At 42.8% G+C, this 288358-nt stretch overlaps 1 protein-coding gene across 2 annotated transcripts; it reads left to right on the forward strand.

Moving 5' to 3' along the window:
• Positions 1–3570: 3570 nt before the first annotated feature.
• PRDM5 (PR/SET domain 5) lies at positions 3571–195254 on the forward strand. 2 transcript variants are annotated; one of them, XM_075616179.1, is made up of 16 exons: positions 3571–3846; positions 11422–11505; positions 15246–15368; positions 34366–34543; positions 40695–40869; positions 41417–41509; positions 41744–41865; positions 66927–67006; positions 74776–74860; positions 75541–75698; positions 106458–106551; positions 107889–108049; positions 117160–117253; positions 139575–139660; positions 191893–191997; positions 193340–195254. In XM_075616179.1, the coding sequence occupies exons 1-16, from the start codon at positions 3754–3756 to the stop codon at positions 193502–193504; spliced, it is 1896 nt and encodes a 631-aa protein (XP_075472294.1). In that variant the 5' UTR covers positions 3571–3753; the 3' UTR covers positions 193505–195254. The 2 variants fall into 2 exon arrangements, with proteins under 2 accessions (XP_075472294.1, XP_075472304.1); XM_075616189.1 differs by lacking the exons at positions 74776–74860; positions 75541–75698.
• Positions 195255–288358: the final 93104 nt, after the last annotated feature.

A 288358-nucleotide genomic window follows, 5' to 3' on the forward strand; every position in this document is an offset into this window, starting at 1 on the left:
TCATTGCCTGCAAAGGATTCTCGACAAAGTATTAGAAATTAACATTTTATTTATGATTGTGTTTATTTGTCCAATTACATTTAAGTCCCTGAAATAAGGGAACTGTGTATGAAAATGGTTGCAATTCGTAAACGTTTCATACAATATTTTTGTTCAACCCCTTGAATTAAAGCTGAAAGTCTGCACTTCTATTGCATCTCGGTTGTTTCATTTCAAATCCATTGTGGTGGCGTAGAGCCGAAATTATGAAAATTGTGTCAGTGTCCAATTATTTCCCGACCTAACTGTAGATATATTCAAATGAGTTAACGTAACCTTAAAGAATTAGCAGCCTGACGATCGACCCCAAAATTCTGAGTAAGCCCCGTAAACTGTTTGAGGTCGTCTGTAATATCCTCATTTATATGTACAGCTAAATAATGTGTCCCACATGTTTTGCCATTTCTCATAATTAATACATTCATTTTGTTTATGCCTTCAACAAAATATACTACAGAGCCCTAGCAGGGCTCTTTGGCACCAGGAATATGTTATCAATGTATTGCTCCACTTAAAGGTGCAGTTATCCCCACAAATAGCCTATCTCTAAAGTGCGGTAGGATTCACACAATGTGAGTCCCATTCAGACGCAGTTACCCTTGCTGTGTTAATCCCAATGGGCTATAAAGTCTCTTTACTGGGACTCTGCAAGCACAAATAAAGAAAATAAGGCGCCACAGCAGATTTAGGGTTGGCAGCGTGGCCAAACAAAACGCTGAATCTGTAAGTCAGAGGGTTTTAGCAGCCATTTTAAGTTAGGTTCTGCAAGTTGGCTTTAGGAACAACATATGTAGCTTAAAAATAAGTGAGCAGGGGAAAAAATAGTATGGGGAAAGCAAACACATATAGTGAGGTAATCTTTGAGAAATAAAAATAAACATGCATGAGAATTTTCAACTGTGGCAATACAATTCTTTTACAGCCTTAGCCGTCTAGTCTTTTCTAGCAGATAACATGCATGTAGTGGAAAATGTCTACAGTATGTGCTGAAATATATGAACTGTATCTCTATACAGAAGTAATCATTTTAAACCAAAACTCTCTATTTTTTATATGTAGAGAATCAGGTTGTTGGTTCCATAAAGCTGAATCTTGCTACTCACACATTTTCACAGATACTGACTTTATCTATTTGTGCCAGTGTGGGAAAAGGGAAGATTACTCCAGGAGTCAAACAATAAGAGAGAAAAAGAGATCATAGTCCTTGGGATATTGTGGCATTCTACAGACTCTCTGGAACAAGGCTGACCTGGTGGTCACATCAGTATTTCAAAAAAGGATTAAAAAATGACACACACATTTTAATATATTGGAAACAACGGGTTGTCTGAAGTTAAAATGGAATAGTTGTGCTCTAGGAATCAGTGGTACGGTTAGTTAGAAAAATGTGTATTGAGGACTGATGGGAGATCATCTTATCATATCATACATGAGAACGCTTAAATGGAAGTCACATATGAGACATGTTGTGAAGAAGTTATACTGTACCTCCAAATTTGCACCAGGGATAGGACCAGGCTGCATATGGCCCTCTTTGAATCTCAGTCCTCTTTAACATTTTGGTAAAAAAACAAAATAAGTAAATTAAAGATACCAAGTTTGAGCGTTTCACTGGAGATTTGTTAAATTTATCAAAAAACGAAATCTCATTTTGGATTAAAAAAAAGTTTTCCTGAAAAAAAAATTCATATGGGCAGGATTTCCCTAAAAGTGGTGGTGGTGGGGAGTGTATTTCTATGTAGCAATCTATAGTGTCATGGAAATGGGGAGAATTATTCTCATCTCATGACATGTCTATTTGTGGAAACTATAGGGGAACCCCCGCAGCTGTCATGTCTATTTGTGCAATGCTTTAAAAACAAAACTGTTAATGCTAGTTATAGTGTTAGCAATATTCTTGTTTATTTTAACCAAAAGTCAATGTCTGCATTTGATTTTTTTCCTTTTACAAAATTTAAGTGGATTAAGTTTATTACAGAAATATTTCAGTTTCTCGGTAATATTTCATTGAATGCTTGTTTAATACTGTATGGGCTAATAAGGTGAAACTTCCTGCCATGCACAGGGATTTTAAAAACTTGAACTGGTTTACACTTCCCTATTAACACGGAGGCTATTACCAGACACAACTTTACACACATTTGATTTTCAGATTTGTCTCCTAATTTTAGAATGTGGGTAGATGTTAGGCTATATGGAGTCAGACAGCAACCATATACTGTACATACTCCAATACCTGCCCCAGAGGACATTTGTTAAAAAGTATTCAGCTCTAAAAATACTTTCATAGATAATGAAAGAATGGGCTGGTGAGATACAGTAAGCAGCATGTTGCAGACTAGGATCAGCTTGTACAGGCCTGTCAAGTCTCATTCATACGGAGGGCCTTCTCACACATTTTCTATCATCACTAATCCCATAAACATCAATGGAGTTCACAACTGCAGTTCAGAATCCTTCTATTAACCTCTTCAGTGCAAGGAAAGCCTTTAGGCTGAGTCCCTGCTGGCGCTGAGCGCGCTCATGCTTGGAGAGCGCTCCAAGCATGAGCGTCAGGTGTCCTGGCATTTACGCGCGCGCGGGGGATTGAGCGCGCTGTAAAGTTCGTTTTTTTTTATTTACATAAGTGCTGAGTGCGGGTGAGCACGCGCACCGTGTGAGCGAGGACTTACATATATCTATATATGTAAGTAACCGCGGCAAGCGCTGCACGCTCAGTGATGGCAGGGACTCAGCTTATTAATGCATTGCTCTTTAATTGAAGAGATTAAAATGATATTTTTAATGTACAAACCCCTAATCTCATTAATTTGAATCCTTAGATCTTGGCAGCCCTATTCGAACCTATACATGAAACTTGTAATAGCTGAAATTCAGAAATTTGGGATGAAACTGAGGGAGATTACTTTGTCTTCTACTGCCCTGCATTGAATTAAGTGAACTTTCATCTGGCAGAAAGTAGAAACATGATAACAGCTTTTCTGGGAGTCCCAGTGATAAATATTAAGTACTGACCAGTTGTGGATTGTACAGTTACTCAAACAGGGAAATCAGAATATTTCCATTAATCTCAATTGAATGGGATCCTGAAATAGTAAAGTGGGGTGAAACCACCGTTTTATTTCAGTGTACAAAAGGGAAATGTTGCTCTTTTCTAGGACCTTAATACCATGCTTGAAACCTAACCCTAGATGAGACAGAGGGAACAGAAGCAAGAAACCAGAGGCGTTATAATGCACCTACTCGCAATGCTCTGGACCCCCCCCCCCCAGCAGTAAAGTGACATTTGTAATTTGTGTTCTTGAACCCAATATTTCCCGTATTTGGGTCCCTGCTAATAAGGGATCCTCGCAGTGAAAGAGCAGCATAAGCAGAGTCACTCTGCACCAAAGCTTCTGGTATAAAATACAGGATTTATTCCCCCAATTCCTGCACTCTCTGAGTTCAGAAGCTGCATATATTTGGGATGAGCCAAACTTTCGGCCAATAGGGTGGCAGCTTTCCTCCCCCCGTTCAGTGCATCAGCAGCCTGTGAAGACCCGCGGCTCCGGAGCACAGACATGGAGCCTGAAGTCCCACTAACCAGCGGCGGCTGACCCCTTCCTATCCTAACATGAAATAAATACCCACTCCCAAACCAGCCACCTACCTTCCCACCCCCCCTCCTCACTCAGGCACCCTGTCTAACACATTACAAAGCAAACGCCATAAAACATGCTGGGCATGTACGTGCCAGACAGATTTTCCCTGAAGTCTTCCCAAGTCCAAGACGGGATGGGGCTATACACCAGCAGGCGAGTCAAAAAGGTTTGTCTGATCACAAACACAAACAAAAGTAAGGGACTGTTACGTTGTTATTTGGGGAGTTCAGCAGCAGCAGCAGCTCCATCCAGCGTTTCTCCCCAGGGTGCATGTGTGTGTTGTATGCCGATCCGGGAGGGGAGCTGCCACGTCTACACACGCTCAGCTCCTACTCTACTTCAGCAGCTAGGAGTAGGAGCTCCTACTCCACTTGGCAGCGGGAAGACACATGTCCTGGTTGCAGTAGACAGGGGCGCAGGGACATGTCACAGTATATTGGGGCTTTAGTTACGAAGAAACTGTCTCACAGTGAGCACAGGATGTCTTCTATCAGGCTTCCTGTTGCAAAACGGGCAATATTGTGTATAAAAAAACAAAACAGCATCACATTTTTTTAACCATAGATTGAAGTGGGATTTGCTTCCTATGATGAAACTGGTGCGCACGTTTTTGCACCAGTTGTGCAATGGAGACACTTTGATCAATAGTTTCCAAAAGGGCTTATTTATCACAGCAAATGGGTGCGTAATGGCTTACATTACCTATGCACCTTCGCTGCCTTGGTCTGTGCTGCCATTCTTCACACACATGCTTGGAAGTTGTTAAATGTATGCAGCATACATACTTTTTTTTAATGGCATTACATGTAGGAGATTTGTCTCTGAAGTAGGAGCTAAGTTTTACACAGTTAAAGTGTACAAATGCAAGAAAGATGCAAAATATGCATTTGTTATTCTACAGGTGCAGTGTCCAAGAATATACCATTATTCCCTCTCAACAGTTGCCTCTATGGTATCAATGTTTGAAATACTAGATGCCTTATCTTTCAATTTACTAGCCTCCCGGCCTTTCAGATTTGGAGAGGTGAACGCGATCTCCCCCCCCAAAAACGAGCATTTATAGCATGACACCCTGTATGTAATAAGGCCCCTAGAGTGACTGTTGTCATGGGGCACTCAAGGGGTTAAAAGTGCATTCCAGGGCTGCTTCTTTTTTGTCTTTTTTTGGTAACTTCTTTTTATTACGAGACCTCCTAAAAAAATAAAACACAAGCTTACTTTTTAAAATATTTTATTGGAAAACAATTGCGATTCTTTTATAAAATATCAAGTCTTCCAGATTTATTTCTGGTTTTGGATCAAAGTAAAATCAGTTTCAAGTTTCAAAATCAGATGGCATTCCGTGTTTAAATCCAAAATGCCACCATTGGAAGTTGTGCACTTCTGTACAAATATATATATATTTATATATAAATATATGTATATATATATATATATATATATATATATATATATATATATATATATATGTATGTTCCCTGATGAAATCACCCAAGTGTGAAGAAACGCGTAGGGAGTTGTAGTGTGAGCTAGTGATAGCCATCACATTATACCTATCCATACTCTGGACTTCGCTAAAGACTCTGTGACGCTGCCACGCATTGACAATGTACCCTAAGGTAATTTCCTCATATCCGGTGCTGCTGGTTGGTTCGGTGTGCTTCCGGGTAACATTTGGAGGAGCTGCGCTTTCTCTGATGCCCCTGCGGGACGGTGGCTCAGGTGCTGGGACTACACGTGGGAGTGAGGCATGCGAGCGGAGCAGTGATGTCCGGCGTTTGGTGAATGAGTATCACTCATTACATGCTTGAATATTTTTTTCGTTCGTGAGTTTAAATTTGTTGGACTTTCTATTGGGAACATTAAATTGAGTATTTTTCATATTACACTAGGATCGGGCGCTTTCTTCTCGTATATATATATATATATATATATATACAGTGTTCGACAAACCTATACATTTGCTCGCCCCGGGCGAGTGGATTTAACCCCCGGGCGAGTAAATATTGGCCCAAGCAGCACACGTTTGGTACTAGGTGGCGAGTAGATTTTTTTGTGTGGCGAGTAGATTTTTTGGTGATTTGTCAACCACTGTATATATATATATATATTGACAAACAAAAACAAAAAAGCAGCGCCTATAGGGGTAAATTAGTGAGGTGTATAAATATATAATCTATTTAAATGTGTTAATGAAACAACTAAGTGCCTATCCTAGTGGGTATATATGAATCAATTATAAAATTGAATCAATGTATATAGTGTGCTATAATATAATCATTAATGAATATCAAATGGTGATAAGTGACACCCAATATAGATGCATAAACAGGGTTACATATAGAATGGAAAGGATAATATAATATGAAATATATAAAAAAATGAATAAAAACAATAGAAAGAGAGTGATACCAGTCCTCAATTGGATTGTCCAATAAAAATAGAAAAAAAAAAAAAAAAAAAAATGCAAATGGTGTTGGGGGTCTCCGGCTGCTCTCAAAGGATTAACCACATCCGAAAGGAATCTGCAGAAGAGAGAGAGGAGAGAGCGCACACCCCATAGCGTAAAAACGTAAATTTATTAAGGGGAGGGGGAGGGGGGGATAAAAAATGCACTCACAAGGGTACAAGTTTTAAAAGCATATTGTGATATAATCACCACCATCCGGTAACTGCAACAGGTACTGGAATAAATCCTCGGTCCCAGGATGGTATTGAACCACGTTGTTTGCAGGATGTCCTGGGCTTGGTGATGGTATGAAACGATTTCCAACGATACCAGGAACACACCGCCCTGCCTGGAGTTCTCTGCGATATCCGGCGCTCAAATCAGTTGGTAGCTGCGCTCCGTGATGACGTAATGTCCTTGCGTGCACCTGTTGCAGTTACCGGATGGTGGTGATTATATCACAAGCGTGCGGAAGCGTGTGTCTTATTAAATTTTTAGATTTGGCGCTCAAGGGAGCGCAGGGCCGGTCACGTGAGCGGTTCACCCAATGAGGGCGAACCAGCTCCGTGACGTCACAGCCCCCCCCTCCCCGACGCCCCCCCGGACCAAGGCCAGGGAAAGCACCTGCTTTCCCTCAGCCTCCGCGTGCCTCCGCACGGCTGCAGTCCTATGGACGCAGCCTTAGTTAGTAGCCCCGTGTAAAACTGCAATGGGTGTGAAATATACGCTACTCACAATAATACACCACTCCTTGAAAAAGCTCCATAGGGGGGTGTGCTGGAACCACAGGGAGATAGGCTGGATAATATATGGTCAGACAGCTTAACTAGTTTCCGTTTACAAGCACCACAAGTTCTATAAGTTTTCTTCACTTTATTGAAAAGCAGCAGATCACAAATATTCTTGTAGATGGTGTACTGTAGTGAGAGAGAGTTGTCTGTAATAATAGTGCTTGATAGTAAGGACAAAGAGTAAAAACGATGCTTCTTCCCGGGATCTGAGGGCATAGGTAGTGCCTGCTGAGGTGAAAAGAAAGCAAAATGGAGGCTCCTCACAGGAACAGAGCCTGGGCTAAGGAAACTGTGAATACAGGCAGGGGAGAGTGGAACAGTCCACTATGCCAGGGGAATAACAGGGGTAGTCGTGGCAACCGCTGCAGGAGGCTAGGAGATAAAGAAACTAATGTATCCAAATCGCCTGCACAGGTATAATAACTGCAGGGAACGTAATGGGCCAGCAGGCAGAGCTGCAAAAAGGGGAAAGGGAACAGAACTCTGATTCTAGTTCCAGGACAGGGGGCGTGAATCGAGTGGGAGGAAGGTCTCCTGTTTTTGTTCATGTTTTTTATGTAGTTCTATTAAATTGATTTGTGTTTATTTTTGCTGGTGAGTTTCCTGATTTTTTCCTTGGGGTGGCAATACCTTGGATCTATCCACTCTCCTATAGAACAGGTAGGGGCAGCGCACAGCTCAAGGAGACAGGATCCCGATCAGTACCAAAATTCCTTTATTCTGTATGGATAAAAAGGAAGCACAAACCTTCCTACGCGTTTCGCACCACACGGGTGCTTTATCAAAAAGTGCGAAACGTAGGAGAATTTGCGTCTCCTTTTTATCCATGCAGAATATGGGTTGCTAATCACGCAGTGGCAACCCCCCTCAGTGGATGTGGAAGAAGTTTCAAAAGTGAGTAAATCACTTGTTTCCTCTGTGGTGGGTGTCTAGCTGAAGAAAATCATTGTTAACCAGCATCTGTGGTAGTAGGGGTGAGGCTTTGGCAAGAATTCACACCGCTGCACCTCATTGGTTATTACCAAGGAAAGCGTAAGGCACCATCAATTATACCACTTTATAGATTACTTATTCACCCCACCCACTACAAAAGAGGGGGCCACCTCATTAACTCTTTCATTGTGAATAGCTTGAGCACACAATTTTCCCTTAGTGTACCTGAGCACCCATACAAAAACGTTATTAATTGCAAAGGGAAAAAGGGACATAACCTTCCAGAGACAAAATGGGTTAAAGAATACATAATTCAGAGGTATTTATTGATGGCTGTGCAGTGAAGATTATGTATTTATTTTAAGTGACACTAACCCTGTTCATCCTCAAACAAGTCATACAATATACATAATTATACTTTATGTGACTGGCAATCCTAGTTAACAAGAACCTTAAAAATTAAGGTTTGGGGGTGTAGATATTAAGGGGTGTTAACGTGGTATTAGACCCAGCTGCATAGCAGGTCCTAATAGGTTAAAGGGGAGAGTGTGTGTGTGTGTGTGGGGGGGGGGGGGGGGGGTGTTGGATGTTAAGGGTATGCCTGAGTGGTTTCCTTGAAAAGGTGAGGTTTTTAGGAAGTTTTTAAATGTCTGAAAGTCAGGGGAGAGTAGGATAGGGTTTTATGTGTGCTAGGGAATTCCAGAGAGAGGCGGCAGCACGGGAGAAGTCTTGTAGGTGGCAGTGAGAGGAGGTAATAAGGCAGGAGGAGAGTCGGATGTCATAGGCAGAACGTAGGGGGCGTTTAGGGATATATTTGGGGATGGGGACTGGGATGTAAGGGAGTGCAGCATTGTTTTTAAGATTTGTAAATCATGACTAGGGATTAAATGTTATTCTATAGAATACAGGAAACTAGTGTAGGGATTAGCATGGGGGGAGGGGAATTGCGGTCGCAGGTCTGAATGTACGCCTAGGGTGCTGAATACACTTGCACTGGTCCTGTTTGTTGTTTACATTTAGTCACTCCCAGTAGCACTCCTTTTATCACAAAAATATATATTATGATGTGGCAGGTGTTGGGGTTAGAGCTTGCTGGGATTGTGTGTGTCTTTGTAATTTAACAATGTGCAACTGATTTACTTGAAAGTAGTTGCATCCTTCTGTATACTGTTACATGAAAGAACCTTACTTTTCAATGAAAATATTGCTCAAGATCATTTTTTTAGCTTAATGTACAATATTCATATACCATAAAGCAGGCCTGCACAACATACGGCTCCCTGTGAGGCCCGTGATGCCCCTCCCTCCCTCACCCCCCCCCCAGCCCGCTCTGCAGACACAGGAGGGAAGGAGCGCCAGCATTTTGACACGCTCCCCACCCCCTCCTGAGCCCACTCTGCCGAGTGCTAGCATTGTGATACCCCCCCAACCCCCTCTGCCTATTAGGGAAGGATCGGCAGCAGTTTGATGCGATCCCCTGCAGGCAGAGAGGAGAGAAGGAACAGAGCTGAGGCCTCGTAAAGGGTTCCAGAGGCAGGAGTTGGAGGGCGGGCGTTCGGGAGGGCGGCAGTCTGCTGGGCGATGTGTGTTGATCCTCCCCAGCAGACGTTTTCAGGAGTTGAGGAGGGGGCGGGGCTACAGACGTGAGGTTAGGGATCCAAATTGCAGTCTTGAAATCATTCTCAAGAATGATTTCATTGGCTGCCTAGGTCCCAGTGACGCTGCTGCAGCTTCAAAAAACGAATTTTTTGTTTATTGAAACTAGCCAGCGTCAACTCCGTACTTCGGAGACAGGGCAGCTGCTACCCTGACAACCATTATTCAATTTGAATACATTGTGTCCCACGGCAGCTCGCACGTCCGCACGCCCTCCCTCCGAAGCCAGCACCCTGAACGAGGCCTGAGGCCGGTCTGACTGCAGAGTGAGGGGGCGGGGCTAGCTGCAGAGGGTGGGGGCGGGGTTAGTGACAGCAGAGCCTGTTAGTGAGAGCAGGAAGTGAGGTGCCTGCTGCCAGGGCCCAAGATGGCTCCCCCACTCCCCCCAACCATGTTCCACAGTGATAGGTAGGACACTCCCCCCCTCCCTGCAGCTGCCCCCCAGAGCTAGTGCCAGGCCTCGTTCAGGGTGCCAGAGGCAGGAGTTGAGGGCGGGCGTTCGCGTGTGCGAGCATCATCCCCAGCAGACATTTTCAAGAGTTGAGGAGGCGGGACTACAGACAGCAGTTTAAGGATCGGTGTTGCTGTCTTGAAATCATTCTCAAGAATGATTTCATTGGCTGCCAAAGTACCAGTGATGCTGCTGCAGCTTGAATAAACAACTTGGGTTGTTTATTGAAACTGTAGCCAGCGTCAACTGCGTACTTCGGAGACAGGGCAGCTGCTACCCTGACAACCACAATTAACTTTACATACATTGTTTCGGACTGCCGCCCTCACGTAAGCATGCAATCCCTCCGAAGCCTGCACCCTGAACGAGACGTCAGTGTGTCATTGTGTCATTGTGTCAGTGTGTCAGTGTGGCTGTGCCTGTGCAGGTCAGTGCCTGTGCAGGTCAGTGTCGGTGCCTGTGCAGGTCTGTGCCTGTGCAGGTCAGTGCCTGTGCAGGTCAGTGCCTGTGCAGGTCAGTGTCGGTGCCTGTGCAGGTCTGTGTCGGTGCCTGTGCAGGTCTGTGTCGGTGCCTGTGCAGGTCTGTGTCTGTGCCTGTGCAGGTCAGTGTCGGTGCCTGTGCAGGTCAGTGTCGGTGCCTGTGCAAGTCAGTGTCGGTGCCTGTGCAGGTCAGTGTCTGTGCCTGTGCAGGTCAGTGTCTGTGCAGGTCAGTGTCTGTGCCTGTGCAGGTCAGTGTCTGTACCTGTGCAGGTCAGTGTCAGTGGGTTGGGGTTGGGTGTGTGTGTGTGTGTGTGTGTGTGGGGGGGGGGTGATATGATGATGATCTGTGGGGGGAGGGGGGGAGAGAAGATATGATGAGGATAATGATGAGGGGTGCTGGGGGAAATATGATGATGATGATGATGATTTTACCCGTGCGGCCCAAATCAGTTTTCTTTGGAGCAGTTCGGCCCTTCGCACTTTACAAGTTGTGCAGGCCTGCCATAAAGAGACAAGAAGTGGTTTTAAATGTACACACCTCTCTTGCATGAGACACACAGGTAACAGTTTAATTGTGTGAAACAGACATGATATTGAGAGACACTTCTGGTGATAAAAAATAAATAGAAAATCACACACACTATTTTTCAAAGCGAAATACGTTCTGCACAGGTATTGCTTAATGACCCATACAGAGTGTATGGCATTTGCACATTTGTAACACATAAAATGAAGCGGCATAAAAAGCTAAGTTAAAATACACTTTCACTTTGGTTTAACTTTATTGTTGAATATATTATAACATAATTATAACATAATAAACATATATGATAGTGGTAATAGAATGGGTAAATAAACACATGGCCTAATATACATTTTGTGGATGTGGAGCTTCACTTTTAAGAGAGAGACATCACAAAAAAATATATAGGTAACATTATCTTTTAGGAAATAAATATATTACTGCTTTCTTCCTGGGCAGGGTGAGAAGTTTGGTCCCTTTGCTGGAGAAAAGCGAATTCCAAATGAAGTGGATGAAAGTATGGATAACAGGTTGATGTGGGAGGTAAGAAGAATCATGTCTTCACAAACACAACATTTTGTTCCAGTGGTATTCACCACAATTGCTTTACCTGATACATTTTAAAGGCTCTTGTGTGACCAATCACCCCCTGTTCCCAATATCCATATCCCAATACTTACACCATTCATTGGGTTTCATTGGTCACAACATTAACAAATCAATACAATACAACAAACATGTCCGGACAGCCCAAAAACACGAACCACACTGGTACCAGCCACTAGCTATATCAGCTCAGTGGGCATGTTGTTAGCCAGCAACGCCATATCGGATGTCACTGCCCATTTAGCGATATGTCATCTGAACCCCCACGGGCCATTACACACGGCTCCCCCCAAGGACCTCTCCTGCGGCCAGGACCAACCACCACGAGAATGTAAATAAAGAATGGACATCTCTAGTCATAACATGAACCATTTCTGCAACAATCGCTACCTACAACTCCACTTTTTGTATTTATTCATTTATTTATTGTTATTTTTTAAACATTTGCCCTCCAAATCTCTCTTTTATGTATCCCCTTTTTATTACTATTAGTATTTACATTTTTTCTTTTTTCAAACAAAACCAAAGCGAGAGTAGCGAAAATATATTTTTCTTTGATAAACCTGGTACTATTTTTTCATCAGTTTTCCCCAGTTTTGCAGATACAGATTTTGATAACCTAACTAACTAAATAACTAACTAGCCTAACTAGCACATGTGAAAAAAAGGATGAAAACATGTTTGGCATTCTGCTGTTGGCTCTGTTGTGATGATGTCATTAGGTTATGATTTCAGGGAGCTCACACACAGCATTGTGGGCCTTATACAAATATCCAGCATCTATTTTCAATATCCCTAAGCAAGTCCCCCTCCAGAATTAGAATATTTACAGTTTTGTATCACAATATGCTAAGAACAAAAAAGGGCAAGACGACTGATGGGGTCAAACAGCACAAAGCGGCAGCTAAAACTGGTCACCACATTATTTTTCCTGAAGCACGCCATAAAGGTGAAAAAACTGTCATTATTCTGCTGGCCACATTCAGTGTATGTAAGGTAAGAACATTGTGTTGCTCTGAAGGGCTGGGATCAAAGTGTACTACTAGCAGGGACACGTTAAAGGGTTAAATCGGAGTCTTTGACGACTGTTTTACCAAAATGTGACACCTATAATTATTGTAAAATATGTTTTGAAGGTTCGTATGTAAACATGGTGAGCTGAGACTTTAGAGGGGTTTGATTTCCTCTGGTTACTACTCCCTTTGTATGATGTCACTGTGTATTCAGGAGGAATTTGCACACCTCCCTCCGTTAGCTTAACTCAGGGGTGCACAAACTGGGGGGCGCAGGATTTTGTAGCTCGGTGGTTGCAGAGCCCCGACGCTCTTCCCCCAGGCATGTAAATTAAATGCCGGGGGAGGCGTGAGGCCTCTGTAACTTCCCATACCTGCTCTCTGCCGGTTCTTCAGTGACGCGTCGTCATGACAGCGCGGCGTCATGGGTCAAATGGCAACGCGTCACATGATGTCGTGACGTCGTGTAGCCCAAGAGCAGGTAAGGAGGGGGGGGGGGGTGCGCAGGCAAGGGGGAACGCAGACGGGTGGCGCGAAATGAAAAGTTTATGCACCCCTGGCTTAACTGGCTCTTTATCCCACTTTAGTGACTATAGGACATCTTTTTAAATGTGAAAGAAGTGCAACTTTGTAACATACATGTAGTTTACAAGAACTAAAGGCCATGATTATAGAGGGCACGACGGCGCACACGCCATGCGAACAACAGACCTCTTCTCTATGAGGCCGCACATAGTGCTCGCGAGCGGTGCAGAGCGACCGCGCGGCAGTTTTTTGAAAAGACAAATTATTTTGTCTTTTCGAGCGATGGACGCCTCACGGGCGCGTAACGTGAGCGGTTCAGCCAATGAGGGTGAGGCATCCTTGTGACGCATCCGCCACGCCTCCCCAATCGCTGGAAGCTAGTTCACCCAATGCTAGGGCTACAGGTGCGTGCGACTCCTTGCGCTCCGTCGCGCGCCCTCTATAATCTCCGCCAAAGAAGCCGTGTAACACATTCTCTAACATGTTTACCATTTGTTGGATTTTTTGGGGATGAGCCCAATATACTGTATTAGAAATGTAGGCCTGAACACCTGACTCATAACAACTACTATACCACACAATTAACCAAGCTTACTCTTTTGTTTGGAGCTAATTGATGGCACCATAGCTAATGCTGAAAATATTCCATAGTTTTTCTGTACTGATGATGACAGTTATAAAATCAGCCGTTATAAAACTGTTTTGAAAAGTCCCTGTGAAATATACAGTATGACATGGGTGGCAAAGGAAAAGTCGAGGCAATTTATAAAATAGAAACATTTGTTAGAACTTGCATGTAGTCCCGCGCATGGTTTCTCTGCACACACATACAGCATCTGCTCTCACTAGATTGGTTACAATAACATCTCAAATCTTGAATTGCACGTAGGTTGCATAACATAAAAGGTCATTTATCAGAAGGTTTCATTTTTTAAAAAAAAAAGTGAATCTACTCTGATAAGAAAAACAGAACCTTTAGAAAATAAATGTCTGATATTTCAAGGAAACATAGGTTGTAAATCATAGGCCTTTGGTGTTTGACAAGTGTAGGTATATTTAGGCATACGTTTCACAATGTGCCTCTGGTTTTAACCATGGATTTAATTTTCAAATAGTCTGATATTGTTTGTCGTATTTCTTTGTATTAAAAAATGATTTATTTTATTTTAAACAGCTGGTTTTTTTAATGTTGATGATTGAACTGCTTTGTGCTAGTGACTTGCTATTTGACATTTTGATAAATGTGCACCATGCAGACTAATATATATGATCCATGAATGATTCTGATGTGAGGAAGATTAGCCATATGGTTATGACTTACAACGCATATCACATGTCATTTTTTTTTTTAATATCCTCTACTGAAGATCTGATATACTACACTATATATACATAATTGTTTGTCTTTGAGCTGGAGCTGCAATTCATTTTTTGTTGTTGAGAAACTTTAACAACAAACAATGCTACATTCAAACTTGAATAAAACACAAATAAAGGAATACAACAAAGTATTGAAAATACTCGGCTTTGTTATTTTCCAGTTTTTCTTTTAGTTTTTCCTGGGAACTCATGTAAAAAAAAAATGAAGGGTGAAATATTTTGATATTTCACCTTTAAATGGGACTACAAGGAAATAGTTGTAGTGAGGCCGGCCTGTAGAATTTTAGTGAGTAGGGTACAGTTTCAGATCCCAACAAGGGCAACTGAGTATTTTAATGCATCTTACAGTACGTGCAACTTGAGTCTTGGGAACTTGAGTCTGGTAGAGCTGCTGTACAGATATGAAGTGTTGGTCCATTAAAACGTTTTTCAAATTATGATAAACGGACATTCCTCAATGAATAGTTAGACCTCTGCACAAAATCCTTTCAAAATAGATATCCATGGCTGGCCCTGCTTTCCACAGATTGTTTTTGTTTTTTAATACAGGGAAGTAAAACCATGTTATTTTTTGGAAGATCCAAGTAAATATCCATATAGAGAAAGGCGCCCAGCAAAAGGAGAGAGTGGGTCAAAGCTACTAAAAGATAACCTTTATTGGTCCATAATATATTTTTTGGAAGATTTGTGGTAATTTCTAGTTTTCCTTGTTGCATACATTTTCTGTTTTTTGCTATACGTGTTATTTTCCCTTTTCAGGTTCGTGGAAATAAAGGAGAAGTCCTGTATGTTTTGGATGCCACCAATCCCCGCCATTCCAATTGGCTGCGCTTTGTCCACGAGGCTCCGTCCCAAGATCAAAAGAACTTGGCAGCTATCCAGGTCAATATACTCAAATATGTAGAAGTAATATTCGTTGTCAAAGCTGGAGACTAGGTCTGCGTGCAATATGCAGTTTTTCAGCAGTGGTACAGTTTCTGGATATGGTAACTTGTAATCTTTGTAAATTATATTGTTTTGATTCGGGCGGAATTATGTCAGCAGTAATTTGTGATATTATAATCCATCCAAGCTATCTGACGTTTTAGGAATGTGTCAGGACAATGTATTGATATTTCTTAGAATGGTATATGTCTGTATAGGCAAGCAAAGGGGGAGAAAAAAAAATCAACCCAACCTTTTTGCCAATTCTTAAAGCCGCTGTCTGCACTGATCGGCAGATTTGTTTTGCATTTAATTTTTTTTTTTTACATTAAGAAATCTCTTGCTATTCGAACAATTTTTTGTACTGTTACGCTCCGAAGCTTTGTTCAGGAGATATTTGAAAGCACTTAAAATATAGGTTTCAGGAAAGTTAAAATGGATCTCTCCCCAGAACCCAGTGCAGTATAAAGGTTAGACACTAGAGATGAAGAAAATCATGGTTTTTAAACCACCCCTCCATCCCCCCCTCACAAAAAAAGAGCAGGACATGCTCAGGTGTAAAGATACTGACATTATATGAGTTAAATTTATATAGGCTTCTCGGGGGTTCTCTGGAGCTGAACCTCCCTATTTTCAGCTCCTGTGAGCCCCTGATTCCCAAAAAGCTCACGTACGAAGATAATGGTTCACTATTATTCACTAAAAGGTGTTAAATTGCCTGCAATAGCTTACAACTCTTGGCGTTATGTCAGTATTTCCCACAGAGTTTTCATAATATGAAACAGTAAGGCAGAGCTTATTCTACCTGCGCGACCGTGCGCACTCCTGCAGCCCCAGTGATCTGTGCACTTGGCTGCAGGAGCGGAGGTGATGCGGGGGCGAGGCAAACGCGTCACGATGCTAGTTCGCCCTCATTGGCTGAACCAGCTCACGTGACGCTGATGTCACGCGGCAGTCGCCCGAGAAGACAACATTTATTGTCGTCTCAAAACGTCGCCGGCAGGCGCGCAGGCACTTGGCTAGCTACTTAAAGTGAACAAAATAAGGCGCAAACAGATAAAATTGATATTTTGTGAGCAAACTCAGATGCAGCCTAAACACCTGCGGTAACCCAGACCGCAAAACACACTAAACTAAACAAACTGGTGTTCGTGGCGCAAAATGAATAAATATAGCAGTACAATATAACCATGCAATAAACCCAGTGAATACAAATAGACAATAATATCACTTATACTGCAACTCCATGGAACAGGGTCCTCTGAAGTGGTTCCTCCTTGAAAAACCTCATGTAGAAAAGAAAGCACAGATGCATGCAATATTGTGCAATAACATTTTACTTTCACTGACAAACAACACAGGGGGGAAAAGGACAACTCACACTTTCCCCGCTGGTCAAAAGCAGAGAGTGACTTTGGGTGCACTCCAACCCTACCCCAGACTCAGCTCCAGACTCAGCTCCTTGCTGTGTTTTGGACTGCAGAGGCCACCGTACCAACTCCACCAGGAACCAGAGCGGCTGACGCGAGACTGATGCAAGGCAACCCGGGACGCGAGTGAGAGACACAGAAAGGTGAAGTCGTGCACGCGGGCATGCACACAGCAAGGAGCTGAGTGTGGAGTAGGGTTGGAGTGCGCACAATGTCACTCTGCATTTGATCAGCGGGGAAAGTGTGAGTTGCCCTGTGTTTGTCAATGAAAGTGAAATGTTAATGCACCATATTGCATGCATCTGTGCTTTCTTTTCTACATTAGGTTTTTCAAGGAGGAACCACTTCGGAGGATCATGTTCCATGGAGTTGCAGTATAAGTGATATCAGTGATTATTTGTACCGGGTTTATTGCACGGTTATATTGCACTGTTATTACATTCATTTTGCGCCACGAACACCAGTTTGTTTAGTTTAACTTGGTTAACTACTATAGCAAAGCACGGAATTGTGCCTGACATGCGTGCGCACGAAAGCGCACATGTAGTGCCGCCACCACTTTAAGCTCGGCCTAATAAGTGAAGATGTCTTGTTGGAGAGGCTAGTTGATATAAATTGATACATCAAATGCATGTTGACAACAGTCATCTGTTGGTAGAAGTAACATTCAAGCATTGCATTTACAACATGATGACTATTTAAGACAGTGGTACCATATTCCCCAAAGAAGAAATGTTTAAACGTAATCTTATCTGTATTTACTATCAACAACTGGGTGATGGATTAATCTTTTAATGATCTATCAGCGCTATCCTAATAACACATAAGCAGACTATCTCCGTGCAGCAGGCAGTATTAGAAGAAACTCTTAGAGACATTGTGATAAGCTTCTTATTTGTATTTACATATCGAAGAACTGTTTTGGTGAAAGCAGCAAATTTACTCCAGTCTTTCTGACTACAAAGGGAAGATTAATTTGCAGAGCAATACAAGTGGTAAAATGGAGACCTAATTTGTATCAAGGATACACAGAGGACAGAATTAGTCTGTCTGCTTGATGTTTTCATTTTCAGAGGAACAGAATCCTTGTTTCAAGGTTATCACACTTCCCAATTAAACGCTAGTATTTCACTGTAATAGTATTTAGTGAGAAAAGTAACGAAGATCAACTGTTAAGTGGGAGGTGTGATAAGTATAGTGAAGGATGAAGTTATATTTTTAACATGAGCCTCTCCCTATCAATGTGTCAAGCTGTTTTTTTTTTTCAATTCTTTTAGGCGCATACAGTAAGTATTAAAGCAGGGCTGACCAACTCCAGTCCTCAAGGGCCATCAACAGGTCAGGTTTTCAGGGTATCCCTGCTTCGGCACAGGTGGCTCATACAGCAACCTTTGCTAAACCAGGGATATCCTGGAAACCTGGCCTGTTGGTGGCCCTTGAGGACTGGAGTTGGCCAGCGCGGCATTAACGTGATCTTTTTTCCCCAGCAGTATTGTAGTAGTTTAAGTAGCGCACATTGTAATAAAATGTTATTTATGAAGGTTGTTATATGACTAGTTACATACTGTATCATGCATAGTCCGATTTCTGAAATTATGTCTGTGTCGTGTAATTATTAGTTTCATATATTCTATAATAGCCATACTGTGAAAATTACTTTTTTTTTAAAGGTCTGGTCAACAACCATCTCCCGACAGTAAAATACCTGCTCCTGATTCTTCAAAGAAAAATTAAATTCAAAACTAAATGGATTTCTTCCTTTGATTAATCTAGTGCACTATTTCCCCACCTTTTAGACCAGTTTTGCACCTGGGAGACTTTTGGTAAACAGAAGCCTCACTTGTGCCTACTTGCCATTTGGGAAGGGCTTATAGAGAGGGACAGGAAGCATTAGGTGATGAGCTAGAGGCTGCACATGTATAAGGATAGGATGCATCAGATTTTGCTGTGTACGGTAGTCACTTTTTCACCTATTCATATGTGGAAAAATATCTGCCAGCTTTTAGTTGTTTGTAAACCTCAGTGGAAAGGTAAAAAAAAAATCTGATTTAACACATTGATGCTGCCTCAGGTGAAAAAAAAAGTTTTAAATATTTCTAGTCACTCTTCCTTGGAGGTTAATACAAAGGGCTACATGTAAATGTTCCAACACATACATGTATTTATACACATGGTGAAGTTATATCCAGGGCCGCCAACAGGGGGAACAGCCAGGACAAATATCCCAGGCCTGGCTGCTCTGGGCGGCCCGGCTGGCCTGGACAGTAAGTTGAACCTAACTTCCTGCAATGCCAGTACTGGGCAGGCCCGATAGTCCCATCAGTACCTGGGCGATGTCTCTCCTTCCGACAGGGCCCATTCTCGGAAGCTAGGCCCACGTGGTCCTGTTCCATCCTCTGGGCTCCCCCCTCAGTTCTGGCCCTCCAATTCCACAGGCTCATACCTTCTTTCCCTTCGGCCCTACACCTCCTCTCCTCTCCCTGGGCCCATACATATTCCTGTCCCACTCGCCCCCTTTCCAGGCCCATATGTACACCCCTCCCCCCCTCCCTAGGCCAATACCTACTCCTCACTCTCCCACCCAGGCCCATTCCTACACTCTCCCCCAGGCCCATACCTACTCCCTCCCTCTCAAGCCCATACCTCCTCCCTCTCAAGCCCATACCTACTCCCCCCCCAGACCCATACCTCCTCTCTCCCCTCCTCCCAAACCTACTCTCACCAGGCCCACACTATCCCTCCATTACCTCCTCGCCCCCCATAGCACGTTCTCTCCTCTTCTCTTCCCTCCATACCTCCTCTCCTCCCCCTCCTTACCTGTTTCTCTTCCCTCCATGCCTCCCTCCCCCCATACCTACTCCCTCCAGGCCCACTCTATCACCCCATTACCTCCTCTTCCCCCATACTCCTCTCCTACCCCTATCTCGGGTGGGGGAGAGAGGGGTAGTAGAGAGAGGGTGGTGGGGGCGTGGTAGAGAGAGGGGTGGGGGCGTGGTAGAGAGAGAAGGGTGGGCCATGGGGTAGAGAGAGTGTAGGCTGGGGGCGTGTTAGAGAGAGGGATGGGAGAATGAGAGAGAGAGGGGTGGGAGAGAGGGGTAGAGGCATGGGAGAGAGGGGTGGGGGCGTGGGAAAGAGAGGGGAGGGGGTGGGGACATGGGAGAGAGAAGAGGGGTGGGGATGTGGAGAGAGAAAGGTGGACTTGTGATGGAGGGAAATAGATACGGAGGGAGAGAGGGAGTTGAGCGATGATGAGAGGGAGGGATTGGGGTATGAGAGAGCGGGGGGGGGGGGTCATGCAAGGCCGCTGACATTGGGGGTGGCAGTGGAAACGAGTCCTATGCCCCAGGAAAGCTGTTTGCGGCTCAGAGTCAATGTATCAATAGTGATGTGATTATGGGGCAAACAAACCTGCATCATGGGGTTTATGAAAAAACTGCACCAAATTTATAAAAATAATGGGCCCCTTTTCTTTGATAAAACGTTTTTTTTCTCCAAGTTTGCTCTTGCTATGCAGCCTGGAGACTCTGATACATATTGGGTTAAAGGGCTATTCCCTATTGAAAAAAAACATATTTTTATTTCTTTGACACATGTTCCCAATATTTGCACCACTTTAGTTAGTTGGTACAGGTTTTAGGTTTTGTAGAGAATGCAGACACCTATAGGTCCATTTGTGTTCAGTGTGGGGAGGACAGCACATACAGATGTAGCAGATGTGACGCATACCAGCAGGTGAAATAATGCATTAGCCATACCCCATTTTTACGTGTACTTAATTCGAATACAATGGTGTCTGTTTTGTGTGTCCTGCTACAGCACTCCAGCGAGAGCAATAACATCTGCTGCACCTGTACTGGGTTTTTGCACTATTCCACGTTAATATTATCAGCACTTACAATAGTAGTCTAGAACAGCGGGGCGCAAACTGGGGGCTGCGACGCCAAGGGGGCGCGAGACTGAGTGCCGGGGGTGCGGGGTTTACAGAAGCTCCGCGCGCTTCCCGAAGGCACTTAAATTAAGTGCCGGGGGAGCTGCACGGCCTCTGTAAACCTAACTTTCCTTGGCTCTATTGGCTTCTCACATGCGTCGCCATGGCAACGCGGCGTCAAATGACGCTGCAAGATCATGTGATGTTACGTGCAGCGTGACGTCATGACGCTGGTGAGGGGGGCGCGGAGGCGAGGGGACCGCCGGCAGGGGGTCACAGGGAAAAAAGTTTGCGCGCCCCGGTCTAGAAATATGTTCAATGGGACATATATTATATAGCATGATATTACATTTAGTTTGTCCCTGTTTAGTGTGTTACTGCAGATGAATCTGTCTTCATAGAAGTTATATACATAGTTGGAGTTCTAAAAACTAAAAAAACAAAACAAAAACTTTTCAGCTGAGTAGACTAAATTATGTATACTGTGTTACATTGTCATAACTAATTGGACATTTAAATCATGATGATTAAAGGGTTTAATGTGAATAATTTATCTTTCCCCAAGTTAATGTTTAATTCAAATTTGATGAAAAACGCATATGCATGAATAGTGCAGGGTGGATGATTTGTGTTTACGATATCATGAATAATAAAATGATCAGTGTCTTCGGAATGATAGGACTACGGTGAAACGGATATATTCCTGTTCTCATCGTAAGGTTGCTTGCACTAAGTTTACAGAATCTTATATTGTTCTTTGTTGATATATTGCAAACGTACCAAATTGTTACAAGAATGTTGCGTATGCCTCATTGATTGTGTTAATTAAAGAACTGAAACCCATTATCATGTCATTGCATTATAATGCTTCCCACAAAATAGCTGCATTACACCAGAGAGAAATTTCAATGATCTGAACGGAACACTAATCAGATAAACGTTAGGATTTTATGATGGCACCTCAAAGACCTTTTTGGTAGGCATGATTTTACTCCTGCTCCTTTGGGTGTCATCCAAGGCTTATAGCTTTATTACAGCAGAAAATCCAATGTGATACGCCAATTTAGAAACAGACAGCTGCTTCAATCTTTGTCTTTGAGCTTCTTTACATAAAAAAAAATGTTTATATAGTAATTGGACATTTGTTGGAGAAGCCATCATAGTTTTCTCTAATCTACTATCCAGGGTTGACATCTTTGGGACTATTTATCAAAGTCCAATGGACACAAGATTGGGGTACAACTGGCCCAAACAAATTTAGATTTATCGAAAGCGTAAATAAATTTGTTTCCAATAGCAATCCCTTTCCTTGTTAGGTCGAGTTCAGGGTGGCTGCTACGGACGCGCGCGTCGGTGCGCGCGACTCCCCTGCATGCTGCTGCATCCCAGCGATCTGTGTTCAGGCTGCAGGAGTCGGGTCGCGGCGTTTGGGGGCGTGGCGGGGGGGGGGGGGAGGGGGCGGGGCGAACGTGTCACGGAGCTGGTTCGCTGAACCAGCTCACATGACGTGACTGAAGCCCCAAATATCATTTCTGGTTGTAGCGTCAAAATATAGCAGCGTCAACGCTGCACTTTACCGCCGGTGGAGTTTTCAGTTTGAACACTCCCACCGAACAACCTGAAATTGCGACGGACGCGCGCACGCAAGTGTAGCAGCCACCCTGAACACGGCCTTAGATCTAGTGCGCTAGTTTTTCAGCCAGGACGTGTTGATAAATAGGCCTTCTGTCCATTATTCATAATGGGGGAGATGTTTGCATGACGGCTTACAGTGGCAAAAGTGGTGCGAATCCTTGCTAAGTATGAAGTGTTGCTATCAGTGATTTTGTGGTAACACAGACGCACAGAAGAATATCAAATGAGTGCGTGCGTCTCTGTGCGCCAATGTAGAAAACCAATTTTTCTTTCACAAAAAAAAAAAAGGCCATGGGATGGAATTTAATGTGGAGTTTGAGGTTGTCTGTAGAGCACACATGGTACGTTATAATTGCGTCAAAATCATATGTCAATTTTTTGTTGGTTTAAAAGACAAATGCAAGTAGACCCAAACAATTCTTAGTGCTTTATATGTATGACTACAGTCGTTCTGTTAATGCTTTATCACATCAGTCTACAATTTAATTGATGAACTGCACATTTGATTTAGAGGAGATTTGTAAAAGGAGAAAAATAAATATATCTTAATAACGCCTGTGCTTTTTAGTTGGGTTTAATTAACACTTGCAGCATATTTATGTAATTTTACACAGGGGTGGACAAAAATGTTTTATAGCCAGATAGAATTTTTAGGAAATTATTTATTTTTTGGGACAGATGGGTTGGCACATTGTGCTGCTGTTCAAGTCTCTCCTCCCTACCTCAGTCCACTCAATTATGGCTCCGTGTATCTGTGTGAGTCTTTGACACACACTCTTGACAGACACACTAATCCCACTCTCCACACTCTTTCTGATCCCACACTCTCCCTACTCTTCCCTCCTTCCCTCCCTCATTGACGCTCTCTTCCTCCTCTGTCACTGACACTCTCTCCCACCTCTCCATCCCTAACTGATACTTTCTCTCACTCCTACCCATCCCTCATTGAAACGGACCTCACTTTTAAATCCTCCCCCCCCACCTTCACTGACACTCTCTCTCTCTCTCCTTCTTCCCCCTTCCCTCACTGACACTTTCACTCCTCCCTCATTCATTGAAACAAAGCTTACTTCTCACTCCTCCCCCCTCCCTCAATGACACACTCTCTCACTGACACTCTCTCACTGAGGGTGCCCTCCTTCACTGACACTCACTCCTCCCCCCTCCTTCACTGACACTCACTCCTCCCCTGTCCTTCACTGACACTCACTCCTCCCCCCTCCTTCGCTGACACTCACTCCTCCCCCCTCCTTCGCTGACACTCATTCCTCCCCCCTCCCTCATAGACCTCACGGAGTTCAAGGGTGGGCACAGTGCTGATACACTCTGCATCTCTCCCCAAGCCATCGTGCACCTCGGTAACCCCTCTCTGTTCATTAACCAGTCCTGACACTACTCAGTGAGTGGAGTAGCTCTGAATAACCTGTGAGTCACAGCTGCCGTCAGCACCCATTCCTGCTTTGATGTCTCGCTAGTAAAGCTGGATTGGGTGTGCTGGGAGCGGCTGTGGCACAGTGGCATCCCAAAAAACAGGTGTCAGGGATTAAATTTTAGGTGCCCAAGGGACCAGGTGCCCAGAAAATTTCCGTCTCTGATTTAACATTACACACTACACAAATAATAATAAGACTTAAGTTTATGCGTTCATACCTCTCCAAGGTGTCTCTGTAGCAGTCTTACTCCTGCTGAGCAGCCATTTTAAAAACCCATGTGGTTTTTTTTGCATTTACAAACCTACAGACCTTTAAATGCTACACCTTTTAGACCGCCTGCATTATCCACCAATTGTGACAACTCAGCCACTTTGCAGTGATAGCCACTATTCTGGCTCAGAGTCTCCTGGCTCCCGCTCGCTTACAGCTCTCACCTGTGACGGTCCAGGGGTCCGTCCGAGCCTCGCTGTAGGTCTGAGGACGCTCTGCCTTGTCGGAGTCTTCCCGCTAGCGCCGGGTCACTTAGCAGCACCCGGAGTGCTCGGTTCAGCCCGACCGCATGTGTCCGGCGGCCATCTTGGGGGTCTCCGGAGCTGTTGTGACTGTCCAGACTGTCCCTTCCAGACTGTCGCCGCGATCCGATCGCCGGAGGGTCCCAGATTCAGATTGCAGGGTGCCTTGGGATTTGGTGAGCTAGTCTCCCTCCTAAGAGCTGAAAATGTAGCTTTTTAAGGTGTTTTACTGTCTAAGATTTTCTTGCTTCTGTGGAGCTGAGCTGACTTGTGACCGCTCAGCTCCGAGTCCTGGCCACACCACCTTAGATGTGACATTTTTAACCCCATTTATGAAGGCATGGAACCCACAGTGGAGATTAAATGACTCCTTACTAAACCACCCTGAGATAGAAATTAAGATTAGCAGGGCACTAGAAGAATAATTTACATTAAAAGTGGGTTCTGTGGACTCCCCAACTTCCCTGTTAGGAAGCACATAAAGTCACAATCAAGGGAACAATAATCTCAATCACCACTCATAAAAAAAAGAACTACAACTAAATTGGCAAAGACGAAACAGAAAGAATTGTATCATTAGAACGGAAGCACAAAAATAAGCCATCTAAAAAAATATATTAATCATTAATGTCAGCTGGAAGAGATCTTGGAGAGATCCAGATGGAAGAAACTGAGATAACTCTTAGGAGGACTAAACAGCTTTTAAACGATAAAGGGAATAAGGCTGACCGCATACTAACAGATAAATTGAAGAGATTAAGATCCAGAATGCAAATGAATGCTATAAAACTAGAAAACGGAGAGGTCAGTCACAATTTTAAGTAGATTGTGAGGGAATTTTTTAAATTCTACACAGAACTATATAATTTAAATTCACCAGAATACGATAACAAGCCTCCAAGAAAGAAAAAAAAACTCTGAATATCTGGAGATCTATAATCTCACCAGGTTGACTAGAGAAGAATTGTGTAGTTTAAACACAAACATAACTAACATTGAATTAATGGAAGAAGTAAAGGCACTGAAATGATCTAAAGCCCTGAGCCTGGATTGGGTATCCAATATCTATGAAGAGAAATATATGAAATAATTGTCCCCTCACCTGTTAGCTTTATAATTCCTTTTTTAAAAGGGGATGGCATCCCTGAACAAATTTCTAAATCAAATATAGCCCTAAATTGTGGAATTTATAGGCCAATATCCCTATGTAGCCCCCTTTTCCTGTCCCTAAGGGAAACTACGTGGGAGACTACGCGTGCTGCTATACCTGTTGCTCACAGGAGGCCTAAGCCTCTGCCACCAGGAGCCTGGGATGAGCTCTTTCTCCTATAGTGCAGCGCCTCCACCCATGGGGATCCCGGCGTTGGCGGGATAACCCTGCACAGGAAACCGTACAGTAGCAAATAATACACACAGGTATATAACGGATGCTAGCTGTATACACATACAATACAATAACAATAACAGTATCCCAGTGCAATGCCCACAGTATAGCCCAATGCCCCAACATACTGAGGGTGCAGTGGCACCAATAGCCCTGGTGTCCTTCCAAATGTCAGTCCCACCCAAGTGTGAGGTAGCGATACCCCTGTGAACCAAGTGTGAGGTAGCGATACCCCTGTGAACCGTTGGTGCACTCATATATACCTCCCTGGGCACTCCTGTACCCAGGTACCGCTGGATGAATCAAAGGATCAGTCCGGTCCCACCACGTGGGGCCTCCAATAATCCCCACACTCCTTACGCGTCTAATCCGCCTTGTAAAGTGCAAGCTCCAGCTGGAGGGTCTCACACAATGTCTATAGGGCCCTGACCTGGTCACAGGCCGCAGCGCACCGCGTGGCCGTCCGATCACCGGTGCATGAACACATTAAGTAATAATGGGGAAGCGTCGCTATCGGGGGGCCTTCCCTACAACACTCAGCTGGTTGTGACTCCGTGCCTACGGGGCAAACCTAGGCCTAGTCCAGGGAAACACTGCTCCCCGGACACTACCTCTTTGATTGCCCTCCTTCTTCCGACTGGCGCACGTCCTCTGCTGCGGAGGATATCCTGTGTCCCTGCTCTGCTCGATCCCTATTGACTGGGGCGCTCCATGTGGGTTTCCCTCCCCCCAGAAGATCCTGGGACTTTTAGTCCCGCACTACAAGTTTGGTGGAGCCTCCTAAGATGGCCACTGCACTGCTGGCTGTCTGCACATGCGTGAGGCATCCTACTGCGCACACGCGAGAACAAAATGGCCACCGCCACACTCGATCCGGCAGGGAGCTCCAGCGGCTCTGGGCAGCTCTTGCCCCGCACCGACGGCATAAAGGGACTCGGCCACAGTTATACATCACAGATCTTAAAATTTATAGCAAAATATTAGATAACAGATACTACGATGCTTAATACAATACACATCGATCAGGTGGACTTTATTAGTGTGTGACACGCCACAGATACTAGGAGAATGAAAAATATAATAGAGCACATACAGTCAACCCAAACAAAAGCAATATCATTAAGCCTTGATGTAGAGAAAGCATTCAATAGAATTAACTGGAGCTTCTTAAACTGTACAATGGATACTTTGGCTTTACTGGCCTATTCCTTGATGGAGTGCGAGTCCTATATAAAAAAACAAGAGCTCCTCTAAAGCTGCCTGCAGAGAATGCTGAAGAAGTGAGAATAACTGACGGAATTAGACATGGATACCCCATAACCCCCCTACTCTTTACACTCACAACTGAGCCTCGAGTAGTCCGGATTATGCTAAATTCATATATTCAAGTTATTCGGCTAGGGAAGAAGAGTTTCTGACTCCGGGAAACTATCTGGGTATAAAATTAATAATGACAAATCAGAAGCTCTAAACCTGACCCTAGAAGCACAGGAAGTAACGTTATTACAACTGAATTATAAGTATTAAAGGAAAGAAGCCATCCAAAATGACTAGGAGTAAAGATAGCTAAAAACGACAAATTACTGTACAAAGTTAATTATTGAACTTTATTTACCCAGATCAAAAAAGATCTCCAGATGTGGGATAAATACTATATATCTTGGCTAGCCTACATAAATTCTGTAAAAATGAATATCCTTCCAAGATTATTGTATTACTTCCAAACCCTTCCAGTGGTGGTCCCACAGGGAGAGTTGAAGGATATCCAGAAAAGAATATTTAAATTTTATTTGGCAGGGTAGGCGGCCAGAGTAGATAGGTCAATTCTACTGACCTCAAAGAAGGGGGGAGTACTGGCAATTTCAGACATGAAACTATATTATATGGCAGCACATATTCGACAGATATTATTGGAGCTCAGCTCCAAATTAATACAGCTGGGTGGATATCGAAAAATACTATAATAAGCACCAGTCACTACTTTCACTGCTGGGATAAGAAAAAGATAGCAGGACCCTATCAGCTCCAATAAAGTTTAGTTAACTTCACAATCAAGATTTGCAAGACAGCAAACCAAAAATATAAGTTGCTTTCCTGGCTTTCAAAAATGACACCACTAATTAATAACCCAAATTTCCCCCCAGGTTGGGAATCAAAAGGATATAGTAAATGGGTAAATGGGATAATAATTGAATTGTGGAGATTAGTAATTTGATATCGGTAGGGAGGCATTACAATTTGAGGAGATATGCTTAAAATACAATATGCCAAGGTCAGATCTGTTTAAACACCTACAGATAAGACATTTCGTTAATAAACTTTCACCCTCTGTAGAATCTTCTGAGGTAACACATATTGAACAGTTATCTAGACAGAGAAGGTATTGGAAAGGTTTAATTTCTACACTACACCAAGACTTTATATCAGAGGGGAATCCCTTGATCATCCTTACATGCAGAAATGGGAGGTTGATTTAAACCAGGAAATTTTGCATGATGACAGGAATATATTTATGAAAGTGCCTCAAAAATCATCGACAGTGGTTAGAAAAAGTTTGTGAACCCCAATAATAATGTTGGAAATTCCATAGTTTATCCATGATAACCTTTTTGAATCAAAACCAGTATTTTCTTAAATATCCAATAGGGTTTATATTAACCAATTCCATGTATTTTGAAACAAAATGTATGAATTAGGCAAACAGTAATTAAGAGTCGGGTATGTGCAAAAGTAAGTGATTAATTAGAATCAGTGTTTAAATAATTAGATAGACCTTCAGGTGTGCGTTTGGGAGGCCCAACCCTATATAAAGATCAGAAACTTTGTGAGTTTGGTCTTCACCATACAGTTGTGTGGAAACGCGTCATGCCACAATCACAACAAATCTCTGAGGACCTCAGAAAAGCAGTGGTTGATGCTCGTCAGTCTAGAAATGTTTACAAACCCATTTCTAAGGATTTGGGGCTCCAGCAATCCACTGTCAGACAGATAGTCTACAAATGGAGAAAGTTCAAGACCTCAGTTACTCTTCCCAGGAGCGGTCATCCTACCAAAATCTCTCCAAGGACAAACCGGCAAATCATCAAGGAAGTCACAAGGAACCCAAGAGTAACATCCAAGGATCTGCAGGTCACGCTCGCATTGGCTAATGTGAGTGTTGTTGACTCAACTGTCAGAAAAAGGCTGAGCAAGAATTCTGTTCCTGGAAGGATACAACAAAATATAGAAATGCCCAATGCTACATCCAATGTGACAAAATATGTAGTAAAATACTTAAATATTCTCAAGAGTAAGGGTCACTTAGTTAAACCCTTTGACCAAAATGTTATAAGCCCGCCAGTCACGTCACGGCCAGTAAGCACGTCCAAACTAACTGTGAAAATGCTCATTTACATCTGCTGGAGGGAGAATGACCGCAGTGGGTCTGTCCAACACAGAAACATGAAAAAACCTGCTACCTTAAAATGTGGGGTGGCTTAAACCCTGGGAGGATGGGCAACAAGCTCAAAACATACACACACACACACACACACACACACACACAAAAAGACTGCGCTTATATGTCCGGTGATATTGTGTACTATTGAATATAATATAAAGCCCCCTATACCTGGGCTTCAGGTATACTATGGAGTTCCAGTTCCCGGATTGGGGCATGAGTATATATCTCATAACATGCCTATTTCCCATTTTTTGTTTGTGAGTTTTAAATTGTGAGCTTTGGAAAATATTAAATTTAATTTTTAAGCATTAATGCACTAGGATTGGGCGCTTTTCTTTCTTTTTTTGTTATATATAAAAACGCTGCTTCTCTCCCCCCCACCCCCCCGGGAGATCTTATAATTACTACAGGTGTCATGGTGCTAAATACCTGTGAGGGTACAGGAGAGATGGGCGTCCGTGATGGTAAGGGGAATCATGACAGGCTTTTTGTGATCTTTCAGGTGCTTCTCATGGTGTCAGTGCCTGCAGTCATGGCGGGTTCCAGGTGTACTGGAGACAGTCCCCACCATGACAGTCTTCTCTCACACCTCTACCCAATAGACAGCAATAGGCAGAGGTATATAAAACAGGATCCTTTATTGAGGCAGCCACTGCAGCTATTATTACAGCGTATGCATAGGTTTTCAGGATAAGTCCCAAGCCACTGGATGGTACCTGGCTTCTCTCAATTGAGGCCTTGCAGTCTATTACAGTAGATCTATTCCCCTCAACCCCCTAAGGGGCTGACAGCATGTCTCACTCCCAGCCGGGAGGAACTAGAACTGCCTATAATTTAGAATACCTCCTCTCCAGTACAGAGGGGGAGGGCACAAGGTCTGCACCGATTGACTGTACACAGACCCAGTTTACCTCCATCCCTGCCACTTAAAGAGGCTGCATGAGGTGGGTAAAACCAACAGGATAGCTGGACACTGCCTGGCTACTAGGAATTACGTTACAGGAGGCAGAAAATATGGCCCTGGACCAGCCATGGATATATATATATTTTCTATATATATATTAGTGTCAAAAGGAGAACTACTGAGCGTGGCCAAATGTATACAACAAAAGACAGAAATGCCCAATGCTACATCCAATGTGACAAAATACGTCGTAAAATACTTCAATATTCTCGTGAATAAGGGTCATTTAGTTCAACCCTTTGGCCAAAACATCATAAGCCTGCAAGCCACGTCACAACATGACCAGTAAGCAGGTCCTAACACTAATTGTTTGTGTGTTCATGGAAGGATAGATGGCAGAAAACCACTGCTCTCTAAAAAGAACATTGCTACCCATCTTAAGTTCACCAAAGAGCACATTGATTATCCACAAGATTTCTGGAACAATGTTCTCTGGACAGACGAGTCAAAGGTAGAACTTTTTGGCCTCAATGAGAAACATTCTGTATGGCAAATACCAAACGCTGTGTTCAAACAGAAGAACTTCATCCCAGCTGTCAAGCATAGTGATGGAAGTGTGATGGTTTGCGGCTGCCTCAGGTCCTGGACGGCTTGCCATCATTGACACAAGCATGAATTCGGCATTGTATCAGAAGATTCTAGAGGAGAATATCAGGCCATGTGTCTGTGAGCTGAAGCTGAAACAAATGTGGGTCATGCAGCAAGACAATTAACCTAAACATGCAAGCAAATCTACAAAGAATGTCTCCAGGACAATAAATTCTGTGTTTTAGAATGGCCTTGTCAATTTCTGGTCCTAAACCCCATCAATATGTTGTGGCTGAACCTGAAGCGAGCAATCCATGCAATCCATGCAAATGTCACTGACTTGAAGTATTTCTGTAAGGAAAATTCCTCAAAAACCCCATAGACCCCTGCACTAGGCCAGAGACCCCACGATAAGCCCCAGCCAGGCCCAGACTCCCCTATAAGCTTGTGGCTGCTACAGGGACAGGTGCCTTAGACAGGGACACTGCCCCATTAGCTGATCAGTATCAAGGACACAGCAACGACGCTGCACAGCACTGGCGGCCTGTGGTTTGGGACAGACCACCACCACAAGGTCTAGAGACTATCTTCACGGTGGGACCCTCCAGCTGGATACCACCCGATGTGGAGGCGGATGCCATCACGGACGACGACGGCGCTGGATCAGATTGTTTTATCATCAGCTGGTGGTACCGGATGCCGAAGCACCTGGCAGGTATCACAACCTTCAACAAGTGCACCAACTATACACACTGTGGGCAGCGCTGTCATACACTCCCAGGTGGGTTGGCTACTTTGGACACAAGGTTGGTTAGGTGCCCAGGGCACCTCAGTACGTTGGGGACACTCACCGAGGTGCGGACTAAGTGTTTGGACATTCGGGTACGGTGTGTGGGTAAGGCCGTGCGAGGCCTGAGTTATATGTTGTATAGTAGTACCATTTGCATGTCAGTAAACCTGTTATTATATAGGCTGTGTGTACTTATTGCATTGGATCCTGTGAATCGGTTATCCGGCGCTGTCAGGATCCCTCACAGGTGGAGGCGCTGTCACCGGACGATCCAGGTACACCCCTGGCTCCTAGCAGCGGAGGTTCAGGCCTCCTGTGAGCCGCAGGTAAAGCACCACATACATTCTGTAGCTGCCACATCTCCCGTAGGGTGGGGGAAACAGCGCTACACAAATAAAATCAGACAATAGGAAAGGAAATGCCTGCCCTGGAGATTTTACGGGATTGGGATTAATTAAGAAATATTATTAGGTAAAAAGGGAAAACAGGGCACTCCATAGCAAAAGTTTGATTGATTTGGGATTATCAAAACGTATATGATAGTTTTGGAATATATATAAAACATGCAGATGAATGCATCAGTTCTAAATTATGTTGAATTGGGTATCAAGTGAACATCATGCATGACATCACAAATCCAAAACAGCTTCATCGTGATGATAAAATAGGAATATAAAATAGGCAGAGGGGGAGGTATAGATACAAGTATATGAAAAAACAAGACATGCACTCCAAAATCCACAGGTGCTCTTGATAAAGTCTCCATTGAGAGCCAAAACGTTGAGCAATAAATTTCACCTGTTATTTCAAATCTGATGTGCTGCTTTGCTGACACCTGGACAGTATTCACCCTGCATCAACTTTATACAGTGCTTTTTTTGTACAAAAAGAGGTGCCGCAGGCAGCATGACACATACAGTATGTCTCAACTTTTCTGTTCTCTACTGCCACACTCTATTAATACAGACATTACAAGCCTCAAAAAATAAAGGAATGCCTATTATTCTTCCAATAGCATCTTCTTTATAAACTCCATTACTAATGGGGAGGTTTACTGTTAATAACTGTAAAGCTATGTATATTAAACTAAAAATCTATCACCTTTGTCATAGTCTGTTTCTATACATTGTGATGCCCCCACCACGTTGTTGCATCTTTTAGTCCCAGATAAAGGCAGGAAACATCGTACTTCTCTTACGTGGGGTTTATTTACAGGGATTAAATCATATGCTAACAATCCCACCGTTCCTTTAAATCAAAACAATACATAAAAATAACACCTATTCCCTTTAGGGAAAGCTAACTACACCATAGCTTTCGCCCTCACTAACTGCCTGGACAGCTAAGCTGGTTCCCAAGCCAAAACATGCCCTAGCATATGCAACAAACGACACAGTCTCTGCACACAATAATAAGGGTTTTGCTTATCTTAGTCTTTTTGGAGCATACGTCCCTGCTTCAGCACGGCCTTGTCATCCTTAGGGGAACTCAGCCCCACGTTGAGCCCAGATAAACTCCTCTGTAGGTCCTCTATACCAGCTTCCGCAGCTGGGGAGCACTTCTATCCCCCCCTTCTCTAGGGAAAATAGTCTCTCAGCATAGCAGCTTTCAGTATGTCTTTTAAACCACTTCCGTGTTCACTCAGACCAGGCTGATTAACTCCATTAGTTAGCAGCTGCTGCCAGCAACTCTTTGAGGAATTAACTCTCTGTGGACTGGAAAGCACACTTACTGCACTGTTCCAGCCCCTATAGGACGGTGATGGTATCACAACATACATACCTACATGCACATTATTGAAAGCTTTTTGCAGGGGGGAACGTAAGGGAGCGTTCCCAGAGAGAAGACACATGCACACACAGACAGACACACACACACAGAAATGCACACACAGACAGATAGACACAGATACACACACAGACTCACAGAGACACATACACAGACAGAGAGACACACAGACAGAGACACACATACACACACTTCGTGTGTGGATAATACTAGACTACATGCGGATAATACTAGACACATGATACATAAAGCTTGGCCCCCCCAGACGCACTTACCAGAATTCCCTCCTACTGTCTCTTTATGTTCTTCCTACCTACCAATTAGATTGTAAGCTCCTCGGAGCAGGGACTCCTCTTCCAAAATGTTACTTTTATGTCTGAAGCACTTATTCCCATGATCTGTTATTTGTATTATTTATTATTTATATGATTGTCACAGTATTACTACTGTGAAGCGCTATGTACATTAATGCCGCTATATAAATAAAGACACACAATACCATACTTCCCCCTCTAAGAATGATACCTGGGTGGGATAGCACTGCTCAGGTCTGTTTGGAGCTGCTCTGTAGAGCTCAGTCGTGTGGGGGACGGGGTAACAGGCAGAGGCGGGGAGGGATTGGCTGTGGAGTGATGGATCGCCCCCTTTTCAAGAAGGGAAAAACCTCTAGCAGGGGAAACCGGTGCTGGTACTGAGTACCAGACAGTACCGTCACCAATAAAGCACCGTGTATCATTATATTATGTGTGTATATATATATATATATATATATATATATATATTAAAAAAATTGTATTGCTATAAAAGGATATATAAATGTGAAACAATTTCTATTGTTTTGATTCTTCATTTAAGTATTTAGCTTACATTTGAGCTCTTGAAATGTTTTTTTTTCACATGGCCTAAGGTATAGGCTACATTTGATCACGCAATGGAAATGATGTAGTTGTGATGAAGTAATATGTGTATTTTTCACACCAGTGCCTAAAAGTGCTGTTGAGTGGTGTACTTCAAAGGGCTGTTAGAAAAATGTTTGGAATGGTTTGGTAAATGTTGATACATTCTTCTTCTAGGCGTTTACTTGTTCTAATCTTTTGTTTTTCGTTTTGTGGGGCGTTCAGGAGGGAGAGAACATATTCTATCTGGCTATTGATGATATAGAAACCGATACAGAATTACTTATTGGCTACCTGGACAGTGACATGGAGGAAGCTGAAGAAGAAAATGAAGAAATTGTAAATGTAGTCAACAAAGAAGATGACGACAGCACAAAAGAGACCCAACAACCTGGGGAAAAAGGTGCTATGTGCAATGTTGCTAGTTCCTACTTTATCATAAAATCTAGCATTTTGCAGAATATGTTAGTGAGACATATAGAGTTATAATTGTTTGATTCTAGTTCATTCTTTTTGAAAAGAAGCATAACATCTGTAAAATGCAGTTGTGTTATAAAGTGGTTCCGTCTATGTCTAAGTTACTGAAACATAACTGGTAATTTTCTTAAATTTGATCTTGTGACTGTCATCCCTAATATTACATACAATTAGATTTTGATATATATATATTAATAGCATATTTTTGTATAGCTGCTAGTTTTACGTAGCGCTTTACAGAGACATTTTGCAGGCACAGGTCCCTGCCCCGTGAAGCTTACAATCTATGTTTTGTTTTGTGCCTGAGGCACACAGAGATAAAGTGACTTGCCCAAGGTCACAAGGAGCAGACACTGGGAATTGAACCAGGTTACCCTGCTTCAATCTCAGTGCCATTATATTTATATATATATATATATATTTATATATATATATATATATATATATATATATATATATATATATATATAATTTGAAGTCAGAAACAGGGCACGCACAAAACAAAATAAAAAATAAGGGTAAAGGAAGGGTGCATACTGTCCAAAAAGATACAGAAAAAGGAAAAAGGCACTCCTATATGCAAAAAAGTGAAATTTATTGACTCAACATTTCGGTCACTGGGACTCTTGAGAAAGGTCCCGGTGGGGACCGAAGCGTTGAGTTAATAAATTTCAAATTTTTGCATATAGGAGTGCCTGTCCCTTTTTTCCTTTATACAGTGTGTGTGTGTGTGTGTGTGTATGTATGTATGTATATATATATATATATATATATATATATATATATATATATATATATATATATATATAAAAAAGAAAAATACACACAGCGCAATCACACAGAGATATCTAAATTATATAGTTACCACATATAGCGGAGGGTATTAACCCTAACAATCTATCTATCACTGACTCTATCTGCTGCCAATTAGGTCTACAGCTCCACAAGCTTGTAACGAAGAGATTCCAAAAGATTGACCTAGGCGCAAGGGGAGACAAGAAAGAAAAAACATAGGGTAGTATGTTCTGACAATTTAACCCATAAATGGTACGATATGCACTCACAGCGTTTCAATTAATTTGAGCCTTGTATCCACTCTGGGATCTGGAACAGTGTAGATAATCTGGAGCGTCCAGCAGCACGTGTTTCACAGCCATGTATTACCTCATACGTAGCGTTACATATAGAAAGGAAGGTAAAAAACATACAAAATAGTGTAACACAGTTTTAATAAAAAGAATAATTCAATCACAGTAGGTAAAAAACTCACACTGTGAGTTCTCATAGGTCTTATGGTGCACTCCGTTTTGGACAGTCACGGCTTCAGATGGAATTCCTCTCCAACACCGGCTTCTCCCGCGAGACTGAGGGACGTCATCACGTCATCACTTCCTGCGGAGGTACCGGGTGAACACAGAGGGCGGGAGAAGCCGGTGTTGAAGAGGAATTCCATATGAAGCCGTGACTATCCAAAACGGAGTGCACCATAAGACCTTTGAGACCCCAAGAGTACCGTGAGTACTAAGAGCATGTTAGGTGCAGTGAGAGACCCAAGCAGGACTCACTTAAACGGGGAGTATATCCGGTCCTAGGAGAGTGTGGGCACTGTAAGCAGTGCAGGTGCAGAGTGTGACGTCACTAGAGCTCTCGGCTATTTGAACTGTGTATATACAACACCCTACACCAGAACAACATCAGAGGTGTATATGGATATCGTTAGAGACTGTCAGAAGCCCAGCTGAATAACATTAGCCCTTATGAGTGTGAGATACTCTGAGTTCTCAACTGTTTTATGAGAACTCACAAAGTGTGAGTTTTTTACCTACTGTGATTGAATTATTCTTTTTATTAAAACTGTGTTACACTATTTTGTATGTTTTTTTACCTTCCTTTCTATATGTAACGCTACGTATGAGGTAATACATGGCTGTGAAACACGTGCTGCTGGACGCTCCAGATTATCTACACTGTTCCAGATCCCAGAGTGGATACAAAGCTCAAATTAATTGAAACGCTGTGAATGCATTTCGTACCAATTATGGGTTAAATTGTCGAAACATACAACCCTATATTTTTCTTTCTTGTCTCCCCTTGCGCCTAGGTCAATCTTTTGGAATATATATATATATATATACTTACATTTCCTTAAATTAAAAAATGATTAAGATACGTGCTATACAAGAGGGTAGTGTACAAAATACAGGCAGTCCTCGGTTATCCGACACAATGTGTTACTCAAAATGGCGTTGGATAGCGAAACGTTGTAAAGCGAAACACATTTTCCCATAGGAACACTGGTTAAATGAAAGGTTCCGTTTCTGAAGGCATTTTAAACACTAAAATACACCAAATATTTTATGCAGGCAATAAGATATGCAGCACACACATAAGTTATATAGTGTATATACTGTATTATATATATAATATAACATAATAAATAATATATTATATAGTATAATATTATATATATATACACTCTTACAACGCTTTGCAACATTGTTTATGTGTATATATATACACATACACAACGTTGCAAAGCGTCGTAAGAGCGTTGGATAAGCCGTTTTGGCGTTGTAAAAATGAACATAGGTATGCATTGCACAGCGTTGGATAAGCCATTCGTTGTAAAGCGAAGCGTTGTAAAACGAGGACTGCCTGTAAAGGAAATTGATCTTGGTAAAAAATATTTGCACCTGGATTGAAAACTGGTTAAATGATAGACAACAGAAAGTTTTCAGAAATGTAGCCTTTTCAGGATGGACTAAAGTTGTAAGTGGAGTACCTCAAGGATCGGTACTTGGATCCCTGCTTTTTAAAGTCTCCATCTTTGCTGATAACACTAGATTGGGCAAGGTAATAAAAAAAGAGCAGGATGTTATTTCTCTCCCGAAGGACTTGGGAAGACTAGAAACTTTGGAAGGTAGATGGCAGATATGGTTTAATAGAAATACATGTAAGGTTATGCATTTGTTAAACAAGAATTAACAGGCAATTTTCAGATTAAATGGGACATAATTAGATAAATCCACTATGGGGAAGGATTTAGGAGTGCTTGTAGACAGCAGGATTAGCAATAAAGGTCTAGGACGTTTGTCCGCGACCAAAGTGCCACTGGTGGTCTGCCGTCGCTACAACTTTCCGCAGCCAAATGTCTGATTTCTTAGCAATAGTGCCCAATGTCAGGCAGTACCTGCAAAGGCAAATAAGATCTTATCTTGCATTAAATGGGAATAGATGGAGGCAATTAAACATAATTATGCCACTGCATAAAGCATTAGCAAGACTACACCATCAATATGGCGTACAGTTTGGACACCAATCCATAAAAAATATATTATTGAACTAAAACAAGCGCAGAGAAGAGCCTCCAATTTAATGTGAGAGTTGGAAAATCTGACAGGAGAGGCTAACTAAACTAGATTTGTTTACATTAGAAAAGAGGTATCTACGGGGACTATAATAATAATAATAATAATAATAGCATGTTCTTGTATAGCGCTGCTAGTTTTACGTAGCAATACAAGAAGCTTTCAAAAGAACTATTCATCCAAAGGGCAATACTAATGACAAAGGGTCATCCCTTAAGGTTGGAGGAAACAAGATTTCACCAGCAACAAAGGAAAGGGTTCTTTACAGTAAGGGCTGTTAAAATGTGGAATTCATTACCCATGGAGACTGTGATGGCAGATACGATAGTTACTTTGAAAAAAGGTTGGACATATTTTTAGAAAGGAAATATGTACAGGGATACACCAAATCAGCAAACATTAGAAAGATGTTGATCCAAGGAGAAATCGTATTGCCATTATTTGGAGTCAAGAAGGCATACATTTTTTTCCTCTTATGAAACGTCATTGGATACTGTTTCACTGGGGTTTTATGTTTACCTTCCTCTTGATCAAAATACTGTAAATACAAAAATAGGATAATTATCTGTTGAACATAGGTTGAACTTGTTGGACATATGTCTTTTTTCAACCTCATCTACTACTTACAGCTAAATCTAAGGATAATTTCTCCATACTAATTCTCCTGAATCTCTCTGCAGCCTTTGACACTGTTGATCACCCCTATTCCTAAACATTCTCCAGTCCATTGACGTATATGATGCAGCCTTCTCCTAGCTTATGTCCAACCTTTCCAACCGCTCCTTCAGTTTTTCCTTCTCTGGTGTCTCCTCCTCACTCCCTCTTTCTGTTGGAGTCCCACAAAGCTCTGTCCTTGGCCCTCTGCTCTTCTCACTGTATACCTCTTCTCTTGGTGAACTAATACAATCTTTTGGCTTTCAGTATCATCTCCTTTGCCGATGACACCCAAATCTATTTCTCCTCCCCTGAACTCTTCCCCTCTTTCCTGTACTGTGTCCCCAACTGTCTACCTGCAATCTCCTCATGGATGGCTCACTGCTACCTGAAGCTTAACATGTCCAAAACAGAACTAATATTCTTTCCCCGTTTCACGGCCACCACTACACCCACATTGTCCCTCACTGTCAATAACAACAACCTCAAGCCAGCTGTCTATGGGTCATCTTTGATTCTGATCTCTCCTGCATTCCTCACATTCAGTTCCTCACGAAGACTTGACAAAAATCGGATTATGGCGCACAGCCAAGAGAGTGGGGTCACAAAAATAGATTAGTAAAAATATATAGCTTTTATCTGTCCATATTTAAACAAAAAAAAGTGTGACCCACTCTCTTGGGTGTGCACCATAATCCGATTTTTGTCTATTCTGATACAACTATTGGCAGCACGCTTTATCAGAGGCACAGGACAGAGGTATATCATTTATACATTATCAAGTGAATCTCTGGTGATAATAGTAGTCCAGGTACTATCCCAACGAGGTTTTGAGGAGTGGGCTTCAACCCACTAACTCGCATGTTCAGGGTACATATGTCTCTTCATGGACTTCATACCTTTTGAGAATCAATATTGCTATTAATTGTATACCACTAGCCTTATGCACGGTGCCTCTGTGCTTTATACTAAGTGTATTAACACTAACGGATCCAGCGCTGGAGCGCTTTAATCACTACAAACTTTTTCATACCTCACAAAGTCTTGCTGTCTCCACTGCCAAAATATCACCAAAATATGCCATTTTCTCACTTATGATGCAATGAAAATCCTAATCCATTCACTCATCATGTCCTGCCTCGATTACTACAACCTTTTCTTAGTTGGCATTCCCCTTGTCCGCCTCTCCCAACTCCAATTCATCCAAAATTCTGCTGCTAGACTCAGCTACCTCACTCACCACTCCACTTCTACTGCTCTATTACGCATTCCCTACACTGGCTTCCCATAGCCTCTAGATAGAATTAAATGTAAAACCCTAGTAATGACTTACACAGGTCTCAACGACACTGCCCCCTCCCCTTACATCTCACCCCTCATCCACAAATACAAACCTACAAGCCCCCTATGTTCTGCCCACAACATCTGCCTTTTCTCCCACCGTTATACCCCCTCTCACTCCCTACTGCAAAACCTCCCATGCTGCCCCCTCTCTCTGGATTTCTTTATCACATACCATTAGACTCTGCCCCAGATTTCAGATGTTTAAAAATGCCCATAAAACTTACCTTTTCAAGGAATCCTACTCGCCGTACTTCTAACATCCAACTCCCCTACAACTCAATTGGGATCAGGTGTGTGGCTGGACCAACCTCCACCCTATGTAACGTGTGTTCCCCCTTCCCCCCACACACACAAATAAAACCTTCATGGCTTCAGCTTTCAGACTGGGTCATATTTTAAACTGAGCCACACCTTATCCCACAATGAGCAGCCACCTTACCTTCTTTTTTCAACCTTATCCCTGATTCCCTCTAGGTTGTAAGCTCTCACGAGCAGGGCCCTCATTACGTCTTTATATCTGTTTGTGCATGTTTGTCCTCACTTCCATGTAACTGTTTATGTAATATACATAACCCTGTACCCTATTGTACCGTGCTTCGGAAAATACTGTATTGGCACGGTACAATATTCAATATTGTCTGTTCACAAATAGACAATAATAATAATATATAACTATGTTAGTGAAATTTACGTTTTTTTTGCCTTTTTTAGATTATTTTAACTATAAAGAGGACCATGGCTGCCCCAACTGTGAATCTAGTTTTCGAAGCCAGGAGATCCTAGCAGAGCACCTGCAAGCCCTGCATCAGAAGCCAAGTGAGGAAAAGGAATTCAAATGCCGGAACTGTGGGAAGAAATTCCCAGTGAAACAGGCTCTTCAGCGACAGTGCGTACCACAGTATTCTGCATGTGAGGTTTTGCTATCTGCATCTTACAGTACATCAATACTTGTCTCTTTCTCCATGACACTTTCCATTTTTTCCCTTTTTTTGTGTCTAGTTTTTGCTTCTGACATTGGTTCTTCTCCTTTCAGCTTGAAAAAAGGCTATCATCTTGTTGTGTAGTATACTTTTCCTTACATTTACCTTTTAACTACAAGCCTAAAATAAATGCTTGTATTAACAGCCTGTGGCAGTAGTATCAAATAATTGAGAAGTTCTAATTATATACATAATAAAGGGAGCACAACATTTGTACATTAATTCTAAAAGCAACATTTAATATTTCCCTTTTCAGTTTCGATAATCGTTTAGTACAGCATATGTAAAAACGTAAATACTGTACATGTATGTGATTGCCAACATTATACACCAGAAATCTGTAAGCATATGCAGCTGTTTTGAAATCATTTGAAAATAAGATCATGGTAGTTGAGCCTAATTCTAGACTGTATTTACATACATTAATATGTTCATTCTTTTCTTTTTCTTTAGTGTACTTCAGTGCACAGAGAATATCAGTTCCGGGGACACTTCAGGGAGTTATCAGTGTTCGGTTTGCAATACCTCCTTCGGCTCAGCGTTGAGGTTTTGTGTTTGAATTACTGAACTGCTGTCTAATTTCTGGCTTCCCTTTTTGCATGTCTGCTTTCAAGCTTGCTAGACTTCTTTTGTGACACCTAACCAAGAGAAAGAAGTACTTCCTCCTTTATAGGTAATGCATGAGTTGACTTGAATTCTTACCACGAGTCATGCTGAAGCAGTGAAATAAAAGCTGCAGACGGTGTACTCTTTAATATTTTTTCTCACTGTTTAATATAGTTTTGAACAGCATAAAGAAGCCTGCAGAGGCGATGCGAGATTCATATGTAAAGCTGATAGCTGTGGGAAGAGATTCAGAAGCAAAGATACACTGAAAAAGCACAAAGAAAATGTTCATACAGGTGAGGTTCAAAAACTGAATGACAAGTTTGAGATTTTAGGGTGTTTATCATGTTTTTTTTTTTATTAAAGATTTTTTCTTATCATGCTTTGCGGCTGATTCTATATGTGCCGAAGCGACTGATTGGGCCGTTTCTGGCACATATGGAATCAGCCCCATTGTATGTTATTCTCCAAAGCTTGTGTAAAACACATATTATATCAAATGGGTCTGTTAAATAAAATAATGCATGTGCACTACACATTACTTAAAAATGACCGTGAATACTGGAACTTCTGGGGTAGGTTGGGTCAAGGAAACTTTCTTACAAACAACGTGTATATAAAAAACATTGTTATATAGGAACCAGGAGCTCCCAAGTATAGCACTCCAATAAATCCTGAAAAAAGATTGAAAAAAAAAAAAAAAACCTGCTGTGTATTTCCTGCCTATCTTCCCCAGTGGGCCAAATATGAAATAAAAAGAAGAACAATTTGAATGTATAACTCAAAACCAGTCAAATTGTATTTATCAGGCCAGTAGTCTCTTAGAACAGGGGAGCGCAATCTTTTTCCCTGATGGCTGTCCTCCTCTCCTCGCGCCCCCTCTCCTTACCGGGGCTCTGACGTCATCACGTCACGTTGCCATAGCAATTGCGACGTCATATGACGCCGCAGTGTCATTTGCCACTGCGTTGCCATGGCGACGCGTCACCAGAAGAAGTCTGAACCACGGTCTGCTGCAGCGTGCGCTATGGCGTGCGTTGCAGAAACAAGAACCGCCCCTCGATGGGGCTGGCCCCACTAGCTACCTTGGCGCACAGTTTTCCGCCGGGATGCTCAACCAGATTGTCTAAATACAAGAAAATTGTGGTTTGAACTGGTGACGGAGAGATGGCCACGCCCCCTGGCTGTTCAACCAATAAGGGCGAACCAGCCGGGTGATGTCATGACAGTAAAGGGGTTAATTTTGTATTTATGCCAATCTTGAGTTGTCCTCTTCAGAAACTATAAAACCGCTCATTTACATTTTAGCCTGGTTCTGAGGATGGGCTAGAAATCGGCAGGGCATTTGATATAAACAAATTCTTTCTTATTAGGCCAGATGTTTTTTTCCCCTTTATTTCTCACACTGGCTTATGAGAAAGTAGTCTCACAAAGTGATTTATCTGATATTGTTTTTGTGTCTGAAACCATCTGTGACCTTCTAGAATTATCTGAGAATATCCTTCCGTGATGAAGTTAAAAAGGAGAAATAACAAAATCCCAGATTTACTAAATGATGCTCAGCTAAAGCGCACCTAGAAGTTCATGTGTTTGTACCATTCATGTGAATGGTTTTTAAGCTAAGACTTACACTGGCGACACACTTTATTCGAGCTCGGCTAGTCCCACGAATTCGGGTATACCCGGGTGTATTGAGGTTTGTGACTGTTTTCTGCCCGAGTGCATTGAGGTATTTTCCAAGCAGGGATTGAAGCATTTTATTCCCGCTGGCTGCAAAACTGCACAGTATATATATATATATATATAATGCATTACAATTCATGAATTTATGCCATCTGGTAGACACGCGAAGCATGGCAGCCTATTAAATCCTAATCATTATCATTTAACAGATCAGCCGCCCGTCAGCCAGGCATGAACCCAGGCTGGGAAGGCAAACGCAACGGGGCTTGTCAGAGGTGAGGAGCGGCGCATTCCAGGTATCTGCCAGGTACATACTGGGTATTTACTCGAATAAAGTGTGTCGGTGCAGTAGCACTATTAAGTAAATCTGAGTAAAAATGCATTTATCCCTGGTGAAACATCATAGTGGAAATGCTGTGATCTATGTATAAAATAAGGGGGTTATGTGTCAAGGCAAATGTGGAGCAGCATTTACATCATTTTCATCTTGCTTTTCCTTGTATCAATGTATCAAATCATTTGCTCCAAGTTTTGTGGGGTTTGCGTCAGCTTGAGAACTTTTAGGTAGTGGTAAATAATGCATATAGATGTATCAAACTGAAAATATTTTTTGAAATGTATTTATGCCCCCCCAAAAAATGGCCAAGTCTGAACTGGCGTAAACCTCCCTGACTAACACTTTGCTGCACATGTGGAAAATTCTTTCTTACATTTTATGAAAGTACATTAATTGGAATAATACGTCAAAACAAACTTCTATTCACACTTTCTTTATGTTAGTACATCTAACCGTAGGAGTTATCTTCTCCCTAAAGACACACCAAGGAAGTATTCCCTTTTTGGCCTCCATTTGGCATTACAGGTATGGTTATCGGGAGGTAGAAGCTTGCACACTAGTATGAAATGTACCAGATTACCCTTTGTAGACGGACGTTCACAGAGGTACACAATTGGAGACTTTTTGTAAGGTGAAATTATAATAAGGCTTTATTGTGCCTTTTCCTTTTCATCAGGAAAACCATCCAAACACAGGGGGGGGGGGGGGGGGAACAAAGCTTCTATTCACTTGGGAGTATTCCTAGTGAAACACTATGCAATTCACAACTCCTAGTTAAGCATGTCTCCCAGCCCCAAACACATAGCATGATATAAGCAGATATAAGAAGTCTCTTAAGAATAAAAGTCTTATCTGTTAGCTGCTGTAGAGTAAGCTTATCTGCTCTCCTGGAACCGCACCCGTGCGTGCACAGAAAATGTCAGCATCCAGGTTTAGAAGTCTTATTTGTCAGCTCCAGAGATCTGTGTTCCCTTGGTGAGTCTCTCCTGGGAGACTCAAGAACCACTGCTCTGTCTCCAAAGTTCAGCTCACAGGTGAGCTAAGGAGTCACTTCCTGTCTCACAAGACAGGCTTCTGTAAGCAATCTAAATCAGGCAGGTGGTGTTTATTAATTGACTACCAGCAGTTAACCACCACACTGCTAGATTAAAGGCACATTACTTGAACAGGGATTACTCCCCTGTTACATACCTCCCCTGTTTGTGGGAAGCTCGGGCTTGCCACGGCCAAAGCCCATCCTTCCACTCTCATTCTAGATATCTCAGTGACTTGAATGAGAGAGATGGAGGAAGAGAACCCTCAGTCCTGCTGGGATTGGAGCCCTTTCTCCAGTTTATTCGTGTCTCCTCCTGAAGGTGCTTGAGATCAGCACCCCTCAGTCGCTCGAGGAGGACTTTTTCCAAGTATATTCTTTTTTCTACGTGCGCGGTCATGAGATTTCCCTCGCGTCGGGTGCTTGTCTTATTGTAGGCAGTCTGTATAGCAGCAGTACAGAGCGTTTAAAAACAGCCCTTTGAGTTTTCCGCTCTTGAAGCTGTCTCTCTGCCCTTTTCCTACTCAATGGGGTTGCTAGTTCAGCCTTTTTGAGATTAAGTTGCAATTCCACACCCACTTCCAGAGAATGTCCCATCTTTTCAGCTTCATCAGCTAAGGATTCTTCTGGTTTTAATTCAGCACGTGTACCTTCTTTTGTGCCTGTTGGGTGGCTGAAGGTTTTGCTAGTGCTTGTTTAGGTGGTTCAAATTTTGCAACCTTGTCTTTCAGACGAGCGGTATTCCCAGCTCTCACTGTACCCTTGTCTTCATGGGTTTTTGTAGCCATGGGATACTGACGATTAGTCAGGGTCAATACTTGTCCTTGTAGGACTGTAATCTCATCCGCGAGAGATCCCTGTTTTTTGATTGCGTCTTGGAAGTCTCTTCTCAGGGAATTTATCTGCTCACTTTGCTTTCTCTGAGTCTGTATCAGTGTCTCCTTCATATTCTGGAGCTCTGTAATTTTTGTCGTCAAGGTTGCCGCTGCGTCTGTTTTTTCCTTGGTGTACTGACTCAAGGGAATGGAACAGTCTCTTTGTCTCTGGAGCTCTTGCTCTAGTTTCTGAACCTTTTCACGCTCCCTCTCATACAGAGTCACCTGGTATCGAAGCTCCGCCTCCAATGATGCTCTGGTGACATGCAGCGTGGCCTTTAGCTCCTCATACTGCTCTGTGGGGACGTATTGGGTATTCAGACGTTCCTGCAGCGCTTGTACCTCTTTAGCAGCCTGCAGCTTTTCTTCCTGCAGCGTTTGCTGCTTCTCCTCAGCATACTGGAGGTGTGTACGCAGACCTTGCAGTTGGTTCTGCAGTCGGTGCTCTGCTTCAAACTTTTCCTTGACTTCTTCTGTCAACTGAAGATTTTCTTCTTTCAGTTTTAAGTTTTCTCTTTTTAATCTTGAATTTACTCCTTTTTCAGTCTCTGTATTCTTCAGAGCCTCTTTGCAGTCCTCCTTCCATTTACGCACATCTGCTTTGAGAATGACAATCTTCTGGCGTGAGACTTCCTTCTCTAGGTTGAGGGTCTGAAGCTCCTTCTGAGAGACTTTGAGATCTGTATCAAGATTACCAATAGTTTCTTTAGCAATGTCCAGCTCCTCAGTGAGACTGTGTAGTTCCTTTCTGGAAACTTCCAGGTCTGTGTGGCAGCTGATGGTCTCATGATGTGAGGCATTCAGTGCTCTGCGGAGTGTCTGATCCTCTTTCTGAGATACGTCCACTTCTATCCGGACACTGTTGACCTCCTGTTGTGAGGCATTCAGCTCTATGCGAAGAGTGTGAACCTCTTGCTGGAAGACTGTCATCTGCTTCAGTGCCTCCTCATACTTCCGCTTTAGCGTAGCCACCATTTTATCAGATTGGCTCTGCTTTTCATCCATGGCGGAAATAGTAGCATTTGCAGTATCTAGCTCAGTCTTGAGATCGTCCAATTCTGTCCTGGCTAAAGAGTACATTGCGAGCACATAATCCTGTAGCTTCACGTTATTTTTCTGTAGCTCTGTGTAACCATCTTCCTTTTGTTTCAATTGTTCACGGACCATATCACAGTCATGCCTGGCATTTTTCAGGGCATCTTCAGGGCTGGTCAAGGGATCGTCACTCACTTGTTCCGGCTCCACTTCCCTGGGATGGTGGGTTGTGGGTTCCTCACTGTTGGCACCGGACAGACACTTCTTTGGGGTACACGACTTCTGCTATGGGCCCTCTGGATATTCGGTTAACTGCGGGACAAATTCTCCATTTTCTCTAGGCTGCAGGGCAACTTGGTCCCCCTTTTCCTCCACAGGATCTGCGGACGTGTCTGTTCCTTCCACGGTAAGTGAAGAACCGCTTTTCTTTTTCCGCCTTTTTGATTTGGATGACACAGTCCCTTCAGGGATATTGGGGTCTCCATCTTCATTTGAAATTTTAGCACCGTCACTGGATCCACCCGGCTTTTCTTGCAACTGTAATAGCTGACGGAAATATTCGTTGATCCACTGCTCCCGCTCTGTCTCCTGCTGATCATATTCGTCATCAAAGGGAGTGGTCTTTTCTGTTCGTGCCGAGTTCAGGCACCCCCACCATTCTTGGGGTGTTTTGTGGATGTGACTCGGTTCGGGTTCCCCGTAAGTGATGTCTTCCTCTTTATTGGACTGGAAGGGCCACTCTTCCGGGAGGTAGGGTTCATTACAGGAACGCTGCATCTTGTCCTCCATTTTTATGCTATCAGGTGTCATTTTCTTCCTGACCTCAGGAGGCGCTATTACAGCTGTTGCCACTGTATTTGCTAGAACCCCCAATTGCGGTAGTCCTACAGATGGGCATATTTTGCTTGTAGAGGTCGTAGCTCTTACAGGCATCCCTGTAGACTTTTCTTTCTTGGGTAATATATATATTTTTTTTTTTTATCAGCAGTACTGTGCATGCATTTTCTCTTATCAGGTATACAAGATGTGCAGTTGCTAGGTAAAAACGTCTATTTGCTTTACACCATTTACTTGCTAGATGTAATCTCTCATTAGGTATGCTGAATGTGTGGTTGCTAGGTAAAAACTTCTGTTTGCTTTACACCATTTACTTGCTAGGTGCAATCCCTCCTTCAGCAACAGAATTTGGTTTTCTGCCTGAGTTCAGTAATTTTCAGTCTCATCTTTGGGTATTATGGCATTCACACTTCACACTTTGGGTGTCTGTTTTTGCTCCCAATATATATATGCAGACCTTTTTACTTGCAGGAAAAAAAACATTCTTCGCAGTGGACTATTTCTTTCATTCCCGGCAGGGTGACTCACCACTCAGCAATTGGCTTTGAAATACCTTTTACACAGATCAGAAATCCCTTTTTCCTCTATAGGGCAATTTTACACTCAGCATTTGTTTGCTAAAAATTCCCCTGCTTCAGCACAGTCTTGTATCAATTTCCACACTTTTCTGCATATACTCCATTCACAGCTGGTAGCCCTATGCGGTGTGGCAACCTTTATTTGCAAAATCAGTACCACTCGTGGGTCACCATCTGTATTCACTGCTTCAGCGAAACTTTTGAAAACAACAAACACCTATCCCTTTTTAAGGGCTGACTCACTTCTTGAACCCTGACTATGGCTGGAAGACAAAACCCCTATTTCAATGACCATATTTCACTTTGTGATAGGCAAAATAAGGTTTAGCTACTTCAGCAGTCTCTCTCCTCTTGGGATTGGGGCAAAGAGTCCATCTGTGGTTTTGTAAGTTTCAATGCAGTGTAAGTTTCAGTGGTGTGTCCCTTTAACTCTGATCTCTGCTGCATGAGTTTTTTTTTCTAAGTTGCTCAGACTGTTTGTAGGCAAAAAGCATAACAAAAAAATTTCACATAAAAATCTCCGGTCCTTTTTAACTTCAAAGACACCTCTCATCCCACTTCTGACACCATATGTAGACGGATGTTCACAGCGGTACACAATTGGAGACTTTTTGTACGGTGAAATTATAATAAGGCTTTATTGTGCCTTTTACTTTTCATCAGGAAAACCATCCAAACACAGGGGTGGGGGACAAAGTTTCTATTCACTTGGGAGTATTCCTAGTGAAACACCATGCAATTCACAACTCCTAGTTAAGCATGTCTCCCAGCCCCAAACACATAGCATGACATAAGCAGATATAAGAAGTCTCTTAAGAATAAAAGTCTTATCTGTTAGCTGCTGTAGAGTAAGCTTCTCTGCTCTTCTGGAACCGCACCCGTGCGTGCACAGAAAATGTCAGCATCCAGGTTTAGAAGTCTTATTTGTCAGCTCCAGAGATCTGTGTTCTCTTGGTCAGTCTCTCCTGGGAGACTCAAGAACCACTGCTCTGTCTCCAAAGTTCACAAGTGAGCTAAGGAGTCACTTCCTGTCTCACAAGACAGGCTTTTGTAAGCAATCTAAATCAGGCAGGTGGTGTTTATTAATTGACTACTAGCAGTTAACCACCACACTGCTAGATTAAAGGCACATTACTTGAACAGGGATTACTCCCCTGTTACACCCTTCTTAACATGACAAGAAGGGAACATCAAGACTTACAGTAAAGCTATAGTGAACTGGTACTCCAGACAGTGAAAACATACTTTACTTTATATTATTTAAGGTAGGGGAGTGCAAACTTTTGGAGCTGCGCCCCCTGCCTGCTCCCCCTCACTCTCGCGCCCCCCTTACCTTGTTTGGCAGCGTCAAATGACGCCGCGGGGTCATGTTGCGTGACGTCACGTGACCCCGTTGCCATGAAGACTGACATGTGACGTCACTCCGCATGACGACGTGTCCCAGCAAGTCTTCAGAATCCCGGTAAGTTAGTTTCAGAGTCCTCACGGGATCCGCCGGCATTTAATTTAAATGCCTCGGGGAAGAGCACGGGGCCTCTGCAGCCGCCCACCCCCCCAAAAAAATCCCGTGCCTCCCTGATTGTTTGATTTTTTTTTTGGCTTGGTATGAAGCAGGGAGTCTCAGGGGCTGAACCACGTTAATTTCAGGACCCCCTACTTCCCGAGATACATACCCCTGTAAGTCATGCCGTTAGCAGTCCTGGCTGGACACACAATATGTCAGCTCAAATCACCTGTGGCACATAAGCCAGTAGGAATCAGCAACATCATTCGTCACAGCCTCCTATTGGTCCACATGATGCAAGCAGGGGCAGCTTAAATTAGAGGTGTGTCTCTCCCCCCTTTCATGGGGGCCCTGCACTGATCGGTGATCGTCAGTGTATCTGACCGAGAGCTAGAGTCCTGCAGGAACGTACAGAGGAGGCAAAAAATTACATTAGAAGAGAGGAGCAATTGTTAAAGTTAGGGGGTGGGACAGAGCGGGAAGTAAAGACCAATCAGAAGAGGAGCAGGGCGGGACAGAGGAGAAGACAAGAATAAGGCCTCAGACAAGCACAGGTACTGAAGGGAGACAGGCAGACAAGGGAGCAGAGCGCAAACTTCCAGACAAGGGGCACAAAGGGAGACAGACACACAAAGGGGCAATTAGGGAAACAGGCAGATAAGGGATAGAAAGAGAGATATAAACAGACAGAGAGGGTGGCACATAGAGAGACAAACAGACAAGTGGGCACAGAAGAGGAGAAACAAACAGACAAAGGGACAAAGAGAAATACAGGCAGGGGGAAAGAGGGAGACAAAGGGGCACAGGGAGAGACACAGACATGCCATAATGACGGTATGTGCTGGCCATGGGGACAAGACCACAAAGGCTCCCCTGTCTTATGTGCCCCCGGGCCCCACAAAGCCTCAATCCGGCCCTGGATGTGGGAGCTTGGCATAAGGATTTGGCAGCACATTCAGAGGTACAGCATGAATCTCGGGTCCAGGGGGTCCCTGGAGCTGAAATTAACGCTGTTCAGCTACGGAGAGTCCGTGCTTCATAACTATTAACAAAATATATATTTTTTGTTGGAATATTTCTTTATATCACCTTTCTTCGGAGATAAAATGCTGCAATACTTTCTTTTCTTTTTGGGGAAGAGGGTAAATAGGATAATCGCAATGTTTCAGTTTTTTCTTTAAAAGTACATTAGAAAATGTTTTGTCCTAAAGCCTTTATTCGCACTGCCCTCACTCTTCCTCATAACTTGCAGTATGTGTTTGTAAATACCTGCTATTATGGCTACATCTGCGTTGCCCCAAAGACGGAAAGCCTTTGGTGCAGCCAAAGGGCAGTGAAAGGGTGTGAGCCATTTCCTGCCGTTCGCTGATGTTTGGTGATGTTAAAGCTGCTCTATTTCAATCTGAAACTGACCAGCCCTTTTATCCCTTGTACCCAATTTTACAACTCTGACTGTCCATGAAATGTCTGTGAATTGACTGTACTGTATAACCCCTGTTCATTTAATGTAACCGTGTATTTGTCATCATAACTTTGTGCCCAGGACATACTTGAAAACGAGACGTAACTCTCAATGTATTGTTTCCTGGTAAAACATTTTATAAATAAATAAACACATTTTAAATGGTTTAAATAGCTTTAAATGTATGAGTAGATCTACTTTCCAAATACTGTAATTACTGTAGAAAGGTCTCATTAACTAAACGTGTATCTTAAAATCAAGTTCTGGAATGCTTCTTTAAAGTACCAATCTGTGCTGATCGACATTTTTTGGCATCTTATGCTAAGAGGTCTCTTCTTGCCCTTTCCAACGTAGTTTTATTGTAAAATCTGATGCTCAGTTCACGAGATATAAACGTTTGAACTGTTAAATGTCCGGGAGGTTAAAATTCAGTTCTCCCCAGAACCCATTGTAGTCTAAATGTTACCATAGCAATCTCATAAAATAGGGCTTAAAGGAGCAATTCATGTTTTAATTTTTTAACTCAGCAATAATATGAACCCTGCTAGCCGAGCGGAGCGGCTCCTGGCACCCCTACGGAGGTAAGTATCTCCAGAAGCAGAGAGTCCCCAGAGATGAAATTGATGGGGTTCAGCTCCCGTAACCCTCTGCTTCAATCCAATGTAAAAAAAAAATATCAAAAACATTGGGGGGAGTAAAACCTTAGATTGTTGCTTTAAGAAAAGCCTGATTTTTAACTAAATTGTTTTGTTTAAAGAGCAGGACATGCTCTTGGAGCAAGATACTCAGATTATATGAGTTAAACACACATAGGCTTCTGGGGGAGGGGAGGGATGCTGTTTGAAGTAAGTAAACAAATGCTAATAATTAGAAACAGCTGATATCAGACAACTGATTTTTCTCAACAAATTTATCAACTGATCCACTGCAGTTTTTACTGAATGTACATTTAAAATGTACTTTATTTAAACCTTTTTGTTTTCTGGCACTCAATAATTTGTAATAAATGCCTGTTTTTTTTTAGCCATATTAAAGCAACAACCATGCTGCACGCAACTTGTCTTTTTAAACAAAATCCTCTTTTTCGAACCCCCGTAACAGATTCCAGAGTCCACTTGGTTCCAGGGCGACCAACATTTCTGTCCCTCAGGCAAGAATACAAAATGCTCAGGATTCGCTGCCGCAGCCAATAGAAATCTCCAACGTTGTCACGACTTTCGGTTTGTGAGCCCGCGGCCATACAGTATTTGCCAGTACAATAAAGATAAAATATCTCAGGAACCGGGGCATCCCACGGGGGCCCAGGGATTCTGGGTGGGATCTGAGGGACCCGCAGGTTCAGGCAAGGTTAAAAGACAAACCCCCACAATTCAGAGGGAATTGCTGCTTAAAAGAGGTAGTCCGAGCATCACTTAAAAAAAAATAGTTTTAATGTATGCAGCATTCGATTAACTTTATTATAAACTAATTACCTAAGCTGCTGATCGATTTGGTGTCCCGTGATCCATCAGCAAAGATTCTGCTTCCCAGGGTTCACTAAATGGCGGCCTTTCAGTTTCAATCCTTCAGTCAGTGTAACTCAGCAGCTACAATGTATTCTTATATTATTAAGGTAACATTATCTATTATTACAGTTTGCAGCTCAAACTGCTGTGAATATTGGCACCAAATTTACACAAACAGGAAAGAGTTACAAAGATCTTGCACTACTGGGGAAGTGTACTAAAACCTGCTATAGAACTCAAAGGCTGCTCAGTATATTAAACCTCATAAAAATTGCATGAAAAAAAATATATGTAGTAAGTATTATCGAATAACATATACAGACCAGCGCCCAAAAAGAATCCAAAGTCCCTAATAGAGTCCAAACAGATGGAAGGGAAGATAATCCAAATACTCCAATCACTGTAAAATCTCCAATCCGGGGGTCCGTGACATAGGGACAGAAACAAAGAAAAATAATAGTGTAATACGTAATGTTAAAATGGGACAAACAACATGAAACACTAACAGAAGACAAACATAAAACAATCAAGCTGAAAGAAAAATAACTATTTAATAAAACAAACGGAGCCTGCTGCAGCTGGTCATGAAGGGGTTAAAACCCAAAACCCTACTTACAGCAGGACTGGAATAACAATCATTTGTAACCAAGTGGGGCAGACGCCTCAAAGTATTATCGAATACTACAGAACGGATTTAAAAAAAAAAAAAAAACACATGTAGGATAATTCTTATTGCTTGGATTGCTCCTTTAAGAGAAACACTTAAAAAGTCAGAGGATCGTTTATCAAAATATCCTCGCAGAAAAAAACAGGTGCTTTCCTGTTGGTTTCAATGGGAATGGTTTTCTTTAATAAGTTTGATGCTGTTTTTTCTTGCCTGGAAACTATGATAAATAGCCCCCTTAGGAGCCAGCAGTTGGGTCATAGCCCTGTTTACTGCTGCCCTAGGAGGTATTTTTTTTAGTTTTGTCAGAGCAATATGTTTGTTATCTTTTTAAATAAAGTATTTTATTTGGTTCATTTAGATCAGTAGCCAGAGGGAGCAGAAAAGGAAGGCGATATTTGATACGCCCTGAAAGTCTTTGCTAACTTGAGACTGGAAAATCGGCGAATTGAAGAGTTTTGCTATACTGAAAGCCAACTCAGTGTTAAAATAAATCCTATACTACTTACTTCAAGAAATAGACCTTCCGATGCATGTAAGTTAGACTTTTTCCATAGATAAAATAAATATGACCTGTGCCCAAGGTAGTGATCATAGTATGTCAGTTGCTTGTAAAATATCTCTAAATTATTACATTTTACCCATGAAATTCTTATTGTTCCATCGTTGTTTTTTTTCTGTTAGACCACATAGATTCGTTTGCTAATACCGAGTTTGCCCCTAGTCAAGTCAGGCTTTAAAAAAAAAAAACATATTTATCTCATTGCATCATTCTGGGTGAATCATTTTAAATAAGTAAATAATGTCAAATTATCTGCTTCACTTCTTGTGAGTACACAAACATTATCTTTGAGAATATATCTGGTATGAGGGAAAGCACAGCCCAGCTGACAACCTTAACCTGTTCTAAAGCTGCCTTAGTCTGAGCAACAATGAAACAGTGATAAACTTTTTAAGTGACAATGCGCATTCCCGAGTGTAGCATCCTTCTAACAACTAGGCCTTTATTGATTGATGTATGTCCTTTTCTGAGCATACCCAGTGGAAGAATACTTTTCTCACGAGCGTTTGAGCAAAGTAGTGAATCAAAGCACTGAATTTATCAATGGGACAGTTTATTACCATGTCTTTCTATCCATGGTTCACAGTGCCCCTTAAGATTAAGCTATTCCAATATGGTTAGAGATGACAATGCACTGCTATCTCAAGAGTGCAGTGCAGAATTGCAGTTTGAGTACCATGCAAGTTCTAGTTTATATAGTACCCAGATCCTGTACCGATACCTGAGGATGTGGAAGCTGTACTGTGGCAGGTTGTACAGTAGCTACAACAGAAAGATTAGGACTAGTAAAGAGCTGGATATACCATAGAAATTGCTCCTCCACAGTTGCAGCTTACCAGTATATATACAGTATGCTAGCATAACTACCTTGTGCACTTTAACAGACACTGGGCAGCGGCAACCTCTGACATTGAATAGTGATTGTTCATTGGGAAACTGTAAAAGCACAAATAACCATATCCTTAAAAGTGCGCTTGCTCTGTAACAAAAGACATTCCATTTCAGTGCTAGTGTTTAAGGAATAGATGTTGGCGAGTGACTAATTATATATATATATATATATATATATATATATATATATATATATATATATATATATATAAAATAAAAAAATTAATAGATGATACCGTTCTGTGGCTAACGAAATTCTTTTATTTGTGCGAGCTTTCGAGATACACTGATCTCTTCTTCCGGCGCTGTTACAATGAATGAAGCAAGCAAAAGCTATACTATAAACAGTGTCTATTGGAATGTTATCTGTGCTGGTCCTTCCCCCGGTGTGGATGTGTTTTATGGCTGGAGGTGTCAAAAGGTTCCTGAAAGCAAGTGATGAAAGAGTGTGTATGTGTATCAGTGTGAATTAACATGAATGGAGAGCCCACAGTATATACAGTGCTTTACAAAAGGTGTGTGTGGAGTGGGAGCGGATATACATGGTGTGGGTGGGTGTGGAAATGTGAGAGTTAGTAGCATAACTAAAAGTGTGTGTGGATACTATGTGGTCCCTATTGGTGTATAGGGATGGAAAAACAAGGAGTATAAGTATGTGTGAGAGACAGCTGTGTGTGCATACATATAGCACAGTATGTACAGACATGGCCTATTGCACTCATGGGAAGAGAGTTCACTTGTGTCAGTAATGACTCATAAAATTTTGATCTCTGTTTAGGCCACTGCTAGTGTCCCGAACAGTTGCATAAATTTGTATTCATGCAACCGTCTCTCTTTCGGTGTTTTAAGATTACCTTTGAGTATGGCAACCCTCAGATCGTTCATCTTATGGCCAGAGTCAGAGAAATGTTCGCCAACAGGACTGTCTCTTGTTCCGCGTGTGATGCTGTGGCGGTGCAGGTTCATTCTCTTGTTTAGCCCCTGCCCTGTCTCACCTATGTAGTAGCAGCCCCCTGGGCATTTCATGCACATGATGAGGTACACGGCATTGCTGGAGGAACAGGTGAACCTTCCTCTGATTTTGTATTCCCGATTCCTGTGTGGTATTTGTATTGTGTCCGCTGTGTAGAGCATTGCGCAGGTTTTGCATCTTGGGTCCTGGCATGGTTTTGTCCCGCATTCAGTTGTACTGCTGAATACTTTACTCCTCACCATAATATTCTTGAGATTATGGGGTTGTCTGTATGATAATAAGGGTGCTTCAGGGAAGACCTGTTGCAGTCTTGTATCTTCCTGGAGGATGGGTTGTAGTTTCCTGGCGATCTTGCGTAGGGCTCCTAGGTGTGGGTTATATGTGACCACCAAAGGTACCCTGTCGCTTGTCTCCTTCTGTTTGTATTCAAGGAGATCAATTCTTGGTATTCTGGTGGCTTTGTGAATTTGCTGGTCTACAATTCTGTGGTTGTATCCACGGTTTATAAAGTCTGATCTCAAGGCTTTAATCCTCTGGTCTCTGTCTGCTGTGTCGGAGCATATCCGGTTGTATCGTATGGCTTGACTGTAGATGGTTGCATGTTTGGTGTGTGTCGGGTGGAAGCTGTTGTCCCTCAAATAGCTGGCTCTGTCTGTAGGTTTGCGGTATACAGAAGTCTGTAGTTGGTTGTTCTTTATAGTAATGGTGGTGTCTAGGAAATGTACTTCATCCGGGGAATGGGTGAGTTTGAGGTTGATGGTCGGGTGGAACGTATTGAAGTTGTCATAGAACTGTAGGAGGTCCTGTTCGCCAGAGGTCGAAATCAGGAGGATGTCATCGATGTAGCGAAGGTATGTAAGGGGTTTCAAGTGACAGGTGGAAAGAAAGTCACTTTCCAGTTTTGGTAAGAACAGATTGGCATACTGTGGCGCCATCCGAGTACCCATAGCGGTCCCGGTTGTCTGGAGGTATGTGTCATTTCCAAATGTGAAGTAGTTATGGGTCAGAATAAATTCGATGCATTTAGTCACTGTCTCTGTGAGTGGCTCCTGCGGTCCCAGAAAGTATCTGCAGGCTGAAATCCCATCCTCGTGGGGGATATTTGTATAAAGTGACTCTACATCCATAGTTGCTAGTAGTGTTCCTGTTGGGAACACTCGAAAGCTCGCACAAATAAAAGCATTTCGTTAGCCACAGAACGGTATCATCTATTTATTTTTTGATTATTGAAGCTCGGCTAACACGGTACTGATACCTCTACACACATATATATATATATATATATATATATATATTGTGACAGAAACCAGGGGATGGTAATAAATTCCGTATATAGGGCTCCCAGGATACTAAACAGTTTCTATCCTGTTTGGCCTGGGAGTGCAGCCTTATAATACATACACTCCATCCCACAGTTTGGCAAGCGCTGGAACTGAGGGATGAGAGATCCAGACCAGAGTTTGTCTGCTGCCTGATTTCTGTCACCTGTCATGCTAATTAGGAATCAGGTATGTAAGACTGTTTTGCTGTTTGCTCTGGTCTCTCCACAAGAGCCAGGAGGCTGGAAGGCTGCTGAACTACAGAGGGGAGAAGTCTCTTCCCCAAACAGGTTCAATCTTTCTGTTCATTTGTATAAGACTGCAAAAGTACCTTGTTTTGTTGTTGGGAGTGGAAAAGCCACTTCCAACCCTGAGTCAGGGATATCTAAGTTAAGTTATCGCTCAGGTGAGCAGATTTTGTTTTGATCTGTTTTCTGTTGTATGCACTGTGGCAGTCTCAGTGCCTGGGACTGAATAAACCAGGCATAGCCTGTTTAAAGGAACAGTACGTGACGCCTCATCATTTAACCTACCCTAAAAGACCGTGTTCTAAACAGTCCCGGACAAACGACGGAGCCCCAGAGTAAGCCGTTTGTCACATATGGTGGAGAATGCGGGCAGAACACTAAAAGGTCTGCGGGTTAAAGAACTTAAAAAAAAAAAAAAAAAAAAAAGGGGGGGTTTTCTCTCCAAACAAGATGGAAGACGTGGTGAGTGCGCTGGTACGCAATGTGGCTGTCCAGAAAGACGCGAATGAAGCCCAGCAAAAGATTAATGCAGCCCTGCAACAGGCGAATGAAACCCAGCAACAGCTGTTAATAGCCCAGCAAGAGACTAATGCAAACCAGCAACGGCTGTCAATAAACCAGCAAGAGACTAATGCAAACCAGCAACAGGCGAATGCAAACCAGCAAGAGACAAACCGCTTGCTGAGAGAGGAGCAACAACGGTTCGCCCAGGGCTTACAGCAGGAACTCGAGATCCTAAGGGGGACTATCAGTAACCTTCCCAGTCCCGAAAATGACCAGGGCAAGCCACTACCTTCAGAAGATGGGACCCTCGGATGATGTGGAAGCCTATCTTCTCACGTTTGAACGCACGGCACAGAGAGAGGGATGGCCAGAAGCTGAGTGGGCTGGTCTAATCGCACCCTTCCTAAGCGGCGAACCCCAGAAGGCTTACTTTGATCTAGAGCCAGCCGAAGCTAACGTCTATGCAAAATTGAAGTTCGAGATCCTCGCCCGCCTCGGCGTAACCACGGCTGTTCGCGCCCAAAGGTTTCACGCATGGTCCTTCACGATGGATAAAGTCACCCGAAGCCAGATGTATGACCTCATCCACCTCGCCCGGAAGTGGCTACAACCCGAGATCAACTCAGCCAGCCACATCGTGGAACGGTTGGTCATGGACCAGTTCTTGAGAAAACTTCCCTCTGCCTTACGCCGTTGGGTCAGTCGGAGTGACCCCCACAATGCGGATGAGCTTGTGGCCCTCGTAGAAAGGTACAATGCAGCAGAAGAGAACCCGCAACCCACAGTCGTGGAGCAACCCCACTACCCAAGGTTCCAGGACTCTTCCAGAGACGGTAAAAGGGTACCGGGGTTAAGGGGCGCTGAAGAGCGGCGACCACCTTCACGCAGCACCAGCAACAGTGGTTCGCACACTAAGGGCAATAGCCAACATGGGGAGCCGGGAAAAGGCTCTAAGTGGGACACAGACTATGTACCTAAATGTGTAAATTGTCATGAGAGGGGCCACACAGCAAAAATCTGCCCACTAAATGATGAGTCCATGCAATGCAACAGCGTGGAACCTTATGCGCTGTTGTCCCAATGTATGGGCCCTAGCCCAGAGGACCCCTTGAATAACCATTTGTGGGCATTTGTAAAGGTTAATGGTAGGAGGGTTCGGGCACTTCTTGACTCTGGGAGCATGGTCACACTAGTGTCCGAATACCTCTTGCCCATTAAGAAGAAACAGGGAAACAGTTCACAAAGAGTGGCAATTTGTTGTATACATGGGGATAATCATGAATATTCCACTGTTGATGTTTTTTTTGAAACAGAGTTTGGTTCTTTAGAATTAAAGGTGGGTATTGTACCCAAACTGGCACATGATGTGTTAATAGGGACCGACTTTCCCCATTTTCTAAAAATGTGGTCCCCCGCTCAGAATAGCGCCCAGAGTTCAATAGCGGACCATAACGAAGTATTAGAAGAAACAAATCCTTTCCCTTTTTCAGAAATGGAGGTTGACGAGGGCCCAAATAAGAAGGGGGAAAAGGAGGAGTGCTGTAAAATTCCCTTCCCCATCACTACTTTGGTAGGGAATACCCCAAATCAAGATGTTGATCAGACACTTACCACCCCAGAACCGGATAAGACCCTCGCTGACCTAGAGGTCAGTCCTGGGAGTTTTAAGAAGGCCCAGTGGGAGGACCCCACATTAGCGGTAGCAAGGGGAAATATACGGGACCAGAATAGTACTCCTGGCCAACCAGATAGGTCACTTGATTACCCCTACTTCGAGGTAGAGAACGACCTAGTATATCGGGTTGATAAAAGGAAATCAGTTACAACTAAACAATTGTTGGTACCACGGACATTCCGTAACGTAGTATTACACCTCGCACATAGTCATCCATTGGGGGGACACCTAGGGGTGGAAAAGACAAAAGAAAAGGTTCTCCGAAGCTTCTATTGGCCTGGGGTTCTGGCAGAAATTACGAATTATTGTTCCTCATGCCCAGAATGTCAGATCACCGCCCCGTTCAAGGCGTACCGCAGCCCATTGGTACCCCTTCCCATAATAGAGGTACCATTTGACCGGATTGCTATGGATCTAGTAGGACCCTTAATAAAGTCTGCTAGGGGACATCAGCATATATTGGTAATATTGGATTATGCCACCCGATATCCGGAGGCAGTTCCCCTACGTAGCACCTCTGCTAAAAACATAGCAAAAGAGTTAGTAGTTCTGTTTTCCCGGGTCGGAATTCCTAAAGAGATTCTATCTGACCAGGGAACACCGTTTATGTCCCAAGTAACAAAAGAGCTATGTAAACTCCTAAAAATCAAGCATCTCAGAACCTCAGTCTATCATCCACAAACAGATGGTTTAGTGGAAAGGTTCAATAAAACCTTAAAGAGCATGTTACGGCGGGCGGTTGATAAAGATGGGAAAAACTGGGATTGTTTGTTACCGTACCTGTTATTTGCCATTAGGGAAGTTCCCCAATCATCCACAGGCTTCTCCCCGTTTGAACTATTGTATGGCCGACACCCAAGGGGCTTATTGGATATAGCCAAAGAGACTTGGGAACATGAGGTTACCCCTTACAGAAGTGTAATAGAGCATGTTGCCCAGATGCAGGACCGCATTGCTGCAGTCCTACCCATAGTGAGGGAACACATGGAGAAAGCTCAAGAAGCACAGAGGAATACGTATAATAAGGGTGCTAGGGTCAGAATTTTTTTTCCAGGTGATAGGGTACTAGTTCTGGTTCTTACCGTGGAGAGTAAATTCCTTGCTAAATGGCATGGGCCATATGAGGTCTTGGAAAGAGTGGGAGAAGTAAATTATAAGGTAAGACAGCCAGGTAGGAGGAAACCTGAGCAAATTTACCATATAAACCTACTCAAGCCCTGGAAAGATAGAGAAGTCTTGTTAACCCTAGTACCCCCAGGTCCGTCAGAGAATCAAGAAACTGACCCAGAGGTTAGCATAGCTGAAACCCTGTCTGTTCATCAGAAACGAGAGGTTCAGAATTTAGTGAGAAGAAACAAAGAAATCTTCTCTATACAGCCAGGTAGAACTAGCGTAATTGAACATGACCTAGTCTCTGAACCGGGGGTCCGAGTTAACCTTAAACCGTACCGAATCCCGGAGGCCAAAAGAAAGGCTATAAGTTTAGAGGTTAAAAAAATGCTAAAACTAGGTGTAATTGAGGAATCCCAAAGTGGGTGGAACAGCCCTATAGTCTTAGTCCCAAAGCCAGATGGTACAACAAGGTTTTGTAATGACTACCGGAAACTAAACGCGGTGTCAAAATTTGATACTTATCCTATGCCCAGGGTAAATGAACTTGTAGAGAGACTGGGCAAAGCCCGATATCTCACAACCCTAGACCTAACAAAAGGGTACTGGCAGGTTCCCCTCACAGAAAGGGCAAAAGAAAAGACAGCCTTCTCAACCCCAGACGGCCTCTTTCAGTATAAGGTGTTGCCTTTTGGCTTACATGGAGCTCCCGCCACATTCCAAAGAATGATGGATAAAATTTTAAAACCACATGCTCGGTATGCTGCCGCCTACCTGGATGATGTGGTAATCCATAGTGAGGATTGGCAATCCCACCTTCCAAAGGTCCAAGCTGTGCTTGACGCAGTCCGGTCTGCTGGACTAACTGCTAACCCCGCTAAATGCACTATTGGTCTGGAGGAGGCCAAGTATCTGGGATATTCTATTGGCAGAGGTTTACTCAAACCCCAAACACTCAAAGTGGAGGCGATACAAAATTGGCCAAGGCCAGTTACAAAAAAACAAGTAAGGACCTTTTTGGGGTTAATTGGGTACTATAGAAGGTTTATTCCCAATTTTGCAACTAAGGCAACCCCACTAACTGACCTCACAAAAGCAAGAGGACCGCTAATGGTAAAGTGGTCCCCCGAAACCGAACAAGCCTTTAGAAGCCTGAAAGAAGCTCTCTGTGCCCAACCAGTGTTGGTCACACCTGACTTCTCCAAAGAGTTCGTAGTCCAAACCGACGCATCTGAGGTAGGGCTGGGGGCGGTACTCTCCCAGGAGTCTCAAGGTGAGGAGCACCCCATCCTTTATTTAAGTAGGAAACTAAATCCCCAGGAGAAAAATTACTCCATAGTAGAGAAAGAGTGTCTCGCAATAAAGTGGGCTGTAGAGACGCTCAAATACTACCTGTTGGGGAGAAAATTCCGGTTGGTCACAGATCATGCACCCCTTACCTGGATGTGTCAAAACAGGGAAAAGAATGCTAGAGTGACCAGGTGGTTCCTAAGCCTACAACCGTTTAAATTTTCTGTGGAACACAGGTCAGGGCACAAACATGGCAATGCTGACGGGTTGTCAAGGATGCACTCCCTAATATCCATGGTCGCTCATCCCTCGAGGTCTGAGCTGGGGGGGAGGATATGTGACAGAAACCAGGGGATGGTAATAAATTCCGTATATAGGGCTCCCAGGATACTAAACAGTTTCTATCCTGTTTGGCCTGGGAGTGCAGCCTTATAATACATACACTCCATCCCACAGTTTGGCAAGCGCTGGAACTGAGGGATGAGAGATCCAGACCAGAGTTTGTCTGCTGCCTGATTTCTGTCACCTGTCATGCTAATTAGGAATCAGGTATGTAAGACTGTTTTCCTGTTTGCTCTGGTCTCTCCACAAGAGCCAGGAGGCTGGAAGGCTGCTGAACTACAGAGGGGAGAAGTCTCTTCCCCAAACAGGTTCAATCTTTCTGTTCATTTGTATAAGACTGCAAAAGTACCTTGTTTTGTTGTTGGGAGTGGAAAAGCCACTTCCAACCCTGAGTCAGGGATATCTAAGTTAAGTTATCGCTCAGGTGAGCAGATTTTGTTTTGATCTGTTTTCTGTTGTATGCACTGTGGCAGTCTCAGTGCCTGGGACTGAATAAACCAGGCATAGCCTGTTTAAAGGAACAGTACGTGACGCCTCATCATTTAACCTACCCTAAAAGACCGTGTTCTAAACAGTCCCAGACAAACGACGGAGCCCCAGAGTAAGCCGTTTGTCACAATATATATATATATCCAACTATTACATACCTGCACTATATATATATATATATACCGGGTATATATATATATATATATATATATATTTTATACAATGTAGTGCAGTTTGTTTTGCCTTAGAGCTGCTCCACTTTTACCTAAATACATAATGGCTCATCGTCAGATTGAGAATCATTCAACTTTAGCCATTTCCTTGCTTTAATACATATCCCCCTACATGCATTTCCCATAATGGCTCATCGTCAGATTGAGAATAATTTCACTTTAGCTATTTCCTTTTGTGTGATCAGGAAGTATCCCGTCCATGTGATTGACCATATGAATTAGACAGCTCACCTAGATGAACCAGTATTTGAACGAATGCAAAGTACTTTAATGCCTTCACAATCAACTGCTGAATGAAGGAAAGTACAACTTTGGTGGTTATTCAATAAACTGCAATAGGGTGCTATCGCACGGAAACTCCCATTGACTTTCCGTGCAATATTGTCCTGATCAGCACTTTCAGTTTAATGAATATCCCCTTTTAGTTGTCAAGCGCATATACAGCTATTTTTCTGCACATTAAGCATCAAAACCAACATACAATAATAGGCCATGCACTGTGTATTAAGGTGATATAGAACTTCAAGACCAAAAACACAAATGTGAATTGAACTAATTATACTTGATGTCTGTAAAACCTACTGTAATTGTAATTTAAAGGACCTAAACCTCGAATGCTAAAAACACCATGGTAAAGTTCAAAGTACTCTATATACCAACATACCGTACTTGATAACAGATGGAATCTTGTTAAGTACAGTATATGAAAACAGATGGAAAAAAGGGGTAGATTAAATGAACTGCAATAAATAATGTAGATTGGTAATCAATGTTCGTAATCAATGTTGACCTATAATATAAATTGTATTACTTACCCCAGCTAGGATGAAGGCCATCCTCATCTAAGTGGCTGAAGCAACTCAGAAGAAATTCAACAAAGGACCGATGCACAACCAAATAAAAAACCACATCCAAAGCCTAACAACTATAAAAAAGAACAGTCAAAAACATAAATCAAATCCAAAGCCCGATGGATACAAAAAACCCTCATACTAAAACCATAAAAACAAATCTAAAGAAAAAGAAAAAAATTCTAAATTAATTCAGTCCCGGTGGCCTATTTCAAATCCAGTGCCATCCTGGGGCTACAACGTTGGATCCTCAGTTTACCATGTTTCCCTCGATCCCTGTTGATTGAAGAGTCTTCTGTAAGTATTTTTGATCTATCTTCTTTTCTTGAAAGATGTGGTCTTTCTTCTTCTTCTGGCTTTAGTCACGGATGTGTCCTCTTCAGTTTATATAGGGCCTGGACAATCGCTGAAGGCCTGAGGTCAAAATCAAGTTGGTTGTTGTACCATGTGTTTACCGTTTAGATTATGTTAACCACTGATGTCATTTAAAAGTGCGGCAAACATATGGTAAAACCTGATTTGGTTGATTTGGTTGATGTACTATGTCAGGCCTGCACAACACGCGGCCCGCGGGCCAAATGCGGCCCGCCTGCACTCACTGTGCGGCCCACGGCGGCTTTCTGCTCTCCCCCTCCCGAGTCCGCTCTCCCGCGCCCCCCCCCGCGAGCCCGCTATCACTCGCTCTCCTACTCACAGGGTAGCACCGCGCTCTAGCATTGAGGCACTTCCTGTCTGCTGCTTGCTAGAGCATGCAGTCCTGCTTGCTCTGCCGCCTCCTCCTCCACCGCAAACCAAGGTAAGGTAGGGACGGGAAGTGCAGGGGGGGCGAGATGATGCGATTTGAAGTGCAGGGGGGGGCGCGATTTGAAGTGTAGAGGAGGGTGATTGGAGGTGCGGGGGGTGATTTGAAGTGCAGGGGGGTGATTTGAGGTGCAGGGGAGGGTGATTGGAGGTGCAGGGGGGGTGATTGGAGGTGCAGGGGGGGTGATTGGAGGTGTAGGGGGGGTGATTGGAGGTGTAGGGGGGGTGATTGGAGGTGCAGGGGGGGGTCATTGTAGATGCAGGGGGGTCATTAGAGGTACAGGGGGGTGATTGGAGGTGTAGGGGGGTGATTGGAGGTGCAGAGGGGGTGATTGGAAGTCTAGGGGGGTCATTGGAGGTGTACGGGGGGTGATTTGAAGTGCAGATGAGGGTGATTGGAGGTGCAGGGGGGGTGATTGGAGGTCTAGGGGGGGTGATTGGAGGTGCAGGGGGGGGGTCATTGGAGGTGCAGGGGGGGGTCATTGGAGGTGCAGGGGGGTCATTGGAGGTGCAGGGGGGTCGTTGGAGGTGTAGGGGGGTGATTTGAGGGGGGGGGTGATTGGAGGTTTAGGGGGGGTGATTGGAGATGCAGGAGAGGGTCATTGGAGGTGTAGGGGAGTGATTGGAGGTGTAGGGGGGTGATTGGAGGTGCAGGGGGGTTTCATTGGAGGTGCAGGGGAGGGTGATTGGAGGTGTAAGGGGGGAGAATGATGTGAGGTGCAGGGGGGGAGAGTGATGTGAGGTGCAGGGGGGAGAATGATGTGAGGTGCACGGGGGGGAGAAGGATGTGAGGTGCACGGGGGGAGAAGGATGTGAGGTGCAGGGGGGAGAAGGATGTGAGGTGCAGGGGGGGTGGGATGTGTGTGGTGTGCAGGGGGGTATTGTGTGTTTCATGTGGAGGGGGAGTATTATGTGTGTGGGTGAGGGGGAGAGATGGGGGTACGAGAAATAGATGGGGAGTATCGCAAAGGTTGATAGTGAGGGGTTCCGGGGGAGATATGAGGATGATGATGAAGGGTGCTGGGGGAGATATAAGGATGATGATGAGGGGTGCTGGGGGAGATATATGATGAGAGGTGCTGGGGGAGATATATGAGGATGATGATGATGAGAGGTGCTGGAGGAGAGATGATGATGATGATTTTACCCGTGCGGCCCAATTTTTTTTTTCTTGAAGCAGTTCGGCCCTTCTCGCTTTACGAGTTGTGCAGGCCTGTACTATGTGACCTAAGGCCTTCTGGAATGGCCCAGGACCTAAATTAGGCTGGGTCCACTAAGAAGGCTGAAAGTTACTGAAGGGAACACATCCAGTGGCTGAAGCCTAAAGAATAAGATAGAAGTTAAATACTTACAGACGAAGACTATTCAATGAACATAGGATTGAGGGATTCATGGCAAATTGAGGATCCAACATCAATGCTCCACGGTGGCACTGGATTCCAAATAGGCCATTGGACTTGAATTTATTTGAAAGTTGTTTTTTTCACACCAGACTTATTTATTGTATCTGGTTTTGGGTTTTTTTTTTTTGCCACCGGGCTTTGGATTTGTTTTCCTGGTTTTGGGTGTTTTTTTGTTGTTGCCCTACAACTTTGGATTTTTTTTTTTTTGTAGTCATTGGGTTTTGGATTTGTTCTTTTTTAATGGTTGAACATCGGCCCTTTATTAGATTTATTCCGATGGCTTCAGCCATGAAGATGAGGATGGCTTTTATCTCAGCTTGAGTATGTATTTGTATTACAGTTCAACATTTATTACCAATGTCGCTATCTAGGCCCCCATTGAGACGGGCCTGGGTAGCCACAGTGACATTGAATGGATTTATGGTTTCAAGATATTTGTTATTATGTCATATTTTTTTTATTACGCTTTTATTTTGTTTTTAAAAGGCTTTATTAGCTACATTTTAGTGGTCATTAGTCTTGGAGGTGGGAAGGTTAGGTGTGTTGGGGGCGGTAGGGTGGTTGATGGGAGTAGTTCCCTTATACTATATTATATATATATAAGGTGGTAAACCTCCTTGTGTGGGTGGGCTTGGGTATTGGGAAAGTGGTGGTAGGGGTTAACCCCTTGTTTACTTTAGCGGTTAGTAAAGCATTGTATTTTTTGGGTGCATTAACCCCATTGATGCCTGGGGTTTACCTTGGTAGCCAAAAGCATCAAAAGGGCTAATGGTATTTCTACCATAGGATTCTGTAATAATAGATTTTACAGAAGTCAATGATATAAATATTACTAATGCAATTGCGATGCGGCAATAAACGCGTTATTAATGGTCGCATTGATTCCAGCATCTCGACTATGGGTCAAATATCGCACCCAGTAAATTATTACTGCAATCTTGATGACTTCCATTATGAAATTGCTGCAATAAGATGCTGTAGTTTTTATGGAGCTTGATGTATCTGGGCCTTAGTGATTGGCCGCTTCAGCGGATATATAATAAGTCCCTTAAAGTCTTCCCCTCAAAAAACATGAGAAATATGACACGTTGGAAACGTGATGGCTTTTCTGTCACTTCTTTACTGTGATGGAGGTATTTTGTTCCGATTTTAGGAAACTCTAAGAAGAAGCTTATGTGCTCCATATGCAACAAGAAGTGTTCCTCGTCAATCAACCTTCAAGAGCATCGAAAGGTCAGTTAATAAAAGGGTTGACCCTACAATTGTTGCTGTTTTTCTGTCGTATGCGATTTTGGTAGCTAGCTGTTTCATTGCTTTTTCAGTAATACCTCTAGTATCATTGACCACTTTTCAGTATGGTATGAAGCCTGTTATACAAAAAAATGGTCAGAACAAAAGTTCTGGCCAAAAAAGATTTCCAAAAGTTGCACTCTATGTGGGCAAAAATAGGTAGGACAGAATATATAATCCCAGGTGGACGACCTAATAAATGCCTATCGACGCAAAACAATAACATTTTATTTCAGTTTAATAGTAATAAGGATATAACAAGGGAAGTGTAGGGTATATTTACAAGTGTACTATAATTTGGTGGTAGTGATGCTGTGTAATAGAGGTATAAGACTCCTCCTAAACCCATGCTAGGTAACATGTTAACAGTGGGAGAATTAATCCCTGGATGTACCATATTCCCCTATGCACCATAGGTTTATATTCCTCTGTTTGTGATTGGAGAGCGAAAGGCATTCTTTTGTGTATAAGGTATGAAGCCCTCATCCTCTTGCTTCGGAAGATTTCCGCTCCATTCAAATAAAGTGAGTTTCAATCTCCCCAAGCACAGGAAGGAAGGCTTCACAGAATATTGATTAAGGACCATTACATTTATTATTTTTAGAATGGGCAGCAAACTCATTTTATTGCAAGAGACTACAAGCTTTTGCACACATTGGAGCACATTCATTAAGCTTGGTGAGTGAAAAGCTACTGACAGCTCAGGAACAGCAGGTGTGGAATAGTAAAAAATTAAATCATAAGTGGGACTGCTGAGGTAAGCTGCGAGGTAATTCGTGAGCGTGGGTGTGGATGGAGTAGAAGGGAAGACACTGTGAGCTGTAGGTATGGTGGAAGAGTCCCAATGGGAAACGCTACCTGAGATCCTCTGTGATGTAGCAGGCTTGGATAGGTGCCCCTACGAATCCCTCGTGTAGCCCTCTTCCGGTGCTGTTTACTCTGCTGAAGGGACCCCGTTGTCCTGGATCACCTCCGTGTTCTCCCCTCCTGTGGCGCGAAGATCCCGAGTGCTGGAAACACGTGGTAGTGTATCCGGTCCGTCCGGGAAAATCTTCCTCTCCCAGTAGACGCGTGCTTGCACGGGGGAGAATGGTCCGCCGCCAACACCCACGCTGCCTCCGATCCTCAGCGCGTCACGCCAATCAAGTGAAAACAGGAAGCAGCAAAGTCGATTGGTAAGTAGAATCGCGTAGAGTCCCCAAATAGCACTGACAACTCACCAAAGGAGGGAATAAAACTATTTATTGAAGACTACATAAAAAGGAACATCAGAACAGACAAAAAACCTAATACATGGGTAGTTATGTATTAAGTTTTTTGTCTGTTCTGATGTTCCTTTTTATGTAGTCTTCAATAAATAGTTTTATTCCCTCCTTTGGTGAGTTGTCAGTGCTATTTGGGGACTCTACGCGATTCTACTTACCAATCGACTTTGCTGCTTCCACATTCATTAAGCACCAGTACAGGTTAGCGCGGCGGTGCGCAAACTGGTGGGCGCGGCGGTGCGCAAACTGGTGGGCGCGCCCACCAGGGGGTGCTAGATTTTCTGTGGGGAGGGGGTGCGGCAGTTATAGAGATCCCGTGCTCTTCCCCCAGGCATTCAAATTAAATACCGGGGGACCACGCGAGGCCTCTATAATACACTTACCTTCCAGCGATGCGTCTTCTTGGTAATCCGGCGTCAAATTACGCTGCGGGGTCACATGATGTCACGTTACCATGGCGACGTAACGTCACATGACCCCATGCTTCATTTGACATGGGGCCCGAGGAGAGCAAGCAGGGGTGCACATGGGGAAAAGTTTGTGCACCTCTGCGTTAGCACACCTGACCCGCTGTAAACTCCTATTTAAGTCAGTGAGTTAACATCACGTTGGGTGCGCTAACGTATATCAGCACTTGCTAAATCTGCATTGTTGAGATAAACAAGGAATGCTGCACACAAATGATTTACATCATAGTCTTAATTGTTTTGTTCTTCTGTAAATATAACTAAGATTTGGTTATAAAAATATAATGTAACACTCAATATAATTTAGTAGATACTTATTGACTTGAAGGTTAATTAAAACATGTTTTTTTTTCTATCACAAACACAGCTTATAGTTTATAAGTGAATTGTGTTTCTCTTCCAAAATCAAATGTTCGAGAGAAAAAATATATCCGAATTCCCTTGTCATCTATTGTAAATCAAGATAAATCATTTCAATTGAGCAGAAAATAGCTGATGTACGGTACATGTGTTTGAGCATGATAATTATGCTCTTAAGGGGTTACTAGACACAATAGGGAGTTATTCATTAAACTGCAATAATAGCAATTAAGGCGCTCATGCAATGAAATTCTCATTGTAGTCAATGGGAGTTTCCGTGCGGTAGTGCCCAGATCGGCACCCTCTCAGTAATGAATAACCCCCAATTTGGTATTTTGTTTATTTAATTTCTGTCACAAAGGTAGCTAAAGCAATGCAAGCTTTCAAGTCATATGTTTATTTCATTACTAACATATCCCTGTGGGTTGTTTTTTTTACTTGTCCATACAGTGGTTAGAATGGTTGACATCTCTGGAGTGTCTGGAGCAAATGTTGATTCTGGAAATATTTAATGCTGAAATACTATATACTGTAAGAGCACATGGAAAGTTATAATGAGCTAAAATTAAAACTGCTCAATGTACTTTTATATTTGTATAACAGAAAGCTGGGAAATCGGTTATTGGTTTAACACCAGCTCATTCTGTGTGTATTATGTTTGTATCTTGATGGGAAGTTTGAAGTGCAAGTACAGTATTTTTAGTCAAAATTGTCATGAATCTTCCCAGGTTTCCTGCATCTCTCATTAGCTCAGAAGGCTTTAGAGCTGATAATCGTGCCAGGCTATTCTAAGGGGCTGATGATTCTGCTGCTATTCTAAGTTCCCAGTAATGCGTCAATATTCATGAAAAATACTTTTGTGCTCACCTCATAAACCAGTTGGGGATTCCATTACCTCAGAGAGTCGACCAGCTTTAGGCCCAATTAAATTTTTTGTTTACAGGTTTAAAAAAAAAAAAACAATCAAATCATTAAAAAGAAAAACATCTCACCCCCAAAAAGTATGCACTGTAAAGGCCGTCCTTTTTGAGTACATATACCCAGTTCTATTTAAAAGTGTGTGAAGTATGGATGTAAGGTTCAGGGAATGGAGTGCTGCACACAGCCATGTGGGACTTTTTCTGTAACATTCTGTAGCTTCAGTGCATTCATATTCCAGAAACATGGCTTCTGTTATGTAGTACTATTGTTTCATATTACAGTTGTGCTCTGAAATATTTAAAAACGTAGCTAACATTTTGTTTCTCTAAAGTTGGTGGACTAGTAAATGCCCGGGATCCCTTGTATTGTTGCCTTGATATGTAATCTCTTACGTTTGTATATCCTATGGCATTCATAATGACTTGTTCTTTCAAATGACATGCCTGCTTGTCTGAAGTTGCACTGTATACTTGACATTGAGAATTGATTCCAGCAGTCGTGACTCTTTGTAGCTTGTAATGACCTGAATCAAGTTAAATGTAATGTTAGACTGTAGAATATGTGAATGTGAGCAATCATTGTACAGTACAGTCGCCTTTTCTCCGTTTTCATTTCACTTTCATTTTCGAAACATGACAAACATTTTCCATTTTGGAAGGTGGTTATCTAGTTTCATTAGACGTAGTTTTCTTTAAGGGAAACTTGTGGTGTTTACTAGTATGGGCTATAGTCCCATAGTTCTGTATTATGTGACCCAACAAGCATCAATTACGATGTACGACATGTAAAGCGGAAAAGGTCTAAATGATTCAAATTTCCTTCAACCTACTGTACAGTAGATGTTTTCTGATACATAAAAACGAAAAACAGGGGCCTATTCATTAAACTGCAAGAATGACGTTTCCATGTAAACGCACATTTTTGCATGGAAAAACATCTCATTGTATTCATTAAACCGTTCTTGCATGCCTAAACAATGAGAAAATTGCATTTTAAATATCAATGTATGATATTAAATACAACCGTAGCGCTCAAAAGTAAATTTCTTGCAGTATATCACGTAACCTAGATACAATACCAACTAGATATATTGTCCAGAGTCCTGCTGCCCAGACGACTTGAAGGTCAGTTCAAAAGTGATCTCCTTGAATATGATATAGAAAAAAGTCCTGATTGGCGCTGGAATCCTGGTGTTGCTGGCGTTATTCTCCAATTGATTCTAGGCGTGATGTTTCAACACCCTATATATTACAAGGAAATAAGACCACTGAAGTGGGGAAGATGTTTAACCCCTAAAAGATCCCATGCATCTAATGAGACCAATGTATATACCTACACCACAGTGCAGAAAAATGGCTACAAAAGGTGAACAATGAATATAACTTAACTTCTATGTTAATCAGATCCTCTTGTGAAGGAATACAGCAACCTCACAAGCCATATATAAAAAGCAATAGAAAAGACCATAGGGCAATAATGTATGAACAACTTTACTATTAAAACATATTAAAAAAAAAAAACAATTGGAATATCACTCACGAATTCCCTATAAAATTCAAGCGGTGTGAACATTCTGGCCGTTACCAGCCCCTTTCCTTTCTGCTCTGCCAGGCGTCCTATCTCATCCGTCTCACCAGGTGCAGCTTTGGGGATGGTAGTGTACCGGAGGTGGAGTATGCACACTTTACGTCCGGGATTGTGCTCGTACTGGGACCGCTATGATGTCATCACGTGGTCTGCGTGCACGCTCCTAGATTCCGCCTTATATTCCCCTCTGCTCCGTCTGGGTATGTCCCCTATGACGCGGATCTCGCTGAGGGAAATTCTCTCCTTACCAGCTCCGGGCTAATACAATCAGTTCAGTGTTCTTCCCGCACATGCACACTCCGCCCTACGCATTTCAAAAACACCTGTTCTCTTCGTCAGGGGCATTTTATATGTTTTAATAGTAAAGTTGTTCATACGTTATTGCCCTTTGGTCTTTTCTATTGCTTTTTATACTGTATATGGCTTGTGAGGTTGCTGTATTCCTTCACAAGAGGATCTGATTAACTAGGGGACCTTCTGTTCAAATGCTGTCATAGAATAAATTCTAGTAAAACATATGGGCAGGCAGGATTTGTGCTTTAAGCATATTCCTCATGTACTGTAAGTGCTGTAGGTCAGTGGTTTTCAACTTCAGTCCTCAAGTCCCAGCAACAGATCAGGTTTTAAGGATACCCCTGCTATATCTGAGCCACTGATTGAGCTACCTGTTCTTAAGCAATGCTATCCTTAAAACTTGACCTTTTCGTCGGGCTTGAGTAATGGAGTTGAGAACCACTGCTGTAGATAAACAGAAGGTCCCCTAGTTGGCTAGATATTTACTGGTGTAGTTACCAGTGTTACATGTCCCTCCAGGGGAATAAAAATGGCTGCCAAATCCCAGGTATTGGGTGGTTATTTCAATCCCTGCGAGGAAACACTGGTAATGATGTTGGAGTATCTTGGGAACTGGTGGGTACAGCTGTGGAAGACCCCCTGTCCCTATGCTGTAAACAAAAGGGGTTAGATAGACGGGATTACGGTTTAAAATTTACTTGTGGTGCCTTCCACTAAGGGATGGAGGCAGGAATTCCGTACACATACCATTTACTTCTTTACAGTGTGATTATGTTACCTATTAAGGTATCATCATTTAAATGTGAATAAAATGATACTGTGAAATACAAATGTTGGACAATTGCAGTAATGACATATGCACCACAAATTAAATTGAAGATACAAACTATTTTTTTTAATCGAACTGTATTCACTGACTTTATATTGTTTATATTTAAGATAGAGAGTTAGGAATCTCAAATGAATCTATGATAACAACAATATGATGAGGGGGGGAGGAAGGCTTTATTAGACTTGGAAGAAAAATGTAACAGTTAAGGAGTAGTATATTTAGTTATTTTCTGTACTGCATTGGGTAGAGGTCTAACGCTAGATTCAAGTGTAGATGTGATATTTGAAAATCACACTTATAAAGTACTGTGATTATGTTGCTCATCATTTTTGTATAGAAACACATAAACTTGCTCTATGTCAAGTAAGATCCATTTGACTCCCATGATCTGCCTTTTTTTCTAGTTACTCTGCGGACGTGGACCCTTCTTGATATTAGAATTGTATTCTGCATCCGAACCCGTTAGTGTTTCTTATGCCTATTACACTCATTTTGGAATTCTCCTACCGTAAAGTAGTGATGTAAGGATTACTGAACTACATCTGTATGGCTGTACTATGATCCCAGAGACCATGAGAGAATTCTTGTTCCCTTGCTAGGCTGTCAGCTTGCTTTGATAGGGCACACAAATTCAGAGACATATTTCACTTACAAACAAATGTGGTTCAATATAACCCAACATGGTAATAGTAATATCAGGACGTCAATTCCAAACGGACACTCCAGTGGACTTAGCCAAAATGTAATATTATTTATGTAGTATCAACATTTCGGCACTCGCATGGGCCATTCTCAAGACAATCGAGGGTGTGAGGAGACAAAACATGTAAGGGGCTAAAACATTTGTACTGCATAAATATGTCTATTTTTTTGTTATGTCCACTGGAGTGCCAGTTTACGCTTTGTCGTCCTGATATTACTATTGCCATATTTGGGTGTACTTTACAAATGTCTCTGCAAAATAACCCATGCATTAAAATGTGGTGTCCCGAAGTATTAGATATTCCTAAACTGTCTGTTTTTACCAGAACAACCAAGTGTTCTGCATAAGAACTGTTATATGTGATAAGTGTTCTTAAAGCAGCAAAACGTGAATGTTTTTTTCAGTATGTTTTTTTTTTTTTTTTTTTAAATAAATCAGTTCTGTAGAATTAGATAATACTGTCTGCATTTTTTTTAAACTCCTAATTCCATTTTAATGATTTTTTTAAATATACTGATCATCATTTGGTTGCTATAGTAACCATTTAGAAAGTCATATCCCCCTCCTTTTTTTAAACAGGTGCTGACACACCTTTTCAGCTCTGTCCTTTGGCAGCAAAGTATCACAAAAATATATGTTGCTGTGTTCCAAACAGCAGACTGGCTATTACTCTGAAAGCTGTAACAATAATGTGTTACACTTAGTAATATAATGTTAGCTAACAGCGGCGGCATTTCACTGACTGCAGCACAAAGTCAGAAGATGGCCATTTCGATAGCCCCACGATCAGGGTTTTTACAGATTTATAACAGGAGCACCAAACAATTGCCAGCATAGGTAATAATTATACATTGTCACATGCTTTACATATAAACATAAGAAAAGGAAAAGAAGTGGGGGTGCGGGGGGTGGGAATATAGTATTGCTGCTTTAAAGCAGCCGCAGAGTTTTGCACATTACAGTGCTGTTCTTCAATTATTGCATCTTTTTTGGCATCCACCAGTTTTATGTCAAAATCTACTTTCTTAATATAGTGGCTATGGTGAAGTTTAGATGAAATGTATATCTCAATCTTCAATTCAATTCTAGTAGTATTTTTGAGATGTACTTCAGAAAAGAGATACACTGTAAATAAGTTTAAGAAAGAAACACATCTGTGAATACCGAGAAAGCTACAGGCATTAAATACTTGCATTGTGAGAGTGGTGGTGCTCACTACATTGGAGATGTTGTGATTTAGTTGGAGACACATATTTAATTATCATTAAACACTCATTTTGCAGGTTCATGAGATCTATGAGTGTCAGGATTGTGACAAGAAATTTATTTCAGCTAACCAGCTTAGACGGCATATGATAACCCACTCAGGTAAAACTGCTACATGCATGCATGCCTAGATTCATACCATGAAAATAACATGATAATTAACAATATATATATATTTATTTTTTGTTATTCGACCCTTTACAAGGAAAACATTTATTGCTGGACTAAATGAATATGTTAAAAGATTGTTGTCTAGAAATAAAATACTAAATATATTCAAACTGTTTTTGATAATCTTGTCAGATGTACTGTACACTTTTCTTCTTAATAGAGATCACATTGTGTTTGAATATTTCAGCAGACACAAAATTTGTAATTATTTTTTGTAATTCTTTGGATGAGAAAACCATATGTTGGATCATACAGACGTGTGCTTCATTATATTTACTACATAAAGCCTTGCATATCTTCAGATGAATAATCTTGAAGCAAAGCTTCTTTGAAGTAATTCTCTTTTGGTTTAAGCTAATTAATTAAATTAATCAAATCATAATGGTTTGAAAAGATTATTGTGAATAATGTAGCAATGTCTTGATACACCAATGCTCATCCCTTATGAACCGTCATAACATAAAGGGCATTAGATGCCTTTCTAATTGGTTAAATCTTAATTGGACTGACTTAAATGCAACAATCTCTGAGGAGATAACTCTCTCTGCCTTTCATCTTTTACTTCCCCTCACATAAACCGGAGATTAAATGTCCCCAATCATTTTCCCCAGAAAAGCGCCCCTACACCTGTGAGGTTTGCTGTAAGTCCTTCAAACGACTTGATCAAGTGACCGCACACAAAATAATACACAGAGAAGACAAACCTTACCAATGCAAGCTCTGTGGAAAGGGATTTGCCCACAGAAATGTTTACAAGAATCACAAGAAGGTAAAGAACTATTGCTGGTATCTATAGTACCACATTGCAGAAATGCTGCTTCCTGCTGTCTTCTATCATTAAAGTTAATTTGGGGACAAGGGGAGGATTTTAGAAGGGAGCTAATTAAAAATACAAAATCATATGTGTTGTGCAGAAGAACATTTGCTAGGGTAGTGTTTACAGTTTGATATGTGAATGTTATGCACATAGGCATAATATATGGTAATATGTACTATTTTTCATGCAAGTTTGAGCAGCTATACTAAAAGAGAACTTGTCAATGCAAATAGGCTGCATTTCTATTTCTTCGTAGATGGTATGAATTATGCCCCTTTATTTTAAGATACATAAAACATTGACTAACATGTAATGCCTGGGGTACAAACATATTAGCTCTCTTAGATGATTAAGTCGTTGTCACTATAATTGTAATTGTCAATGATGTGAAACTGATGTGCACGGCATTCTCTGACCACCAGTACAGAAGAACAGAAGGGAAGTCTGCATGTTAACCTCTAAGTAAATCACTGTTTATAAAAAATATAGGGGTACATGTATCAGAAAGTGGTACAACTCTGAGGCACCAAATGCTCCATATGTATCAAAGAAACAACATCCTAACAATTTCAATGGGAGTTTTTCTGTGATACTGTACATCTGATGCAGCTGCAATATTGCCCCAGTATTGCACCACTTTTGTCTATGCATATGCCCCACATCAAACTTTTATTTATTTATAAAATGTTTTACCAGGAAGTAATACATTGAGAATTACCTCTCGTTTTCAAGTACGTCCTGGGCATAGAGTTAAGATGACAAATAATACATGGTTACAAATACAGTTACATAAGTGAACAGGGTATACATTATGTACAAGACATTGCTTGCACAGTTAAAGATAATATAGGCGTATGTAACAGTTACAGACCAGATTAAAATGTAAGACAACTTTAGTTTTTAAAGAACTTAAACTGGTGGTGGCTGTGAGAGTCTCCGGTAGATTGTTCCAGTTTTGGGGTGCACAATAAGAGGAGGAGCGGCCAGGTTCTATGTTGAGCCTTGGGACCATGAACAGTCTTTTGGAGTCAGATCTCAGATAAGTGCTGCATGTGGTAGGGGTGAGGAGCTTCTTCAGATAGATGGGTAGCTTGCTCAGAAAGTATTTGAAGGCAAGACAGGAAAGATGTACTTTGCGCCTAGACTCAAGTGATGACCAATTTAGTTCTTTGAGCATTTCGCAGTGATGTGTGTTGTAGTTGCATTGGAGAACAAAACGGCATATTGAATTGTAGAGGGTATCAAGTTTACTAAGGTGGGTTTGGGGTGCTGAGCCGTATACCATGTTCCCATAGTCGATAATTGGCATTAGCATCTGCTGTGAGATACGCTTTCTGACCAGCAGACTTAGGGAGGATTTGTTCCTATAAAGTACACCTAGTTTGGCATATGTTTTGGATGCCAGGGTATCAATGTGCATCCCGAATGTTAAGTGTGAGTCAAACCATATGCCCAAGTATTTAAAACTAGTAACAGGAGTTAAGGTGGTATTAGCGTTGGTTCTGGTCTGAAGCTCAGTCACTGGAAGCTTTAAAAATGTAGTCTTGGTCCCAAATAACATTGTTACAGTCTTGTCAGTGTTTAAAAAACGTTTGTCTTGGGAAATCCAATTTTCGAGTCTCAAAAAGTCAGATTGAAGTACTGTATGTGTTCAAGGTCGGAGAGGCTATGGCTGTGTGCATATAAGATTGTATCATCTGCATACATGTGTATTGAAGCTCTCTTACAAGCTGTAGGAAGATCATTGATAAACACTGAGAAGAGTAGGGGCCCCAGAACAGAGCCTTGCGGGACACCACAGGTGATATCAAAGGGGTTGGAGTTTCAGCCTGAGATGCACACATGTTGGGATCTACCTGATAGGTAGGAATGAAACCAGCTTAAAGCATGTTTCCCTATTCCAGAGCTCTGGAGTTTGTTAAGCAGGATAGCATGGTCAACAGTATCAAAAGCCTTTGCAAAATCTAGGAATATTGCACCAGTTAGTTAATGGGCGTTATCAGGACAATATTACTCTGTATGTGCGTTATCATCTTAAACCAGTACTGATTTCAAATAATGATAAATTACAGCGTGACAGGGTAAATAAAAGCCACCAGTTATATGCCTGGAAAACCTATGTCTAGTCTGCAGTGCAGCACTGACTAGGTTAAATTCAGCTGGGAACCTCAGGACAATTAGTTGGATCCCAGCTGCCTAATCAAGGTGTGTTAAAACCCAGGCTGTAGACACATGGAAGAAAACAGGTGGGGATTGCGAGCACAGCAAAAGAACGGTCTGGCTAAGGGCAGTGTGCAAAATAGAAAAAAAGCTTTGATGCTGTAATAAAGCTTTTTTTCTATTTTGCACACTGACCTTAGCCAGACCGTTCTTTTGCTGTGCTCGCAATCCCCACCTGTTTTCTTTCATACAACCGCCGGGACGGATGCACGCGACGGAGCGGAGGTATACCCTTTTCCCACCCGTCTCACAGGATACCAAGCAGCGGAAATTCACTTCCGGAAGTCACGGGTCACGGATTACTGAGAAGCCCACCAGAGAAGGGACCGCCGGTTGGAGCCACGGACAAGTTCACCGGTCAGGTTAGATGGCTTTTACCTGTGCGGACATAAGTAATCCATTGTGAATTTATACATGCCGGAACTGCACTGCTGTCTTTATATGTTGGCTTATGCTTAAAGGGACTGGGTACCTTGCTCATTTGATTTACCATACTTATGGAGTGCACGGCTTACCGGGAGGCTTTTTAGAGCACCCAATTTAGGGAATCCTTCCCTTACCTACCTATGTAGACACATGGAGCCTGGCTGTTGAGGAGTGAGAAGTAAGCTGCTAAAGAGATTGCTAAAGAGATTCCTGAAACAAGGTCTGAGTAGCAAGGTAGTTGAATTGTGAACTGTCTGTCCCCTGCATAGGAAAAGGGTAACTGCCTGATTTATAGACTGTCTGCTAAAGAGAAACTGTTTTGTTTGGTTTGCGGAAGAAAAAGCCATTTTCGTTTGTTGCTGATGAAAAGCTATTTTTGTTTTGTGTGCTGTATATCTTTCAAGGCTAAATAAATAAGCCTTGTCAAGAAACCCACGTGTGTAGTTGCATGTACCCTGCAACATATGGTGTCAGAAGTGGGATGGATTTTTTCAAAAGGCTCCTGCAGTTAAAGGGCCACACACACATACAAGAATGGAAGAACTTTTGAAAGACTTTCTGTGCGAGCAGGTCCGGCTGCAAGCAGAGAGAGATGAAAGACTACAAGCAGCACAGGATGAGCGGATTGCCAATCTGCTGAACCAATTCCAAGGGTCTGCCAGTGCAGAACTGACAAGCACACCCCCGATACTCCTGAGGAAAATGGCTCCGAATGAGGATCCAGAGGCTTTTTTACTGAGTCGCCGAAAGAGTCGCCGAAGCTCAGAGTCGCCGAAGCTCAGGGCTGGGCTTGAAAGAGTCGCCGAAGCTCAGGGCTGGGCTGCAGATCGCTGGGCAACTGCTTTGGCCCCGCTCCTCATAGGAGAAGCCCAGGCCTCATATCAGGGCCTCCCTACAGATCAGGCAATGGACAACCGACAAGTAAAAGCCGCCATACTGGATCGCTTAGGTCTGACCCCAGAGACCTACCGGCAGCAGTTCTGGAACATGAAGTACACCGCTAAGATGAGACCCCGGGTCCTCGCTCAGCGATTATTGGACATGTGTATGCGCTGGATACAACCCGAGGAGTGCACTAAGGAGGCAATTCTTGAGCAGGTGGTTTTGGAACAATTTCTACAAATAATACCCCCTTCCGCACGCTCGTGGGTAAAACACCACACTGCTGAAACCCTAGCTTTGGCGGTCCGACTCGTGGAGAACTTCCTTGGGGCTGAGCAGCAGGCGAGTGTCCTGGACCCGACTCCACCGGCACTTGCGGGCGCCCAAAGAGGGAGGTCGGATCAATGGGGAACCTACGGCCCGTCACGGAACCGCCAAGTCCAACGGAAGGAGCAAGTCGTTCCAGCAAGGACGGAGTCCAAATGCTGGTCCCCGCAGAGACCCTCATCTCCTTCCGGATGTCGGCTCGTCGCAAAATGAGAGGAACTTCCGAGGACGTCGCCCACAGGACCCACCAGATGCCTGGTCTCCAGTAACCGGTCCAGCGGAGCGCTATCCACAGCCCCCTCCTGCGAGGGAACCCTCTCCATGTTCTGCCTGCGGAGAACAAGGCCACCGGTATGTGGACTGTCCACTGATGGAGTGTTCATTCAGCAGGACCGTCGCCTCGGCCTTCACTGGAGAAAATTACAAGCCCTGGCTACTTCCAGCCCTGATTGGGAGAAAAAAAAAAAATTCAGAGAAGAGAGCCTGGGATGAACTTCTCCCTTTTCTGCTGTTTGCAGTGCGGGAAGTTCCCCAGGCCTCCACGGGATTCTCTCCATTTGAATTGCTCTATGGCCGCCAACCCCGGGGTATCCTAGATCTCCTAAAGGAGTCCTGGGAGGAACAGCAGTCCCCTTCTAAGAATACCCTGCAATATGTACTAGACCTTAGGAAGCGCCTAGATGTGGTCAGCCATTTTGCCAGGGAGAATCTTAGATCAGCCCAAGACAGTCAGGAGAGACATTACAATCAGAATGCTCGCATGAGTGTTTCACCCAGGAGACCAGGTGATGTTATTGTTACCCAGTTGCGAGAGTAAACTCCTGGCCAAATGGCAGGGCCCATTCGAAGTACTCCGACATATGGGTGATGTGGATTACGAGATCGCTCAACCAGGGTCCAGGAAGGGTAAACAAATTTACCATGTGAACTTGCTGAAACCCTGGAAGATGCAGCGGTCTCTATTCATCCACCCGGTGGAGGAGAAAACGGACTTGGGTCCTCAGCCTCCACGGGAGAACATCGTGAGTGACGAAAATATCCCAATGGGTAAACAGTTGTCCTCCGAACAAAAAGGGGACTTGTTAGCAATAATTACACAATTCCAGGATGTTTTTTCTGACTTACCAGGACAAACTAACTTAATTTCCCATGCAATCGAGACAGCACCTGGGGTAAAAGTACGTTCCCGTCCTTATAGGTTGCCTGAAAGTCGTAGGGCTCTGGTAGAGAAGGAGGTACAAGAAATGTTACACTTAGGAGTGTTTGAGGAATCATGCAGTGAGTGGTGTAGTCCACTAATTATGGTCCCTAAACCCGATGGGAAGGTAAGATTTTGTGTGGACCTCCGAAAGGTCAATGCGGTATCCAAGTTTGCCGCATATCCGATGCCAAGGGTGGACGAATTAATTGACGCCCTTGGTAATGCGGAATATATATCCACGTTGGACTTGACAAAAGGATACTGGCAAATACCCTTAGAGGAAAAGTCCAAAAGCAAAACAGCCTTTGCCACTCCCATGGGTTTATACCAGTTTGTGACAATGCCATTTGGACTGCATGGAGCCCCAGCCACATTTCAGAGACTCATGAATAGGGTACTGAGGCCCCATAGGACTTATGCCGCTGCCTACCTAGATGACATTGTCATTTATAGTAAACACTGGCGGGCCCATCTAAATAGGCTGAAAGCGGTCCTCAAATCTCTAAGAGAGGCAGGGCTCACAGCCAACCCTAAGAAATGTGCCTTGGGTAAAGTGGAAACCAAATACTTAGGGTATGCAGTGGGAGGTGGAAAAGTAAGGCCAGTAGCCGACAAGGTAGCTGCCCTGAAAGAAGTTCCGACCCCCCAAACAAAAACGCAGGTACGCTCTCTGCTGGGTTTAGCAGGGTACTACCGGCGGTTCATCCCCAACTATTCGGAAGTGGCAGCCCCTTTAACGGACCTCACAAAAAAGTGTGCTCCTACACAAGTGGTGTGGTCAAGGGATTGTCAGAGAGCCTTTGAGGACATAAAAAGGTGTCTATCAGAGGGTCCCATCCTTAGAAGCCCAGACTTCAACAGCCCTTTTATAATGCAAACAGATGCATCATAGGGCTAGGGGCAGTGTTGTCACAACAGTTTGAGGGAGTTGAACATCCTATCTATTTCCTGAGTAGGTAAACACTAGGGTAGAGTGGGGGGAGGGGAAGGGGAAGGGAACCCTCGCAACTGCTAAATCTATATTCTCCGAGGTGCTACTATCTGGGGTGAGTAATGAATTGATACTGTGGGTAGAATAGAACCCCAATGGAGAGCACTCTGCAGATGCACATTTATACAGGGGACAGGAATAAGGGTGTGTATAGTGATGAGTGAATTGTGCGCGTTAAAACACTTTATTGGAGTCTTGACTCAAGGTTAAAATACAGACGCTAAATACCAAAATAAGTGAGACTCATGTGAGCCAAAAAAGCGCAGCGAAAGTAAAATATATGTGCCAGGTCTCACGTTGGAGTGTAAGCTAATATCCCTGATGATATGTGCGGGTTACAGCTTGGTGGTATCAAAACCCTATTGGAATCTGTGAGTGTAGTGTTCAAACACAGACACAGCCACTAGTGGCTGAATATATACACGTTCCGGGTAGTGGTATGTGTGATAGTAGTCTTAATCACACAATATACACAGGTTGGTACACCAAGTGAGTGTGATAATCGTCTTAATCACACAATATACACAGGTAGGTACATCAGGTAGGTGCACATATAGTATACACGGTAGAGTATAGCAGGTAAGTATACCTGCTTCTGTGCTCCTGATCAGCAGGTCACTTCTGTGTTGCCTGTGTAATGCTGCAAGTCTAAATGCTGCAGCAATATTAAGAGCACTCACACATACTCTCTAACCACTACCGTTTTGCAGCTGTCATAGGGGGTGTATCTGCAACAAATTAGGAGGTCGTGCATCCAATTGGTAGAAAAAATAGTAAAATTGTAGTACACAAGTAGTGTCTACATACACTCAGAACCATGAAAAACGTGAGGAACTGGTCACATACAAAACGAACAGAGATCGTGGTAATGCTCAGTGGCTATGCATACATGGGCTAATGCAAACAGATGCATCATAGGGCTAGGGGCAGTGTTGTCACAACAGTTTGAGGGAGTTGAACATCCTATCTATTTCCTGAGTAGGAAATTGTTCCCAAGGGAAAAAAAATACTCAGTAATTGAGAAAGAGTGCCTCGCAGTAAAGTGGGCAATCGAGGCTTTGAGGCATTATCTGGCAGGAGTCCATTTTACTTTGGTGACGGATCATGCTCCACTGAAGTGGTTAAATAGCATGAAGGATTCCAATGCTAGATTGACTAGGTGGTATATGGCCCTCCAACCCTTCTCATTTGAGATTCAGCATAGGCCGGGAAAAGAGAACGCGAATGCTGACTTCTTTTCTAGAGAAGGGGTGGATGGTCGGGCTTCAGCCGTGCGTAGCCCCAGCCACACACTAACAGGGGAGGAATGTGACAGGGTAAATAAAAGCCACCAGTTATATGCCTGGAAAACCTATGTCTAGTCTGCAGTGCAGCACTGACTAGGTTAACTTCAGCTGGGAACCTCAGGACAATTAGTTGGATCCCAGCTGCCTAATCAAGGTGTGTTAAAACCCAGGCTGTAGACACATGGAGCCTGGCTGTTGAGGAGTGAGGAGTAAGCTGCTAAAGAGATTGCTAAAGAGATTCCTGAAACAAGGTCTGAGTAGCAAGGTAGTTGAATTGTGAACTGTCTGTCCCCTGCATAGGAAAAGGGTAACTGCCTGATTTATAGGCTGTCTGCTAAAGAGAAACTGTTTTGTTTGGTTTGCGGAAGAAAAAGCCATTTTCGTTTGTTGCTGATGAAAAGCTATTTTTGTTTTGTGTGCTGTATATCTTTCAAGGCTAAATAAATAAGCCTTGTCAAGAAACACACGTGTGTAGTTGCATGTACCCTGCAACATACAGCTTCAGACAAATTCATGAACTTTTTACAAATGTTTCAAAACTTATATTTATTTTATCACCAATAAGCTTTGTGTTGTTCTGCTTTGTAAGTGTATAAGACGATAGTTTCCATGGACAAACATTACATTGCATCGTTGTGCCTGTTAACAGAAGGATCATTGAGTCATTATTTCTATTATAATAATAATAATATTATTATTTTGTCTTATGTAACGCTGGTAGTGTATGCAGAATGTTGACCTCTCTTGGCCTAAAAGAAGGTACCTCCCTCTGAAATCCTGCTTCACAACAACTTTGCTAGCTTGAGTGAGGTTATGTCGCTCCCCTGTACCTGCTACTGGCTGAACTCTGTTCAAATCCTGGTTAATGTTCCTGTCTGCCGTGCTACTACTCTGCCTGCTGTTGCCCCCCCTCCCCCCCCGGTCTGTGTGGCTATTCTCCCGCTTGCTGCCCGCCCATACCTTGGATCGCCCGTCTACCCTTTCTTCCTGCACCTCCCAGGAACCGCTTTACTTGCCATTGCACCACAGATCCGGAATCCAGTATCCAGTTATTCATGACTACCCCAGGTGATTCTGCACCATTGACTCTCTCTGTGGTTTCCCTCACTGAATCTGATAGTTTGTTAAGCCAAATAAAGATTTTATCCACTTGGAGAACTATGGCGGAGAGGCAAGGAATGACAAATCTTCAAACTGGAAGGTCAAGTCACCACCTTACGGGTGGAAAAATCTATGCTGCAGGTTACCGTTCTTGCCTTAATAAAACTGGTGACTCAGGTTGAGTTGTTCGCACACCCATGTCTGACCGCTTTGATGGGAAACCAAGTTTCAGGTTTTCTTAACCAGTGCGAAATCAACTTTTTTTTTGCCAGACCATGTTTTTAGACAATCAAGCTATGATTGGATTCATCCTCAGTTTCCTGACGGGGGATACCTTTATGTGGACTAAACCACTGCTCGCTCAGAACAGTCCACTTTTAGGAAATTATTCTGACTTCAAGGTTGAATTTAAGAAAGCTTTCGACCGCAGACCATCTAGCCAGACATCATAATATGCTCTTCTGCAACTTTGACAAAGCTCAAATGATTTGTCGACTTATACATTAAAATTCAAGACTTTGATGTCAGAGACTGATTTGATTGATAGCGCACAAGCTACAATTTTCCTACATGGACTAAGAGATGAGGTCAAAGATGAACTGGCTCGCTTCAACTGTGCAGAGACTTACTCCACAATGGTAGACCTTGTGCGCTAGATTGACCTCAGGCGGGGGAAGCAGAACCAAAAGACGTCACCCTGCACTTTTACACTCGGATATATGCCCTGAAATAACTAGGCAAGATTCTCCAGCCAGCCGCACTCCACCTTAACCTATGCAGATTGGATCTACCAGGTGTCCCTTGACACTGGAGGATAGACAATGTCACAGGTCAGAATCACTTTGTCTGTACCACGGTAATTCTGGAATTTTCTTGTTAGTGTACTGCCCATCCTAAATAAGCTCCGGGGCCAGGAAATGAAGATGCTCAATGGTGAATTGAGAAGCTCCTTCGAATTGTAAGGATTCTTCTCGAAATGCAGCTATTCCTAGTCAAGCTGTCAGTCATAAGATTGATTAATTTTAACTTTTGACATTCATAATGTTACATCGTTCTGGTCAATCTCCTTGTTAAATTGATGCTTTAATTGTTTCCGGTTGCTTCAGGAAATTTAATCGATTAACTTTATGTACAGATAGGCCAAATTTTCTTTTAAAGAAGACTCAAGTTGAACAGTGGGAATCGATCGATGGATCTCCATTAAAATGTGGACCCATTACGATGCAAACGATTCCACTCTTCCTGGCTTCTTGTGATCAACAAGAGTACATTTCTTTGCATTCCATGCAGATGTATTTTAACGCTCCCTGCTCCTCTACAGAATGTTTCTTATTCATTTCAAGATAAAGTGGTAGCAACCTTGCTATCCGCTAAGTATTTTGACTTTCGGTGTGTTTTTGACCCAAAGCACGCTGAAACTTTACCTCCACATCAAGAATATGAATATCCTATTGACCTGATACCCAGTGCTACTATTCTCTTTGGTTGTATTTTTCCACTATCAGGTCTGGAGACAGAAGTATTATGACAAAACATAAAGGAAAACCTGGTAAAGGGGTTTATTACTCCTTTGAAATCTCCCACTGGGGCACCCCCTATTTTTTGTCCCTAAAAATCAGGAAACCTTGAGACCGTGTATTCACTACCGTGCTCTGAACGAGATTACCATCAAGAACAGATACCCACTGCCCTAATTCAGGAACTGCTGGAACAAGCATCCTGGACTAACCTGTGACGCCATCTCTCTAAATTAGATCTAGGGCCTATAACTTAGTCAGCATCCAGACTGGCGACGAATGGAAGACGGCCTTCCGAACATGGTTTGGATACTTTGAATATCGGGTAATGCCCTTGATTCTTTGCAATGCTCCTGCCACCTTAGAGCATGTTGTTAACGATATCTTTTGGGACATTTTAGATTAATTCCTTGTAGTATATTGCCTGTGGTTTATGAATAGACTTTAAATCCCCACCAACGTATGTCTGCAAGTCTTTCAATGGTACCACAACCTACCGATGTAGTCAAACCTACTCTCCTTGTGACTGTGGAAAAAATTGTGGACACCTTCAGCCCGAACGTGGCAACACCAACATTTACAATTAAAAAAGGTAAAAACCAGCGTGGAGTAGAATAGGGTTCCCACCCTGAGTCTCAGCTCTTTCAAACTGATTCGCTGAGATGAGTTAGAGAGTACTGAGACTATATTTTGTCACTTTGTATTATCACTGTGTTGATGTCACTTATATTTTAAACAGTGCCCGGTTAGTTCATTTACCTGAAACTTGTGCATACATGAAACAAATGCAACAACGATCAGCAAGACTACTACAACAAATTGACTGTCCTAATCAACCTTGGACCAGTATCTCTATGGACTTTATTGTAGAATTACCACCTCTGAGTGTGCTACAGTAATTCTGACTCATCAATTCCTTTTCTAAACTTGCTCACTTCGTACCTCTTCTTCGTTTGCCCACAGCTCAAGGGCTGGCCCAAGTTTTCTTCAAATAAGTCATATCGTAACTGTATTATGCTATGTAATCTTCTTTGTTTTTTTAAGAGAGAGTCACGCGTGATCAGACCATCTTTATGCAGACATATGTGAGTGATTTGTTCACTTAACCACTTTCACACCACTTTCACTGGGTCAATCTTAGTATAAGTTCATTGTGTGCCAGCACTCTATTGCACTTTATATCTCTCCTCCCTGGTATCTACACTACAAAAGATCCATCAGAGTTCAGCAATTCAATTGCGTCAAGCAAAGATCAAATGCAAGAAGTTTGCGGATTGTCTTCGGACACCTGCTCCTGTGTATCCACTGGGTGATTTGAGTGTGGCTGTCCACTCAGGACTTACCATTAAAAAACACCCCAAAGAAGTTTTCTCCTAAATGTATAGGGCCTTTCTCAGTCACTTAGAAGATTAACCCGATGGCCTATCATCTCCAGTTGCCGGCTTCCTGGAAGATACACCTGGTATTTCATGTCGCTTTGTTGAAACCCACTAATGCAAACACTTTTCCCAGTAGAGTGCAGAGATCCCCGAGCTCCATTCAATTGTGAGGACAACCTGAGTTTGAGGTTCAGGCAATTTGCAATGCTGACAGAATTGGCAGACTTCTGTTCTACCTGATATATTGGAGGGTGCTTTGGTCCAGAAGAATGGTCCTGGGGACCGGCCACAAAAGTTCATGCTCCGCACTTGGTCAACCACATTGCCCCGTTGAGGTGGAGGTAATGTCAGGACCCACTTACAGTTATTGCTTCATTCCAGGCAGCTCTTTAGCAGTCAGCTGTGAATGTTACACAAAATTAGATAAGGCGCCTAAATATAAACAAGCAAATGAAAATATATATATGATATACAGTTAGGTCCGGAAATAATTGGACACTGATACAAGTTTTGTTATTTCGGCTGTGTACCAAAATAAATTCAAGTTACAGTTAAATAATGGGCTTAAAAAGCAGTCTATCAGCTTTAATTTGAGGGTATTCACATCCTAATTGGAGGAAGGGTTTAGGAATTACATCTCTTTAATATGCAGCCCCCTCTTTTTCAAGGGACCAAAAGTAATTGGACAATTGACTGAAAAGCTGTTTCATGGACAGTGTGGGCTTTTCCTTCGTTATTTCATCATCAATTAAGCCGGTAAAAGGTCTGGAGTTGATTCCAGGTGTGGCATTCGCATTTGGAAGCTGTTGCTGTGAACCCACAACATGCGGTCAAAGGAGCTCTCAATGTAAGTGAAACAGGGCATCCTTAGGCTGCAAAAAAAAGCAAATCCATCAGAGAGATAGCAGGAACATTAGGAGTGGCCAAATCAAAAGTTTAAGAAAAAAAGAGAGTGATGTATACTAGCGCTAACGGAGATAATAAATAAAACCCTAATATGAGGGTGGCCCTAGTGGCAAGCTAGGCAGCCTGATGAAAATCTGATGGTACAATCAGAACACAAGAGTAAAACAATAAAGGGATACCGGCGCCTAATAAGTCCAATTAGGTTGATTTCTTTATCCAATGGGGATAGTTCAAATTTCGGAATAATCAACAAACTGTTGATTTCGTGATGACCAGATGCAACCTCATTCAAATGGTTTGGAACATGTAATGAAATAAAAATATATTTATAATAAAAATATATATATAAAACATAGGTTTTGTGTTGTATGTCATGTTTTGGTAGTTTGCTCCAGATTAATTTTAGATTATTCACTGTGTATATGTATCAGTGGTATCCTTAATAGTATTGCACTATGTATTTTTTTTCTTTTTGTCTTTCATGCCCCACTACCATCTTCATCATTGGATGACCAAAGAAACTGTGTCCATCACCAGTGTATGGCATTGTGTCTACATCAATAGATGGTCGTATAATATATATCATATATAGCTTTTCATTTGCTTGTTTATATTTATGCGCCTTATCTTATTTTGTGTAACAAACTTTTGCAGTGACCGGGTGGTCAGTGTTCCATTCGGCAGCCACCGATCAATCACTCCATTTCGATTGATAGGGAATTGTTATATTCATTATATATATATATATATATATAGTTTATGAGAATTGTTTTTAGCGCTACCTATTTTTTGTTTACATCTATCTGAATGACTTGAAACTACTTTGCTAGCTTGTGTGAGGTTGTGTCGCTCCCCTGTTGCAGTATCTGCTACCGACTTACCCCTCTTCAAATTGTGGTTATTGTTCCGGTCTGCCTTGCTACTACTCTTCCTGCTTGTTTCCCTGACCCCGGTCTGTCCGACTATTCTCCTGCTTTCCTCTCGCCCTGACCCCGGCTCGTCCGACTATCCTTTCTGCCTGCTCCTCCCGGGAACCTCTTTACTGCGTGTCGCACCGCAGGTCCAGATTTCAGTATCCAGTTATCCCTGGCTAACCCAGGTGATTCTTCACTACTGACTCTCCCGGGGATACAACTTCTCCAACTTCCTTACAACTAAGCTATTCCTTCAACTGAGCTGTTCCTTCAACTGAGCTGTTCCTTCTGCCCTTAAATTAACATTTACTACTAGTTTCCGACTGTTGGAGATTAAACAAGATCTAATCAGACTTAGTGATTTGTGATGGTATCAGTGGTTCTGAGACAGGTTAATCTTTCTTATGATCCATGATTCTTAGGGTGAGGTCCCAGTCAGCACTGTGGCACCTGCGCCCGGCGGGGGGGCGGCACGTGCACAGCGCTGCACCGCGATCTGCGGTCTGGGGGTGAGAGGGAGCGTTTGCGACGGGAGGGGGCGTGGTGGTGGGTTTGCAGGGGCGTGGCCATGACCTCACGCGGCTGGTTCACCATCATTGGCTGAACCGCCGACGGGGGCGTGGCCACGCCTCCGTCACAAACTCTGATCTTATATTCCCCTGCCTGCCTGAAAACATGTCGTGCACCGCTAGGGAAAGGTGCGCGATAAGGTAGGAACTGGGACCGGATTTACTGGGGGAGCGGAGTTTGAACGCACCGTGCGCTGTAGAAGTTACTGGGGCCGCCCCCTTACATAGCAGATACTACTAAAATGCTACCTTTTCAGTCAGTCACTGTATTTTAATTCAGATACTTTGTGAACTGTGATATATTTTAATGGACCAACATATTAATCGTACAGAGCTGTCTTGTGTGCAAGCTTTGGAGATTGCAGAGGTTTCTTCATAAGATGACACCTGACTAAAAGACTTCTGCAATCACAAAAGCTTATGCATAAGACAACCATGAACAATTGGTATGTTAGTCCATTAAAAGGTATCACAGTACACTAAGGCCCAGATCCACAAAAGGGTGCCACGCTTCAGCAAGCCTCAGTTCCCATGAATCCTTTTGTGGATCTGGGCCTCAGTTTCTTACTCTTTCTAGGATAAATATAGTTAACTACCCTTCAAAGTATTTGAATGATCACATTTGCACAATTATAGGGCGACCCCGAAAATAAGGCGACCCTCTAACTTTAGAAGCAGCTGGAAATAAAACAGTTTACACACTTTAGACACTTTGTGTCTGTCCCTCTCAGTCTCTTTGTTATTCTCTCTCAGTCTCTGAGTCTGTGTGTATGTCTCTCTCTATGTTTCTCTCTTTCTCTATCTCTCTCTGTCTGTGTGTGTGTGTGTCTCTCTCTCTTTGTGTCTTTGTGTGTCTCTGTCTCTGTGTGTCTCTGTGTCGGTTTGACTTTCCTGCCACAAGTAACATGGCTGCCTCGGGCCCCCACGGTGGAGCTGCCTCCATTTTACCCTCCTACCTCATACATCCGATTGTTGATAGGCTTGCAAAGTGAGTGGGCCCGATTATAAGACGAGTATGGATTATTCAACTTTACTTTTTTTTTTTTTTTTAAACATTGCCTAATATTCGGACCAATACGGTACTTTCTTTATGCTCAGCTGGAAAACTGGACATACAGATATAGCAGATGTTATTGTAGTCACTGGCACGTGGCATAGGGGGAAATGGCGCATTAGCACTGTTCCCTTCTCACACACAGTTACTTCAAAACAATATCCGCTTCTTCTCCTGGCGCATTGTGTATGTCCCGCAGCAATGTGCCAGCAGAACTAATAACATTTGCTACATCTGTATAAAGTCTAAATAATTTATAGATCTTTGGGCACCCTGCAATAACCTTGTAATACGCCTTGTTTTGCCATCTTTGTCAGGAGGACAGATACTTTAAATGGGATAGTTGCTGGTTTTCAGAGGGTAAGTCTTTTATGCAGACGATAGACCTTGTTGTTACCTCGTGTGCCCTGCTTTTTTACTGGGACTAGTGAAGGTTGTTTGGCCAACTTATTTCTGCCTGCCCTAAATTTCTTTTTATTTCTGTAAAGTTTTCAACATCTACATACGGAGTAGAATAGAATTATTATTTTTTTTAGATCCCTGTATCTACTGTAACTAACTCACTAACATTGAACTGTATAACTACATTGAGAACGGAAGTTTAATATTGGTTTTAGGTTTTGTTGTGCAGTTAAAAGTGATGTTTATATGAATATTTGACTTGGCATTTCTTGAGGTTGTCTTTCCTTTTGTTTTTTATGTAGATGTTTGTAACTCATGTTCCCCCACCCTAAGGGAGAATCACTGAGATTACCTGGTGATCGTGCTACCTGTTTGGTTCACAGGAAGCTCTGAGCATCCGCCGGTGTTGTTTGGGATAGACAGGACAGGCTTTTGGTGCTGGGTTAGTTCTTCTCTCAGTGGTACAGCGCCTCCATTCCCACAGGGCCTATCGGAATAGGTGCAGTCCCCTGTGGAAAACATTCACTCCCTTCCTGAAGAAACTGCAGCCTCAGGAAGGAGTATATAACAGCAACTTGGTGTTTATTTCTTCACAGCTGTATACAGCAACACATCACAGCATACTCTTTCCTTTGGTGTGAATAGAAGTGAAAATAGGTGCGCAACTACAAACAATACACAAACGTGAAGTGATAATCAGTGATAAATGTATAAATCAATACGTGACCTCATGGACAATGTATATTCGGAGCGTCTGCAGCTGTGATACCAGGGATGGCTCAAAAACACCCCCTACAAGTTCAGACAAAATACACAAAAAACACAGCGCACAACGCTCATAGTGTAGTAAAAGATATATTAAAAATAACCAACAAATAAGGGTAAGTATTGTGCGTACATCAAAACAAAATGAAACAGGCATGTCAGGGGTTAATGTTACCCATGCACCAGACAGGACGCCAATTCAGGACGCCAATTCAGGACGCCAACCAGGGCTTGAGGCCCCAAAAGGTCTATCCCTGACTCCCATACTCCCTGGTGGAATATGGGGTAGCTGATCCCACTCCCCTGAGGGAGGGGAAGGAAGGTGAATCAGAGCCCTGTCTCCACACTTCCAACACGGCAACTAGAATTTAGGCTGCAGCCCCTTTTGTATCCATGGGAGGGTCCTAGGTCTGAGCTCCTGATAGGGTAGTAACCAGGCCTTAGCCCCCCCCCCCTGTCACTCAAGGGAGTTGTTTACTGCTGCAGCAAGGAGCATGGATTTAACACTAACACTGCCTGCGCTGGTGCCAGGACTTATATGTTAGGCAGGGCAGATTAGTAGCCATGGGGATACCTGGCTACATGTAGTATATCCGAAGCAGTATTTCATGCCATTTTAACCTCCAGTCCAGACGCCATATTCAAATTTGACTACATGACATTAAGCCTTTCTGAGATTATTCTCTTTACAAAAATATGTGCAGACAAAAAAAATTGAATAAAGATCCTTTGGGTGTAACAGTAAAAAGAATGAGTACCTGAATACAATGTACAACACAATTTGTCTATTCTTATTTTTCTCAAGTGCAATAAATGGACTAATAGTATATTTGGCTTCAAATGTCACCTATTCATGAATCGAAAAGTGTCGTAACTATACTGCTGCGGCAGACTTTATTCTTACTAATCACCGGCTTGTACCTGGCATGTTCCTGGAATGCCACACTGTTCACCCGGAGCATGCCGGGCTCCTTTTGCCTTCCCAGCCAGGCGCATGCCCGGCTGACGCGCGGTTGATGTGTTAATTAATAATGGTTCAGGATTTACTAGGCTGCAATGCTTCGCGTGTCCGCCAGATTGCATAAATTCATGACTTGTAATGCGCCGAATCAGTAATGTGTCGGCTTGCAGGTGTTTCGTTTAAAAAAGATACTGTACCACAGTGTGCCATTGTAACTTGGCCTTGGCCTTGAGACTGAAGGAAGAGTTGCCAAAATGTATCAATTTAGGCTTTTCATATTAAAGACAAAGACCAGTTTCAGTTTGTGTTACACTATTCTGCAGAGACCCACCCGCCATGAGTGTTCAAGTGCAGCCTGCTTTCCAAAAACCTGACAGAAGTTACGCGTATTTGATATGGGCCGCAATTAATGCAACAGAGGATAAGATGGCAACAGTTGCTCAAATTTATCAGTATTTTATCGAAAAATATGACTTTTACAAATTTTCGCCAACTCCTCATACGTGGAAGCGTGCAGTAAGGAAAAGGTTATGTAGTGACCCCTGTTTTCACCGTATTGAGCCCCAATTTGTTGGAGGATATTGGTGTGTATCACCGGGTTTTTCCCGTATCTATGATCATGGAGGCGGCAAAGGGTCGTGTTAAAACCAACTAAGAAGCGACAGTCGCTGCCAAGCAATGCACCAGCACCGGCTTCCAATGACAGTCCCACTGTCAGTGACAACCCTGAGCCTGAGGCTGAGCTGGATTTGGCGTGCAGTTTTGATGAAGCTTGCATGTACCTAAGCGATTTCCAGCCTCACCTGCTGACTACAGGTGGACTAGTCCCGCTGCCAACTATCGACGTGGATGATGAAGAAAGCTGGACTGGCAGTGGACCGGCGCCGGCGCAAGCTGAATGGGAAATTCAATGGTGAGTACTGTCTTGTTGCAGTATTATTTTAGTTGGGCTGGCTGGGTACTTCTTTAGGGGGCTGACCATTACTGTACTGTACTGTACATTAAAACTTTTCTTTTTGTTTTTTCTCAGAAAAGAAAACGGCTAATGGGGGGATTTCGATGGATAATATTGTACTGTATGCTGATGTTTTCCGGCCGTACAGTATACTGTGTAATAAACCCGAATAAATAAAACTATGCATTTATTCTAAATGTTCAGTATCGTGTCATTATTTGTCTTCCACAGTATACTGTACAGTGGTATACAGTGCCTAACATCTATGGGCAAAAATAATTGTATTCCTAGGTGCCCTAAAACAGAAGTTCCCACGCCAATTGCCCGTGAACTTGACCGCGGCCCTAAGTAGTTCCCACGCCATTTGCGCGAATATAATGTAAAATAATCCGTTCTGTGGGTCTGAGCGGGTTGAAATTTACCTGGTCCCCATGCGGGAGGACCCTTGCCATAGTGGCAAAATATCAGCCTTCCAAGACCCCCGGAACCGGAGGTACCAAAAGACAGTTTAAAAGCACATTACCAAAGTGGCTTTTTTTCTGCCATGCAAGTCAATGGCAGAAACCTGAACTTTAACATCACCCTGACTCCGTTCTGTTGCCACGAGAGGGTCGCAATTTGCCATGCAATCCTGCCGCAACTAGGACTACATGGTGACCGAATATGAGCCCTCTAGGTCGAACAGAACCGGAGTTCTGGGTTCCAGGTTTCTGCTCATTGTGACTTAGCCGCTTCAAAGCTTTCTCCGCCATTTGCGCTCAATGGTAGGACCCTCCTCGCCGGCGTGACCCTTTCTCACCGCCATTACTGCTGGGACCGTGTTGGGGTCAAGTGAAGAGGTTCCTAACATCTAGGGGCAAAATGAATTTTATTTCTAGGTGCCCTGGAACAGAAGTTCCCACGCCAATTGACCTAGTTCCCACGCCAAGTGCCGTAGTTCCTACGCCAATTGCGCGACCAGCCAGTTAAAAAAACGTGCAGCAAGCCGCTACAGTACATTTGTTACACTGGCAATTTTTTTTTTGCCACTATGGCAAGGGTCCTCCCGCATGGGGACCAGGTAAATTTCAACCCGCTCAGACCCACAGAACGGGTTATTTTACATTATATGTACTTACAGTATATACAGGATTTATATATTTTTATTTTAAAGATATTAAAGAATGTACTGCATTGTATTAAAAACATGTGACTGTAAACCATAGTGACTGACAAATATTTTCACACCCTGTTGAAATACTGTCTCAGTGTACTCTCAATTCTCACAGTGCTGTGCACATCAGATTTACATTTCAAATTCGAGAGGGGATTTTCGAAAGCATTACCGTTCAAACAACAGGCCTCTAAGGGTTGGGGGAGGGGGATGGTGTGATTAGACGCAGGCGTGCTGTGTTTGTAGCTCGGCTATGGGCGGATTAAGAACACAATGGCAATATGCTTGGCTAGGGAGGGATTAAAAACTCTGGAGGTGTGTGGCTGAAATAGTTAACAGCAGTGTAATTTCAAAAGGCAGTTCATCATAATAATTTGATGAATAAACCCCCAAAGACAACCCCCAAATACAGTACATAAAAAGCAAGTCACTTTAACTCCCTGTGCCCCATGCACCAAACATGTTTTGTGGCAGGCAGAAGAATTTAATAAAGGCTGCAGAATGTATTATTGTGTATGGATGGTTAAAAAAAGCAAGTCACTTTAACTCCCTGTGCCCCATGCACCAAAAATGTTTCTTTGTGCACTTTAAATGTTTCAATATTGTAAATAAATGTTTTTGTACTGACTCCACCAATAAAAGACCATGTTGAATTGCCTCACATTGTTTCCATCTGCTCTTTTGCCAGTGTAACAAATGTACTGTAACAGCTTGCTGCACTGTTTTTTAACTGGCTGGTCGCGCAATTGGCGTAGGAACTACGGCAATTGGCGTGGGAACTAGGTCAATTGGCGTGGGAACTTCTGTTCTAGGGCGCCTAGAAATAAAATTCATTTTGCCCCTAGATGTTAGGAACCTCTTCACTTGACCCCAACAGGGTCCGAGCAGTAATGGCGACGAGAAAGGGTCACGCCGGCGAGGAGGGTCCTATCATTGAGCGCAAATGGCGGAGAAAGCTTTGAAGCGGCTAAGTCACAATGAGAAGAAACCTGGAACCCAGAACTCCGGTTCTGTTCGACCTAGTGGGCTCATATTCGGTCACCATGTAGTTCTAGTTATGGCAGGATTGCATGGCAAATTACGACCCTCTCGTGGCAACAGAACGGAGTCAGGGTGATGTTAAAGTTCAGGTTTCTGCCATTGACTTGCATGGCAGAAAAAAAGCCACTTTGGTAATGTGCTTTTAAACTGTCTTTTGGTACCTCCGGTTCCGGGGGTCTTGGAAGGCTGATATTTTGCCACTATGGCAAGGGTCCTCCCGCATGAGGACCAGGTAAATTTCAACCCGCTCAGACCCACAGAACGGGTTATTTTACATTATATTCGCGCAATTGGCGTGGGAACTACTTAGGGACGCGGTCAAGTTCACGGGCAATTGGCGTGGGAACTTCTGTTCTAGGGCACCTAGGAATACAATTCTTTTTGCCCATAGATGTTAGGCACTATATACCACTGTACAGTATACTGTGGAAGACACATAATGAAACGATACTGAATACTGTATGTAGAATAAATGCATAGTTTTATTTATTCAGGGTTTATTACACAGTATACTGTACGGCCGGAAAACATCAGCATACAGTACAATATTATCCATCGAAATCCCCCCATTAGCCGTTTTCTTTTCTGAGGAAAAAAAAGAAAAGTTTTAATGTACAGTAATGGTCAGCCCCCTAAAGAAGTACCCAGCCAGCCCCACCAAAATAATACGGCAACAAGACAGTACGCACCATAGAATTAAAATTAATTTTCCCCCAGATGTTAGGAACCCCCTCACTTCACCCCAACAGGGTCCGAGCATGTATAGTACTGTACTTTAAAATAAATAAAATATGCAATTTTACTATTACTGCGCGCGCACGCACAGACTGTACTGCAGGTTGAACCGCGAAGGTATTAGACTTCAGAGACAACAGCTCGCAAACGCCCCCATGCGTTTTTACACGGCATTGCAGTATTGCAGCCAGCGGGAATAAAATGCTTAAATCACAGCCGCAAAAATAACGCTATACACCCCGGGAGAAAACGACACAAAACCGCACATCACCGGGATCTTCTGAAATTCGCGGAGCTAGCCAAGTAAGAATAAAGTTGGTCGCCAGTGTAGCCCAGGCAAAGCACGGGCGACAAGTGCCGATCGCGCATGAGCAGTCAGCAAAATTTTGCCTGTGGGCCTTCACATGTCCCACTACGCCTCTGACTGAAAACAATTATTAATGTAATAATGTTACTTTAAAAAAAAAGATGTATTATGCGCACATAATGGAAACATGGGAAAATATTTACACAAATAAGACACCCGTAACTATTTGGTGATTGGTTAAACTTCACACACTATGTCCAGTTCTGGAGACGTCCTCCCGGAACCTGACTCTCTAGAATCTTCCTCCTATCCTAAATACCCCATTGTGACGTCAGGATGCCAATGGCAACACAGGGTGGGGCCCAGCATACACAAAACCGCTCCATACCCTTAGCCGGGGGGGTTACATAAGAAAAAAAATGTAATTAAAAAGGGGGGGGGAATATAGTATTGCTGCTTTAATTTGAATTTGTGAAACATATTATGTGGGACTGCACCTTTAATAAATCGTTAGAGGATCTGGGCACAGAAAATGAATAACTATAACAGAAAATAATAGTTATATTTATTTGCTGTAGCTGATGTTTTTATCTTCTTCAGTGGTTGTGTTTTGCCACGTTGGACCAAAATAACTGACTATAGCAACTAGAACTTTTAAATCATCAAAATGTTTCTAAAAATGTCATGTTATGTCAAATAATATATATTTTTAAGAAGTTTAGTTTTTTCATAACTTTGCCCTAAAATGATAGCACGTCTATTGGTGCTAGAGAGATGTGGGTGCATTGCAGAGTTTATCAACCTGAAAATTCTTCAGATATGTTTTAAAAGCTCTGTACACTACAGGCCTATGCATCAGCGTAAAGAAAGGTGTGTTTCAATGCACTGCTCTGTTTTTTTGCAGCAGTGCTGCGGTATATGTAAGAACAGATTCTCACGTGATGCAGAATGTGAGACTTGTGCTACTTCAGATATGTAGAATTTTAGTGGCACATAACTCCTTCCCAACTCCTCTCACTCACACTCTGCAAGTTGTAAGTTAGGACAGATGGGGCAAAATTGGAGCAAAATGCTTTAATACATAGGTGCAGTGTGAAAATGTCCAAAATTGAATTAATACGTAGGCCCCTATAATATTATCTAAGAACAACTCTCATGTTATTCCACTACAAAAGTACTGTATTACAGCCTCCAATAAATCTATGGCCCTAAACATTGTAGAATAGTTTCAACAATTATTTTCCTCTTACCTAAAAAAAAAAAAGCAATTATATATTATGTATTTCATGCTGTTCAAAGTTAGCCTTCATGTCTGAATTTCAAAACCTATTAAAACATATCTTCAATTTTGAAACAAACTTGTTACTTGCAAAAAAAGGTGATGGTCCATGTATGTACCATCGGGAGGGTGAGGGGGAACATATTGATGTTAAATTATTGTTATTATAGCCATTTTGGTCTTGAATATCTTGGCATCCGTAGACAGAGGTACTTTGGAAATATTTTGTCTCAAAAGCAGTTAAGAACGAAGTTAAGCAATGCATATATTTTAATAGAACGTATCAAATTCTTTGTCTATGTAATTTTCCCCCTTTCTTTAGTCAACAGTTCTTTGATCCTCACATATAATTTCCTTTCTCCTCGTTCCCACACATTGCCTACCTATAACACTACTCCTTAATGGTAATCCATAACTGCCCATTCAGTGGTCCGTTGCATAGGGTCAATTCAGCCCAGTGCTTATGGCTGATGAGTTAATTGTTTTCTTGTGTATATTTAAGTCTGTATCTCTCTAGCTCTTTGTGAATCTGAGTTACACATCCAACAGCTGTATATAGACGGGACTGCAAAAATTATTCGGGTAGTTTCCTTCTTGGTATTTGGAACTTTGCTCTTTTCTTTGATATATATATGCTGCTTATAGTTTGTTCATACTGTGTGTCACGCTGTATGCCATATGGGAAATGAATTTTAGGTCGTTTGCACCAATCTCTCATAGTTATAGTCATAAATCATATGCCTGTTAGTATTATTTGTAAGGCAGAAAACATGCACAAACTTGTTGAAAAGCATTCATTTGTATGTGCGTTACAGACAACCTTTTGAATATAATTTCTCTAAACTGTAGTGTGGATAAATTTACATCAAAGTGCTTGAATAACAGCCAAGGTTGTTACCTCATAAAAACAACAAGCATTTCTTTCAAAAGGAATGATAGTTTATGTTAGTTTATGGAAAACAGAATAAATGCACCAAGTACATAGGTATGCACAGCACATCTTGAGCATTTTAGAAGCACAAACCATCAAAATAATTGCCAGTTAACTTGGAGCTTAATTTTAGTGGATGATCCAGAGATCAGCAAGGAACCTTTTTCCTTGGTCAAATCGAAATCTAACAATAATATACTGTATTTTGTTTCTTTAAAAAAAAAAAAAAACAGTTCAAATATAAATGTGTCTCTAAAAAAATAATACATAAAATAACAGCACACCTCCTGTGTCACATATTGACCCCATATTATACTGCATTTTGAAGCAAAAATACAATCATATTGCATCATACATAATAAACAGGAGCAGTGCCTATTTAGGAAGCATTCAGAAAGTCAGCAGTTGGGGATCCTGCTTGCCACTGCAGATCCCAATAAGGCAGTTCTTACACTATATAAGCAATATTATACATTCTCACGTCAACGTCTTGTTACTGTACACTACATGGAACAAAATTCCCTGTCTGCAAATTTCCAAAACTAGCTTCATAGCCTGTCTAATTAGGTCACGTGTGAGTGATAGAGGTGATCAAAGTCAAAATAGAAAGAGGTTCAACATTGTCCATATCAATCCAGAGTTTTTTACAAGCGCTCGCAAATTGAGTTTATATTGAGAAAATTATTGGGGTGATGTATTATGGACAATTTGGAGCAAAATTGATGCAAATCGCCTCATTGAAATCTCACGTTTCTTTGAATCAAGGTGTCAAGACCTTTGCTCAGAGTTTTTCTGCAAGTTCATCAGCTTGCAATTTAAGGAGGGCATATAGTGTTTCTGTGCATCGCTTTTTTTAATCTTGTGTTAGCGTGAAAAAAAGCTAATCCTTGTTGTCCGATGACCCTCCAGTTCCTGTGATACCTATTGGTTCAGTCAGTGGTGTCTGTGCTCCCTCCTGAAAATTCTAAATGTCTGCAATGTTATCTGCCTCGGCCTCCCATACCGCCACTCAGTCGTCAGCTGAGATATAGCATGTGAAAATGGACATAAGAAAAAAGAAACGATTTAAAAATGAAGATAAAGAAAAATATTTTTACTACAAGCAACTGAGGAGTCAAAGGCTTCACTCAATGTTGAGTATGGTTCATTGTTGGACACAATGGCGATGGATTACATAAGTAATGGATTACTCGATCTCTCTGCAGCATTTGATACTGTGGACCACCCTCTTTTCCTTCACATTCTCCATACTCTTGGCGTTCGTAACAAAGCTCTATCCTTTATTTCCTCTTACCTCTACCACCGTAGTCCCAGTGTCTCTTTTGCCAACACCTCCTCCTCTATCGATCTCTCTGTGGGGGTACCCTAGGGCTGCGCTTATAGTGCCGTGTGACGGCGACGCGACGTCGCTCAAGAACAAATCAATTTAGTCCGTCGCAAGCGCTTATAGTAAGCGTGATGGAGCGACGTTGTGACAAAAAATTTGGAAGCCGGGTAAATTTGATTTTTTAGAGACAGTCGCCACATGTGACTGTCTCTAAACCAATCAAATTGCGCGGCTCTTCCCCTTTAGTGACGTCACTGGCCTTGTCGCCAGCGACGTCGCTAAAAATCAAATTGCAAATTTTGCTAGTGGCGACGGCGATGGGTGATGTCATCGGTCGCCGTCGCCAACACTATAAGCGCGGCCTAGGGCTCTGTCCTGGGACCTCTTCTATTTTCTCTTTACACACTCTCTCTATGTGACCTAATCACATCTCTTGGGTTCAAATATCACCTCTATGCTGACGACACACAAATAACTTTTCTACCCATGACCTTATACCTGCTGTACAGACTAAAGTTTCTGAATGTCTCTCTGCTATATCATCCTGGATGGCCCTCTGCCGACTTAAACTTAACATGTCAAAAACAGAGCTCCTCATACTTCCTCCCAAGCCTGGCCCTACTACCTCCTTCCTCATTACTGTTGCAAGTACCATCATTCACCCAGTAGCCTAAGCACGCTGCCTAGGGGTCACACTCGACTCCTCTCACATTCTCTTCTCGCATTCAAAAGTTAGCTAAAACCTGTCTTTTTTCCTCTGCAATATTACCAAGATATGCCCTTTCCTATGTTGCTCGACTGCAAAAACTCTGACACGGAGCCTCATTCTCTCCCGTCTCGATTACTATAACCTCCTGCTGTCCGGCCTTTCTGCCTCTCACCTGTCTCCCCTACAATCTATCCTAAATGCTGTTGCCAGAATCACTCTACTATTTCCTAAATCTGTCTCGGCGTCTCCCCTGCTGAAATCCATCTCCTGGCTTCCTATCAAATCCCGCATATCACACACACAATTCTCCTCCTCACTTTTAAAGCTTACACTCTTCTGCTCCTCCTTACATCTCAGCCCTAATTTCTCTCTATAACCATCCCGACTCTTGCGTTCTGCTCAAGGATGTCTTCGCTCTATCCCTTCGCTCTATCGCTCTATCCCTCTATCCTCTAAAGCCCTCTCCTGTCTTAAACCCTTTTCACTGACTGCCCCACACCTCTGGAATGCCCTGCCCCTCAATATCCGACTTGCACACTCTCTATTCCCCTTTAAGACCCACCTCAAAACACACCTGCTTAAGGAAGCATATGAGTAGCTCCATGGCAGATAATTAACACCTCTTACATAAAGCTTGCCCCCGGCAGACAGACTTGACAATATGCCCTCCTAATGTCTCTGTACATTCTTCCTACCAGCCAATTAGATTGTAAGCTCTTCGGAGCAGGGACTCCTTTTCCTAAATGTTACTTTTATGTCTGAAGAACTTCTCCCCTTTATGTGTTATTTATACTATTTGTTATGTATATGATTGGCACGTGTATTACTGCTGGGAAGGGCTATGTACATTAATGGCGCTATATAAATAAAGACATACAGTACATACATTAGTCCATCAAGCATCGGATTAGACCTCTGTTGAGACCTTGGCATCGATTTTTGACAGCGCGGTTTTTATTTGTTACTACAGGGTTTTTTTGGGTGGGGGCTATAAAGAGGCAATTATTGGGAGTTTAACTTTTTAGCAATTGGATTATTATTTTTTTTTTTTTTTAGCTAAATTGGATCTGTTCCTGGGGATTAGTGACCCTCTAGCCTTTGTAAAACCTCAGAATGGATGGATTAAGTACCAATGAGGCCACCTATGCTCCCCATGATATGGACTAGGTAGCCTCACTGAAGCGTTAATGATAACTTTATTTAATGTATGTGTTTTTAAACTTGTATGTGTGTGTGTGTGTGTGTGTGTGTGTGTGTGTATGTGTATATGTATGTATATATATATATAGTGGTCGACAAATCACCCAAAATTTTTCTAGCTGAACCAAAAATCTACTTGCCACCTAGACCCGCCCCTTGCCTTCTAGCCCTGCCCCTCTCCACCTAGCCCCGCCCCTCACCCGAGTTTTAAAAAATGGAATAAATTCCTACAAAGAATTGTGTGGGTGACTGTCTGGGTGGGTGGGTGGGTGAGTGACTGGGTGGGGACTGAATGACTGGGTGGGTGACTGACTGGGTGGGTGAGTGAGTGAGTGACTGACTGACTGGGTATGGGGGTGACTGGTTGTGGGGGTGGGGGGTGACTGGGTGACTGACTTACTGGGTGGGTGATTGACTGACTAGGTGGGTGACAGACTGGGTCGGTGACTGGGTGGGTGACTGGATAGCCAAGAGAGGCGCTTCATGTGCTAGCACCCGCTGCTCTAGCGCAAACCTCCCTCCCTTCTGCTATGTGGCGGTGCCCAAGAAGACTAGTAAAGGAGAACATTTAAAGTTTCAAAAACCGCCACTTACCTCCCTCGTTCCATCTTCCAAGAGGACAGGCGGCTCGGTGCGGTAGTATAAGCAATGGTGAGGTGGGACTGGCGGCAGTGAGGGGGGACTGGCGGCAGTCTGGGGGGACAGGCGGCAGTGCAGGGGGACAGGCGGCAGTGCGGGGGGGACAAGCGGCAGTGAGGAGGGACAGGCAGTTGTGAGGGGGGACAGGCGGCAGTGAGGGGGGACAGGCGGCAGTGATGGGGGACAGGCGGCAGTGAGGGGGGACAAGTGGCAGTGCAGAGGGACAGGCGGCATTGCGGGGGGGACAAGCGGCAGTGAGGAGGGACAGGCAGTTGTGAGGGGGGACAGGCGGCAGTGAGGTGTGACAGGCGGCAGTAAGGGGGGACAGGCGGCAGTGCGGGGGGACAGGCGGCAGTGCGGGGGGACAGGCGGCAGTGAGGGGGGACAGGCGGCAGTGAGGGGGGACAGGCGGCAGTGCGGGGGGACTGGCGGCAGTGCGGGGGGACTGGCGGCAGTGCGGGGGGACTGGCGGTAGTGCGGGGGGACTGGCGGCAGTGAGCGGGGACTGGCGGCAGTGCGGGGAGACAGGCGGCAGTGCGAGGGGACTGGCGGCAGTGCGGGGGGACTGGCGGTAGTGCGGGGGGACTGGCGGCAGTGATTTTCTTACTATGGCTAACAGATCTATTTGCAACGTCTAACTAATGGTCCGGAGGCGGTTGTAAGATAGAGGGTGACTACAGTAGGTGTCCCCTGGTGGGAGTGTAGGTCCCCGGTGGGGGGTGTTAGGTATGAGGAAATGCCTTACTAGCTTCTACGGCAGGGGTGGCCAATTCCAGTCCTCAACAGGTCAGATTTTCAGAATATCCCTGCTTCAGCACAGGTGGCTCAATCAGTTGGCTGGGTTATTGACAGTCACTGATTGAGCCATCTGTGCTGAAGCAGGGATAGCCTGAAAACCCGACCTGCTGGTGACCCTTGAGAAATGGAGTTGGCCGCCCCTTCGCCGTGGCATGCAATCTGCAGATAGGATGGGTTGAGGTACCAGCAATATTAACCCTTTAGTTACCACAGCGGACTTGACGGCATTCATGAGATGTCTGCATGCCCATTATGGTTACCGAGGGGTTAATAATAATTGATTCAAATCAGTATACACCTGGCATCGTGAACAGTTAATGGAAAAGTAGAAGAAAAAACTGTGAAAACATGCAGCCCGTTTAACGGCTTTATTTTTTCTTGCTTTTGATAATGTCTGTATGCAAATTTGCTGCCTCTTCTCTTAAAATTGGTGCATACATGCTGTAATTTGCATTGAATTAGGCAAAAATGTAACTTTTTCCCCCCTGGGGAACAGGTGTGAAATGTGTTGTCGATGCTGACGCTGTAATTTATAATGTATAATGAATTGGGCCCAAAGAAGGTTGTGCAACGTTTCCTCTACATTGTTTAAAATTGGTGTTCATCTTGTTGAAATGTGAAATGTGGGTACATGTTGTGCCTCTGTGGTGTGGTGTGTCTTAGCACCGCTTAATAATTAAGGCCTGAGGTCTTTCCTTCCTGTTCTTTTCTACAGTAAGTCTCTTTCCTTTTTTATGTGCCTTTTGGAATTTCCAATATTCCAGCTTTGTATTGTTTCTCCCACTTGGACCACTGGTTATTAGCCTCACTCTTTTTGTGACCCCTATACAATATTATCTGAAGGTGTCTTCCCCAAGCTTTGGAAGATTTGAGCACCACTCATTTCAATGGGGCTGAAAAAAGCAAGTAGCGGGCAGCGCCCACAACATAATAAATTGGGCAATTGTCTCTCAAACACACACTTTCCCCCCTATTTCTTGTTCCCATTGTCAACTCAATTTTCTCTATCTGTACAGTATGTGTATTTCACTCATGTAGAATATATACACGAACACATAAATGTATAGATCAAACCATATATATTGCTCTTTTTTTCCTCATTCTGTGTTTCTGTCTTTGGTATTCTGTCTCTTCTGTTCAAGAATATAGTACAGTTCCAAAGTGCGGGGAAATAGTTGCCGGCGAGGAGAATCCTGCTTGTGCAGCCAAGACAACATAAGACAAACACATTCTTCAAAATGCAGGTCTCCTCTAAGGCTAGGCTTATAGTGCCTGCGACGGTGACGTCACACTGCGGTTGCTGGAAAAATCAAATTGACTTGACTTCCAGCGATCGTGACCAAGCCGTCGCTCCGTCGCGTCACTTCTACTATAAGCACACGCGACGGCGGCAATACATTTGTTTTGCCACGACGTCGCCGGCACAATAAGCGCAGCCTGAGACAGAGATACAACGTAGAGTTCTACTCACAAGTTCATAATGCAATGTTCCATTTAAGGTAACAGCCAAAAACAGGGGAGGAACAACGTTTCATGGCCCATATGGACCTTTCATCAGGTGACCTCAACGTTGTTCCTCCTCTGTTCTTGGCTGTCACATTAAATGGAGAATTGCATTATGAACTTGTGAGTAGAGATGTACTGTGCACCTCTGTCCTAGAGGAGACCTGCATTTAGAATAATTTGTTTGTCTTCTGTTCAAGAGTCACCTTCAGGCTGTGAATCATTTCTTCATATGAACTTTGTAAAATTGATGTAAAATGTTCCACAGAAGTTTATCTGCATTGTTTGAAATGTAATGTGTTTGCTGTTTGTAGAAGGAGGGAAAGCACAACATGTGAGTTACAATACACAAGCTGCCAGTAAACACATCAAAGCCTGTTGTTTATTGCAGTACATTTGCAAAATAAAGCACAGGAAGTGATTTAAAATGCTACTACATGTATACATTTCAATGACAGTCATTAACTTGGTCTAATTCAGTGCTAATAGCTTTCATTTCTGTTATTTTGTATGAGCTCTTCCTTACGTTTACATTATTAACATCATTTGTTCTTCTGTTTTTCTGTACGCAGGGGCCTATTAATCAAAGTCACTGGGCTGCAAAACTGGAGCAGAATACCTCTAATGTAGGGATTTATCAAGCAAATCTATTCATTCATCACTTTTGTAGCAGATTTTGCAGCAGAGGGAGAGTTTGGGCGTCATTTACCAAAGTCTCCCAGCTGCAAAACCACTGAAAGCAACGCACCACAGTGTATCCAAGGAGAAAATGCCATTGTTTCACTGGAATTGTTTTTCCATGATAAATATGGTGCAGTATTTTCGCCCCACTTTTGCAGTCAGGAGATTGTTTCTAGCTTTCTCTTTAAATCAGATGAATTGTAAAAAAAAAAAAAAAATGAAATAAATAATACTAGTTGTTCTTAAAATTACAAAGGTAGAAAATGATCTTCAGGTCAATTTGTGTAAAGAGAAAGTGAATGCTTTTTTATATAGTATTTTTTTTTTTTAACCATTAATAACATACACTTAACGTTTTTTTTTAGCATACTTTGGGGTTGTGTTAAGTTCTCACTTTGTGTCCATTGTACTGAACACGTTCATTCACTTTATCTCATATACATTTATCTAACAAAATCCTGTTTAGTGTGATTTAACTATGATTATTGTCATTAGTTCTAATTGATTTCAATGATCCCTTACCCTGACACTTTTTCGCCCCCCTATTTGCAGACCCATTCTGAGGAGAGGCCCTTCCAGTGTGAGGAATGCAAAGCTTTGTTCCGCACCCCATTCTCCTTGCAGAGACACCTGCTAATACACAACAGTAAGTGCTAATTTGAGGGCAAAGGAACTCCATCAATTTACATGTGTATATGTCCTGCTCTTTTAACCCAATAGGAGCTGCTTTGTTCGGGTGCACAATATTTAAGTAGGCAGCAGTGAATAGTAAAAAAGATGAATTACCAGGCAGGATGAAAACATGACAATGCAGTATAAAAACAAGCATTTTGTTGATTCCGGTGTCTGAAAGAAACCATGGCTAAAAGGGGAATAATTGCAGGACCCTTTCCGCCTTCTTTACTTCTGTACTAGTATATAATCTTTCCTTTAGTCTAAACACATATGTAAAGCAGCATAACATTTTTTTTTAAGTCAGTGAATTATGTTATGGGCTATACCAGGGTAGTCAACTTCAGTTCTCAAGAGCTTTCAGGATATCGCTGCTTCTGCACAGGTGGTTCAGACTTTGATTTTTTTTTGTACCGGGTGAGATATTAACTTTAATTTAACAGAGTTTGATGTATATGGGCCAATGTCTATTGTGGTTTTTATAGATGGATTAATGCAGAATTTAAGTTAGGATGTATACCGGATACTGGTAATATGTTTAAATCGTGCAAGAAAGTTCAAGGCCTTAGTAAAATAGCAAGAACCATGAAATAAATCCTTGATTTTGCATCTTTTACCGTTTATTGTGACAATAAATATTGTAGAAAAACCACAAAAACATTTTCACTTTTACAAAATACATCATTTATTAGGATCATGTCTGCTAAGTTCAGTATTAGTGAGGTCAAGTCAAGGCAATGCTACAAAATTGCATTTTGCCAAGAAAAAGGGTTGCATGGAGCAGGGGTGCTCAACTCCAGTCTTTAATCCCACCCAACGGGTCAGGTTTTCAGGATATCCCTGCTTCAGCGCCGGTAGCTCAATCAGTCCCTCCTTCAGCACAGGTGGCTCAATCAGAGGGCCAGTCTTTAACTGAGCCTCTGATTGAGCCACCTGTGCAGAAGCTGGGATATCCTGAAAACCTGACCTGCTGGGGAAGCTTTAGGACTGGAGTTGAGCGCCCCTGGCGTTGAGCAAGATAACAGCAGTGAGGAAAAGTATCAAACAACATTGGAAACCGATGCTATTCAGCTGAAACATGTTTAAAGTTGTATTTTTGCTTAATTATTCTTTTACTAAAGGAGTTAATGCTTTTATTTTTCAGTCGCACACAAGTATTCAATCATTTCAGTGGGAATGCCTTTTTTTTTAACTTATGGGGGAAAAATCCCCACATCTGCAAAATAAGTCATTAACTCATTTGGTGCCAGAGAGACAAGCAATGCATTGCACTATGTACCTGCCTATCACACTTATTTTCTTCTTTCCAAGGTGAGCGTACTTTTAAGTGTGATCACTGTGATGCTACCTTCAAGAGGAAGGACACATTAAATGTTCACATTCAAGTGGTACATGATGGTCACAAGAAATACAAATGTGATCTATGTGACAAAGCCTTTGTGACACCTTCAGTGCTCAAGAGCCATAAAAAGGTAAGTGATCAGTTATTGTTGACTACTGTAGTTAACAAAAGTTAGTTACAGAGCTAGAAGTAGCTATCTGCTGTTCCCTACTGAACTGGAATTGTAAGAATGGACATACAGTAACAGTAAGGATAACTATAATGGTAAGGTGGATGTAACTACAGTATGTACTGTAAAATATTTTTGTTTACATCTCTGCCCAGTAAATTCTCAGTCCTACAGGTTTGATGGCAATATCTGTTTTTTAGTTGTTAATCTACATTTTGTATTTGAGACATACTCTGATCTTTTGCTTGATTAGGTCACGATCAGGCCAAGTAAATTGGCTATACAAGGAGCCAAGATCTTGAGAGATTGAATATGCCACCTTTGTGACTAAATATTGTAATTGGGAGTTTCCTTTTTGGGGCAATAGCTGCTGTTTTGGTTCTTCTCTTTTTTTCTGTATCAAAAAACAATTCACTGGACTTATTTTCCATGGGTGATTAGCATCCCCCAGAAGTCATTAAAATAAACCATACAGTAGGTATACTTTAAATTTCTAGTAGCCCTGTTCTGGTGAAGTGTTAATTTTGTTGTTGTGCCTGGATTATAGAAATATTTATTAGTTTAGTTGGAAAAGAAAGAAGGAAGTGTGAATTACACAAATATATTTGTAATGTTCTAATTATAGACATATAGCTACATTAAATTATTGTTGCATGTTAAACCTGTTAAGGCTGAGTGAGACATGCTTTTTTAGTGGTAACTTATTCATATTTTTATTTTGCTACATAAAGCTACAGTACTGTCATTTTAAGAAACAAGTATAGTGACTGAGAAATGCAAGATTGTTTTGTAAGAAGTAATGAAGGGTAAAGATTATCGTATTGCAGATGGATCGGGCATTCCAGATGGAGAATGGGAGGTTGTGGTGGGAGTGGATGGGGAATGGGGGGAGGTGAGAGAAGTTGACAAGGGTGGGATATATGAGGTTACTGGGGTTAGCTTTTGGGGAAGGATGGGGGTGGTGAGGACGGATTGAGAAGAATGGGGGCATTGGAGGAAGACATGGGTGAGGCAGAGTCTTGTGGGGAAAGGGGAAGGGAAGACAGGATGAGGAGGGTGAGGTGCGCAAACTGGTGGTGACATTTTCTTGGGTGGGGGCGGCAGTTACAGAGGCCCAACACTCTTCACCAAGGAATTTAAATTAAATGCCAGGGAGCGTGGCGAGGCCTCTGTAACTTACCTGGTCTCTGGCGACTTCCAGTGACGCGTCACCATGTTAACGCGGCGTCAAATGATGTGCGGGGTCACATGATGTTGCTTTGCCATGGCAACGCTACGTCGTGACGTCAGAAGATGCCGGACTCCTGGTAAGGGAGGGGGGAAGAGCGTGAGCAGGAGGGGGGAGCAGGCGCAGACTGAAATGTTTGCGCACCCCTGCTCCAAGGGACAGGATGGGGCGGAGGTGAGGATAGTTGGTGAGGGACTGATAATGATTTGTGAGTTTGGGGTGAACAGTGGTAGTTCATCAAGGGTTAGGGGTAATTGTAGTGGCGATAGTCGATGAAGGTGTCAGTTAGTGATGAGGCAGTCTGTGTAGGGGTAAAGGGTATAGTTAATGGGGGATTCATTTATAATGGGGATGGTTATTCATTAGCATTTGCGACCGGAGCAGTCAATTTTGAAAGCATTGGGAAGGGAACAATTGATTAGGAATCACTGGGGAAGGGATCAATGGATTTATGAGCACTTGGAAAGGGAACAATCAGATTAGGAAGCAAAGGGGAAGGAACAATCTCCCCACTACAATCGATTAGGAATAATTGGGGGATAATTAATTTTTTAGTACTGGCAACTAAGCAGTGGGTTTGCGATGTAATCAGGTGGGGGAAGGGGGACAATATAGAGTGCGCCCCTGGGGAAGGGAGCAATCCAATATATATTAGAACAAGAATTAGGTAATTGTTGAAGCACTTGGGAAGTGGACAATCAAAGCAAGGCACTGGAGGAGAAAACAATGTGTTTTGAGCATTAGTGGGGGATCAAGAATGAGAACAATATATGAACTATACAAATTGTATAGACACCATGTTTTTTTGGTTTGGATTACATTTTCTATTTTGTAAAATAACTTCCAAACTATAGTCTCTTTGCACAATAAAACATGATAGCAGATACAAGATCCTCAGGTGGATAATAATTAAATAATAGGTATATTTTCATTTCTTTAAAGAAAACTTTATATTGCATAAATTGATGGACTTTTTTTTTTTTTTGTAGTCCTCCTTATCCGGCTCTACAGGCAGTTTAATGAAGTTGGATATATATACGTGGCAATGCTCGGTCTCCCATACCTTTTCAGGATACTGGGTTGGTGCAGACTGGTCGTGGATATGCAGATAGAATAAGGCTGCGGCCAGACAGGGAGCTGGCACTCGTGCGCGGTGACGTCACGCTCCCTGTTCGGCCGGGATATTTGTGGCCGGCTAGCTGCGCGTCTGGGGGTGAATAAGGGGGGCGCGGCCACGACGTCACGGAGCTGGTTCTCCCTCATTGGGCGAACCGCTCACGTGACGCGCTTGCGGGTGGCAAATTCAAATTTGCTTGCTCTGCAAGCAGCTAAGCGCCGAGCAGGCACTTGCTCACGCTAGCCACACACATTGCCTCAATTGCGCCCGCCCGCTCAGCGCCACCCTGACAGAGGCCTAAGGATGGGCACCAGGAACTTTTATAGTACAAACAAGAGGTTTATTCACATTGATAATGCTCGCCATAAAAAAAACAGGCTTCACTTCAGACATTAACTGGTGGCAAATAATATCGTTACTCTGCGCTTCTTCCCCTGATACTGTAGTTTTCACTCCTATGCTGGGGAGGTACTACGGCTTGTTTTCCTTAGTAATAGTTAGATTGACCATCTCCTGCATTGTTTCAATAGTGCCCCATCTCAAGTGGGCCTATGGAGTGAATACACTCTGTTCTCTGGGATCAGTATACTGTCACTTTGTGTACTGCCTACCTCGTCCATGCATATTGGATTGAGAGTTTGCTAAGAACCTTCCAGTGGGGACGAGACAATTATACTCCGGAGCTTCTACTCTGAGAACTCCCTGCTGAGCACATGCTTACTCCTCTCCTGGCAAAAGAAAAATCTTGGGCCATTACCATGGGCTCTAACTATATTGGCCACATTTCTTAACTGAAAACAATAAATGGTGACAGGAAATCCTCAATACACATAACTATACACACAAACCTTTTTACAGGACTCGTGACGAGGTTTCAGTCTGAACTCTGAGGAACCTGTTTATAAAAAAAACAGGTGGAGCTTCTATACCCTTCTATCGCCCTACATCACTGGTCGCAAGATATACAAATTAGTGGCTATTCCTTCCTGATAATCATTCTGCATCACATGATGGGGAGGGGAGTAACGGAGTGATGCCACACAGTTAACCCATGAAGGCTGTTAACCACTTATACTAACTAGTAGTCCACAAAGGGCAGGCTACACTCTCCCCTATCAAAACATGATGTTGTCCCCAACATCCTTAAAATATACAACGGGGACAACGTTACAATATTTAAACATATATATATATATATATATATATATATACACAGTGGTCGACAAATCACCAAAAAATCTACTCGCCAAACAAAAAAATCTACTCACCACCTAGTACCACACGTGTGCTGCTTGGGCCAATAGGAGCTCGCCACTATGTCAAATCCACTCGCCCGGGGCGTGCAAATGTATAGGTTTGTCGAACACTGTATATATATATATATATATATATATATATATATATATATACACACTCTTATCTCATAGCATAATACATACAGCCGCATGCATTTCTTGTTCCTCTCTGTGCATAATAATACCACAATATTAAACATAGCATAACACTAATATCATATCTACATATTCAGCAGATACAAATTTGCAGTAATTGAACCACACTCTTTCTAGATACATGGTATGCCATACAGTATGTGGCTGTAGCTTTATCCTTGAGCACAATGGTATAACACTAGCAGGCATAATAGAACATAGAATAACATATTTACAGACCAGATATAATGCAATGTTTCAGATACAATATCCAAATACGATCCCAGGGGCAGTGCAATGCTAGGGGTAAAGTGCAGGCAGTGATGGGGCAATGGCTGGGCAAGAGAACACAGGTGTGGGGCAGTGGGCAGTGGCAGTGGGCAGGTGACATGACACTGATCTCTATATTAGAGGGGATTATTTCACCAATAGTGGACAGGATCGAGTTTACTACACTTTTCCAATTGGGCACTTCTGCAAAATGGACCCTTTTTGACCCCATATTGTCCACATATTCAACCCCATCTTAATAAATACTGTGGCCTATGTGCCAGATCCGCATTAATTTGTGCATTTGGTCCTCCCTAGAAGCAATAGATGCATGGCCTTAATGAGTGATATATGCCTTTACATCGTCGATAAACCCCACAGGTAGATAAATATATTGATATCCCCAAGTGTCCCGGACTCTGTCCCGTATATTCGATCAGCTCGGCTCAACCAGGCTAAGTTTCTTCGAAGAGGGGATCCTGGCAAAACCCAAATTAAAGGTTCCGGTTTAGATATTTTGGCTAGGGCCATATCCCACAGTACATCATCACTGTAAAATAAGCAATCATCGATAGCATTTAGGGGATCTTGATAAGCCTCCTCTTTCTCCTGAGGAGTTTATGGGCCCTCCCACCAATGCACTACCTTACCCCTCCTTGAAGCAGACATTCGGGTCAGCTTGATCCTTGGTGTACGCTTCATCACTTTACTGTGTTTTTTCCCATCTCACAAGACAGGTAAAGGGTGAAATCAGGATCCCCCTAATATATCGATCAGGGGAAACTCACATCAGTAGCTTCGTTCTGACCAAACCCTAAATGCGCCGATCGGGGATTACCGGCTTCAGCAAACTCGGGCACAGCTGCATCATCTTGATGATCCTTAGCCGTTACACAGTGGGCACCATTTGGCTCTGTGAGGGACAAAGCTGTAGCTTCCACGGGTATCTCAGCCAGAGCAACTTCCATGGCTCATTCCTCTTTGGGGATATGTTAAGATGTTTGCTCCCATCCTCCCTGCTGTGAACACCCGTTGTCGGTTCCACCTTTCTATACTCATCCGTGGGCACGGCTCAACGGCAATACAGAGGAGGCAATTCTATATCAACTCTTGGCAAATGGGAGGAGACGTCCATCTCACTGGAACTCACGCAACTCAGTATAGTAGCAACATAATTGGGCATATCTCAGAAATTCCTAGACTTTGTGTCTTGTAGATAATGTGTGCCACACACAATTCCTCTCCAGGGTGTCAACAAATGGCACACACAGCCTGGAAGAGTTCTGTACCCTGTATGGAAATTACTAAGATCCCGTCTGGAATCTCATAGTGCGTGACTGTCACAGCAGGCACATTAGGCTCCATATTGAGCTAAGGTAGCGATATTGCAACGTATTCTATTGTGTGGATGAACACTGATAGAAAAACTGTAAACACAGGAAGCTTTAGTAAGGACTCAACCAGAGATGGAGTCAACTATATAGATCAAATTGTAAGCACAATGCCCATTTCAGGGCACTCAGGACTCACTGTGTGGTTTCTGTCTGAACTCTGAGGAACCAATTTCTAGAACATCGGGTGGAGCATACTGTATATAACCTTCTATCTCCCTATAGGGACATCACTGGTCACAAGACATGATGGGGAGGGGAGTAACCTGAGTGACACCACACAGTTAACCCATTAAAGCTGTTAACCCCTTATAGTAACTACTAGTCCCCAAAGGGGGGCTACAGTTTTTTTTTTTTTTTTTTTTTTTTTTTTTTACAGTTCTAAACATTCTTAACTTTCCCTCTGCTGTCATGATCCATATTTTTTCTAATGCATCATGAAAATCTGGATAATCCTGGTTGTGTTATTGATTTCCCCAGGAAACCCTCTGATTTTACGTTTTATTAATTTTTTACATTTACAGTAGATTAGGTTCATGTTTGAATTTCTATATAGATGCTGCAAAATATTAATCAAAATGACCCTATCCTAATCAAGATAGATTCAATGTTTATATCTCCTGCGTCAGGCAACGAAAGGTATATAGTTATTCAAGTTTCTTGAAACTATATCCCCTTAACTTTCGCGCTGGTGTTTAATGTGTACCATGTGGGTTATGGTTGAATTGAAAATGAAAGAATATGTCTTCTGTAAAAATAACAAAAAAATAAAATTTTCAATCAAGTAGAGCGATTTGAATACATTATCAAATCCCTAGTTGAAGATTAATTATAAAGTTGTGGAAAGTGAGATGAGGTGAATCAGCAGTCCAAAACATGGTATGGTGACCAATAGCACTTTAGCACACCTTTTACTCCCATTCATATGAATGCTAAAGCTTAGCAACCTTTTGTAAATCTGAGCACTAGGGGGATATTCTAGAAAGCTGCGTACGGGGATATTCTTCTTGTGCATATCCGTGTGGAAGATCCCTTTTCACTCTGATTTGCAGGTTTTAGTATTCTGTAAGCATGTCCAAATCATGCGGAAAAGGCTTTTTTAGAAGCGTTTTCATTGTGGCTCTGCAAATCCGAGCAGTTTGACAACGAAGTCTCAAACTTGCAATCTCGTTGGAATTCTAGTAGCTCTGTTAACTCCAAAGAGTGTGGAGCTTTCCAGCAACATGTTTAGTTTGATGCTAGAGCTGCTGCCCTGAATAGCAGAGGTTGTGGGATTTGGTTAAGTTGGGTCTTACACTAGTTGCCCCTTCATCACAAGGGACCTTAGACTTGTCAGTATGGGTCTTATGGAAATCTTTTAGGAGGGGCGTTGTGTCCATCCTTTAAATATACTTCACATATTCCAATAATATATCTCCTAGGTATCTAAGGTGCACTCCCTATTGAGCACTGGTGTCTCTCCATATGTTGTTCGAAATTGGTCTCTCCTCTCCCCCATATATGATTTGTAATACAGAATGCAGGTTTTTGTCTAGTTTTGAGAAGGACAAACTACTACTACTACTACTACTACTACTACTACTACTACTACTACTACTACTACAATATGCCTTTTATTGTTTTATAGGGAATTCAAGATACTCAGATCTCTTACTCTTTAGCCCCCTCTTCCCCCCGCGCCCCCCGCTATCACCCACTGATTATTAGTCCATTCTGTCAATGGCGCTGTCTACAGGAGTGATGGATCAATGTCTCCTGGTTGCAGAACTGAAGTAATAATCAGATTTTCACAAGGATATTTGTTTCGATTAAACGTAGGGCAGTTTGTTTGTCACAGATTTGCAGTTGAGATTTTTTTTATCACCCCCATTTCCTTAAATTCTACAGTCTAATAAATACTACATATTATTTTCCATAACTATATAGTATAAGGGTTCCAGTCCAGGCTTTGGCTGGAACTCGCCCTTACCTGGCTGCTGTGGACATTTTGATTACTTGCAGCCTGCTATATTGGCTGCACCTGTTCTAGAGCTTAAACAGCAGCCAGTGACTTCCAGACCCTGCCTGAGCATTGTATAAGTTTCGTTGTGTTCCTGGCCACCCTGGGCTCTAGTTCCTGAGCCTTCCCCGTTGCTGAGCCTTCCATGTGGCTTGCCAGTCCTTGTGGCTTCTCTGTTCCAGAGGCTAGCCTGTTGGTGTGGCTCGCCTATCCCTGTGGCTTCCCTGTTCATTTGGAATTCCTGTTGCTGACCCCGGACCATGACCCCGACCTTGCTGCCTGCCGCTTGCCCTGACCTTTTGCCTATCGCCTGGATTCTGCACCACTGCCGCCAGCCCTGACCTCCTGCCTGCTTACCGACCACGGATACTCTAACAGGTCTCTGTCCCTGGGCTCTGGTCGGTTAATTGGCATCGGGTCCGCTTCCTGATCGTAGACGAGCAGCATCACATACGGTGCATAATGTAGACTTTTAAATCTTACAAAGTTCTTTAGATAGGGCAATAGTTTAAGATTATCAATCTTTTTATTTGCAGAAAAGCTACACATTATCCAATTATTATACACTTAGCCCTCCCTGTCCGGCTCATGGGGAGGTTACATCGGTGTCAGTGTTAGTGCTGCTCAGGATACATTACCTTAGACGGGGTGCAAGCCTTGTGCAGGCTGGGCGTTGGTATACAATGATGGGCACCAGGAACTTTATTCGTTCAAAACAGCAGTTTATTATCTGGCATGTACAGTCTCACGTGTATATACAGAGGTCCTCTTGTATTTCCAGAAACATGTCTTTGGCTTTTGTTGTTTGCATGGCTTCCCTAGCTGCCCCCTTCTCGGCCTGGTAGGAAGGTGCTGAGGCTTTGCATGGTGTGGTCTGCTTGTAGATTCCCTCTGCTCTATAGCGCTAATATTGCTGCATATCCATTGAGCACCGGGCGAGCCTAGTACTACTCCATTTGGGATTGGCCCCCTATCTTCAGGGTGGTTTGCCACTGCATGGACTTTTGGGTGAGCGTCAGTAAGGGACCCGCCTGTGGGGTTGGCCCCACTACACCTAGGGACTGCGGCTTGTGAAGCTCCCTCGGGGCATAGCCTCTCTCTCATAATCTCTTGGGAGTAATGCCAGACCATCGTAGTGAGACTCATAATGAGATCCCTTTTCTTCTGCTCCTCCTTGGATATGCCCTTCCAGAACATTTACCCCCTCTATTTATAGCCCCACATGATGTCACTGTCGCTAGGCAGAAAGGGGAAGGTGCTTAACTTATACTGAATCACCCCAGCCCCATGTGATAGAGAAGGGTTGTTACTCTGTGTGAGCCCACACAGTTAACCCTTTAAGGCTCTAGTAATAACAAAAGGGGGTTACATACACATTACCCAATGAAATCATTTTCTAATGTACATATACTGTAATTCTTCATTGCTGATAAGTATTTGTTTTTAAATCTTATTTTTGGAATGACTGTCATTAATACTATTAACTTTATTAGGGAAACCATAAAAGCCACACCATTTCTATATATTCTTTTTTACGTCAGAATATTGGTTCAATAAGAGTGATCAACAGAAAGTCGTTCTTTGCTACGGCTAATTTACTTGCAGCGGTGTGTAATATTTTATATTGTTATTACAGACACACACAGGGGAGAAAGAGAAGATTTGTCCTTACTGTGGCCAAAAGTTTGCCAGCAATGGGACACTTCGAGTTCATATCCGGAGCCATACAGGTATGTTAAGTGCATGCAAATAATTTTCAAACTCTTTCTGGGAAGAACTTGGGGCCAGATGCACTAACCTCCATTAGCCCAAATGAGCATTAGGTTACTCAACCCCAGTCCTCAAACACCCCCCCCCCAACAGGTCAGGCTTTCTGGATATCACAGCTTCAGCCCAGGTGGCTCAATTAGAGGCTCAGTCAAAGACTGAGCCTCTAATTGAGCCACCTGGGCTGAAGCTGGGACTGACTGAACCACCTGTGCTGAAGCTGGGATATTCTGAAAACCTGACCTGTTGGTGGGGCTTGAGGACTGGAGTTGAGCACCCCTGCTCTAAAGCAAATTATAAACTACTGTTAACCTAGTGCTGGTTATTTTGTTTCCACCTAACATCACATATGCACTAAGAGCTGTTCAGGTTAGCACAAGGATTTAACTTGAAATTATTTGGGGAGGAAGGGAGGGATTTAATATAGTCCCACGTATCCACTTTAAGCACCCTTCAAACAACAAGTGGAGATGCACTTGTGATTAAAAAAGAGCACACCTGAGATATATACTAATAGCAGTCATTAAAATATACTTTGCATATCCTATTAGCGTATCTCCCCAGGTATCTCGGGTATGCTCCTTTTTGAGCACACGTGTATCTCCACGTTGTTTGAAAGGGTGCTAAGCTTTAGCACGCTTTAACTCGCATGGGAGCTGATTTTTGTTAGCTTAGCAGCCTTTTGTGTACTGTGCCTGGGCTCTCTGCCTTTTGGCTATTTCAAGTGTAGGGTCTGTCCTGTGAAGGATGGACCGACTGGTATACACTTGATCCTCTGGTCATGGCTGAGACGGCAGATACAAAGTAGCCCAGGCATTTTATTCTGGTGCACCCCAGGTCTAGAGAACCTGGTGGGGTCCATTTTGCTGCAACTTCGGGTTGTGTTGGTTGAGTCGCAGCAACCTTCCCTGCAATTTTCTGGTCATTTGAAAAAGTTATCAAATACAGAAAAATGTACAATGCATCTGATCACAGAGTTCCTATTAGAGAGGGTTGGGGTTCCGCAGCATTTCACTTAGGGTTCATTAAGCAAAAAAAGGTTGGAAACCACTGATCTAAAGCATTGGTTCATCTTTTGGAGGAAGGGCTGAGGCATGAGCTGTGGCACTGAAATGGTTAACCGAAGATTGATAGGGGCAGAGGAAAATGGTAAGAAAGGCAAATTTGTTGCAACCTCTTTTTCACTGTAGTTGTACTAACTTAGCAGAGGGATCACAGCAGAGCTGCTGTCACAAAACTCGCAAGTCAGTGCTGTGCCCATGTGAGGCTTGGCACAGTTTTCCGTCTCATGATCAGCATCACATATTTCCAGCCATTCTTTCATCTCTTCTGTTTAAAAATGTGCGACAGTATTAGCACTTGTTAGGAGTTACACTGTTTCTTGTTAAGGTTCTGTTTATGATTCACGCCTGCTCAAGCACTGTTTCAATTATCTATGTATGTTGAGAATAAAATCCTTTTAAGGCATACTTAATTTGTTTTTAATTTCGCTTTGATAGAACAATGTTTAACTTCATGTTGGCCTTTCATATATATATTGCTGTGAGTATTCCAAATACTACATTCTAAGATACCTGTACATAAGTTCATACACATGTAATTTATGAAGGCACATTTGCAGCATTCAGTGTTCTATTCAGGATTGTATTCCATATTTTAATCTGTATGTTTCTTTTAATCTTCTTGGTCTTATTTGCACTGTTTACATACATATCATACAGTATAGCTGTCATTGTGTACTATGAAAGAAAATCAGAGCATTTTCACTACTTTTATTATGTATTATGCATGTCCCTAGGCACACCAAACATAATAATTCTAACATTTACTGGTGTAAAGTTGTGTGTGACTGTATAAATAAGTATATAAAATAGAAAAGAACGCACTATATTATATTCATTTTGACATAGAATAATCAAAGGATGAAAAAAATTTCATTTGTGCATGCCAACATTTGCATCACGTCGTAATGAATATATTTCCCACTTTTGCATCCTTTTCTTTAAACCTAATATGTATATGAATGAATTCCTCCAATTAACATATGGTTTTCAGCCTCAATTGCTGCATGTGGCACATTCCCGCTAATTTGCTACTGTTATTCATACTACTTTTACAGCTATTATGTATTGAGATCTAATTTACACAGAGACTTGCCACATGGATCTATCTGGGCTCAGATTCTGCTGCCTCGGGCTGTGTCCCAGCGATGGTGAAATGCACAGTATGCATAGACTAATATTTCATGTTATAAACGAAAGAACAATGTTTATTTGTAAAACATGTTTCAATATAGTATGTTGTCCCTCTCTAATAGACCTTTATCTGTGTCAGGTTTTTTTTTTTTTTGTTTCAAATATGTTTTATTAGGCAATTATACAACATAAACACATCATACACAATGTACAGCCTAATACAGGAATTTTTTTTTGTCTTTTTCTTGAGGGGGAGAAAAGAAAGGTTTGACAAACATAGTTGTCACATAGAAAGGCCTTTGAGGAAGAAAGGCCTTCGAGGAAGAAAGGCGAGAAAGGAAGGGCACAGGAGAGGGAGGGGGTAGGGGAGACCTCTCCCTGGTCGCCGAGCATCTGACTTTGTCCATTTAGGATTAGGCTCGGGGTGTCTTTAGTTCTTCTTGTCTGGGGATACCAAATACCCCTCCAGTATGTGTGGATTATTTTTATTTTATATAGAGTATCCAAGGTTCCCATATTCTGTAAAATGTTGTTAAATTTCGCTTAAAGAGAGCCGTTAACTTCTCCATAAGCATCACCTCATTGACCCTCTTTTTTATAGTCCCTTTAGAGGGGGTGGTTAGTCTCTTCCAGGACAAACTGTGTGCGACACACGCTTCCCCAAGCGTGCGGACGCGTGCGCGAGCCCCTGCTAAAGCCGCTCTCATTGCGGCTGCAGGGGCTTAGTGCCGAGCAGCAGCACGCCTCAGCACGGGTCAGCGAATAAGCGCTGACCATGCCCAAGGCCTCATGCTTAAATCTGCTGCCCATTTGAGCATATAGTCATGATTTGGAAGGTCCGCTGATTTCTCCAGTTCAGCGTAAATTTCTGAAATAAGACCTTTTTGATGAGTATTGACTTTACACAAAGGGGAGGGGGAGAGAAGATGTGGGGGGGAAGCGGGAGAGGGTGAGAAGGGGGGGAAGGGGGGGAAGGGGGAGGGGGGGTGAAGAGGAAGGGGCGAGATGGGGTGATATAAACTAACTGAATAGTTAACACTATGTACATTTCTTAAACTTGAACTATAAGCTGTATCCTCTAAAAAGGGTGCTTAACTAACACACAATAGTCATTTCTCTGAACCTTACAACAGACGGCTCAGGGACTAAGGTCCAGTACGCCTCTGATCATAGAGTCAGACGAGCCCAGTTTGAGTCGGGGACTGGAGGACTGGCAACTGGAGCGTGGGACATTAAAGTCAAGCCTGCGGAATACCTCCGCTCTCCCTCCCCCCGTAGCACCCCAGTGGGGTATTTACTAACTGTTTGGGCAGCGTATCCCTACCGCCGGGATCATCAACTTCGCAGCGCCGTCAATGGGGACATCGGGACCGGTCAACTGAAAGCTGCTGGAGGAAAGACGGAACCAGGCCCCCCTCCCCTCAACCAAAAAGAAAACCAACGGGCTAGAGGTGCAGGGCGACTCCTCCGACGGAGCCCAACTTCCCAGGGCCTCGTCTACTCCGTTGATGAGAGGAACTTCTCAACAGGAGCCATCGCGAGAACAGGCGGCAGAGGGCTTCACACGTGGAAGGTATCCGGGAACGGCATCAATGGAAGGCAAGCAGTTAGACCTCCGGCGGAGGGCAATCCCGACGAAGGGCTCTTCACGGTAAGTGTTGAACTTCTTCTTTCTGTAGGTCTCGAGAGGCGGGGTAGATAACTTGAATTAAACACCACAGTGACTTTATTTCTTTTTAGAGTGGTGAGCCGCAATTCTTTCATAGGTACGGATTGGGTCCCCTTCAGTTCCTTCCGAGGTCGGGTGGGAAGGTGACCAGGAGGGTGGCGGCGTTAAACCCAGCGCCCATGCGAAGGGGGTCATGTCCTCAGGATATTTTAAAGATAGGAACTTTCCGTTTTTATTTACTGACAGTTTAAAAGGGAACCCCCAACGATATTTGATCACCTTCTGCCGGAGTAAGCTGGTCAGTGGTTTGAGCTCACTTCTCCTATTTATTGTTGCTTTTGAAAGGCCGTTGTAGACCTGAATAGTTTCGTTCTGGAAGTTTATTTTATCCAGGTTGCGGCAAGCCATGATGATCTTCTCTTTTGTAGAGTAGCTGTTCATTTTTATAATGATGTCCCTTCTCCGGTTGGGATCATCAGATTTAGGTCCCAAGGCCCCGTGTGCCCGGTCTATCTCGAGCTCTCTTTCTTCTAGGTCCCCGCAGACTGAGGTAAAGAGACTCAGAAGGTAGGGACGGAGGTGGTCTTGGAGAATAGATTCAGGGACATTCCGGACGCGTATGTTCTGGCGCCGGTCCCAATTCTCCTGCTCCTCCATTCCTTCTTTGAGTAGGTAGATCTCTTCTCCTAGGCGGGTTATCTCATCTTCTGCTTCACCTTGACGTTGTAGGGAATCAGCGAGTTTGTTTTCTAGGGTGGTGGTTTTTTCAGTTAACCCTGAGATTTCCTGCCTTGTATCACACACCGCTGTTCTAAGCTCCGTCTGGAAGGAGGCTTGAAGCATGGAAGACATGGTCGTGAGCAGCTGCTCCAGGTATGAGTGGGTTATAGGGTGTTCAGGGCTTGTCGGAGGGTTCTCTTTCGGCTGGCTTTTTTTCCCCAATTGTGCCGCTGTGTCTCGTGGTCCGGCGCCATCTTGGGGATCCATTGTGCTCTCTGCAGGCCGTTGAGACGGCGAAAAGTATTTTGTAACTCCTTGATTGCCTGTTCTTTTTACTCTGGACATTGCCTCTTGGTTTGTCCTCCCGGGGAAACCTCTCAGAGTCCGGCAATTTTGGTGGGGAAGTGCGTTTATTATTATAAATTAGCTTGCGGGTCTAGGGAGCTCCTCTTCTACCCGACCATACCGAGTGACGTCACCGGAAGTCCCCCCATCTGTGTCAGTTTTATAGTCTTTATTTTTGCAGCAATATTGCATAGTAGACTAATTTTCTGGTGTTCTGTTTTTCTTTTAATAGAAGTGAAATAAATAAATATATACTGATATATGTATATATATTATTATTTTTATTTTTAAAGAAGTTAGCCCGTCAACATATGTACTTGTATTTTACAGTTTGTATTTATATTGACCTTTTTCATCCTAATCACGTGCCCCTCTGGAGAATTATTCAATCGTTTGGGAGAAATATTTATGTAATACATTTTCTCCGGGGCGCCTTTTTTTAATTTTTTTTTATCATTTATATGTAATTGTGATTTCAAATACAAGCAATATAGCATAAAGGAAGATAATACAAATAGTACATCAAATTGGAGGTAAAATGAAAATTATATTGAAATTAGTGTTAAAAATAGGATATTTAAGTATAAGAATATATCAAAATATATACGGTATACACACACATATAAATAAAATCATTCATTTAATTTACTACTATTAATGCAATGTTAATATATTTTGCTACATTCTTTCCAATGTAAGATGTGCGCTCCTAAACAAAACCAATGTGTATTATGTTGTATTAGATTATGTAACATTGTATTATTGCAATTTTAGTACGGTATATGTTGCTATGAGGGGCTATCCTTTAAAAAAAATCCCTTACTAAATTTTTTTTTTTTAACTCTTTATTTTGTAGTCTGTTTGAACAATGAATCATTCAAACTTGCACTCGGTTTCGAATATTGTTGATGCCACACGATTAAGAGATAAGAGGCTAAAAGTTAGCAAGTGACTATAGTTAGCCAACTCCCAGTTATGTTTCAGTTGATGCAATAATTTAGATACTTGAGTATTTCATAACAAATGACATCATTATCTAGACATTCTATCATCAACCGTCACTATGCATAGATTAATGATTCTCTGATCACTTTATAGTGCCAACATTTATTTTGGAGTTCTTCCTTGAGGCAACAGGCTGATTTTGGTCAGTCTGTGCCTGCCAAGTGGAGACATACAGTAATAGTTCTGAAATAACAAAGAAACGTAAGATTTATGTGAGTGTGGCTTTTTTTCCCCGGGTTTCTTATTGTAACATAGTTTTGTTAAGGAATTCTACCTCCACAGTTTACATGAAATTCTCGCTCAGTTTATTCAGGATTAAGTAAGGACAAACTTACGTATTGTCATTAATCACTGACTATTAATGCAAAACATCACCAACGTGCAAGTCTCTCATGAATATCTTCTAGACTCAATCAGTGTTCAGTAGGATTCAGTGTATACAGATGTGGTTGGACATGGAGGTGAGGACTTGAATGATTGTTTCCTGATGTTTTCCACGTGAAGAAAAAATTTGAGGGATGCTCAATACAATTTTTTAAAATAACTTGTGTTATTTCTTTGGTTGTGTATTTTAGGAAAGTTTCGTGTTTATTTTATGACATCCAGTGTAATCAGAATTTATTATCAAGTCACTCTTGTCCCTGTCCTTAGTTTATACACTTGAGTAAATAATGAAACATGTATCTGCATTTATCTGCATTTCATTTATCAGTTGTGATAAATCAATTATCATTTGGGATTTGCTGCTTTGCAAAAATGGACACATGTACGAGTCTTATTTTAAAACCTTCTCCACTAGAAAGGCTTGCAACTCAATTGTAATTTAATACACCATGACATTTTTAATAACGAGGGCCATATTTACTAAGTGGTGCTACTCCATAAAATACCTTCCAGTGACAGAAGACAGCTTATGGTCTTTTCCACATTCACATATAAAGGTCCCGGTTATAGCACAGAAATGTTGAATGTTTGAGTAAACACTTTTGTTTTTGCATGCAAATTCCTGAGTGACAGTCTTTTCCACGATTATACTAACTTTTTCATCCAGGTACTTGTTCCATGTCAGCGTAGTGCCTCCCCAGATGTGTGCATGCGTATATATGTATGTATATATAAATGTATGTATGTATGTATATACAAATGTATGTATGTATGTAAGGATGTGTGTGTGTGTGTGTGTGTGTGTGTGTGTGTGTGTGTGTGTGTGTGTGTGTGTGTGTGTGTGTGTGTGTTTGTCATGTTAAAAGGAGACAGAATATCGATTGTCGTTGTGGACAATTTATCATGTCCTAGCTCAGGAAAAATAAGAAATAATTAAATTGTAATCGAGTGTAATGCAGATCACTGAGCACACTCATCCATGTGGGATCTTATAATGGCCGAGTGGACAATGGGATTAGATATGTTTTACACAATACACGATAATACAAATTCTGTTAATCACTGTCTACTTTCAGAGCTGCCTGAGTCAAACAGTGCTAGAAGAAAGTATGAACCAAGTTCACCTACTGTATAGTAGGTCCCACTCATACGGCAGGTTAGGTTCCAGACCCCTGCCGAAATTCCGTAAATCGCCGAAAAGTGAAACATAGCCTTTTGACTCCCATGCTCGTGCATCGTCTCTGCTCGGTGGCGAGGGACTCGCGCTCTGCAGCTTGCTGTGGAGGCCTTTCTGTGCTAGCACTCATTGGGGGTTGGTTTCGGTGTTCCGTTTGTCTGGGCTGGAACTCTGGTGTATGGCTAAACCTGAGTGTTTCCGGCGGAGAATATTTGTGGGGGTGCCACCAGGGGGGTTGCCTGGTGCTCGGTGTTGCATCCCGGGGCCGTTGTTTGTGTCGTGGTGACCTTGTGGTGGAGAGTAGTAGCGGAGCTGCGCAGGTAAAGAAAGACACTGATCATCATCCAGAGACATGATGCAGATCACACGTGTTATGACACTGATCATCGATTATTGAAACCCGCCGCCATATTAGTGAATGCTGAGAAGTGGAGCCCTACTGTACTGTGAAGGAGCTGCTTAAAAGTAGATGTCAAATCCCTCAATGTGTATGAGGGGCACAAAATTGCATGTGTTCACAGACAAATGCTGGTGTGCAGACTTGTGAGCTTTTTAGAACTTCACTAGCTTCGGCATTCCAGTTGCCATGTGTCAGATCACTCAGGTTAATTTCACTTACTCCTCAGAAAGACTAAAACTGCTGAAGCAGTGGCTGCTGATTTAAACATATGTAGATGTAGATTGATATTCATCATCGTTGTATTTTTATCGTTTGCCGAACTTTACTTCAGTAGATGTAAGCTCATTTTACATTTGTAAAATAAAAGTGTAGAAGTCATTCACAAAAGGACTTAATGCAAAAAAGGGGATGTGAGGCGCTACTATTAAAGGTGCAACAATACTAAAACCTATAAATAGTGCTTAAATGTATATTTGTGTATATAATAAAAAAATGAAAAACTGGTAGACTTTGCAGCTTAACCCTGAAGGGGAAAGTCCAATTTCTCCTTATGTTGATTGTAGATAGAAGGCTTGTGGGAAGCGCAGGTGTCACCGTATGTGGAAAAAAATATATATAGTATGATATGTTCAACGAAAAAAAACAATTGAAAAAACAGCAAAATGGGGACTCACAATTTCCAAAATAATAGCAGCAATATAAATATGGAAGACTTGCTAGATGAGAGGTGCCAGGCTTCAACAGGACAGGCCCTCAATGAAAAAGATGACACTGTTAGTGCAACATTGCATGTTCACCATAAAATACATTTATATAGCAATGAATATTGCACTCACATTTGGCACAATGTGCATAAACACATACAATTATAGATGCGCAGCTTCTGGGTCACCATCAGCCCCACTCGATTGCACAGCTGGGGTAGGCTTGGGGGGGGGGAAGGGGGTGTCACCGGAGTAAGAGGAGCAGGGCAAGTTCTGCATCTTCAGGTGTAAAGGTCTGTGGTAGTCAGTCACGAGTCCCGGACATGACAGTGGGGTCATGGCGTGTGAGAAAGGAGGAGACGCAAGAAAGAAAAATACATCTGATAGAATATGAGACGCACAGTGAGCAGGTCTCTGCCACCAGGATTCACTAACCACCGATGCAGCTTGATTAATCTACCCCTCGGAGGGGGGGAGGTGTCTAAGGAGAGGAAGGGGTGGTAGGACTCACTGAGGGAGAAAGGGGGAGAAGAGGTTGGTAAAGAGGAGTGGGACTGGTATTGATGTGTCTAAGAGGTTGGATGCAGGTTGTGGTTGTGTGTGAAGCCGGGTGTGGCATCATAGCCACGCCCACCTGTCGCGCACAGCACAGACCTGTACACACAAAAAGGGTGATTCACGTGTACGAGCATTAGCGCACGCGAGCGCGCCAACTATAAAACAAGCCTAAAGTGGGGTTTTCAGCCCTAAGGAGCCCTTGCTTTACTAGAACAGATATTGGTGCTAATGATATGCAAAAGGGTTATTCCCTCAAAAAACATATCACCACAGAGCTCCTTCATAATTAACGCAGGGATTAAATGATGCATTCGTTAGGTCATAGATAAAGTGGCATTACTCACATACAAACGTTGAAATAGGTCTTTTACAGGGTCTGGATAAGTATAAGACCAAAGTTAGGTATGATTTCTTCTCTTTTAACTTTTATTAAACACCCTGACAGGGTCTTGATGGGAGTAACGCCGCTTTTTGGTAAGACAGGCTTAAAGCTATGTTATTTGCAGTTAACACGAGGCAGTGCTAATTTAACATGGCGTTAAGCCTGTGCTAAAGAGATAACGCATGGGTGCTGTTTTTGCATATATTTAGCTTTGTAGAGTAGCGGTAACCTCAGGGAACATAATAAAAAGAAAAAAGAGTGGTGTGGTTAGCGCTAAAAACTGATCATAACAAATATAATGGTGATTATAAGGACAACAGTGTGAATATTAAATTAATTAATAAACAAGGCTGCCAGGAACATCTAACCCAAACACAGTTAGTGAGACACAAAAGAAACAGATACAGACCGGCGCCTTAGAGTCCAATTAGATGGTATAAAAAGTCCAATGGATGGCTTGAAATATCCAATAGATGGTGATCTAGTCCAGTGGACAGCAGATTCCTCAGCAGCAAAAGTGATATGCCATGCAGGGAAGACAAGAGAACAAAATCATAGTGTAACACAGTTGGTTAAAACTTAACACATATGGACATACACAGACAAACACAAACAACACTTAAACAACACTAAACAATAGGCTGACTAATATTAACGGTTTTAATGAACACAGTAAAATCCAGCACACTGGTGACGAGCAGGTTCAGGTTCCGGTGTTTTAAAACCGGAATCCTACTTACAGCAAGGCCACAGGATATAGGCAAGTGGGTAGTGAATTGATCGTCTGTCAGTAGATGCTTGTGAGCGCGTGCCGCATGTGGAGTCCTGCAGGTCACTCCTCGTGCTGATGCCGAAAATGGCGACTTAGCCTTCTACTCCACAAGACGCCTTCCGTTTGCGCCCAGAACTGCGTCACAGCGGGCGGGACAGAGATACCGGATCGCACTCCAAATGCCAGCTCCTTATGATCACAACTCCAGGAACTGCTGCAAGACTCTGCTCCTCTATCAGTGATGCTGGTAATGAACTCTCAAAGGCCCAACGCGTTTCGTGCGCATGCGCACTTCTTCAGGGGGTATCCCATGAAGAAGTGCGCATGCGCACGAAACGCGTTGGGCCTTTGAGAGTTCATTACCAGCATCACTGATAGAGGAGCAGAGTCTTGCAGCAGTTCCTGGAGTTGTGATCATAAGGAGCTGGCATTTGGAGTGCGATCCGGTATCTCTGTCCCGCCCGCTGTGACGCAGTTCCGGGCGCAAACGGAAGGCGTCTTGTGGAGTAGAAGGCTAAGTCGCCATTTTCGGCATCAGCACGAGGAGTGACCTGCAGGACTCCACATGCGGCACGCGCTCACAAGCATCTACTGACAGACGATCAATTCACTACCCACTTGCCTATATCCTGTGGCCTTGCTGTAAGTAGGATTCCGGTTTTAAAACACCGGAACCTGAACCTGCTCGTCACCAGTGTGCTGGATTTTACTGTGTTCATTAAAACCGTTAATATTAGTCAGCCTATTGTTTAGTGTTGTTTAAGTGTTGTTTGTGTTTGTCTGTGTATGTCCATATGTGTTAAGTTTTAACCAACTGTGTTACACTATGATTTTGTTCTCTTGTCTTCCCTGCATGGCATATCACTTTTGCTGCTGAGGAATCTGCTGTCCACTGGACTAGATCACCATCTATTGGATATTTCAAGCCATCCATTGGACTTTTTATACCATCTAATTGGACTCTAAGGCGCCGGTCTGTATCTGTTTCTCAGGGAACATAATGTCTATCACTGATTATAATAACATGAGCCCTGACATAACGGACCTCTGTGGCTCTGGCCCTAAGTCCTTTGTAGTTTACAAAATTCTCCTCTCTTTTAAGGCTTTACACTCTTCTGCCCCTCCTTACATCTCAGCCCTAATTCCAGCCCTAATGCTCACCTCTTGCGTTCTGCTGAAGGATGTCTTCTTTCCACCCTTTTTATATCTAAAGTGCTCTCTCCCGCCTAAAACATTTCTCACTCACTGCCCCACACATTTACAATGTCCTTCGCCTCAATATAGAGCAAGCACCATGTCTCTCCCCATTTAAGGCCCATCTTAAAACACACCTCTTTAATATAGGATTTGAGTAGCTCCAAAGTACTCACTCGTTGCATAAGCATTTACAGTACCACAACATTTTCCTACTGTCTGTAAGTTCTCCCTACTTACCACTTAGACTGTAAGCTAAGTACGAACTCCCTTTCCTGATGTTTACTTTTAGGTCTGTAGTGATTATTCCCATTATGTCTCATATTATTTTGTCACGCTTATTAATACTGTGAAGCGCTATGTACAGCAGTACATAGCTGGTGCTATACAAATAAAGATATGCATACATCCATTCATGCATTACTTTTTAATGCACTTCAATTATGGGTGAAGATTTCACTTTTGGCTACATGCCAGTGGGTGCACATACCATGCAAAATCAGCTTTATACACTTGTCTTGCCTTTCTTTGGGCATAACATAGTTACTAAAGACAGAGAACTTTCAGGGGACGGGTGTTTAAAAATACAGTAAAAACATTGCACATACTGTACTGTATAACCAAAAATATAAACAATCAAACTTCCCATTAGCTGTTGTAATGTGTTTATAATACCACCATGCTTACTCTTACCCTCTGAAATCTATGGATACATAGTCACATGTATATAACGTTTTTTTTTAAAGTTTTTCCAAAGGCATTAATATTAATGAAAATGTTTCATTGACAATCAAGAGTGGAGAACTGTGGATGTATGTAAGCTGATCAAAGCACTGTCTTATCACACAGAGCACATAGCTATTGAGTTACAATATCTCTCTTCACTGGCATCTGATGAAAGATGTTAAAGATGCAGTCATTATGATCATTAACTGTGTGATTCATATCTGATAGACATTTATAATAGTTTTCAGACCAGTACAGCCCGTGGTGCCTTTTTTCTTTTAAACATCTTTAATAAGAAAGCATTTCTCAGCTGTCAGCACTGATCTACTTTGGAAATTTGTTTAGACCAACATATAGTTCATAAAGCAAAGAGATCCTTTGATTAAATATTTGCTTAATAATGTCTTCTTCAGTCCTTAATAGTGTTAAGGGAATCGGAACGGCATAATATGGTGTTTTGTTAATAAGATGTGAAACCTCTAATTCAGAACACACAATCGAGTATTATGGCCCCTTTTGGGAAGTATTTAACATAACTTTTTGTCTTTGTGATTAATGGATTCTAGGGAAGGTAAAGGTTTGTTGGGTATGAGAAGAGGAGGTTTTTCTGAACTGTCTTTCAGGCTTGTTAGCCTTCAAAGGCTTTTAAGGTCAGCTGTGGTGAGGCATCATATCCATTATATTTTACCTTTGTCTTTCTCCTCACATCCAGTCGCTCCCAGCAAGAAACCTTTCCACTTCCTTATCTGCCAGTTAGATACGGAAGAAAAAATGTCTGCCTCACTTAATATATTGATATATTGCAGTCCCTTTTAGCTGAGCAGTGCATTGACCAGCATCAACTGATTGAAGGAATAGGCCACGAGAATGCTTACTGTCAATTTAAATTGTTTGAAATGCTGATGTTCAAAAAGTCTTTTAACTATGTCAGACCTGTAGAGCATTGAAGGTTGTATGGACCTTTTTTTTGGACCACCAAAAAGATAATATTAAAGTACACTTCATTGTAACTTACATGGAAGAGTAACTGTAATCAAAGTATAATAATTGGAAAATGTGGCAAGTAATCAAATGTTGCCATATAATGTTGTGTGCTGTTTGCTTCTTTTACTTTTTCCATAGTATTTCACGTCTGAAAGTGAAAATTAAAAAGAACAGTGAAAATGTTTCCTACACACTCGACTTGAATTCATACTGAAATTTTCCTCACTGTTAGGCCTTTCAGAAACTTTCTAACATTTGCACGCTGAAAAGTTTGACTTGAGTATCAAGCACAAGATTTCACTAAGGCCCGTACTAAAGTGGGTGCGCGCGGCAGTTATAGTTGGCTATTGTTACAATATTAATAAAGAATGTATTCTCACAGCATGTCTTTTTTTATTTTTAATATACACACACACACACACACACACACAGCCTCCCTAGTGACACACAAACACACAGTGACACACACACAGTGACGCACACACACACAGTACCTTCCAAGCCTGTCGCTCACAGCAGCACGGACCGTACACACAAAAAGTGTGCGTCACGTGCACGAGCAGCAGTCTGTGCCACTCATGTTTAAAAAAAACAAACCAAACACATTCTAATGTGCCCTGAAGTAGGTGGGCTCTGGAGCCAACCCATGGTCTCCTGACCTCCAGAGCCCCTCCACCCCTCCCCTTTTTTTTTTTGTAATATAGATATTTTCTGGTGTTTGTGCAGTGGACACCATATGACCACCGGGGTCATCGTTGCTCCGACAGTCAAAAAAAAAGACTTAACATGATTGAGAAATGCCATTCCATTTTTCTATTGGTGACTGTGGCACCATATTTGTTGGTTTTACGTACTGGAATCTGGAACAAAATATCTTGGGGACTGCAGAACGACTCTTGGAGAACTCGCCACTGTAGATAAAATAATAAGAAAAAAATACTTAATATTGGGCAATTGGTGCTTTAAATGTTGAAATGTAGCAGACACAGTTACTGTGCATTCTGCTACCCTTCTTGCTTAGATTACCCAGCTATTCACCTTACTTGATACTATTGAGGTCTCCTGCATCTACTACTCCACTAACAATGTGCGCTTCTTAAAACAAAAATTCATGTCTAACATCTTAAACAGCACATTGGTGATTGAGTCTATCTGTCTATCTATCTATCTATCTATCTATCTATCTATCTATCTATCTATCTATCTATCTATCTATCTATCTATCTATCTATCTATCTATCTATCACAGATCATCCCTTATTATTTCAAAGTTTTTCAGAAACAAATTCTGATGGTTCAAACACAATTGGTCATTTTGGGCAAAATATAACTAAATCAATGACTCCTTCAAATGTACTATTGCCAGATCCCTCAATTTTCTTCTCCATTCTGTTCTCATTTCCCTCTTCTCCACTTCCAACACATTTTAATTATTTATCTATTTATGTTTTCTATTCTTTATGGGCCACTGGCTTCTTGGATACCCAACAAACTAGTATATCTTTTTAGTCCATCTCCCTATACCTTTCTTGCCCAAACTCTGTTTAGCCTCTTTCTATTATCTGATTTTAACCCCCCCCCCCCTGGTTTAACCAGTTTATCACCAAATACTGTTTTAGATGGAGGGTAAAGCAGTATCCCCTAGGTTATGTAATAATTCCTGGATTTGTTATCAAGTGCCTACTTAATATTCTCACAATGTAAAGGTTAAAAAAAAAAAAAAAAAAGTCGCAAAAAGAGTGTCACAAAAAAAAGTTGTGGATTTTAGTAGTAAGACAAAGTTACTGTAACACATATGGGGAAATATAAAAAATGGTTGTGAAATAATTACCATTACATTGTACATGACGTCCTGCATTAATGCACTCTGGCGCACGTGCAGCCTACTGCCGAAATTGTATCATGAAAAACTATTTTAGTACATGTAAAGTACATGATTGTTGGTGTATCTATCAATAAAGACCGCTGAGTTCTTTTCACGTACTCATCGTAGACTAATTAGAACAGACACTCCAGCATACCCAGCGTCAATTCTTATCCCACTAGATTCTTTGTGCTAAGGTTTTCAGGCACATCATCCCTTTGAGGTGATTTTGAATTGATCACAAACACATAGCGTGGGAGAGAAAGAACTGTATTCAGTATTAGAGAGAGACGAATTGGAAACACAGTAGTAGTCAAGAATAAGTATGTGAAAACATCTACAAATGAATATATTAAGTTAATTTGAAAACGTACAACTACAAAAACTTGGTCTGTACTAAAGACGGAGTTTATCCATAGGTTAAATCTGTTGTAACGGTTTGTATGATAACTTGCGCATTTTTTATTAGTCAATTGAGTCACATGAATTTTAATTATATGTTTTTTTTGGGGGGGAGGAGGAGGGGGCGTGTTGTAAACTTTTATACATGATTTGGGCTTCTTTAAATCTCTATACACCAACAAAAACACAGGTTGCAATTGATGCTTGAAAATCAGTACAGTAAGGATGTTGTGGTAATTTGGCTTCCATTTATGTTTGTGATTCATTCATAAGTAGCACTTTGAATTTTTATTTGTACATGCTACTAATTTTAGTTAAAGTAGAAGTGCTAATTATTTTTTTTTACTATTATTGCCTAAAGAACTACTGCTGTGGTTCACCAAGACAAAGTTACACATTTAGCATCTCATGTGCTGTTGCCTTTCTTAAAGGGGCAGTTCCGCCTATGTGTTTTTGTTTTTTTTATAGGTGGGAAGTAGGGTGTCTCCGGAGCTGAACCTTGTTATTTCAGCTCCGGGGACTCTGCGCGCCCAGAGATACTTACCTCTGTTGATGCTGCCGGTAGCATGCCTGGCTGGGTGAACAATGTTGATTACATTTTGTAATTTAATATAATTAAAAACTATATTTGATGTTTCTACTTTGTTATGATATGAAAAGGAAGCTAGATTGCAAGACATTTGTGGCCTCATGCAGTAAGCAGCAATAAGCCCCTTATCGCCAGCTTCTCGCCAAAAAAGCCTACTGCGATTCAGTATGCCCTGATAAGCTGGCGATAAGAGCAAAAATCGCTGGTTTTTCCGTGGAAAAAACAAAACAAAAACTGCCGGCCGCTCTGCGATAAGCCATTTTTCGCCGCTCATCGCCAGCTTTTCTAACTCACTGAATTCTAGTAGCCCTGACCAGCTTATCGCAGCTGATCACTGCTCTAGAATGGGGAATTTCTCTCCAAATCGTCCTGCCACAAAAAGTTGTCAAGAAGGTGGGGAGAAGGGGCGACGAGACGAGAAGCCCCGATCAGTATCTCGCAGCTATTCCCCACTCAAAAATTGAGAATTTATCTCCAAAACGCCTCGCCAAACAAAGTTGGCAAGTTGGTGGGGGGAAACTTGCGAGAAGTGCTGAGACAGGTCTTAGAAAAAAAATGCATGTTTCCAGCATGGACCAATGGGTTCCATGGCTGGTCCCTGGGGGTCCGGGGTTGTCCCCACGTGTGTCTGAGGGCCCTTGGGTGGTTCCCACGGGTGTCTTGGGCCCTCGGGTGGTCCCTGTGGTGCCCCCTGTTCTTCCCTGCAGGTGTCCCCCGTGGGTCCACAGGTGGTACCGTGGGCGTCCGGGCATCCTCAGGTGATCCCCATGGGTCCCCGCAGGCCTGTGGTACCAATTCTGTATGTCAAAAAATAAAACATGGCCTACATTTCAATAAATACAGCACCCCCCCACCACCACCACCAAACACATACAGTACAGTAATGGGCAAAATAACTATTAACCAGATATGGATAATAGATTATTTGCCTATTATTAATTACAACATTACCAAGCATAAATAAAGTAAATAAAAACCGTTCTACTTACCCCTGCCAATATGAAGGGCGTCCTCGTCCGCTTACTGCAGGTCCCTGTCCTCCGTTGCCAGAAAGCATACATAATAAATACATTATAATGGCCCCTAGCCCCTTAATCACCTTAGCGGTTAATAACCGCTATAGTAATTAAGGGGTTAATCTACCCTGCCCCACTACCCACCCGGGAGGCCTAACCTCCCACCCCGGATCCACTATACCCACCCTGTACCCATTGAGTGTCATAGTGGTACATCATACCCATATAATAATATGGGCATGATAAGCCACTATAGCACTCAATGGGCACCTAGTCAAAATACATTAATGCACAAAAGACACAATAATAAAACATTTCAAAACACCGAAACACCCTAATTCACTAAATAAAAACACTAGCCAACAAATGCAATTAATACATACATGGCCCCTAACCCCTTCATCAACTTAGCGGTTAGTTACCGCTACAGTAATTAAGGGGTTAACCCACCCTCCACCGCTGACCACCTACCCTACCTGGGGACACCACCCCTGCTACCCATTGATTGGCACAGTGTTAAAGCATGCCCATATAATATGGGCATGCTTTAACACTATACCAATAAATTGGAAAGCGAAAAAAAAACAGGCCCAAAATAAAGCACAGTATTACATAGAAAATCCATTAAAAATGCCCCAATTTTGGGGGGGATTGGCATGGTGGCTCTCCCATGCCCTGTGGGCATGAGCTGCCACTATGTCAGGCAACATACACCCTGCCAATCTTAAATTCAAGCCTCTAATAAAAAACACAATCAATTTTAATCTTAAAAATGCAAAAAAAACAAAAAACAATTGATTGGCATGGTGGCACTCTCATGCCCTGTGGGCATGAACTGCCAATATGCCAGGCAACATGCATTATATTTCAGTAAATTTAATGTGGTTTTTATTTTATGCATGTTTTTATTTTTCACAGGTTGTCCATTAACTGGCATAGTGGCAGCTCATGCCCACAGGGCATGGGTGTGCCACCTTGCCAATCAATGTGTTTTGTGGCCTTTTTATATTTCAGTAAATGTAATGGGTTTTTATTTTATGCATGTTTTTATTTTTTCCAGGTTGTCCATTGCCTGGCATAGTGGCAACTCATGCCCACCGGCATGGGATTGCCACCTTGCCAATCAATTGAAATTTTGGCCTTTTTTGTGTTTTAGATTGAATGTGTTTTAAATTGGCAGGATGCATGTTGCCTGGCATAGTGGAAGCTCATGCCCACAGGGCAGGGGAGTGCCACCATGCCAATCTATTGTTTTTGGGGGCATTTTAAAATACAAATGCAATGTGTTTTGTTTTTTAAAGGCTTGTTTTTGAGATTGAGAGGATGCATGCTGCCTGGCATGGTGGTAGCTCATGCCCACAGGGCATTGGAGTGCCACCTTGCCAATCAAGGTTTTTTTGGGCCTTTTTGTATTTTAAATTGATTGTAGTTTTTGTTAGGGTTGTTTTGGTGACTGGCAGGTTGTACCATATATTGCCTGTCATGGTGGCAGCTCATGCCCACAGGGCATGGGAGTGCCACCTTGCCAATCAATGTTTTTTTGACCTTTTTTGTGTTTTAAATTGAATGTGTTTTTTATTAGAGGCTTGTTTTTAAGATTGGCAGGGTGCATGTTGACTTGCATAGTGGCAGCTCATGCCCACAGGGCATAAGAGTGCCACCATGCCAATCAAATTTTTTATTTTTTTTGCCATTTTTACTGGGATTTTATTTTCTATGTAATACTGTGTTTTATTTTGGGCCTGTTTTTTTTAACTTTCCCATTTATTGCTATAGTGTTAATGCATGCTCATATTATATGGGCATGCTTTAACACAGTGCCAATTAATGGGTAGCGGGGGTGGTATCCCCGGGTAGGGTAGATGGTCAGTGGTGGAGGGTGGGTTAACCCCTTAATTACTGTAGTGGTAACTAACCGCTAAGTTGATTAAGGGATTAGGGGCCATTAGATTGTATTTTTTTATTGTGCTGTTGCTGTTAATGCCCACGGAGGACAAGGACGGTCATGAGGATGAGGACAGCCTTCATTCTGGGGTAAGTGCCTGTTTAATTTACTTTATGCTGTTGATTTATGTTTTATTTGAAATGGGCAAATGCACTATTATCCATATCTGGATAATAATAATTTTGCCCATTACTGTACTGTATTATTGGGGGGGGGGGGGAGAGGAGGTGTATTTATTTGAAGGTACTGTACAGGCATACCCCACATTATTGTACACAATGGGACCGGAGCATGTATGTAAAGTGAAAATGTACTTAAAGTGAAGCACTACCTTTTTCCCACTTATCGATGCATGTACTGAACTGCAATCGTCATATACGTGCATAACTGATGTAAATAACGCATTTGTAGCAGGCTCAATAGTCTCCCCGCTTGCGCACACCTTCGGTACAAGTAGGGAGCCGGTATTGCTGTTCAGGACGTGCTGACTGGCGCATGCGTGAGCTGACGTTTGCCTATTGAGCAAGATGTACTTACTCGCGGGTGTACTTAAAGTGAGTGTCCTTAAACCGGGGTATGCTTGTATTGCATTTTTTTTTATGCTCAGGATTGATACTACAGGCCAGCAACATGGAGGCCCCCGGACACCCGTGGGGTCCACCTGGAGGCCACTGGACAACCGCGGGAACCACCCGATAAATAATTTAAATTCCCGATAAATCATTTTTATTTATAGTGTGTGTGAGCAGGGGGTCTCCTGAACTGGACAAAGTTGATTTCAGCCTCTGGGACCCCGTACTTCCCGAGATACAGGCCCCAGTATGGGGTGCCTGTATCCCTCTGCTTTGTTTAGATCCCATGTGGATTTTAACATGGTGGGGATACCGGCACCCCATACCGGGGCCTGGAACTCGGGAAGTACCCAGAGGCTGAAATCAACTTTGTCCAGTTCACGCACACTATAAATAAAAATAAAATGTAAGCAGCTTCTTACCATTGTAGCTATCTGCTAAGGTAATGATTTTTTATTGGGGGGGAAGAGGGGGTGTTTGATACTATTGTGTGGGAGCAGGGTATCTCCTGAGCTGAACAAAGTTGATTTCAGCCTCGGGGACCTCCTACTTCCCGAGATACAGGCCCCATTATGGGATATCTCCTTCAATGTGAAAATCCCACAGTCACATGACCCACAGGATTTTTATATGGCGGAGATACCGGCACCCCATAACGGGGTCTGTATATTTGGAAGTAGGGGGTCCCCGGTCCTAAAATTAATGTGGTTCAGCTCCGGATACCCCCTGCTACAATACTGTAGTGTTAGATTTTAAATAAAAAACCCGCGATCGCCTGTTAGAGGCGCACAGTTAGAGTAGACCCCAGTAGGATTAACACAGCAGGGACCCCTGCTGTGTTAATCCGATGGGCCAATCGTCTGCTGAGGCAAATTTTGAGAGAATTTCGGGCAAATCTCAAAAAACGATTCAGTAAACGATTGAATAATGGCCGCTGCATCTGTATACGAGAAAATATGGACGATGCTCACTAGGAGGACTAAGGCCCTCCAACAAGCTTCCAATGAGCAGTCGTCGGCTTCAGTATTTCTGATTCATGGTAAGACTCTGGAGAATGTTGAGCATTTTCCATTCCATCCCTCACAGAAATCTCACATTGACAAATACATTGAACATCACCTCACATGCTAGTGCAGCCTTCAGTCACCTGAGGAACAGCTGTTCAAAGGTCGCAAGAAGCTTATGGTTTATCAGGCAGTGGTGATCCCCATCATACCTAATGAAGATGTTGACAACATACGGGAGAAACCTCAAGTTGCTGGAAAAGAACCACCAACACTGCCAACGAAAGATCCTTTAAATACAGTCGGAAGACAGACACATCAACATTGGCGTCCTCTCGCAAGCTAACACCTTATGCATTGAAGAAATGATCCTCCAACATCAACTTCGCTGGGTCATCTGGATGCCTGACTCCAAACTTCCGGAACAAGTTTTTATTCTCCCTATTTAGTCATGGCATAGGCTCAAGAGGAGGGCAGAGAAAGTGTTTCCAGGATGTCCTCAAAGCTAAGATGAAGAAGTGCAACATCAAAGCGTGGGAGACTATTACCCAGGGCTGCCCCAGACAGAGCAACACTGATGTGAGAATCTCAAGATTTCTAAATTCTACGACAAAAGGAGGTAGAAACGCCATGATTGGCAGAATCAATACATAGTAGACTGAATTAACAATTTACGACCACCGGTAAACTCTTCTGCAACTCGGGCACTGGATCAGCCACATCAGTTCTCTACAAACACACAAATGAGATAATAATGGAACACAATCAGCCACAACTGTGAGGGATTTCCAAAGAAGAGAACCCCCTATACCAAGCAGTATCCACTTTAAACACTGATAATGTTTCAGTTCTGAAAACGGCATGAAGGAATTTGATTGTTTGAATATTGGCAAAGCACGTCCCGAATGCAACAATAATTTTAAAGATGCAAAGCACAGTTTATCACAAATTGTTTTAAGAAGTACAGTAAAACAGAAAAGCCAGTGCTTGGGAAAGAAACCATTTTTTAAATATATGAAAAAGTATTAAAAAAAACTTTAGTAGAAAGATAATATTTCAGGAATGATTTGTCAAAAATATTTATCATTTACTAATTTAAGAAAATAAATGGAAGAGAACATTGTAGGTTTCATTTTTCTTTTGTTGTGCATTTTTATTCTGATCATCTACCCAGCAAGCATATTGTTAGCTAAATACAGTGCAGAAGGAGAAATTGATTATAGTAATTAAATGTGATGGTTGCGATCCAGATGGTATAAATGCTGAGCAGATGTGTACTGATGTTAGCACTCTTTAAGATTAGTGTGTATCAAAGCAGCAAACCGAAAACCAACCAGCCACTACAAAATGGGTCATAATTCACTTGTTAACAGGACTGTCATTTTTGCTTTGCATATCTCAGCATGCATTCATATGTAAGAAACCATAAGGCAGCTAAAAGTGGTGCTTTGATCCAGCCCAGCATGTTGCAGATGCATTCTTTTGGTCTTTATGTGAAGTTTTTGAATTCTCAGATCTCTCCTCTCTTTTTCGCACTTTTCTCAGGAACATGAACATTAGACTAGAAGAATGTGCCTCTCTTTGACATAGTCATGTTGTGCTTTCTTGATGATGTTAGGGCAGTGTTTTCCACCCCTCGGTTACACATTGTAAATGTGATGCTTATCTTATTTGCAGGTGAGCGCCCCTACCAGTGTCCTTACTGTGACAAGGCTTTCAGCAAGAATGACGGATTAAAGATGCATATTCGAACACACACAAGGGTAAGAAATGATCAACTCACGAAAAATCAAGTTGCACTAAAGAAGTCTGATCCTCTGTTTCATTGTATGTGAGGGAGAACATTTGTGCTGGCCCGCTATTATCAAATGTTCAGGTGCTCAAGTAAAGCATAGCCTAATTTGTGCTGTAAATTATTTACAAATGTTACGGGGCTATTTTCTCTTTTTTCCCGGGTGGAAATGGTGAGAAGAGCGAAACAAACATTTACAGTATGTGGGCCAAAGGCAAGCATGTCTTGAAGGTGTTGCATAGCATAGTACCACGCATAGAGTATTTACAAAGCAGTGCAGACATACTGGTCCCATGGTCCACCTAGTTTCTCTGTATAATATCTTGCATTGAAGTATGGAGTTTTTCTTTGTAACCAACACTCACTATGATGTGTGTAGTCTTTTACACAATTCCTCCCTGAAAAATTCACGCTTCGGTTCCCTTTAATTTGAATCTGGTTAAGATTACAATCAAACAAGCAGTGCAACGAAATGCAGTGTCTGAAAAATAGGTCACAGCAGGCCTAGACACGGAACCCCACTGAATTCGTTTTTTTACCGTCAACTATCAATTATCCATTGCAACGTGTTTTTTTTACGTTTTTAAAACTGGAGCTATGTAAAGCTAAAAAAAAAAATCAACTTTGAATTTGAACACTATGTACCTAAGTATAGTATTGTGTTTTTTCATTCTTAATTTTCCTTTTAATATTAATAATAATAATAATAATAATCAAGATAGTATACAGTATATTGTTTTTTGGAGATGTATTGAGAACAGTAAGGATGACCGTGAAGATAATCAGTTGTAAGGCACTGTAGGGGCCAATAATGATTTCTGAGTAAGAATTATCCCCATAAAAGCTTTCATGTCTGAAATATCCAACTGGGAAGTCATGAGCAAAAACTTATGTGATTTAAATAAATAAATAGTGTTGATGGACTTTTAGCTACTTAACCTGAAAAATTAATTCCCTGTCAATATCTGTGGCACAGCAGGGTATTTGGCTGACATTTTTTCTACACTCACTTGCTACGGTACTACAATTTGTACTACAAAATTCAATCACTTTACCAACGCACTCCTCTGATTTTATGTTTGCAGTTGTCCGGATTTTAGAAAGTATTTGAGTTATAAAGACTTTTGATGCAGATTATAGAGAGAGAAAAAATGAATAGAGGGGCAGAATTTAATGCAGCCCATCATGTAACTCTTCAAATCATAGCACTCTTCAAATAACAGGTGGATGCAAATAGCGTAAAATGGAGCAGACAGAAGATTGACACGCTTTCTTTTCTTTGGGTCTGTTTTGCTCCAAATTGACTTCTACAGGTTCCCTATGTTATATAAACACAATGCTTTTACATAGAAGTGGTGATAATTGTTCATTTAAAACTTGAGAGGGATGGTCTATATTCTGATTTCCCTGGTGCAAAACTAAGACAAGGATACTGTACCAAATGTTATCAGGGAAAAATGATTTCGCTATTTTAAACCAAGTTCTGTGATAAATGTGGTTACGATTATTTGCAGCTGGGAGATTTTTGATACACCACGCCTGGAAATACAGAAGTTGAAAACCGCTGTTGTAAAACCAACAAAAAAGCAATAGAATCATCAAAGAATTGTAGAAAGTTATGCATCACTGGTTTGATTACATGGGATATAAATGTATCCTGTAGTTTGTACTAAACCAGCTAACGTTGTTTTTTAATGATCCAATGAAAACATTTAGTAGAATGCATAAAACACACATACATTTTCTTTAATTATTTAATAGAAAATGAAAGTTCAAATAAGTCAGTAAAACAGAAACCATTTGGCCAGATGCACCAAGCTGTGTTAAATTAGGGCAAATAACGTTAGGTTACCTAAAATAGGCATGGACCTTATCGTCCCAGAGTATAACTCAAATCCATTAAGCTAATAATATCCAAAAATAGTGGCCGTAGTATCTCTCATTTAGTATAGGGTTAACATTAGGTTAATTTACCACTACCTTAAGTTAGCTTCAATTTATTTATTTTGTTCTATTATCGAACTACAGTGTACATAAAATGAGTCCCTGGCCAGAGAAGCTTGCAATTGTAATTGTAGTGTCTGGGAAACAGGAATAAAATAATTTGTTTAAGTTCTTTAATAGAACTAGCAATAGAATAGCAATGGAATTAAAACTGAATTCTTCAAGTGCTGGTACCAATTTACAAATTGTATATGCTCTTCTGGCTGTTAGTTTGTGCAATAAAGTAGTTTTCTTTTTATTATGTAATCTTTTTATTGTATGTTACATTTTGATCACCTTTTTTTGTTGTCGTTGATATGAAATGCAAATCAGTGATGAATGTATTTTTACAAATATTAAATTGATACCTCTTCTATACATGTAGCATTGCCAGGTGTACAGTATTGAACCGGACTGTCCTGTATTTGGACACACAGTCCAGTAAAAAATTAGAGGTAATACTGGACATGTACCTCTGGACATGTGACCTGACCGGCTAGGGGGGCCGCGGGATTTCCCTGAGCTGGGAGAAAGCAGGGTGGTTGCTAGGGGCAGGGCAGCTACCTCCATCCTGATTTGGCTGCATTACCCAACAGCACCTATCAGGAGGAGGTATCAGGAGCCTGGAGTTAGGGCCAAGGAGAGAAGTAAACCGCATCGAGCGGATAGGGGTGTGTGTGTGTGTGTGTGTGTGTGTGTGTGTGTGTGTGTGTGTGTGTGTGTGTCTCGAGCGCATCGCACCTTTAACCATTGTGTCCACTATTTTTGGAGAAGCCACCTGGCAACCCTATATACATGGTATAAGGGCATTTTTACGCTTTAGATAGGGTTGCCTCTCATTGGCACACAGCACCTGCAGCACAATATTCCGTATGGACTCAGCAAAAGGCACACAGGTTATGCCTGCTCCCACCTTCTAGGAGCGACAGGCCAGGCCCACCTGCACCGTAGTCCTCCCTGTGCCGTAGGCCCGCCACACTTGTACTCGCTCTCCACCCATCTACTTATTTACTTTCTGTGACAATAGGTTCTTTTTTTTTTTACTTCAAGTGCCTGTACATCTCTGATTTACAGTGTCAATCACAGCATTTAAACCATAGTACATTTTACTTCTATTAGTTAACTTTGGAAAGGACAGCTCCCTCAGGTTCAGCATGGCAGATATCATTGCGAAGCCTAGGGATTGTTAGTTTAAGGGTTCAAACTGTGTAAAAATGTATATCTCAATCTATTTGTTGTCAGTTACGTGCATATTAGATGTGAGGTTTGAATTAATTCAGTCAGTACTTCTTTATATGATGTCTTTTTAGGTTTTTGACAGACAGTTTATTTTTTCTTCAATGAAAAGTGTTAAATTAGTACTTTGTGATGGAATAAGTAAATGTTCATAATATGTCAGTGCTTTTTAGGTGTTGATTTGAAAAGTATATTTAATTGGACATTTTAATTCATGTCAATTTGTACTGAGAGATATTTTCGAGTATGTTTTGGGATTAAAAACAGATTAACAATGCAGTGGACAGAGTCAACAAATGCTTATTTGCATGTCTAAAATGCAATCTTGCTGGGGGCTTACATTTTCCAAGTGCAGGAACCCACCATACAGTAGATGCTAGACATACAGTATCAGCTCATTAAAATATTTTGCACAAATTCAACCTTATCAGTCCCATTTTACTGAGCAAGTAGCAGTTGGCTTCAAAACACATGATAGGCACATATATCTGTACTGAAAGCGGTTAAATGACACTAAGCCAAGAATAAGCTGACTTTAATAAAAGTAATATTCAAAATAGTTTTTTTGTAATGTTTTGGCATATGAAGAATAGATAATTACAAGTATAGTGAAAAATATGGTTTGCACCAACCTCTAATTCTTGTAACATTTGCTGCGCACACTAATGAGAATTAACCTATCCAGGGGGAACTGGTTAGGATAATGTTTAAGGTGTGTACAGTACATTGAAGCAGTGTTCTAAAGACACATATCAATACATTTTAATTTGTGCTTAAGACACTAATCTTGCTTTTGCTTGGACACCCTATTACATCAGTCAATATACATGTGGGTTATCTATAGTGGCCTTAAGAGCTTTCATTTATTACAACCTTCGCTAAAACACATTTGTCCTCATTTTAAGTTGATTTCCTAATGCAGCATTTGTTTGTCAAGCATTCGCCTTTTGTTACAACCATTAAACAGTTCTTTCGTCAGCATCATATCATAAATTGATCTGCTGTTGAAAACCCAAAGAATTGCAAAAGCTTGAAGCTCTTTGATTTTAGTTAACTCAGTTACTTTATCACTCGCCATCATAAAAGTCAACATGGACCTTTATTCCTAACAACTATCTGCCAGAAGAAAGAAGTAGACATTTGAATGACATTCAAAAGTGCAGCATGTTCCAAATCAACACAGGTGGTTACATGAATTTAAATCCCTCCTTCCCGCCTGTGCTGTCCACAAACCCCCTTGCTTTTTAGTACATGAATTAATAATCTGTTGTTTGTACTTTTTGTCCTGCATTGAATTACTGTTGAGAGTATCTGCAAGATCTCTTTGATTGCAAATTAAATAAAGGTACCTCTCTAGTTAATCTGACTACTTTGTATAAAATCTCTTTTTTTGCATTGAAACAGAGCTTAAAAAAATTGAGCATTTAATTGAAAAAACAAAATGGTAAGGTGTGGCTTGGAACCTGGAGAAGGTGGACGTAATGAACTAGAGCTCCTCATTAGACGGACCCTAATCTTTAGCCATCATAAGATTTTAATGCCCGAAAACAATAAAAATGTATAATACCAGAAGACAAATGATAATATCATACTGATCCCACAAAAAATCTCAACCCAGACCAGCCTATTATGTGCAGAGTTTGGTTTTGGGACCTAACAAATACTAACCACGAGGTCGGCCTTGAGGTCTAGACACAGATTTACCCCCCCCCCCCCCCCCGCAACCCCTCATATCGTCCAAACCACGCCGTGCGGATCTGCAAAGTCTAAACCATAAGCAGAAAAGGCAGCGGTCTGGGAAAAATACACCCTCCACTCAGACTAAAAAGGCCCAGCCTAGGTCGTTGTTCGCCCCCCCCCTGCCACCCCAAAAGGGAAAAATAAAAAGCCTCACGTGTCTGCCGGGATACCCTGCATAGCAGCCTAACGTCCCTGGTTACCTCCCAAGTTCCTGCTGTGTAGGAGAAGTCATCCACCTGGGTCTCCGGTAGGTGTCGAGGCCTACTAACAAAATAGAACAGTGCAACACGTGACTGAAAGAGTGGAGAGCGGGTGGCTGGTCCCACGAGAAGAGGTTGCAGCCACTGAAAGAGTGGCCATGTGGCTGATGGGTATCGGAGTCCACACATCCACGGCGTGTTGATGCCAGGCACGGTCGGCAGACTCTGGGTCCCCAGAGCTCCGTGGGGCCTGCCAGGAGGAACCAGGAGGCGTGTGGTCAGTCCTTGTGGTGCGCCTCCAGGTCTGGTGCACAAACAGGCCCCGCCAAACGCATTTCATCCCGCACAACCAGACCATTCCAAGATGGCAGCCAAGACTGCTTTAGTATGCCGTGAGGAGGAGAGCAGAGTGCATAGGGAATCACCACTAACAGGCCAGACAGGTACCTGGGAGAGTGGGACGAACGGGGTGACAGGAGCCCCCGGACAACTATCACTGAGATACTCAACCACCCACAGGATTGCAGGCGGAGGAAGAGACTGGGTGGGGGTCGGAAAGAGACTACAAAAAGACTCCTTCCCCCCTCAGACCTGATAAACAGGACTTAAAGAGGCCTCCCAGGCTGCTATAAATAAAAAAATAAAAAGACAAACAAAAACGCAATCAAAATTGCCAACAGTAGAGATCTGTTACCCTCCTTATGTTCTCCATTGTCCCAACATAAAACATTAAAGACATTTCATTTCTATCACTACCACTATATACAACCTGAAAGTCACAGTTCAGCCTAAAATGGAAGCCTGATGTAGACTACCATGTCACAGTGAACAAAATAGACACAGATCCTGGGGCGCATGTGAGGCGCAGGGCACTATGGCTGTCTGACACTATAGCTCTGCTTCAGACTATCGTGCCAAACACACTTTATGCCGTAACTGGGCATATTCACCCAACAAGAACAGGAAAGATTAATGCATAAAAACCCTGAAGATGCCCCTTAAAGTGGGAAAGAAGACAAGGCTGAACCTGAACAAGTTAGGCGCCGGCAATATGCCGACTGTGCGTACCCGCAAGATGGCGGATCCCCACTTGAGGGGCCATGTCCTGACATGACGGAAGGTCAGATTATGCTCCTTTCATTAAAAGAAAGCAGAAAAAGTAGCACTACTCACTATCCTAAAATAATTAAATAAACAAAAAAAAGCAAGTGTAAATACAACACAAATGTGTAAATAGAGGAAGATTAAAGAGTTCAATATAGGTATACTTAAGTTCAGCAGCCAGAGTCAAGGAGGGCGTTCCACGACCCTCCAAATGTGAGCAGAGAAGAAAAAAGGACACTTTTTCTTTCTTTCTTTTTTTCTTCTCTGCTTTCATTAAAAGAAGACTTAGCAAATCTTTATAAAAATCGGAAGGCGGAATATCCTCATCTTTAGGGCAGTTCATATTGCAGGGAAATCAATTAACTTTTCAAACTTTGAAATCTTTGACCAAATAGTAAACAAATGGGGGTTGCCAGATGTCGATCTCATGGCAACAGGCAGCAATAGGAAACTAACAGTATTAAGCTCCCGATTCAGAGACAAGAAGGCAACCTACCTGGAAGCTATGCAAATTTCGTGGAATTTCCATCTCCTATTTATTCCTCTTTTACCGGTGATTCAGAGGGCCCTCACCAGGATCGCCATGGAGAAGGTGAAAGCCATCGTAATAGTTCCATTTTGGTGAAGAAGATACTGCTTTACAGACCTTGTAAGAGTGTAACAGACGCTCCCTGGAAGCTCCCCATTCTTCCAAATCTTAATTTTCGGGGCCCATTCAGACATTCCAATGTGACTCTGCTAGCTTTAAAAGCCTGGAGAGCAAGAGGCAGCATTTGGGAATAACGAGCTTTTCACAGCAAGTGATTAAAACCTTATTAGTAGGCACCAGATCACAATCAACATCAAGAATATACTACAGACTGTATCCCATTCCATAAATGGTGTGTATCGCAAGCATTAGATCCAGCAACAATTTAAATTCATAATATATTAAATTTCCTGCAACATGGATAAGGTAAGGTTCCGAGTCTGAATTCCTTTAAAATCCATGTATCAGTAGCACTGGGTATATTCTTTGAAATGTCACTTGCAATTCAGAAGTAAATCAAAGGCTTCATAAATTCAGTGGGAAAACTGAGGCCCAGAATACGGTCTCTGGTTCCGGCTAGGGATCTTAATCTAGTGCTGGAAGAACTAGTTAATGTTCCCTTTGAACCCCTGCTACTGTATACTAAAATATGCAGCTCTGCAGGATAAAGCTTTAAGCTCAACAATTCTTCTGGCCGAGGTAATGGCAGTCAGAAAAACTCTTAGCCATTTGTCTGATAAATGTACAGTACATAAGGACAAAATTGTCATGCAGACAGTACCACAATTTCAACCAAAAGTGGTCTCGTCATTCTATATAAACCAATAAATAATTGATCTTTCAGGTCCCAATTCCAAGGGAGGAAAACAAATAGAGCTTCACTGTCTGAATATGGTTAATACATTGTCTCATTACGTTAACCACACGGAAAGATATAGGCAGGTGATGTATCATAGCATATTTGGAGCAAAATGTATGCAAATTGCGTCATTTTCATCTTGCATCTCTTTGGGTCAATGTATCAAGGTCTTTACTTTAAGTTTTGCGCCGTTTGCGTGACCTTACGATTTGGGAAGTGACAATAGGAGGTGTTAGGAAGGAGTTACATGATGCAAAGGTTATAATGAGATGTAGAAAACTCTGCGTCATTTTTGTATCTTGTAGTTGTGTCAAAAGAATTTGCCAGGTTAGAGGTGGCGTAAAACTTTCCTTGCCATCAATTTGCGTCAGATGTAAGAAGCACTTTCATACATTTGACACAAATGCAAGCAGAAAAGGGAGCAATCCGGCAATACAAACTTCTATTTGCACTTTCTTTATGTTGATACATCTCCCCCATAGAGTATCAGAAAGGTTATTTGTTCTTTTCTTCATAAAAAGGAGAGTTATGCCGCCTCAGTATCTTCAATAGCAAGATGGATTAAACTTTGTATTGAAGAGGCTTACAAGGTAAAACAAATGGAATGTCCATTAAAAATGAAGCACATTCTGCAAGAGCCATGGCAGCTTCATGGGACAACAGAGCACAACAGAGCACATCTCATGGGCAAGCAGAGCATATCTTCTGAAGATATTTGCAAAGCAGCTACATGGGCTTCAATAAATACTTTCATAAGACACTATAAATTGGATATTTTTTCTTCCACTGTGCCTAAGTTTTGCAGAAAAGTACTGCACCCAGTCATTCCGAATGGCTTCCACCCTAGTTAGAGGTACTGCTTGGGGACATCCCCATTAGTGTGCACTGTCAGAATGGGGAATGATAGCGAACAGGGCCGCCAACAGAAATCGTGGGGCCCGGGACAAACATTTTAAGCAGGGCCCCCCCGTGTCGGCAGTATTGTCCGCTGCCCCCCATTTCACACCTCAAGAGCCCCCTCTCTTTCCCTCCCATGTATTTCTCTCGCTTCCGTCTCACCTCCTCTCACTCTCCCCCATCGCATATATTTCTCTCCCCTGCGTTTCACTCTTCTCCCTCTTTTCCTCACTCACCCGCTCTATCCTCTCCCTCCATCAATTACCCAACGCTCACTCATTCCCTCCACTCCCACAAGATATATACCAAAAAACTTCCCACCCCCAAATACATTTAAAAAAATCCCCACCCCCTAAATGTATACAACCTCCCCCCACCCAAATGCATACAATAAACCCACCTACCCAATACATATAAAAAAAAACAATACTTATATATCTTACTAGGAATATGTGTGTGTATGTATGTATATGTATATATTTTTACTTCACTCGGGCTGCAGAGACTCTCTTGGATAGCAATTGGAGTATTTTTTAGGATTTGTATTTTTTAATATATATTTTTCTGGACATTTTCTTTTTGTTGTTCTACTTTGTATGTTTTATATTGTTTTATTGCATTAGCTGTATATATATTTTTTTTTTTCACTGTGCACAATATAGGTCTTACATATATCTTTTAGAGGGTATTACATATAGTGCTAGGTTGGCGCCAATTTTTTCTTTTGTTGTGTTTTATATATATATATATATATATATATATATATATATATATATATATATATATATATACACAGTATATATATATACACACACACACACACATCACAAAAATAAACAATCCTCCCCAATACATATAAAAATTCCCCCAAGCCCCCCAATACATATAAAACTTCCCCCAATACATATAAAAATTCCCCTAAGCCCCCCAATACATATAAAACTTCCCCCAATACATATAAAAAAAGACTTACCTTGTGGATGATCAGGCCGGGTCCAGTGGATGCCGGTAGGTGTGCGGGGGAAGGTGGATGCTGGCAGGGGTGTGGGGGGGGGAGGTGGATGCTTGTAGGGGTGGGGGGACAGGTGGATGCTGGTAGGGGTGGGGGGGGAAGGTGGATGCTGGTAGGGGTGGGGGGGGAGGTGGATGCTGGTAGGGGTGGGGGGGGAAGGTGGATGCTGGTAGGGGTGGGGGGGGAAGGTGGATTCTGGTAGGGGCGGGGGGGAAGGTGGATGCTGGTAGGGGTGGGGGGGAGGTGGATGCTGGTGGGGGGGAGGTGGATGCTGGTGGGGGGGAAGGTGGATGCTGGTGGGGGGGAAGGTGGATGCTGGTAGGGGTGGGGGGGGAAGGTGGATGCTGGTAGGGGTGGGGGGGGAAGGGGGATGCTGGTAGGGGTGGGGGGGAGGTGGATGCTGGTAGGGGTGAAGGGGGGGGAAGGTGGATGCCGGTAGGGGAAGATGCTGGCTAGATGAAGCTGGTGAGGGCCGCGTGCGCTACTCCCAAAACGCTGCTTGTAGGAGTGGAGACAGAGAGTAAGGGCTGGCGCAGAGGGCTGAATGATGCCGGTAGGTGTGGGGGCCTGAGGGGGAAGTGGAAGGTGGATGCCAGTGTGGGGGACGGGATGGTGGATGCCAGTGGGGGGGGGAGGGGCGGTGGATGCCAGTGGTGGTGGGGCCCTGGCTGGAGAGGGTGCGTGGAGGACAGTGCTGATGCCGGTAGGGGAGAGGGGAACGTGAGGTAGATGCCGGTAGGGGTGAGGGGAAGGTGGATGCCGGTTGGGGGGGAGGGGAGGGTGTGGATGCCGGTGGGGGGAGGTGAATGCCGGTTGGGGGGGGGAGGGTGTGGATGCCAGTGGGGGGAGGTGAATGCCGGTGTGGGGGGGGGTGGATGCCGGAAGGGGAGCGAGGAGCTGGCTGGATGAGGCTGCGGAGGGGCGCGTGCGTTAGGCCCAAAACACTGCGTGTAGGAGTGGAGATAGAGTGAGGGCTGGCGCGGAGGATGGTCTGCCGGTCTGGATGCCGGGGTGGATGATGCCGGTAGGTGTGGCAGCCTGGGGGGAAGTGGAAGGTGGATGCCGGTGGGGGTGAGGCCCTGGCTGGGGAGGGTGCGTGGAGGACAGTGCTTATGCCGGTAGGGGTGAGGGGAAGGTGGATGCCGGTGGGGGTGAGGCCCTGGCTGGGGAGGGTGCGTGGAGGACAGTGCTTATGCCGGTAGGGGTGAGGGGAAGGTGGATGCCGGTGGGGGTGAGGCCCTGGCTGGGGAGGGTGCGTGGAGGACAGTGCTTATGCCGGTAGGGGTGAGGGGAAGGTGGATGCCGGTAGAGGTGAGGGGAAGGTGGATGCCGGTAGGGGTGAGGGGAAGGTGAGGTGGATGCCGGTAATGGGGCCCGTGGGGGGTCTGAACGGGACGGACACACACTACACAGACAGACAAAAAAACCACAGACACGCACATACAGAGACACACACACTCACAGTACAGATAAGTCAGAATGTACTTAACGTTTATGTTGTATGTGAATAAGCAGCTGCACAGCCGGGAACATTCAAACTCACTTCTCCCGCCTGTGCAGTTGCTTATATTAACTTGTAAGTCCGTCCCACTCCCCGCCCATGAGGAGGGCCCTGATTGGATCCCCTCTCCTCATTTTTTTTTTGACACTTTTTTTTTCCTGACACACGGTGGGCCCGGCGGCGGCTGCGAGCGGCCGGGGGCCCCTGACTCAACGGGCCCGGGTCACTCGTACCCTCTGTTCCCCCCTCTTGGCGGCCCTGATAGCGAAAGAAAGCTAACTAAGGACTTTTTTTCTTTCCTCTGTGTCCCTCCATGGCAGTGCACTTTCCCTGAAACGGAATGAAAGGAAAAGAGAAGAATTTGTTTGCTTTTTGATGTAATAGTTTTGTTTTTTTCTGGTTACCTATGCAGCTTGACTAGGTATATAACTATAGTGAGAGGGTCACAGAATCCTTTTAAAGTTAGAAGGATGATCCTACCCAAAATTAGGAGGGGCCAAATCCCTGTTAGTGTGAACAGGAGTGGCTCAGTGAGTAACGACACTGACTGGCACTGAGAGTTTGAAGCAGGGGAGCCTGGTTCAATTCCTGGTGTCGGCTCCTTGTGACCTTGGGCAAATCACTTTATCTCCCTGTGCCTCTGGCACCAAAAAACATAGATTGTAAACTCTATGGGGCAGGGACCTGTGCCTGCAAAATGTATCTGTAAAGTGCTACGTAACTAGCAGCGCTATACAAGAACATGCTATTAGTATTATTATACAACTGTCATGTAGGGACAGAGAGAGAAAACTAACAGTAAGGAAATTTGTTCTCTTCTGGTTTCATTACAAAATAATTCATAGTATTGTTATATTGATGTATGGAAAACATCTTGTGTATAAAAGATCTAGTTATAACGTGTAATAAAAATCATATTTTAAAAGTAGCAGTCAGTGCTCGCTATTCAAAGCGGCTCAAATTCTCTGTGAAAACCAATTTAACAAGTAACAACTAATGTTGCCAAATCCTGAAGACTTCAGCAATAATACTAATACTGTGGTTGGAAGTTGTCTAAGTTATTCTACTGCATGAACATTTCATTCACTTTCAATTTTAGTAGAGTAAAGGAAGTACAAATGACACACATACATTTTGATCTGTCATGGTAAAGAACAATTCAGTGACTTTCCCTTGACTCCTCTTAAGACAAATCAAGATCATTTATTGAGGGTCAGAGTGTGAAACAGATCCTAAACTGCAACAATCTGTATTCTCCTTGCCGTATGTCAATCTTTATAAGTACCTTGCCTTAGATTTAAGGAAGTCTAACTCTTTTTCTTATTCCCTGGCTATTGATGGATGACCCCCAATCTGTTTACTGTTCAGGAGGTCTACATTTCCTGACTGAAACTGGAAGGGAGTTTCTGATGGACTCTCTTGATAAGTTATTTCCTTTTCTACTGCCTACAAATACAAAGGCTTAACTTGTTTCTAACAGGCATATATGGACTTCATGTCCTGGGAAATAGGGGATTAAATCTAATTCTCTACAGCATCTACATTTCTTCTGATTGCATGATCAGAAACACATTCTGAAATATGTTGTCATTTTTTGAAAATCATCTCGGAGGGCAATACACCACATTTAGGGGCCTATGCAGAGAGCAGCGAATTTTAAAATTGGCGAATTTATTAAAAAGTAGCTTTTTTGGAGAGTTTTATTCTCCATATGCAGAAAAGTGCGAATTCTGCTATGTTTAACATGGATGCGTGTGGCGAGTTTAAATTGGCGAGATGCGCGCTTCAGAAACGTGTAAAAACAAATTCGCGCCTTTTTTTTCCCATTGCAATGGCCGCGAGCGGCAGCTTCTTGCCAATTTTTTCTTGCGAGGCAAAAAGGAGACAATTGCGCCATTTTATTGGCGCGAACAGCCGCTAGATGCCGTTCGCGCCTCTCTGCATTATGATATTTTTAAAACTGGCGAGATTGAGGTTCTCGCCAGCCGCGAGGCGAGTTTTACAAATAGAAAAGAAAAATTGGCGCCTTTTTCGGAACTCGCCATTTTCTGCTGCTTTCTGCGCGATTTTCTCCATAAAATGGCGAATTTCGAAATAGCGCTGCTCTCTGCATAGGCCCCTAAGTATGTTCAACCAAAGGGTGCCTGGTAAATAGTACATCAGTCATTCTGTTGTTGTGCAATGCTGCCTAACAACTAAAACATATATTAGCCTGTGGTACTGAAAGAATGAATATAACAGCCAAAGGAGGTTTTGAAAGCACTAGTGATGAAAGTCACTTTTACTGGGAAATTGATATGCTCCAGTTAAGACATTAGTATTTTTTTTGTTAGACATTTACAGTGGATATTCAGTGCTTTGAATAGTAGTGAGAAAAAGTTAGAACTGTAGTGGTACAAAATGTATTTCTAGTTAACATCAAAATTAAAAACATTCCAGAAAAGGAAATGCCTTATTTACATTGCTGAAATAGTCGAATGTAACTCCTTTTTGATAAAGCAAACTGAATATCTAACTCAATATTGAGAAAGGAGAAATTGGGCCTTTTTCAATAATGTGCAATAGTTCATATTCGGCACTACCACACGGAAACTCATATTCAAATTAATAGGAGTTTCCTTGCGGTAGTGCCAAATCAGCATTATTTAAGTAATAATCCCTGAAGAACAGGGCATTACTGGCCAATAATGATGCCCTGGCTGGAAGAGTTGAAGGCCCGACGCGAAGCCGAGGGACTTTAACCCAGCCAGGGCATTATTGGCCAGTAATGCCCTGTTCTGAGGGGATTATTACTATTATAGGCTAAATGTAGGCTTATTTTTTATTTTATTTTTTTAATATTTCATAAAAAAGATACACTTTTGTAGTCATATTGATTTTATCAGCATGATTGTCTACATTCTTATGCTTTTACTGCAAGTTTATTAAAAGGAAATTGTACATACACACAACCTCCTCCATATATTTACACATATATTTACACACACACACACACACACACACACACACACACACACACACACACACACACACACACACACACACACACACACACACACACACACACACACACACACACACACTGCGGCCTTCCCCTCTATACACACAAATACACTCTGCAACCCCCCCTATTTATAAACAAACACACTCTGCAGCCCTCCTCCACCCTCTACACTCACAAAGCACACACAACACACACACAGCAGCCCCCCCTCTACACCCTCAAACACAGAAACACACACATCAACCCCCTGTAAACCCATAAAACTGCAGACACACACACCAAAACACACTCTGCAGGCCTTCTCCACCCACTGACACACACACACCACACACACACTATGCCCCCTCTACACTCACAACACACACTGCAGACACACACACACACCAATAAAACACTGTTGCGCCCTCTACATCCACAAAATACACACCAGCAGCCCCCTCCTCTACATCCACTGCAGCCCCCCTGTAAACTCACACAATGCACACACACACACACACACACACACACACACAACACTCTGCACCCCTCCTCCACCCCCCCTGCACCCACAAAACAGATACTGCAGATACACACACAAACCAAGAAAACAAACTCTGCCACATCTACATCCACAAAAACACACACCAGCCCCAATGTAAACCCACACAGTGCACAAACACACACCAACAAAATACTTGCACCCCTCCTCCATTCACAAAATACACACTGAAGACACACACTGCAGTCCCCCACCCTCTACACCACAAAACACACAGAGCAGACACACCAACAAAACAGACTCTGCTGCCCCCTCTACACCCACAAAACACACACCAACAGAAGACACACACACCAATAAAACACTCTGCTGGCCTCCTTTACACCCACAAAACACACAACAGACACACAAACCTTTCCCCTCACTCTCCTGTGCAGAGCTCTCTGCAGGCAGGGTGGGGGAGGAGTCAGTGCCTTTTTGCTGCCTCCTGTCCAATGCCCCCTGATCTCACTCTTTGTGAATGAGAACGGAGAGCTGATTGGCTGAAAAACTTGGCAGGGTGCCAAAAACGCTGGGTCATTACTGATTGGATAATGCCCAAAATTTTAACCAGCGAGCAGAGATTTCAATAATGCCCGGAATTTAACAGCTTTAGCCTATAATATACTTTATTGGATAGACCCCTTTGAATTACGTTGAAAAGCTAAAGCGTCTGTTTTTTTTGGGGGGAGAAACGGCAACATATTATTTAATTACAATTCTTTAAACCCATCTAAAGTGTACTTTTCGCTGATTCAAATTATAGGGTTGAATGTTGGCACACTTAAAACCATTTAAACAACGTCCTATTCAACAATGTTCACTAATGCTTATTAAATGAATGATTGTTATTTCCAAATGCAGTTAATTTAATGTCAATGTAATTGCCATATTCACTAGCAGTTATGTATACAAAGATCAAAACAAATCCATTAGCATTGACTCTGAAATGTGTCAATATTTTATTGTTCGACACGTCTTACACTAGAACTTTATTTCTGCTTTAGCATGGTGGTGCAACAAGACTGGGTCAAGTGTTAAAACCCCATGATTGATTTATCAGGGCGTAGTAAATATATGGTGAATAGCTCGTTTTTGTAATAACTGTATCCTCCATTTGTATAAGCAGCTATAACAAAGCATGGCCTTTTCACCACCCCCTCCCCAAAAAATAAGTTACAACCTTATTGTTCTCAATGATAACACAACAAATCCTGTTAAAACACAGAAAATCACACATTTTTAATAGCATTCGATGCAGTGATGAAGCAGAATATATCAAAATAACACACGAGGAAACATTTGTACTGTCTTTATAAAATATGATTATCAGGGCTCAAAATCCACTCATTCACTCCTCGTGGACAAGTACAGCAATTAGGGGTAGCAAGAAATGATGGTGGGTGCAGAAGAATCACTTGTTATGACAGAGCTGGTAATCACCACTCTGTTTCCGAAGGTCATGCCCCATAATGACACAGAACAATGCTTCACATCATATTCAGATGGGCCATAGTGAGACATACAAACTCCTTTTTCTTGCAAATTAATATTATTTCTTACTGTACATTGGAGATATGCTGTACATAGCCGGAACAGGGGAGTCCATCAATCAAAGTCTCACCACATCAAATTTAGAGGGAGATTCAGTGAGGTTTGTTGCGGGTCAACATACCTGATCAGGCATACAATGCCATTCAACTCAATGACTGTTAAAGCCCACAATGGACCTTAGTGATTCTGCCTATTTACTGAGCTACCCCTTTGCCCTTTGCTAAAGGAGTATCTTGGTGGTAATTTTGCTTCCTTTGAAGCAGATGAACTTAGTTTCAATCCCAGTGTTAATTTGTATTGTGACCTTGAGCAAGTCACGTTAACTCCCCGTCACTCAGACACCAAATTAGGTTTGTGAGCTCTATGGGACAGGGACTAATTGTGCCTGCAGGTTTCTATGTATAGATATATATATCAAAGGAAATAATTCCATAGAAAGCAACTGCATTTTTTTCTTTCATACTGTAAGTATGAGAACATTTGGAGTGTCAGAGTTGGTGAAAAATAAAATAAAAAAAGAACATACCCAAAAAGAATTATAATGTTTTTCTCCATACATAATATGAAACACGACATATTCCTCTACTTCTGTACTTCACTTATTCACTCATACAGGACCATATTTACTCAGCAGTGTTACTCCATGAGACACCTTCCATCATCACTTAGTAAATAGCCCTTTACAGTCCATTTTAGTGAATGAACTGTAAGGTGTCTTCTGAGGGGTGAGGGACAGAGGGAGGGGTGAGTTGGAAGGGGCAGAGAGGGACAGGGGAGGAGGCAGTGAGGGACAGGGGAGGGAGGAGGTAGTGGGAAGGAGCAGTGAGGGACCGGGAGGGGGCGGGGATGGAGCAGTGAGGGACAGGGGAGGGGGCAGTGAGGGACGGGAGGAACAGGGGAAGGGGCAGTGAGGGACAGGGGAAGGGGTGGGGATGGAGCAGTGAGGGACAGGGGAGGGGGCAGTGAGGGACAGGGGAAGGGGCAGTGAGGGACAGGGGAGGGGGCAGTAAGGGACAGGAGGGGGTAGTGAAGGACAGGGGAGGGGTTAGGGAGAGATGGAGACGTAGGGGTGAGGGAGAGATGGAGACGTAGGGGTGAGTTGGAAGGGGCAGTGAGGGACAGGGGAGTGGGCGGGAAGGGGGCAGTTAGGGACAAGAGGCCAGTGAGGGACAGGGGAGGGGGAAGGTAGTGGTGAGTAGGAAGGGACGGTGGTGGGTGTAGTGAGGCACGGTGGAGGGGGCAGTGAGGGACGGTGGAGGGGGCAGTGAGGGACAGGGGAGGAGACAGTGAGGGACAGGGTTGGGGGCAGTGAGGGACAGGAGAGGGAAGTGAGGGACAGGAGAGGGGGCTGTGAGGGTCAGCGGAGAGGGCAGTGATGGACAGGGGTGGGGCAGTGAGGGAAATGGGAGGGGGCAGTGAGGGACAGGGAAGGGGGCAGTGACGGACAGGGAAGGGAGCAGTGAGGGACAGGGGAGGGGGCAGTGAGGGAGAGGGAAGGGGGGAGTGTGGGACGGGAGGGGGCAGCAGGGACAGAGGAGGGGGCAGTGAGGGACAGGGGAGGGGGCAGTGAGGAACAGGGAAGGGGGAAGTGTGGGACAGGGGAGGGGGCAGTGAGGGACAGGGGAGGGGCAGTGAGGGACGGGTTGGGGCCGTGATGGACAGGGGAGGTGGCAGTGATGGACAGGGAAGGGGGCAGCAGGGACAGAGGAGGGGGCAGTGAGGGACAGGGGAGGGGGCAGTGAGGAACAGGGGAGGGGCAGTGAGGGACAGGGGAGGGGGCAGTGAGAGACAGTGGAGGGGGCGATGAGAGACAAGTGGTGGGGGCAGTGGCAATGGGGGATCACTTCCTTAATGTGCTCAACTGTTGAGCAGTCAGTGGCAGTGAGGCAGGCAGCTCAGCAGAGACCCCACCCACACATCATCGAAGGGGAGGAGAGGCTGTGACGTCCTCTCCTAGTCCCTCCCTCCCTGTCTCTGAGCTCAGCCGCTCTCCACAGCAAGGCAGCAAGTTACTTACGGTTTCGAGTGTTCCCGATTTCCCGATGTTTGAAATTTGATCCCAGTGAAGATCAAATTTCCCAGGAAGTGGAAACACTGCCTGCGTGTCCTGCCAGAGACCCTTATAGATTTCCACTCTCCATTCCGCCTCTCCATTCTCATTGGCTAAGGCCCTGTCCATGACAAGTCACATTCTCCTGCACCACATGTGGCTCCCTGATGCAACAAAGCAAGCTGGGAGTTGTAGTTTCCTATTGCAGAGCACACAAGAGAGGATGCAGGCAGGGGGCAGTGTATGTGTCAGCTGCATGCACTTACAAGGGGGTTCCGTTAGTAAATATGGACCACAGTCCTTATTGGTTTAGCCTAGCACAAATGTGTGTGTACATGAGCAATTCTTGACCAATATTCAGGTGTAGGTAACACTGAGTCACAGCTTCATGGTCTTTTGGGCAGAACACAGCCACTCTACATCTTATTAGAACTTACATGACAGGAGAAGGTAGAGAGTAATAATACTTTGATTTCTTTATATAAACTATAACTGTACGTCCCTCAATCCAAACAGGGTAACATATTTATTTTAAAATTACTACGACTCCTATTTCGTACCCTGTATTTTATAAAAAACTGTAAAGTAACTTAAACACTTTAAAATAAAAGATAGTATACAGCACATTGTTATCCTTTCTGTGTCAACTCAAAATAAATTAGCATTAACTAAGTACTGCTGAAAAGGCATTCCAGTGTTTGATTTAGATCTAGCAGCTGCCAAGAGTACACACAGTAGGGAACCCAGTGCAGACTTTGATGGTTCTGCTCTAAATGGAAGACGCGTTGAGTGAGGACCACCCTTACAAAAAGTTATTGCCAATTATTTCACTATTGCAATTATACACACTTGCCAGTCTATATAAAAATTGCATAGCTGTAACATAGAAAACAGAGCTCTTTGAATATTTCATCTGTGATTTCATGAAAGTGATATGCAATGTCATGACCTTTTTGCTCCTTTTCTGGTCTCCGCTCAGCACGGAGCGTTCAATGCTTGACCTTCACAAATGGAGTAAATGCATGTGTATAATGGAAGCATCACACCGTAGCTGTGCCAGACTATTATTTAGTCTACAGCTTCTAGGGTTTAATTCAGAATAGAAGTATTAGTTATTATGTCATTCATCCTCTGTTGTAATATTTTTTTTTATTTTGCTTTCTTAAGATTTTAAATATCGTACCAAGTATTTTCCACTGGTCAAGTAGATATTAAAGAACTACTGTACATTGTAGCAAAACATTTAAAGAGGCAATTGCCCACAGAAGCCTATATACGTTTAATGACATATAATGTTATTATCTTGCCCCTAAAAAGCATGTTCTGCTTTTTAAACATGGAAGCAGAGACTTATTTAATGGGACAGATGTAAGGGATTGGCACCTTTATAAAAAAAATTATATATATTATCAGTGTTCGACAAACCTATACATTTGCACGCCCCGGGCGAGTGGATTTAACATCGTGGCGAGCTCCTATTGGCCCAAGCAGCACACGTGTGGTACAAGGTGGCGAGTAGATTTTTTTGGTTCGGCGAGTAGATTTTTTGGTGATTTGTCGACCACTGTATATTATATATAAAGCAAAGAAGTGCATGGTACATTACAGTGTTAAAATAAAAAAGGGAAGAGATAAAAACAAATGTATTGCACTCACAAACAGTTATAATTGCGCTTTGGTGAAAAACCTGGTCACAAGTATGGATGGGAAAGCGTCCTCAGTATCAGGCCGCAAGAAACAAGCAGGATTTATTTCTTTATAAAATATTTTACCAGGAAGTAATAGATTGAGAGTTACCTCTCGTTTTCAAGTATGTCCTGGGCACAGAGTTAAGACAAATAATACATGTTTAGAAATACAGTTACATAAATGAGCAGGGTATACATTATATACAAGACATTGTGTGCACAGTTAAAGATAATATATATTATGGGCGTATGAAACAGTTACAGACCAGATTAAAAATTGGGACCCATTGTCATCCACGGTATGCACCAACCATAACATAGTCTGGCAAATGGTGTCTGCCACGACCATAAAGGCGGACACCGATCAGCTGATTTGCTTTGTTTTTAGATATCTCTTCTGGATGCGGTTTGTCCAATGGAAGCTGCTACATCTCCCTCCATGGAATTCTCACTTTTCAAGCCATATGAGATCCTTTTTGGGCACTTTATATATTCCTGACAAAGACTACTTTCTATATATATCGCCTGAATTGATATTTTTGATATATATATATATGGGTTATACATTTTTTACGTTTATGTTATATCCACTTGGGACAACAGGTAGTATTTTGTAATATTGATGTTTATTTACCAATTCACACTACTTAAATTCAGCGCTGATTTTCATGTATGTATGTATGTACGTATATACAATTTCATGAACCTCAAGAATAACGACACATAATTTCAACTAGTGCTGAAAAATCGCTTTAGGTTGTTGGAAATGCATGGGGACAATTTGACAAATAATTATGAAGAACTTAGGAAGGTTGTAGTTTGAAAGCACACAACAAACTGGAGGAATTGGTAACAAAACACAGGATAAGAGAATATAAGATGAGACACAGCAGTTACTGAAGAAACAACAAGAAATGGAACAATTCCATGACTCACAAACAAGAATTGAATATACAGAGTTGTGCAAGATGGTCCAAAAGTGTATAATGATGATGTAAGAAAATGTAACTGATATGACGAAGACTTTCGAAGATAACACAAGCTTAAAGAAGATAAAGCAGTGATTTATGATTAGGAAGAAGCAAATCATCGCACTCAAACAAGACAATGGATCGACAAAATTCATGCACTTATCATAAATTTGAAATGTGTACAAGAACAGAGATAACACAAGGCATAATCCAGCAGAGTAAGAGCAAGAAGGAACCAACAATTATATACTATGCATCCTTCCAGAAGAAGTGGCAAAGGCAATACAATCCATGAAGAATAGGAGGGCTGCTGGAGAAGATGGAATTACAACTGAAATCTTGAAAGGCGCTGGAGAAGAAGTAGAGAAGATCATTGCTATAAATGATTGACATGCCGCTTGAAGAATAAGAAAATTCCGAGCAATACCACAGTTATCCTCATCCACAAGAAAGACAAGAACCTCAAGAACTTAAGCTAAAGCCAATGCCATAAACATAATCCTCCTTACTTGTGTTATTTTGCTTTTTATGTTATTTCGCTTTTGTCTCCCAAATTGTTCAGTGTAATGCACACGTCAGTGGCTTAAAAATACCTGATGAAAACCAAAGTATTCTGTGGTCCACTTGCTGGGTAGGATGGCTTGACTTCCCAAATAACTTGGGTCAGTAAACTTTTGACATGACAGCCATGTACATATTGTATGCATCACATTTAGGAAGGGTTGCTGCATGCATGTTAACATTCCTCCATGTCACATCAAGGCATTGTTTTGTACTCTCCTGTTTATCCATTGGGGCTTGAGAGGTCAAACTACTGTAGGTTCTGAGTGACAATTTGCTTGTTTTGCACTTTGTATGAAATAAAACATATAACAGAAAAGATTATGGGAATAATATTTAAGCAAAGGACTGAACAAGGGCTAGGGCAAGCATGAGAGCTCTTAAATGTTATTATAAAGCAGCATTCTTAGTATCCGATTCTTCATCTCACTCTTAAAGCAGCAGTCCAAGCTGCTGTTTTTTATTTATTCATTTGTTTTCCCCTTTAATATGTGCATCAATACAATCCACACAAAGATAAGTAATTAGCTAAGTTGCTGATCGGTCCTTTGTCCTGTGATCGATTGGCGTAGATTCGGCTCAAGGGTTCACTAAATGGCTGTCAGTGCAGCAGAAGAGGACCAAAGATGCAATGTTCTATGGGGAAGATCATGTGACCAGGCAGTCACTAAATATAATTGGTGCACTGCTAGAGAAAGGGCAGGGCTCAAAAATGGGTGTGCCAGAACCTGTTTCAGAAGAGGAAGGAGATGTGATTTTTTAAATGGTTACTATAGAAACCAAAAATGCTTGTTACATTATAATACATTAAAAATGTTATTCAGACATGGTTTTTTTTTTTTAAATGTTACAGTACAAGTATTTTCTCATAGTAAAAACTGATTTATTAAAAAAAAAATACACATGTAGGATATAACTTGGTCTGCAGCTCTAAATAGCCAATACATTGGAGAGTGCCCAACCATGAGGGGATGGTATGATTGTTTGTATTAAGTTAAAGTTCACAATTTAACTTTTAATTAAATCTGTAGGTAAATGCACTGTAAACCAAGATCCTATGAATAGACTCGATTTGAACAATCCATTCTAATATAAAATGTGTATTTTTCAAAATTAGGTCCGTACAAAGTTTACATTTGTTTTAGGATTATTATTTTAGATGTATGCTGCTTGCAGTCTTCGTCACCATAGCAGTATACAGCTTTATCACAGAACTGGGCTCACAAAGTTCACTGCCTCTTAGAGCCCCTGACACAGACATTGGAAATGTATGTTTTTAGGCATATGGCTTTATATCTCAAGTAGACTAGACCGGAATTAGGCAAGTATTTGTCTAATTCAATTTGATGCTTTTTAGGTTAGGTAAAATTGTAACTAGAGCTGGGTTTGAATTGGAAATGATCCTTCCTTAAGCAACTAAAAGGAAACTCACAGGAGAATTTTGTGTTAGGTTTCATTTCTGCAGCAGTACATGACCTTCTGATACCGCTTCCCCTGCTACACTATCCGATGCTGTTTTTTTTCTTTAGCCAAGGATGGACAACAGACATGGTGGAGGAGTAGCTAACCTACTCTCTCTCAGATGAACATTGAAAACCATACTTGCCTATTCCATCCCTTTCATTTTCATCCATTGAAGTCGATGGTGTCTGGTTCTTCTCTTCTATCTCCCACCATGTTGCTGTCATTTACTGTCCCTTGATCCAACTTCCCAGCTCCTTGATAACTTTGCTGCTTGGTTTCCACACTTCATCCCAAACCTATTGAAAAGCACAATGTTTCACAGCAACAGTACCCCCACTAACCTCCTCCTTTGGTCCTTCCAGTTGTTTTAACTCTCCTACCCATCGTGCTGGACATCCCCTTTTCCTTGTATCCTCACGTCTCTGCTCTATCTAACATACCCCACCCTTTTCTCAAATCACAACTTCCTATCTTTACATCTCCTCCACTCCCTCTCCCACTCTAAAATTCCTTTCTTTACTCACATCTACAACCTTTCTCTACACTCTACAACCATTCTCCTCATCCTTCTAGTTTGCTACTGTAATATCAATCCTGAAGAAGCCTTGTCTTGATCCAGTTTCTCTCTCTAGTCTCTAAAACTACTAGAACAGCTCATGTACTGTACAACTGCAAGCTACATTTTCTGTCTGCTTACTCACTCCTTGAGACACTGCAGTCTGGATTCCATTCTAACTACTCCACTAAAGGCTGAGCTATCAAAAGCAGAAGCGACATGCACACACACAGACACACACACTTCCCCCCTCTAAAAACGATACCTGGGGAGGATAGGACTGGTCCATTTTTTTTGGAGCTGCTCTGTAGAGCTCAGTCATGTGGGGGACAAAGAAACAGGCAGGGACGGGGAGAGATTGGCTGTTGTAGTGATGGCCCTGCCCTCTTTGCAAAAAACCTGCAGCAGGGGAAACAGGTGCTGGTACCAGACCGTACCATCACAAAAAAAAACACTGTATATATCTATATATATATATTTCTCTAAGGATGGCTGCACATCCTCTCAGAGACAGACAGTGATGTACCATTCCGTTTCAACCGATAACAATTTCCTATACGATTAAACTATTCCACTCATTTGGTTTCTATGATGATCTTTAAACAGCCGGGATGCACCCGTGCTAGCTTTCTCAGTACGTATCTCGAGATCAGGGGGTCCCTGGAGCTGAAATGAATGTGGTTCTGCTGCAGGGACCCTGCTTCCCACATACAGTACTTTATGTAAAAGAAAAGGGGGGAGGCCCTAGAGGGGCATGCAACTGCTGCTTTACTTGGTTAGTATTAAACATGTAGATAATGTACTGTATTTAGCAGGCGGCAAGATTAAAATGAAACAAGAGATTACTGTAACTGCATTGCCCATTTGTTTTGTTATTCCTACCTGTTTATTTGAAACCTACTTTTACTTTATTGTAACGCCCCTTTTCTTTACAGGCATAGAAAATGTTCTCTTCTCATACTGAGGAGGAGAAAACAACATTGGTCGGCATACACATATTTTAATTACGTCCTGTAAAGCTGACCCTGTCATTAAATTACAGTGTCTGAAAGGTTGCAGAGGCCCATACTCATTTACAATATGTTTTCAGTTCATCGACACCTGATTGCATCTCTAAACACAAGAAAAAACACTAGCATAAAATGAATCCACCTAGTTTTCTAGCAACACCACACCAGCCTACGATAAAGCTCACACAGGACCTTTGTTCTCAGCTCATTCTAGCTTTTTCTAACACGTCTCAGTAAAAAAAAAAAAAGCAATTTAAAAGCAAAGCAATTTCTAGGTTGCTGACATAAGAACATTGTACTGTATTGCTAAGCTATGGTGAATTTTATTACACTGTGATATTTTACTTATAAAAAACTTTTACAGATTATTATTTTGTAACTTGCTCTTAATCTGTATTTAATTTTTTTTTAGAAAATAATTCAACAAAACAATCCTGTAGTGTAGAGAGGCAATCCATATGCTTATTATAAATCTCAAACTCCTTGCAAACAAATATTAGAGCTGTTAGATAAGATAAAGGCTTGCTTATGTCATGGCAATCATATGTGATCAGCATTACATGCCCAGGCCTGATGTCACCGCCTTTCGCTGTCACTCAAGTGCAGTATCGAGGAGGGGGAAAACCTCATGATAACTACTGGCAAGGCCTATTTGTACCAGGACTTACTGCCAGGAGGAAAAGCAGATTAGTAGCCATAGATGGCATGGCTACATGCTCCCTCTGGTCGAATCCCAACGTTCTCGCTTGGGTCTAAATTTTCGGGTACCAAACCTGAACATAACAAGAGAACATTTCACATAATTGATTATCACATTCGATGTGCATGATAACATTTTCGGTGAATAAAGTCATTACAGCCTACAAGAACCATTTAGCTGCTTTATTTAACTACAACCATAAAATGGCTGCCTTACAGAACAAGGGTTTCTCCCAACATGGAGAACCTTATCAATAATAGTGCTCAGGATCCAGTTTTCTTACTAAGACTTCTTAGTCATCAGTCACAGTAATGGAGAACACCCTCAGGGTACCGTTCAGATACATATTCCACTCGGTCCATATACCTTGATCTTCCTACCTTCCATACTCCAACTAAGTAGGCCACCCTTTCTTCCACATTAGGGAAAGAGCTAATACTATGTTCTATAACATAGGCCCTAACGTTCTCGAGCAGCCATTTTTCCCTATTCTCGTCATCTCCCTCATTAATTGCTCAGGACATAGGGATACTCAAACCTGTGCGAGTTCCTGTACTTCTGAACTACATGCCACTCAGCTCAACTGATCTTAGTTAAACAGCGACCTTCAGCCTGGCCTGGCTGAACCCAGAACAATGGTTCCTGAACCAGAGGTTCGTAATTGTCTAGGACCATTCCTGTGAGCTGTACTATACCCAATCTTATCTCCTCTCTTCTTCTCATGGCCTCTGTGGCCTCCTCGGGGGTTGAACACTCCCTCTGCCCACCAATGGTCTTCCACATCCCGTGTTTCTTACAGGAATCTAGTACAATTTATATACAGGCGGTCCTCGTTTTACGACACTTTGTTTTACGACGAATGGCTTATCCGACGCTTGTCAATGCATCCCTATGGCCCATTTTACGACGCCCGAACGGCTTATCCGACGCTCTTACGACGCTTTAAAAAATTGCTACAAATGAACAACCAGGCGGCTGCAGGCTAGGGAGATCATTCTGAACAGTCTGTGTGAAGGTTTGGTGGTGTATTTTAGGCCCTAAACCATGGCTGATCAAAGCAAAAAGCAAAGTGCTGTTACTCCAAAAAGGAATAGAAAATCTATAACTTTGGAGACCAAGCAAAACATCATAAAGCGCTCTGAGAAAGGAGAGACGAACACAGAAATTGGACGTTCCTTGGATATACCTCGCACAACTATTGTGACTATAATCAAAGACAAGGCAAGAATCCTGGAACAGATCAAGGGCTCAGCACCTATGCAAGGTACGACAATAAGGCAAAGTGCTGGTCATATTGCTGAGGTGGAAAAACTCCTCATCATATGGCTGGAAGATCAATCCCAGCGTCATGTGCCCATTAGTTTAGCCTTAATTCAGGCCAAGGCTTTGAGTCTGTATGAGGACATTAAGCAACAGCATGGAGAAGGGGCCACTGAGGAAACGTTCACTGCAAGTAAGGGCTGGTTTATGCGGTTTAAAGAGAGGGCAAACTTGCATAACATTAAAGTGACCGGTGAAGCTGCTAGTGCTGATGAGGAGGCAGCTAAAACCTTCCCTGTTACATTGGCCAAAATTATAGAGGACGGTGGCTATTGCGCACGTCAAGTGTTCAATGTTGATGAGACTGGGCTCTACTGGAAGAAAATGCCCAGTAGAAGCTACATTGCAAGAGAGGAAAAATCTATGCCCGGGTTTAAAGTTGCAAAGGACAGGCTGACTCTTCTGCTTGGATCAAATGCTGCAGGTGATTTCAAGCTAAAACCTTTGCTTGTTTATCATGCAGAAAACCCTAGGGCATTCAAGGGTTATGCAAAGAGCACACTTCCAGTGATTTGGAAGTCCAACCGTAAGGCATGGGTAACAGGGAGCCTTTTTGAGGACTGGTTCCAGCATCAATTTGTTCCGGCTGTGCAATTATATTGCATGAACCAGAACCTCGATTTCAAAGCATTGCTGCTCCTGGACAATGCTCCTGGCCATCCCGTGTACCTGGATGACCATCATCCAAACGTCATGGTGGTGTTCATGCCCCCCAACACCACCTCACTGATACAGCCGATGGACCAGGGGGTTATCGCTTCCTTCAAGGCCTACTATCTTAGGCGAACATTTGCCCAGGCCATCAGAGCAACCGATGTGGAAGGTGGTCCAACCTTAAAAGAATTTTGGAAGGGTTACAACATTCTTCATGCAGTGAGAAACATCGGAGAGGCATGGAATGAGGTGAAACAATCCAATCTAAATGGAGTTTGGCGTAATTTGTGCCAGTATTTTGTGTCTGATGTCCAAGGCCTTACAGAGACTGTTGCAGAAGTTACAGAAACTGTTGTGCAAATGGCCAGAGATCTCAACTTGGAGGTGGAAACCGAGGATATTGAGGAGTTGCTCGCCTCACATTCTAACTAGTTGAGCAATGAAGACCTCATGCAATTAGAAGAGCAAAAAATTGCTGAAGAGGAGGCCCACCAATCTGCTGATGTGGCACAGCCACAGCCACGTAAATCTTTGTCAAGCAAAATGTTGGCTGCGGCATTCAAGCACATTGATAGCGCACTGACCATATTTGAGGACAATGACCCTAACATTGAACGGAGTTCAACAGTCAGTCGTGGGGTGTCTAATCAAATCAGCTGCTATAGAGAGATCTACACGCAGAAAAGGAAAGGATCTGTCCAGACTTCAATGAAGAGGTTCTTCAAGAGGCCGAAACCTTCAACTGCACCTACATCACCTCCAAAAAGTCCGTTGTCTATTGAAGATTCCCCCCCCCCCCATCATCTTCCTCCAATAATTGATGTGTTTTTTTTTTGCTCATGTACATTTCTGTACAGAATACAGCATAGTTTTATTTTTATAGTTTTATTTTACAGTTCTGGAATCAATACATATAATGTTTACATCATAATCTATGTGTGTGCAGCATATCTTATTGCTTGAGTAACATTTTCTGTGTATTTTAGCATTAAAAATGCCTTCAGGAACGGAACGTTTAATTTAAACAGTGTTCCTATGGGAAAACGGGTTTCTCTTTACGACGCTTCGCTATCCAACGCCATTTTGAGTAACGCATTGCGTCGGATAACCGAGGACCGCCTGTAAGCACATATCCCCTGAATCTAGGATACCACCAGGGCAAGGACCCGGCTGACACCACTACAGCGGACCCTGTGTATGATGTGGTGTTTGAGAACCCTGAAACATCAGAAACAACTGACATAGCGTAATGGCTGACCCCACTGTTTACACTACATACATCTTCATTCATGTCCTTATTATCTATTAACATTTCATTCCCTCAGACCAGTCCTTCCAATCTGATGAGGGAGCAAGAGTCTTAGCGGCTCGCAAGGTCCTCTTTTTAGAGTACTGTTCTCGGGAGGCCCGATCAGCTTCCCAGGTGGAACCACACCCTGGACTATCCTGAAGGAAGGGGTGTCCTTTGCAGAATTCCACTTGGAAATCTTGGCAAAAGAGGGGCAGCAAGGTACCTTGAGACCAGCAGTACTGGTCGAAGTTAAAGGGGCCTTAAAAGTGCCCGCTCCCACCCCCCTCCTCCCCCCTCTCTTCTTTCTCTTTCATCTTCTTTCTGTTTCAACTCCATGCTACCCCGATTGACCCCAGAGGAACAGGGGGACGTGGAGTCTCTTTCTTTCAAAATGTTAAAAACTGTATTAGGCCACATATGATCTGTTTTAACAAAATTGTTAACAATTATTATTGCCTAATAAAAAAAAATTTGGTAAAAAAAAAAAAAGTGTCCGAGTCCCGTTCAATATCTCGTGTGGATACACTACCAGGACACAACACCAACGTGATACGTACCATGAGGTGCAGGGGCAGGCTTGGGCCCATGGGCCCGTAAATAGTCCAGTGACTGGGCCAGAAAAGCATGGGTTGGGACATCCGGACATACCGGAGGGCTATCTGCCTCAGGGGTCAAGGCTGTATTGACAACAGCTGCAGCCGCTTGCTTGCACGCCAAACGTTCCTTCATAGATTGAATAAAGGCCGCTCCTTTCACCGGAGCAATAACAGTACTCACCGGAGCGGGAATCAAAGGCTTCTCATCTGTCCCAACGATCGCTCATAGTACGACGTCATCTCCGGCAGGTATCGCGGGGTCCTGGTACAGCTCCAGATCCTGCACCAGAAGCACGTCGACATCCGGTCGTTGCACAGGTGTGGCATTGTCATCATCCGCATGGACATTGGCACCGGAAGGTACCTCCATCTGTACCGGAGAATCCATGGATTGGCCTCTGGACACCTCCATGAGGGGTAGGCTCATCAGCCTCTCAGGTCTCACGCTCGGGGTCATCAATATCGGACTCCTCTGTCGTTCGGAGCCACTGGAATTATTCTGTTCCTCCACAGCGTCGGTCGGCATATTCGACAACGGTCGAAACACCACAGAAGACCATCTGCTACTGGCACGCGAGGAGGGTAGGGACACCTCCGTAGGGGAAATGCACCAGATCAGTTTCGAGTCATCATGGGCAATCAGCAGAGACGGTCCCGCCTCATGGGCCTCTGAGAACAACGGTGTCTCATCACCCCAGGCAGTCACTTTACCCGGGGGCTCGTTAGCTGGTTCCAATTTACCGACAGTCTCTGGGTCCTCTGTGGGGACTGGAACCGTCTCAGCCTGCTTGGGGGTCATCGGGGTACTCATATCCCCTGGATCCTCTTCAGTGGCACGCGGGCCCTCCGAGGCCTCCATGGTTGAGGTAGATTTTGTTTTAGTAGAACCGACCACCCAGGTAGTGGGGTCGGTCGCATCCTTTTCTGCGAATGCCATAGGCCGCAGTAGCATGGGCTTCAGGAAACGTGCTCTGCAGCCGGCACACTTGGCTCCCCAGGTCAGTTTGCCACCTTGGAAATCACACTTTGGGCATAGGCATCTGAGATACCCCTTCCCCTCCACCTTCACCACCAGGAGCCCTCCTGGTAGTCGATAGTGGGTTAAGTCCATATCGCTTGACATGTTAAATACTTTTAGTAGACACGGGCACACGATGAATGGTTGTTGCACTCTTTCACTCGCCAGGCTCTGAAGAACTGAGGGTGTGGTCTGCTACATCCGATACCTCCCTTATTCTCCAAAGTCTTTAAGCATTAGCTATCGTCATGCCCCCTCCCTCTGGTGAAGATTACAGGAGGGTCACCCGATGACGTGGACGAGGCGTGACTCTGACTCCTGGCTGAGCCAGTCACGACTCTTGGGTGGCGTCCTGGCTTTCGCACCCGACCCTCGCAGAACTTTGCAAAAAGACGTGCATATTTTCTGCAAACCACGCAGTTCTCATTCTTGGCGGGAACCGCAATTTTGGATGATGTGACTCACGTGGCGCATTCCGGACAAGGGAACCTCCATTTTGAGCACAGTCCATTCTCCGACTGTATAGGAATCTCAATTCCGACGGGAATCCATTTCCTGTGGATCTGTACAGCACATGGTTGCGGTCTACCAAGAATAGGATGTACCCCAGGCTAGCAATGCTCCATCTCGATACGCTGCACACGATTACAGTCCATTACAAGCACTCTGTGGTTCCATGGTTTGGCTAGTGGTACTCTGGTCTTCTTCCAACAGAGGTGTCTAGGCACCTTGTATATCAGGCACCCCTCCTAAGATTCTCCCTATCAGTACCAGGCGCCGCCTCCTCTTGGCTGCCAGCATCGCAGACCCTCTCCAGAGGTCCCTGGGACTCAGTTAACCAGAGCACACCCTTTAGGTATCCTGAGTACCTGCCTCAGGGCGACTTAGAACAGCTATAGCCCTTGTGTCTCCAGACCATCCACCCGATAGGGCAGTCTAAAGCATAGTTCCGTGATTAGGGAAAGGAGTTCCTCCCAGACACTACACCTAGCCTCGCTCCTTCAGTTTCAGCACTTGATCTGGAAGCGTATCTTGTTACTTCCAGCTTTACGTCGCTGAAAACCTGACCTGTTGAGCAGTATTTCAGCAGCGCCTCCAAATGTAATGGTGTTTCCCCCACACGGTGGGAGATTTGACCATTACATATGTGGTGCATGATACCTGCTGGTAAACAGGAGGGCTGAGTCGTCCGCCGATGTTAGTGGGGACACAGGATAAGGTTTCATACCCACATATCTTTAGCGGTGCAGCGCCTCCATCTGCCGTAGGCTCTAGGGAACTGAAGATGATCTCCCACGGTAGAACCGATTACCTCTCCCCCCTCCCCCCCCAGTAAGATCACACACTAGGCCGGAGGTATAATAACAGGAACGGTTTATTGTCTCTCTCTGTACAGCACAGTACACGGCAGGGTTCTGCCCAATACAGCAACTGTTAGCTACTTACTGAAGGATGTTCTTGGACTTTCAGTACAGGCCAAGGGCACCCGCAGCAGTCACAGTTCTTCCCTGCCCCTCTAGCAGGGACAGAGGTATGGTACACACTCACTCTCCCCCGAGGGAAAGAAAACCAGAGAAGGCCCAATAGTCAGGCTCTTGGCTGTGTGACCTGCCCCTCTCAAGTGGGTAGAGGCACTAATGTATTTGGGGTGGCACTACCCTTAAGTACAGCCAGGAGGAGGGCACCAGGTCTGTCTCTTGATTGGTGATGCCGAGGCCTGATGTCACCGCCTCCCGCTGTCACTCAAGTGCAGCATCAAGAAAAGGGAAACCCCATGTTAACTTCTGGCAAGTCCTGCTTGTATCAGGACTTACCGCCAGGAGCAAAAGCAGATTATTAGCCATAGAGTAGATGGCATGGCTATAAGTGTATGGGTTAACTAAGCAGGGATGTCTTTGGAGGTAGAGAATTTCAACTGAAATTCAAATATAAATAGCAATTGAATATCTTAAGCCATACAGTATACAGCTGAGATGCAGATGTGGAATTTTTTTGTGAGAGTGACTGAGAATGTAAAATTAAATCACTTGCACTATATTTATTAAAGGAGCAGTAAATAGTTCTATTAGAGCTTATTAGATGTTCAGTAGTTGAGAGGTGCAACATTTTTGCTGGCATTTGCAAATTACCCGAAATGCCCAGAAAACAACTTGCGAATATTTTTGTCAAAATGGCAACGTTCGCCAAAATAGTTTGGCGAGCATTGAAAGTGAATGTGCAAGGTCACGAGGCCATGAACTGTACTGTACTGCCATATTTGCACATTTGTTTTTAAATTCTCGCACAAGTGGTGAGATTTCACAGTAATTAGAAGCACATTTGAAGACATTCGCACATCTCTATTTAGAAGGATAATTTGGAACATTGACACTTTTTTTTTTATAAGACAACCACAATGGATACATTAAATCAACGAGTGAGAGATTCCCTAAAGAATTGGTAAAATATTAGAACTTAATAAGCAGAAAAAGGGCTCTTTTTTGTGCGTTTTTTTTTATATTTTTCACACACAACTATGAAATGTGACCCCCATTGACTTATGGCAACTATGATCTCTGTGACTGAACCCCAGTACCAGCAGGGGATGTTACACCTACTGTGAAGACTTAATGGAAAGCAGCAATAGGTTATTCGGTCAATTAATGACTCGTTTCTATTAGGAAAGAAAATGTGTGTCTTTTTACACAGAAGTCTTTTTTTGTGTGTTGTCTGTCATGGGTGCATTATTCTTTATTATTTCCTTTTTCAATATTTTTATAGTATAACTCATTTTCTCCTTTCATTTTTAACAAAGGGGCATAACATAGTTTTTTTTTTACCCCATTAAAAACACTTTTGTATCATTGTATTTTTCCCTTCCTTTTTTCTTTTTGTACCCCTTTTTCTTACTTTTGAAAAAATTAGTAATAAAAAATGTAAGTAACCAAAAAAAAAAAAACTATACAATTCAACAGATGCAGAACAAACATTTTGAAGAGATAAGTCTAGCCAGCTCAACCTAAATTCATATATCACTTGGTAATAGACTGAAAAAGAGACAAAACAATGAGATTTTTTTAGGGCTCTGCAGGACCTTAATTCTGTTTTCATTTCTAACATGCTTGTCGCTGCAGTTGTTTGATTTTATCCATACTGGGAAGAAAGGATGCACAGTATTAAAGGCATGGCTTCATGCTGATGCTACTACAGCAACACCACATGTGTTAAAAGATAATATGTGCATATATTTTGCTTCCTGCCATCTGTGTACACTTTACCTCCTGTGTCGAAATTAGTCGAAATATATTCTTGAAGACATTATCTGGTAGTGTGTGGAGATATTTTTATTACCTCTATTTTTTTTGTGTGTGTAACTTTTCTCAGACCAAAAGAGGTGTGCTATAAACAACATAGGTGTTGAGTATATCTGTATAGACAGGAAAAAGATTAATTAAACTAAGTGTTGGATTAATTTTTTTTAGTTAGTAGTGTTTTTTTATCCCTTACACATCTTGAGGTTTGTAGTTTGTACAGAAATGTACTAGACTAATCCAGGAGAATACAGCATAGGAAATAATGTTTTTACATTCATCTTTAACTGTCTGTGACGAGATAACAAGCAAAATAAGACCGAGTTGCATTGAATGTGTTAATCTGTCTTTCATTATCTTAATCAGTACAAAGCCAATAAAATACCGAAGGCATCAACTGGCTCTTCTGGATGCATCTGAAAATGACATAAGCATGGTGACAATAATTTTCCTTTATTCAACAAATATGTACTTGCATTATTTTTTTTAATAGAAACTAGTATTTCTGTGTAGTGCAATGTTTTTGCTCATCTTGAAGGTTTTTCCCAAGTTGGTCTATGATTGCTATTTCATAGTGAAAGTTTCCACTACTCAACAAGTATGAATATAAAATTATTACCATCATTTGCAGTTGATGCAAACAATACTTTTTCTAGACTTGGAAATGGATTCCTAGGCACCAAGACTTTGGGGGCCTTTCCTCGAAGCAGCCCTCCTCTTGCTGCGTCAGAACATTGTGGCTTAATGTGACGTTGCATTGTCAAGTAACCTGTCACCATGTGACTTAGTGGCGTCATTTGATGTCGGGTCGCCATGACAATGCAACGCTGCAGGAGGAGGGTAGCTCCAGAGAAGAGACACCCCTCTCTCTTACACACACACCTTACCTTTGGCGAGGTCCGGGGACTCTGCAGCCCCTCCTATGGTTGGGTAGAAGTTGGATCTTGGCGCCAACAGGAGCAGGGAGAGTATGGCAGACAGTGACCATGGGCAACTGGAGAGCCGCAACACCTGTCCACTGCAACCAATGGGGGGGCCTAAACTTGGGGCCACTAGGCACGTGCCTAGTGTGTCTAATGGGTAATCTTGCACTGCTTGCAGGCAAACATCATCATGCTTGAAAACGCGAGGTAACTCTCAATGTATTACTTCTAAATAAATAAATACCAAACTTAAACTTTAACACTGTCCTTCCTACTTCCTAGATCAAAGTTCACATTTTATTGGAAAATATATGCGCTAGATATTTAATCATGTCTTTGTTTCTCAAAATGTTAATTGAGGTACTGCAGAAGTTGTATGCACATGTTCACCTAGGAAATTAATTTGCAAGTTTGTATTGTGGACTTTTTTTCTCCAGTGACTTGAACACAACAGGTTCTTGCTGCGTGCTGCCATGTTATCCTAAGAGATGTCTTATCTATGCAAGAATGTCTGGGATGTGAAGCACATGTGGATACACCACATCTGCTATAATCCCCTTGCCAGGAATCGTACATGCATGATTCATATATTTTGAAGAGGAGCATATATTTTTCTTGATATTTCTAATTGTAACCTATGGTCCCCCACCCTAAAGGGAGAATCACCGCTGTTACCTGGTGATGGTGCTACCTGTTAGGTTCTCAGGAGGTTCTGAGCATCCGCCGGTGTTGTTTGGGGATTAACAGGACAGGCTTTAGGGATCTTGACAGCTCTTTGCTCGGTGTTGCAGTACCTCCATTCCCACAGGGCCTATAGGAATAGGTGCAGTCCTCTGTGGAAAACACTCACTCCTTCCCTGAAGAAATTGCAGCCTCAGACAGGAGTATAAAAACAGGAACGGAACTTTATTGCAGCAAGCACAGCAGTACACAGCATACCTCCCAGGCATACTCTTTACTTTGGTCCCTGGACTCAACCCCCAGGGCTTGAGGCCCCAAACGTCTATTCCTGACTCCCATACTCCCTGGTGGAATATGGGGTAGCTGTTCCCACTCCACTAAAAGAGGGGAAGGAAGGAGAACCAGATCTCTGGCTCAACACTTCCAACTCACTCATCAATTTAGTACCCAGGGGAGGGTCCTAGGTCTGAGCCCCTATAGGGCAGCACCCAGGCCTTAGGCCCACCCCCCTGTTACTCAAAGGAGTTGTTTACTGCAACAGCAAGTAGCATAGATTTAACCCTAACACTGCCTGCGCTGGTTCCAGGGCTTATGTGTTAGGCAGGGCAGATTAGTAGCCAGGGGGGACCTGGCTACATGATGTTGCTTTTTTTTTTTTTTTTAATGCCCGGCAACTATTTAACTCGCTCCAAATAAAATGCACAGACTATAGTGATCTAGTGCGCTTGTGTGTGTATATCAAGATCTCTATAATTGTAGTGCATAAATGATGTAATTTAAAATGAAAAATGGATCAGGGTTTGAGAGGTACATCATCCTTAGGAAAATTGCTCATCACAAGCACTTCCTTTTGTGAAGATTTTCACATAAAGGATCTTTAAATGAACCAGGTAAGACTGGTGAATAAGAACTGCATATTCTGATACATGTTATTTTATTTAATTAAACTCTTTATTGTCTTTTTTGTGTGTGTGATCTGTTATTCAAATTCTGCTCCTCTGTAAATGCATAACATGATAAGCTTGACATATTAGAAAATCTAATAAATATCATGGTTCATCATTATGGAACCATTAACCCTTTCCGTGCCTCTGTTGTATACTAGCTATGTCACAGGAGCTGCTCCTCAAGGGGCCAATGTGATATTCCCCGTATGTCACAGGCATTCTACCCCACCCTGTGCTGCTGCCACTGGGGTTTTAATTCAGCTCCCACTGGCGGCATTAGCTCATCTGCGCTTCCTTGAAGGGCAAATGAGCACAAATAACTCCATTCCAAATATTTTGTGCACCAGCCAACCAGTAACAAAAACGTTGCTCAACATAGCATAGCCTAGGGTTACCAGCAATGATGTTGCAGGAAGACTCGTTTCAGAATATAAAAAAAATCAAAATAAATTAAATACAAAAAACTGCATCATATTTTATTATGGCACCACTGAATATTCTATGTTTTGGTTTTATAGACTTGTTTAACTTTGAGTGTGATGAAATAAGGGAATAGTCCGTGTTGAATTCCTTCTTTTCACAAGAGCACATTTACCTTTGTCCTTGTTTTTACTTTTTGGGAAACAGGTGTCCCTCGTTACCTGTCTTTAAAACAACCCTAAACAATATTTTCTTTTTACATTTCTCATTTCGTTATAGCATAAATGGGAAAAATTACATACAACACTGAAGGATTCTAGACCTCAGATTATGTGTAGATAGCTCAACTGATAATATATCTTATACTATATTAGTGAAAGCACTGTATGTTTGCCTGCCTGGATGTCCGGTGTCCCTAGGGGAAATCTCATTGGTCCCTTGGGCCGCCCCCGCACACCTCTCATTGGCCTGAGGCGGAGTGACGGCCAAAGGACACACACACAGGGACACACACACAGGGACACACACACACACACACACAGGGACACACACACACAGGGACACACACACACAGGGACACACACTCTCCCCCGTCAGTTGGACCGCAGCTCACCTTCCACACCCCCCCCCCCTCCTCTCCCGGTGCCCCTCCTCTCCCGGCGCCCTCCTCTCCCGGTGCCCCTCACTCTCTCCCCCCTCCCCACCTCACCCAAATCCCCACGCTCCGCAACATCCCCAGCCGCACCATCACCCTCACCGTGCGCCGCGGAGGAAGTGCGGCCCTGCTGCTCAGCAGCAAACTCCAGGCTCCTTCCCCCTCGCGGCGCGGCCCGGGCCTCCTGCTCTCCCCATCACGTGCGCCGCTACCGGAGAGGGGAAGCGCGGTGCGGGACTCCCCATCACGTGTGACGCTACCGGAGAGGGGAAGCGCGGTGCGGGACTCCCCATCACGTGTGACGCTACCGGAGAGGGGAAGCGCGGGCCGGGCCTCCTGCTCTCCCCATCACGTGCGCCGCTACCGGAGAGGGGAAGCGCGGCGCGGGACTCCTGCCACTCTTGCCCCCACCCCCCCCAGCTTCCCGAACTCACCTCCTGCCCCAGCCAGATGCCACGGGGTCAAGGTAAGTCACACACCGTCTCCCACCCACGCACTGTCACCCAGTCACCCACACACCCACCCAGTCACTTTCACCCACCCAGTCACCCACCCACCCACTCACTCAGTCACCCACCCACTCAGTCACCCACCCACTCAGTCACCCACCCACTCAGTCACCCACCCACTCAGTCACCCACTCACTTAGTCACCCACCCACTCACTTAGTCACCCACCCACTCACTCAGTCACCCACCCACTCACTCAGTCACCCACTCACTCAGTCACCCACCCACTCACTCACTCAGTCACCCACACACCCACTCAGTCACCCACTCAGTCACCCACCCAGTCACCCACTCAGTCACCCACCCACACACCCACCCAGTCACCCACCCACACACCCACCCAGTCACCCACCCACTCAGTCACCCACCCACTCAGTCACCCACCCACTCAGTCACCCACCCACTCAGTCACCCAGTCACCCACCCATTCAGTCACCCATTCAGCCAGTCACCCAGTCACCCACCCAGTCAGTCACCCACTCACCCACCCAGTCAGTCACCCACTCACCCACCCACTCACCCACCCAGTCAGTCACCCACTCACCCACCCAGTCAGTCACCCACTCACCCACCCAGTCAGTGACCCACTCACCCACCCAGTCAGTCACTCACTCACCCACCCAGTCAGTCACCCACTCACCCACCCAGTCAGTCACCCACTCACCCACCCAGTCACTCACCCACTCACCCACCCAGTCACTCACCCACTCACCCACCCAGTCAGTCACCCACTCACCCACCCAGTCAGTCACCCACTCACCCACCCAGTCAGTCACTCACCCACCCAGTCAGTCAAGTGTCAGTCACCCACCCACCCAGTCACCCATTCACCCACCCAGTCAGTCTCCCACTCACCCACCCAGTCAGTCTCCCACTCACCCACCCAGTCAGTCTCCCACTCACCCACCCACCGACCCAACTCACCCACCCAACCACCGACCCAAAGTCACCCACCGACCCAAAGTCACCCACCCACCGACCCAAAGTCAAACCGACCCAAAGTCACCCACCCACCGACCCAAAGTCACATACCCACCGACCCAAAGTCACACACCCACCGACCCAAAGTCAAACCGACCCAAAGTCACCCACCCACCGACCCAAAGTCACCCACCCACCGACCCAAAGTCACCCACCCACCGACCCAAAGTCAAACCCACCCACCCACTCAGTCAAGTGTCACACACCCACCCAGTCACCCACACACTCAGTCAACTCAGTCACCCACCTAGCTGTCAAGGGGGGGGGGAAGCCTAACCCTGTCGTACGCCCCCCCAAAATTACATCCCGGGCAACGCCGGGTCTCTCAGCTAGTACAGTATAAAGCAGATGGAAATATTTTGTTGAGCAGTATTTGTACTCAAACATGTTACCCAACATGTACAGTAAGCTTGGCAATCATTGTGAGGTGCAGATCAGGTAAGGCAATGCCTGAGGTACATGTAGTAGAGATACTATCACAGCTATCGCTTTACCTGATCTGTTACTCTGCATTGATACAGTATGTACATTGCTCGCTCTCTGTAAAGTATCCCTATTGTTTATAAAGTTTTGGCCACAGATTGCTGTATTCTATAGATTTTCATATTGGTCTTTAGCAGGGTGATGTGTCTCCATGACTAGCCAATATGCAGTCTTAGGCCTCGGTCCCGCTGCGCTCGTTGGCGCGGGCGGCCATGTCGCGAGTTCCCCACCAGCAGGGGAATCCTCGCGAGCCGGTCCCGGTCCCCCCTGGCGGCACAGCTGACTACACGCTGTGGCGCGTCAGCCGCTAGGAGACACAAGAGAATGGTGTTTCCTAGCGTTGACGCGTCACGTGGTGTGGCTGTGAGCCAATGGGGAGGGGAGGCTTCGGGAGGAGGAGAGGCTTCGGGGAGCGGGGAGGAGTGTGGAGTGAAAGCAGATGAGTGCCTGTCTGTGTGTGTGTATGTGTGTGCCTGTCTGCGTGTGTGTATGTGTGTGTCTGAGTGCGTGAGTGCCTGCCTCTGTCTGTGTGTGTGTGTGTGTGTGTGTGTGTGTGTGTGTGTGTGAGTGCCTGCCTGTGTGTGCGCGCGTGTGTGTGTATGAGTGCGTGAGTGCCTGTCTGCCTGTGTGTGTGTGTGTGTATGAGTGTGTGTATGAGTGCCTGCGTGTGTGTGTTTAAAGTTACCCTCAGCAGCTCCAGCCCGAGTCCGTGGAGGGAGGGGGGGGGGGAGAGTAGCGGGTCCCTCCGCTCATGCCACGCCCCCCATCCCTGTCAAGCCTCCCACCTCCGGCTCCGGCTCCCGCTCCCTACCGCGGTCTGTGTATCTCAGCGCACCGCCTGTCTGCAGTGCGGGTGCGCTGACTCTGGGAGCGGGGCCTTAGCCATAGAATATAGCCTTAGACTCTTAGGCTGGGTCCATAGAGGGGGAAGCCGCGCTGAGCCGTGCGGACGCTCCGCGATGAGCCTCGTCATCCTCAATGAGGATGTCTTGAGAGGGGGCTCCCGGGAGCGTCCGTAGGCGTGCTGAGGCGCAGGGATTTTCAGCCGACAGCCGAAACTGTTTCTCAGCGCGCTGTCGGCTGAAAACACCCAATCAGCGCGAAGCAGCGTCATGACGTCGACGCCGTGACGTTGATGTTTCGCATGCTATTGGCCCAGCGACGTCAGTGCCCTGCCTCACCCCGCCTCCCGATCGCGCACGCTGGCTCGCCTGCCAGTACATGGAATCGCTCCTGATCGAGCAGGCGAGCCTCAGCATCAGCGCGGAGGAGCGCGGCTTCCCCCTCTATGGACTCAGCCTTAGACTATCAGTGAAGCGCTGGGGATTCACATCTTAATATTTAGAATACATGTTCATTTCACTGTATCTCTATTGTTGATTTGCTATCACCATTTTTTGTTTTTTTAACCACATTTGGGTTTGTGTTGTACACCTTTTTTCACTGCACTTTTGAATAGGGGAGATTTCACTTTCCACATTATTTGGTTATAGCCTTCCCTATCCCCTGCAGCTCGCGATGATTGCCAAGCGTACATGTCATGTGTCTGTTCATAACCGTTTCTGAGGCAGATGTATTACTTAACAGAGGACTAATGTTCAATATTGGCCTCCCAGGAAAGTACTATAATTGCTCCCTATTTTCTGTGTTACTCCATACAGATGGAATGTGGGTTCTACAAATCTGTCAATGTAGTTGATGTAATCTGGTATGAGTAGCTCACTGCTACACTAAATATAATGTAACAATGGGTACACTCAAGGGGGCTGGAAGTAGGTGTACGAGGGGTGCTGCAGCCACCTCCCCTCTCACACCAAGTGTATTAATTTTTCTTTGTGGTAATGTGTGAATATTAATGATTTTGTATGTTTTGTAGAGCACCCCCACCCCAAAAATGGTTAACATAACCCCTAATACTGGTGAATTTACCAGTATCACTTCATTGTTTCTACACAGGGTTTTAATGGCCTTTCAATAGGAAGCTGCAACAGATGATGTTGAGGCTTACCATTGGTCTGTGTGACGGGGGAGGTTTGAATGGCCATTCTGTTTGTCCTGGAGGTGCTGAGACACTGGTAAGGGGGAGTCCCCAGAGCTGAAATGAACTTGGTTCATCTCTGGAAGACCCCCTGGTCACGCCCTGTCAAAAAAAAAAGGGTTTAGAAAATAATCTGATCAAGTCCTTGCCCGAGTATGAGTGGGTTGTGGTTTCAGAGGTCTGTAGCGCGCTGGACAAATAGAGGGTTAGATCCAGAGAACTTCATTCAATCTTTTTTTATCCTGATGTTACCCCCATTTAACGCATCAATAGTTGTAACGCTTATACACAAAGGTGATTAGCGTAACGATGCACTCGAGTTAACCTGAGAAATATCGGATCGCTAACTTTTAATGGACGTTTGCTTTACTCGTATGTAAATCCGAACCATTAAAACACCAGTAACCCCTTAATCACTGTAGCGGTTACTGCCGTTTATATAATAAGGGGTTACTGGTGTTTTAATGGGTTGGGTGAAGGGTGTTAGGTGTTGCGGGAGGGATTAATCCCTCAATTACCTTAACTGTTTCTACTCGCTAAAGTGATTAAGGAAAAAAGAGGAGCAATAGTTCCAAATCAGAGTGTGTAATCCTGGTCCAGATGATATCATTCTATGCATGGACCATATGAGAGTTTAGAATAATAAATTGTTTGGGTAAATGTCCGCACACATCAATGTAGTCTGCTTGTTGAGCCACGATCATAATCAGAAAATAGTCCGATTTTAGTCTCCAGAACACGCCCGGACGGAATGTCTGTGATGCGACAAAGTGGTAACTCCACACCCCCTCACTGCTTGTGGGATAAAGTACTGAAGTTAGACTAAATGCCTACAAATGTCACAAAAACGGACCTTGAGAGCATGGTAAGATAAATCACACAAAGATATTACTTGCAACCCTCCAATCCAAGTGTCCATGTGTCCCATGGCTTGGCGTGCTTCCAGCCTTCGTTGAAGTCGGATACCGAAAGTACTTCCCATGGGGCAAGAATTAGGTGGAGCACTGCTCAAAAAAATGATGGAGGCTGGATCATAGAATAAACATTTATTAGGTCTTCAGCAACATACCAAAAAGAAGTAGTGGGACAGTCTGTAACGCGTTTCTCGCAATACTGCGCTTTGACAAATTATGTAAATGTTGGTGCCACTGAAGAGGAGGATGAGGAAGGCCTTCATCCTGGCAGGGGGAAGTACAGTTTTTATTTACTATAGGGTTGCTGGCTGTTGATTGTATTTGAATAGGCAAAAGCGCTATTAGTAAGAAATGGCTAATAGGTCTTTTGCCCATTACTGTGTGTAGTGGAGATGGGGGGATGGGTTGTTGGGGGTAAAGGGGGTGTATAGTAGGGTGTCCATTGTTTGCCGTTGTGGGCATAGATAGCCGCTGGGCAATCAATGGATGACATGGCTAGTGTTTGTTTTGATTGTATTGTGTTTGATTGTATTGAGGGGTGGGTGAAGGGAGTTGTAGCCTGAGGTGGGTGGTTAGGCCTCCCGGGTGGTAGCGGGAAGGGTTAACCCCATAATTTTCTTAGCAGTAAGAACCGCTAAGGTAATTAAGGGATTAACCCCTCCCGTAACCCACCCGGAAGGCCTAACCACCCACCCTGGGGCAACTACAACTTCACCCACCCCCTCTACCCCCAACAAAAAGGGTACTTTTGTTTATCCCCTTAATTACCTTAGTTGTTAGCCACTAAGGTAATGAAGCTACTTTTCTTTTTATTATATAGGATTGAAGCAGTGGGTTTGCTGAACCACATTAATTTCAGGTCTGGGGACTTCCTGCTTTCCAAAGTACAGGGTAACCGGTATGGGGTGTTAATATCTCCTGCAAGTTTAAATGTCCCGGTCACGTGGGCCGTGATGCGGACATTTAAACTTGCAAGAGATACCGGCACCCGGTACAAAGGCCTGTAACTCGGGAAGCAAGGTGTTCCCGGACCTGAAGTGAATGTGGTTCAGCTCCGAAGACCCCCTGCTTCAATACTATGTAATAAAAAGAAAAGAAAAATAGCGCGATCGTTTGTAAGAGCTGGTCAGAGAGAGGGACCGCATTTGTCTGCTCTCACTGCGCAGCTCTTCCAGACTGGTGCTGCATGGTTGGATTAATGCAGCAGGAGTCCCATGCAAAAGCAGGGACAACGCTGTTTTAGTCCTGATGGGGAATTCCCCCTGTGCTGCAATTGGCTGTGATCAGGCCGCCCGTGGGCTGCGGTTCAGCCGCTCTAAGTGCAGGGCAGGGTGGAGATGAATCGTGCTCCATCTATACTTGATAATTTTAAGTTCAATTTGGAAAACAAATAAAACAAATACATTTACATGTGAAAGACAAGAAAAAAAGACAAGCACGGCCTTCTTTAAAAAAAATGCAAAAAAAATATATATTGTGAGCCACATTTTTCTAAAGAAGTCCGTGCTTGTCTTTTTTTTATTGTCTTTCACATATTTGGGGAAAAACCGAGGAACCCGGCCTTAGAAGACACAGCATTGTGACCTTTTTTACTATTACTATTTTATCTGGGACTTTAAGTTGAGCACGAAATACATTTACATGCAACATAAATCTGCAGTGGATGGACGTTTCTGGGTCTTCCTGACATGTGAAACCATATTGAATTGTGGGTATTTTTTAGTCACACCGTTTAAATCATAAATTAAGTATTTACTGTAAGTTTAAAGTTCCTGCGTCACATGACTGGGACATCTAAACTTGCAGGAGATACCGGCACCTGATCGTAGAATCAGAACAGGATGTAATTTCTCTCCAGAAGGACTTGGAGAGACTGGAAACTTGGGCAGGTACATGGCAGATGAGGTTTAATACAGATAAATGTAAGGTTATGCATTTGGGTAACAAGTAAACAGGCAATTTACAAAGTATATTGGGATAAATTGGGGGAATCCTTGATGGAGAAGGACGTAGGAGTGCTTGCAGTTAGCAGGCTTAGCAATAGGGCCCAATGCCATGCAGTAGCTGCAAAAGCAAACAAGATCTTATCTTGCATTAAATGGGCAATGGATGGAAGGGAAGTAAACATAATTATGCCCTTCTATAAAGCATTAGTAAGACCACACCTTGAATATGGCGTACAGTTTTGAGTACCACGCCATTAAAAAAAAGACATTATTGAACTAGAAAAAGTGCAGAGAAGAGCCTCCAAATTAAAAAAGGGGAATGGAAAATCTGATTTATGAGGATAGGCTAGCTAAACTAGATTTGTTTACATTACAAAAGAGGCATCTAAGTGTGACAACCGGGGAGTCACGCCGCCCTCGGCGTGCTCCCCACTCACCTGCAGCTCCGTCGGGTCCTCCCGCGGCACGCAGGCAGCCTTCCTCCAGCACGCCGATCGCAGCTCCACGTGGGCGCGCGCGCACACCAGTGCTCCTCTTCTGATGTTGGCCATGCGGGCATGCCCGGTCACGCGCCCGCAAGCGCAACTACATGGAGGCGCGGCCACACGGAGGCGCACCAGCCTCTTAAAGGCACAGCACCTCAAACCATTGCTGCAATCAAATGCAGCCTAACTACTGGGCTTTATTGCTCCTCCCCTGGGAGACATGCTGGACCTATCCCTGCCGAAGCCTGGCCCTTCCACACACCCCCACCTTGCTGCCCTGCCATTGGACCCTCTCTCCTACATATACCCTACAGTTTCACTAACTCGTCGGCTGAGCATAGAACCAGTTGTTCTCATTACTCTCTGCCTCCCTAGTCCTGTCTTGTCTTGTTTTGCAGTCTTCCTCGTGTACCGAACCGGCTTCCTCTACGACTCTCCGCACCTCTGGCACCCCGAACTTGGCATACGGCAATACGACTCTCCGCACCTCTGGCACCCCGAACTTGGCATACGGCAATACGACTCTCCGCACCTCTGGCACCCCGAACTCGGAAAACGGTAAAACGATTACGTCTCTCTCTAACCCCAGACTTGGCTAACAGCACCCACTACCATCCGTACCTCTCCTGCCCCGACTCGGACTCCCAGACCATTCTACTCTCAAGACGTGCCCTCGTGGCTGTGGGTGGCGTTATATCCTTTCCCACCTCAGCACCACGGTCCCGCCTCTTTTGTGGTGAGCTCGACCTGACATTATGCTCAGCCCAACAAACATGGACCCCGCTGAGGTGGAGCGTACTTTAACTTCCCACTCGAATCTCTTCGCCAGGCTAGAGACTTATCTGGAACAAAATACGGATGGATTTGCTTCAGCAGAGACTTCATTCCCTTACCGTTCAAGCCCGAGCTTCCAGTCGGGGACCTTCACCAATGGCCTCAACGTCCTCCGCAACGGTCTTTGCATCTCCTCCATCTGCTATGGAACCCCGAATTCCGACCCCCAACCGCTATGCTGGGGACCCCCAAGGATGTAGGGGCTTCCTTAATCAATGTTTCATCCAATTCCAACTCTCACCCTCTCGTTTTGTCTCCTCAACCTCTAAGGTCGCCTATATCGTGGCTCTTCTCTCCGATGAGGCGCTGGCCTGGGCCTCCCCCATTTGGGAACAACAATCTCCCATCACGCAGGACATCGACCTCTTCGCCCGTGAGTTCCGAAGAGTCTTTGACACACCTGGACGGCAGTTAACGGCAGCTTCCTCCCTCCACCACATAACCCAGGCAGATCGTCCCGTCGCCCGGTACGCTGTGGAGTTCCGCACCCTTGCTGCCGAGACGGGGTGGCACAATGAAGCACTATCTTCGGCGTTTTGGCAGGGCCTGGCGGAGTCCCTAAAGGATGAGCTTGCGGCGCGGTAACGTCCTACTGACCTAGAGGATTTGATCGCCCTTTGCATTCGGGTGGACCAGCGTCTGCAGGAGCGGAGGACTGAACGTTCTTGTCACCGTCAACGGGTTTCAAGGTCTCCCGTCCCATCGTTCGTGTCTCCAGCACCTCCGTCTTTGGACGTCCCGGAACCAATGCAATTGGGAGGGAATAAGCTGTCCTCTGCCGAGAAACAACGCCGGCGCAGTGCAGGTCTCTGTATGTACTGTGGCAATTCCGGTCACTTGGTGCTCCAGTGTCCCCACAAGCCGGGAAATGCCAAATCCCAATGAGATCCCGGGGAGTCTTGTTGGGAACACTGCCTCTCTCCCCCATCATCAAGGATGTCCTTCCCACCAGGATCCTGCTGCCAGTGACGCTCTCTGGAGAGGGGTTTCATACTCAAGCAATGGCATTTGTGGACTCCGGCTTCGCAGGCAATTTCGTCGATCAAGCCTTTGCTACACGGAACAATATTCAACTTACCAGCAAGAGGATTCCAATGAGCCTGGAGGCCATTGATGGTTGACCTCTACAGCCGGCCTTCATCACGCTACAGACGGTGCCTCTCCTACTGCAGTTCGTCGGGGCTCATACGGAGACCATTACCCTCGATGTCATCCACACTCCCTCCGTTGAGTTGATTCTGAGCCTTCCTTGGCTCCAAGTTCATAATCCTCACATCGACTGGACCAACCGGGAACCCATCCAGTGGGGTGCTCAATGTGCCAAGACCTGTACCAGGCTGTCCCAGAGGGTTGGAGGTTTGTGTACCTTGCCAGAGGAGGTCAACTCCTTGCCCACTGTATATGTGGAATTCCGCGATGTGTTCGACAAAGCACGATCCGAGGCCCTACCTCCGCACCGACCTTTCGACTGTCTGATCGACCTGCTGCCCGGGGCAGTTCTTCCCAGAGGGTGATCCTAGCCACTCTCTCTCCCAGAGACTAAAGCCATGAACACTTACATTGCGGAGAATTTGGAGAGGGGTTTCATCCAAAAATCTTCTTCCCCAGTTGGAGCGGGCTTCTTCTTTGTAAAGAAAAAGGACGGGTCTCTTCGTCCATGCATCGATTACCGGGGCTTGAATAACATCACGCGCAAGAACCGCTACCGCTGCCTTTGATTTCAGAGCTCTTCGACCGCCTTCAAGGAGCAACCATTTTTTCTAAACTGGACTTAAGGGGCGCTTACAATTTGGTAAGGATTCGTGAGGGGGACGAGTGGAAGACTGCATTTAACACCCATGACGGCCATTATGAATACCTGGTCATGCCATTTGGCCTGTGCAACGCACCAGCAGTCTTTCAGGACTTCGTCAATGAGATTTTCCGGGACATTCTTAACAAGTTTCTCATTGTTTACTTAGACGACATCCTAATCTTTTCTAAGTCCGTCCAAGAACACATTAAACACGTTCAGCAGGTGCTGTTACGCCTCCGGGAGAACCATCTCTTTGCGAAATTGGAGAAATGCCAATTCCATCTGACGTCCGTGGCGTTCCTGGGATACATTATCTCTGACTTCGGGTTCACTATGGATCCAGCGAAACTAAAGGCCATTCTGGACTGGCCCCGTCCGACCACCCTTAAAGCCGTGCAACGCTTTCTAGGTTTTGCAAACTACTACCGTCGCTTCATTCACAATTTTTCCACCACGGTATCTCCCATCACTGCTCTAACCAAAAAAGGTGCAGATCCCTCTTCATGGTCCGAATCCGCCATTCAGGCATTTAATCTTCTCAAGAAGGCTTTCGTGTATGCCCCGATCCTCACCCACCCAGATCCTAATCTGCCATTTACACTGGAAGCGGATGCCTCTGACGTCGGGGCTGGCGCCATTTTGTCCCAAAGGACTTCCCCCTTAGCAAGATTACACCCATGTGCCTTCTTTTCTAAGAAATTTTCTTCCGCAGAACGGAATTATGATGTCGGTAACCGGGAGCTCTTGGCTATCAAGTTGGCATTAGAGGAATGGAGACACCTCTTAGAAGGCACGGAAACTCCCATAACCATCCTCACAAACCATAAAAACCTGCTCTATTTAGAAGGGGCACGTCGACTGAGCGCCCGACAAGCCCGCTGGGCGTTATTCTTCTCCCGCTTCAATTATTTCATCTCTTTCGTCCCTGGCTCCAAGAACCTGAAAGCAGATGCCTTGTCACGACAGTTCCTTGCAGAGGATAGGTCGGAAGAAATTTATCGTATCCGCCAACTCCTTTGACGTCATGGACAAGATCCGATCCGAGCAATCTCAGGCTCCTATGGGGCTTAAGGTCCCGGAGGGAAGACTCTACACCACACTGCAACATCGCAAGAGAGTCCTCGAGTGGTGCCATTCCTCTAAATCCGCAGGGCACCCAGGGATACGGAAGACCAACGACCTCATCCAACGAACCTTCTGGTGGCCAGGGATGTCTAAAGATGTGGAGGAGTTTGTGAAGGCATGTGGCACATGTGCCCGCAACAAAGTACCTCGGGTTAAACCAGCAGGCCTCCTTCTTCCATTAACCATCCCAGATCGCCCTTGGAACCATATTTCTATGGATTTTATCGTGGATCTTCCCACTTCCAAAGGGATGAATACTATCCTCGTTGTTATTGATCGCTTTTCCAAGCAGACTCACCTTGTTCCCTTGAGAGGTCTTCCGAATTCCCCCAGGCTCGCGGATGTTTTCATCCACGAAATCTTTCGTCTCCATGGAGTGCCATCGACCATCGTCTCGGACAGGGGGTCCCAATTCATTTCAAAATTTTGGCGAGCCTTTTCACTAAAAATGGGTATTTCATTACAATTCTCCTCAAGATACCACCCACAGACCAATGGGCAGACGGAGAGAGCCAATCAAAACCTGGAACAGTATCTTCGTTGCTTCATAACCGATACACAGGATGATTGGGTGGATCTGCTACCTTGGGCCTAGTTTGCCCTCAACTCCCTACGTAATGACTCCACTCAAGAATCTCCCTTTTTTGTAAATTTTGGGTTTCAGCCATCCCGCTTACCCTCCTCCCCCCTATCCTCTGGGGTACCAGCGGTTGACAAACGTATCACCCGGCTGAAAGACTTATGGAGGAAGATTCAGGAGAACCTAAGAGTGGCTACTGGAAGACAGAAACTCCAGGCAGATCGCCATCGACGCTTGGTTCCGGAATTCTCTCCGGGAGACAGGGTGTGGCTATCATCCAGGAATATTCGTCTAAGAGTCCCCACTATGAAGCTGGCACCCAAGTTCCTCGGTCCCTTTCCCGTGCTTAGGAAGATCAATCCGGTGGCATATCGCCTGCATCTTCCGCCCTCAATGAGGATTCCTCCGTTTTTTCATGTATCCTTGCTAAAACCTGCATTTCAGAGTCCTCGTTTCTCCAAGACCACTTCTCCTCCACTCCCCCTTCTGATCCAAGGGCAACAGGAGTACGAGGTCCAGTCTATCCTGGATTCAAGGATCTCCAGAGGAGGAGTACAATACCTGGTCCACTGGAGGGGATTCGGACCTGAGGAACGCTCATGGGTTCCCCACCGAGATCTCCACGCTCCTCGACTCGTCCAAGCATTCCATCGTAGGAATCCTTCCAAACCGTACCATGGACGCTCGGAGGTACTGTGACAATCGGCGTGCTCCCCACTCACCTGCAGCTCCGTCGGGTCCTCCCGCGGCATGCAGGCAGCCTCCCTCCAGGACGCCGATCGCAGCTCCACGTGGGCGCGCGCGCACGCCGGTGCTCCTCTTCTGATGTCGGCCCTGCAGGCATGCCCGGTCACGCGCCCGCAAGCGCAACTACACGGAGGCGCACAGCCTCTTAAAGGCACAGCACCTCAAACCATTGCTGCAATCAAATGCAGCCTAACTACTGGGCTTTATTGCTCCTCCCCTGGGAGACATGCTGGACCTATCCCTGCCGCAGCCTGGCCCTTCCACACACCCCCACCTTGCTGCCCTGCCATTGGACCCTCTCTCCTACATATACCCTACAGTTTCACTAACTCGTCGGCTGAGCATAGAACCAGTTGTTCTCATTACTCTCTGCCTCCCTAGTCCTGTCTTGTCTTGTTTTGCAGTCTTCCTCGTGTACCGAACCGGCTTCCTCTACGACTCTCCGCACCTCTGGCACCCCGAACTTGGCATACGGCAATACGACTCTCCGCACCTCTGGCACCCCGAACTTGGCATACGGCAATACGACTCTCCGCACCTCTGGCACCCCGAACTCGGCAAACGGTAAAACGATTACGTCTCTCTCTCTAACCCCGGACTTGGCTAACAGCACCCACTACCATCCGTACCTCTCCTGCCCCGACTCGGACTCCCAGACCATTCTACTCTCAAGACGTGCCCTCGTGGCTGTGGGTGGCGTTATATCCTTTCCCACCTCAGCACCGCGGTCCCGCCTCTTTTGTGGTGAGCTCGACCCGACACTAAGATGGGATATAACTTTATATAAATATATTCAGGTACAATACAAGGAGCTTTCAAAAGAACGATTTGTCCCAAGGACAGTACAAAGGACACGGGGTCACACCTTAAAGTTGGAGGAAAGGAGATTTCACCAGCAACAAAGGAAAGGGTTCTTTACGGTGAGGGCAATTAAAATGGGCTACCCTTTTATTTTCTGTACCCCTCCCCATCTTTTTTTCATAGAAAACTCAAATAAAGAAAAGTTTAAAAAAAAGTGGAATTCATTACCCATGGAGACTGTGATGGCAGATACAATAGATATCTTCATAAAAATGTTGGACATCTTTTTAGAAAGGGAAGGTATACAGGGATATACCAAATAAGTAAAGATGGGAAGGATGTTGATTCAGGGAGAAATCTGATTGCCAATATTTGGAGTCAGGAAGGAATCAGATGATATTTCACTGGGGATTTTTGCTTGCCGTCCTCTGTATCAATATACTGTAAGTATCTGCCGTCTAAATTTGGCATAGGTTGAACTTGATGGATGTATGTCTTTTTTCAACCTCATCTACTATGTATCTATGTATCTATGTAACTCTATCCTAATTTTGATGACAAATCCTGGTCTGGGTTTTAGGCACTATTTTAATCACAGAATTTAGCCACAAAGGTTACTATAGCAATATCTACAATGGTGTTATTTTAATGTGTTCTGTTGGACCCCATGTTACCAGAAGTTGCCTGAGAGCAATTGGTTAATCGCAGATATTGTTTTGGCCATATGAGTTAATGTAACATTCCAAAAAGGTTATTACTTGTTATACTGTACGTCTATTAATTACATATATTCTATAAACTATTAGTGTATGTAAAAATAGAAGACTTGCCTCAGCAATAGTATTTTCATATATGTTGGGTAGATGGATTGAGATTCTGCAACGTCACAATCAATTATTAAGTGGTTCTGTTGAGTCATATTACATTTTTAAAGTGTTCCATAGTTGTACCCTATAAACCAGGGGTTTATACACTGCAAAAAATATTTTCTCTATGAAAATGTTCCCTGACGTACGTTAATATGCCTGCCTGTAATCAACATGCAAATTCAATTTCTACTGGTACTGATGTTGTCTTAAAATAGTCATTACTGCTACTTAAAGCAATCATTTGTTTTATATCACTTGAAAATTCAGATGACACTAACATAAACCTTGCTTTCAGTAATTTGGGGTATTTTTCTATTCCCGAGATAACAAAACGTAAAAGAAATTCAGGCATATATTAAAGGGATTACCAGGCATCACCATAGAAAATGCAAAAGCTACACTAACAAGAAAAATATCAATAACTTATCTTTAGGAGTTTTGGGGGGGGAAAAAGATATTACACTTGGAAACAATTTGTGCACATTTAGTTCAATTTAAATACCTTTTCAAGTGTTTGCTTATATAATATATGTAAAAATGTTTTTTTTTTGTCCTAAGTCCTCATGTATAACCATTATAATGTATATAATATTAAATATTCCAATATACAGTATAAAATTCATGAATGATTACAGATAATATATTACACATAAATAAATATGTATATGATACATTTGATCTTGAGAATGATCAAGTTAGTGCTGATTTCTCATATATCCCAGTAATTGTTTCCTTATCTTTTTAATATAAAATAAATAATGCGCAGCAGTGTTTCACACTTTGACATTCAAATGATTAGATCAATTTTCCTTTTTAATGTAAGAAGATTGAGGAGCCAGCGTGAGCGGGAAGTGTGAGGTGACAAGACAGAGTTATTGAGGTCTGTCTTTGCTATTGTGACAGACCATGCTATCAGTGGGATAAAAACGTCCCTACCAATTTATTTTGCCATTGTTTCATGAGACCTGTGCTGCTGAGAGCAGACATAATTGAAACCGTTTGGTATTGATACTGCAGTACTACAGCTTTCATTATTTATTTTTTAAAATCTTAAATCCCGTAGAGAGACTATAAAACTTGCACCACGAAGCAAGGCATTCCACTCTCTTAACAATTCGGTGTTCTGTGTTTACTCACTTTCACTTGGTGTTGTCATTGAATGCAGGAAAAGCCATACCAGTGCAGCGAATGTAACAAGGCTTTTAGCCAGAAACGGGGCCTAGATGAGCACATGAGGACCCACACAGGAGAAAAACCATTCCAATGTGACGTAAGTTCGACTTTTTACTGTCTCAGAACTGTGAAACACACCAACCAGGAATGTTTTTTAACTTGGGACACGCGGGATACAATTAGCAACACTCCCCTCACCTTGATCTTGTGTTACAAATAACCCCTGTGGACTAAGCAACAGGATGTTTTTAAGCAAAGCTGTGCAAGTTAACCTTGCATCAGAAGGATCTCAATGTATCGATGTTGTATTACACAGAATGTGACCAGTTTTAAATCACAGCTTCTCTGCTGTGTGTGAAGGGGATATAAAGTACCGGAGACATTAAAGAGGCAATTCAAGCGGCACTTAAAAAAAATAATGGATTATCTTTATTGAAAACTAATGACCAAAGCTGCCAATCGATTCGTTCTCCCGTGATCGATCAGCAAAGATCCGGCTCCCAGGGTTCACTAAATGGCTGCCTTTCAGTTTCAATCAATCCTTCAATTGGTGTAGGTAACATTATCTATTGTTACAGTTTGGAGCTCAAACTGCTGTGAACATTGGCAACAAATGATCACAAAGGAAAGTGTTGCAAAGATATTGCACTGCTGGGAAAGCATGCTAAAACCGGCTACAATAATCAAAGGATGCTCAGTATATTAAAAATTAAAAATGGTATTAAGTGGTTCAATTCTGGGGCAAAAACATTGCTCAAGATGTAACAAAGCAAAAAACCCTATTGATTTCACTTATACTTTTTTTCTCTGATTATATCTGGTGCTGTTTTTTATCCTAGAATTGTTCCACTTTTGCCTTGATACTTGTGGGCCCCTAACACCAAGCAAAACTTTACCGAAGCACTCCCACCAGCCAATCACAAGATGTTTTCCCAAGCAATTCCAACCGATTAGGAATCGAAACAGCACCAGCCAATCATGCACTATAACACACGGGAGAGTGAGAAAAGGGGTTTAAAAAGGGTTAAACATTAAAATAAAGTTTTAAAATAGCACCAAAAGTTGCCTAAGAATGTCCTGTGAATAAATATTGATTTTTTTTTTTTTTTGCAGTGTATATGATACATTTTAATGGACCAACCAAATAGCGCTCCATGGATGTAGTTATAGTGTAATGGAAATAAAATGCTATACAAATTATTTTAAGGCAAGGGAAAAAAGCTGTATAGGCACCACATAAAAAGGTTTATGATATGTTATGCTACAACACAAGGGGTGATGTTACTTTTTAATCTAGTCATTTTAAACGTTTTAAATACAGGCATATAAATACAATTAGTAGCCCTGCGGGCGTCCTTGTAACATCACACTTTAACCACTGATTGCACACATGGACTTGTGAAGAAAAACATTAATTATGCACTGTGCCTTTTTTTTAGGTTTGTGATCTTTCCTTTAGCCTTAAAAAAATGTTGATCCGACACAAGCTGACTCACAACCCCAATCGTCCAATGGCCGAGTGCCAGCTTTGCCACAAGAAGTTTACAAGAAATGACTACCTCAAAGTGCACATGGAGAATGTTCATGGGGAAACAGATAGCTAATTTGCAGCTGCCTGTACTTAGAAAATGTATGTGTACTGTAATTCAGTCTTGCCCAGTTTTAAACTGATGTGCAAAAAGTGTCTATGCATGTACATGTATGAACATACACATAAGGACAAATGCAATGTGACATTGCTAAATGTTTCCCACCTAGAAGTGGCACTTTAAATATTACATCTATTTAAATGCTATACTCTTTCTATTGTATGTGTGCATAGCTGTTAAATCTGTTGTCTGTTTTCCTGCTATTTCTGCTCGACACTTCTGAGCACATTGTTGGCTTAAAAAGTGTTCTGTGTGCTAGAAATGCTTTAGATAATGTTGTAAACATTGTAAAGAACTACACCTCCCTGTTTTCATAGTTTTATTGTAGGTATTGTTTGTTTTAATGTGTGTCAATGTCAGTCAAATGTCTTTTGTTGCCTATTTCCGAGTAGTTGTGTACGCTAGATGGAAATGTTTGTTATGTGAAACACCGAATACTGTAGCAAAGAGCATTAGATTGCTATCTAAAATCACTGTTCGTGATATTCATCATGGCCAAAATTTGGTCAGAACACAAGTAGGTCTTTAGGTTTCTGCACTTGTTGGAGCTCAATTGCTAAAGCTGTTTGCCAAATTCTTTTCACCAATCCAATTCAGATCAATCAAGTATATTATTGTTTATTGAATATAAAACTCCCCTCAAGTATTCAAAATAAACCAATAGAAAAAAAAGCTTTTGTGATGGCTTCCATGGTTTATATGAAGTTCCAGTGAAGTGTGGTTGCATACAGATTTGTATTTATTTTCTCCCCTTCAACATCACATTGACACTTCTCTCTGGAGTTTCCTACAGTACATACAGTATGACATAAACATGTTTGCACTGAGATTGCAGAGATTTGTCCAACCTCCTTCTACTGCTGTCCGTAAACCCAACTCAATTTACAAACTTACATTGACACTAGAAGATGCATGTTGAAAATATCTCTTAGCATTAATTGTAATGCAAAATAAGTTTTAGAACATTATCTTTGCCATTTAGTGTTTGACGTATAAACAATTGCCTTTTCACCCCTTCCCTGCCAGGGAGGCAAGACACATTACCTGTGCAGCAGGTATGGCCTGGACGGACTCCACACACCTCGCTGCACAGGTAGGGCCCCGGGGGAGGGGAAGAGTGAGAGAGAGGGGAGAGTGAAATAAGGCGTAAGAGAAAGTAACAGAGAGAGGAGAGCCACACAGAGAGAAGGGGGGTAAGAGAGAGAGAGAGAATGCCTGACAACGGATACGCTGTGGCACTGAATTGGCGGCAAATACATTTCTTTGCCGCAGCTCAGCGGAAAGGAAAATGGGCTATTCTATGTTGTATATTGCTTACACAGCCTGAGAACATGTGCAAACCTTTTTTCCTGATTTTCATTACTCTCATCTGCAAAATTATAATGGATTACAAAAGCTAATTTAGACAAGAAAAGTAAAACATTTTAGCGATAAAGAAAAAACTGCCGAGCATTGTCTGTTAAGTATTAATTACTCTGTTACACTTATTTGAAAATTACATTTGCAGAATAAACATTCTTGTCCCATATATAGCCAAATATTATAATATTTTATCAAATGCATACACAGCCCACAAGCTCAGTATACAGAAAGAAAATCTAGTAATATGTCAGTGTACCTGTGAAAGGAAAAAGGGTAGAGACCTAAACATACTATAATGGATTTTGTGTATTATTATTTTTTTATCAATAAAAAGGTAATGTCATCTTTTGCGCCATCTGGTGTTTCATTTATACCTTGTCAAATGTTGTAAATTAGTCATCTGCATTCAATTGTGTTAAACAGGAGCGGATACATCAATAAATACCACACCATGCTTTTTATATATGGGCAGAAATCTTTTCGCTCATGCCAACTGTCCTAAAATATTGATCGCAACAGACAATAAGAGAATTAAACGTTTAAAAAGACAGAATTCTTTTTGTTAAAATTGTGTTCTAGAAAATAGTGAAAGGTTTTTTTTTTTAAATATGCCAAAGTGAATTATTTTTAAAATTCTGATAGATCTCCCTGGACATTATTTTGTAATTGTTTTTATGCTTTCATTAAAGAATTTGAGAGAGCATTTTAAATACTAAAGTATACCATGTTCTTGGAACATCTATGAATTTCCTTGTAGCCCACATGTAAACGTGTGGTAAGTTTAAATGCCTTAGTAATATACAGTAACATTATTTGCTGTACAGGAGGCTGCTGTTTTGGTGCCTAAGGAGAGATGGCAAAACTATTATTCCAAAAACAGTATTTCTACATTACCATTGATTGTATTCTCAACTGGGCATTTTGAACTGGATCCTGTAAGGGAACTTTTTATTATGACATTACAATGCACAAATAATAATCTTCATCAGGATGACCTTGATGAAAAGCAGTATTGTATTTATCGAAGGGAAAAAAAATCAATTTCCTTTATGTCTATTTGTGCACCAGTCTGTACAGTAGCTAGGAAACTTGAATACATACCTTGGTGTTTGTATATTCATCTGTTATTTCTCTGCTTGATCCTCTTGTAAGAAGCCCTGTTGCGTAACCCTATGGGTTCTCTGTTTCGCTAGAGCTGTACAATGCTGAGTTAACGTGATTTTCATGTATATAAATTAGATTAATATCGCTACCATTTATGAATAAATAATAATGTTTGAATATGTGGGTATCAGTTAAAAATATTGCTGCGGTTCTATGTCTTAAGAACACAAAATTTGAACGCCACTAATGTATATCGGCCTTTAGTGAATCTACCCTTAAGTTTCAGAGCTGGAGAACAAGTAATATATGCTCATATAACAAGGTATATACAATAGTAGGAGCAATATGTACTCTATAAGTGAACTACTCAAATGATACTACCAAAACAGTGTGGTTCATGTGGATGTACAAATAACAATATGCGGATAGCCCGATAAGAAGCAATTACATATAGTATGAGCATGAATCTCTCAGCTTCAAGGGGTAAGGAGAAGAAGTGTGAGCATCACACGAAACACGTGTTGGGGATATGACATCAGCTTGGCGTCCGTGAGCGGGTCTCATTGCGGAGTTTAGCAGCGCTGGTTGTTGCGGTAGCAGTCCGGTCATCACATAGAAGCACGGTTGTATAGGGAACAGGGGATCCTTGGGGCTTACATCTGTGCCTTTGTACTGTGTTATTTAACCCTTGGCACCCATTGGATTTTTGTCTGTATGTTGTGGATACACCCTTTACTTAACTACCTTGTTACTGTGCACATCAGACCTTACCCCTTGAAGCTGAGAGATTCATGCTCATACTATATGCAATTGCTTCTTATCGGGCTTTCCGTATATTGTTATTTGTACATCCACATGAACCACGCTGTTTTGGTAGTATCATTTGAGCAGTTCACTTATACATATTGCTCCTACTATTGTATATACCTCGTTATATGAGCATTAAGTGTTACTTACTACCACTCCCACCCGCTCCCTTAATAGGGGTTATTGCTTTCATATATTTTAGTCACACATGTTATATTGATTTTCACTTGTGTTTTAGCGTCATTATTTCAAATTATTAAAATGTTATTGTTTTGTATGCAGTGGATGCCTGTGCCATTTCCCTTGGCTAATGGGTATTATTTGAGCGGGAGTATATGGTCCCGTTTGACCATATGCAATTTTTCCGTTTTTGTGGACACCAGTTCTTTTATTAGATATTGTATCCTTATGTACATATTTATACTCTGTTCCTTTGGTGGATACTATATCTTTATGTACATTACTATTTCCTCTACCTTGAGTGCAATGTGAAAAGGGGACTGCTGTGACCTTGTCACTTTCTCTGTATCTTGATTAGTTGTTAACATGTTTACTGTTTTGTTTTTCAGTTTCCAGCCAGTCGTTCCCATCAGTCTGTATTATCGGGCACTCTTTTGTGCACTGGGCCCAAAAGAGATCCGCGTAACACCATGTAGGTCAGCTAGGTTTGTCTCCTTTAACACGGATTTGGAGGTTGGGCCGCAGGGGTTTAAGATGTAAGGATATAGTGCCAGAACGTTTTACTTGTAAATCTGTAAGCTTGGACACTTTGAAAATAATTGAGTTAATCAATGCCTTAAAGATGTATTTTTCTCATTGAGCAACAGTTTTTCCAGGGGTAATGGTTTTTGTTTTTTGTGAAATGGTAACTAGGTTGCTGTAGGTTGGTATTTGGTAGTGTAAACTGTAAGCACATTTTGACTTGACTTGTAAGGAACATCAGAGGTTTGGTCATTAGCCATATGGATCTGAAGGACAGAGGTAAGAGCCTCGACGGTGACTGGGGGACCAAGCCAAAGGTTATCGAGGATATGCTCCCCCTATTGGACTCCTTTGGGAAGTAGTATGGGCGTTAAGGCAGTTCCTGTTGCTGCTTAACCTTCTTCATAAAATGTATCTGGTTTGGGATATTTATACTCTCTTGGTTTAAGGCAGTGTGGTTATGGTTTATGGTTGACAGGGTCCAGTAGTTTCATATGATATGTTAATTATGGCTTGTGTTTGTTTATAGTCAACAATGGCTTTGGCCTTAACCTCTAATCCTCTGTGTGTATATTTATTTAAGGTTGGGCCAGGAAGGGGTGTGTTGCTTTCGGGAAGTCAGAGATTAATTTTCCTATCATGAGTTTATATGTTTTATACATTTATTGTATTATAATTCCCTGTATCATAATGTCTATTTTGTAAAACACTGTGTGCATTGCTGTCTGTTATCAGTAACTCCAAAGCTTTAGTTTCTGTATAGTCTATCAACAATGACCCAACGAGTCAAAATACTGCACCAAATGTATCAAGGAAAATATTCCCATTTAATTCAATTGGATTTTTTTCCTTTGATAAAACTGTTGCAGTTTTTTGGATTTTTTTTGCACCAGTTTGGCCTCAGTTTTGAATATTGGAGACTTTGATAAATGATAACTTTGAGACATTAATAAATCCCAAGTGGGTCTACAAAATGTACAGCCATGAGATCCATTTCTTCTTGTTCAGTTGGTACAGGGCACCCAGCCGAGCAACAACTGACAATGCTGCAAAGTGTAAGGCTAAGGCCCCGCAGTGTAAGGCTAAGGCCCCGCTCCCAGAGTCAGCGCACCCGCACTGCAGACAGGCGGTGCGCTGACATACACAGACCGCGATATGCGGTCTCTAGGGAGCGGGAGCGGGGGGTGGGCGGGAGTGGGAGGCTTGACAGGGAGGGGGGGCGTGGCTTGAGCGGAGGGACCCGCTACTCTCCCCCCCCCTCCCTCCCCGGACTCGGGCTGGAGCTGGAGCTGCTGAGGGTAAGTTTAAACACACACACACGCAGGCACTCATTCATACACACACACACACACACAGGCAGGCAGGCACTCATACACACAAACGCGCGCACACACAGGCAGGCACTCACGCACTCATACACACACACAGACAGAGGCAGGCACGCACGCACTCAGACACACACACAGACAGGCACTCACCTGCTTTCACTCCACACTCCTCCCCGCTCCCCGAAGCCTCTCCTCCTCCCGAAGCCTCCCCTCCCCATTGGCTCACAGCCACACCACGTGACGCGTCAACGCTAGGAAACACCATTCTCTTGTGTCTCCTAGCGGCTGACGCGCCACAGCGTGTAGTCAGCTGTGCCGCCAGGGGGGACCGGGACCGGCTCGCGAGGATTCCCCTGCTGGTGGGGAACTCGCGACATGGCCGCCCGCGCCAACGAGCGCAGCGGGACCGAGGCCTAACTCTTCTGCCGTGTGCTGTAAAACAAAATAAGGAACTTGGTGTGAATATTGTTTAGAGAACATGTACAAAAGCAAATTCACATTTTCTGGTAGCATATATGAGCTCATTTCTGGCTGACAAGTATATTATTGTTAATTTAAGAACTGAAGTTTTAAGCATCCCAGAACAACCCACAACAGTGACTGGCAAAAATTGAGTTTACAGTATGTTGAGTGATTCATCCACTACTGCTTTTGCTGAGCTATTTTTGTAGTTCAGAGTATTTTTTCTAAGATAAAATACAATTGAGTATTTTCTCTTCTAATGCAGAAAACCTATGGCTTAACAACCCATCTGCATCATTGTACAGCCGTAACGGGTGCAACTACTGTGCTATAGTAAATCCTTTGAGCTACACATGTGAGATTGTCTCAAATTTGGCTTTGCAAACATCTTTACAATTTGTTCAAGAAATTTGCATATTCATTAAAGTTTTTGCCATTTCACTGTGAATGTTTTTTTGCCCAATTATGTGAATAGGATCTTATATTAATTCCACCACAGCCAGCATTGGTTCCTGTTTGCCATGGTGCAGGAATTAGACGGTTCTCTCAAAGGGACTGACAGGTAGGTGGTGCTGGGCCTCTCGGCCTGCCCTAGAACTCTACTTGCAAACAGAGGAATTGAGGGAATGTCAGGATTCTCCTCCTGAATTCGCACGCTACAGTATAAAGGGGAGTGGGCTGGGTCTGGTATTGGGTATTGGGTATTGGGTAAAAGTAGCCAAGCAGCAGGATGGGGGAAGAAGGGGTCCGGAAAGGCTCTTTGTACTCTCAGAGGGGTTGAGGCTTGTTGTTCAGAATCCTTTTCTCTGTCGCAGTGTAAAGTCATTCAACGAAATCATCATCATCAGCCCCATGCTGATTGCTGAGGCGGGGAAGCTACTGTATATAGGTGTCTCATTACTTGTGCTCCATACAATGCACTTGCCCCTTATCTTGATGTTACAGCTATGATTACAGACAGACAGTGACACGGGATAATTGATGCTCAACATGGCAATTACAAGCACTGAAAGACTGCAAACAGTTTCCCTTAGGCAGCTCAGTAGCTACCAATCTCTAGCCAGCATACCACAGTATTACTTACTACAAAATCCAGTGTGAATTATGTATTTCTGTATTTGCAGTAAAGCTTCACATGCAACTTTGCTGAAGGGGGCACTTGAATTTTGCAGTCCAGAATTAGTTGCTAAAGATTGTCAAATTTTTCTCGAGCAGCAAAAATCCATATTTGCCAGTTTTGTGACCTTGTATAAAAATGTTACACATATTTACGCACTACAATAGATGCAATGGGTATATATTAAGGTGCAATAGTACTGATTCTGTACTACGGCATGAAAACTCCTTTTGCCTTGAATAGGAGACTCCATGCGGTTGTGCTGTATCGGCACTAGCGCATCTTAATACATTATTCCCAAGGTGTCACTGCAGTGACCAACTGAAGCCAGAGAGATTCAACTTTAGACTTTCCTATTTTCCTTGGAATATTGCTTTTAATGTACATTTTTATACAGGTAATACCTTTCTGAGTGCACTTCAGCCATAAAATAATTGAATAAATATTCACAAAAAGGGAAGATACAGTACAATATTACTGCAAATCCTTTAGTTAATTTGGTAAGTGTAAAATGCTCAATACTCAGACCATGTATTAGAAAACAGATCAGATTAAAATATTTGTTTATGTATTGTTATATAAGGGGTGAAAAAAAGACAAAAAGCCCTAGTGCTACATCCAACTTGACAAATTATATACCGGTAGTTAAATACGTATCTGCTTACGTTCTCATAAGGGAAGAAACATATGTTGATCTCCCCTATTTCCATTTCTTTTTAATATGGGAGCTATAACTGTGTATGTGTATGTATTTAGTATGTGTATAACTGTAACAATGGTCAGGATTCACTAAGTGCCACAATCTGCCGTTATCTCCCATTGACTTGAATGGCAGTCACCACCAGATCAGGGTGCGATACCCTGCATCGGTGCTTAGAGACGCACCCCCTATGTCTTTGTGGGAATTAGACTATATCGATCTATTGCTATCCAGTCTGGCAGTGAAAGGGATCCTATATTGCCTTGATGTCCTGATTTTGCTAACGTTGGTTAATGCGTGCATAAGAATGATTATACTGTATGTGAAAGTAAGGATTACAGTGCATACATTTGTGATATTTTAAGATGTATAAGCGTTTGCTCACAGTTAGCAAGCTATGAATAACAATCAGTCTCTTAACTGGTGTTATTGGAACGGGTTTGGCATACTTGGGTTAAGTAAGGTTACATAAGAAGTAATTTACTTAAATTCATAAAATGTAAGCCGTGTTTATGGTGCTTATTCAGTAAAGACACGTTTGGAGACTTCCACAGTCTCCAAAGTCTAGTAGTAAATGTGAACGATTTCCAATAATGTTTACACTCTGACAAGTGAAACACGATCTTCACTTATCAGTACTTGGAATCTCTATTTTTAGCATCTCGTTCATTATTCAGCCATTTGCTGTCAGTGTGTTGATAGCAATTGTACCTTTCAGTGTGCTCTGATTTAATATAAATGGTGTATGATTGATGAGACTTGTTTATGGGACTTTCAGGGCCATTAATTTCTCAATATTACACTTCAAAGTTGCTATGAAATGCCCTGCTACTAGATCCTTTCGATGAAACTAGCTTGCTTGGGTTTTTAGGTAGGAAACAAGCAGAAACGATTTGGTGATGGACTGTTCTAGGGATATTTGAAGTGGGGCACTAATTCCAGCACCCTCAGACTTTATCTTTAAGAGAAAAAAGTTACAGAATTACGGTAGATTGCAATCTCTCTGTGCCAGGTACTTATTATAGTTACTGTAAAATTTGGTGTTGTACTATAATTATTTACATTGACCTGTCTAATATTTACAAGCAATAGTTTACAATAGTAAAAAAAATGGCTGTTTTCTGAAAATGATGGCAATGAAAAATAAATGATAAATGTGGATAACCGAAATACCCATTGTACATTTTCTATATCTTCAAAGGTAGAAATGTTTGAGCAGTATGTTGGAATATATACTGTTTAGTAGATATTCCAAGATACTGCTCAAACATTTCTACCTTTGAAAATATAGAAAATGTACAATGGGTATTTTGGTTATCCGCATTTATATGAGAGAGAGACAGAGAGAGAGATCAGTAACGTGTTAGAATAAATAAATATATATATATATATATATATATATATATATATGCAAATGTAAATACAACTATGCTCATCTGCATGTCTTAGGCAGGTCTGCAACCCCGCCTTTCCCCATTATCACCCAGCACACAGCACTTCCACTGCAGCAAGGGATTCTGGGAAATGTCATGCAAATGAGCACACAGTGCCACCTTTTGCTTCAAAAAACATTTTTAACATGGTTCCCTATAGGCTCATATCATTTATATATATATAAAAATAAACAGATGGCACACACATATGTGGTAAAAAGGTGCTTGTCCCATACAGGTAATGTATAGATAGGTTCCTTACCGAGTAGATCCAGGATCCCAAGATCACGAGGCAAGAAGGAGACAGCACACTCAAAGGTACAAAAAGCAGCGTGTATTCAGTAGAAAAACCGGCACATAAACCCGACGTTTCGGTCCTTGACACAGGACCTTTCTCAGCACTCCCTTGAGAAAGGTCCTGTGTCAAGGACCGAAACGTCGGGTTTATGTGCCGGTTTTTCTACTGAATACACGCTGCTTTTTGTACCTTTGAGTGTGCTGTCTCCTTCTTGCCTCGTGATCTTGGGATCCTGGATCTACTCGGTAAGGAACCTATATATATATATATATATATATATATATATATATATATATATATAATCCACAGAAGCATCCGGCACTCCTCTTGCAAGTAGAAAAAATTGGGTGCTTGTCCCATAAAGCAATAATAAGCCATACGATACCGTTTGAAGCACGAGATCAGGAGACAGCACTCTGGTAAGTTTGATCACAAGTTTTTGTATTGAAAAAGACACATAAACCGACGTTTCGGTCCCCCAGTGGGGCACCACCTTTTATGGAAGTTGAGGTGCGGTCCAGCTGACGGGGGAGAGTGAGGGGCACCGGGAGGGGATTGTGTGTGTGTGTCCGTGTGTGTCCGTGTCTGTGTGTGTGTGTGTGTCCCTGTGTGTCCTTTGGCCCGTCACTCCGCCTCAGGCCAATGAGAGGTGTGCGGGGGCGGGCCAAGGGACCAATGAGATTTCCCCTAGGGACACCGGACATCCAGGCAGGCAGGCATACAGTGCTTTCACTAATATAGTATAAGATATATATATATATATGTAGCCCTTTTTGTGAATCCCTGCTCTAAAGGAACTACTGGTGTTGTGTATACCTGTGGCTTCAGGAGCTCTGAGCCTCCGCTGATGGGGAGCCTGGGGTCCTACCCTTACTTATCATGGTGCAGCGCCTCCACTTACCCAGGATCCCCATATTAGAGAATCTACCCTGAGTAAGAAACATACAACGGTATTGTGCAACAGGCAACCTTTTACTATTGCGATTAGTTAACGAAAGCTTAGAGAGTATACATGACACGTCTTAACCCTTATACTCTATATATCACATAATGTAACACACACACAGTGGCTCAGCCACACCTTGTTAGGTATAATGTTCTGCACACCGGTGGCTCTGCCACTCTCCCAAGGAGTATGTCCTGTAACTAGTATCTGTATAGCATAGTATGCTGGCACACTGGTGCCCCCAATTAGTTAGTGGGAGGCGGGATCAGCGCCTGATGACCGGTGTAGGTGCACTTGTTGACTAAAGATACCTTCCGGTCACTACGGTGACCACACCACTTCACACAGGTCGTCCCCAGTGTTGCTCCAGCCTTACGCCGACACTCCGTTATGCTGTGCGGTCTGTCCTCCAGACCAAGATGGCGTCCGCAACTCCGCAGCTGAACCCGCACTAAAGGGTAGGTCCCTAACTACTACGGCCGTCCCTACAAAAGCGGCACCCTACGATGACAGGGGTAATGCTCCTGGGGGCTGGGGAATGTCTCTGACCTAAGCGGATGGGTCACTGACCCTCCGCTCACGCTCACGAGGTTCCGCCACCTTCCTCCTTCACCTCCTACTCGTGTCTCCCACCGCCCACACGCATCCTGTCCTCTCTCACCAGAGTCTCGCACCCTATTGGTCCTCAGCCTCAGCTGACTCTCCCACAGTTCAGAGTGCAGAGTGCAACCCCCACAGTCTCTCTAGATTGGTTGCCGTTCGCGCGCTTTCCTCGCGCATGCGCAGCCTGACTCTTACTCAGTGACCTTACTGACAAAAGAACAGTATGGCGCTTCCTATGTCAGTGACAGCGCGGAACCATCATATATATGTATACACATCCTTACATATATATATATAATTAGAGGCTCTGTACTCCTTGCAGATAAAAGACACAACCTAATCCAGTAGATTATATTAAAAAAAAAAATAAACACGATTGCTAATGATGTTGAAATGTGTCTGGAGTGCTTGTCGATTGAGATATGTTCATGTTCAGGAGAAGATTAACTTTTCTTTCAAAGCTAGTGTCAACTGTCAAACACATTTTTTTTCCATAGAAGAAATTGTAAATACTGTTCTAGTAAAAACAAACAACCACTTACTTAAAAGAGATTGCCAGATGCCAGATTCTGTGTAATATCAGATAATAGGACTATGCAATTAGAATATGGTAAGAAGGTGGAGGTGGCCAGTTACCAGCTGAGGCTCATTCCCTAGATTAGATGCTGGTTGAATTCCATGCATGTGATTATGGAACTCAGAAAGTCTTCTAGCAACGCCACAAATAATGGCTCATGTTTACTAAGATATGCTTTTGCATAAAACACCTTCTTGTACCAGAAGACACTCAATGGTCCTTTAAAGTGAATGAACTACAATGTTTTTGGTGCTGGGTGACATCACTGTTTAGTAACTATGGGCGTGTATTGGAAACTTCAGGTAGATTTGAAGAAACTTTCATGATGGCATTTCCTATAATCTAATCATTTACTTTAGTATTGTGCATCAATGGTTCTAACCTCTGTCCTTTCTTCTGCCATCGCTATCCCTCACTGCCTGTGTTCCAAAATGTCTTTATATGAAATAGAAAAATGGCAAGCCAAGCTTATCAACTCTAGGATAAATATGTATCCAACCACATTTGTTAGTTTACGAATAATGATGATATCACGTTATTGTGACAAACCGCATAGGGACGTCTGTTGCTAGTGTGACGTAATCACGCAAAGGAGACACGGGCAGAGCTGTGGTGATCCAGCGCGGCTTGTGAGCTGAAGATCCAGCTGATTTACTCCAGGCTGCACACCGTGAGGTTTACGGGACTGCTACAGCCAGCAAAGACATTTCAGCTGGCAGATGAGACGATCATGGTGACATGGTCCCCTTGTACCTGATACCTGTTCCCAGTCCTCCCGCTCCCAAGTGTTGACCGTTCTAGCTTTGAGTATTTACTCTATATGTTTTTTATCTTCTACCCCCTTGTAAGTGCATGTCCTATCGTTTGAGCTAATCTCCTTTTATTTAATCCCTTGCATCAACCAGATTTATGCTATGGAGCCTGCACTTCTTTTTGTTTCTTTTTCTGTAGGTATCTAGTGGTTGGCTAAACCACACAAGAAGCTGCAATAGTAGCTCCCAGCTATCAGTGTTAGGATATTTGAACCTCACTGTCCTCTCTGTTATACAATCTTGTGGACATTGTCTGTTTAATTGGTATCTATGTAACTATTTAATTATAAGTATTCACTGTGACCTAATTGATTTTTAGCTAGTGTTTCATTTTTGTATCGTTTGTCACAATATAATTTACGAATAGTTACACTGACCTAGCGCTACTCTTTGTTTGTCACACCAATATATATATATAACAAAAAGGACATGGAATACAGTATGAATATTTTAACACAGCAACTCAAGAGCCATCACTTACACTTTTCTCAGTATTTATGAAGTAACAGTATTCACTGTAGCCATGTTGATGACAAAAGGCCAGTACATCCTTGAAATTATCTTGAATTACCAGTGAGAACAGAGGTCCTGAGTGACACAGGGCCTGTCATCACCTGGCAGTGGGGAAAAAAAGCACCAGTAAAGAAAAAAACTGGGATGAGTGGTAGCAGCAGCTCTGCAGGCGCAGAAGACAGATGCTGTTGTGGAGCTGCAGTCCTGTAGGTGGTCCAGAGAGAAAGCTCTGATTGGTCATATCACCGACACCTCAAACATAAAATAACACAATATTTGTTTGAGATAAACAACAAATGTGAACAACGACAGTGTCCTGTGTTGGTGGTTTGCCACCCATGATTGAAAAGCACAACCTAAACCAACATTGCTAGGATGGGCACTGAGGCACAGCTGTGGTATTATGACATTTACAGAGTACTGCAGGACAGCTATTTAAACCGGAACTCTAGATTTATGTAAAGTAAATAAATACAAAAGTCTGCAAAGTGCATGCTTTGTGCTCTTAAAGATTAGCGGACGGTAAATCACATAATCTGTTGTTTATGGCCATTTTAACCTCTTTGCAGCTAATTTGTGATCACATTGACCACATAGAAAATCACCTCCATAAACAGATGATATTTAATACAATTCTGTATATATGTCCAAATGGCAGATTACATATTGAAGTTTGATAAAGAATGTCAAGTTGTTTTTGTATTATGTGTGGCATTATGGTAAATTGCAAAATATTTTAGTAGGAGTGAAAGAGAAACTAAGAAATGCTGATTATATATACGATAATAAATTAGTCTTTTATTAAGGTTTTAATGAAAAATATATATACATGCAATATCCTATGTTAAAAAACAAATGTTTATTACTAAATTGTTATGTAGCATAATCTTCTTTTTTCATATTTTTTCTTTAAGTATACAGGCATATCACTTATTCTAGAGGGATTTCATCTCATAATGTTGCAGTGTTAAGTATACAAAAAGTAATACAACAGAGCATTACAGATTTACAAATGTAATTTAACATTGATTTGTACTACAAGACGTGAGATATTGTCTTCATACTGTTAAATGAAATCATTTTTGCACCTCTGTACATTAACTGTTGAATACTTGACGGAGTGTAACAATACTTAGTATTGCTTGGTAAGATACTGACCTAATAATACTTAAATTACTACATTTATTTTCTGTGCTGTATGTACAGAAGTTATAGATTTGTCACCATTCAAAATTGTGATCAAAGGGTCCTTATAAACCAGTGAATCATAAGTAGTTGGAGTATGTCAGAATCAGCATGGGGTACAAGAAGCATTAATCACGAAGTTTAAGAAAAAGTCAGCCTTACCTTATAATAAGCATACATCCTAATGTGAGTGCTGTTCATGTAAACTGATCAATTGTTCTCATTAATCATGTGAAGAGATTGTTATGATCTTGAAAGCTCATGAATTACAATATCTTTGATGAATGTTTTTGTTTGGCCCATAAAGGATATCAGGACCTACTGTACTGAAAAAAAGTAGGGTGTCCACTTAGATCAAACACAATATTGACCTCAGGATTGAATATTGAGAACACATTTGGCTAAACTGTCTATTTCTAGTAATCTAGGAGTACTTGTTCTCAATTTTTAACACATCAATAAAAGCCATTATAATATCTATTTAGGTTATGAAGATGGTGTCAGGCACTTCCTTAGCATGCAGAATAGTGCCAGCTGAATCTACTAATTGAAAGCAGAAGCCCACAATCTCCTATTGCCCCCCTGCTGTCAAGAGGTAGATAGAATACAAAGGCAATATTATTCATTCACTATTTTAAAGCTTTTTGGGGGTTATGTATAACAATTCACAAATGGCTGCTTTGCTATTTAAAACGTACATTGAAAATGATGAGTGTTGGTACAGGAGGAGTTAGGATGACAGGCACACCTTAACATGGCATGTGTAAAAGGTTGCATCTTTCATCAACACTTTTTTCTCTTTTCTTGCACTAATTCAATCTGCCAGGACAGAAATGGCATAGCCACTATGCATAAGTGATTCATCACCTCACATTTGATTTCTGGTGCACATTGAGGGGGGGAAAAAATTAAATATTTCACAGCTTCCAATACAGTTTCCTCTATTTCCGTTTACAATTGTTGACTTGATAGTGCAGTCTGTATATTAAGGATATGGAACTATAATAAAATATCAACACGCCTCCTGACCCTCAGTGTTGCATGTAATACTGTACGTCAATCATTAATTTTACCTTATCTATTGTTTTATCATAAAGGTGCTTTTCCTTAGGTTATCAGACCCCTCGAGGGAGCCATTTAACAGTAGTCTATGAGGTTTCAAAATCTTACAAGTCTTTTTTCAGATGCTGCAGACAAGAAATGGAAAATCTACCAACAGCAAAGCAAACCGAGTAAGAGATAAAATTCAATGAGGTCTGTGCGGCATTTTATATTATACTGTTAGTTATGGACATTTTTGAAGAAGAGAAAGGTAAAAATTTCCAAAAGAATGACGCGTTAGATACATCCCATTATAATATGTGCATTCTTAAATCTTAAAGACAGAATCATATAGTTCAAAGTTCTAGTAGTGGCGTTAATCCTTCAGTACTGCGACCTTGCAGCAGTGTGACCGCAAGCGGCCGCGGCACCGAAGACGTTAAATTTTGCTACATCTGTATTGGTCCTGGAGAAATGTCAATTTGTTGTAGGTTGTGATACTTTTTAGGGGATTAAGTGGAGTTCTTCATACTGTACATGTGCTCATAGGGACCTATAGTATTCACTAAACGTAGATACTTGCATTTCTGTTTTAAAAAGCACAATTGTGCATTAAAGACATTAACGCCTGCTACATCTGTATGTTATTTTTTGTATTCCCAACGTTTTAGAGGATATTGAAAATTAAAGCAGCAGCCCAAGCTACCATTTTTTTCACCCTTTAATATGTGCATCAATACAATCCACACAATAAGTAATTAGCTAAGTGATCGATTCATTCTCCTGTGATTGATCGGTGAAGATTAGGCTCAGGGATTCACTAAATGGCTGTCAGTGCAGCAGAATAGGACCAAAGATGCAAAGTTCTGTGGGGAAGATCATGTGACCAGGCAGTAACTAGATACAATTGGTGCACTGCTAGAGAGGGCAGGGCTTAAAAAGGGGTGTAGTATGGGAGAAGTTCCAGGGGAGTGTCGCCGAGTGCCCAAAAATGAAGAAAACAGTAGATAGTGTAATACTGTGGAACCAACTTGTAAATCAATGTGCAAGAGCTTCCAAATTCCTACTCACAAAAGCAGCAGGAATTTGAGCATATAGAACAAGTGGGAACTGTGATGCAGCCCAATCCGGAGGTGTGGTATATAAATCAGCAACTCTCGAGAAAGCAGAAAACAACCATGGTGAAGATAGAAAATACAATTTATTCAATAAAAAGACAAATGGAGACTTACGGCTTAAGAAGAAAAAAACAGCATAGGAAAATGGGGTCTCTGCTACGGCGCAGCTCTTCTTGTACAGTCTCCTTGGTTCCAGATTCCGCGAGCGTCACTTCCGGAATGTGACGTCACTGCTCGCCGGGACCGCCGAGAGCAGAGATTCCCCTGCTTCTTTCCTTCACCAAGATGGCTGAGAAAGCCCGACTCTACGTGTTTCGACGTAATGACGTCTTCATCAGGACACCATACTCCATCTGCAAGACTTTTGGAACAGTCTTTTGTCGGGGTCGAGTGATAAGTTGTTTTTGCCTTATTTGTTATACACTTTATATTGTTCACTATACATTGTATTTTGTTATCTAATTTTATATTTTAGAAGTATTCACTGCACATTTTGTTTAGATTTAATATGCACTATTTGATTTAATTTTCACTAATATCTAAGGTGGCGTAGAGGGCCATCTAGCATTCTTTTACCTTAAAAAGGGGTGTACCTGAGCCTGTTTCAGAAGAGGAAGGGGATGTGACTTTGTAAATGTGTAATGCAAAGATTGGCTGAATCCAGAATTTTTGCATTACAAAATGGTTGCTATAGAAACAAAAAGGCTGGTTACATTATAATATATTAAAAATGCCATTCAGAGTTGTTTAAAAAAAATGCTACAAGTATTTTCTCATAGTACAGAACTGATTTATTAAAAAAAACACATGTAGGATATTGCTTGTTCTGCAGCTTTAATAAGACTGTGAGAAGGCGAGAGCTACCCTATCTAAAGGACTCTTGGCTTGTGAGAAAATAGTGTGTGCAGATAACAGCCTTTTAAGTTTAATATAAAGTTTATTAGTTTGTTGGAGATATACACAAATGAAAAACAAGTGATAATAGGGGAGGAATAAGCTCAGAATTCAAAGTGAGAAAACCACAGAAGTGCATAAAACAAGATAAGCACTTGGAAAATAGACATTAGTGGGAAGGAGCCAAGGTATGTAGAAATTAAACACGAACCAAGGAATCTGAGTGAGAATAATTAGCTTGATATCAAAGTCATAAACACACGCCGTCTTTCTCAGAGGTATGTAAACAAAGCTCCATATGTAATACCTGGGATGTGTTTAATCTCTGCAGTCTAGTTGTCTGTAAGACATTTTTTATATATTCTGACATGTGAAGCTGTATGTACTGTAGATGTTATCGTCCAGAATATAAGTTTTATTTAACTCACTATCTTTCTAAACTTATTTTAATAGGAAAAAAAATGCAGTTAAATATTGAATCTAAAATAAATCAGTACTAATACTAATTCTTGTCATCTTCCATTGGAAAAGTGATCTAAAAATGTCTTAGTCGGTGCTTCCCAGTGCTTAAATAAGTAAACTATATTAAAGTGACAATGTAAAGTATTCCAATTAATAGTGGATAATTAAAAAGTCCTATATGTGACATATATAACTACTATATACATATACTGTACTATATACATAAAAATGAAAATTAAAGTGCAATATAACACTAATATATAGTGAATTAACTAATGTGACAATCAGTGAAAGTTAAAGTGCAATGAGGCACTGTAAAATAGTTAATTTAAGCAAATAATGCCTGACAAACCCAAAAAAGAACCGTCTCCTTGGTTCCAAACACATGTAGAATCTCAAAGAATTAGGGGAGTGGTGGAAGATGGCCAAGATGTGGGAGAGAAGAGAACAAGAAAGACCAATATCATTATACAAGATAAGTGGTCTAAGGGTTCATCTGAAGTGTTTACTCACATTCTGTGTGGAATAAGGCTGCATCCATGCAGCCTTCGCGCGGAGGCATGTGCGTCCATGACGTAACTCGCGTGAAGCGCGTGCGTTTTCTGGACATGGAAGATGCGCTGTGGGGGCGTGTCTATGATGTCACGGAGCTGGTTCGCCCTCATTGGGCGAACCACTCACGTGTCCTGCCCATTGCGCCGAGAAATCACTTTCAACTGATTCCTCATGCAATGCGCGCCCCCTACTGCTGTTGCGTGCCATAAGGCAATGTAATTGCGCCACGCGTGGACTTTGGCTGCATGGACAACGCTTAATAAAGCAAATCCCATACTGTGGCAAACTTTAGGGTCTGTCTGTAGACTGGTTGATCTCGGGGGAAATGGAGAAAGACGCAATAGTGCAGACAGTATAACAAACAATATCTGGACAAGTTTAAAAAAAATGTGCACTCACATAAATAGAGCTTTTTAAAACATTTAGGAGAAAAATCTCCTAACTGGCAACCTTGCCATGTTTTTACTGCCTCCACTGCCGTTTGGCGCCTCTCGGCGTGTCACATGACCACGCTGTCAGCACTTCTGGTTTCAGTTGTCCGCGGAACAAATACACGTCTCCTCCGTTCTCCCTGCAGACCAGGAACTCAATGCGATCCGCTGATGCACTCGGCTTTCTCAGGAGTAGGTAATGTCCCTTATAGATGCCCTTAATTACCCTAGATAATCAGCTGTTCAATCGTCTACCCTGAATGGGTATTTGCCATCAGTGGTAACAGAGATATGTAGACTAAAGGTGTCCATGGAATTACATTAATCAGGCAGAAATGGATGAGAGGTTAATTAACCCACTAAATCTTCCCTGTCTGTCTGAAATACACCTAGTCTAAGTGCATAGAGAAGCTAAATGTTGCTTAACAGAATTTCATAAATGAGGGCTGAGATGTAAGTGAGGCAGCATTGCTGAGACCTTTGTATTGTAAGTCAGAGCTAGGTTTTTAAATCTGATTCTAGATGATATGGGAAGCCAGTGTAGGGATTTGTTTAGTTGACAGCAGAAGTTGAGCAGTGAATGAGGTAGAGGAACCTGGCAGCAACATTCTGGATGGATTGGAGTTGAGATAGATGGATAAGGGGCATGCAAACTAGGAGAAGGTTGCAGTAGTCAAGGTGGTTCAAGATCAGTGAGTGAATTAGGATATTATTTGCATCAGGTGTGAGAAAAGGGCGTATCCTCTCAATATTTTGGGGATGGAGATGGCAGGACTTAGTGAGGAACTGAATGTGAGGAATGAAAGAGATATCCGAGTCCAAGATTACCCCTAAACAGCAGGCTTGGGGTGTTGATGAGATTGTGGTATTATTGACAGAGAGTATGAGTTTGGGTGTAGGTGTGGAAGGGGGACAGAGTGTTAGTTCTATTTTAGACATGTTAAGCTTCAGGTAATGGTTGGACATTCGGGAGGAGTTGCAGAAACACAGTTGGTGACACCAGTGGTGGGATTCAGCCGGTTCGCACCGGTTCGTGCGAACCGGTTACTGGAATTTTTCAAGTTCGCAGAACCGGTGCATTAACCGGCAGTAGAATCACATGTTTCCGAGCAGAGCAGGACTGCAGGGGAGGTGCGCCATCTAGCTGTCTGACCCAGAACTTCCGGTGCCTGCAGCTAGAGCTCACATCCTGTTCTGACTGAAGTGATTGCTCTGCCGCTGCATACCATCTCCCCCCACCTTTGTGCAGCCAGGGAGGCATGGAGCCATGGAGGAGGGGAGGGAGAGATATGATGGAGGTTTGAGAGTGGCTGGGGGAGATGAGAAAAGGACTGGGGGAGGTGTGAGAGGCTGGGGGAGGTGTGAGAGGCTGGGGGAGGTGTGAGAGGGGCTGGGGGAGGTGTGAGGCACTGGGGGAGATGAGAGGGACATGTGAGGGGGACTGGGAGAGGTGTGAGAGGGGGCTGGGGGAGATGTGAGGGGGAATGGGGGAGATGTGAGAGGGACTCTCTGCCCCCCCTGTCTCTCTGCCCCCCCCCTGTCTTTCTCTCTCTGCCCTCCCCCCCTGGTCTCTCTCTGCCCTCCCTGGTCTCTCTCTGCGGCAAAAAAAACAGTATAATAATAATCAAGTAGTGATATGGAAATATTTTAAGAAAGACAAATAATTTATTTTAATCAAATATTGTGATTTTAATTTTTCACAATAATAGGGCAGTACGGTCTCTCCTCCCCTCCCCCCCCGGCTCTCTCTGCCCCCCGCCCCCGGCTCTCTCTCCCGTCCCCCTCTCCCCCCCGGCTCTCTCTCCCCCCTCCCCGGCTCTCCCCCCTCCCCGAGAGAGAACCTGTTACTAAAAAAATTGAATCCCACCACTGGGTGACACGGTCCAAAAGAAACGTCAAGGGGGAAAGGTAAATGTGGGTGTCATTGGCATAGAGATGATACAGAAAGCCAAAATAGTGTATTAATTCACCAAGAGAAGAGGTCTACAGTGAGAATAGCAGACGGCCAAGGACAGAGTCTTGTGGGACACCAACAGGAAGAGGGAGTGAAGAGGTGGAGACACCAGAGAAGGATAGGTTGGATAGGTTGGACATTAACAATTAGAGGATGGAATCATGGAGGCTAATGGAGTGGAGAGTATGCAGGAAAAGAGGGGGATTAACACAGTTGAAGGTAGCAGAACAAAGGAGAATTAGTAAGAAGTGACTTAGCTATGAGTAGGTCATTGATCACTTTTATTTGTACTGTTTGTGTAGCGTAGAGCAGGGGTGCACAAACTGGGGGGGAGGGGGCTTTTTTTGGGAGGGTGCAGTGTTTACAAAGGCCCCACGCTGAGAGATCGATGCCTCTGTAATTCACTTACCCGGCTTCAGTCCACGCGTCTCCATGGCAATGCGGCGTCATTTGACGCCCGTTGCCATGGAGATGCAGCAGCAAATGATGCAGCGGGTCATGTGACATCACATGACCCTGCAGCATCATTTGACGCCGCATTAGAGGTAAGGGGGAGGGGGGCTCGACACAGGGGGAGAGCAGGCAGGGGGGACGCACCCCAGGCGTAGATAATAGAAACTAGATTGCAAAGAGTCAAGAAGGGAGTTGGAAAAAAGAAAATGAGTCAGCTGGGTGTATACAAGTTGCTCAAGTAGCTTGGAGGCAATGGGGAGAAGAGAGATAGGGTGGTATTTAGAGAGGGAAGCTTGACCGAGAAGGTTTCTTTGGAATGGGTGTGATGAGTGCATGTTTAAAAGAAGATGGGAATGTGCTGCAGGTGTGAGAGAAGTTTAAAAGGAGAGTTAGGGTGGTGCTTAGTGTACCAGAAAGGGAGCAGAGATATTAGGGAAAATAATCAAGGTGAGGTGATAAGAGGAGCATGTAGACCTCATCCTCAGTCACAGGGGGAAAATGAGCTGAGGGGGGATTTAGGTGTGCAAGGGGAGGTAGTTGATCTGTGTGGAGCTTTATATGAAGCGATGTCATGTCTGATTGATTTAGGGTAAACGGGGATGTAGGTGTAGTTGACAGAGAAGGGAGTTAAAGGTGGTGAATAGGCATTACGGGTTAGAGGACAGATTTTGTATGAGTGAAGAAAGTAGGTTTGTTTAGCAAAGTAAAGAGCAGTGTTATAGGACTACAGTATGAATGTACAGTGGAAGAAATCGACTGTAAACCGGGATTTCCTCCAGTAACGTTCCGCAGTGCGTGAGCAGTTTCGGAGGTGGTGAATAAAGTGTGGCTGTGTCTTAAATTGATGTGAAGTGGCAGGAGTCATCTTGTCTAAGGTTGATGAAAGTGTATTGTGGAATAGAGAGGTCACTAGGTCAGGGCAGGAAACAGTAAAGATGGGAGAGAGGAGAGGTTGCAAAAATATTGAAAATTGGAAGGGCCTAGAGCATGCAGCTTTCTTTATGTGCGTGTGGAAGTACGTGTTGTGGAGGGTGCAGAGGGTAGAGTGAGACAAAAGGTTAGGTGATGATCAGAGAGAGGAGATGAAGTGAGAGAAAAACAGGAAGAGCGTCCATTGCAGTGAGTAGGAGAGATGGTCAACTGGGAGAAAACATAGGAGGAGGTTAAAAAGAATATGGGCAAACAAATAAGTGCATGATATGATAATAATTCAGAAATGTATAAATAATAAAATAAATAATAAAATAATATTTTTGTGCATATGTGAAAAAAGTGGAAACAAGTGTATGTGAATAAATCTATCTTATTTAAATATTCTGAAACAAGGTGACTACTTATGCCACTTGTCCTTCGCCAGAAGAAAGTGGCAACTAAAAATTGATGTACAGTAACCATTAAAAGTGAGAAGGCACCTATTTGTTTGAGAATTGTGCTTGATGAATTTTACTCCAATGCAAATAATTTTTTGATGAAAGGAAAATATCTGGGGCACCCCCAATCTGATTGAACAATAAATAAATAAACCATACAATCAAGTACAAGCGTAATAAGGCTGTGGAAAAATACAGTACAAGATGTACGCAATGTACAATACTGGCTAGAAGTGGTGTAGCAGCTCAACCCAAAGAGGATCCTCCCACGATCCTCATGTAGTAGTGGGAATAGGATAGGGGACCGAAAAACATAGGGGATGAAAAAGGAGAATAAGCGAATCAATATCAATACCTCAGATGTACATCATACAGCTGAAGGCACGGAGTGCACAAATGTATAGCACAGTGAGTACAACTGAACACATACAGTGTGGTGCACAGTGCTTAATGACACAGTATAACTGAGGGGTAGGTGGATGTAATGATAATAATGACTTACACGGCCATATGCATTTCAGAGCTCCAATTGATGTTTCTGCAGGAACAGGTATCCTCTCAATAGACTCTCCCATCCCTCATGGTGTGTATACCTCGAGATAGGGTAAGACGGGTGCCCCGTGTGGACGACATATTTCCAGATGATAGGGTTAAAAATAATATTTATTTGTGAAAATGTAAGCACAACAGAGAACTTACATCTAAGATGGACTCCGTCGGCATTACTGGCTGCTCCGATCCCCGTGTAGCATTGGCTCCCCTGTTCACCGCGTCCGGTGTGCAGGGCTGGAGTACGGCTGGTAACAGGAGACTACGGAATCTGCCGAGGTTCAATATGGTACACGCTATTCGAACAACGCGTTTCGCATCTATGGATGCTTCGTCAGGTTCGATAGCGTGTTAGCAAAACAGGGTGTTTAATTAGCCTCCCAATCAGACTGCTTGGTCAAAACAGCGGAGGGCAATTCAAAAGTCTAATTGACAAAACGATTTTGTTGGATGTATGCTGACAGTATGAATGATCACATCAGTGTATAATTGTAATGATTACTCTCAATACATGTCTGTGTTGGCAGGAGCTGAACAGTATGATAAAACATGTGGACAAGTTAATTGACTACCTTAAATTATGCCAGGCATAAAAACATGTAGAAGGACTCTATAGCATGAATGAATGAGATGCATGATATGTCTACAATGAATAAAAATTGTCAAAACTACAGTAAAAAATACATGATACAGGTAACAGTATAGACAAATAGCTGGAGGGCGAACCCTAGTGGACAAATCAGATAACTGCATTGTAAACCTTAGTAATGTGCCAGGCATCAAAGAATACACATTTATTTATTTTATTTATTTATAAAATATTTTACCAGGAAGTAATACATTGAGAGTTACCTCTCGTTTTCAAGTAAATCCTGGGCATAGAGTTAAGACAAATAATAGATGGTTACAAATACAGTTACATAAGTGAATATTATATACAAGACATTGCATACACAGTTAATAAAAATATATATTATAAGCGTATGTAACAGTTACAGACCAGATTGGTAGTGAAGGTGTTAACTCCTCCCACAACCTTTCAGGTAGGCCTAATCACCCGCTTTGGGACTACTACCCCCTTCATCCACCCTCTATGCCCAAAGAAACAGGCTTCTGAGGTTTAACCTCGAATGAACTGTATGACATATAGACAAAATAGATAAATGACTTTGGGCATTTAGTCAGCAAGTGCGTTATACTGCCAACCCGCATATAAAGCTGTGGCAACTGAAGCCCTAGTTACAGAAATTACCTTAGATCACATGAAGAGATATGAAATCCATAATGGACAGATGAACATAAAAGGCATAAAAAAACACGATTTAATTTTTTTTTTTTATAAGGATCATGGTTATCAAATTATGGGGCCTATGCTAGTAGCCTTCATACAAAAAATTTGCCGGCCCGTTTAATTTGCCAGTTTTTTGAGCAATGCAATCACGGTATTCAAAAAGCGTCAATTACCTGTGATAGCAAAATTCACAAAACGGAGGAGTAGACGGCGACGTGATGATCACCGCTCTGAAAAGGCCTTACTTCTTGGGGCAGAGAGGGTAGTAGTCCCAAAGTGGGTGATTAGGCCTGCCTGAAATGTTGCGGGAGGAGTTAAGCCCTTCACTACCATAGTGGTGGGAACCGCTATGGTAAGAAGGGGTTAACCAGTCCCGCTACCCCCCGGAAAGACTAAACATCCATCATTGAGGCTACTACCCCCTTCACCAAATCCCTCTACCCCCAAGAAACAAAAATAAACACAACAACCCTACTACCCACCTCGTTTACCCCCAACAACCCCCCCCCCTCAAAAAAAACCCTACAGTACAGTTGTGGCAAAATTACTATTATCCACATATGGATAACAGTGCATTTGCCCATCATAAAATCCAACATTAGCATGCCAGCAGAAATAAAATAAAAAAGACATTTAACGTGCCCCTGCCATCATGAAGGGAGTCCTTGTCAGCATACTGCATGTCCATGTCCTCCGTTGCCAGAAAGAATACAATAAAAAAAATACAATCTAATGGCCCCTAACCCCTTAATCACCTTAGCGGTTAATAACCACTATAGTAATTAACGGGTTAACCCCCAACCCCACTACCCACCCAGGAGGCCTAACCACCCACCCCGGGCCCACTATACCCACCCTCAACCCATTGATTAGCATAGTGGTACATCATACACATATAATATGGACAAATACAAAAGAAACAGCGCAAAAGACCTCATAGTGTAGTATGAATATAAAATTATAATATTATAACAGGTGAGTATTGCACGTACATCAGATTAAATAATTACTGGCAGTACATGTATATGGACATGTTACCAATCAGCCACGAGTGGAATGGGTTGTCTTCACGTGGGTAGAATCTCCTTCCCCTCTCCTCTGATGGATCAAGGCTGCCGTGGTGTGTGGTATTAACCCAGCATCCAGCTGCAGCAGTCCGGTGGAATTCGTCTGCTTCACAGCTGTTGGTTCAGCGGGGCAGGCTCGCGGCATCCAATTCCAGCAGCCCGGTGGAAATCCTCTACTGCACGGCTGTTGAAACAGCAAGGTAGGTTTTTCCTCTGTGTCTCACGGCGTGTGTCGGCGTGTGACGTCTAATTCAGGCGCGCGTCTGGTGATGTCATCCGGTGGCGTCTGCACGAACTTAGCCGATCAGGGAGACAGCGGGCGGGAACGGGGATGAAGTGATGGGTGTATACAGGATACAAAAGCACAGTGGGTAGTCCAGAGAAGCGCCCTCTTATCCAACGCGTTTCGTACTATTAGACGTCACACGCCGACACACGCCGTGAGACACAGAGGAAAAACCTACCTTGCTGTTTCAACAGCCGTGCAGTAGAGGATTTCCACCGGGCTGCTGGAATTGGATGCCGCGAGCCTGCCCTGCTGAACCAACAGCTGTGAAGCAGACGAATTCCACCGGACTGCTGCAGCTGGATGCTGGGTTAATACCACACACCATGGCAGCCTTGATCCATCAGAGGAGAGGGGAAGGAGATTCTACCCACGTGAAGACAACCCATTCCACTCGTGGCTGATTGGTAACATGTCCATATACATGTACTGCCAGTAATTATTTAATCTGATGTACGTGCAATACTCACCTGTTATAATATTATAATTTTATATTCATACTACACTATGAGGTCTTTTGCGCTGTTTCTTTTGTATTTGTTCTTCTAGTTGGTATGTGGAGCCATTCCACGAATACAGCTGCACACCTTCACAAAGTAACAGGTTTATATATATATATTTAATCACTGTAAGATTACACTACTTTGTTCACAATTATTAGAGCGCAGTTCACTTTCTGTTTGTTTTCATCACATATAATATGGGCGTGATAAGCCACTATAGCAGTCATTGGTCACCCTAATAAAAAAGCATGAATGTCCAAAATACACAATAATAAAAGATATACACTAGCACCTAAACACCCCAATTCCAAAAATAAAAGCACTAACCAATCAATTAAATAAATAAAAGCACTAACCAACAAAACAATTTATTAATTTAAAACGCTAACCAATCCTTAAATGTACTAAAAACAAACCATCCAAATTCAAAATAATTTAATCCAAACAATAAACAGAAATCGAAAAAATAACTACAGTATCAATAGAAAACAAGCATTTGCCAAAAAATGCATTGGCTGTCCCTGTATTTATCTGTACCCTAATACATTAACAATCAATGGGCAAGCAAATACATAAAAATAAACAAATACAATAAAAAAACCTGGAAAAAAAACAATTTCATACATTTAATATTTTACTTACCTTTAGAAGTCTTCACCCTCCGAATCCCGGCGTATCTGCAAGCTCTGATACCGCGACGTCATCACCTGCTTTTCCCACGCCATCCACCTTGAAGACGAGCATCAGGTAAAAAAAACTTCTTTCTTTTATCTTCTATCACCGTCTTCTATCTTCATCTGCAATTATTTTTATCTTTTCTTTAATCTTCTATCTTCTTCTTTCAATCCAAAGCCCCATAGTAAATCCACAACAGGATGTTCTCTCGTCGGCTTCTTGAGGTAAAATGAGACGTACAGGCCTTATACTGCTGCGGCACAGTTTATTCGAGCATTTGCCCGTTCTGTGCCGCAGCAGTAGCCTGGCGCGCGCCCGAGTGTGACGGGCGCGCGCCGAAGCAGTGGAAGAGCGCCCTCCGATCGGGGCGCTCTCCCTCCCGCTGCCGGGTCCGCCAGGTCCCCCTGAACCCCCTGCCGCCGTCCCGCAGATCGCGGGACACCAGGGCTCCCTCGGGGAGCCCTGGACGCGCGTGCAGGGGGCGCAGGCTCCCGAAGACGCGTGACCGCGCGTCTATGACGCGCGGCACGCCGAGGGGCGGCCACTAGCAAGCCGGGAAATCTCCCGGCTTGCGGATCTGGCCGCACTGCGATAAAGTGTGTCGCCAGTGTATGTGACCTGTGACGTCACATTTTAGGGTCAGATGGTACAGCTCCAATCCTATTGGATGCTGTATCATGTGCCCAACTCTTTTTTAAAATTTTTTTTTTAAAGATGTGACCTCATCTCCAAGGTAGGTCTGTCACATCCTTAAAAGCACATGGCTATATCACATGCTATTTATTACAGCCAATGGGATTGAAGACAATCATGATAGGTCACATTAGTTCAAAAAGATGTGACATCATCATTTTAAGGGATGATGTCACATCCTTTTGTGGATTTACCATGGGGGTTTGGATTGAAAGAAGATAGAAGATTAAAGAAAAGATAAAAGTAATTACAGATGAAGATAGAAGACGGTGATAAAAGATAAAAGAAAGAAGATTTTTTTTATCTGATGCTGGTGTTCAATATGGATGGCGTTGGATTGCGGGTTATGATGTTGCGGTACGAATGATTGCAGATACACAGGGATTCGGAGGGTGAAGACATCTAAAGGTACTGTAAGTAAAATATTGAATGTAGAAAATTGTTTTTCTTTCCAGGTTTTTTATTGTATTTATTTATTTTTTATGTATTTGCGTGCCCATTGACTGATAATGTATTAATCTGTGCCCCTTTAGGGTACAGAAATACAGTGACAGCTAATGCATTTTTTGGCAAATATTGTTTATTATAGGCTAAAGCTGGTAAATTCTGGGCATTCTTGAAATCCCTGCTCTCTGATTGGTTAAAATTCTGGGTATTATCCAATCAGTAATGGCCCAGAATATTTGGCATCTTGCCAAGTTTTTCGGCCCATCAGCTTTCAGTTTTCATTCACAAAGAGTGAAATTTGCTTTTAGACAGGGGAGGTGATTAAACAGGAGGCAGCAGCAAGGCACTGACTCCTCCCCCACCCTGCCTGCAGAGAGCTCCGCACAGGAGAGTGAGGGGAAAGGTATGTGTGTCTGTATGTGTTTTGTGGGTGTAAAGGGGGCCAGCAGAGTGTTTTATTAGTGTGTGTGTGTGTGTCTTCTGTTGGTGTGTGTTTTGTGGGTGATGGGGGGGGGGGGGGGGGCGGAGGGAGGGGATTGGGCAGCAGAGTCTTGTTGGTGTGTTTCTGCTGTGTGTGTTTTGTTGGTGTAGAGGGGGAGCTGCAGTGTGTGTGTCTTCAGTGTGTGTTTTGTGGGTGGAGGAGGGGTGCAGAGTGTTTTGATGGTGAGTGTGTCTGGAGGAGGCTGCTGGTGTGTTTTGTGGATGTAGAGATGGCAGAGTCTGTTATGTTTATTTGTGTGTGTATCTCTGCAGTGTGTGTTTTGTAGGTGCAGAGGGGGGCTGCAGTGTGTGTTTTGTGGGTGGAGGAGGGGTGCAATGTTGTGTGTGTGTGTCTGCAGTGGGTTTACATGGGGGCTGCAGTGGCTGTAGAGGGGGGCTGCTGGTGTGTGTTTAATGATGTAGAGGGGGCAGCAGTCTGTTTTGTTGGTGTGTGTGTCTGCAGTGTGTTTTGTGGGTGTAGACGGGGGCTGCCGTGTGTGTCAGTGGGTGTAGATGGTGGAGGAGGGCTGCAGAGTGTGTTTTTGTTTGTGTCTGCCGTGTGTTTCTGTGTTTTGTGTGCTTGTGTGTGTATAGGGGGGCTGCTGTGTGTGTGTTTTGTGAGTGTAGAGGGTGGAAGAGGGCTGCAGTGTGTTTTGTGGGTGTAGAGGAGGGAGCTGCACAGTATGTAGGGGGGACTGCAGAGTGTGTTTGTGTATATAGAGGGGTCTGTGTGTGTGTGTATAGAGGGGGCTGTATGTATGTACAATTTCCTTTTAATAAACTTGCAGTAAAAGCATAAGAATGTAGACAATCATGCTGATAAAAATAAATATGACTACAAAAATTTATCTTTTTTATGAAAAATTAAAAAAATAAAAGTAAATAAACCTACATTTAGCCTATAATAGTAATAATCCCCTCAGAACAGGGCATTACTGGCCAATAATGCCCTGGCTGGGTTAAAGTCAACTCTTCCAGCCAGGACATTATTGGCCAGTAATGCCCTGTCCTTCGAGGATTATTACTTAACTATTAATTGTTATTTTTTCGATTTCTGTTTATTATTTGGATTCAATTGTTTTGAATTTGGATGGCTTGTTTTTAGTACATTTCAGGATTGGTTAGCATTTTTAATTAATTTATTGTTTTGTTGGCTACTGGTTAAAATTAATTATTTGTTTTATTGGCTAGTGGTTTTATTTATTTAATTGATTTCTTGGCTACTGGTTTAAATTATTTGTTTTGTTGGCTACTGGTTTAATTTATTTAATTGATTTGTTGGATAGATATTTTATTTATTTGTATTCTTATGTTTTGGAATAACATGACTGGAATTTTGTTGCTGTTTTAGTGATAGATTAATGTAATTGATGTGTAGTTGAGGCTTTTTAGTTCTTTTATTGTTGGGATGTTTAGGTGCTTGTGTATTTCTTTCCTTATTGTGTATTTGTGGCCTTAATTATTTGTATTAGGTTGACCATTGAGTGATATAGTGGGTTATCATGCCCATATTATATGGGTATGATATACCACTCTGTGCCAATCAATGGGTACAGTGTAGGTATAGTGGGGCTGGAGTGGGTGGTTAGGCCTCCCAGTTGGGTAGCAGGGGATGGGGGTTAACCCCTTAATTACTATAGTGGTTATTAATCGTTAAGGCGATTAAGGGGTTAGAGGCTATTAGATTGTATTGTTTCTTGTATTCTTGCTGGCATCGGAGGACATGGAACTGGAGTGTGCAGACGAGGACACCCTTCATGATAGCAGGGATACGTTGAACTTTTTTTTTAGTTTATTTCTGCTGGCATGCTGTTTGATTTTATAATGGGCAAATGCACTATTATCCATATGTGGATAATAGAATTTTGCTCATTACTGTACTATATGTGTTGGGGGGAGGGGGGTTGTTGGGGGTAGAGGGTGTGGGTAGTAGGATTGTTGTGTGTATTTATTGTGGGTAGAGGGATTGGGTGAAGGGGGTAGTAGCCCCAAGGATGGATGTTTAGGCCTACCGGGTGGTAGCAGGAGGGGTTAGTGGTATTAACCACTAAGGTAATGAAGGGGTTAACTCCACCCGCAACCCCCGCCCCCCCCCCCCCCCCTGGCACAGCCTAAATACCCACCAAGGGCCCAATACCACCTTCAACCACCCTCACTACCCACAAACCTGGCACCGGTAGTTAACCCATTCATTGCCTTAACGGTTAGCCGCTAAGGTAATGAAGTTGCCTGTAAATGCAATTTTATTGCAAAGGATTCATGCCGGGGGCCTGAATCCAAAACCGCCATTGGATACAATCCGCATGGATTTTTTAAAGAATCCAATCCGCGGATTCCGCAATCCACAGATTGGATTGTTAGTGATACACACACACACACAAAATCCGGAATGACAAGTCGCCCTTTTTGAGACTGGTTCGCGGAAATCCACGGACCAAAGAAACCGCTCGATCCGATGCAGATCCAAATCCGCAAAAACAATTTGCCTCTCTAGGTAAGAGGCTATTTAAAGGAATGTGCATAAGTACACTATTGGTTACTTTCACTTCTGATACACTGTATACTATTACGTTATATTTACTATCAGGGCTAGAAAAAGTCACCTACATGCACTAGTCCACCGCAGGGGCTGATACAGGAAAGGTCTTGGATGCTCCAGAACGGCTTTGCAAAAAGAATAGTTAATCACCGTTTTGCTTCCAAATGTTGCAACCCACAATGCCTTGCACAGTGCTCAGAAATGCATTTTGAGGAGCAACTTTGGGAAGCAGAGCAGTGATTAACGGCATCCAAAGATGTTTTGCGACAGCCGTGGACCATTACTTCCACACGTCCCGTCCAATTTTTCCCTCATTTTGGATGAGTGGATTTCCAAGTCCTGTTTACTACGTATGCTGTGCGAGTTTACCAAATTGGTAATGGTGATTCCTATAAATTACATTTTGCAATGTATTGTCTATAATGTATACCCTGGTCATTTATGTAACTGTATTTGTAACCATGTATTATTTGTCATATTAACTATGCCCAGACATACTTGAAAACGAGAGGTAACTCTCAATGTATTACTTCCTGGTAAAACATTTTATAAATAAATAAATAATACAGTGTGAACAAAATGCTTCTTGTTTGTTTACATTATGATTTCAACCTTTCAGTATCAGATTAAGACCCTCTGGGGCCCCTAGACATCCAGACTTTGGGGGCCCTCCTCCTGCAGCATCGCAGCACCATGACAACACAATGATGCAGGAGGAGGGCCGCTTCGGAGAAGGTAAGAGACAGCCCTCTCTCTCAAGCCTAATAGAAATTAGAAGATGAATAAATATGAGAGAACCTGCTTTAAATCCCGGAAGAAAAAATGCACACAATGCGCACCAGGGATTAAAATAATAACATTTAATAGTAAATATTTCACTGAGGGGATCCAACCCCACCTCAGTTAGAAAAGGTCACACAGCTAGGTTCAGTTACAATGAACATGAACCTTTGGATATACACTAATTATTCTAAATCCACTGACACCATAACACACAATAAAAAAATCGAAGAGATAGTGTTAAATAAATAAAACAGAACGATTGATCCTGAATTAACTAAAATATAGTAAAACAACTATCTATGACTGTCAGGGGGAGACGGAGACTCACACTGAAGCCAAAGGCGGGTCCGCGGCAGACGTATAGAGATCCGGATCACGTCACCGCAGAGATGGAACCACCGCCTGGGCTTCTTGCAGGCGCCGTCTTAGCCCGTCAGGAAAACGCGCAGAATGACCTGTCGTGACCTCTGCTTTAAATCCCACTTTATTTTTTATTTTATTTTTACTTTGGGCTAGAAAGATATATTTATATTTTTAAATGATTGTGTTTCTTGCACTGTAGAACTTACACTGTTCCTGCAAAAAGTGTGTGCAGGAGAGTTAGACAGATAGGCAGTGGGTGCAGGTGGGAGGGAGAGGGGGCAGTAGGTGCAGGTGGGTGGGAGATAGCCAGTGAGTGCAGGTTGGAGGAAGAGAGAGGCAGTGGGTGCAGTTGGGAGGGAGAGGGGCAGTGGGTGCAGGTGGAGGGGCAGTGGGTGCAGGGAAAGGGGCAATAGGTGCAGATGGGAGGGAGAGGGCATTGAGTGAAGGAGGGAGGCGGAGAGGCAGTGAGTGAAGGAAGGAGGGATACAGGGGAACAGTAGGTGCAGGTAGGAGGGAGCGTGGAAGTGGGTGCAGGTGGGAGGGAGCAGGTGGGATACAGAGGTACGTGGTTGCAGGTGGGAGGGAGAGAGGCAGTGAGTGCAGGTGGGAGGGAGAGGGGCAGTGGGTGCAGATGGGAGGGAGCTGGGTAGTGGGTGCAGGTGGATACAGAGGGACAGTGGGTGCAGGTGGGAGGGAGAGAGGCAGTGGGTGCAGGTCAAAGGGAGCGAGGCAGTGGATGCAGATGAGACGGAGCTGGGCAGTGGGTGCAGGTTGGAGGGAGTGGGGCAGTGGGTGCTGGTTGGAGGGAGTGGGGCAGTGGGTGCTGGTTGGTGGGAGTGGGCCAGTGGGTGCAGGTGGGAGGGAGCCAGGCAGTGGGTGCAGGTGGGAGGGAGAGAGGAAGTGGGTGCAGGTGGGAGGGAGAGAGGCAGTGGGTACATGTGGGTGGGAAAGGGGCAGTGGGTGCCAGTCGGAGGAAGAGGGGCAGTGGGTGCAGGTGTGAGGGAGAGGGGCAGTGGGTACATGTGGGTGGGAAAGGGGCAGTGGGTGCCGGTAGGAGGAAGAGGGGCAGTGGGTGCAGGTGTGGGGGAGAGGGGCAGTCGGTGCAGGTGGGTCGGAGAGGGGCAGTGGGTGCAGGCGGGTGGGAGAGGGGCAGTGAGTGCAGGTGGGAGGGAGAGGGGCAATGGGTGCAGGTGGGTGGGAGAGGAGCAGTGGGTGCAGGTGGGAGGGAGAGGGGCAGTGGGTGCAGGCGGGTGGGAGAGGGGCAGTGAGTGCAGGTGGGAGGGAGAGGGGCAATGGGTGCAGATGAGAGGAAGAGAGGCAGTGGGTACAAGAGGGATACATAGGGGTAGTGGTTGCAGGTGCTAGGGAGAGAGACAGTGGGTGCAGGAATGAGGGAAAGTGAGGAAGTGGATACAGGGGCAGTAAAGAGGGCAGGATGGAGAGACAGAGGGAAGTAGTGAATGCCGGGAGAGAGGGGCAGGGGTGCGCAACTGAGGGGAGATTTTTCGGTGGGGGGGGGGGCGCGGCCGTTGCAGAGGCCCCACGTACTTTCCCAAGCAGTTAAATGAAATTACGGGGATTGTGTGAGGTCTCTGTAACTTCCCTTACCTTGATTCAGAGAGCTGGTGTGGTGTGTCGCCATGGCAACGAGGCGTCAAATGACGCAGTCGGGTCACGTGACGTCACATGGCCCCGCAGCGTCATTTGATGCTGGATATAAGGTGAGGGGGGACGGGACGTGAGCAGTGGGGGAGAGCAGGCAGGGGCACGCAGGACAAAAAGTTTGCGCACCCCTGGGTTAGGGGGTGCAAAAAGCAGAGATAAGAAGCAGGATGTACAGGTCCTACCCCACTATAGGAACTATCCCTGCGAGCCTCTGTACTGACTGAGTGATGCCTGTCATGTGATCTCTTTCTGGGGTTTACACAAGGAATTGTGGGATTTGTGGTCCTGATGTCTTAAACTCTTCAAACATTGGATCTGGAGCTGGACTACAACTTCCAGAAGCCCCTGACCATGTTGCAATGAGAAGGTAGGTCCCTGAATCCACTGAACACTGTGTAAGAAAGACATTAGCACAATGCTCTGCCTCTGGCCAGGGACTGTTCTCCTGGTGTTCCCCCCCTATCGATGGCCCCCTAATCTTGGGGTCCCCTACGCACATGCCTTCTGTACCTAATGGATAATCCAGCCCTGTAGCCTTTGAAGTGCTGTAGGGGCTGTGGTACCAGAGTGCCACGGCCCCGCTGACACAGTGCCGTCACATGACCATGGCGGCCGTTCCCTTTCTCCACTACAGATCGCATCCTGCATTCCATGGGGAGTGTAGGAGGGTTAGCTGCAGACGTTTTGCCACTGGACGGTTGGCCACCACAGATCACCCAGGGAGTCATGCCAATAACTGCAACGTAGGACCTTAACCCCTAACCCTAAATCGCTATCCCCTCACCCTAATATTCCTAACCTTAACCCCTAACCTTTAACTCTAAAAACCCTAACCCCCAATACTAACTTTAACCTCTAACCCCTAACCATAATATTCTTAACCTCTAACCCTTAAAAATCTAAACCATAAAAAGCCTAAACCCTTCAGTGAAATGGGCGGTGATGAAACGGTTGTGGTGAATTGTTCCATTCCACGCCATGAGAATGCATGTTGCTATTTAGTACTTCAGTATGGCATTTTGAGCTTGATTGTTTAGAATTAGAGCAGCTATAAAGAAAAAGACGATAAGAGAAATATAATAGATTTATGATTTGCATTGATTATTTTTTTTCTGCATATCTATCTATTGCCATCCATTGAATTTTATATTAATGACAGGATTAACCTTAAAATCTTGACGTGGTGACCCTAAATGTCACACACAGAATCTCATTGTCTATGTTACTTCTTTCTGGGGCTCTTCTTATTTTTATTTTACTTTGTATATGCACCAAATAAAGTGGCTATCAAATTAGCACAAGAATGTTTTCTAATGACTTGATAAATTTTGAGTGCTTAAACACCTTTCTAAAGTGTTGATTATTGACGCATTTTCACATTGTCCAAGGTGCTGATGTCACCTTTTTGTTAAACCAGATACAAAAATACTTGGAAGGTGTGGTATTTTCAAAAAAGTGTTTTTGTTCTTGTCTAAGCAATCTAACTATGGTTCTCATAGCAATTATTTTTTTTCTGTTCTTTCAGCTGATGTAAACTGAAAAAAAACATCAGTTAAAAGTTATGCACACGTATGCCATTACTAAAATTAATAGCAGCAACATTATACAGTAATGTTTCTAATATTATTTTCTTCATTTTAACGGTATGTAACCAAATGTGATGGAGCGGCCCTGTAGGCGAGGTCAATTAGGAGTCCACACAATGCATTTTAGGCTATACCAAACTGTTGGTTGATTTATTTATCCACAAACACAACAAAACATTTGGCACACTGTCACTTTAAGGCAAAACACAAAGCATAAAAAGAAAGCCTTCTACAACTTGGGATACATACTAGACTGGACAGGTGCTAGCTACCTGGTTGGCTTGCTAAGCCAGTTACTGTACCAATCCCAAATCATAGAACACAATATTCAGGAACAATATAAAAAGTCCTCATGTGCATGTGCTGGTCCGGCGTCTCTGGTTTCTCCAGGCGAACATCAGATGCAGGTGTTGCACTCCTGCTGCTCCCAGAAAGTCTCTCAGGTCCACTCCTGCCCTGTTTCTGTGCAGGCTTCTCTGTGGTGTGGGGCCCCCGTTATTCCCATGCAAATCTCTCTGGAAACAAGAAGCCTTGGTCCCTGCTGGCTGGAGCTCAGTTCGTGCAGGATGTGAATCCCAGCTGGGTCACAGGCAATCCTCTGTGACCCTCCTCTCTTGCTGAGCAGGGAGAGGGACTCTGACAAGCAGTTACTTCCTGCCTTTTAAACACCTTCAATCAGGAGTTAATCTGAAGCAGCTTAGGCAGGAAACCTGACACCAATGTGTAGCTTCCCTATCCTTGCAGAGGGAGTGATTTAACTCTTTCACTCTCTTATAACAAGCATCAGCATTTTAGAAAGTTTGTGTTTACATAAATATAAGAAAACAGAATGGATTCATTATCATTCCGATATATAAAGTAGTGCTGGAACAGGGCTTGCACATTTCAGTTATCGGTATTTAAATATCTATCAGTGTATTAAAAATGTTGAGGGATATTGTCAGTTTCAACATTGAAAACATATTGAGCATGATGCTCCTGTCCAAAAGTGTATGTATATACAGTTGTGTGAAAAAGAAAGTACACCCTCTTTGAATTCTATGGTTTTACATATCAGGAACTGCAATTGGCATTACAGTGAGGCATTTAAAGTATGTCCCTTGATGTGCAAGTCCTGTTTAAAAGATTTACTCAGTGGCCTTAAGCAGTGAATATTTTGGTATGTTTGAATATCAAAAGGAGTTTTTTTTTCCCCTCTTAACTCTGTGCTGTTAATTGACCAACTGGAACAAGCTGATTGATTGGGGAGGGAGAGGGTCACGTGACTGCTTTAGCTGTATAAATCAAACACCTCTCCTGCAATTTGCAGGAACTGCAATTGGCATTACAGTGAGCCATTTAAAGTGAGCTTTTTAAGTGATAAATATAGTTAGACTATAGTTTGACTAGAGGTGACTGGGGACTGCATCCTTTCTGCAAACTCTGTTACTCAAGGCAACAAACGGTAAGCTATTCAGATCACACTATGATCCCATGCTTGCTAACCTGCCTATTTCAACCCCCCACCCCTTTACAACTTATTCACTGCAGTCTCTCCCAAAACTGACTGCACAATTACACTGAAACTCTGAATGACTCTAACATTGCAATACAGCTAAACATATGACAAGGAACAGGCACACACCTGCTGTTAGTCTGCTCACACTCAGTCTGCTCACAACAGCTCCTTGCAGCACTGCCTACCTCTGGCATCATGAACCTGCTATGTATTTTAACTTTTTTTCTTTCTCCTGGCCTCAGGGAGATGTTACTCCCTCTACCCACTACAAACTCCTCCATCCTGGCCCACACCCAACATCTCCATACACCCTGGACTACTCGAAAGCTTTGCATTATCTACTGAATGTTCGTGGAGAACTCTAAAAACCAGCACAACAACCACTGCTCACTCTAATGGCAAACATCACAAATTTACAACTTGCAAACAACTACCCAAATTTCTACTCATACTATTACTCTCTTTAGCAGGTGATATTGAACCTAACCCAGGTCCTCCCATTTCAGCTGTGTCCCATGCCCCATGAGAATTCCACCTTTAAATTCCAAAAAGGGCTATCTGTCGCCCATATAAACATCCGGAGCCTGCTGCCCAAACTGGATGAACATGGTGCCTTATGCATAAACCCAAAGCCATCGTTCTTACAGAAACATGGATATCCCCTAAAACCCCTGATGCAAATATCGCCATTCAGGGATACTCCATTTTTAGGAGAGATAGGTCAAAGAGAGGAGATGGGGTGTTATTTTATATTGCAGACACATTACAACTCACACTGTTAAATTGCCCCCCAAGCCCACCCTCTTTTGAAATTCTAGTTGGCAAAATCTGCCTCCCCTTTTCTAAGCCCATCTTGCTTGCTGGCATCTACCGCCCCCCTAAAGTCCCTCTACAATCCCTGACTGATATCACCCAATTTCTTGGCTCCATTTCCTCTCTGAATGAGAAGAGTGAACTGCTAGTTCTTGGGGATTTCAACTTCAATTGGCTTGACCCTAAAAACCACAAAATCCAGATACAACTCAAGTCACTTAACCTATCGCAACTCATTTCCCAACCCACACGGATAAACCTGAAATCGCATAACCATTCCTTGCTAGACTGGATTCTCTCCTCAAACCCCAGCAGAATCCAATCCTCTGGCATCCTTCCTGATATTTTCAGTGACCATGCAATAGTGTACTGTGTAAGGAAAATTAAACCGCCCCATTCAAGCCCTAAAGTTCTCCTCACTAGAACATTTAAAAACATCAACCCACAACAGTTTCTGGATGACCTTACCAACTGCCCATGGCACAGAATCGATTTAATTCCCGACCCTGATTCTGCGCTCGACTATTTCCAATCTGAGTTCTTAAAACTCTGCGATACCCATGCTCCACTACGCAAAATAAGGGTACGGGGGGCCCACATTCCATGGGTTACACCTGACCTTATAGCACTCTACCAGTTCAGGGATGCCTTGTGGAAAAGCTACAAAGTAACTGCCACTACCAAGGATCTCAATCACTACAGATGCATGAGGAACATGTGCACAAGGCATGCAAAAGCCCAATATTACTCTGACAATCTCCACCAGAATACATCAAACCCAGCTAACTTCTGGAAGGTTATCAACAATATATTCCAGCCTCCTAGCCATCAACAACCAAGTAATATCACTAAGGGGGATATTACTCTGACAAACCCCACTGACATTGCAAATGCATTCAATGATTACTTTGTGGGGTGTGCCACTAACTTATTAGCGAAACGCAGCCCAAACCACAAACCTGAATCTCATCCTGGGAGTGCCCCTATAGTCCCACCCCCTCCCAACACTGCCCACAATTTTCAATTTGACCCAGTATCTGAAGAGGAGATTATACAAGCGCTCCTCAAACTAAAACTAAGCAGCCAATGTGGACCTGACTTACTACAATCTAGGTTCCTACGACTTGGTGCCCCAGCCATTGCCAAACCAATTGCTTCCATTGTCAACTCTATCCTTTCTGCAGGCCATATCACTAAGACCTGGAAAACTGCCAGAGTTGTCCCAATCTTCAAAAGTGGGGACAAAAACACTGTCTCAAACTACAGGCCAATCTCACTTCTCCCAATTCTATCCAAAGTCATGGAAAAATGTGTCCAATTAAGCGATTTCTATACCAAGACAAATTTCCCTAGCCAATTCCAATCTGGCTTTCGTCCCAAACACTCCACCGTAACTACCCTGCTAAAAGTTTGCAATGGAATCAGTGTGGAATGGAACGGGGACAACTCACTGGTGCAGTATTCCTAGATTTTGCAAAGGCTTTTGACACAGTTGATCATGCTATCCTGCTTAACAAACTCCAGAGCTCTGGAATAGGGAAGCATGCTTTAAACTGGTTTCAGTCCTACCTATCAGGAAGATCCCAACATGTGTCCATCTCAGGCTCTAACTCCAACCCAGGACATACTTGAAAACGAGAGGTAACTCTCAATGTATTACTTCCTGGTAAAATATTTTATAAATAAATAAATAAACCCCCTGGATATCACCTGTGGTGTCCCGCAAGGCTCTGTTCTGGGGCCCCTACTCTTCTCAGTGTTCATTAATGATCTTCCCACAGCTTGTAAGGAAGCCTCAATACACATGTATGCAGATGACACAATCCTATATGCACACAGCCATAGCCTCTCTGACCTTCAACACACACTTCAGTCGCACTTTTTGAGACTCGAAAACTGGATTTCCCAAAACAAACTGTTTTTAAACACTGACTAGACTGTAACAATGGTATTTGGGACCAAGTCTAAATTTGTAAAGCTTCCAGTGACTGAGCTCCTGATTAGAACCAACGCTAACACCACCCTAACACCTGTCACTAGTTTTAAATACCTGGGCTTATGGTTCGACTCCCACTTAACATTCGAGATGCACATTGATACCCTGACAACCAAGACCTATGCCAAACTAGGGGTACTTTACAGGAACAAATCCTCCCTAAGTCTCCTGGTCAGAATGCGTATCGCACAGCAGATGCTAATGCCAATTATTGATTATGGAGGCATAGTATGTGGCTCGGCACCACAAACCCACCTTAGCAAACTTGACACCCTCTACAATTCAATTTGTCGTTTTGTTCTCCAATGCAACTACAACACACATCACTGCGAAATGCTCAAAGAACTAGATTGGTCAACACTAGAGTCTAGGCGCAAAGTTCACCTTTCCTGTCTTGCCTTTAAATTCTTCATGGGCAAGCTACCCAGCTACCTGAACAAGCTCCTCCCCCTACCACTTGCAGCACTTATCACCTGAGATAAGACTCCAAAAGACTGTTCATGGTCCCAAGGCTCAACAAAGTATCTGGACGTTCCTCCTTCTCCTACCGTGCACCCCAAAACTGGAACAACCTATCAGAGACTCTCACATCCACCACCAGTTTAAGTTCTTTCAAATCTAAGGCTGTCTCACATTTTAACCTGGTCTGTAACTGTTTCATACGCTGATAATATATATTTTCTTTAACTGTGCATGCAATGTCTTGTATGTAATGTATACCCTGTTCATTTATGTAACTGTACTTGTAACCATGTATTATTTGTTTTACTCTGTGCCCAGGACATACTTGAAAACGAGAGGTAACTCTCAATGTATTACTTCCTGGTAAAATATTTTATAAATAAATAAATAAATCAGGACATAATAACAATCATCTGTTCCTTAGCAGGTCTAAAAATTATGTAAATACAACCTCACATGAACAACAACACATGACATATTACACTGTGTCATGATTTATTTAACAAAAATAAAGCCAAAAATTGATAAGCCATGTGTGAAAAGCTAAGTACTGTACATCCTTACTGCTTCCATAGGAATTAAGATGCTAAGTAGCAGGCAGGTGCTGCTAATCAAATGCACTTGATTAATTGATCATCAGCAAGTGTGACCACCTCTATAAAAGCTGAAGTTTTAGCTGTTTGCTGGTCTGGAGAATTCAGGTGTGTGTTAACACAATGCCAAGGAGGAAAGACATCAGCAATGATCTTAGATAAACAATTGTTGCTGCCCATCAACCTGGGAAGGGTTATAAGGCCATTTCCAAACAATTTAAAGTCCATCATTCTACAGTGAGAAAGATTATTCAAAAGTGGAAAACATTCAAGACAGTTGCCAATCTTTCCAGGAGTGGACGTCCCAGCACATTCACCCCAAGGTCAGACCGTGCAATGCTCAGAGAAATTGCAAAAAAAAAAAAAACAAGAGTTACATCTCAGACTCTATAGGCTTCAATTAGCATGTTAAATGTTAAAGTTCATGACAGTACAATTAGAAATAGATGGTACACGTATGGTTTGTTTGGAAGGGTTACCAGCAGAAAGCCTCTTCTCTCTAAAAAGAACATGGCAGCACGGCTTAGGTTTGCAAAGTTTCATCTGAACAAACCACAAGACTTCTGGAACAATGTCCTTTGGACAGACGAGACCAAAGTGGAGATGTTTGACCATAATGCACAGAGCCACATTTGGCAAAAACCAAACACAGCCTATCAGCACAAACACCTCATACCAACTGTCAAGCACGGTGGTGGAGGGGTGATGACTTGGGCTTGTTTTCCTGCCACAGGACCTGGAAACCTTGCAGTCATTGAGTCGACCATGAACTCCTCTATACCAAAGTATTCTAGTCAAATGTGAGGCCCTGTCTGACAGCTAAAGCTTGGCCGAAATTGGGTCATGCCACAGGACAATGATCCCAAGCACACCAGCAAATCTACAACAGAATGGCTGAAAAAGAAAAGAATCAAAGTGTTGTAATGGCCTAAGAAGAGTGGGCCAAAATTCCTCCACAACGATGTGAGAGACTGATAAAGTCATACTGAAAATTATTACTTCAAGTTATTACTGCTAAAGGCGGTTCTACAAGCTATTGAATCATAAGGTATACTTAGTTTTTCACACATGGCATCTCCATTTTGTCTTTATTTTTGGTAAATAGATCATGACACTGTGTAATATTGTTAAATAAATCATGACACTGTGTAATATGTCATGTGTTGTTGTTCATCTGAGGTTGTATTTACCTAATTTTAAGACCTGCTAAGGAACAAATGATTGTTATTATGTCCTGATATGTAAAACCATAGAATTCAACGAGGGTGTACTTTCTTTTTCACAGAACTGTATATATGTAGCACATTTCTCCTTCACCACCCCCCCCCCCCCACCTCCCCACACCCCCGCCCTGGGAGATTTAGTCATGGCTATTGCTAGGTGTAGTGCTGGTTACCTGGTTGGCACAGGAGAGCTGAGGTACCCGCGATGGTGTGCAGGAAAACAGGCAGACTCTTAGGGATTCCGCCGGTGCTTCTTCTTGGTGACAGCGCCTCCAGACATAGGGGGCTTCAGCGAGGCTGAAGGCGGTCCCCGCGTTGACAGTCCTTACTCACAATACTCCCTCCAAACAGACTACCGTGGAGCCAGAAGTATAAATGAGGATGATCTTTATTTTAACAGCCACTGCGATGTTGTTACAGCGAATGCTTTACTGTAGTTGATAAGTTAGATCCCTGGCTTCTGGATGGTACTGGCCTGCATGTAATAGTGAGGCCTCTCTGGATTGAATTAGTGCCTCAGGGACTGAGCACATGTCTCTCTTCCAGCCGGGAGGAGAGCTCAGAGCGCCTATCCCATGAAGGAATTTTTTGGAACCCCAATCACAGACTGAAGGACCTACCTCTATGGGGCTGACTTTATACTATAATTTAGTTCCTTCTTGTAGTTCAAAGTGGGAGGGCCCAGCACATGCACCACCACTCCACTCACTCATGAAGTCAGCATGAGGAGGGGGAAAACCCCATAGGACAGCCTGTCACAGTCTGTGTCTTACTAGAACTTACATGACAGGGTAGGTAGAGAGATAGCTGGACCAGCCATCGCTATATATATACAGTTGTGTGAAAAAGAAAGTACACTCTCTTTGAATTCCATGGTTTTACATATCAGGGCATAATAACAATCATCTGTGCCTTAGCAGGTCTAAAAATTAGGTAAATACAACCTCAGATGAACAACAACACATGACATATTACACTGTCTCATGATTTATTTAACAATACCTGAGTCCCAAACCTTTTAACATGCAGTATACATTAATGAGCTGGCAGCAGCCTTAGAATCCTCCTCAGCACTTGGGCTCCCCTTGGCTAGCACACAGATTAAGTCTCTACTATACCCCGTGCGGCCTGTGACGGCTCCCCTTCACCCCCCTTCCCTGGTAAGGAAAGAAGGCGCGTGCGGCCACATGCTGTACGCAGCAGTGCGCAAACTGAGGGGGCGCAGGCTGCGTGCGGGGAAGCCTGGGGGCGGGCAGAGCTGTGCACGGGTGGCCAGAAGCTCACAAGCTCTGTGCTGCTGCTCCCTGTGTGATCTCTGCCTGCAACGGGGGCAGGGCCTTCCCTGCACACACAGCCCCTTCTCCTCCTGTCCCAGTACTCAGCCGCACATGGGGGACTGCAACATGCTTATAGTGAAAGTAAGCGACCAGGCAGAGTGAGAGAGTGGGGGAGGGGAAGTGTGTGTCATATTGAGGGGAGGGGAAGTGTGTGTCATATTGAGGGGAGCGGGAGAGAGTGTCATATTGAGAGGAGGGGGAGAGTGTGTCATATTGAGGGGAGGGGGAGTGTGTCATATTGAGGGAAGGGGAGAGTGTCATATTGAGGGGAGGGGGAGAGAGTGTCATATTGAGGGGAGGGGGAGAGTGTCATATTGAGGGGAGGGGGAGAGAGTGTCATATTGAGGGGAGGGGGAGAGAGTGTCATATTGAGGGGTGGGGGAGAGAGTGTCATATTGAGGGGAGGGGGAGAGAGTGTCATTTAGGGGAGGGGGAGAGTGTCATATTGAGGGGAGGGGGAGAGTGTGCCATATTGAGGGGAGGGGGGAGTGTGTCATATTGAGGGGAGGGGGAGAGTGTGTCATATTGAGGGGAGGGGGAGAGAGTGTCATATTGAGGGGAGGGGGAGAGAGTGTCATATTGAGGGAAGAGAGACATGGGGGGATGCTGACATGGGATGCTGACTTTGGGGGGGGGCTGCTGACATGGGATGGTTACTTGGGGGGGGGATGCTGACTTGTGGTGGGGGGCTGCTGACATGGAATGGGCTGGGGGGATGTGGAGGGGGTATTGTGTGTTTTATGTGGAGGGGGGTATTGTGTGGGTGAGGGGGAGAGATGGGGTATGAGAGATAGATGGGGAGTATCGTAAAGGTTGATAGTGAGAGGTTCTGGGGGAGATATGAGGATGATGATGATGAGGTGCTGGAGGAGAGATGATGATAATTGATAATTTTAACCGTGCGGCCCAAATTTTTTTTCCTTGAAGCAGTTCGGCCCTTCTCACTTTACGGGTTGGGCAGGCCTGCTCTACTATATGCAGACGATGTGCTCCTGCTGTCACCAACACAACATGTGCCGCAGAATCTGGCGATACTAGAAAAATTCAGACAGACCTGGGCACTCCCTGTGAACCTAGGAAAAAACAGAATAATGGTATTCCTGAAGAAATAAAAAAAAAATATGTAACCACATCACAATTCACAATGAATGACAATATACTGAAGCAGACAGCGAGCTACACATACCTTGGTCAAACAATCAGCTCATCAGGGAATTGTAACGGCCATAAATCCACTGGAGAAGGCCCGCAGAGCATTCTATGCAATCGGAAAACAGCTGTACCACCTCAAACCACCAATAAGAGTCTGGTGAAAAAAAATGTTCAACAGCATCATCACACCCATCCTTCTGTATGACAGATGTGTAGTTTCCTGTGACATACCTAGACTTTACAAAATGGGATACCAGCCCAACCAAAATATTGCATCTGGAATTTTGCGAACACCTTCTCCAAGTATACAGGAGTACATAAAATAAAACAGTGCAGGCAGAGCTAGGCAGCTTTACTCTACCGGCCACTGTACAGAAGAGTGCACGAAATTCTGTGCTCACTTAAACTATATCCATCCAGTGTCTTACTGCTACAGAGCAATGAAAACCATGATCTTCTCATTAAACCCTGTCCCATCAAACAACTTGTTCTGCCAGATCTAAACCATACACAGAAACAACCTGCCAAAAACACAAATCAGCTCAATCACCAACGGCATGAAGGAACAGTATACAATGTGGAAAAATAATATTCAGTGCTCCAAGAAACTGGAGACCTATCACAGCCTACAGAGAGAATACACTCTGGCACCCTACCTACTGGAGGTAAATGACCCAAAGCAGAGACAGACCTTGTGCCAGTAAAGAATGAGCGCCCACGGCCTCGAAATAGAAACAGACAGAAAGACAGAACTTGGAGCTCCAGGAGATGAGACTGTCAGCGATGTGAGCTAGGAGAGGTAGAAGATGAAACAAACTTCCTGCTGCACTGCACAAAATACTCTGAAGTGTGCAGCAGACGTTAGAGACCTCGGGCCGGTTTTAGAATGTTGGTGCAGTTACCTTTTTGCCACCCTGGACTCCTCCTCTTGCAGCATGGTAACGCATTTCCATGAGAAGGGGACGTCATGTGGCATCACAATGTCATTGCAATGTGTTGCCACGTGATGTCATGGCGTAATTTGACACTGCAGGAGGAGGGACAACACATTTAATGTCTCAGTCAGACCCCCAGTACCCAAAGCACAATGAGCCCTGCCCACTCGCCAATAAATGCCACCACTAGGCAACTACTGTGCCCACGGAGCACCATCTGACAAGGGTGCCTCATCCTTACCCACCAACCAGCTGCCATGACAGAGACAACATACAGCCCCAAATTTTAGTCCCTGAAAAAACAAATCATGGTGCCTGACCACGTGCTCCACTAGGACCTTACACACAGTGCTGGCATGCACATCAGCTGCTGGAGCCTCGACACAGTGCTGGCATGCACATCAACTCCTGGAGCCAGTGCTGGCACAGTGCACATCAGCTGCTGGAGCCTCGACCTCTGAGGCTTCAGAGATGTGCTGTCCTCTTTCCCTCTCTTCCTCCACACTCCTCCCAGAGCACTCTTTCTGCCCTTGATCCTCGGGGCCCCTTATCTCTACCCATACGTGGGCCCCGTTAGGCTTCCTGACCTCCACTCCTACTCAGACCTCCACTCCTGCTCACAGCTGGGGCCCCTGGGACATGCCTGGGAATCCCAGGCAGTAGTTACGCCAAAGTTGTGAGCAGATGATTCAAAACAATGTCCACTTCTCCCGCTGGTCACTGCAGCGTGTAATAATGCATGTTACATCTGTTAAATAATGCTTTCCAAAATCATATACCGGTATTTTAAAATCTATTTTGATTGTTAAATGTTTTATAATCCCTTATTTGATAGATTATTTTGCCACTGATGGGGTTACATTTTTCTAGTTTATCGGCTCTTTTAGTTTCAAAATACTAATAACAATGTAATGTTTTCGCCACAAATTATTCATGAACTAAATAATTAGCGCTGGTAATTGTTTGCTACTTTTCACGTTAATGAATGTATGCAAATACATTACATGGAACCTTTTATATCAATATTATTGCAAAAATGGAATATTTAGTTAAAATCTTAATTGTCCTTTACTTTTATACTTAAGAAGCGCTGACCATCAACATTTAGCAAAACATGAGTTTATTAACTTTTGTTTGCACTGCAGGTCTTTGTGGCACTTAAACAGTTATATTGTAGTTCAGCAATTCTAGAATAAATGCCACGCAGCACGTTTAGGGGACTATGGGGTAGATCCACAGACGTGCGTTACATTTTAAGCATTACTTCATAATTTTACGTATCAATATCCGTAATACGTATCTTCAAAGGTGCTTATTGCTACGATGTCCTGGCATTCATCTGAAAAATAGCGGATCAATAAATTTTAACAGACGTTTTGCTTACTCATAAGCAAATTTATGGTAATGAGCAGTTTACCTCACAACGGAGGTCCTAGGACCCCCCATTCATGTTAGCGCATGATAATAAGACATTGATATTTAAGACCTTCTAAAAGTTCTAAACATCTAATCCCTGATTAACATCAGTTCTTACTGGAAGCAATGTATGCAGTATAGAACTTAATCCTTTCATTACAAATTGATATACATATTGTTATACCATCACTGTCCTCTATGTGCTGGAATAGGGCAGCTATGGGACTTTCCAACGCACAGAGAGTTAATCTCCCTAGAGAAGCCAGCAGCAGCTGCTAATTAATTGAGCAGGCTGAACTGCTGATTTGAACAAGGAAGTATTTTAAGGTACAGATGCAGCGGCCATTATTTTAACAAATCACAGCGCCGTTTTCGTGTGCGCTGCGGTACTCCACACGGCATGAATGCAGCCAATCGCCCCAGGCACACGTGTTTATTGCGGTTGCTTTGTTTGAATTTCATGGATTGTGTGCAATTAAATGCAATTAAATGAATGACTTGTAATGTGTACAGTACTGTGCTACTGTGTCAATTTCAAGTGTTTAAAAGCCAGAACACTAAAATGCCATTTTATGCACTCGTCTGCATTCGCGTCTTAAGGCGGTACGGTTGGAAGAAATCCTGCGCCAAGACATGGGTATTCCGAGGTATACACCGCGTGATTTGCTAAAATAATGGCCGCTGCATCTATAGACACAGAGAGCTGCCATTGAGATTCACTGCTGTCCCAGAGAAGGGGACAGAGAAGAGTTCTCCCCAGCTGTGGAAGCTGGCACAGCCCCTGGAAAGGTAAAAACACAAAAATTCTTTATTACCGCAAAGTACATGCAAAGCATGCATTGTTACTGGGCTGAAGAGCTAACTCTCTTGAATCCTTATACTCGGATCAGAGGCAACCAAAAACAGGCTTAACCTTCATTTAGAGCCTGGTTACCCCCTCACTGTCACAAGGGTATATAAGATGCTGTGATTCTTTGTAGAACTCTCTATGAGCCTGGGAAGTGACTCATGAGGACTTAATAGCAATCCTTTTTCAGCATCAGCTTGAGTTGGGAGACTGGATTGCTGTCAGCTGCAAAACCCTCATGTATTTAGAGAACTGGGAAACATCTAGCTAGGTCTCCTAGTAGAGAGGGTACTGTTCCTGAGTTAGAGTCCTGGCCTTAGCAGTAGGGGCATAAGCCTAGGAGGACCTTTGGAATAGAAGAAGCTGGACAGAGGATCATCCCAGTGTGGTTACGTGGAGGACCGTGATCAGCAAGTGACCAGAGAGTGAGTCCATCAGGGGAGTACTCCTGCCACGTTATATAGTTAGATAGATTAAGAATCAGGTTGGGGGTTTAATCACTGAAGATATTGTATAGTATTTCCATCCTGACCAAGGACTGCATATTTACTACCTATCACCTAGGGCAAGGGTGCACAGACTTTCCCCGCTGCGCCCCCCTGCCTGCTCTCCCTCCCTGCTTGTGCCCCCTCCTTACGTTGTCTTCGGCGCCAAATGACGCAGCGAGGTCCCGTGACGTCACGCAGCGTTGCCATGGCGACACATCACATTAGACAAGGTAAGGGACGTTGTCGAGGCCTCACGCCATCCCCCGGCATTTAATTTTATATGTCTTGGGGAAGAGCGCAGTGCCTCTGCAACCGCCACGCCCCCCTTTTTTCTCACCCCTGATCTAGGGTATGGATTTTGCGGTTATGGGAAGAGCTGTGCACTGTAGGGTTTTATCTTAGACAATATTTTGTGGTCACATTGCTGGGAGACAATCTATAATCCCTTTACTGAGCTCAGAATACACTTTCACTTGTTGTGATGTTCTAAAGATGAACTGATGTATATGTTTATGCTGAGTTGTCTAATAATGTGTTTAATATAAGTTTAAGATCTGTATTGGGTGTGTCTGGGATTGCTGGGCAGAGTATCATTTCCATGACAACCACGTTCTGGACTGGTTGCCTACTACCTTTATTTGCAAAAAATGATAACTCCATATACAGTATGCCTTTTAGCAGTTAAGAGAAGGGAGAAGGAGCGTCTCAGTGAGTAAAGACACTGACTGGCACTGAATTTGAAGCAGGGGAGCCTGGTGCAATTCCTGGTGTTGGCTCCTTGTGACCTTGGGCAAGTCACTTTATCTCCCTGTGCCTCAGGCACCAAAAACAGATTGTAAGCTCCACGGGGCAGGGAGCTGTCCCTGCAAAATGTCTCTGTAAAGCGCTACGTAAAACTAGCAGCGCTATACAAGAACATGCTATTATTATTATTATTATTAAGCTCTCTTACTTTATTAAAATTCTCTGCAATTACTGGTGTACTCTCCCTGAAAAGGTGCTCAGGATCGCAGGGCTATTAGTGACAGCCCTTGTAGTCTCAGTTATTGGGGTACAAAAACAGCTACTGTCCTGTGTCCAATCTCCCAGCTCCACAACTCAGAGAACATTGGATAGAAAAACTTAACTAGATTAATTAAATGAAGGACCACACCGAAGCCAATAGGACTTTTTTTCTTTGATAATTTTGGTGCAGCTTTTTTTTTTTTTTAAATTGCGCTTTAATTTGACCCATTTTTGCAGCCCGGAGACCTTGACAAATAAATGACCTGCATAATGAAACGTTATGTTCATCCAGCAGGGGCAAATATCTTGTAGGTGTGTAATGTACAGTATTACATTGTGCACAACTTAATGGTGCTACTGTACATATCAAAGCTGGGGCAAACCCAATGCAAATAAACAGCACCAGATATATCAAAGAAAATAAATCCCATTGAAAGCAAACAAAGATTTTGCTTTAATAAATCCGGTGCAATTCTGTTGTACTGTTTCACCTCAGTGTTTCAACCAGGAGATTTTAGTAAATAAGTCTACTTTCTATACTAAAATAAATATGCTGTGGAGAAATGGCGTGTTAAGACACTTAACTATTTTTTCTTGTATTGTTTTAAGGAATGCAGTTTTAAACATCCCAAACAGATCAGTTACACCAAAGCATTAGCCCCTATTAGTATTCAGGCTATTGAGATGTACAGCTGTCCTGGAATGCATTCCTGTTTTGTTAATTCAGCAGGTTTTTAGTTCATGCAAAACTGTTACCTCATTTATCAAAATCCTGACAAAGCTCTATAAGCAGCCATTAAGGGTGACACTGGTGACTGGAGTAATTGTTCAGAAATGTCAGATTATTCTTGTTTTTAAAACTAGCTGCAATGTTCACAATGTGCTTTAATAAGAAACGTAAGACCTGGGGTGCTGCTGTGCAGATGTTGATGCTTCTCATAAAAAAAGAGATCAAGATGCCAAGATCTGTTTTCTACTGAAATGGCCACATTATTTGCCATTTTTAGATTGGAACAGATCAAGGCTGGAAACTTGAGACAGTTAAAGAAAAATAAATATAAAACATTTCCAAACACAATAATTGTATTAAAAAAAGGAATTAGGCGCCGAAAGAAAGATTCAAGAACATTATTTGCTTTATATATATATTTGTGTAGCCAGGTATCCCCAGCCTGTCAGCACCCCCCTCACCTGGTTGCCGATCGCGGGTGCCGCCGAGTCCAATGGCGGCTCCGCCCGGCGATCGCAGAGGTGAGGGCGGTCAGGTCCCAGCTCGGGGGTTGCCAGGGACGCGTGCGGCCGGTTGCTAAGGCCGCACGCGCGTCACAGGGATCTTGGCGCTCTTGGAGCCGGGCTGCGAGGGCGCCACCATTGCCCCTTAGCTCGCGCATGCGCAGTGGTCGCGCAAGCTCAGGAAGTACCTCAGAGGCAGGGATGAGTCGCGCGAGAGTAGGGAAGGTAGTGAGAGAGTCACGGCAGCCCCCGATAGCTTGCGCAGGCGCAGGGCAGTGGATAGAAAGCCCTCGAAGCCCTAGCCTACCAGGGAAGGCTCTGAGCAGGGACTACGAGTCCCATGAGCCTCTGCGTGCCCCACGTGATGCCAGGGAGCCAATAGGGCTTAAGATGTCCCTGCAGATTGGATACATTTTCGCGCGCTTACACCACGCTTGCCAGTTGGAGCCAGGGAGCTGTGAGGGAAGGAAGGGTGCGGGGAGCGAGTGCAGCTCCTGCACCCAGATAGGTACCCACATCCCAGGTAGGCCCCAAACCCCCACCAGGTTAGTGGGTAATTGAATAGGGACGGCCCAAGATAGGGACGCTGCCCTTAGTGTTAGTGTGTGCTATCTGGTCAGGGTCACGGTTGTCAGTGCCGTGAGGTCTGACAGGCAGGCACAGTGTTGTGTAGCACGTTGGCTGCAAGCATCCAGTGGGTCACAGCTTGTTGCTGCAGGCGCTGGGATCAGTTAAGCAATAGTCAGGACTGGGAAGAGTTAGGGGAGTGGGGCAGGTTATTAACCCCTGTAGGCCCCTAGGAGTTTCCCCCTAAGCCATCAAGGTTGCTGTGCTGTAGGGACGGCCTATAGTACAGTATTGTCCATATAGTTATAGGAGTCAGTTAGGGACTCAGCGGGCGCTGCCTCCGTGCATTGAGGTGGGCGCAGTTCATCGTTGCGGCTGCAGCAGTCCTTCGGGTGGGATCGTCCTGGAGGTGGTTCCGGTGTTCTTCGGTCGCCGGATCCTTTGTGAAGCCAGTTGGAGATCCGAGCACGGGAGTGCTCGGGCACATACTATTAAGTCAACAAGTGCACCAACGGGCCCTTAGTGTAATAGTGACTGCGCAGTCACCCATTGCCTCTCTCTGCAAGAGTGCGGGACATTGGGTGGGGATTCTCGGGACACTGGGTGGGATCACCTGGTGTTGGGGAAGCATCCTGCGCGACGCAGTAAGTGTCTCCTCTAGAGAGGGACACAGGTTATTATGGTATTGCCGTGATATGTTGTCTTGCATGTTAGTAAAGTCACTAGTTATTATACATCACTGTGTATTGGTTATTTGTATGTGTCCTGCGAGGAACCACTCCCCCTATGGTGGGAGCCATCGCAGGTGGAGGCGCTGCACCGAGTAAGTGGTTACCCATAGTGTTATAATTGCCCCAGGTTCCCCGTGGCGGAAGCTCAGCCCTCCTGTGAGCCAACAGGTAACGCACCACACACCTGGTAACACTATATGTTTCTCCGCACCCACAGTATAATCTGCGATTGGGGGGGGGGGGAAACCCGTTACATTTGTCTTAAAGATTATTTGCAATCATCCTGCCGTGAAATGTTTTGGACATGCTGACACTGGGGTGGTAGTCTACATGCCCCCTCTGCTCTGAAAAGTGCATTGGAGATAAGTTAATATTATTTGCATATGCTTGTACAAATAAGGCCTACTTTTTTCTTTTGAAAACGTATCTGTTGTGTTTTTTTTAAAAACGTTTTTGTTTTGTTTAAGAATAAACATGTGTTTTCTTTGCAAATTGTGAGATATCTCTGAATCTGGTTATGAATGCCCAGGGTGGAGGTTTAAAGCTGTATGCAAAGTTTTAATCCTGACTTGATGACCGGTTGGAGATGCAGTGTCCGTTGCCCCGACTTGGTAAATGTTGTAGCCTTTAAAAGTGATAGTCCCACTCACACCACACCACTCCCTTGAAGATATCTAAAGGAGAAAAAAACAAAACAGATGACATGGTGGAAAATGATATTGATCTAAAAAACAATTTTCAAACCCTTGAAAGACTTACAAAAGATGAAATGCGCAATTGGCTAGATTTGTTGTCTTTGGAAAACTACCTGGAAAAGAAAATAGTACCTAGGGGTTTGAGAATCACTAAAAAACCTACATTTGAGACAAATGAGACATTCACTAAAGAATGGAATGAACTTCTAGAAAATTGTTCTTTTTCATTAATTAAAATGCTTGTTACTTATAGAGAAGATAAGATGAATACACTTAAAGTAGAGATCGCAGATATTCCGGATTCCATTAAACTTCAAGGGAGTGGTGTTCCCCCCAAACGGGCTACAAAGACTCTGAAGGACAGTGTTCTGGAACTGGTTTTTGATTCTTCTATAATTCTTTATTATTATATATTTTTTAATATTATTTTTATGTGTATTTTTTGTGTATTTTTTATGTATTAGTGTTTTATAGCTGCTACATTTATATTTACTCCCAATAGTATATGGTTCACCGGTTTCTCACGACATACTTGGCTAGTTTTTGTCCTCAATTGGCGCCACTTCTTATCTTCCTTCCTTTGTTCCTATATATCACTTGTAGGAGTGGGCTGCCTTTGTTTTCATAAACTGCCAAGTATATTTAAATAGTTAATCTATTATTTAATCAAAATGATGAAAAGTTGTGAAGAGCGTTTAGCCAGACGAAATAGATTTGTACAAAATGCTGATTTAACAGTAGATGACATGGTGGAAAATATTGATCTAAAAAACAATTTTCAAACCCCTGAAAGACTTACAAAAGATGAAATGCGCAATTGGCTAGATTTGTTGTCTTTGGAAAACTACCTGGAAAAGAAAATAGTACCTAGGGGTTTGAGAATCACTAAAAAACCTACATTTGAGACAAATGAGACATTCACTAAAGAATGGAATGAACTTCTAGAAAATTGTTCTTTTTCATTAATTAAAATGCTTGTTACTTATAGAGAAGATAAGATGAATACACTTAAAGTAGAGATCGCAGATATTCCGGATTCCATTAAACTTCAAGGGAGTGGTGTTCCCCCCAAACGGGCTACAAAGACTCTGAAGGACAGTGTTCTGGAACTGGTTTTTGATTCTTCTATAATTCTTTATTATTATATATTTTTTAATATTATTTTTATGTGTATTTTTTGTGTATTTTTTATGTATTAGTGTTTTATAGCTGCTACATTTATATTTACTCCCAATAGTATATGGTTCACCGGTTTCTCACGACATACTTGGCTAGTTTTTGTCCTCAATTGGCGCCACTTCTTATCTTCCTTCCTTTGTTCCTATATATCACTTGTAGGAGTGGGCTGCCTTTGTTTTCATAAACTGCCAAGTATATTTAAATAGTTAATCTATTATTTAATCAAAATGATGAAAAGTTGTGAAGAGCGTTTAGCCAGACGAAATAGATTTGTACAAAATGCTGATTTAACAGTAGATGACATGGTGGAAAATATTGATCTAAAAAACAATTTTCAAACCCCTGAAAGACTTACAAAAGATGAAATGCGCAATTGGCTAGATTTGTTGTCCTTGGAAAACTACCTGTAAAAGAAAATAGTACCTAGGGGTTTGAGAATCACTAAAAAACCTACATTTGAGACAAATGAGACATTCACTAAAGAATGGAATGAACTTCTAGAAAATTGTTCTTTTTCATTAATTAAAATGCTTGTTACTTATAGAGAAGATAAGTTGAATACACTTAAAGTAGAGATCGCAGATATTCAGGATTCCATTAAACCATATATAGATATGGAAGAATTTAAGGAATTGGATGAAGCTGTTAGTAAGAGGGTTGTGGATTTTGAGAAAGAAGTTTTAGAGAGAAAAAGGAATAAATATGCCAGAGATAAAGATGACTATGCCAACAACAAAGTTCGAGATTGGAGAAAGTGTAATCCAAATTATTATAAAAATAAACGAGATTCATCTAGAAAGGGCAATTCTCATTCCAGACATAGGGAAAGTAGTAAGAATTATCATCATGATAGATCTAAGTCTAACGACATGTCACGTAAAACAAATGACAAACAAAAAGAGAAATCAAAAAATATCTCTAAAGATCAGAATGAGGTTTATTTCACTTCCCCTGTAGGGTGTACTACATCTAATACATTTTCAGTCTTTCAAGATAAATCTGAGGAATCAAATTGTAATGAACAAATAGACAATAAGACTGAAGGTGCTAGACCTAAAAGGAGATCGAATAGTAACCCAGAACCGATTAATTTCTCACCACTTAAACCCACATCTTCTTCTTCATCCTCTTTTTTAGAAAGAAGTCACCATCACATCCAAAAGAAAAAGGGAAACATTATCCACTATGGAGCAAACAGAACCAACCGTCTCAAGGTTCCCAGAGACGAAAAAGAGATTCAGAGGAGTCAGAGGAGGAAAACAGAGGAAAGGACAGGAGGAGAAGAGATTGTTGACTGCGGTACCGGGAGAGTGTGGCATATATAATTTATCTAAACATACACTCACACCTTACCACTTGTCACTTTTGGCAAAAGGATTATCCTTTTCACCGAGTAGCTTGCCAAACAAATTCGATACAATGTTTGGGGAAGGGGAAAGGGATAGGGGACCCTCGCATCAGCCTATAATGAAATGAAATGAAATAAATAACGGTGCAATAAGGGGAGAGAACAGGATAATTAATGGGAAACAAAGACACCCTCAGGGCAGCACTCGTTATAGGTGATAATGAAATGGTGATAAATTTTAAATTAAAATGCTTTAATTGTATTGGTTAAAATAAGTGTCAAAATCGTTGAAATCAATAAACAACTGACAGTGGTAAAACAACACACATAACAGACAAAAATACAAAATACTTTAACTGAAATCAAGGGGGGAAGGTAGAGATCCTACCTATCTGCTAATTAGCAGTAATGAGCAATCAATGACTGAATAGTCAGCCCCCTGGTTCAGCAATAACAAGGTTAAAAAGCCTGTAACATGAATACAGGTAACGGTGGACTGGTCATGCACAAATATATGCCAGAAAAGGCTATGCAAAATATAATGCAATAGAGTGAAAGCTCACTGGTGATAATACAGCTATAGTGCACTAAATTGTAAAGCTAGCTTAAGTATTGAAAGGTCCCCACTAAAGGATTGAAATAACCTAACTTAAGGTGGGTAAAGTGGTAATGCAAGTGTTAATGAACAGTGCACAAAAGAGCTCACAAAATGTGGTACTTAGCTCTGGGACACGGATCTAGTCCGTATCCAGCTATAGCCCCCTAGTTCAAATGTGCCACTGGCTAACACTTAATGAGACCTTACAATATACACACAGCAGTAAATATTGTGACACTACATACAAATCTCAATATTGATCTGGGCTGCCGATAGCTAGATGCACAAGAGCTTACAAAATGTAATATTCAGCTCTGGGGCACGGATCTAGTCCGTATCGATTTATGGCCCCCTAATTCAAAATGTGCCACTATAGCTTGTACGATAGCAGATAGCAGAGTGAGCAACCACATATAATGAGCTGAGGGGGAGGGAAGGGACACAAACGATGCAGCAATGATGTATAACAATTATACTTAAGTATTCAGGGTAGGGTAATTGTAAACGACCTGTGCCCCTATCAGATATATACAGCCCTCGTCAGAGCTTTGCGCAGTAAGTTGCCGCTAGTGTAGTTTATCTACCTCCTCTGTGATCCAGCAGGCAACGGCATCATTCACAGTACAAATTATCTACTGCGTGTAGAGCTAGTATCCCTTCAAGCATGCATCGGCACTTAGCAGTGCCTCTCACCCTCTGCCCGGCATGTGACCGTCATCGCGTGATACCTTTGAAAAAGCGCCCCAGCGAAACGTGCGTCAGGTGGGAGGCGGCTACAGGACTGACGTCATCACGCGATGACGGTCACATGCCGTGCAGAGGGTGAGAGGCACTGCTAAGTGCCGATGCATGCTTGAAGGGATACTAGCTCTACACGCAGTAGATAATTTGTACTGTGAATGATGCCGTTGCCTGCTGGATCACAGAGGAGGTAGATAAACTACACTAGCGGCAACTTACTGCGCAAAGCTCTGACGAGGGCTGTATATATCTGATAGGGGCACAGGTCGTTTACAATTACCCTACCCTGAATACTTAAGTATAATTGTTATACATCATTGCTGCATCGTTTGTGTCCCTTCCCTCCCCCTCAGCTCATTATATGTGGTTGCTCACTCTGCTATCTGCTATCGTACAAGCTATAGTGGCACATTTTGAATTAGGGGGCCATAAATCGATACGGACTAGATCCGTGCCCCAGAGCTGAATATTACATTTTGTAAGCTCTTGTGCATCTAGCTATCGGCAGCCCAGATCAATATTGAGATTTGTATGTAGTGTCACAATATTTACTGCTGTGTGTATATTGTAAGGTCTCATTAAGTGTTAGCCAGTGGCACATTTGAACTAGGGGGCTATAACTGGATACGGACTAGATCCGTGCCCCAGAGCTAAGTACCACATTTTGTGAGCTCTTTTGTGCACTGTTCATTAACACTTGCATTACCACTTTACCCACCTTAAGTTAGGTTATTTCAATCCTTTAGTGGGGACCTTTCAATACTTAAGCTAGCTTTACAATTTAGTGCACTATAGCTGTATTATCACCAGTGAGCTTTCACTCTATTGCATTATATTTTGCATAGCCTTTTCTGGCATATATTTGTGCATGACCAGTCCACCGTTACCTGTATTCATGTTACAGGCTTTTTAACCTTGTTATTGCTGAACCAGGGGGCTGACTATTCAGTCATTGATTGCTCATTACTGCTAATTAGCAGATAGGTAGGATCTCTACCTTCCCCCCTTGATTTCAGTTAAAGTATTTTGTATTTTTGTCTGTTATGTGTGTTGTTTTACCACTGTCAGTTGTTTATTGATTTCAACGATTTTGACACTTATTTTAACCAATACAATTAAAGCATTTTAATTTAAAATTTATCACCATTTCATTATCACCTATAACGAGTGCTGCCCTGAGGGTGTCTTTGTTTCCCATTAATTATCAAACAAATTCGATCTATTTGTGGATTTGAATAGATATATACGAAAGCTAACACTTATGAGACATTTTTCCATCAAAGATGGGACAAAATTAAATTCCACTGACATGGGTACTCAAGAACAGGAATGCATTCAAGCGTTAGGTACATTCCTGATGGATGGAGGGAATACTAGTACTCAGATCCAAACTTTATCTGATGATTTATTGGGATCTTTGAATGGTGATTTTACTATTCATGAGGTTGATCAAGAGGAATTATTGTCCTCCAAAATATCCATACATTCGAATATAAGTGATCCATTGGATGATCTTACTATACATTCAATTGCAGAATGTGAGGTAGACTCAGAATTGACTTTGGTAAAACACTCTCCATTTCTTCCAAAATCAACATACTTCCCCTACCAATCAAAAGGAAAATGTATTGAAACATTTTATACAATAGTCCTTAAGGATTTGGAACAACTATGTCAAACTAATACGAATCTGAGACGTAGAAATTGAAACAAAAATGAAGAATTGGCATTGAGGAATATTAGAGATAATACTGACCTTGTGGTGAGGCAAGCCGACAAGGGTGGAGCTATTGTTCTGCAGGACCGAGAAGTCTATATTGGTGAGGCTAATCGTCTCCTGCAGGACAGTACATCTTACTGTATATTAGATGAAGATCCAGTCTTGATTTTCCAGTTAGAATTTCATGATTTGTTACAGAAAGCACAATTAGATGGAATTATCACTAAATTAGAGCGCACTTTTTTATTTTCTAAACACCCAAGAACACCTATATTTTATCACATACCTAAGTTGCACAAAAATATCACAAATCCCCCTGGAAGACCCATTATATCGGGGGTGGGGTCAATGACGTCAAATGTGTCCCAGTATGTAGACTACTATTTACAGCCGTATGTTTCAAAATTGCCATCATATATTAGGGACACATTGCACGTCATTGACTCTACCTCCGCCATTAAATGGAAGGACACTTTTTGTTGGGACACGTGTGATGTTTGTTCACGTTATACTTGTATTGATCACGGTAAAGGTTTAGGTGCTATTGATCATTTTTTACAATTAGATTCACAATTAAACACTTCACAACGGTTATTTATTTTGGCATGCATTAAATTCATTTTAACACAATTACTTTTTGTTTAATGGCACTTATTTTTTACAGACGTGTGGAACGGCCATGGGGACGAGATTCGCCCCTAGTTATGCTAAACTCTTCATGGGGTTGTGGGAGAACCTTTATGTTTGGGGTGATGCACGGCTGGTGGCGGGTCTTGTCTTCTATGGCCGTTTCATCAACGATATTATTATTATTTGGGATGGTGACAAGAACACATTGGAAAACATTCTGGAATCTTTTAATCATAATGATATGGGTCTGAAATTCACCCACATTATACATCAAGATACCCTAACCTTTTTGGATCTTGAATTATTTATTGATAAACTAAATATGAACATTCAAAGTCGGACACATTTCAAGGCAGTATCTACAAATAGCTATTTACAATATAGTAGCAACCATTACAAAAAATGGTTAAACAACATACCAAAAAGTAAATTTTTTAGACTACGTCGAAATTGTTCTTTATCCACTGATTTTCATGATCAAGGTAAACAATTGGCACAAAAGTTTTTTGACAAAGGCTACAATCATGATATAGTCACAAAGGCCTTTGAGGAAGCCAATGTTATAAATAGAGATCTTTTATTGGAGAGATCTAAAACCAAGGCGTGTTCAGCTAAACTTAATAATAATATGGCTACCAAGGAAGTCAAAACTTCAGAGTCTATTCCAAGATTCATAACGCAATACAATCAATTAGCATATAAGATTAAAGGTATCTTTAATAGACACTGGAACATCATAAAATGTGACCCTATTATAGGACATATGATGCCTACACATGTTCCAATTACATTTAGGAAATCTAGAAATATAAAAACTATTATAGTTCCAAGTAATTTAAAATCTATTCAAAATATACAAGCAAAAGATATTGATTCTAATTCTTCCAAAGGTAATTTCTCCTGTAAAAGGAATAGGTGTATTACTTGCAAACATTTAAATACTAAAAAATCAATCATATTTTTCTCCAATGGTTCATCTTATGAAGTTAATAGCCATATAGATTGTTTAAGCACATATATTGTATACCTTATATCTTGTAATTGCGGTTTGCAATATGTGGGCCGTACTACAAGATCCTTAGGCACTAGATTCCTTGAACATCGGAGAAATATAATACATGGATTACAAGCCCATAATTTGTCTAGACACTTTTGTAATGTACATGATAAGAATCCCTGTTCCCTGTCTGTTATGGGTATTGAATCTATTTCACCATCCCTTCTGGGAGGTGATAGATTCAAACGCCTTTGTGTCAGAGAGACCTACTGGGTGTATGTTCTAGGGACATTGCACCCGGGGGGTCTCAATGACAATATTGATACAAGTACAGTTGTTTAGCGCTTCATCCTGGTTTAAATATGATGGATCATCCAGAAGGTCTGGTTTGAACAAGCTAGCCCTGTTCCCTCTGGGTTGTCATCTTTCGTATATATCTTTGTGATCAGCATATTCATCATTTATATCATGATTATTAAATTTATTCATTTTATAGTATATATTTTTATATTTATTTTTATTTTCATTTACACTTTTTATTTACCCTTCATTTCACTTTATATATTAGATATTTTATATATTATATACATTATAAATACAACAATATTTATTTGAATCACATATAACTTCTCACACATATTTTCATTATTATTTTAGTCACACTGTGTCCGGTGCAGCGGTTGTTCTTTTCTCTTCTCCTCCTTTCCTTGATCTGTGCATCGTAATTGATGGTATATATAAAAGTGCAATGATTTTGGCACTTATTTTATTTATTATTTTTTCTCCATGACATTATATTGTCTAAAATCATACATCATGGTGATATGATACTTGTACCCTCTGAATTTCTAGGTCTCTCGTTATATTTACCATTGAGTTTATATGATATTGAAACAATATGTCTTTAATTCCTAGACAATATTATGTATTAACTTTAGGCATTACAAGTGTAGCTATAACACTTGGTCCATATGTGTCCCTTTCAGGAACTTTTGCTATTGGTTCTTGATTTATAAATTGATTGTAAGTGATTATATATTGGAATTGTATATGTATTTTATATATTTTATATATTATATGTGTTTATTTTTAACTATGGGATCTTTTTTGTTTATGTATTTCTTATTTTTTATTATTTTCATTTATTTTTATTTTTCATTTGTATTTAATATAATTGTATTTCTCTGATTAGAATTTTATGATTTAATTTATTATATATATATATATATATATATATATATATATATATATATATATATATATATATATATCTTTCATTTGTTATTACATATACATATATTTTTTTGTAACAAGCATCAAATAGTGTTCTCTTTATATATTATGTATACATATATCTTGAATCTTACTACTTTCCACAGCATCTAAATGGGTTAATATTTCATCTGACCATACAACATACCTGTTACTTATTAATTAATTAGTTCTATTTTCGTGATTGGCTACTCTAACTATATATACCAAGTGAATCATATACCTCATATATACCCCTGACGAAGTCTGCAAAGACGAAACGCGTAGGGTGTCTTACATTTGGAGTCTATATTTTATTACTGTTGAACCTTTCACTCAGAGAGAACGGAGATATTCATTTTTACTGTTTGGGACTCATTGCTATACGGCGTCTGACTGCACTGTCAGTGATTAGGCTGACCCGGAAGCCTTCGGTAAATCCCATGCACTGGAGTAAGGACGCTGATCCGGAAGTCCTCTACAACAAGAGAGACATTGGAATCGCAAGGATGTGCCTGATTGTCTCCGGTATACGGAAGAATTACTATCACGGCTTCCCCACAGCGACGCAAACGGCGGTCCATCCGGAGTATTCATCGAGTTCCTGCGCTACATGTTGGCGATTGAGTTTATATCTCATACATGCGATTTTATATTCCCGTTTGTGAGTGAGCAGTTCATATTTTACCCAGTCCCATATATAAATTGGTTAACTTTAATACACTATGAGTGCGCCTGTTTTTTGTTTTTTTCTCCTTTAGATATCTTCAAGGGAGTGGTGTTCCCCCCAAACAGGCTGCAAAAGACTCTGAAGGACAGTGTTCTGGGACTGGTTTTTGTATCTTCTATAATTCTTTATTATTATATATTTTTAATATTTTTTTTATGTGTATTTTTTGTGTATTTTTTATGTATTAGTGTTTTATAGCTGCTACATTTATATTTACTCCCAATAGTATATGGTTCACCGGTTTCTCACGACATACTTGGCTAGTTTTTGTCCTCAATTGGCGACACTTCTTATCTTCCTTCCTTTGTTTTTATATATATATATATTTACAGTGTTCGACAAACCTATACATTTGCTCGCCCCGGGCGAGTGGATTTAACCCCCGGGCGAGTAAATATTGGCCCAAGCAGCACACGTTTGGTACTAGGTGGTGAGTAGATTTTTTGGTGATTTGTCAACCACTGTATATTTATCCTTTAATCATTAGCCGGATAGCAGGATTCTTGATGCAGACTCCTTTTATCTTATGATGAGGGCGTATTCGGTCCTGTTTCTTTCATTCTTTGCTTTCTCATATTGTCATACTATTTAGATGGATGTCGAGCAACTAAGTTTTGTTCTTTCTAAGTACAGTATAACTTTTTTTTTAGCCTTATTTTGCCTATGTATACTGTATTAATGGTCAATATATTGCCATTATGTACACAGGCAAGATATCGTAAATCAGCATGGAATAAGTGATAAAATATATATACTGTATGCATAACTTTATATAGTGCTGCAAGGGAGTCAAGGAGTTAAACTCCCTTTACAGGGCAGGAGACTGTACTACAGTGGGTGTTGGGTTTCCTGCAGGTAATGAGTAAAACTCCTGATTGAACAGGGGATAAAAGGCAGGAAGTAGCTACTTTTCAGTGTCTCTGTTGGAGTCTGTTGAGGAACACAGATAACAGAGCTCCCCCCCGCAGGGATCCAGGCTTGTTGACCAGAGGGTTTTGCCTGGAACTGTGGGGAACCAAAAGCAGAATAGCTTACTAAATTTGCATTGGCTATTAGTCGCTCACATGACCAGGCTGTCTTGCTGCAATAGCAAAAAGATTTGTCTCCTCTGCTTTTGGTATCCTTGTATCTCACATGAACGTGCAAGCTCGCACTCACTATGGCCATGTCCTTTGGAATACACACGTTTGTTTATTTATTATTTATTTATTTATAAAATATTTTACCAGGAAGTAATAGATTGAGAGTTACCTCTCGTTTTCAAGTATGTCCTGGGCACAGAGTAAAACAAATATTACATGGTTACAAATACAGTTACATAAATGAACAGGATATACATTATATACAAGACATTACGTGCACAGTTAAAGAAAATATATATTATGGGCGTATGAAACAGTTACAGACCAGATTAAAATGTGAGACAGCCTTAGATTTGAAAGAACTTAAACTGGTGTTTGTAGCGCGAGTTTGAATGGGACTGCCAGGGACCCCCGCTGTTAATCTGATGGGCCATTAATCAATGCAGAAATGCTGGGTCTAGTTTAAGGCAAGTTTAAGGCATGTATCCAGCATGCACCTGGGTGTACCTGGGTCTTTTTGGCGATTGCCACTGGTTTGTGTTAGAATAACCGTGGGCACTACAGTATATAAAGAATGAGTGTACTGGGTACCAGGCCTAAAATGTTAATTCAAATTGTTTTTACTTTGCTTCAGTCGTGTAATTTCTGGCAAAAAAAAAAGTAAATAAAGTAAATAAAAAGCGTTTTGAGTTTTGGTGAGTTGCACTAATATAAATAGTGCACATTGTTAAACAATATGAAAATCTTATTACAGGCATACCCCGCATTAGCGTACGCAATGGGACCGGAGCATGTATGTAAAGCGAAAATGTACTTAAAGTGAAGCACTACCTTTTTAACACTTAGTGATGCATGTACTGTTCTGCAATCGTCATATACATGCATAACTGATGTAAATAACGCATTTGTAACAGGCTCTATAGTCTCCCCACTTGCGCACAGCTTCGGTACAGGTAGGGAGCCGGTATTGCTGTTCAGGACGTGCTGACAGGCGCATGCGCGAGCTGCCATTTGCCTATTGAGCGAGATGTACTTACTCGCGAGTGTACTTAAAGTGAGTGTCCTTAAAACGGGGTATGCCTGTATTCATTTTGCTAGTGAGCTTGGTGTGCACAACACTGTGGCCTTCATTAGAATCAGTGGAGAGAGAACCCACTTTTTAGTATTTGAGAAATGGTTCAGAAAGCACAATTTATCAGCAAAATAGCGGGACCTCCACAAGCACTTTTTTCTTCATCCAACAGTTGATTATCACTTTTATTTTGATTTTATTGTGTTAGGACATTTGAGCAAATCTATATATTTTTAACCGTCTATTTAACTATGTTAATACTGTAGTTTCCAATACAGTAAAGAAATGCTGAAGTTGAATATTTTCAAGAGTTCTGAACCCACCTGTTTGAATAATGCAGTATTTTCAATTATTGTTGATATGTCAAATGTTCAGGGAATGGGCTGCAACATAAATATTTTGATATCTGAGCGCCATATTTCTCTTGACAGCTTTTCCTCCCAATATCTCAAATCCAAGGGTTATTAATTATCAAACAAGTGTACGAAAATGCTGTTTATGCTAATTTCAACAGGTACTAACACGAGGAGAAGACCTGTCCTGTCCAAGAAAATGTTTGTGATCTTAAAAAGGTTTTCACTGATCCGCCATCATTTCTTCCACAGCACAACTGGCTAAATGTGAAGCGTTCTAATAATCATTTAAACACATTTGTTTACATCCTGCTAAGCTATAAATATTTGCAAGTTATGGAGAGCAGTGAATGTTTTAATGTATTCTTTGCTTTGACAAGGTAGGTGAAGTGGAACATTTTGTGAAAACAGATGTGGTAGTGGAACTATAGAAGGTCTAACACAAGACATGTAGAAATGTGGACATCCAATTAATCTTGCAAGATTGCTGACAAGTGCATGCAAAACATGTCCATTGTGGCACTCTGTTGTTGAATACTTCCTTATTTCTTTGCAACCCTATTGAAAAAATATATAAAAATAAAGAGCTGTATGGAATACCAATAGATGCCATGCCACTACAATGTGAATGACTTCTATATTTTTAGAAGCCCGTTTAAAGCATGATAAGCAGGAGGACCCATTGCAGTAGCTCCCCCTTTGCTGATTTTTGTTAAATTCCTCACTCAAAACTTAATTATGCTTGGCCCTTATTCTGTAAGATGTAATAAGAGCAGATGACGTGCATTCGCCGGAAAAGCCCCATTCAAGTCAATGGGTTTTTTCATGCGATAGCACGTCATCTGCACTTATCATATTATAACCCTTTATGGGTACCCCCCCCCCCCCCAAGTGAGATTGGGGGTACACTCCTCCTTGGCTACCTTCATGTGGTTTTGGTGCTGTGACCTGCTGGCAACAGGAGGGCTGAGGGCTCTGCAGTGGTGTGGGGAGAGCCAGGACAGGGAACAGGGAGAACAGATTACTTTTATCTCTCTGTTGATGGTGCAGTGCCTCCAGCCAGTGAGGATCTTCAGGGGATGGAACCCCACTGACACTCCTTCATACACGATACATGAATCCACACAGCAATGTCTTTTCTGTACTTTATTCAGACATCAGCTCCAGCTCAGAGAATACACAGTCCTGTACTTCCATAACTGCATACATGACTCTTAGGACAGATCCCTGTCTAATTAGTAGATTTCCCTCCCCATCCCCATCTGACTCATTACAAGCCAGAGCCGGATACAGATTGGCCCACACACAGCAGGGGGCGTTCCAACCAATATCCACCCCTTAGATTGACAGCCTCAGAGTTGCTAAGCCTGCCCTCGAATATTGATACAATATTCAAGGCTGAAATACACATACAGGCCAACTGAAGGAATTAACCTTTCCACTGCCTGCACTAACAGGACGGACAGAGGAAAGGCCCAGAAAAAGAAATAGCTGCCGGAAGGCCCGGCTATATACTCCCTCTGGTAAAACTCCAACCGTCCCGGCTTGGACTACAGCAGGTATAACCTTACCTTGCTGTGCAACACCTTTAAATTTAACATACATGAAATGCAACAACTTGGTACATTTCAGCAGAACATGATTAACACAAATGCAGGACATAACATTACAATACATTGCAATGTATTAACACCATTCCTACAATAGAAGTGAGCTACCTTAGTCCTAATGAGCTGGGTCAGGCTTCTTGACCATTCTGCCCTGACTGTCAGGCACTCTTACAGAGTAGCACCTGCGTTTACCGAACTCAGAAATGTACTCCACCCTATCAAGGTGAATATTGCGGCCCACCACCCATAACTTTAATAATTGTGGGGCTCTATCAAGATCCACATAAGTAGGATCCTTGGCGGTGGCAGCTAGATGGGCGAGTATAGCTTCTTTCACCCACTCTATACGGTGAGCTTCAGCACTGTGCAATAATTTCTCAGGGAGATAGGGGTATTCGTAACCCACCTTCCTGAATCTATGAACAAGTACTCTTTCTGTGCTGCTAAATTTCACTAAACTTCTGTCGGTAGCGGTGCCAGGTAGCACCCAGAAAATGGGACCTTCCAATAATGGTACTTGCTCTGTCTCCCTGACAGGAGACAATACATTTACATATTTTACTGAACCCGTCTCCTCATCACAATCCCCCCACTGCACAGATCACTCCAAATGTTTATCAGGCATAATAGACATTACAGTACCGACACACTTTATTGCAGTGTGGTCGGTACCGCAAGCTGGGATATTTCCCGGCTTGCTTGTGGCTGCCCCTCGGCGTGCCGCGCGTCATAGACGCGCGGTCACGCGTCTTCGGGAGCCTGCGCCCCCTGCACGCGCGTCCAGGGCTCCCCGAGGGAGCCCTGGTGTCCCGCGATCTGCGGGACGGCGGCAGGGGGTTCCGGGGGACCCGGCGGACCCGGTAGCGGTAGGGAGAGCGCCCCGATCGGAGGGCGCTCTTCCGCTGCTTCGGCGCGCGCCCGTCACACTCGGGCGTGCGCCAGGCTACTGCTGCGGCCAAGAACGGGCAAATGCTCGAATAAACTTGGCCGCAGCAGTATATCGCATTGTCCATTTGGAGCCACGGGACTCACGGGTGATAAGGGCCTGGGGGTCAGGGGTCGCAACTTGGGACTGGGGACGGACAAGCAAAGCGGGACAGAAGGGGCAGATGACACAGGGACTAGGGCCGCCGGTGACAAGGGGGCCTCACCAAAGTCTCGAGGGGGCACATTCAGAAAACTCCCCGGGAGGAGCAATGGCACAGCCCTGGGTCAAGTTCAATTTGCCCCTCCATTTGGCCTTAATATAGCGGGCTTCAGCCAGCGCTTTGGCCCGAAGAGTGTCTCTGGCTTCCTTCCGCTCCCTACAGCGCAGGAGGAAAGGATCGTTCGTATCAATAGCACTCACCTGAGGCGGCATGAATATCACTGGAGCTCACCCGGCCGGGCGACTCGCCGGCCTTCTCATCTCCCGGTGGTGGAGCAACAATGGTAGAGTCGATGCAGTCATCAGGGGTGGTGCCGGCCGGCACTTCTCCCAACAGTTGACTCTGTAACAGCATCTCATCGTAGTGGCGTTCAGCAGCTCGCATGTAGGAAAGTGCACGAGCGCGGGCCTCGCACATCTCCTGCTGATGCCGCAGATACAGCTCCGCAGCTCTCTGGGCTTGATCCCAGCGGGGATCTGAAGAAAGGACAAGCAACTCACCGCCAGCTGTAGCCGCAAAGCTGGTCCCAGCAACATCGGGTATGTGGGAGGTATCGGCCGATACCTCTGGGGTGTCCGGAACAGCAGACTCAACGGAGGGTATCTCCCTGTCAGAGCGGCTTACCAGGGCGGCAGTAGAACGCACCTCATGGTGTGGGAGTGAGGCGGTACCACAGGGCTCGGACGGCAGACCACTGAGCGCTGCTGGCACTGGTGCAGAGGGGGACGACTCCGGAGACGGAGGAGGGTCAGGCACTTTTTGAAAGGCATTCACCCATGCGGTAGGACCCAGCAAATTAGCCCTCTTTCCGGCCACCATGCCTTACAGTTGGCAGATCCATGCTGGACCTGGACGACGGGTGAGTAGACACCACTTGCAGGTCAGGGTAGAACAGTTCGTATACCATGGCGATGTAATGATGCGCAGCGTCATCGGCCGATACTTGGGCCAGTTGGGATAATTTACGCACCAGTTGGTATAAGGTACTCAGCTCCCCGGTGCTCATTACAAGATCCGGTTCTTCAGGGCCATCAAGTCTAGCCCTCAGGTAAGGCACTCGACAAGCGGAGCAGCTTCCCATTAGGTTCAACAAGCCGCCTGGGTAGTCGCACAGCGGGCAGACCCCGAGGAGTTGGTTCTCAGGGGAGTCCCGGATGACAGGGACTCCTCCGGTTAGCTCATAAACCTGCCCACGGTTCTCCATTGGTATGGTAGGCAGATCACAGTAGAGGCACAACTGCTGTCTCTGGAGTACACGTGCATCTGGCTCCTCACATCCTGTGTGCTCCTGCAGGGCACACCCATCTCCTCCCCCTGGTAAATAGTATAGTCCAATCCAGAGCAAGCAAGGGGGAGGGATTCTGTAGTTCACGCTGTTTCTGCAAAATGTAAGTCCTGCAAAAGCTTGCAAGTTGATGCAACTTTTGCAAAAGAGCACACGGCTTCCCTGGTCGGAGCAGGAAACGCCATTTTGAGGTAGATAAGAGTCCATGCGGTCCCCAGTTCTCTGGAACCGCCATTTTAAAGCACAAAGTCGAACACCACTCGGTCTCCTTGAGAGCAAAACCACCATCTTGTGAGGACTTGTGAGAACAGGCGTGGCCCACTTTTCTTTAGTAAGGGGCCACACAAAGTAAAGCACAATTCTTTCTGTTGAGTACCACGCACCCTGGTATAGCTTCAGGGAACGCCTCATGAACCGTTACTGCAATAGTCCTGTTATTGCTGGGTGCACAGGGGTCTCCGATCTCACCTCAGAGCCCCTGTCCCCTTGATGCTAACTTTGTTGGGGAATACAGAAGGGTATCCACGGTCCCTGGTCCCTAGCCCCCAGGGGGTCGCCCCAACTGCAGTGCCAGGATGGGCCTGCAGGCTCCCTGGTGTAATTCTTCTGCGGATACTTCCTCAATCGCAGAATCATGCACATTGCACAAAAACCAGAGCAAAGATCCTGGTATATTGATGTATGGGGGGCACAACATGAATATTACACAATTTGCGTAAATTATGCTCCAAATTTGCCTTCATACACACTCCCCTTAAGTGTTACTCATTAGCGTGCCTCATAGTATTATTATCTAATTTATCAATTATATCACAAATCTGTTCTGGAATTCTTTAATAGGAGGCATAGCTGTTTCCTAATTTTATGTCTTTGAATTTCAAATGATGTATTGTGAAATATCTACAATTACTGTACATATGATCAAATTCTTTATTTCATGATGACTTTCTAATGATTTGTGACCTAATGTGCCCTTTCTGGACACACAAAAATATATCACATCATTAGTACAACTTATCTCCCAATTGTGACAAAAATCAGCTTCACAAATTGTGCTTTTGTATTATGTGCTATAAGAATGCTAAAGCTGCAGTTTTAGCAAGCAGTGATATCAATCCTAAAAATGTTGTGGTTTCTTTTTCTGATCCGATAAAGGCTTTCTAATCTCGTCACTGCCAAGTTTCAGCAAAGCTGATCCATATTTATAGCCATCAGTACCACCTTTTTGGGAGGGTTGGAAGAAAGAACCTATTCAAAATACAATACCTCATGATACTTTGAGAGATCCTTCTTTTTCCACATGTACTGACACAAGTATTTAGGGCACCCAATGTCATTGGTACAGTTGATTGTATCCACATTACACTTATTGACACCATGGCCAAACTTTTGTTTATAATCAGGACCATACGTTCTAATTTCTACAAACTGTAAATGGTTAAATGTAAATCTATAATAGATAAGGAGAGGTCTACCGCTCACCTAATACTTAGATATTTATAATGAAAAGCCACGAGGTGCATAAAGGAATATATTGAATCTATATACACATAGGAGGTAAGGATTGGAGAAAACCCTTCCACCACAAGAAGCCCTCAAAAATTGCACTCATGTGTAGTACTCAAATGGAGGATAACATTGATCCAGGATACACATTATCCTATACTGCCAGTCATAGTGAGTGGAAAAAGCAAAAATAATAAATCTTTAATAGTTATCTACAAAAACCACAGGGTGTAATATACAAGACATACAGGACACCTGCAAGCTCATATTGAACCCCCAAAATAACCACAACATATATATGAATATAAGTGTCACAGAGTAGTGCTACTGAGCATGGCAATATATATTTAAAACCAGAGACAGAACATGAAACACAGACAGAGCTCAGTGCACATCCAGTGAAACTTATACACGGTACAGTGCCTAAATATATATGTATAAATATCTATTAAATAAAATGGTCTTTTAGTTTAACATTTTGGCCAAAGTGTTGTAAGCCCCTGAGCCACTACACGGCAGACCACATCTCAAGGGTCCCTAACACTAACATAAATTCTTAATAACCTGTGCATTACCAGGAAGAATGATTTATAATAAATCTGTCAAAATTAGTTGCATAGTTCTAAGTCTGATTGAAGCTTTTATTAACCTGTACATTACCAGGAAAAGCACTCTGTATTAGATTTGTCACAATCATACTGCACGCAAGCAAGTTCCCCTGAGAGTGGGAGATGCTATGGAGTGAGCTTTTAACCACTTAAATGTGGTTTCACTGGATGTGCACTGAGCTCTGTCTGTGTTTCATGTTCTGTCTCTGGTTTTAAATATATATTGCCATGCTCAGTAGCACTCCTCTGTGACACTTATATGCTTATATATAGGTTGTGGTTATTTTGGGGGTTCAATATGAGCTTGCAGGTGTCCTGTATGTTTTACAATTCTTGTTCAGCTGGTCTTAGCTGATTGGAGGGAGGCTCTTCCTATCTTGTTGAAGCTCACCCCCTCCCACATTTAAGTGGTTAAAAGCTCACTCTATAGCATCTCTCACTCTCAGGGGAATTTGCTTGCTTGCAGTATGATTGTGACAAATCTAATACAGAGTGCTTTTCCTGGTAATGTACAGGTTAATAAAAGCTTCAATCAAACTTAGAACTATGCAACTAATTTGGACAGATTTATTATAAATCATTCTTCCTTGTAATGCACAGGTTATTAAGAATTTATGTTAGTGTTAGGGACCCTTGAGATGTGGTCTGCCGTGTAGTGGCTCAGGGGCTTGCAACACTTTGGCCAAAATGTTAAACTAAAAGACCATTTTATTTAATAGATATCTATACATATATATTTAGCCACTGTTCCGTGTATAAGTTTCACTGGGTATGCACTGAGCTCTGTCTGTGTTTCATGTTCTGTCTCTGGTTTTAAATGTAATGTACAAGGAAAGTTTAAAATTACGGCAGTGGAATATGACTAAAAAATGGGGAGTACTCATACATGTGGGAAGATATTCTTAATTCCCACACAGGGTTAATACTCCCTGAGTAAAGAACTTCCACCACAGTTAATCACAGTACATGGAATTGGAATATACCTGCGTAGCTGTGTCCTGCCTAGATGTGTCCAGGGGATATTACCCTCTAGATGTAGACACTCAAAGATACACTTGCCCACAATGTATGATGTATGAGTCAGATATCAAAAATATATCCTTATGTATATATTCCTTCAACGTGTCTTAGGGGAGCAATCCTTGCAAGGTTACACAGTAACAAGCAGGTATAATTTAACCTCTTGCTACATGCCTAGATGTTGCACCCTCCTGTTGGTAAAGACATAGGATAGAATAGAGCTGGAAAATAAATTATCTATCTTAGATTGGTAGATCACCAACTCTATTTAACAACCACACAAAATCGGACCAAAGGTAAGTTGCTGCAACAATCATATGCTATATATAGTCTCTAGTGCATGCACTTAGCAATATCTATAAATGCAAGATATGACAATACAAAACATGCTAGTGCAACTTGAACTGTCACTGGAGCATTGTAACTAAGATCATGATAATACACTCTAGCTACAATGTAAATAGGTAGGTAAATCAATGACCAGAGCAGCGTTATACAACCAGATATCCGTGTTAGTGTCGTCTTGGTTCCCCGTGCTGCAGTTCCACTGCTGACGCCGTGATGACATCACTAAAATCTGACGGACAGTTTTGCGTGAGATCCACACTTCATCAGGGTAGGAGAAGTCAAATTCCACTCCTACAGGTATACTTTATATACCCTGTTATCAGATTCTCAATAGCCAATCACCAGAGAATCCAGCAATTACAGTCCACAAGCACCTGAAGTGTCTGTGAACTAAAATACCGCCCCCAATTCATCAGTAATGACTGGGGATATGTGTCAATCAGGAGATTTTGCCACATATATAATTACACATAAGAAGCATCTTTTGTGTACTGTTCTCAATTTATTAGAAAGAATCAAAGGTTCCTATTTAGGGACAATCACTCCCCAACATTCATAGTAAAATAAGAAGGCAAATTGATCAGATTCAGTGTTCGTGGTAGCCATAATAAAAATACACCTGAAATGGACTTATATTTCTTTGGGGAAGAAACAAGGAACGGATTCACATAATCTATGTGTGTACATATTTGTTGGGACTCTGATGCTTAAGCCCATATTGTTTCATGGCCAGATAGGATATTGTAATATAATGTTATACCCTAAAGGTTATACATAAAGATAAAAAATTAAATAAAAATATTTTAATAAAAAAGAGGTGATTTTATAATATAAAAATAATTAGTGTTGATAATATGTAAGAAATTTTTTAACTCGTGCTAACTGTGTATCAATACAATAAAGTGATGTAGGAGTGAGTGGACTTTAAGTGGAACCGCCTCTAATAGTCTCAACGGGTCCAGTGAGTGTTATTCCACTCGCTGTATCCCTGGATCCCCACAACCCTAAAATACCAACTCTATAACTAATGTGACCTATAATAATAAAATATTCAAACATAACTTGAGTGTAGTGTGATAAAGGCCTCTTGGCCATAAGGGTATAGATCGAATAATATCTCAATGAAAAATAATATCAATATCTTAGAGAAATGAGGTATACATATACCCTTCATTCAATCCATGGGGGCTTAATGTCTCTAGGGTATGTACTGTATCCATCTACACTCTCTCTGCATCAACAACCGGTCCCAATCGCCTTTTCTTGTTCCCCGTGTTCAATTCAGGAAAAATGTAGGCATCCAGCATTGCCATCATGTTTATTAATAACATGTCTTGCTACAGAGGTATCAATGCGGTTTCTCACAGAACCAAGGTGTTAACCTTACTTTTAGTGGTCTATGCATCTTACCGACGTATTACTTGCCGCATTTACATGATATAAGATCAATTACTCCTGTAGTCAGACAGTATATATTCCTTTATATGGTAAGTTCTTGTTTTATTCATGTTAGAGAAATGTTTCGTGGCTGAGGTATATGCACATGCCTTACATTGGCCACAAGGATATGACCCCTGAGGTATGCGGTCTTCCAGCCAAGATTTTACATGTGGCTTTGTCATTGTAGGAGTTGGTCTAAGAACCTGTTTAAAGTCATCATCTTGCATCAATAGATGCCAATGTCTTTTAAAAATGTTATTAATGGTGACCACTGATTATTAAATGCCCCAATGAATCTGATGGTGTTGTCACCATTCGTAAGTTGTCTTTGGCCCTTAGTCAACAGTGTATGTCTAGGGGTAGCTGCTGCTCTTTGATAGGCCCTCTTTACAAGACCCCTGCTATATCCCCGGTCCAGAAATCATTTGGTCATATCCCTTGACTGCCTCATGAATTCACTAGTGGTTGAGCAATTTCTCTGCAGTTGAAGGAATTGGCCCGTGGGAATGTTGGTAATAGTATGTGTAGGATGGTGACTATCCACTCTAAGCAGACTATTTTTTGCAGTCTGTTTCCTACAGATGGATGTATTAATTCTGCCATCCTGGCCTTTTGTAATTGTCAAGTCAAGGAAGTGTAACAATTCTTTATTAACATCATAGGTTAATTTTAGATTATGTTCATTGAGGTTCAAGATTTTTATGAATTCGCCCAAGAGTTGTTCTGAACCCTTCCATAGGATTATCACATCATCAATGAACCTGGCCCATAGTTCTATATGGTCAGTGTATATCTCCAGGGCCTCGCTGAAGACCACCATCTCTACCCACCAGCCTAGGTATAAATTGGCATAGGTGGGGGCACAGGTGGTCCCGATAGCGGTGCCCTGGATCTGATGATAGATTTTGTTGTCGAATAGGAAGTAGTTTTTGGTGAGAACAAAATCTAATAGTTGGACAACAAATTGATTATGTAGATCAGCCCTGTTGTCCCGAGATTTAAGAAAATGCTGGATAGACTTCATATCGTATACATGAGGTATGTTGGTGTATAGCCCTTCTACGTCTAACCCCACTAAAAGAGTTTCAGTTGTAACTGTTACATCGTCAGGTTTAAGTAAAACATCCTTTGTGTCGCAAAGGAAAGACGTAAGTGAACTTACAAAAGGACGAAGGATAGTGTCCACATATACGCTTGCATTTGAAGTCAGGTTGTTATTTCCTGACACTATCGGTCTGCCCGGTGGTAGTGTCCTTCCTTTATGCACCTTTGGCAGATGATAGAATGTGGCAATTTGAGGGTTATTAATCATGATAAAGTCAAATTCTTTTTGACTGATCACCTTATTCACTAGTCCTTCGTTCAAAATATTCACTAGTTCTTTTTTATACACTTGGGTGAGGTCATACTGAAGGATTTGATGCATTTCTTATCACTCAAAAGACGTTTACATTCCTTGACATACAGCCGTGGCCCCTTTTATTCTAACACTTCACCGATATTTTCCGGTGACTTTTTCAGAATGCCACGCGCTTCGCTGTATTCATGTCGCAATCATGCCGGCGTCCACCGCGCTTGATCTGTTTAATGAGAATGTTTCGGATTTAATTGGTTGCAATTCTTCGCGTATCTGCCAGGTGGCAGATATTCATGAATTGTAATGCGCATGCGCTTCAGTAATGTGTCGACTTGCAGGTGTATAAAAAATACCACAGTGGTCCTTTGTGAATTGACCTTGGTACTGAAGAAGTTGTACAACATTGTATCTATTTAGACATTTCATATTAAAAACTAAATACAAACTGTCTGGTGTTCTATTCCATTGTTCAGAGAGGTCCAGAGATGAGTACATCACTGCAGTCCGTGTTCAGAAAGCCCAACATAACGTATGCTTATTTAATATGGTCAGCAATTAGTTCAGCAGATGATAAGATGGCCACAGTTGGTCAAATTTATCAATATTTTATCGAAAATTATGACTTTTACAGATTGTCACCAGATGCTCTGGGGTGGAAGCGCGTGATAAGGAAAAAGTTATGTATCGCTCCGCGTTTTTTTCTAATTGCTCCTGCATCCGGAGTTACAGGAGGAGGGTATTGGTGTGTTGCCCCTGAATTTTCCAGTACCTTTGTAAAACCAACTAGGAATCGTCAGTCCCAGGCAAGCAATACGCCAGTGCCAGCACCGGCTTCCAATAACGGTCTGACCGTCAAGGAAAATCTGCTGACCGGCAACCCTTGCTATCAGCCCCCACCTGGATACCTGCAGCCTGAGCAGGATTTCACGTGCAGATTCCAGCAAGCTTGCATGTACCAAAGCGATTTCCAGCTTCATCAGCTGGCAACTACAGGTTTAGCAGCCCCGCTGTCACCTGTTAACTACGTGTATAATCAAGACTACGGGACTGGCAGTGGCTCGGCGCCAACCGATTGGCAAAGTCTATGGTGAGTACGGCTGCCGTATTTTATTCTTTTTTGAAATATCAATATCAATGCACAGTACAGCGATTCTCCTGTAATCAATCTCTTTGCTTATGGTTATTTACTGTAGTTCTTTTAGTCACAATTCGCCAAACTTTAGTCCAGCAATATCATTGGCTGAGCAGCTTCTACAGTAGATTGGTGGACAGCTAGGCGCATGCGCATTGGAACCTTGTTGAAACGCATACTGTATGCATCTCATCACATCTAGGCGCATGCGTGTATGTGAACAAGAGACGCCCCCCGAGAAAATAATTGTTGGGACTGCGGGGACTGACTGTGGGAACTTTTTTAGGGGACTGACTACTGAACTAACCATTACAGTATTTACAGTATTTATTTTTCTTCCTCAGAAAAAGAAACTTTGTCCTCAGGCTGAGAACGGCAAGTGGAGGGATTTCTATGGATAATATCGCTTTTTGTAACGATGCTTGCACACTGATGAATCTGAATCAGTGCCATTTTTATTGATTAGGATAGAATAACTGAGCTTTATTACATACTTTTTTACATACTGTACTGTATAATAAACCCCAAAAATAAAAAGTATGCATTTATTCTGTACATGTATTACAGTACAGTATGTGTGTTCTACTCTAATAATAATACAAATACCGATAATGCGTTTTAATACTGTTTTGATGTACTGTAATGCGCAGTAAGTAAAAAAACATTAATGGTGTACTGTAATTAAAAACATACAGGTATATTTAAAAAAAACAGCAATTTATTTTATTGGTGGGTGCAGTAAGTACAAATACATTAATGGTGTCCAATACAGTAAAAACATTGACAGTATGAATACAATCTACAACAATCAACATTATTTTGATTGGTGCAGTACTGTAAGTAAAAAAACATTAATGTGTACTGTAATTAAAAATATACAGGTATATTTAAAAAAACATATTAGAATACAATTTTAAACAATGAACAAGTCAGAATAAGAGAATAAGGGGAATATCCCCTATACAATGCTCACAGGGAAAGTCCATGCATAAATGTATCCTTATATCATTGTAATTATTCTTCCAAATAAAGCAGCACTCTTAGAATAGACCTCCATAGTCCACCATAACCGCAATCAGTAATAACACTTTCCAACCATAAAAAGCCACTTTGCATAGACTCCCAATAGCCTTGATCAGGTATATCTTATATGGGTGTCACAGGCTTGTAGGTACATAGAACAGTGAAACTTTGATGAACTGAATAGCAAGGAAATGGAATTGACTCACATGATAATCCGCTGGAGGTCCAGGTGTTGCTTAGCGTGCTCCTACCGAAAGGAGTATCAAGATGCAAGAGGTCGTGAATGGCGGTGAAACAGCCTTGGAAAAAATGATGACCGGAGGTTGCAGAGTACTGGGTACAAAAAGTTTTAATGGCACATAATAAACAGCACAACAGGAACTCTGATGCGTTTCAGCCGCACAGGCCTTTGTCAAAGAGTATAATATACAAAACGAATACACTGGTTTAAATACCCATGTTCCGTTCCTCAGCTATGACGTATGTCGCTCTCAGCCAATGAGAGTCAGCCCGCCCCCTCTAACGGACGTTCGATTACATTAGCGCAATAGCAAACAGCTGATCTATAGAGACAAGCGCGCCACGGAGGAAGGTAAACAAACCTGCCTCCTCTGTGACGTATTGGTTAAGAAATCATTGACAAATCTCAGCTATAATGATACTAATAGTTGCCAACAAAACGATACTAAATGGAGAGGTCTGGAACCATGGGCTAATGAACAAGTCAGTACTGAATCAACATTTTAACAGACGAGCAATCATGAAGCGAATTCGATCCCCAGCAGATTGTCCTTCCAGGGCCGATGCCTTGTATGCCACAAAATACCATTAATGGATTCTCGCACGATTTTCATTAAAGGATCGGTAATTGAAAAATAGCACCGCAATTCCTCCACAATAGTCTTTCTCAAATTTTCAGGAAGAGCCTTTTTCTCGCGATTCCCTTCGTAGTTCACATTGTGGGCCAACCCTAAGTACAACGAGTATGGCACGTGGTGCTTGAAAATGAACAAGGCATGCCTCTGGGGTATACGAGCACTTGCAAACCTATACTTCTCCCTGAGTGGCTGGGGCAGCTCGCGTAGGATGATGTCGGGCACCGTCTCAATGCAAGCATATGTGGGTTGGATTCTGGGAGCTGGTGTTCTTCTGGGAGCGGATGTGATTGTGGCGTTGGGGGAGGGTAGGTTGTCTGGGAGGATGCTTTCCTCCTGTCTTGGTCTCCTTGTCAGTGTTGCCTCCTGGCGTGGTCTTGACGGGGTTGTCATGACATCCTCGTCAATGGCATACATGAACACATATTCTTCTGATGGAGGGGGTGCGCTTGGCGATGTAAGGTTGAAGGTCCCATTCATCCCATCCATGCCACCCTCCTGCTCCGGCGTCCGAGATACAGGGACATGAACTCTTGTATCCCCGCTATGTCAGTCTCTATCTTCTCCATCCATTGATCCATCTTCTCCATCCGTTGATCCATCTTCTCCATTCGTTGATCCATCTTCACCATCCATTGATCCATATTTAGCATGGTCTCTAAAAGAAGATCTATCTTTCCCAGCATAGAGTTCCCAGGGATATAGACACTTAACCCATTAAGCATGCGGTCTAACAAGCTGGATCTTGTGCATGGGGTGCTGTGGACATTTGGGTGGATGGGTGCATAAGAGGATGAGATGGGGGTTCCCTGGAGATAAGTGGCAGCGTCATCGAGGAGTGATGGAGAAGGTGCCCTGTGGATTTCCGGGAGAGAAGCGACAGAGTCGTCGAGGAGTGATGGAGAAGGTGTCCTCTGGGTTTCGGGGAGAGAAGCGGCAGCGGCGGCGAGGAGTGATGGAGAAGGTGTCCTCTGGGTTTCCGGGAGAGAAGTGGCAGCAGCGGCGAGGGCTGATGCAGAAGGTGACCATTTGTTTTGCTTTGAGTGTAAATCACCGAATTTCTTCTTGACATAATAAGGCTTCTTTAAAGCCTTACCTCTAGCCTTTGGAGTCGTCAGAAGGTTTTCTTTATTAGCCTTAGCCTTTCGCTTTGGCCTTGGCTTTGAAATGGCTGCCGCCTTTCGCTTTTTCTGCATGACTGTAATTCAGTGAACTACAGAATGCAATGTGGCCATGACGAACAAGATAAAGGCTAAAAATTTGTATTACTGTTTTTATTATCATAAATGTGCATTATTCATGATTATTTGTATTTTTCATTCTTTCATTATTATGCACCGGCCCTAAAATGTCAACTGACAGAAGAACTACAGTACACTACTGTACGTGTACAAAGAAGATAAACACTGAAAATGATTATTTGTATTTTTTATTCCTGATAAAATAAAATAAATATTTCATTACATTCACATTTTTTTCTTTGAACTTTAAATTCACTGTGAATGTGTGTGTGTGTGTGTGTGGGGGGGGAATTCTTCAAGAAGGCTGACATTTTTATTCATTGGTTACATTTTTATTCATTGGTTACATAATCCGATTAACATATTCAATTCGAGAAGGGTTTATCACAAGTGCGCATGCGTTACCGTAAACAAAGCCTCAAAGGGTTGGAGGGGGGGGGGGGGGGTCATCATAATAGATTAGCATAAGGGATTAGCCAGGCATTTGAAAATGATTGTGAAGTTATACACGCATGTGCATTAATCATCAACTAGGTCCCTTCCCAAAGAGGATTACATGCAGGTGCAGAGATGTGACGCTTGGCTTGGGAAGATTAAAAGCACAAAGCCAAGCTTTTGAAAATGATTGTTTTTTGAGAGGTGTCGATAAGAAGTTGAAATACTTGAGCCTTGTGTGTATTAGTCTGCGGGAGGGAGGGTGGATAAAGCTGCATGAAGAATTAGCAGTACTGAACTGTAGTTCAAAGACATATTTTCAACAGGTCATCATAATGTTTTGATCCCCAGACCCCCAAATCAATAAATAATACATAAACCATGTGAATGACCAGTGTAACATTAAAAATCTACAGTACCGATAGAATATCAGAATAACAAGAATTTTTATGCAGGCACACATGTCTGGAAACGAAAAAAAAAAAAAAAAAAAAATATTTTTTTTTCCAGACTTCAACTTCCAGATGATTACACGCAGGCGCTGAAATGTGACACCAGGCTCTGTACGTTATACACGCAGGAATGTGATGACAGGTTCGGGATGATTGAAGCCAGAAAGCCATCTGGCTGGGAGAGGTGTACTGAACTGTAGCTAAGAAGTTGAAATAGTACTTTAGCCGTGTGTGTGCGGGGGCGAGAGGGAGAGCGCTGTATGCGCCGAAATGTGATACTGTAAGACGCCTATGCGTTTCAACAATGTATGGTACACGCATAATACTGTATAAAAAGAGTATGAAAACAAGTAAAAGTACTGATTACAAAATAAGTACATACAGTACTATATAGAAATGTGATAATTTTACAGTATATTCGAAGAAGACGCAACACTATATTTTTGTAATATTGTATACTGTAAATCCTCCATTTTACAAATACTGCGCGCGCATACACAGACATAATGCATTAGACATGCATTAGACTTATTAGACTTTTAAGACAACAGCTCGCGAACACCCACCTGTGTTTTTAGACGGTATTGCAGTATAGCGGACAGCGCTAAAAATCCGAGCGCTAGCATACCGGAAAGCGCTACGGAAAAAAAGAAAATATACCGCATCTGGCCGTGGTTAGCAGAGTGCCGCGGATCCGGAAGCATTAGGATTAAGGCGGCCACAGCTGTAGGCCTCTCTATTTAGTACCACAACATTTCCGCCTTTATCTGAAGACTTAATGATAATCTTGGGGTCTTGTTCTAGATCTTTAAGGGCAATAAGATCATGATGAGTCATATGCACTAGAGACTATATATAGGATATGATTGTTGCAGCAACTTACCTTTGGTCTGATTTTGTGTGGTTGTTAAATAGAGTTGGTAATCTACCAATCTAAGATAGATAATTTATTTTCCAGCTCTATTCTATCCTGTGTCTTTACCAACAGGAGGGTGCAACATCTAGGCATGTAGCAAGAGGTTAAATTATACCTGCTTGTTACTGTGTAACCTTACAATGATTGCTCCCCTAAGACACATTGGAGGAATATATACATAAGGATACATTTTTGATATCTGACTCATACATCATACATTGTGGGCAAGTGTATTTTTGAGTGTCTATACCTGGAGGGCAATATCCCCTGGACACATCTGCTACGCTGGTATATTCCAATTCCCTGTACTGTGATTAACTGTGGTGGAAGTTCTTTACTCAGGGAGTATTAACCCTGTGTGGGAATTAAGAATATCTTCCCACATGTATGAGTACTCCCCATTTTTTAGTCATATTCCATTGCCGTAATTTTAAACTTTCCTTGTATATTACACCCTGTGGTTTTTGTAGATAACTATTAAAGATTGATTATTTTTTGCTTTTTCTACTCACTATGACTGGAAGTATAGGATAATGTGTTATCCTCCATTTGAGTACTACACATGAGGGCAATTTTTGAGGGCTTCTTGTGGTGGAAGGGGTTTCTCCAATCTTTACCTCCTTTGTGTATATAGATGTATATCTCCAATTAATATGACCTAATTTTCTGACTATTCACAACTCATTTATTTCTAGAAACACATCCATACTGCTTTGTATGAAACACTGTCTGGGATTTTTTCCCTCTATTTATAAGTGGACGTCAGGATTTAAAAAACACAAAAAAAAATCCAACTTTCTTGCACCTTCTTTCCCCTAAAAGGCTAGTTACATAGTTACATAGTAGATGAGGTTGAAAAAAGACATCCGTCCATCAAGTTCAACCAATGCTAAATTTAGACAACAGACACTTTATCCTATATCTATACTTACCATATATTGATCCAGAGGAAGGCAAACAAAAAAACCCCAGTGACATATCATCCAATGATATCTCATAAGGGGAAAAATAAATTCCTTCTCAACTCCAAGCATTAGCAGATTACTCCCTGGATCAACATCAACATTGATTGCGATTTTAAATGCTATATACGAAAATCTACTTTGAAATTTGCAGATTTGCAAAACTGAAATACAATTTGTTAAACCATTAAAACCATATCTTCACTAAAACATTTATTTTTATTTATTGCCTTTCATTTCGTTTACATCCTGATCATATATGCCATTGACAAATGCAGTTGCAGTCATATAAAATCAACCTACCATGTATACATATACTGTACATATATATAAGAAAGCAGTAGAATTCCAAAATCCACGTACTGTACTGTACTTTCATGGTGAGATTACTGTATATTCATACTTTTCCATTTTGGCAAATCTACAAGACATTACTTTTACTGCGAGGGGCCACATAACAATCCAATATGTTAAGTTACGAATTTATTATTTGGAATTTTTTTGCTGTGATTTAATTGTAAGTCCAATATAAGTTGCTAATTGGACAAGTGAAATACACAAACCGTTCCATAGAAAGAATTGTATTCCTTAATGCATATAGAATTTCTATTTTAAAGCAGTAATCCCCTCCACCTAACACTATATGTATATATAATATACACACACATATATATATATACTGTCGCGGCCGAGTTTATTCTAACATTTACCCGGTGTCGGCCGCGACAGATACCGGGCGTGTGCCGAGGTGTCCCGGGCGCGCGCCGGAGCCTCGGAGGATCGGTCCTCCGATCGGGGCTTCCCCCTCCCCTCTCCAGGTCTGCCGGGTCCCCCGGAGCACCCCACCGCCACCCCCCACATTACAGCAACCCAGGGCTCCGTTGGGGAGCCCTGGGCATGCGTGCCATGCGCGCACGCTCCCGATGAAGCGTGACCGCGCATCGATGACGCGCAGCACGCCGAGGGAAAAAAACGAGCAAGCCGGGAAACTTCCCGGCTTGCGGCTCAAGCCAAGTGAGAATAAAGTGTGCCGCCTCTGTATATATATTGTGATGCCGTCACTGCCCTCTAAGGGCTAGAATGGGGCAGTTGTGGGACTTTACAGCTCTCATAGAGTTAATCATTCTGGAAAGGTCTGTTGAGCTGTAAGTTAATGAGCTAATTAGCCTAGCCTGTATAGTCAGGAAGTGATACAGAGATTCCCCCCCCCCCCATGCTGCCATACACACTGTTGAGAGTTATACAGAGAGGGTGAGAGAAGCTGCTGCTAGACTGATCTGGGAAGGCACACACAGACAGCCCTGTGAGAGACTGAAAGGAGACCTGCTGCAGATACACTGGGTAAAAGTGGGGAAAGAGTTTAGTTCTCCCACGATTAGTTAGGGACTAAGCAGTATTAGTCAGTACTCCTGGAAGGAGTTAGGTCTTTTGTTTCTGTTTTGTGTTATGAGTTAACCCTGTACCTGCTTTGTACCCTGTAAATAAACCCCTGCTTAGAAAGTACAGTGTTTCCTGCCTTTGATCTGGACAAAAGATCCAACGCTGGGAATGGGACATCACAATATATACAAATATATAAAAAATATAAGTGCGCAACCCAAAATACAACTCAATCGTGTAAAAGACCATGTCTAATGGTGAGACATATACTCCTTATATACTCGTGTTTAATATTAAACAATAAGTGAATTATATAAGGCACAGCCCTACTGTGGAAATGAAAAAGGTATATAAACCATACAAAACCGTTGGTGTTGGCGTATGCTGCTATAAATAAAGAGTGGCTCGGCACTCTCACGAACTAGAGATAAAAACAATAAAAAAGCGCAAAACGCAAATAGTGAAGTATGTCAAAATCAATATTTAAATAGAAATGGTGAGTATTCTGCGTACATTTAAAACATAGATCATTCGCATTTACGTGTATCAATACACAAAATTACCACACAGCAATCGTCAGGGTGCATGATTTCGAGGGTGTAACTCTGGTAGGTCGTCTCCTGCTGATTCTGGATGTCATCTGCATCTGTCGCGGTATCAGCAACCTGTAGCCAGCATCCGAATAGTCCGAGGAGTGAGGATGGAAAAATCACTGGATCGTCTGCCTTGTATTTCACACTCAGCGTTCGTTGCAGGTATAGTTCATGCAGTCACTACATAAGTAGCGTGAATATACGAGGAAATGTTCCCAAACACAGTCAACCTGACCGGCACTCGGCAGTGGAAGTCAGCCTTGGTGATCGCGCGCCAATATGACGTCACCCGTGGGAAATACAGCTACACACAGGGCGTACCCGAGCGGTAAAGCAAGGGGCTGCGTGAGCACAGAAAATGCCCAATCAGTCCTACACATACAGTACTGGCAGGAAAGTAGGCTAAAAGGTACCACATAAAAACAAAATATATAATCCTATGCGTTTCGAAGCTTAGAAATGCTTGTTCATCAGGGATAAATTCAATGTCGCTACCCCAGAGCACTAAATACACACTTGGCTTCTGTCATTGGTCAACCAATTTAGACCACAGGCCAATCAGATGTAACTGCTCAGTGTTAGGGGCATGACATTGGATTAGCATCGGATACACAACATTAAAATACAAATCTTTAATCAATTAACAAATGTTACTCTGCAAAAGAAAATATAAAAGAGAAAAGAGGAAAGAAAACATAATTAGAACACTGTATAGTCCTTGAGTACATAACATTCAATGATATTGAAACACATAACGACGATATTTATAAACATATAAAGAATTTCTAAAAACTATATACGGATAAAATGTTTGTTCAATGGAGCTAATGGGCTATTAAAGTCCTATTCAATGCAGAATATATGTTGTATTCAGGAGGATATAACCATTAATCCCCTAATAAAATGCCCACACATCTAGGTCTTCATTTAACCCTTTGGGAGACATACAGTCCAACTTATGAATCCAGAAGGATTCCTGGGCAGATAAAGCTTTCAATCTGTCCCCCACCCCCTCCTATTATTTGAGACATGCTTATTGCCTATAAATGTCAAAAAGGAGAGGTCTTTCTGGTGGTGAACCAAAAAATGTCTGGAAACGCTATGCTTCTCAAAGCCATTCCTAATATTGCGAACGTGTTCTTGTATTCAAATTTTTAGATTGCGTTTCGTTCTGCCTACATAGTGTAACCCACAGGCACATTCAAGTAGGTAGACTATATAAACTGAATCACAAGTTATGAAGTCTTCTACAGTAAAGACCTGTACGCAGAATACTCACCATTTCTATTTAAAAATTGATTTTGACATACTTCACTATTTGCGTTTTGCGCTTTTTTCTTGTTTTTAACAATATATACAAACTTGCACAGAAAAAAAGAATCCCCTGATAGCACTCTAGCATACAAAGGTAACAAAATGTACTAATCACAATTAAATACAAATAAACATGCATGGGTTAAAAAGGAGCGGTGGTGTCCTCCCTGTTGTAGAATAGTACTGAAACTCCTTAAAGACAACCATAACAAGCTGAAATAAGCTGTTACTGAGTTAGAATACAGTCTAAGAGGAGAGCATACTACTAAACCATAATGTAGACACAAAGTAGTGGTACTGAGTGCTAAGTACATGATAATAACTGCACCAAGGGGTAATAAGAGTGTAGAAGCAAACTGTGTTTGCCTCTTACAACTCTGACCGTCCGGTCAGTGATTACTGAAATAACAGCCCCTGTATTGAAAACCGACTGTGCATAACAGCAAAAATATGCAATAGAGATAAATGTAATTTGGCACACACAGATGTTAACTAGTTGACCGGTAATAGCAATGAAGTGAAAACAAGATGCAGAAAATACATATTATGAGTACAGCAAAAATAAGTGTCCACAACTGAGAAGAGTCATCAAAAGTTCAGTGATGTTAGGTCACAGCCGCAACCGCCACAGTGCGCATGCTCCTTGTATGATGGGAGCATCTGGCGGAACCACGTGATGCGGCAGGAGGAAATGATGACAGCAGGGGGCACCACCGGATCCAGGGGAGACAAACAAACCTGAACCACTGGTACCTTCACCTGTACTGTAAGTATGCTAAGTGCAGTTGAGCTATGAGGACCCCCGGGTTTTCATCCTGTAAAATAAATAGATAGAACTGAGTAGCCTGTATTGCTGCTTTAATCTCCCTGTTGCCGTCTGTTACAAACAGATGCTTGAAGATTCATACCAAGGTGAAGACACATAAAAGTATGCTTTCACTCAACCAATCCAATCTTTATGAAACCTTGAGTTGACCTTACAGTATGTAAATCCTTGTTCTGTAATGCATCAGGTCAAGACAGTAGTAATGTGAGCTGAAGGGTCTTAGCCACTGGAAATGAAAAAGATAAAAATGTCTGAATGCATCGGACAATAAATACAATTTCCTAGAGATTCGGCATTCATGCAGCTTTCAGATGCAAACATAAGGTCACCGGATGGTACACATGGTAATTTACATACAGAAATATAGCACTGTTTACCCCATTTTTTCAAAGAAAAATGAAGTCTGTTCTGTCATTTCAATGCAGTTCAAAGAATTCTAAACGGAATTTAACTTAAGTTATGAATCAGTGGTCAAAGTTCATGGCATCGCATGTAAAACCGCTGTAATAAATGGCAATACTTTCTTACAAAATGAGGAATGACAGTATAATAGGGTATTTTGTGGCTAGGGGAGAAACATTGAAGTGATAAGTATCTGGGGTTAGATCCCTCAGTGGTTAGTAAGGCAATGCATTGTAATTATTTACTCGCCTATTTGGCCTGCATTGGGTTAGAGATTTAAGTCAGTGTTAGGCATTGGAGTATGTTTTGTATATGATATGTTTTTACCATTTGTTTGAATTGTCATAAACCGCATGGTTTATTAGAGGCAGATTTGCTGTGTGTGTCATATGATCCCGTCATGCATCATTTCATATGTCATATGTCATATGTCATGCATCATGACAATGAAATGACACAGATTAGCCATGAGTTTTCAGACCACATCTTTTTACTGGGATTTTCTTAACTTAATCTGGCGGTTTGGTTGATGTCACACAACGGCACAACAAGTGGTCCCACATTATTATTTTGCAGCTGGTTGGTAACTTTTCGCAAAGTATCTTTCATAGGAAGCAGAAGTAACGTAAGTTCTGTATTGATGCACATAAACACAATCTTGTTGTGTGTGGTTTCTTACATTTTTCATATTGTTTCTGCCATTTCTGGAAGGAAAAAAAAAGTTTAAGAGAATTTCAAATCATTGAGACGGTACAGTACTTTCCAATGCCTAAAATGCAGGATTTGTCATCTGATAAAAACAGCAGTCACTTTTGGAGATGGATACCTAAAATCTGCTTTCATATCCAGGACCACAGCGTTAACCCTACCGATCGCCAACCAAAGTCTGGGCCTTTCGTAAGCAGCAATACATTAAAAGATGAACTGCACCCTAACATCGTAGTGAAAAATGGTTGTTCTTTAAACATTAACAAAAATACTTGGCGGAGGAGAAACACCCTTTTGCACCTTGCGTCACTTCGTCGGGAAATTTACTATTGAGCATCCATAGCATCGCTTTATAACCGGCAATAAGGCACGCTGTGATTGGACGCAGAGCCGGCGGCACGTGGGACAGGAGAAAGCCAGACAGAGAACCGGAGGCGCCCCCTGATGTGTGATATCTGACCTGCAGTCATGCCCTCTGACCTCGCCAAAGAAGGCTGCGAAGAAGGAGGCGGCCAAATCCCGTCAGAGACCCAAGAAGGAGAATGAAGACCAAGCATCCGAGGAGAGGGAGCTAGAGGCAGCAAATGGCACAGAGGCATCAGAGGTGGACGAGGTAACAAGGCTGTCACGGTAGCTTATGACAAGATATAATGAACACCAAATATCTGGGTTGAACTGAACGAGGCTTAGATATAATAAAATATAATTTATTCCTTAAATAAGGTGAACACAGCAATATAGTACAATTAACAGACAAGAAGATAACACTTACTTAGGGTTGGGGGATGGAGAAGTATCCACTAGCAATTCTCCATCAATCCAGTGACATTCCAGGTGGGATCAGAAGCACAACTCTAGCAATCCAGTGACATTCAAGATGGTATCAGAAGCACAACTCCAGCACAACTAAAAACTGTAGGGTTGACACAGTTTATATACCTGTGCAACCCTATTCTTAACATTGAACACAGCCTATTGGTGGACAATTATCTGTATCCACACTCTAATGTGGAGACAGACTAATCCATGCCCTCAGGTAACAATTAGACTGGCAGAATTTGTTGATTGATTAATACTTAATCCCTAGACATTGGATAACAATCAAGGCAGTTAGATTTTTGATCACCGTACTTAGGCTACTCAGCCGTCTGCCCTTCACGACCTATTAGCCTAGCAAATGGCGTCTGCATTTTCAGAACAGATTCAAAATAAAATACATATACACTTTAATATCTACACATATTAATAAGTTCCATTCTGGTGGGCTCAGTGGGTCGACCTTTGCCAGTTTTTAATGCCTACAGTGACTCCACATATTGGCCAAATATGAACTCTCTGCGACCTCCAGAACTGGAGATACAGAAATGCACTTTAAAACATTAAAATACATGCTTATAATGAAACATGGGAACAGGGGAACATACATTTTCAAGGTACAACAAGGTGCAAACCTCATCCCTGGACCGCAGTCCAGTTAACCCCTTGTCTCTCTGGTGAGGTCAGGGGATGGCCATATGGGGTGCAACCCCTTTAATACCGGGCCACCCCCTTTCTCCCTCTACACTTCCCCTTCTTAATGGGTGACCTGTGGCCCACTGGCCCTAACGGGGAGTTGGGCACTGCTGGCACCCTTAAGGAACTCAGTCTCAGAGGGATAGTCCTGACGTTAAAGTCCATCAGCATTGCTGTTTTCACTACCCTTTTTGTGCTGAATAGTAAACTCAAACTCTTGCAAGGCCAAGCTCCACCTTAACAACTTGGCATTCTCCCCTGATGCCCTCTGCAGCCAACTCAGGGGGTTGTGGTCTGTGAGGACCGTGAAAGCCCTTCCGTACACATAGGGCTGGAGTTTTTTGAGTGCCCACACAATGGCCAAGCACTCTTTCTCAATGGTGGCATAGGCCACCTCTCTGGGAAGTAGTTTTTGGCTGAGGTACACCACAGGGTGCTCTCTACCATCGTCCCCCACTTGGCTCAACACAGCCCCAATGCCATAGTCCGAGGCATCAGTCTGTATGAGGAAATGTTTGGTATAGTCTGGGGCAGCCAGTATGGGGGCCCCAGCAAGCGCCGTTTTCAGTGCCTGGAAAGCAGTTTCACAGGCTGGAGTCCAGGTGATAAGCACAGGCAGTTGCTTCTTAGTCAAATCAGTCAGGGGTTTGGCCACGGCTCTGTACTGTTTGACAAACTTCCTATAGTACCCTGCGGTGCCCAAAAATGCCATGACCTGTTTCTTGGTTTTTGGAACAGGCCACTGAACTATGGCTTCTACCTTGGCTGGCTCTGGTTTGAGGTGCCCTTCAGACCCACCCTGTGCCCTAAGTACAGGACCTCTGCCATCCCTACCATACACTTAGTGGGTTTCAAGGTAAGCCCAGCGTCCCTGATCCTATCTAGCACCGCAGCTACATGTCCTATATGGGAGTCCCAGGAATTACTAAAGACAGCAATGTCATCTAAGTAAGCCCTGGCATAGCTCTGCATCCCTTCCAGTAACCTATTGACCAGATGTTGGAAGGTAGCCGGGGCATTCTTCATCCCAAATGGCATCACTAAAAACTCATAGAGGCCACTTGGAGTGATGAATGCTGACTTCTCCCTAGCCTCCAGGGTCAGTGGGATTTGCCAATAGCCTTTGCTCAAATCCATAGTGGTCAGATACTTTGCCCCCGCGAGTTCATCTAGTAACTCATCCATGCGGGACATGGGGTTGGCATCTGACACTGTCCCAGCGTTGAGCAAGCGGTTGTCCACACAAAACGGGTGGTCTTGTCCTTCTTAGGGACTAGAACTACCGGGCTTGCCCAAGGACTCTGGGACAGAGTAATTACCCCTAGGGTCAGCATCTCCTCTATCTCCCTCTCCATACTGGTCTTGACCTCTGCTGACACTCTACAAGCGTGCTTATGCAGAGGCCGCAGGTCCCCTGTGAGCACTGGGTGTTTTGTGAGATTTGTGGTCCCTGGCATGTCAGTGAAGAGGGCCCCATACTTAGCTAGCATGTCCCTGGCTTCTCCCTTCTGCCTAGCACTCAACTGTGCCCCTATCTCCACCTGCTCCACAGTGTTTCCCTGCCTGCTAGAAATCATAAGGGGTCCTACAAGATCCATCGCTACTTTCTGGAAGGGATCCCCTATTATCGGTAGGGGTTTCAGGGGTGCCTTCACACAGTCGCCCGCCTTACCCACTCGCTGGCAGGCATCACAAGAGCGGCAGAAATTGCCCACATCTCGAGATGCCCCCGACCAGTAGTAACGCTGTAATAACTGGGCTCGCGTTCTGTTGACTCCCTGATGTCCCGCTAACGGAAAAGAGTGAGCTACCCGTAACAGTTGCTGTCGGTATCCCTGGGGCACTACTAGCTGTCGCTTACCGGTCAATCCCTCCCCTATCCCTGGGTTCCCTTCTTCTCTATACAGGAGTCCCTTATGCCATAGGCAAAAAGACAATGTCGGCGCCAAACAATAGAAAAAAATCAAACCATATGGTGAATAGTCCAAATCAAAGTCCTTAGATGATAAAGGTGGGTGAGCAAATGCAAACTCTCTCCAGGATGTGACGTGATATATGAAAAATAAAAAGAAATAATTATAGTGCAGTATGCCAATACATAGGGACATAAAAACATATAACACTAACAACATGAAACATACAAGACAGACTAACAACAACAACAGGCCAGACTGAAAATAATAAAAAGCTATTTAATATCAACTAATGCTGGACTCTGGATGTGGCTATCACACACCAATCCGGGGGGGGGGGTAAAATCGTTACCCTACTCACAGAATTGTGGACAATAAAAGGCAGCAGGACTGGAATCACTTTTACGAATCCAAGATGGCGGCCGGAGCTCTCTCTCTGGCTTCCACACGTGTGGCAGATGCTGTGTAGAGCTTCCTGGACGTGGCGTCACGCTCTCTTCTCCTGCCGGTCTCCTATCCTCCCAATCTGGGCATGTAACTCCTCCCCCTCGCCTCCTGGCCGTATAGTGTGCTCACCAACTCCAGATGCAGTCAAATGCTTCTAAAAACGGTATCTTCCCAACGCGTTTCGTGCGCATGCGCGCTCTTCTTCAAGGGATGTCACTACCCCTGAATCTGGATAGTTTATATACACGCAGTCCACAGTCCCAATTGGTTGCTATTACAATTGGCAATGAGTTAACTGTATGACTGCCAGAATAGAGGTAGCATACAAGGAAGCCTGGCCAAACATACATACACTTATAAAACAAATCAAAACAATACAACATTAAAACATGGGGGTACAATAAAAACATTAAAAAACATTAAAAAACATTAAAAAGACTAAAATTAGTAAAAAAAATGGATGGAGCTCACAGGGAGGGATTGCATTACAAAAAAGCCTTCAATTCAAAATCTATATTTAATCCCCTCGGTGAGAGTGTCTTTAATTCATAAATCCAGTATGCTTCCCGCATACTGGCATGATTAAGTCTATTCCCACCTCGGGGGCCAGCTTGGACCTCCTCAATAGCCTGACACCTTAAGCCTATAGGATTCTTATTGTGGCATAAAAGAAAATGGTGGGAGACACTATGTGTGACTAGTCCTTTTCTTATATTATAAATATGCTCGTAGACACGTCTCTGATAAGATCTCCCCGTCCTGCCAACATATTGTAAGCCACAAGGGCATTGCAATAGATATATTACAAATGTTGAATGGCAGTTAATGAATGTTTTTACCGGGTAAGTCTTAGAGGTGACCGTAGATGTAAATTGCCTAGCATTTGTACTGAAGGAACAAGCCACACACTTCGCACAGGTAAAGAAACCCTTAATGTTCCCTATCTGTTTTGATTTATGCTGTTTAATGGGACAGCTGGGGGCTAATTTTGATTTTAAATTATTGGCCCTTGTGAATATTATATTCGGTTTCTTAGGCAAGATTTCCACCAAATCTTCATCCTTGAGTAGAATGGGCCAATATTTATTCAATATCTGCTTAATTTTGGGGGCCATTTCATTATACTGAGTAATAAATGAAATTTGATTTTTATATCTCTCTGTGCTCTCTTTTTTCTTTGTATTATACTCGAGTAAAGTGTCTCTTTGAAGGTTATCAACCTGGTCGAATGCTTTATCAATGAGATCCTCTGGATATTTTCTCATAATAAATTTATTTTTCAAATCCCTTGCCTGTGTCCTGAATGTGTCGTCATCAGTGCAGTTACGTTTAAGACGTACTAGCTGGCCCTTTGGGATGTTCCGTAGCCACTGTGGATTATGGTGGCTATCTGCGCGTACATAGTTATTCGCCTGTACTGGCTTGAAGAAGGTCTCAGTGCATATGGTGTTATTCCTAATATAAATGTGAAGGTCCAAAAAATCAATACATTCCGTGCTAGAAATACAAGTGAATTTAAGCTTATAGTGATTGTGATTAAGATAAGTGCAAAAATCATTAAGTGAAGTTTGGCTTCCTGACCAAACAAAGACCACATCATCAATGTAGCACCGCCATAGCACGAGGCTCGCCCCTAGTGGACAGTTGTTCCAAATGAACTCCTCCTCCCAACTGTCCATGAATAGATTGGCATAACTAGGGGCAAACCGCGTCCCCATGGCGGTACCACATTTCTGAATGTAGTAGTGTGAATTAAAGGTGAAATAATTATGTGTTAAAATAAACTTAATACCATCCACCAAAAAATCCCTCTTGCCCGGTGAATAGTTGTTTATCTGTTCCAACTTGTGAGACACGGCATTCAGAAAAGGTGATAGGCAGTTCGTCATACTTACTTTTAACTTTTGTTACACCTACATTATCGGTAATATATGTTTTATGTAATGTCAATAAAAGTTATATTTTATATATAAGTGGTGTGCATATAAGTGAATTTTCTACTGAACACACTGTCTCGTGAGCTCATCATTTTTCTGATTCACTTCAGTTCACAGTTTGCACCCACCTGTTAATTATCGACTATTTTTCAATTAATTAGTATGTTTTCTAGTTGATCCCTCCCTATCCCACTCTTTTTCATTCTAAGAAGCCATCAATTCTAAGACGCACCATTGATTTAATAAAAAATATTGTGAAAAGAAAAACAGTACATTAACTGTGCAGACAATAGCATACATTTATCCATACAATTTCCGTATTGGCCCGAATATAGTGTAAGGTTTTTTTCCGAAAATTGCCCTTCCAAAACCTGCACTCGCACTATATCCGCAGCCTAGCATTTACATTGGGGAAAAAATCCAAGATGGGCGCCGGGCGCACCCGGTAGTCCCGACCCGGTGCAGAACAGAGCGGGGCACTGACCAGAGGAGGAGGTGAGAGTCATAACAGCACCAGGGAATCGCCTGACTGGAATACGATCCCAGCGCTGTGGGAGCCGCGGGCCTGTGGAGCTGCAGCGGAGGACCCACAGGTAAGGAGAGGTGGCCATTTAGTCCTGGCGCTTCACTGCAGGCTCGCCCCCCCTGTTCATTAGCGGTTCGGCTGATCATTGCCGGTTTTCTATTTCCTACCATTCTGAATTTCCAATCTGTTTTTTTCTTTTTTGCAATATTTTGTTGGCAGAACTGCAGGGGTTATATTATGTGCAAGGTTGCACTATATTTGGGCCAATACGGTACATACAGCTTCACTTTCTTCTTCAGTATCACATTCAGAGTTTGAGTTTGTCTAAAGATGCATTTTTAAAGAAAATTTGGGAAGTTATATCTTCTATTCAATATCCCTTTCTTGGAGCAGCTAGTGCTTGAGCAGCCAATGAGCCAACATTATTGACACATTTTTCATTTTCTCGTTTACCTGTTACAACAAATACACGTGCTTCAATCTATCAGTCACCTACAGCATGTGCAATTTCAGAATTTACCCCCCATGTGCTGGAGCAACTGATCTTAATAGTGTAGTGGTTGTAGTGGTTGATGACTAATATTTTTCATTCACAAGAGAAGGAAGAAATATACCGTTAGCACTTGCCCGCTAGGCCGAGAGTCGCAAGGGGGGGGGGTGCCGAGGTCGTACCCGGGTATGACTGCGAGCTGCAGCTGGGTGCTGGAAACATTCCCGCTGTGGCTGCTCCAACAGCGCCCCTTGCAGACTGTTTTTTTTCTTTAAACATCGATTCTAAGATGCACCCCGACTTCAGACGTGAAAATGGGAAAAAAGGTGCGTCTTAGAATCGAGGAAATACGGTATATATTAATGAATATGCATGTAATAAATCATACCCAAATAAAGGGCAGAAAGTAAAAAATAAACGAATATAGAAAGTACAAGAATCCATTCTATAAAACCATAAAAAATGAACAATATCCTTCAATTCTATTAAGTCGGGCACTAGAAAAGTGTACCATTCAGATTTATACTTTTTAAGAGATTAAATCCAAAACGCTTTACAGTCAGCCCCCTGGCAATCTAGTTAATACAACTTCAACCAAGCTAATCCTAAAACAACAATCAACAGCACCCTACCCAAATGGGCATTCCCACTCCACAACTAAGTTACCCACGAGATGCCTTAGCATTGTGGCAACCACCTTCACCAATAACAGCCAAATAACACCTGTGGAGTCTGAGATAGAAACCATCACCTTGTCTCCGCCTTAACACTGTCTCCAACTAATTCGCCATCTGGCTTTTTGACACACTAGCAATGAGGGACAATCTGACACAATTGCAGGGGACAAGGGTAGTTTTTGACAAGATAGAAACATACATTACTGTATCATTTCAAACTCCCTTTTCCTCTTTTAAGGGAGGGAAACTGAGGATCTGCGTTGACCACAGCATGAGATGAGAGGTATCTGCTACAGATGCACTCCCATATATACCCAATGTCCTTCCCCAATTCTTCATCCTTATTAACTCCTTGCTCCCCACCGAAAACAACAAACATTACAATGATGGGGGCCTGCCCACCCCCCGGCAGGCCACCCTGGGCATTGTGGTCCATCACGTAATTTTTTTTAAACGAAATAAATAATTAATTTTGTGAAAATGGAAATATCTAAAACAAAAATAAAACATGATTTATTGCATTATACAAAATTACTTAAATATAATACTTCTTTACTGTTACATATTTTTTATTCTATTGGTAAATAAATAAAAATAATAATAAACGTGGTTTAGAAAAAAAAATCAAACATGAGTCCTTATTTTTAATTGGCATTTATGTATTTATTGTAGTGTTTCCAGCACTGAACATACAATGTTTCAGTCACAAGCCCTCAAGGGCTTACTATATAAATTGTTTGTCCTAGGTACAGGTAGATAACATTGGATCTATTTATCAAGGACTCCCGAGAGCACGACTTTGGCAAAACTAGTCCAAACTAATCGCACCTGTTTAATCTGAGGAACGCTGTCTATTGTTTTCAATTGGATTTGTTCTCTT

Source organism: Ascaphus truei, chromosome 1, assembly GCF_040206685.1.
Source record: "Ascaphus truei isolate aAscTru1 chromosome 1, aAscTru1.hap1, whole genome shotgun sequence".
Taxonomy (NCBI): Eukaryota; Metazoa; Chordata; class Amphibia; order Anura; family Ascaphidae; genus Ascaphus; species Ascaphus truei.

What these genes read in the sequence shown, in the direction of transcription:
- PRDM5 (XM_075616179.1), top strand. Translation starts at nt 3,754, where the DNA reads ATGCTGGGCATGTACGTGCCAGACAGATTTTCCCTGAAGTCTTCCCAA. An exon ending in CCAGCAGGCGAGTCAAAAAG is followed by an intron (nt 3,847 to 11,421) that starts GTTTGTCTGATC and finishes CTTCCTGGGCAG; the next exon opens with GGTGAGAAGTTTGGTCCCTT. An exon ending in ATAACAGGTTGATGTGGGAG is followed by an intron (nt 11,506 to 15,245) that starts GTAAGAAGAATC and finishes TTCCCTTTTCAG; the next exon opens with GTTCGTGGAAATAAAGGAGA.